This window comes from Rousettus aegyptiacus, unplaced genomic scaffold (assembly GCF_014176215.1).
Source record: "Rousettus aegyptiacus isolate mRouAeg1 unplaced genomic scaffold, mRouAeg1.p scaffold_m13_p_7, whole genome shotgun sequence".
Taxonomy (NCBI): domain Eukaryota; kingdom Metazoa; phylum Chordata; class Mammalia; order Chiroptera; family Pteropodidae; genus Rousettus; species Rousettus aegyptiacus.
The window spans coordinates 62,471,605-62,747,181 of record NW_023416310.1 but is presented as its reverse complement, the minus strand read 5'-3'; the positions used below and the strand labels follow the sequence as shown (position 1 = coordinate 62,747,181).

Sequence of the window (275,577 nt, the reverse complement as noted above, 5' to 3'; positions counted from 1 at the left end):
CTTTATAGCTTATTGAAACAGATGTCTTTAAACAGCAGTTATTATATATTGTAAATAAAATTTTAAACTTAACTGGAAATTTAACCAAGTAGGAAACAATCGAATGGGTATGTGGAAGCAGAATTTATAGCATTTTTAAAAAATGACATATTGGAGCATGTAAGAACTAAGTAAGTAGTAAAATTAGGTTAGGAATTGTGGAGGTTTTATTTTTTTCTCTAAAATTCATGTTGCAATCTTTTTCTAGGTTACAGTAAAGCAAATGTAATACATTTCCCACTTCTAGGGGCAATGTTTGGACTGCTGCATTAAATTTCTTGTATAACCTTTGAGTTTGGGAACAAATACACCACTGTAGATTGATTTTGTGCAAAATTTGGAGGCAGGAGGAGAGATTAGAATAATAATGTACTAATAAACATTTAAAATATGAAAAAAACTGTAATTTTAACAAACACCTAAAGCTTAGACTCATTCTATTTTTCCCTCATATACTGAGCATCTGTTATGACATAGGCATCAAGTATCCCAGGAACCAGGATCATAAAGTCTCAGAAGTCCAATATGGTGGAGTCACGTCTAATGTGAGAGTTTGTCTCCAAAGTCAGAAGGTAAGATGAATCACAATGTTGGACTATCAACAAATGTTACTAAGAAGTAAGATAGCAGGAACTGTGAGATGCTGCTGGTGGGAGTGTAAATTGGTACTGCTCTCTTGAAATCAACCAACTGATCAATGATCTGAAGTTAAGACCAGAACAATCTACAACCCATCAGTTACATTCTTGGTGTATACCCTAAAGAAGTTCTTGTAGAGTGTACCAGGAGATATATGTAAGATAATTTTTGTAACAACGAAAATAGCTTATCTATTGATAGGAGGACGGTGGATGGATAAGAGCACCACAGAGCAACGACTATGAATGAACCACAACAACACATATGAATACAAATGAGTTTCACCAAGTGGAGATAAAAACAGTCACAAATACATACATAGTATGATTCATTTACGCCAAGTTTAAAACTGGCAAAACTAAGCAATATATTGTTTAAGGGTTTATGTCTATTTAGTAAGACAATAAAGAAAAGCAAGAGAATGATAAATACAAACTTCAGGATAGTAGATATCCAGGGAGGAAGGAGAGGGATGCTATCTATACCCAGGAGTCAGCATCAACACTCCTGCTAATGTTCCTTATTTTTAGATGACCAGTGGATATACAGGTGTTCATTTTATTATTATTACTGAATTTCTAAACATCTGTTATACATGCAAAGGACAGGAATCAATTTTCATGTTTCATCTCACACCCTGACTCACATCGAAAGATGTGGCAGACTATGGCAGGAGTGCAAATTGGTACAGTTATTTCTTTTTCCTATGTTTTTCATATCTAATTTCCTTACTTCTCTCTCCTTTATTATCTCCTTTTCATTCCCTACTCTCTCTTTTTTCCTGCCCAGTGTGATAGCTTAAATACTGAATGATGTAGTCCCTAGAAAATACATACACACAAGCACCTTTTTAAAGGATTCCTTAAAAACATCTCTAACTACAGAGATTTGTGAATTAATATGAAAATCCTTAGCCTAGAAATAAAACAGAGGCTTAATGGATTCCATGGATAAGCCAGATCGTCAAAGAATTTTTGATCAAAAATAGCCAATGGGTCACGAAAAGTGCATTAAATGTGGATCAAAAAATCAGAGTTCTCATCTGAGCCCTAGCACAGACTCCCTCTTTGACACTTGGTGGTTCATTTAGTTTATCAAAAACCTACATTTCTCATCAGTGTAATAGAGGGATGAGGTGGGAATAGGTTAGACCTGTGATTCTCAAATCATGGTCCCTGCAGCAAGAGCATCAGCATTCCCCGATTGAATTGTGGGTTGAATTGTGTCCCCCCAAAAGACGTTGAAGTCCTAAACTCAGTACCTCATAATGTGACCTTATTTGGAAATAAGGGCTTTACAGAGGTAATCAGGTTAAAATGAGGTCATCAGGGTAGGATCTAATTCAATATGACAATAATACTTATGAAAAAGAAAAGGAAATTTAGATATGGAGGTAGACATGTGTAGAGGGAAAACAATGGAAAGACATGGGGAGAAGATAGCCATCTACAAGCCACAGACCACCTGAGGCCACCAGAAGCAAGGAAAGAGACCTGGAACAAATCCTCTCTCGTGGGCCTCAGGAGAAACCAGCCCTACTGATACCTCGATCTTGGACTTCCAACCTCTAGAATTGTGAGACAAATTTCTGCTGTTTAAGGCCCCCACCCCCCACCTTCAGTTTATTGGATTTTCTTACAGCACTCCAAGGAATATACCCAATGTATTGGTGTTTAAATGTCCACCATTTTTTGATACTCTTTCCTTTAAGAGGTAGGGCCCTACTCCCTGAATATGAGCTGGATTTGATGACCTGCTTCTGAAGAAGAGAACAAAGTGGAAGTCATGATGTACGACTTTGGATATTAGTCACAGAAGGCACTGTAGCTTCCTGCTTCCCTCTCTCTTTCTCAAGATATCCACTGGGGAACTCAGGCATCATGTGGTGGGATGGCCCTATGGAGAGGTCAGCCTCTCACTAACCACCACGAGAGTGAGCTGTCCTAGGAGTGGATCCTCCGGTCAAGTCTTTGTGTGTGACTGCAGCCTCCATCAGCTTTGACTGCCACCTCATGAGAGCTCCTGAGCCAAGACTGCTGATCTCAGACTCCTGGGCTGCAGAAGTTATAAGAGTGTGTGTGTGTATGTGTGTGTGTGTGTGTGTGTGTGTGTGTGCACGTGTGCGTGTGCACGTGCATGTGTGTTTTAAGTCACTAAAACATGAAATAATTTGTTATGCTGCAATCGATAACTAACATATCAGGGAATTTGTTAGAAATGCAAATTCTTGGGTCCCAATCCAGACTATAATATCTGAAGGTAAGGCCCAACATAAAGCCCTCCAAATAAGTCAGAATTCTTGTTTTAATCTTTGAGTTTAATCTCTTATTTCACAGTAGGTCAGATGAATCCCACCACATTTAGTCCAGTGGCAATTCCCTTTTCCATCATATATTAAATACATTCACATCGTTGTGCAGCCATCACTGTCCTCCATCTCCAGAAATGGTTCATCTTCCCAAACTAAAACTCTGAACACATTAAACAAGTCCCATTCTCCCTCTCCTCAACCCCTTGTAACCACTGTTCTACTTCGTCTCTTCTTATCAGACTATTCTAGGGACCGCGTATAAGTGGAATCATACAGTATTTGTATTTTTGTGCCTGTATTTTTTTACTTAGCATAATGTTTTCAAGGTTTACCCATGTTGTAGAATGTATCAGAATTTTATTCCTTTTTAAAGCTAAATGATGTTTCATTGTATGTATATACTGTATTTTGTTTATCCATCTGTCAAGTAACAGCTGAGTTGTTTCTACCTTTGGGCTGTTGTGAATAATGCTGCTGTGAATGTGAATGTACAAGTATCTATTCAAGTCCCTACTTTCAATTCTTTTGGGTCTATACCTAGAAGTGGCATTGCAGGATTCTTATTTTTAATATGGCTGGATATTTAACTTAACCTACACTGGCAAGTGCCCGCAAAAGATGACTTGAATGGAATTTAAATCTACAACTTGAAAAATCTTTAATTATCTTGACCATTCCCAGATAAATAAAGTATATGCATGGGGTATAAAAATAAGTAATGTAGAGTTTAAAAATATTTATAAGAGAGGTAATTTTAGTAAGTAATTGCTATTTATCAAGCTTCGATAACAGTAAAAAAAAAAACTCACTGTCTCAGTCTACAAACTAAATCTATTATCCCAAGATGCATATATTTTATCATATTAATTGAATTTTAATAAATAACAAATAGAAAAAATATCTTCTTTGTTTTTTTCCCCCACTGTGTTCAATATGTACCCAATCCATCTACATATGCTCTTTACCTACGAGCTGTCAGTTATGTTTGCTGTGAAAGACACAGCACTTAGGGAGCTGTCAGTCAATGCTGTTATGATGCTTCAAGAATCATTTCTCCAGGCTTCATTATCAAAAATAAAACAAATTTACATGGACCATAAAGATGGATTGAGCATACCATTTGCCATGCATTAAAAATGACTTGGAGCACACACAAGTTAAGGGCCAGTGTGCTTAGGGCCAGTATCTTCTTGACCATGTTTATAATGGTTTGGCATAAATTATGTCATTTTTTTAAAAGTGCGTGTAGATAGTGAAAGTAATTATTCCAATAGGGTGGTCAGATTATGAGTGGATCTCCTATTTGCAATCATAATGTGTAGAAAATATTCTGTGACCTTATGGCTGTTTCTTTCATCCATGCCCTAAGTATGGATTTGAGCTCAATATAGGACTCCCCTGTGATACTGAGTGGAGATAAAGAAGATCTAGAAAAAGGGAAGTAAATGACCAAGATTATAGTCAAGACACTAGGTCTTTTGGAATGAAAAGCATTAAGAAAGAATATAATCGAAATCAATAAAATCATTAAAAGCATGACTAAAATAAACACAGACTTAAAAATTAGTTTCAGAAAACTAGACCCAAAGTAAACTTCCTGAGGCATAAAAGGACTATTTTAGGACAAATAGAGGAAGTACCACTTTACACAGTAGGGAAGCAACTTAAAAAGTGCACTGCTCCTAAGAAGTTGATGCAGCCTGAAAATGCAAATAGGTGGAAGATTATTATCCATATCTGAAAAACGAGAAATGTTGTGAAGTGTGATTTTTATTCTTACTCTTTCGCAGAAGGTAAGAGCAACATATCTATAGTGTCTCTATCAGAAGAAGTATATGGATTTAGATGGACCATGGGATATAATTCTAATAAATATAAAAGAATTATATAAATTCTACATACATATACACAGAAATACACATATAAAACATTAAAAATTTTAGAGCGAATTATATAACTGTTCTAAGTTTTCTCATTTAATCATAACAAGACTCCAGTGAGTGAGATCCCATTATCATCTTCTTATTGGACATAGGAAGCTGAGAGATAGAGATGTTAAATAACTTAATAAGGTCCCCCAACTAGGAAGTGATGAAGCCAGGAGATGGCTGTGGAGCACACTCCTAACACCACTACTCTGTATTATGCTCTGTCCTACACAGAATTGCAGGTTAAGCAAGGGTATCTTAAGGGCCCTCAACTCTCACCTGTATCCGTGGCATCTACTCACTGTTATCATTCACTTGGAGACACAGTTTGTTTTTCCTCTTGCTTCAGCACACAAACCCATTTAACACGTCTGCTGCTCTTACTGTTCTCACCCATCCCATCTCCTGTGTAAGGAGATTCCATCTGCCCAGGTTGCTTTACAGAGATCAAAAACTGTCCTTCTGATATATTTTTATTTGACCTGCACTCTGTGTGTGTGTGTGCGTGTGTGTGGTGTGTGTGTGTGTGTGTGTGTGTGTGTGTGTGTGTGTGTGTGAAATTTTAATATGGATGCTTTAGGCTGATTTCACACCCTCTGTTTACCACAGCCCCAGCACCTCCTGCTTCAGGCTGTTCCCATGTTCATGTTGCAACCTTCCTGATACAGACATGAACCCTAAACTATTCAGATTTTACCTACTCAAAGATAGCTAGGAATGCTGGGGCTTTGGGATCCAAACAAATCTTTCAGAAAGGCCAACCAGGGAACTGAATATTTCATAATTTTAAGACATGGACAAAACTGCCTAACATCTCTGCTGACTTTGCTGCCCAACTAGAAAGTGGAATTTTGGTACTTTAGAAATTAAAAAATTTATTCTACACAAAGACTATTTTATCTCTATTACCCAATATTCATTGATACATACTTTGCAAGTCTCTGTGATAGGAACCACCTAGGTATTAAGGTGGTACCTGTCTTTCAGCGGCTTATAAACTTACAGGGGGAAAGAGATATTTACACAAATATAATTATTCTGGAAAGACTGTGATATAGTCATGAAAGAATTGTAAAGTAATTTGGGAGTTCGAGAAGGAAAACATTACTTCCTGCCAAATGGATCAAGATAGTTTTATTTCCTAAGTGTTTTATAGAGCTGCAAATCAAAATAAGGGCATCATCTAACTCATTTTACCATTATGCAGAACCACTTCTAAACTCTCTCTGAGAGCAATTAACCTACCCTGTTTTATACCTACAAAGCAGAATTTTCTATCTCAATTTATCAAATCAGGCGATTAAAAAATTATTCTTCAATATCCTTAAAATGACTCGAGTATTTGCATGCCACCTTTTATATTTCCATTGAAGAAACTTTCCTGGCCCATTTTCCAAGTGTTAACCAAATCAAGTATCATATCTGAGGCCTGAAATTGTGTCCAATTTCAACAAGCATATCACAGCCTAGTGTATGATTGAACCACCTCATTTCTTGATGAATAAAGTTTGCTATAATTAGATTGGAAACACCTGCATGATATTATTTTAACTTGAGACTCAAAGGAACATTTTATCCTGGGAAATGCAGATTCCTGAAATAAGCATTTTAGTTTTCAAACGAAGAATATTACAGTTACATTCTTAATGGCCACTAAAGCTCAGAAATATTTATGCTTATGTGGTAAATCCATGATTTCCTGTCATTGTATTTATATGTCTGGCACTCTTAAATATTGGTTGCTGACCTCATGACATGCACTTGTCAAATATTCATATTTTTATAACTTATCTAATCAGAGCAATGTGTTTCTTTATGTCAGAATCAAGAGTTCAGTTTAAGAATTTAACAACTCATGAAGTTTATAGCAGGCAAGAGGAAATTAATAGTAGAATTAGTATGACTTCCAGATTTTTAAACAATATATTGTCTTATTGTTAGAAAGAGAGAACATAAGAAAAGAATATAAGGTTTTGGCTTTCCTCTTTTGTCTTTTGTACGTACATAATCAGAATTATAGATTCACACCTTCCTAACAGCAAAGAGGGATTATCTGCTAAACAATGGACCGAAGCACTGGGTTAGTAACACTATCAGTTTGTACTCAATTGTGGGTTAGGATTTTTTTTTAAGCCACGTATTAACTAATTTACAGAAGTATTGAAAGAGAAAGTAAAGCTGTAGCTGAAGCTAGAGGAATAAATGTATGCTTCATGCTCTGCCCATCTATTCCCATTTAACCCAGTTACAAATTTAAGTCTCACATGGGTGCCTCTGATTGGCAGAAGCTAAATCATATATGGAACTCTAGCTGCAAGGGAGGCTTTCACTTTACAGCTTTAGTAGTACAGCACAGAATTTTTAAAAATTTTTTGCTTACTCTTCCAGTCCTAACAGTTTTCTAAACAGTACTAGTACCTAGAACCTGGAACATAGGTGTTTATTGAAGGAAAGAAATTGGGAGGGATATTGATCAAGCTAAGCTATGGTTTTTACAATAGCCACTTAATGGGGATATTTTAAAAGAAGGCTTAAGCATCTTTTCAAATCTTTTGAGGGCAAGGTCCATGTCTGTTTTGTATTATATCCCCAGCTCGACTGTGCATGACACAATACTAGACAATTAATAAATGCTTGTTGATTGAACGAATGATTATATAAAACATTAGCTGTCTTTTTTCCTACCTGCCTTTCTTCAGTGGTCAAGATTATTTAATTGAAGTACCAAAGTCCAGCACCTTTGGGAATTAATCAGAGTGAATTTATTTCACATTATACACAACTCCATGTTTTATTTTACAGATTTTCACTTTGTAAGACTTGTTTTTATCCAAAATTAGATTTACAACCAAATCTAGAACAAAATGTATACCTTATATTTATTCAATAATTTATGTTTTTCAAAACACTTTTACATATTTTACCTCATTCGATTCTCACAACAACCTAATTAGATTTTTAAGCATACTAGAAACTGTGTCACATTTGGATACACTGGCTTTTGTATATTTTGAATATTAAAAGCACATATTAACAATACAAAAGTGTTACTTTATTTTTAGAAAGAAAAAAATACTATTAATACCATGAAAATGAAATACTCACAGGAAAAATAAAACATGATCCAGGTAGATTGATTTTGAAAACAGAATCACCTCTTAAATTTCTTAGATGTTCTTAATCTCTTCACACACGCATGCACACACACACACACACACACACACACACAGAGTAAATAAAAATTACCATGCATAATATGAAAGAAATTCCTTAATGACTTTTGAAATAATTTCATCATTACAAACACTAACTTGCCCTAATTATTTATACCCACATTTTATGAAATGCTCCTTTGGCCAGGGGCTTAAGCTTATTCTCCAAATGCAGAGTAAGAATGAGTAAAAATGAGGATTTAGAGAAACAATTTACCAAGATATTCCTTCTATCATATTCTTGCCATTTTCCTTCATTGACTTTACACTCGCCACATAAACTTTTTCTCCCTTAGCTTTGTAGCAATGTTTCTTTTTTCCTTATTGTGGTAAAATACATGTAACATAATTTTTTTTCTTTATTTTAAATCTACAGCTTTTGGCATTAAGTACATTCATATTATTGTGCAACCATCACCACCGTTCTTATCTCAGATACACATCTTGCTAAATTGAAACTCTGAACTCACAAAATAATAGCTCTCCATTCCTCCCTTCCCCCAACCCCTGATACCTACTATTGTATTTTCTGTCCTTATGAATTTGACTACTCAAGAAAACGTATATAAGTAGAATCACACATTATATGTCTTTTTGTAACTGGCTTATCTTGCTTAGCATAATATCCTCAAGGTTCATCTATATTGTAGCATGTCAGAATTCCCTTCCTTTTTAAGGCCAAAATGTATTCCATTATATGCATATACTACATCTTGCTTATCCATTCATCTGTCAGTGACATTTATGTTGCTTCCACGTTTTAACTATTGTGAATAATGTTGATATGTAGTTACTATTTTTTTCTTTTAACCTGTTTGTGTCTTTGATCTTAACTGAGTCTCTTATAGACAGCATACAGTTAGATGATGTTTTTAAATCTATTCTGCCAAACTTTGTCTTTTGAATGGAGTTGAATACATTTATACTTAATTACTGATAAAAAGGGACTTACTTCTGTCATTTTGCTATTTGTTTTCTATTTGCCTTATAGTTTTTTGTCCTTCATTTCCCATATTACTGTCTTTCTTGTGTTCAGTTGATTGTTTGCAGTAAAATTCGTAACTGCCTTCCACATTTACTTTTGTGTATGTTCTATAGATGTTTTCTTTGCGGTTATCATGGTGATTACATTCTATATTCTAAAATTTTAACACTCTAATTTTAAATTATACCAGCTTAAGTTCAATAATGTACAAAACTCTGCTCCATCCCTACCTGCTTTCAGTTATTGATGTCGCAAAATTACATTTTTATACATTGTGTCCAAAAATATAAACTAATGATTTTTTACACATTAGTATCTTAAGTTAGGTAGAAAAAAATGTGGTAACAAACCAAATTTAAAGTAATGCTAGCTTTCAGACTAATAATTTTTTAAAGTATGAGTCTTTTAAATCATGTAGAAAACTGAAAGTGTAATTACAAACTGAAGTTACATTAGTACTAGCTTGTATAATTGCCTATGTATTTAACTTCACTGAGCTCTTTATTTCTTTATATGGCTTTGAGTTACTGTCTAGGGTCCTTCATTTAAACCTGCAGGACTTCTTGTAGCATTTCTTGCAGTACAGGTTTAGTGTGACAAATTCCCTCAGCTCTTGTTTATCTGGGAATGTCTTAATTTCTCCCTCACTTATGAAAGTCAGTTTTGCTGAATATAGGATTCTTGATTCACAATTCTTTTTTTTTTTTTTTTTTTTAGCACTTTGAATATATCAGCCCGCTGCCTTCTGGCTCTAAAGTTTCTGATAAGAAATCTGCCGATGATTTTATTGAGGATCCTTATTTGTGAAGAGTCACTTCTCTCTTATTGCTTTCAAGATTCTTTCTTTGTCTTTCAAGTTTAATTATAATGTGTCTTGGTGTTGAGTCTCTTTGATTTCATTCTGCTTGGAGTTCATTAAAATTCATGTATGTTTATAATCATGTCTTTCACCAAATTTGGGAAGTTTGGGGGCACTGTTTCCTTAAATTATCTCTCTGCCCCTTTTTCACTCTCTTCTTCTGGGACTCCCACAATGCATATGTTGATCTGCTTGATGTGCCCCACAGGTTCCTTAAATCATTCACTTTTCTTCAATCTTTTTCCTTTCCTCAGACTCAATATTTTCTATTGCCCCCTCTTAAAGTTCGCTGTTTTTTAAATTCTTCCTGCTCAAATCTGCATTTTAATCTCACTAGTGAAATTTTAATTTTAGTTATTGTAATTTTCGGATTCAGAATTTCTTTTTTTTTCTTGGTTTTCCATCTCTTTATTGTTTTCATTTTGTTTGTACCTCATTTTCTTGATTTTCTACACATCTCCCTTTAGTTCTTCGAGTACCTTTAAAATAAGTATTTTCACATATTTGTTTAGGAAGTCCTCTAAGTGATCTCTCTCAAGGACAGTTCTGTTGGGTTTATTTTTTCCCTTTGAGCCATACCTTTATGTTTTATTGCATGCATTACAATTTTTTTGTTGAAAAGTAGATATTTAAAACTAATAATATGGTACCTCTGGAAATCAGATTCTTTTTCTTCTCCAGGGTTTGCTGATTTTCATTTTTGGTGTTCTTATTTTTTGATTGTTGTAGGCTATCTCTGTGCTGGGGATCAGCTTGAGGTATAAACTTAAGGTTTTCTCAGATCTTTTCTGAACTTGGGTCTTTTTCTGGGCAGGCACAATGACTTTCTAAATTATATATATATGCTTTTGAATGTCTGACACTTTAAATGCCTGGCTCCTAAAAGAGAGAGAGGAAAAAAGAGGAAAATAAGAAAAGAAAGAAAAATAAAAGAAAATTTAAAAAGACACTGGCTCTTTAAAACCCCTGACAGTCATTTCAGCCTGAAAAAAAGAGGTTTGTTAATAGTGGAGGCAGTGCAACAATGACTGTCTGTGTCCATACTGTGCATCTGTACCTCTGTGATCAGAAGTAGCAATCAGGAATTAGAGTACAGATCCCTGATATTAGGAGGCAGGGTCCTTATTATCTACCCTGGCTCCTTCAAGCTGTATGCAAGCTGCTCCTGAAACACATGCACAGCTGCCTGTTGTGGAGCCAGGGATGGGAGATGCAATGTTGCTACCATGAAATTGACTGAAATTAAGTACAATTTACCATCCAAGTCTTTCCCTGGAAATTCGCTAGCCTTCAGTTGACTTAAGAGTTACAAAATTGTGATGTGAGACAGATCCTGCCAGCACAATTGTTGTCTAGGTGGGGAGATGGAGTCCTAGTGTTTTCTGTTCTGCCATCTTTCAATAATCCCCCTTCATTTTTTTTAAGACAAAAGGTAGATTTCTTATTATTCCTTGGAATAGTCCTCTTTGTTTTGTATTTTAAAAATAATTAAAAGATTCTCTTTAGATTTCTGCAAAACTCTTAATAGCTTGTTCCTGTACCAGTTAAACAATTTTAAAAATAAATACTAAATAATATGTTAATGGGAAAAAGGGCTGATGTTTTTACCAAAAGCAAGACATTTTCCCATTAAAATGTTCTTATATCAAGGAGCAGAATGTTCTGTTTACAAACAAACGCCATTTAATAAAAACAAAAACAACATGTCCTTTGGGAAATACCATCAACACTGAGTCCATATTCTATGCCAAAGGTTCTTAACATTTGCTACATGTTGAAAAAGCACTGCTTTCTGGCCCAGGAATTCTGATTTTAATGGTCAAAGGTATCAGATGACCTGGCTTTGGGAATTCTAAATGTTCCACAGGTGATATTATTGAGCATGGGAATCTCTGCTCTGTGCCTTCTTTCTTTCATGGTAATGCGTGTGTTACTCAAGATATGACCGCTCAGACATTTCATATCCTTCTAGAGATCATGGTTTCTGAATGAGCATTTGTCTTCACTTCACAATTCCAGGCATATTGTCTAACATTCCTACATGTATTGGACACTGTTTGGGCTTGGCCAGATTCAACTGGATTGTTTTTATTCTTATGTACCTCTCCCCTGGCTTCTGTATGCTTCTACTTCTGTACCACACTCATGTCTTTCTTTGGAGGTCTGCCCTAGGTCTGCTGAAGCCATTTTGGGCACAAGTACATAAAACAAGAAATGCCTAGGAGTTCAAGTCTCTTTGGGGAAGCCCTTGGTCAATGGCTGACTGCTGCAGCCAAGGAAAGCCCAGTTCTCTTGCCTCCAGTTGGGATAAACTTAGGCAAAATTAAATAATCCAGTTCCCCTGCCAGACCAGACTGGTCCCCTCCAGCAAACTTTTCTGAGATCATATCCTTGCTTGCCTTTTCCCTTTCCTTATCTTACTTGCTCTGTCTCTTATTGGTTTCTTCTGTGAGTACTTCTTGAATAAATCATTTGCACACATGTCTTTGTCTCAGGATCTGCTTCTAGGGAACCCAAACTGGTTTACGGCTCCATTGTGGACCTATTTATTGCAGAAAAGTTGCAAAAATCAGACTGGCGAGAAACCAAGCAGCACTTGGAGTGTTGGAAAACTCAGGCTTATTACGCTGGCAGTCCCAGAGGAGCTATCACTCTGAAGATCTGGGCCCAGAGCTCAGTTGCAACATTCCTTATATAGAACTTATTTGGCATGTGCTGATTGGTTCATTTGTCCTTAGATGGTTGCTATAGGTTGCAGGCAGTTACAAAGAGTTACAAAGAGTGGGAGTTGCTAGGGGTACAGGCAGTTACATTTGCGGCTTAGATAGAACAAGCAAAAGGGAAGATGAGTCTTTGGTTAATTTCGAGTACAGCCTATGCAGCAAGCATATCTACAGAAGCAGAACAAAGAAAAGATTAGCCTTTTGAATGAAAATTCCTCTTCATTCCCCCCTTTTGATGCCCTTTAAATTCTTATAAGACATCAACCTCTTGATTTTCTTGGCCTAGGGGCTAGTATAAGGGTGGTCCAGATGTCACAACCATTTGTAACTTGATGAATTCTAGGCCTGAGGAGACAAATTTGACAAGATAGTTCAGGATGTGGGGGGGGGGGGCGGGGGAGGGAATAAGAGAACTATGAGGAGCATGAGGGGAGGACCTGTAAGTGGGAGAAGCCAGGATCCCCAACTCCATATTATGGACCAGGACCCCATGATTTATCTGATTGTTGATGGATTATGGTGGACTCCTTCTAAGATAGGAAGACCTCAGTGTATTGCAGGCAGATCCAGAAACCTCTCTAACTAATTTTCCTAACTCTTTTCTAGAGCCACGAGCCTCCATCTTATTAGTATGGATGCTGAGGGATGAGAGGTCTCTTCTTCCATATCTACTTTCTGCTAAGAATGGTTGTAGTCCCTGCCTTCTAGGATTTTATGGAGCTCTTTCTCTTTCTGCTTTGATAAGGGCGGGGTCTTGGGTTTCCTGTTGAAGTACTGCCTCAGTCCCTAGAGAAGGAAGAGAAGATACAAACTGTTATTTAAATCATATATCTATTCATTTCTATTATTGATTTGCCTATCAAGTGAGAATATTAACAGGCTTGGTAAATATATTTCTTAAAGAGTAAAAAGACCTTTGGTCTACAGTCTCCTCCCCTCTCAGACTCTAAGGACCCTTCCTGGCCTAGGACCATTCCTGCATGATGGTTCAGAGTTACCAGTTTCAGGGGTATTACCTGTATTTGGGGAGGGGGAGGGCTTTTTCATAAAGAAAAAAGGGAAGAAAACTTAACTAAGTATATCATTTCCTGCAAGCATGAATTCCCTGCAATGCCTACTTGAAGACTTTTGAGGCATAAATACAGTTAATGTTGTGGCACATTCAAATCTGAGACCCACAGAGCCAATTGAGATTAATTTATGAGCCTTTATTAGGCAACTGACTGTCTCCACCACTCAGGGTCAGAGAATCAGCCCTGAGCTTCCAGAAGAGGCAGTTTATAAAACCTAGAACCACACCCTGGTTCACAAGTAAGCAGATTACCACACCCTGGTTAACATCAAAACAAGTAAACAGATTACAGAATCAGAAGTTGGCTGTTAGCATATTTTTGAACAGATTACCACACCCTGGTTAACAGAATCAGAGTAAATCCTTAATGCCAGTTTACTGGAAAATTTTCCCACCCTTCACATTAATTTTCACAGGGAACAAGATTCCTCAGTACTATTACAAGGAACATAAGAATAAATAGTTCTTCCATAAATAAGAAACTACCTAGGTTCATTTAACATGTGGTTTTGCATAGCTTACAGAAGTAGTGAAGCCAAAATTCAAGGTCATATTATCTGAGATGTTAAAACATTGGTTAATATACTGAGTAGATGTTACACATTTTTCTGCTGGTGTTATGATAGAAATTTTCCTTATCCTTCCTGAGTTTCAGGTGGGGACTGCAAGGGGAAGGGATGCCCAGACCATTGGTCCTATCTATTTATAGATAGTTTGTCTCCCTGGTGTGGCAAGAATTTCCAGAAGGCCATTTATAGATCTATAGGGTGTGGTTAATCTAGGCTGAGTCAGTAATTTTTGCAAGCCCTTCCCTTTGCATTTTTCAGATGCCTCCTCTCCACTCTTATTCCCCTCTTTGAGATTCTAGACATTCTGTTTTTTATGCTGGAGCCTCACTTTCTTCATCTAAACCATCTAGGGTGATTTCCTGACAGTGGTGGTCAAAGTATATGTGGGCTGCAGCTCACTGCTGCACTGTGGGTTCCACCATGCTTTTTAAGCTTTTTATTATCAGGGCAGCAGACACGGCCCTATCAGGCAGATTTCTAGGAGTAGTAAACTACTCCTATTAAGGTTTTAAACAAACCAAAGACTGAAAATCATCTCTCAAAAAGGCTATTGGAGTCTCATCCATGTCATACTTGCACAGGCACATGTGCCAGTTTTGTCATCTTCTTGACAAGATCCTCAACTGCCTGGCCTGGCCACCTATCTGTAGGCAACAGTTGGTGAGGTTGAATTTTCCACACATACCTCTTTCTGCTAATAGGTAGTCTAATGCCGACCTGTTTTGGTAGATGGCATTTCTCATCTGAGTCTGTTGATGTACAAGGAGGGTCAGGGCTCTCCCAGTCTCATTGGTAATGATTTCTAAGACTGCCTGCAGTAGTATAATCTGGTTTAACATGTAAATGGAGGTATGGTATCCCCAAGATCCATCTTCTGCCCAAGAAGCAGGCCCATAGTATTGGATCATTTGCTCTGGGGGCCACTCATTATCCTTCCTATTTGGAGTTCTCTTTTTACCCGTTATAAGAGTTGTAGGGCTGGGTAACCCTGTTTTCAGAGGTAATGTTATGGGTGGACAATTTTCCAGTAAGCCAGTATTAAATATTTACTTTTGATTCTGTTAACCAGGGTGTGGTAATCTGATCAAGGAGATGCTGTTAGCCAGGGTAACCTGATCAAGGATATGCTAACGGCCAAATGTTAACCAGGGTGTGGTGATCTGCTCAGGGATGTGCTGGTGGCTATGTAAACTGCCTCTTCTGGGAGCTCGGGGCTGATTCTCTAGTGGGGAGAGTCAGTCGCCAGCTGGCTAATAAAGTCTCACAATTCATCTCAATTGGCTCTGTGGGTCTTGGATTTGATCGCACCACAACAGTATGAGGAAGAAGGATGATCTTAGCATGCTAATTATATAGCTCTCTTCCCAATTTCTGGGAGGTGGATGTGGCTTTGTTTCCACAAATCCAGTAAAGCCCATGTGGGGCTATCCAGTATTGGACCCTACCTGGGTCCTGCCAGGTTCAGTTAGCTCTGGGAATCTGGCCACAGATTTCTCTTTGTCCAGTTTCCCCACCACATGCTTTGATTGGAGATGGCATTATAATAATGTAGGCCAAAGCAAATTAAGTTTATGACTGACTGACTCCATGAGATTTCGTCCACCACTAGCCAGGTAGTATTGTCCTATAATAGTATGCTTTAAAATCCATTGACTATCATCAGAGGTACATGGGGCCATTATATTTGGCATTGTCTTGGAGGGAACTGGTTCTGTAGCTTTCCTATTCCCCATTAGAGTTCCCCCACATACATAGTAGGAAGTGACATTCAGGGAGTGAGCTATTCCTTCAGCAATTTTGAGAAATACATTTTTAGTTGACTGTGGGGTAAGGGTTCAATTATTTCCTTGTAGAAGGAGTTATAAACCTAACAGGCTCAAGCTGGATAGTCTAGTATTTGACCTCTGATACGAATTTAAACATAGGGATTTAGCCCCATCCTGTCAATGACAAGTGTTTGTACTTCCCCAGATGTCCCATGAGAGTTTAGGAGGTTGGTTACAATTGGTTCTAGTGGATTGCACTTATGTATGGTGCAGTCAGCATTGGAGAGAGGCCCATGGGTGGCTCAGAACAGAGTAGGTAGCTCTAGTATCTGGTAAAAATTCAGTGTTTCCTTCCTGTCATATCGAGGGTGACCTGAGGCTCCATTGTTGTGATCATGGTGGATTTTTCTAGGACTAGAGCTTGCAAGATGCCTCAGTCCTGATGAAGCTAATCATGGCTGACCAAAATTGAGGCCCTCCAGGCCTGCAAGGTTTTTATTGCCTAGGGATCTCCTCGAGATGATCCCTGTATTATGGCAGCTAAAATTTCTGCCTTTGTACTCTGCTTTCTTCTCTGCCTCGTCCCAGTTATTGGACACCTTAAAGACCTCTGGTATCAAAGCAGCCTGCATGGTTGGGGTCTAGGCCCCAACTTTTGGAGCTTCCTTTGAATATTGAGCACAGACCGAGTTATGAAATGTATAGCTGGGAGTGTCTGGCCCTCAGACTTTGGGTCAATGTTAGTATATTCTCTAAAAGTCTCAGAAAACTGGTTAAGGCAACATAAAACACAGAAATTATTTTGATGAAATATGGAATCCTTGTTTTCTACTCAGAAAACTTTTCCATAGCATCAGTAGCAGCCCAATCGTCTAAGAAACATTAAGACAAAATTCTAATTTTGCATTAGCTTACTTTTGGAATTTAAATTTCCAATCTTGCTTAGCTTAATCACATAAAATTTCCTCTCAGGATTTATCTTCACAAACCTTCTACCACTTTCCTCATTGCTTCAGTTTGCCTCTTTTCACTCATTCAGAAATAACCAACTCTAGGACAAACACTTGTCCTTCAATTCTCTTCAGAATAAGTTTCTATACTTTATACCTTCTGTTACCAAAAACATTTTCCTTTCCATCATAATTAGAATTCTTAACTGAACCACCATATTACACATAACACAGACAAATATAGATCAGAGGTCATGCACAAACTCATATTTCCCTATCATCAGTATTTGTAACTTCCCTGAGGGAACATATCTAGTTTCCTCAGGGAGCAGTGAAATAGATGGTGTCCCAAGAGAACGCGTTTCCCCCTCAGAGTCTGAGGGTGAAGGGAGAGAAAATTCCTGATTACTGAGATCTCTGGGAAGGTGCTCCTAATGTAACTGTGTAAAATTGCATTTCAATAACATCTTCCTTGTTCACATCTCCCCTCTTTATTCCAGCTGTGACTACTCTGGAAAATATGTTGTTATGGTTATTGGTATCAATTCCTCAGTAGGTCAGCCTCAAGGACAAGACAGAGAGTGATATCTCCAGGCACCAGCTGCCTAGGAGAAAATAGCTCCCAAGGTTCCCAAGAAGAACAATAAAACAATATTGCCGCCGAAGTATAGATAACAAAACTAACCACCAGCATCTGCTTCTGTAAACCTGCTTGCTTGCTGGAGGGGGTTTGGGTGCTTTTTAAGCTATCCTCTCTGGAAGCTCGGAGCTGATTCTCTCGTGGGGAGAATCAGTCGCTGGCCAGCTAATAAAGGCTCATAGTTAATTTCAATTGGCTCTGTGGGTCTTAGATTTTAACGCACCACAACACTATCGTTGGGTGAGCTAATAAGTCTGGGTCTTGGTAAAGGAGTATAGAAGCTGAACTTTTACTGGTGCAGCAGTCCTGGCTAGCCTGGGCTTGCCATTATACTAAGCCGTGAGATTAACTTGTTGGTCAATACATTAAAAAACTGGAGGGTCTACATCTGAGTTGTAATGTCGCTCCTAATTTAGTTAAAATATCTTGTCCTAACAAGGGAGCTGGACAGCTTGGAACTATTAAAAGAAGCTCCTGCTGAAAGATCTAATCTTCAAATTGGCAGGTCAGTGGTGGAGTAAAATGATCGACCTTGCCTTCTTCTACTCCTATGATAATTGCAGTTTGTGAGAAGGGTTTTCCTGCAAATGCAAGGAGAACAGAATAGGTTGCCCCTGTATTTAAAATAAATTGGATTTGCTTACCCATTATGTCCAGAATTACTCAGGGTTCATCAGTAGTAATGACCACATTCCTGGGCTGGGGCAGTGAGGATGGTCCCAGGCCTCTCCAGTTACGGTTCCCAGACCTGGGCTGCTAGGGTGTTGGCTGGCTGTCCTCCTCTCTGGGAGTGTGGACAGTCAACTCTCCAGTGCCAGGGATTAGTATCGGTTTCTTTGCCTGTGTAGCAGGGGATCAGGGGCTTTTTGGTACAGTCCTTTGCCCAGAGTCCTATTTTCTTGCATTTGAAGCAAGAACTCAATGTCGCCTTATTCTCCAGTCTCTTAAGGGACACTTGTCAGATACCAAGGGCCTGGCCAATTGACACAGTCATAATCCCGGTTGGTCACTTTTGAAAAAAATTCTGTTCTCTTTTTCTCTCTTCAAGATCTCGAGTGTTATAGACCGTGAAGACCATACATAGTAATTGACTTTGGTTAGTCTGTGGCCTTATTTGCAGCTTTTTTAGCTTGTGTCTGATATCAGGGACTGACTGGCTAATAAAATGCTGGCCTAACAAAGCTAACTCTGCAGCAGAAGTGGGGTCTACATTAGTATACCCCCTAGAGGATTCTTCCAGCCAGCTAAAAAAGCTGGCCAGATTCTCATCTTTTTCATGAGCAGTGGTTCTAAGCTTCTCATAGTTCATAGCTTTTGTATTCCTTGTTTTTTCCCAGAGTCGGTTGGGCCACAAGTACTTTACTCTGTCGCTGCCTATTTGTGCCGAACCAGATCCAAGGGGCCACTACAGTAGGATTTGCAACCATGAGTCTTTGTATGGAAACTGGACTGGGTGTCCAGGGGATCCTGTCACTAGCCGGCACACAGTTCTAGCAGTGGGGAGGTCCAAGGTCCCTTCCGAAGGCCATCCTACCCTGTAGGTGGGTCACTCAAGCTCATATAGAGTATGAAGTTTTCCTGGGGTCAACTTGACCCTGTAATCCCTGGGGAAGCTGTTCAACATACAATTTAAGACAGTTGGCTCAGAGGAACCTCCTCCTATATCTGCCTTAGGGAGCTTCCTAATGGAGGAGGAAATAGACCTTAAAATGCCAAGAAAATAATTTGACAGAGTACCCCTGTGTCAAAAGGGCCATTTGGAGATAAACAATTCTTAAACCAAATCAATGGTTAATTTCTCATCCTCCTCACCCTGCCCCATGTCTATCCCACCTTGTGTCAGTGACACAAAGATAAACAAGGGTGGGTGCCTCCTCTAGAGAGGAGACCACTCAAGTGCTCATCTGGCCGTGTCCTGAAGGAGCTTAAGTGATGCTTAGCCGAAGCAGACTCAGCTTTGTGACTTACCTTACAATCGGACATTAGTGCAATGCTGCCCTGGACCATATGCCGTACACCACGGAACCACAGATGAGCCCACTTGGACTCTGTAGCCTTTAGGGGACCTTATGGGTGCCCAGTCATGGAGCCAAAAATTCATATCTGACTGATCAAACCGACCAGGCCGCTCATTCATTCACTCATTCACTCACCAGGTTAAAATATTGCCTCCTCCTTTTGGAAGGTCCTGACATATGTCTCCACCTCCCCGCCCCCCTGTCCCGTGGAAGACTCTGATGTCTCCCCCGCTGGCGAGACCCTGATATCTTCCCCTCCTTAGAAGACGCTGGTGTCTTCTAACTGTAGACTAGGAGGTGATCAAGCTCCTCTTCTGTCCAGAGATGGGACCTGACTAGAGGGCTGAGGCCCCAGGACCTTACCTTATACTGTGGCTATTCCTAGTGAGTTGGTCTGTCTCTCCTATGAGTCCAGTTGGGGGCTTCACTGTCCGGCGAGTCAGAGCACCAGTTAGAAAGAGAACCTGGTGTACCGTCAAGTGGGGTGCCTCCTTGCTCATTTCAGAGCCCCTCCTCCTCAGCCTCGCCAAGCCACCATCTAGTGGCTCAAAGGGCCAGTGTGGTTGAAATCTTGCTGAGGTCTCCAGAAATGCTGCAGAAAAGTTGCAAAAATTAGACTGGATGAGAAACCAAGCAGCACTTGGAGAGTTGGAAAACTCGGGTTTACTACAAAGGCAGTCCCAGAGGAGCTAACTCTGAAAATCTGTGCCCGCCCCCCACCCCAGCACAGTTACAGCATTCTTTATATATAACTTATTTGGCATGGGCTCATTGGTTAATCTGTCCTCAGATGGTTACCAAGTATGGGAGTTGCTATAGGTTGCAGGCAGTTACAAAGAGTTACAAAGCGTGGAAATTGCTAGAGGTACAGGAAGTTACATTTGTGGCTTAGACAGAACAAGCAAAAGGGAAGATGAGTCTTTAATTTCGAGTACAGCCTATGCAGCAAGCATATCTACAGAAGCAGAATAGCTGATTAGCCTTTTGAGTAAAAATTCCTCTTCACATTGAGTAAGTAACCCTAGAAGTTGGTTAGTCAGGGGAGGAAACTGTAATTGGAAAGAAACAAACAAATTTATTTAGCAATGCTTGAAGAAGTCTCAGAGTCAACAAAGAGGACTTCCTATTTTTAATATTCACTTGAAAGTTAAAAGATTATTTTGTGTGTTTTTAAAAAACTGCCCAGAAATATGCCATGACTGCTAATGTTTCTATTAAGGAATAGCACCAACATCAAGATGTTTTCTTATATTCAATTATCAGTATCAAACTTTCAAAGATGAATATAGGTATTCTGTTAGCATGACTTAACCAGACAGACTTTTGCAAACTTACACACCCTAATTATGTTTTTTGGTTATTGGCATGAGACAAATTATTACATGGCCATTTAGGGATGTGGTGACATGAAAACTCAGAGCACACAGGGTTTTTCTTTCATTCTCACAAATAAAATATTGGGTTACTTTTAAGTAGGCCATGGTAGTTCAAGAATCATTTCTGGACCACTTGCAGATGGAAAGACACAGTGGGTTCAATTTAATTTCTGACACATGAGGATCCGGAAAACACTGCTATCTAACAGTTGCTCCTTTTTACACTTAAAGCTGCAACTTTAGCAAAGAAGCAAATGCTAGATCAAAGTTAAAAGTGACCTGAGCCTTCTCTTAAGAAGTTGTCTCTGTAATGCAGAACTGAGGCCAAGAACAGCATGAAGGCAGTTCTCTGAACACACAGATTTTAAGACTGAATAAAAAGGATTCATTTTCCAAAGCTGTCAATTTGATGCCTTTCTCAACAATTAGATTGACTAAAGAATTTTACAGAAAAAAAAGAGAGAGAGGAATTAAGCAAAATGTCCAGATGTCATCTGGTAAAAATGTTTTATTGAGACAATAAACAAATAACATCAACAAGTACTAAAATTTTAATTAAAATATGATTTACAATGTTGCTGTATACCACTAGAAGCACTCTTATTGATGGGAAATAAGATTGCACTGCTTGTATCCTTAGGACACTCAAACGTCCCATTTGACTTTGTGGCCCTCCGCCCCTCAGTAATGTGCTCTTGTAATGTCTTTTCCATGCCCATGAGCATGAAAATTTTCAACACTTTAAAACACAATGGCAGTATCAGTCGTTCCCTTTCATTGCTGGCTACATCCCTAAATAGATGTATATTATGTTCTCTTGCCTTCTGCTCAGAAAAATCTAAGTATTGCATTTCTGTCAATTCATTGATTGAAGAGCTTCCCCCTCAGATTGTTGACAGCTGTTTTAGATGTTTATAAAATAACTTGGATAAAGGCTGCAAATGCATTGGCTAAAGAAGATTTAGAACTGTGTAATTAGCATTCATCAAATGCAAACATTTTCATTGAAAAACCTCTTCAACCCAAAAGTTTATTAGAAAGCTGATGATTCTTGCTAAGTCTCAAAACAGGTCTGGTTATGGTTAACTCTCCATTAGCTGATTTAAAATGGAGCATATGAATATAGTTACTATTGAATAAGTTAATAGTGAATGCTATGTGTAACTAATATTGTTTTAATTTTTCTCCTTTACCCATCAGACAAGGAGCCATGTGAGAATGGCTCCTTAAATTTCTTTCTATCTATCTATCTATCTATCTATCTATCTATCTATCTATCTATCTATCTATTTATTTTCAAGTATACAGTACATTAGTTAGACATTTACATAGTTTATGAAACAATGCCCCCGATTGCTCTTTCTCTCCTCTGGGTCTAGGTAGGCTATCTCTTAATGATATAATGCACTGATAAATCCCTTGTACTTGACAAGATTTAATTCCCAGATATAAAGTGGAAATAAACCCAGTAATTAATTGCCTTTACGAAGATAGAAATATTCTCTGCAAGAAACAACAATGTATATGTATAATAGTTACCACCACTGTGTTAAGAAGTGCATTAAAATTTTGAAGTAAACACAAGAAAGTTAACAGTGGGTGTTTAATATAGCGTGACTGTGGGAGATTTTTCCTTCTTCTTGTGTATCGTAAATGTTTTATTTAAATATACAGTTCTTATACAATTGAAAAATGTAACTTTATATTAAAAAGCTTTGAATACTTAAAGGAAGCTACAAGTGTACCTTCAGAATTACTCAAGACCACTAGTCTTATTTAACTGTCTTGAAGGGAACTTCAGTTTAAAAATAATTCCCCCACTCTCCTCAAAAAATAAAATAAAATTTTAAATTAAAAAAATATTTTAAATAACAAAAAAATTTCCCCAGGAACTAGATTCCTGTGAACAAACATGTGCAATAAAAACATCGCAGCACCAATAAAAAGATGAGTGTCCTACAAAGCGTGTTGACATGCAAATGTAGGCTCAAATTGAAAAATAAATATATAATTAGCAATGTGGCAACAGATCTGACTATCCTTAGAGCAAAACTTATGCTGTTTAAGGAAGGGGACACTGCTTGCAAATCCCACCCAAAACTTTATCCAAATCCACTTGTTTGTTCAGATGTTTCGTTCCCATTCCATTTGAATCATTGAGGGTTTGCTTTGGATGCTGCCTCTGCCCTCAGCCCTGAGCAGGTGTGTATTCCCCTCCTTGACCCCGCTGCCTTCCTTCGATTTATGCAGTACACTGATCTAGCCACCATCCCCTGTCCTCTAGGCCACAAAGAACTCTCTCACTGAGACCCTGTCCTCAAGGCAAGGCATCTTCCCAGGGAAAATTAGTCTCTTCATCACCCCGGACAATGGGCTATAACCTTTTAAATTTTTGTACGCGATGCATGTATTTATTTTGATTTTTTATCTGACGTTACAAATAGTTCTCTTTTCGACAGCTTTACTGAAGTATAATTGACATACATAAACTGCACATCTTTATGGTGTACAGTTTGATAAATATTGATATATAAATATATATATAATATATATATATACATATATATATAGACACCTCTGAAACCATCACCATAATCATAATATGAACACATCCATTGATATCAAAGTTTCTTTGTGCCCCTTTGTCATCCCACCATCCGGAGCCCTGGTTCAGACAACCACTGAGCTGTTTTCTTTCGCTACAGATGAGTTTGAATTTTCTAGAATTATATATAGAGAGAGAATTATACAGTATGTATTCTAGTGGGTAGAGGTCTGACTGCTTTAACTCAGACAATTATTTAGACATTCATCCATACAATTTTGCATCAATAGTTTATCTGTTTTTCTTTCGAGTAAGATTCCTTGAGATAGTTATTCATAATTGGTTTATCCATTCACTAGTTAGTGGGAAGTTGGGTTGCTTCCAGTTTCATGTTATTATAAATAAAGCCTCTGTAAACATGTAGGTGCAAGTTCTTGTGCAGACATGTGTTTTCATTTCCCGACTAGATAAATACCTAAGAGTGGAATAGCTGAGTCTCATGGTAAAGGTATGTGTAACTCTTTAAGAAACTGTCAAACTGTTTAGCAAAATAGTTGTGACATATTATAACTCTACCAGCAATGTGTGCCAGTTGTCTTGGATCCTTGTCGACACTTAGTATAGTCAGTCTTTTTACATTTAACCATTCTAGTGGGTATATAGGTGTGTCTCATGGATTAAATTTGCAATTCCACAATAACTAAGGATGCTGAGCCTCTTCTCATGTACTTATTTGCCATTTGTATATCTTATTTCTCTAAGTATCTGTTCAAATCTTTTGCCCATTTAAAAAATTGGTTGTCTTATTCTTGAGTTGTAAGAGCTTTTTATATGTTCTACATCCAAGTCCTTTGTGGGATATATGTTTTGCAAATAATTTCTTTTAGTATGTGGCTTGCTTTTTTGTTTACTTTCTTAATATTATTTTCTGAAGAGCAAAGTTTTTAATTTTGATAAAGTCCAATTATTTTGATGATTTATAGTTTATATTTTTGGTGTTATATTTAAGAACACTTAGTTGAATCTAAGGTCACTAGGTTTTCTCTTATTTTTTATTTTCGTTGTTTTTTAGTTTTTATTTTTATATGTAGACACAGGATCCATTTCAAGTTAATGTTTTTATTTGGTGTGAAGCAAAAGTTGAGGTTATTTTTTGCATATGGGTATTCAATTATTCTAGTACCAGTTGGTGAAAAGATTATTTTTTTCCCTGATGAATTGCTTGGCACTTTTATTGAAAATAAATTTACCATGTATGTGTAATTCTATTTCTAGAATCTATATTCCATTGATTTCTTTGTCTAGCACTGAAATCACACTGTCTTGGTTACTATGGCTTTATTATAGGCTAAAAACAGATAGTTTGCATCCTTCACCTTTGTTTTTCTTTTTCAATATAATTTTAGTTACTCTACTACAATTAATTCCAGGACACTCACCTGTGTGTCAGTGACAGGTCTTTCTTGGATCTTCATCACACAGGCGTGATTGGGTCATTGCCCATGTGGTTGACCATTGTCTTTGGGTGACCTGTAATTGTGCGAACACAATCCAGAAGGAAGGAGGCAAAGATTTGTGAAGGGGGTGGATAAAAGAGGAGCTGAGAAGAAGGTGGAAATCTGGATACTGCTTGGGACACAGAGACTAGTTAAAACCCATGATGGCAGAGTAGTCAAAAAAGACTTTTAACAATAGAAATGGCTAATCAATTGAATATTTTGCTACGTAATACCTATAGTGATCCCTTCCTATGACCACTCAACTCTCTAAAAGTTTATATTATCAGAAATATGGGCTGAATTGTGTTACTCTTAGTTTCACATTGAAGTGAGATGGAAGTCCTTACCCTCTATTACCTCAGCATGTGACTGTATTTGGAGACAGCATCTTTAAAAAGTAATTCAGTTAAAAGAGGGTCATTTTGGTGGAGTCTCTATGACTAGTGTCTGTACAAGAAGAAGAGATTGGGACACAGACACATAGGGGGAAGGCCATATGAAGACACAGGAAGAAGATGGCCATCTTCATGCCAAGCAGAGAGGCCTCAGAAGAAGCCAACCCTGGGGACTCCTTGATCTTGGGTTTCTAGACTCCAGAACTTTGAGAAAATAAACTCATATCATTTAAGTCACCCAGTCTGTGGTACTTTGTTACAGTAGCCCTAGCAAACTGATACATTCCCCAAAATATGGTATGAATAGTTTAGTAAGTACATAAATCAGTAAACGGTTTTATGTATAAATCACAGCAGACCAGGTACAGACCAGAGGCAACCTATGCAAAAGCAAAAATCTAGAACTAAAATTCACCTTTGGAAGTTTCTGAACAGTTTGGGGAGGAACCGAATTTTCACAGGAGGGTTGGGCCAGCATTACCCACATCCAGCCATTACTGTACTTGATATCCTAGGGGACTAGTATTCATTTTGGCAAGTACTTATGTAGAGCAATCAGGCTGGTTGCCAAATCCTTCCTACTGCCTGCTTTTGTAAATAAAATACTCCTGGAACACAGCCACAACTATTTGTTTACATGTTGTCTACGGCCACTTTCACACAAAATGGCAGAACTGAATAACTGCGACGGAGGCCATATGGCTTGTAAGATCTAAAATAGTTACTAAACTTTTATAGAAAAAGTTTGAAAAGTTTGACATGGAGTCAATGTTATATAAAAAAAAGTAACCTTCTTTTCTAAACATACAATGGATTTGCAGACGTTCGGGCCCGTCGAGTTCAGGACAATTCATGTATGTTTAAAATGAAACTACATGAGTGGTGTTTTCTGAGGTGACCTCATGAATCAATGAGTTGGGAAAATTAGGAGAGAGTTGCTTGGGGAACTTTGGGAAAATGCTGAGTTTTGACCAAAAAAAAGGGAATAAAGACATGCTAATGAAGATAAAAGGCTGAGTACGAGGCAATTGAGTAAGATCTGAGAACTAAAAAAAAAATATGTATCAGGAGATTCCTACAAAGGAACTCAAGGCACAGAGCCACCCTAGAGAGAGAAAATTTGTTCTGGAAATGGAAGTACTACACAACCTGGATTTCAGCTAAAATGAAGTCTCCCAGGCCCTCTACCAGAGCAAAAGGGGTCTGTCTGCCTGCACACATCTAAGTCAATAAGATACCTACAGATTTCACAGCAAAGAAATTGAGGATTTTAGACAATTGCAAGTCTCGGAGACACGAGCAAACTACTGCTCAATGACTTGGTTACCCAGGTGTCTTGAGAGGACAGATTATATAGGGAGAATCATCAGTCATGGAAACCAAGGGAGTTGGGATCATGGGCACACTAATTGGACGGGGTTGGGTTAATTGGTCAATGTGTCCAGTTCTGGAATCAGCCATGATGCCATGCCATCTGGTCTTGTGGCCAATGGGGCTGTTTTGCCTCAATGGGCCTGGGGCTGAAACACACCTACAGCCAAAATGCTATCTTTAGTCCTCATGCTTATAGTCCTGAGACTCAGTTAATTTTATTTCCTAAGGCTTAATGATTAAAGGAGCAGCATACAGAGGTGGAAGGATAAGGGTGGAAAAAGCAAGGGAGTTACAACGCCATTATCTGGACAAAAACAGCTTGAATCGGAGAAAAAAATTATATCAAAGATATGAAATTTGTGTGCGGTTACATTGGCTATCCAGATAGGCTTGGCTCAAAACTTTGTAGAAGTCCTACCTTGATTCTCTTCCAATATTTTTAAAAATTCCTGGGGGCTTATATCTTTTTGGCCACCTGATCTCCAAGTTCCTCATTTCACTGAGATTGTCTTAGCCATTACACATCAGTCCAGATGTTACATTTAACCTCTTCCATGAGTTACTTCTACACACACACACACACACACACACACACACACACACACACACAGAAATCATTCAAGAGAATAGAATACCTTACTATAAGTTTCTGAAGCAAGGGGGTGGGAATTGGAGAGTAGTTTCCATAAAACATTGTAAATCACCTTAAGTTGAATCTCAAAAATTGTGGTCTTTATATATTCTTTGGCTACTTTACCAACTGATAAATTTCTTCTGGCTGCTTCTTGCCGTATCCATTCCAGACTTAGACCACTTTTCTCTCTACCACTGCCTTCTCTCTCCACATCTTTCATCTCTTCTCTTCCTGTCTCTCAGAAGCAAAAAAGAAATTCCTTCCCATGCTTTCTGCAGACCCATTTGATTTTCTTCTTTGGGTCTCTTTAAAGTCGCACCACTGTCTTAATGCCAACGATAGTGTCAGGAAGTCTGATATATTTTGGTTCTTTGTATATGATTTGCTTTTTCTCTCTGCAAGTTTTAAAAATGTTCAGTGCTTATCAATTTTTTTTCAAATGCACTCTCCCCTCTATTTATTTTCCCCTCTCCTTTGGCACTCTTATATCAGTGTGGTGACCCTTAACTACTTCCTAGTGTTTTCCAGAAGGACTCCTTGACCTGATCTTCTGCTTTTAAAATTGTCTTTCAGTGGAATTCACTTTGACATTCATACCATCCACCCAGTTCTTCATGTCAGCAATTATAGTTTTCGATCATTATTTCCATTTGGTTTCTTTTTAAAAAATAACTGCCTGTTGTTAAATAGAATTTAATATTCTGTTTTTTTTTAGAATGAAAGAAGTACTAAAGACCTTGGAGGATAAAAGAGTTGAAAAAGTTCACAGGATAGGTAATAGAATCCTACATCTAAGCACAGGATAGAAAAATTAAGGAATCTCAAAGACAAAGAGAAAACTTATGTACTGATTCAACTGTACTTATTTTAGATTCTCATGGCCTATAAATTAATTCGATAGAGTTGTTTAGTATATTTTCTTATTTTGCTCTCAGATGAGAGTAATTTTGTAGATAGCAATCATCTGCGACCTATTCTTCAATGATAATCTTTGGGTAACTTGTGAAAGTATGATGTTGGCTATTGTTTTTAAATTAGATATCCTTTATCATGTCCAGGAGATTGCATACTGTTCGTGGCTTTCTAAGAGTTTTTATTTTTTTCATTATAATTGATACTAATTTTTAGTCATATGCTTTCCAAAACATATAAAACCTACATATTGAAAACTACCTGTGAGTACCATTGGTACGGATTCCTTGTCACGAGTAGCTTCTAATTCACATTTTTCAATTTACTAGTGAATACAAGTCTTGAATTCTCTTGCAGAAAAGTGCCAAGATACTTAGTCTGGCTTTTCACCTTTAAGTCCAATTGAAATTTGATAGTTCTCACACTCATTTCTTAAAAACAATGCAAATATAAGATTACTCCAGCTTAGTGACATTAGTCTAACCCAATATTTTAAACCACCTATTTAGACCCCTGCTTGTCAGGTGTGGATAAAAATCTGTCAACTTTCTACTGTGTGCTCTTCCCTGGTCCTCTCTAGGAATGCTGCCACAGGCTCACCTATTTACCTTTTTACCTTTTTACCATCACCCTTGCTGTGACTCATCCTTTGTTGGATGACAATGGGCTAAAGACTAGAGTTCTCTCAGGGACTGCAACCTCCCCAACTCTGTGTCCAGGAAAAGGCTCCTATGTCTTTGGACTTCTCTGTTTTGGGGGTGCAGAGTTCAATGTGTAAACATTAATTCAGTTGCATTAATTATATCACAAAAGCATTTTAAATTTTACTTTATATTGTAAAATATAGAATACATATTCACTCTATGTTTCATATCTTTTAGCTTCACTTTCATATTCCTATTCTTTATCTCTGTACTTCATTCTATATCATTTCTTTGGTTCTATCTTTCAGGGAACTCATTCTTTCTTCAACTATATTCTGTTCTACTGCTAAATGCATCAATTAAATTTTAAATTCCAGATATCATACTTTCTGCTTGGTTTTATTCAACGTTGTTGGTACTTTTGTCACATTTTCAAGCTTCTCTAGAAACACATCAAACTTCTTTACCCTATGTATTGGGGTTTTTAATTTAATATTTAGGCAATGGTTTCTAAACTAGAGTGTGTATCAAAATTATTTGCTAAAACACAGATTGATGGGCCTTGCCCCTTGAGTTTCTGATTCATTCGGTCTAGTGTGGAGGCCAGGAATTCATATTTCCAACAAGTTTCCATGTAATGCTGATGCGATTAGTTTAGGGTCTACATTCTGAGGATAACTGATCTCAAGTATTCGTAGGTCAATTTTTTCTAGCCATTGTTGATACTCCTGCTCACAGTGCTTGTGTTTTTGTTGTTCTGTTTTATTTTTACTGAGAGTCCCTCATTTTCCTTAGGAAAAAAAAAATTATTTTTTGAGAGAAAGGTGAGGGAAATTCTTGCGACCTGGGAAAAGGTACATTTCTAAAGAAAGGATTTTGTTTTCTTTTGCCAGTTTTCTGAGGATGCTACCAGCTTAGGATTATTCTAAATTAAATTCCTGGCATGAAGCTTTTTGAAAACCCTAGTTTAGATGAATCCAGGCCGTATGATTACATTAAGGATGAGTTGTAGTTATGCTACTTGACAACCCGTTTGAGACTGGCAATATCTTTATAGTCCAATGGAGTGGGGCCAGTGTCAGTTCTAGCTTAACTCTTCATGGACAGTGTAGCCCTTTGGTGTTCCATGAGAGGGGAAACAGTGTCCTACCTAGCTGCCTCTTCTGGCCTTTTCTTCTACCCTTGCTCTGTTGAACTGTTAAAAACTGAAGGGTACGTCCACCAAGTTCAAGTTGAAAGCAGTTTGCAGCACCCTGCTCGCCCCTCTGTGTCCCCTGAGTTGCAAACATTCTCTTATTAATCTGCCATTAACCTTCTTACTTTGTCTCTTGCACTTTCCCAACATAGAGAAAATTAAAATTTAAAACTTAGAAATTACGTTCAATTTCCTTTGTCTTCTGGACTTTATGGAGAAAGTCATTCTCTAAAAAACTTTTTTAAAAATTACAAAAATTTTTTATGTAATAGTTTTATAAAACATGACTGTTTCATATTTATACATCTCACAAGGCAAGAATCTAACTTTAATTTACTCAAAATGAATATTCAATTGTTCCTTATCCATATATTGAATAATCCATTCTTTACCTACTGATTTAAAATGTCACATTTCCATGTATTAAATGAATATATTTCTAGATTATATTCTGGTGTCATGAACTATTTTTCTATTCTCGATATAGTAACATACTACTTTAATTATAATAGTTTTTAAGGACATCTTAATGATAAGACATGTCTCACTCATTATTCTGTTTTTAAAATATTTCTTGGTAATTCTTATGTAATTATCGTTCCAGATGAAATTTAGAATCAATTGATTAAGTTCTTTCAAAACTATTTTGATATTCTGATTGAAAAAGCATTATGTTTATGTGTTGCTTTTGGAAGAGTGACATCTTCATACTATTTGAGTTTTCCTATTCAGGAGTATAATATGTTTTCTCATTGAATTGTAGCCTCATTTTATATTTGTTAGTAAATTTGCATTGTTTTCTTTACATTATTATATATTTTTTCTTGTTGACTTATTTTAGTTGTCATTTTTGTGAATGAGATTGAAGAGGAACTTTCCACTCAAAAGGCTAATTTTACAATCAGCTCTTTGTTCTGCTTCTGTAGATATGCTTGGTGCATAGGCCAAAAGGCAGGGTGACATCGAAATTAACTAGAGACTCATCTTCCCTTTTGCTTGTTATGTCTAGATAACAGATGTATTGCCTGAGTCCCTGTCTGAAAATCTCGCACTCCGTGACTGCCTGTAACTTATAGCAACTCCTGGGGTGCCTGCAACCCACAACAACTCCTGTAGTCTGTAACTACCTGAGGTCAAATTAAACAATCGACCCATGCCAAGTGTAACTGCACAGATAAGCACTATAAAAGCAAGGTTGCCTCTGAGCTCGAGGCCCAGATCTTCAGAGAGCTGGCTCTTCTGGGACCGCCGGCATAATAAACCTGAGTTCTCCAACCCTCCAAGTGGTGCTTGGTCTCTTGCTGGTCTGATTTTTCCACAAAAAGATCTTAATTTTCTAACTAGTTGTGGCTAACTGGAAGCAAAGCTATTAACTCATAAAAACTTAATTAAAAAATTGAGATATAATTGATATATAGTGTTATATTAGTTTAAAGCTATATCACCTGGATTTTTTTATGTATAAAATCATATCTTATATAAATAAACTTGCTTCTTCCTCATTTTCCCCTTCATTTTGTTTTCTAGATTTATTCCATTTAATAAACTGTTCAAGGTAGCATCAAATAATATAGTGAGCACACTTGTCTTTTTCCTGATGCTAGTTAGAATGCCTTTAAATTTTCAAAATTATTTATTGTTGATTTCTTATAAATACTATTTAAATATTTTAAAAGAATTCTTTTATTAAACACTTTAAAAAGTGGGTACAGAATTTTATAAAATATTTTGTATCTTTTGAAAAAACAAAATCACCTCTAGTTATTTGACTTTTATTTTTGGTTTATTAATGTAACACTTTTAGTTTTTTAATGTCAAAGCATCTCATCAATCTAAAAATAAATTTTGTTGGCTATTTTATATCATTTAAAAATTTGCTGCCTGACTGTATATGCTAATTTTTTTTTAGATTTTTGCTTATTCATTCTTATGCTATTGTTTTCTCATATTGGGCATAGTATATATCTACATATAACATGTCAGGTTAATTTTGGATAATTGCTCCCCTTTGAATGAGACAAGCTCTTCCTGGACCAGTTACCTATGGAAGGTGTATGTCAGAAAGCAGGAAGTGTCATGCTCCAGGTTGGCAAGAATTCCTGCAACAGAACCTGTGTGAGTGTTTTTTTAGTTGTGACTTCTCCTTGGACCAGGGATATCAGCACTGCAGTCAATTCATGAGGCTGAACCTCCTCCCTCCCTCTTACTTCACCAATTTCAATCTTCACGATGGTGTACCCAGCATCACTTTCCCTGCTTCCGGAAGCTTCACATCAAATTAAAGTCCAGGATGTTCCATCAACTAGCTCCCAGGAATTATTAATTGTGCCCTGTGGAGTGTGTTACTTACTTTTGAAGATGGTTCCATGGGGAAACAGAACTCCATCATTAATTTTAACAGAATGAATTTAATATAAGAACTTGATTAAACAGATGCTAGAAGATAAATGGAGAAAGGGACAACTGGCTTAACCTAGAAATAGCAACTGCTGGAGGCAGCCACCACTCCTAGTCCTTTATATATTCCAGAAATAAGTCCTTTGTTGGATATGTGGTTTTCAAATATTTTCTCTTACTATATAGCTTGTTTTTGCATCCTCTTAAGAGGATCTTTCACAGAGCATATGTTTTTAATTTTGTCGAGGTCTATATATTAAATTTTTCTTTTGTAGATCACACTTTTGGTGTCAAATATAAAACTTGAACACTTTTTTCCTATATTTTTTTCTCAAATTTTATAGTTTTGCATTTTACATTTAAGTCTGTGATTTACTTACAAAAAGTAAGTAAATGTGGTGCTGAGCGAAGCCCATGTATCTCATAAGTTATATTATCAATACCAATCCACGACTGTTACTACAAGCAGACTCTATTGGGCGTCATCCGTAATATCTTCTCCTTCTTCTTACTGCTTCATTCTCTGACATGTAAGACTGAGGGGGCATATGAAAACAGAAGCTCCTAGGAACATTTTATAAACCACTAAGCTCAGAAATAATTTGCCATCTCTGAGACAGGTGATTATTGGATCCTTTTTTAGTTGCATTTTTAGGACACCAAAAACAAAAGTTGAGTCAAAGTGGTTAGCACACCAGTTTTTCCCTTTCAAATGCAATACCAAAACTGTATCTAGTTATGCCTTGAACTAATCCTGGCCTTCTACTGGAAAACAGAGGTGTAGTAGCTTCAAGTTAAGGATTAGATCCCTCTGATGTGCCACCTATCTACAATAGTCGTATTTAAAATTGAATTAATTGAAAATTGCTTCTCCATCCAGCTGCTGTCTTCTATAGGGGGCCAAGGAAATGGATCATGATCCTTTCTTTCTCGCCTCAGCTCCGTTCCCCACTTGCTCGTCAAAGCAGAGTGGAGCAGAAGCAGGAGAGTGGTGAGGGAGGAGAAAAGCCTTCCTGGTCCTCTCCAAGGACAATGTTATGCTCTCTTATCCGGAAGAGTTTTAAAATTCGATCTTTGTTTTGTGGGGGCATTTTCATTGAGTCTTTGGAAATTATTGTCACCAAGGACCTTAATCTGTACTACTTTCAACTCAGAAGAATACTTTTCTTTTGGTTAAAAGTGTATAATAGACTAGAGTGAATTTTTTTGTTGGCCATAATGCCTTGTATTGAAGTTCCTCACAACATTAAGAATTGAATTACCGTATGACCCAGCAATTCCTTTTTTGGGTATCTACCCAAAAGATTTAAAAACATTAGAGCACTACTCACAGTGGCTAAGACATGGAAACAACTTAAGTGTTCTTCAGTGGATGATTGACTAAAGAAGATGTGAGATATACATATTTATTTATTTATTTATTTATTTGTTTGTTTATTTATTTATAAAATGAAATACTACTCGACCATAAGAAAAGATGAAATACTGCCATTTGCAACAACGTGGTTGGATCTTGAGAGTATCATGCTAAGTGAAACAAGTCAGACAGAGAAAGGAGGTAGTAAAGAACCATATGATTTTACTCATTTGTAGGATGTAAAATTGAAATGACAAACAAATGAACAGACTTATAGATACAGACAATAATACTGTAGTTTCAAAAGGGGAAGGGAGTTGGAGGGAGGATGAAGAAGGTAAAGGGGGTCAACTATATGGTGACAGAAAGAAACTAGACTTTGGGGGGTGGTGAGTATGCCATGAAATATACAGATGATATATTATAAAATCATACACCTGAAACTTATATAATGTTATTAACCAATGTTACCTCAATACATTTAATAAAACAACAACAATATTCCCTTAATGGAAAGGAGAGAGGAGAAGGAATCATAAGAGGGCCGTATTGGGTATAGCTGCTTTTTCATCTAGCGCTTGTAACAATTATCTATTGCTGTGTAACAAACTACTCCAAATTTAGGCAAGTTGGACTGCGATCTTTGGGGAACCTTTCTGGTCTTTTCTCAGCTTGGCTTTTCTTGGCCTGGCTCACTCACATGTCTGGGGCCTCATCAGGGAAGAATGGGACAGCCGTGATGCAAGAGCCTCTCTCCACAGGATGTTTCATTGATCAGCAGGCCAGCCTGGGCTTGTCCACATGGTGGCAGAGGGGTTCCCAGCAGCAAGAGAAACAGCAGCAGTGCCTTTTGAAAACTGGGCTTTGAAAGACACAACTTCACTTCCACTGCAGTCCGTTGTTCAAAACAGGTCATAAGCATCCCAAATTTAACAGGTAGGGAATAAACGCCACTCCTTGACAACTGGAGTTACAAGTAGTTTGTGGCTAAATTTAGTAATTTTTCACAATGCCTTAAGATCTATATGCCCTCTCCTCTACCCCGAGAATAAGCCAAGTAACAGAAACTAGGGGACCAGTAGCAGCCTAGCTAGTCTATAAGAGAAGTTATTAAGCTCCCGTCTTTGATCACTTAACAACCATCCTGAGTAAGAGTGCCTACTTAATGAGACAGTGCTGCTTCAGACCAGAGGAGTGAAAATAGAAAGATGGATAATTAGTGCCACTCATATCTTTTCTTTTTGGTTCAAGATATAAAACAAATACATCTTTTGTTTTCTTATAAGTACCACATTCTAAGATTATTTAATTTGGGCTCAGGAGAATTGAAATAGGTTTTCTGTAAACAGCCCCAGGTGTTACCAAGGCCATTTTGCAATGAAGTTCAAGTTCAACTCCCGATATTGTATGCAGATGCTAGGTAATACTTCTCATTTGTCTGACATTCAGGGTATGTAGAAAAAGTGTACTTAGCATGATTACCACCTCCCACTCATGTTTTTGGAAATTTTTTTGTTGCCATAAACTCATTGCATTTAAGTTTAAGAAGATATTTGAGTTTTCCTGACCTTGCATTCATAGCAAGTGACTTTTTGAAAAGACAAGTTCCAAATGTTATGAAAAAGTTAGTCTTAATCTAATTTTCACATGTACAAGTGAAGGTTCAATACAAAAGGATAAGTGTGGCAAACATTTTAGTTTATCAGCCTATTTAGGGCTGTTTGTTTGGAAATGTTTTCAAGGTTTCAATAATATAAATATATCAGTTAGAAATGGTACATTTCTACCCATTTTCATTCACTCGCTCAGATGGAAAAGCTAGTATATTTTTATAACTTAATAAATCAGTTAATTTCCCAAGCAAATGCACAAGTGGAATTTTCAAGGTATTTTCCAAGGTCACACCTGGATACTGGAGAACAGAATAAGCTTCTTTGTATCTTGGGAAGAGAGAAAACACCAACCACCGAATACCTCTTGGCTTTTGCACAATGATACTATTTAGTATGGTATGTATTTAAATGATAGACACAAACCAACATTTAGGTATGTAGTCAATATATAATCACTGACATTATTGCTAAAATAGCAGTTTAATGTGGTGTAATATGATGATGAAAATTTGATCCATTCCATCCAGATTTTGGTACTCTACCGAATGTTATTTATTCTTATTTCTCTGGGTAAGTGACTAGAATTGTGCAAATTGTTAAAACAAAAAGATAGCGTGTACTTTGTTCATTTGACCACGACATAGTAACATTTCAAAGAAATCTTAGTAGGGAACTGTTCAAATACCTACAATTTTCCCAGCTGAGTTCGTAAAGTATTTGAACATGTCTTCTTGTCCACCACTGTGTCTGAGACTTCCTTAGAGCTGTCTTATATTTTCTGGAAAGAAGAGAATGCATTCAATGATACAGACTGATACCTTCACCTATTTTCCTTTGAGTAACATAATATTCTTTAGATGCATGATTTTTCATTTTTTTCAGGAAGATTTTTTGTGAGTAATGAAGTCATTTGTTTCTGGTGCACACTTGTGTGTGTAAGTTATTGAAGTGCAAAGGAAGAAACATGGGCTTTGCTGTCAGACACTAATAATTTAGTTCAGAGTATACCATGGCTTCTTTCTAGCCATTTAGTTACAAACCTCCTTGAACCTCAGTCTCAGCAGCATCTGAATAATCAAGACAATAGCCCAGACTATACAGGTTGTTGTTGATAATTAGTGACAAGGTATGTAAATATAGGAGTGCTAAAATCTCTTTGCCATTCTGATTTCATTTGGGGGGATATATACCCAGAAGTGGGATTGCTGGGTCATATGTTAGCTTTATTTAATTTTTTGAGAGCTCTCCATACTCTTTTCCACAGCGGCAGCACCATTTTATATTCCCACCAACAGTGACAAGGGTTTCAATTTCTCCGCACCCTCACCAATACTTGTTATCTTTTGTTTTTTTGGATAATAGTCAAACTCACAGAAAAAGAGTGAAATGGTGGTTGCTGGGGACTGAGAGGAAGAGAAATGGGAAGTTGTATTGTGTATACAGGTTCAGTCACACTGAACGAAGACATCCTAGGGAGCTTCTGCATGGCACAGCGCCTGTAGTTAACAATACTGTGTTGTGCACTTAAAATTTTGTTAAGAGGGTAGATCTCCTGTTAAGTATTCTTATCACATCGACTTATTTTATATTTAAAAAAATGTTTGTATGATTTCAAAATCCCATGGAATGTACAACAAGAAGGGCAAATCCCAACGTAGACTACAGACTTTGGGTGCTAATGACATGTCAGTGTAGATTCACCGGCTGTAACCAATGTACTATGAGGAGCCGGATATCAGCAGTGGAGAGGCTGTGCATGAGTGGTGGGGGGCAGTGGTATGGGGGAAATTCTGTGCTTCCTGCCAGTTTTGTTCTGAACCTAAAACTGCTCTAACAAATAAAGTCTGTATTTTAAAAATGTTATTGGGACATCAATTCTTTGGTTCCACTTGTGTCAGAATATCTTATTGAACTCTAAGTTCTCAAGGAGGCCTAATGTAGGGAGTATTATATGTACAGCCCCCTTCCTTGACCCCACTTCCCTCTGAGCCACTGCGCCATAGTTCTGCTCTCTTTCGTAAGTATAATTTGGCGAATGCTCTTCTCCCTAAATCTGTTCAAATGGCAAGGCAATAGTGACTTCCACCTGGCTAAATGTATGATTGATTTTCAGTGATTATCTTCTTTGTTACAAGTAGCAGCATCTGTCACAGCCGCTCTTCTCATCCTTGAAACACTTCCTCCATTTTGCTTTCAGCTCACCACATGTTCCTGGATTCCCTCCTACTTTGGCCAGTTCCTCCTCATGTCTCTGCATCTTCATGTTGGAGTGTTCCAACACAGCCCTGGGATCTCTATGTTTTTCAACTTGCACTTACTTCCCTTGATAATCTCATGTAGTTGTAAGGTTCACATTTCAAATTTAAATCTCCAGCTCTGAAGACTCCCTCTGAAATGCAGACAGGCAAATCCAACTGCCTACTTGGCCTTTCCACCTGAGTGTCTCTAACTTACTATACCCCCAAACGACCAGTGTTTTGGCTCCCTCCCCAGCCCTGCTCCAGTTCCATCTTCCCTGCCTTTCCAGCATTCAGACCAAAACCCTGGAGTCATCCTTGACTTCTCCTTGTCTCATACCTGATTCTGTTTAGTCTACCTTAAAAATATTTCTAGAATTGACTTATGTCTCATCAGCTTCACTGCTCCCAACCTGGTTCAGGCCACTCACTTATCTCACCTAGGTTGTTGCAATAACCTCCCAAATGACCTCCCCACTTCCGCTCCTGCTGTCTTAAAGTGTCAGTAGGATCACGTCATCTCTTTAGCTCAAAATCTTCCAATGGTTCCCGCCTGAGAGTAAATGGAAAGTCTTTACAGTGATCTACAGAGGCTTTATGGGATCTGCCTGCCCCGACCCCAACCCCTACCAAACTGCACTTGCCTCTCCAGCCACGCTCATTCTTTTTCGCTATTTCTCAAATATGCCAAATATGCTCTCACTTAGGGCCTTGCTCCTCCCTCTTACCGGATCCCTCTTGCCCCAGATGTTCAAGCCTCGGCCCCTAGATATCTATATAGCCCCCTCCTTTCTCAGGGTCCTATTTTCAGAAGGACCCTTCTTAATGAGACTTTCCTTGACCACACTATTTAAAGTGTAACCTCCAGCTCTTATCCTCCTTCTTCACTTCATTTTTATCTCAAAGCACTTATTACCTACTTATTACATATTTATTTTATCACCTGTCTCTCTTAGCTAGAACGTAGGACATGAGATTCGTAAATGTATATGATTCCTACCCTTGCCCCGACTTCAGGATCCTTAATGCCTAGAACGTATAGTAGGCACTCAATTAATACATGAGTGAATGGATCAGTGAATGAAAGCATCCATTTCCTTTGACTAAAGTGATAACCCTTCCTCATGCAAATGAGTGGTGAGTATGCAACTGTGCTCTTGAACACATTTCCAATGCTAAAAAATTTAAGTCAAAATTTCTAGAATGATTATTGCTGTAAATATAACCAACATATTATGCTACAGCTTGAAATGTAAAGTAAACATTATTTTCATCAGAAAGAAAGGTGGTTATTTGCATTAAGCTTTGCTCACCCAGGTGTGGAAGAGTAACTAAAGGGGCACACGTAGTGTTTTTAAAGAGCCTGAAAGGCACGATAAGTCTTACTTTTGAGTCTGCGGCTTGATTTTATCAATTTGTCATCCTTCCACTCTTGTTACTCACTGAATGAAAAATGAGCCGAAACATTTTATACAATTCTTTGCATTTAGGAAGTTTTTTAATCAAGTAAGAAATGTGTCTTAATTTTTCAAAGCTCTCGGTAAGTACAGAATTCTTAATTTTATGTTAATTTGAGTTCCGAATGGAATTTCAATGATGTTATTAGGGTTGAAGGCCATGTGTTTTGTGGAATTTTTGTTTGTTTAGTCGTTTTTTCTCTCTTCTGCCTGTGCCAATAATTCGATCAGAGATTTCAAGGAACTCCCATCACTCTTCTGTTTTCAAGCTGCAAAATACGAAGAAGAAAAATGGCTGCTTTTTTATAAGCATGTTTTATAAACTAATGTTGGGAAAGGTAAAAACACTTTAAAATCTGGGGAAGAAATTTACAAATGAACGTAAAGCGCTGTTATGTATCCCATGTGTGGAGGCAGGGCGGGCAGGCTGTCATGAGCGCAGTGATTGAAGCTCATATGTATGCATTCTGAGAACTTTGTTATACAAATGCAAGATAGTACATCATTATTAAATTAAATGAGTTATTCTCTTTACTTTAGAAGAACTCCTTGAGAGTTTAATGTACCTGAAAATTAACAAAGCACTTTCTAATGTATTATCTGTAGTTGAGAGGAACAAGGGTTTGAACAAACCTAGTGGTCTAAATATTGTGACAGAATTTTTAACTGAAATTTACACATTTAAGATGTTCTTATAATGCAATGGAATTTCTCTTCCCATATGTTACAGAAGGATCCACAAAATCAGATTTGCCCAAGATCACAAAGCTGGTAAGTTAAAGAATAGAGATTGCAAATTGGTCCTCTTGACTCCTTTTCCACTGTGTCCCATTACTTGTGTAGGATGGTTTAAGTAGCTAACAGTGGGACATATTTATGAAACCATGCGTCCTGATAAATATTATCCCACTGTTTTTTTTTTATATCAGAAATTAAACATTTCAAGAAAAGAAACCTGACTGAATTAGCAATCGCTCATAGACGTTCTCAGAAAAACCATCTCTTCAAACCCTTCAAGAGAAGTGAACGTGGATCTTATTATAGAGATTGTGCAAATTCCAACTAAAATGTGTTAAAATCACCTGGTCATTGTGACTGTTCATAGAAAGCACGATTTTGCTACAAATTTTCTGATACTGTGTCTCTTCCAATCTCCCATTGCCTGGTAAATAATGTCACTCCATGACTGTTTCTGAATGTACAAATGAAAAAATACAGGCATTCTGTATCTCTCATTTGCATGGATGTATCTTTTCAATGTTTTAGCCTTTGCATCCGTGTATATCCTGTCTCCCTTTCTTGCTAGCAGGAACACTGCTCTGTCCTTGTTTACTATTCCATCTTGCAATGCAATACACCCTTAGGTGGTCCCAGACCTTAAGCAGGGAATATTACATAAACTAGTTTTGGAGAGTAAAGGGGAAAGGCGTCTGCATCTATGAGGGAAGAGACCCCGAGGGAGTTTCTGAGACACAAAGTATGAGCTAGTGGGAAGGCTTGAGAACTGAAATGCAAGTGGAAATCTGGACTCCTCCTCCTCCCTTCAGAATCCGTGGACACGATATATACATGATGGGGGTTCCAGTCATTTTATTTACACATTAAAGGAGATAAATATGTAATGGGCTAGAAGACTTGCCATCATTCAGGTTACATACAGATTGCTGCTCGTTTGGGGTTATAACCCTTTCACAGTCAGCCTGACCTGCGTAACTGCTATAAACCATCCTGGCGGTCGCCATGAGAGTGGCGTCCCTCTTATCTCAGCAGCTGTCAGACACCAGTGGTGTGAGTCCATCGTTGTGAGACATTCTGCTCATTTGCATGGAAACTACGTCCTTCCCAGAGGAAACAAACCTAAATGACATTTTAGCCAAGACAAAAGAAATATTGTTTTCTTTAATTTTGACTTAACAAAAGCACTGGTGGCAGTGCTGGTAGCAGAGGGTCTTTTAAGGCCCTGCCGGTTCGGCAGGGCGGTCTGGCTCTGTCCCAGGGGGCCGCTTTCAGGGAATGAGAACACATCATAAGGGCTCAAACTCCTGGTCTCGAAATTTGGACATATTTTAGAAATAAGTAAAAAATTAAATCACCAATAAAGGAAGCATACTGACAAAAGTATTTTGAAATAAATTTTTAAAATTGAGTAAATTGGCTAAATTAACCTGGAGGTTTCTGAACAGGAAAGACATGTTTATATTTGACACCAGTAGGCTGGGTGTTTTTACAACCCATATTTTTTCTTATTCTCCCTCTTTCTCTCTCTTTCTCCCACCCCACACCCAACTCCTCACCCCAGCTCTTGCTTCCTTTTACTTATTCTCCTGTTCTCTTTCTCATTTATGGACTACTCAGAAATAAACTGATGTCGATAAAATTTGCCTCTTATCTCATCTCCTTGATCAGTATGTGTCCTCTCTTGATCAGTGGGTCTTGTGAATTTGTAGCTGTAAAAACCCTTTCCCCGTCAGAATGTTCTAAAATGCTTCATTCTCCTGTGCTTAGGCCAAGATATGAATATTATTTGAGTTTATATAAGCTGAGAAGTAGCCATTATCTCAATTTGACAGTGAAACAGTTGATTACTTCTTGAAGTACCTCTTTAAATCAAGAATTCTAATACAAAAATCAAATCTTTAAAAAATTCTCTTAAATTGTAGAATGTGGAATTAACCAGGCCTCTCCTGGGCTCAGTTTTGAAATGTCCCCTTTTTTCTCCCTGAATTGGGGAGGGCAGTTTGCTTAAAGCTGAGGAGCTGTGGTCCTGCCTCCAACATCACTGATGGCCAGGTGACCTGGGAGGGACCACTGTTTTTCTCTCTGCTCATGTTTGCTACCTGGGGCTCACAATAGCATAAAAAGGGCAAAAGGCTTTGAAAGAAAGGGGCTTATGGAAGTTCCAAGTATGATTGTCCCATTCGGATTCTATATCTCTTTTTTAAGCATTTAAACTAAAAAACAAACAAACAAACAAATAAGAAAGCCAAACCACTTAGAGTAGTCACAGTGAACATGCCCAGACCTTGTTTTTTCTTTTTTCAAATTATTTTTATTTTTCAATTACAGTTGGCATTCGATATTATTTTACATTAGTTTCAGGCACACATCATAGTGGTCCTAAGCCTTTTCGACACTGCTATATCAAACATTTCCATTTTATGGTGGCTTTAAAAGAATGGCATATTTTCTCTGTTTTGAGGTCTGATGAATTCTGTTATTCTCCTTGCTACATTTAGGATTCAGGGCCACAGCAGTCACACCAATGGATTTCTCACGGAGAGGCTTGCTGGATTGCATTCCATTTGAGAAGTTAGAATCGGATTGTGGTCAGCAAAGGAAAGCACATCCGATTCTAATGAAGGGATTATTACTAGTTTAGTATTAGTTAATACTGAAGTGTTACTTCTGCCTTGGCCATTCATTTATAAAACCTTGAACTTATACACCTTAAACTCTTTTTTTTGGAAGTTTAGTCATCCTGCCAGTTACCCATGGAACTAGAAAGATTGTTATCGTTATTAATATAATAAAGGCTCTCTTGGGTGGATTTTCTTTCTGCATGTGCATGCAAATGTAATCATTCCTTATCTAGGGTAAAATATTCGCCACAGCACCTATGTTAACTAGAATATTTAAAAATAAGAAGTGAAATATTCATGACATAAAGCATACAGACCTGAATTTTAAAATATTTGGGGATATTTTAGGAAATTTTAACAATGAGGTCAAGTCCTTGCTAAAAATCAGAATTTCCATTTTCACCAAGTCCCCGGAAAAGGGAAGCCCTGCCTCTTATCCCCTCGTCCACTGGACGGCATGCCCCAGATGGTAGTGGCCAGGTCTGTTTGTTCACCAGAATTATGCCTGGCATTTTGAATGAGTGAATCCAGGCTCTATCTTAAAATGGCTAAGCTTTTCTCAATTTTGGGACAAAATCACCGTCCTGCAACAAGCATCTAGCTGACTAGGTTCAGGCACCACCCACAGACCACATATGCAATGGGAAGTAAAATTTTTCATGACTCCATGAGGTTGCTCTGGAGTTTGAAAAAGCAAAATAACTTAAAATATATATATATATATTTCCTCTTTATTTACAAAAATAGTGTCAAGGAACCCCAGCTAACGGACAATTCTCTGTTTAGGGGTTCTCACAGCGATATTAAAGGGTGGAGACCAAAAGACCGAGCTATTAATTGAGCAAATCATCCTAATACATTTTTGAATATGGAAGGACAGGTCTGGCACTTAGTTTAGGGTCCTAAGTGCAAAGCTTATCTGAAGCAGAGAATAAATTAGTATGACTCTGGACATTAGTGATGAGGAAAGCAAAGGCAGCAAGAATGTCCAAGAGGGAACGCTGGATTGAACAGATACCAATAGGTTGGGCTCAAAGGGATAAACTTGGCCTTCTCTATGTCAGAGGATGACAATAATTTTTGAGCTCAGTTTGTGTCAGGAAAAATGCTACTGTACCAATAATTCATTCAAGCAGCTATTTATTGAGTATGTCAGGCCCTATGTTAGGCACCAGAAATACAGCAATTATTTTCAAAAAGAAAAAATCTTCACCTTCCCGGGACTTAACTTCTAGCAGAGAATGGGATATTAACTCAAAAAATACACTTGGATTATGAGTTATTATTAGGATCAGCAAGAAAATGAACAAGGTGGGGACCTTCTCTAAATTGGGGAAATAGTGGGGCACGGGGAGCTTTTCCAAGGAAGAGAATTCTGAGCTCAAAGATAAAGAACAAATAAGAGTTACACATGCAAGACTTGGAGGGAAGGACATTTCAGAGACACGGAGTGAGTTAGGCAGCTAGAAGGGTGAGGAGGAAGGATAATGGCACTGAATGGCCATTGGGTTAAACAGGGATGAGAACATGAGAGGCCTAGTAAGTTCTGCTATGTTTTTTTATTTTTTTAATCTAAGAAAAATAGAAATTTATGAAAGCTCTTTAATAAGGGAGGGATGTGTTCCAATTTAAGTTTCTAAAAGCTCGCTCTGGCTACTTTATGAAGAATAATTGAAAGGGACAAGAATTGGATGACGCAATAGGTAAGTATGGCGACACGTGAACTGGGTTGGGGCAGTGGAGACAGAGAGGCTTAAGAGTACACATGCGGTCCTCCCGGACTGACTAAAAGCAAATCATAAGAATTGTCCCACAGCTTATAACCCCCTGCAGCATTTCTGCTGAGTGATCATTGGAGGTATGCAGTACGCCAATCACCACCATGCTAATTAGAGAAGAGCCGATAGGAGTTAGACCAGGCATCCAAATGGAAGTGAACGCATCCTTCCTTTTTGATGGCCTGCTGCCCATGGGGATCCTGCTCTCATGCCCATGTTCCCTTGACAACAGATGCACAAAGAGGGTGCCTTCTCTTTGCTTGGTATTTCCATTTACACTTTTCTCTGTTTGAGCTGCCCTTATGGTCTACGCCTTTATACTCAACACCTTTTCAAGAGCTACCCACCCTTTACTACCATTTTCCAGACTAGCGTGTGTTGTGTGGTGTCCTAGCAGCCTTCCCATCATGCACCAGGGCCACCTTACAATAGCGACCAGAGAAGTCCCTAAAATTCCACAGTAAGAATGTGGAGAGAAGACAGAGGGAGGCTGTGGAAATACCCTGCTAGTAGTAGGGAAAATGTAAATACCAACACTCACCAAGAGACGCCTTTTATAGCATCGACATTATTATACTAAGAGAAGTAAATTGTATTTTGATTGTGGCCGGTTGAAAACCACATCCTACACATATGAGGTATATAATCAGCTTAATCAGTTGCTGATCCCAGGACAATTTCATCCCAGTGTATTGGGAGAGTGCAAATAACATAGAGTTTATCCCATTCTTCTTAGTAATTTAAATGTCACTTTGTTAAATGAACTTGAAGATAGATTTGCATTACTTGAATGCGGGCTTTCCAATAATAACATAACGCTTTTTTTTTTTTCCCTTCTAGCACCAAAGCAATGGCTTAATATAACAACCAAGTGGTTAAATTTAAAGCATTTTCCCAAATGAGTGTCTTTAGGGTTATGCTTTTTTTGTTTGTTTGTTTCTGGCGTCAACTTTATCTTCTAAGTCTTACTAAATGTGCCAGTTTTTAAGCTAATGTCTCTTGACCCACTCCTCTCAAATCCAGCTGTTTCCCCAGTAGCCAATATGGGGTACTAGAGGGAGGTGGTCTGCTTTGGAGGTGGAAGAGGCTGCTGGTTCCTTCCCATTTACTATCTGTTTCTGTAGTGTCACCCTGGCCTCATCTTGTCACTCACACAGCAGCAGCTCATTCAAGTAGTAGCTATTGAATCTAGTTTGTAGTTTTTACAACACTCACGGAGCCAGTTTTATCTTACTCCATCAGAGACTCTGGCACTGGCGGGCCCACACTCCCTTCCCAGAAGTCTGGGTCCCAGCTCTGTGGGGGTCTTTTCTTCAAGCTCCTACATTTAAGTAATCTCTATCTCCAGTCCTGGAGGAGGGAGATACTTCCCAAACTTGCTACCTCTATGATATCTTAATGTTCCCTTTTTACTTTATTAGCTCCTCAATATCTAGTTAATAGTTCTTTGTGTTAAATTATCGCTGCTAAAATAGCTGACGTGGTTTCTATCTCCTGGCTGGTCATTGACACATAAAGTATGGAGAAGCTGCTAGGAGTAACTGATGTTTGAGGGCTTTGAGGTTTCAGCCCGGACCACATTGATCAGGACCTGGTGTTCCTGAGATGGAAACTTGTCACTTCCATGATGAGGAAGCCACAATGCAGCCTAGCGCAGTTGGTGCTGGCTGACTCTTCTGGCCCTGCCAAACTTTGCTTTATTTTTAATAAGCTGAAAAAGTCTAGTAAAAGAAGCACTATAGAAATGATAGAAATAGAAACCAGAAAAGTCGCATATGCCAATTTTTCAGCTGGACACTTCTAAGAATTTATTAGTATGAATATAGAGGGATTTCTTTTCTTAAAGGTGCTGATAATATAAAATAATTTTAAGCTTTGGGTTTGAGTGGCTGTAGCTCCAAGCCCTAGGTTACCTTTAAGAAGCTATTATTATACTTCCTGTAGCCAGAGTTATACCAGAGAACTCAAGGGACTGCTGTAAAATTCTTTTATTCATTTGTAAACATTCTGACAACTAAATGGTGAAGAGGAGCTTGTAAAAACTATGTAGTCCATAGCACAGATGTGGGGTCAGAAAGTCATGGTTTCTGACTCCAAAATTTACAAGCTGGATGATCTTGAGTGAGTGACGTTCCAGTTTCCTCACCTTAGAAAACACAGCAGTGCTCTCGGCCGCAGCCCTTTCCTGTTCTAGCATCTACCCTCATACACCAAGGTTTCCACTGGACCACCTCCTCCTTTGTCAAAGGCAAAATAGCCCAGGTTGGAGTGAGGATGAGATGCAGACTCACCAAGAAATGAGGTTCGCAACGGTCCTTTGGTTTTAGTCTTCAGTTCACTCCCCCACCCTCACCGTTATCATGTCCACATTGTCCTGCAGCAAAGAGAACCAAGACCTATGTTTTGAATTTTAGGTAGCTAGGTTCATGTCCCACATTCTTTCCCGCTGTTACCCATTTCTCTGCTTCCTCTGGGACATGAGGTTACATTGAGCTTTGATGGAGAGAATGTCATCCTGTTGAAGCTTCTCTAGCCAGGGATTCTGAATGACCTATTTATATGGGCAGAGTTTTCTGCTTTAGGTTCTCAGGGCATCTAGCTTTGCACCTTCTCCAGGCACCTCCAAGGTCTCCAAGCCTGCCCATATACCCTTGGTATCACCGGAAAGGAAAGAGGTCATTCCCTCCAGATCTTGTTCACTCAGTCTCAGATAAGTGCTTTAAATAAAATCCAAATCAAATCCCTCTCCTGCTTAAAAGCCTTCAATGACTCGCCATTATCTATGGTCTTCACAGATGTCCCCACAATTGCATGTCTCCTGGTAGTTATGCCCCGTGTTGTTCCTTTGGCGCTGAATCTGGGATGACAGCAAGGCTTCCAGCTTCCGTCTTGTTCTCTTGGACCACCCACTCAGGGAGAAGACAGCTGCCCTGCAAAAAGTGCAGCTACCCTGACACCACCACCAGCCTGGGATGAAGGCAAAGGTAGCCATAGGAAAGGTCCCTAGAGTACAGAGAAGAAGAGAGGCCAGCCAGCCCAGCTTCAGTTGGTACATCCAGAACCATTCAAGCCTTCAGATGACTCCAGCCCCAGCTACCTCCTGTCCGTAACTACGTGACAACCCCCAGTGACAGCAGTAGAATGCCCTGTGGAGCTCAGTCAGAGACAGTGGTTGAAGCTGGAGCAGTGCGGGCTTAGAGCAGCAGAGACTGGTCAGCATCTCTCTTCCCCATGAAGTCTGAGGGGAGCATCAGGTGTTCCTTCCAGGTGGGCTACTCTGAGCTTCCTCCAAGCATGGTGTCAGCTTCCAGGAGCAAGCAGCCCCAGAGACAAGAAGTGGAAGCTGCCTGTTCCTTAAGGCTTGGAAACTGGCACAGTGTCATTTCCATCGTCTTCTATATCAATCGAGCAGTCACAGAGCCCAGGTTCAAGGGCAGGGGACATAGATCTCCTCTCTCAGTAGGAGATGTCTCAAAGGATTCAGGGGCCATGTTTACAAACTGCTGTAAAAATAATATAAACACCGCCATTTTAAAATGGAGTCGGAGCCGCCATCACAGAGGAACTGCCTTGCGGGTCGTATGCTTCAAACCTTTGGAATATTAAAACAGGACAAAATGAACTTTAGACAGGGCCTAAAGTAACACCATGTCTCAAAAACTATTTGCAAAGGTAACAAGAAAGCAGATATTGTGACTATCAGACTGATGACCACTAGACTAAAAATTAAAAACATTGTTTAGAATTAACGTCACTCTGCTGTGTTACCTGCATCAACAGAAATACCTTCCTTCTGTTGATATAATTATTCCTTTTCCCTTTCTCATAAATACTCACTTGTTTCTGTCTCCTAACTGAAATATTGTTTGGACATCTGCCTGAATCAGTGCTCCCCAAATAGCTCTTCTTTTTGATCTCAAATAAATGCTTGTTGCCTCTCACTTTGAAAGGTCTTTTATTTTTAGGTTAACACTGCCAGAGTCTGATCTCTGGCCACAGATTATTTATATTTCTCTCATGTGCAAAATGTTCTCCCTGCTTCCTCTCTTGAATGCATTCCTACCATTGCAGGCATCACACTGTTTTAATTAATTACTGACATATTTGCCTGCCCCCTGAACTTCTTTCAGGACACTTAGGGTATCTAATTCATATTTGGATCCCTCATGGCTGATATGCTTATTACCCAGCATATAATGTATACCAGTAAAGGATGAACTACTGTAAATTACACTGTATACACATATAGTAAATGGATTATAATCAACATAAATGAAGAAAGGAGAATATCAGCTAATGCTTACTTCAAACACTGTATTTAATTACATATTTTCCAAACAGATAGCTCCATCTTTTCATTATGATCACCTTGAAAATTAAAAATAAATTTGAAAAAATTTGGAAGTAGAAATGGAACCAGCAGAAGGCTGCTCCTAAATCTTGTTAGGGAAGCAAATAATTATATTAATAGTCACTATCTTGTCTCACCTGCTCATGTTTCATCTTTATTTTTGCCCTCCTTTTCTACTGAGCTGGGCCAGGGTGAGAGCAGGAGTCAGGAAGTTCCAGTTGCCTGGTGCGACCTTATGCAATAAGTGGGAAACTCACCAGCTCCTTCGGCCTTCTGTATCTCTCATCAAAAGTGCTTCGATACAACATGCTGGATGTACGACCAAGGTGGTATGTCAATCCAGGCTCTGAGCCATCATGGGAATAGGGAGGAATACGTGGAGGAGAGGAGGGGGCAAAGCTTTGATTTAGATGAAAAATTTACAAAACGAAACCCAGGAGATGTTCCCATCAGCACTGGGACTTTACCAAGGTGGCAGAAAGGCGACAAGTTTTGAACTTCAAATATTGTGATGTCACCCCCACATCTGCAGTCTGGAAGGGAACTCATCCTTGCCTCAATCAATCGGTGCAGGACTGGTACAGGGTTGAATTTCCAGGAGGATGCCCTTGGAAGGAGTAGTGTTCAACAATGAAGGAAAGAAAGCCATTATTCATTCACTCATTCATTCTTTTAGTAACAGGTTTTTATATACAGACTGTTCTGTGCAAGGCACTGAGCCAGACCCTAGGAACTGGATGGAGCGCAAGCCACGCAGGGTTTCCACCCCCCAGGGACCTACATTCCAGTGAGGGAGACACATGGTAAGTGTTAAGTTAAAAATCCATGCAGTGCTTGTGTTGTGGTGAGTTCCGTAAAAGGAATCAACAAGGGGATACGATGAATAATAAGTGGAGGGGGCAGCATCTGAGGCAGGATGGTCAAGGAAAACTCTTCTGAAGAGGAAACATTTCAGTTAACACATTTCAGTTACAAAGCTCTGGGAGGAGGAGACACAGTTCAGAGGCCCTGAATCCAGAAAGAGACCTGCAGATTACAAGAACCGGATAGAGGTGGGGATGGCCAGATTCTGCAGCCCTTAAAAGGTTGGAAAGTGTGGGCTTTTATTTTAACTGCAATTAGAAATCATTTTAAGCCAGGGAGAAAAATAATTATGCTTTTAAAACATCAGCTTGAATGCATATGGAGAATGAAATAGGATTGGGGAGACCAGTTGTCAGACTATTCCAGTGGTCCAGACAAAATATGAAGGTGACTTAGACACAAAGAGTGACAATGGGGATGAAGACAAATTTAAGGTAGATTTTGGCAGTCCCACTAATAGATTGAATGGGGTGAGGGAGGAACAAAAGAAGACTCTCAGATTTCTTCAGAACTGTGTAGCACTTTATTGACAGCCAATCACCCAGATGGAAATGTCAAGTCAACAGTTGGCTATGAGTCTAGAGCACAGATATCTGGTATCTGGAGATAACTGCATAGAGATTTAAATGCATGAGATTAGCTATGCACGAGAATGCATGAGGGAAGATAGATGGACGAGAACTCAGGGCTAGGGCTCAAGGGCCTGCAATGTTTGAAGTTTGTATGGAAGAGAAGAACTAGAAAGGATTGACTGAGGTACATCTTTATACCCTCGTTCTTGCTACTGCCTTGGTCTGGAATATCCTTCCTTTCTTTTTTTGCCTTATAAAATCCCATTTATCTTTCAGGATCAGGTTGAAATATTGCCACTTCTGAGAGCCTCATTTGACTTTGCTGACCTCATTCCCACCACAGCAGATTCAGTGGCCCCTCTTTTGTTCTTCCATCGCTCTTTGTTCACTGGCTGCCTGGGTCCTGGAAACATTGTGTTCCAGGCAGTTGTTGATATTTCCATTTCCTGGATGGAGTTGGAGCTCTTTAAAGGAGGGACCAAGCCTTTATTTATTCTTATAATCAAATAGAGTTCCAGTACATAGAGAAACATAAATATCTGTCGAATGAGTGAATGAAAGGAAGAATGGTCTATACAGTATAAATTAAAATAATACCTGCAGTCACCTGGTAGATTTGGGCTATCCAAAGAGATGGACTAATTTAGGTTAGGGAGAGTGGACTGGATTCTTAGGATCCAACCTCTGAGAATTAAATTGCCTGAAGAACCATCTCTGGTATGTCGCTTATAAGAAAGGCAAGGGAGAATTTGTTGATGGATGTTCACCACTGAGTCAAGAAGCTCATCGAAGAGCAGTGAAGTTTCTTCTGGAAGTCACTGGGGAGGCACTCAAGAGTCTTGTTGAATGTCAGGGAGTCAGGGTGTGTCAGCCTCCTGCAGAAATACACATTCTAGAATGTAAAGATGAAGCAGGTTGTGAGAGGAGGGTGTTTGTCCTGGCCTCCTGTCCCTTTTCACTGAGCTGACTTTCTAAATGCAATTGGTTACTGGCAGCAGGGGGACTATCCCTTCCAGAAAATGAGAGAGCTTTGCCAAAGAGCAGCTTATACAGGTCCAACAAGTCCTGGAAAAGCAGCAACAGATCACCCTTCTGTTCACTTCAGACTCTAGCTGCTCTACCCCCACTTCCTGCAAAGCTGGCTCTGGTGGCCTGGCTCTTGCTGTCCCACTGAGCCAGGCTTTTGGGCAGGAATGGACTTGCCTAGTCACCAGAGTGTATACTGGTTGTGGCAGTCTCTGGACCGGGCTGCTCTATCTCCAGGCTGACTTTTCTTGTTATCACTGTGGCGTGGTGTGGAAGCAGGGTGTCTGGCTCTCTGCTCAGCCTTCAATCATGGCCACCCAGCGACTCCCACAAGGAGGTCATCTTGCCCTTTCTTTTTCATTACAAGCAAAGAGATGGCTTTACCAATTCTCTTAAAAATCCATCCTGCAAGTAAAAAAACAACGAAAAATTGACAATGTTAGTTTAGTCCTTTTATCAGTAAGAATCCTGTCTCAGGGCACATTCAGAGCTGGATAACTGAGCAGAGCTTAATACAGAGCTTCTCTACAAAGATTCAGGCAAAGTTTCAGAAAAGCAGTAAGGCATGGTACAGTATCTGTAGCTACTAACAACAGCTTTACCACACCTGAGCTCGAGCAGAGAAAAGAGGAGGACACTTGCCAGGTTGTGTGTGTATGTGTGTGTGTGAGAGAGAGAGACAGAGAGAGACAGAGAGAGACAGAGAGAGAGAGAGAGAAAGAGAGAGAGAGAGAGAGAGAGAGAGAGAGAGAGAAGGGAGTGATCACAGAAAGTATGAGTGTGAGTTAGCTTAATGGAGTGAACCATCTGATGGTACTTGGGGCTTTTTGTAGAAGACCGTGACTTAGGAGGGAAGATGGTTAGGGAGTAAATGCCCTTCCTTTACTCTTTACTCTCCTTCTGACTTCCTGCTGGTGTCTTCTGATGGCTAAGTTAACCAGAATCCAAAGGACAATGGAGCCCATTATTGCAGCCCATACAGGCCAACCTCCCTGGTCACTGAGCAGATTGAGAAGGCTGAGGGGTGGATCTGGAGGGACAAATGGAAGATTTCCAGCCCAGATCCAAACATATAATTTGTCATTTTTATCAGGATTTTCATAGGCCAATCCCATGTATGTTCTTTGCCATAAGGATTTTGAGGTCAAAAACTGTATCTGTTCTTCGCAAGGCCAAGGACTTTAAGACTGAGAGAAAGGCACTGGTCAGCTTGAGCTGCCATGCCTTCAGAGGCGTCCACAGCAGCTGCTCTTTCTGCTTAGAGCCCCTGACCATTACTTGAGCTTTCCCCTGAACCTTGTCTTAAGATTATTCTCACAGAGATTGGTTCCCGAGTCCTTGACCCTGCCTGCATCTTTTCTGTCATCGAACCTTGATCTAATATCTTGCTCTTCTGGTATCTGACTCCAGCACCCTCATCATCCCTTAAATGGTTTGATCCCAGTAAACAATAAGACAGGACCTTTCTATTCATAGCCTTTATGTTTTCAGAGCCTTGAATCATCCTAGGCTTTCCCCATTCCTGTACTTATTGCCTTCTCTAAGCTGTGCTGGGCCTTGCTCTGGAAGTAAGGCCATATCCTAGGTGTCCAAGAACACCACACCGGTTTAAAGTAAAATTGATAACAATCTTAGAGCCTCTTCCTTTTCTTAGCTGGGCCTCCCTGTTTCCTTTTCTAGGTAACTTGGTTAACCCCATGAGCCTCTGTCTCCCCGAACCAAACATGAGCCTTTTTGTCTCTTTCGAGACATCTTGAATAATGTGTCCTGCATTTAGTTTTTGATTTGTTCTAGGGATCCTAGTGTCCATTTATGCTTCATCTATGTTTTTTTTTTCTTTTAAGAAATTTTAAAAAGTTAGACATTTATATAATCCATGAAGTTATCTCCACAATTACTCTAGCACCCATCTGGCACTACACACAACCATTACAATAATATTGACAATATACCTATGCTATACTCTAAATTCCCATGACCATTTTGTAATTACTAATTTGTACTTCTTCCTCCCTTCACCATTTGCATCCAGCCCCACAGTCCACCCTCACTCTGGCAATCACAAGTTTGTTCTCTGTGAGTCTGTTTTCATTTTGTTTGTTTCTTTCTTTTGTTCCTTAGATTCTTCCTATAAGTGAAATAATATGGTACTTATCTTTTTCTGTCTGACTTATTTCACTCAGTGTAATACCCTCTATGTATTGCAAATGATAAGATTTTATTTTTTAATAGCTCAATATTATTCTATTGTATATATGTACCATAACTTCTTTATCCAATCATCTGTTGATAGGCATTTAGGTTGCTTCCGTGTCTTGGCTACTGTGAATAGCACTGCCATAAACATGGGGGTGCAAAATCTTTTCAAACTTGTGTTTTGTTTTTCTTTGGATAAATACTCAGAAGTGAAATTGCTGAGTCAAAAGGTAGTTATATTTTAATTTTTTTGAGGAACCTCCAAACTGTTTTCCTTAGTGGCTGTACAATTTGCAATCCCAACAGTGTATGAGGGTTCTCTTTTCTCCACATTCTTGCCAATACTTGCTAATTTTTGATTTATGATGATAGCCTATCTGACAAGTGTGGGGTAATATTTCATTGTGGTTTTACTTTGCATTTTTTGATGATTAGTGATCTTGAACACCTTTTAATATGTCTTTTTCCCATCTGTATTTCCTCTTTGGAGAATTACCTATTCAGGTTTTCTGCTCATTTTTTAAATTGGGTTGTTGGGTTTTTTGTTGTTGTTGGGTTGTATGAGTTCTTTATAAATGTTGACTATTAACCCTTTGTCATGTGTATCTCATTTAAGTTTCTAAAATCTGAAATGTGGCACTCTCTGGAGCTAAGTCCTGGTTCCCACTCTCTCCTTTTTCTCTCTCTTTTTTCTTAACAGTCATATCCACTAATCTTTCTGGTTTGGCCCTTTCTCTTTACTTGGACTAGGTCTCTGGTATTTCTCTTCCCAGATAAGGAGACAAATTTCAATATTTTCTGCTAGGTAGTTGTTTCCACCCCCACTCTCCATACTCACACATCCAACAAGAACTCTTAACAGCATCTTGGAGATTGATGAATTTTCTGAAGGACTTTTAGTTTCATTCTTTTACATTTTCCAAAACATGTAATTTTTATTGCAATCTAAGATGAAGATATATTTCATATAAGTTAGATGCAAGATTGTGTGCACACAGAATATTTCAGGGATTTAAAAATATCTTTTAGGAGGAATTATATTACTTGGTATTCTGAAAAGAAACTATTTTTTCAAATGAGAAAGACATTGTACATCTTAAAGTGCTTTTTACAGTGTCTTACAAGCCATGGGTGGCATGTCACAATTTTCGGAAGTCATCTAAATCTTTCCTGAGGCACAGCTGAATTCAGTGCTTCCTCCAGTCATAAGTGTTATTACCCTTCAATGAGATTTCAAGATGGTTTCACATTAAAGAGAAAACCAAATTCAAGAAAGACTATGAAGTCATAGGCTCATACCATTTCCCAGAAGAGAAATCAGAGCCAACGTCTTTTAGCTAGAAATCGTGTGTAAATGATTCCTGGAAACTTCTCTGTGTAAAATTTCATTGGTAGTTTGTACAGAGCTTTATACAGAGTGTACACATAATAAATGTTGACTAAGAATGAATGTTTACGTGTTCAAATTGTATTTAACACCTCTAATACTGACTTGTGATGGTCTTGGCATGTATTTTAGAATGCTATATTCATCACTATCACCACCATGATCATTGCTGATCTTCTGTACCGGTTAAGATGGTTTCAATCACAATAGAAACCCCAAATCCAACCGGCTATAAGTAATAAATATTTTACTTTCCAAACTTGGAGATTTGTGGGAAAGATGGGCTGCAGAGTTGGGTGATTCAGCAGATTAATAGTGTCATTAAGGACCCACGTCTGCCCCACCTCTTCTCAGTGGAGTGGCACAGCTGGTAGTGAGTAACGACTCCCATTCCGGGTGATGTCCCTGATATGACATTGTTTAGAGGAAAGGAGAATTACTGATTCTTCCTATGGCTCTATTTGAGGAGAAGCTTCTCTGGAAGCTTCCACCCCCCACTACCATGACTCACCCATGAGGGCTGAGTCACAAGCCCACTCCCAAGTGCGTTACTAGTGAGATTGGTTTTTGTGCTTCCTCTGAAGTAAAATGGATTTGGGGGAACCGACTGTGCTGTCTGCACATTTTTGTATGGTAACTGCAGCTACCAAATGCTTTCTCTAACTACCCAACAACACTTCTATGGTGTAGGTAAGGCAGGAATTATTATTCCCATTTTATACCTGATATAACAAAGGCTCACAGAATAGCACCTTGTTTTTAAGAAATGTGCTTTTGTAAGAAATAGTAGAAATAGACTATCACTAAAAACCCGAACAAAAGAATGCGCTCAGCCATTCTGATCATTAACGGCTTTACCACCAAATTAAGTAGGTTATACATTTTTTTTTTCTAGCCCAGCGACTATAGTAAGTTTTCTTCAGCATTTTGTTTCTCTCTGCTCTTTTTTCTCCCCATCTGGCCACCTGTCTCTCCCCATGTGGAGCGAGCTGTCAGAAAGTTTAGAAAGCTTTAATAGGAAAGTCTTGTGAATCAAGGGAATAAAGATGTTCAGATACCGGAAGTATAGGAGAGAAGAAGGTCAGAGATGATGAGATTGAAGGGAGGCCATCAACAGCAAGAAATCGAACATCCAACCCGTTCCTCTTCCCTTCTGCTTTCCTCTCTTCCCTGTCCCCAAACATTCAGAGCTTGAGGTCCCTGTTCCTGGGCCTTTCCAACACCTGTGGCTTGACATATGTGCACGTGTCCCAGGGCATTATGTTGTTCAATGGATTTAACAGATAAAAGAACTACGGATACTTTTCTGTTTAAATAGTTTGTGAATCTTCTCACAGGTATGAAGTGAGCATGTCTGGGGATAACTCTGGGTTGTATGGGCATGCTAATGACCCAGTTGATTTGTCACCCACCTGAATACATCTCACTCCAGACTGGTTTTCCCCACTTTGCAGGATTAACTTACTTTTTTTCTTAGTCACATGTCACACAGTTTAAACTTATATTTGGCAATTTGGCTAGAAAGAGAAACATAAAGAATGTTGATGTTGCAAAAGAGTTATTAATAAGAAGCATAAAATAATACTGAGTCTGCAAAAACCTCTTAAGATTATCTGCATCTGTCTCCTAAATGTCTTACATTACACACAACCATGTCACTAGGACTCAAAAATTCAATGTAAGAAAGATAAAACTATCTCCAGTTTGGTTTTTAATTGACTAGAAAATAAAAATCTAAAACTATTTATACACTCAGTGCATCGTTTACAATGTTTTTATAGATATCTCTGTGACATGTTCTCCCTCATTTTGTTATTGGGAAAAAAATAAGTAAAAATTATAAAAATGAGCCATTTAATTTTTAAATGGTAATATACAAGATTTCTAAATATTGGGCCATGATATGGATTTTTAGTACACTTGATAAAGTACTGTGTGGACAAATCTCAACTGGCATTTTAATATACATTCTGTCTCCAAGGATGAGACAATATATCATTATAAAATTAATTCAACAACAAAGTATGCTTTTTCTTAAATCGTTAAAGTGAATGAAACATCCCATGTCATTTATATCTTGATTTAAACTTACAGACCAAGATCTATAAATCTATAGATCTATAGAAGCGCTGGTTGGTAAGATTTCCACAGAATGAAATTCCTTCAAGTGTCCCTGTGCTAGCCCTTCCAGATTTTCTCTTGGGTCTGAAGATCCCTGCTTGCTAGTGAATTGACAGCTGCTCCTTGGAACTGGCTCCCTGGTTTCTCAATGCTCCGAGGAAGGCTGAGAGTCTGGGAGGGATAGAAGTGCACGTTGGGGCTCCGATACTTTGCTCGGCATTGTGGGAACTGTGCTTTGCACCTGATCAGCCCAAAGGTCAAGCAGGGCCATCAGGTTGAAAATAAATCAAGAGACTTTCTCTGTTGATTAACAATAACTACCCAAATGAGGAGGGGTGATATTTCTCTTTCAAAATGAATAAAGTGACATTAGTGAAAAAACTGGGGAAATCTGAATGAAATTTATAGTTTAGTTAATAGAACTGTGTTAATTTTAATTTCTTAGTTTTGACAAATGTGCCAAAGTAACATAAGCTGTGGACATGAAGGGAAGGTAGAAGAAAGGAATATGGGGACTCTCTGTAATACCTTTTTGTAAATGTAAAATTATTTTTAAATAAAAGGTTATATAAATAAAATGTCAAAAATGCTCCTTTTATAAGGGGTGCTAGAGGAGTTATGCTGAGAGTGTTTGATGCCACATGGAGAATATCTGCCCAGCCTAAATATCACACCTAGCCTGTAAAGATATTTTGTGAAGACAGGTCTTGTAAAAGGCATGTCAGATACTGAGTGCACGCAGTTTATTCCCCTGGAGTGGTCTCCATTTTGCGGATCAGTCTGAGAGTCCTATTATAGTCTATTTGCACCTGAAGTTGGGAGGCAGCACCCTGCTCCATCTCTTTTATGTCCTAATAATGCTGCCTTTCCGGCCACCCATTGAATCAGGTCCCTACTGCATTTCACACTTGGATTAACTCAATCATGCAGATTATGTCAAGCCTAAAAGAAATCAGGCTGTGGGCAAATAAGAAATGCTAATAAAAATTGAAAATATGACTCACGGCCGTGATGATCCTTTATGACACTGCTGTCCGCTGTCCTTAGATGTGTGTGCTCTGGCCAAGTGAGCAAGGGAAGGGTAAACGGGTTTGAGTCATAGCATAAATAAAAACCAGGGTTAATTAGATTTCCAAATCTTGATTCACCTCTTTTGGTGGGATGAACTGTTTCCGGAAAGATTAGCAGGATTAAGTTTCCCGTGCAACACATTCCTTGTAATATTTTTTCCTGTCTTTACCAAGCACAGATTTCTAGTCGAAACCTTGTAGTTTTCCTAATATTCTTCTTTTACAGATACCGTGAAATCTTGGCCTCAGGCCTCTGCTCTGCCTTCTACTTGGACCATTCTTTCAAGCCCTCAGTCAGACTAGTTCGGATCTGAGGCCCCGTTAAGACTGAATCTCACCATTCGGAAGCTTCCTGATGGCTTTCAAGAGACAACTTCCCTCTCTGCTCTGAACTCTGTCCTGTTTTGCTGGCTCTTCACAGGTGTCACTAACATTTACTATCTTATGTCATATTCTTTTGTGTACACGAAGCTACTTTCTGCCTGGGATGCAGGTTCTCTGATGGAAAAGCCGTGGGTCTCTCCTGCCAGATATGGCACATAGTTTATTGTATTCACCCTCCTAGGTGTTCAGTAGCTATTTTTAGAAGGATTTACTTGGAGCTTACATAGATGAAGAAAGGGTCATAACGTTAAAAGTTATCAAAGCTTCTAACTTTATCTGTGGTTTTGCTTGACAGGGTTTCGGTTATCTGTGAATAACTTAAATGTTAAATGGAAATATTAAATATAAAATACTAAATGGAAAATTCCCAAACTAAACAATTCATAAGTTTTCAATCGTGTGCCATTGTCAGGAGTGTGATGAAATCTGTTCGATACGTGAATCATCACTTCGTCCAGCATCTCCACACTGCCCATTAGTCACTCAGTAGCCGACTTGGTTATTAAATCAACTGTCATGGTGCCGCACTGCTTGTGTTCAAGTCTCCCTTATTTTACTTGACAATGGCCCCAAAGTGCCAGAACAGTGATACTGGCATTAGGATATGCTAAAGAGAGGCCGCCAACTGTTTCCTTTAAGTGAAAAAGTATGTATGTACAGGAAACAAACATAGTATGTATAGGATTCAATACTATCTGAGGCTTTAGTCATCCACTGGGAGTCTTGGGACATATCCCCTGTCGATAAGGGGGTCTGCTGTATCTCAGACTTGCTCTATGCTCAGGTGATTCAGTTTCAATTATCCATGGACAGAGAATATTAGGCAAAGAAAGGAACCCACTGTATATATTTCTAAACAAAAACTGGATTAAAAAATAAAACAAAATAGGAATACATGAGATGTGCTGGGTCCTACTGGGGACCCTCGAAGGCATGGTTCCAGCTGATCCTTAGCTCCTCGGGGTAAACCCAAGTTTGTAGCAGGGGCCAAGTCCTATCTTCAGGCCTTCCTGAATTTTCGCTCCACTCATCCCTGGTATCCCTTCAGGAGCTTCGCCTACCTTGCTTTAAAGCTATTAACTTAAAGTTTCCTACACAGAAAACTTTCTGCATCTATGAACATGGATTAGATTTAAGTTCACTGGATGCAGAAACTCCATTTAAAACTTCTCTGTATCATTCACAGCGTCAAGCCCTGAATAGATTTCAAAATTATTAGTTTAATAATTGCCCCAACCAGTAGACTAAGTTGACCTGGCAAGACTTCTCTCTGACCTCACCCTACTTATTTCATATGCTCCTGGCATGTCATTTGAGAACGCAGCATGGAGAGAGCATAACTTAGGCAAACAATGCTGCCCATGTCAACGATGACGGTGGTGTGCTAATAAAAATTTCAGAGTAACTTTTCCTATGGGCTAGGTTCTGTGTTTAAGTGATTTACTTGCCTTATCTCAACTAATTCTTATGAACTCCTTTGGGGCAGGTACTAAATAATTACCTTCATACACCTTTTACATACAAGGAAGCTGAGCTTCTGGGAGATTCAGAAACGTGGCTTCAGAGCCCAAGCTCCAAATCAGCAGGAAAAACAGTGTTTCTGCTGGTCCCATGGTCTTTCTCAACTGTAAGGATGTGTTAGGCACAGAGTGAAGGCTTTGAACACGCAATTTGCTTACAGGATCATTTTTCCCAATAAAGGGGCTGGAATTCTGTTGGTTCTTTCTTCTGGGTCTTATCACCATCTCAGGGGAGCAGGTTGATCTCAGAAAATTATTCAATAAAGGGCTGTATTTCAATGACCATATACAGATATATGGAGCCTGCAAAGTTCTCCAAGGATCTATCTCCAAGAGCCGTGCTTTTCATAAAAGAGCTGAAATATTAGACTTTATTCCTCACTCATCTTTACTTTTCTGCCTCTTCTGAAGAAAACCCTATGAGAAATATTGGCAATAAAATTCTTCACCAAAATCATTTTTGTCTTAAACCTACTCACTTACATTTAATGTCCTCCAAGTAGGTGGGTTAAAAATAACTTCCTATTCTCTCCCCTTGGAGGTGATTGGCATCTCTTTTCCCATCCAAAATGAGAGAAAACACCAAAGCTCAGCAGTGCTCTTACTTCTAGAGGCTCTTTGGAACACCACACACAAACCCCTGACAGATACAACCGGGGTTAATGAGGCATGACCAGAAGTTTGATTTTTCTGTCAAGTGCTCCCATCCGTTTTTAATAAACAGAAGAATAACATAAACTCTATTGCCTGCTCTCCTCAGCTTTCACCGAGCCAGTCGCTCCTGGTACCATGAGTGCTGAGCTGAGTTATGATTCCAAACGACTGACAAATGTTTTTACGAGCCCCTGTGGTTGGTTACGCTGGTGACTGACTTGGTTCCCCGCCCCCTGCCCCCCCAACACACACACACACACACACACACACACACACACAGTTCCACACACACAGTTCTATCTCTTTGGCTCTGTTCAGTGTGGGCCACTTAGTGCTTTGCCAGGGGAAACCGTCAAGTGTAATATCACATTTACAACTAAATGGCTTCAATTTATCGTCACTGGTGTAAAAATGCAAAACACCCACTGTTTTCCCTTTAAGCCATGCTGTGTGCTCTTTTGCAGAAGGCTGTTTCTCCTGTGAGGAGTAGACACTGAGCCAAGGTACAGGGAACTTACAGCAGCAGATGGTAAAAACCAGGTATGATCACAGAGTGATGAATGATATCATGACACTCATCCCTGGTTTTGATGAAGCTGTCTTTTGTTTCCATGAAACAGCTATTCTTACCAAAACTTGCTTACCAGTCCTCCTTACCAGAACTTGCTTTTTCCACATCCGCTGAGAAATTGCATAGCTCAAGAAAGGAGATGTTTACACTGTAAAAATGATCAGGAATAAGAATGTTTTTCTTTTTTTCTTTTTTTTTCCCCCTTTGGCTTTACAAAGCACAGTAGGGTTTATGTGGGACATTTCTTTATTTCCTGAGATAGTTGCTGAAAAGGACCGGCTGCCTTAAACCAAACTGACCACAGGATGTCACCAGTGTTCCATGAAAATTCTACTGAAAGGGCATTTACCTGGTAATGCAAAACTTGTTTCTTAAAGAAGTAAGGTCGAAGCTCATATATATGGTCACTCCTACAATTTCAAATAAAATCCAGTTTCCAGGGACAGGCTCAGCTTCATTATGTAAAATCAGAGCAGACCCAAACTGAGGTTGTCCTTGAAGAAGAGGTGCCACATACAAGTAAAGCCACTAAACTTAACAGTCCAAAGCTGCTATTTAATTGCCCCTAAAGAAAAGTCACCCTGAGGTGAAGTTAATAACCAATACCAGATCTGACTTTTTTCACTTTAATTTTCTTTGAAAGTTTCATGCTCAAGCAATGTGGTAACCAAGATCTAACAGAATCATATGCTGCTCAAATACCTTCTTTGCACTTGGATATTCAGTAAATCCCCAAATAATAATCTAAAAGAGCCCAGAAAAATTTTTTTTTTGGAAAGAGATGTGAATAGACATCTAAATTTATTAAGGGAAGAAAATTAAAACTAATAATCAGTTAAATAATAAGCCAAGTCTTCTCTGGCACTGAGACAGGGTGACACGGCCATGGTACAAAAAGGCAGTGATGGATAAGATGTTTAAGGGACCGACTCCAGAGGAGAGCACAATGGAAAGCCAAGGATCCATCGGTCACTGAAAATTAGGGAGACAAAGTGTGAGACTGTATTTGTGAAACATTTCTTCTGTCTCTTCATGAATTGATAGATCACAGAGTTCTCTATGAAAGACATATAGATGACTGGGGGTGATGGGTTGAGCCAGCCAAAGACCAAGGCAGTTTCCCTGCTTCCTTTCTGGCTTGGATGTACCTGGTTCAAGAGGATTCTTGTTGGTTTATATTAGCAAAACGTTGTGAGTTGAGTCAACTAGTACATTATTACCCTTATCAATTCAACTAGTGGTGTCATATTCCTCACTTTTGCTTGATTATAATGTATCTACCCACTGGCGGTCTGTTCTTTACAAGAAAAACAGTCAGAGAGCCCTCTTGGCTTTGTCTTAGGGATGGTATATCAAGAGTTCTTTCATTTGTATATCTGTTTTTTAATTGAATGTAAACAATGCTTTTATTGGTATGGAGGCTGTTATGTGCTGAATTGAGTTCCCTCATCCCCCAATTCATGTGTTATATTTCTGTCCCTTGATGCCTCAGAAGGTGACTATATTTAGAGATCGAGTCTTTAAAAAGGTACTTGAATTAAAATGAGGTCAAATGGGTATACCTAAATCCAATATGACCGGTGTCCTTTTAAGAGGAGATCAAGACACAGACACACATACAGAGGGAGGACCCTGTGAGGACACTGCCTTCTACAAGGCAAGAACAGTAGCCTCAGAAGAAACCAATCCTTCAGACTTCCAGCCTCCAGATTTGTGAGGAAATAAGCTTCTATTATTCAAGCCACCCAGTCTGTGGTACTTTGTCATATCAGCCCTAGCAAACTAATAGAGAGGCTAAAATATATCAGCTTGGTTGATATATTTTATTTAGTACTAATCACAGGCTCCTTGGTTACATGCTTAAATGTCACTTCTAGCTTAATAAAAATGGCTGTCACCAACGGAGGATTTGGTAGGTGCTGTGTATTCTTCGGGATATTTCCATATGTCAACGAATGTATGTAAACCATTGAGGCAACTGTCTGAAGTTGTTACCCGCACTTTCCAGAAGAGAAAACTGAGATGACTAATCCTGCTCTGTCAGACTCCAGGGCCCACACTCAGCCTCAACACAAAATAGGCCATCTCGCAAACCACAGGGAGGGAGGGTCCCGAAAAGGGAGGTTGGTAGAAAAGAGGTCATAGCATTTTCTTTAAGTCCTCTCTTTTACCCATGAATTTCCGACAAAATATTTTAAACTCATGGGGGTAAATTTTGAAGAGAACACACCTGCCCTTGGGAAACACATTGGTTACTCAGAGTCAAGCTGAATGTCCACACTTTTAGCCAGGGCATCACCTTTTTCTTTTCTTCCTTTTTGTTTTTATTTATTTATTTTTATTATTATTATTTTTTTATATAGCACCTGTATATCCACTGGTGGAACCTTCCAAATTACCTAACACCACCAATTCCCCTGTGGACCGCATTAAAAAGGCCAGGCTGGACAAGAGTGAACACAGCAGAGTCAACATTTGGTGAGTAGGCTGGGAGACTGAACACTAGCCTAGTTGTTGGTAAATCCTTGATTCACATGAATTCACAGAATTATGGGGCTGGATGGGCCTTATAAATCCTCTGGCTCATGTAATTCCTGGCTCTGGTACAGTACTCATCTCAATCTAGACCGATTCTGTACTGTGGGTGTGGATGTCAGTACCTTCTGCCTCGGTAAGTGGGGTTCCCCACAGTGGCCTCAGTGCTCACTCTACACAGCGAATCCTAGTGTCTGAGAAGCCAAGCATGGCGTCCTGCTCCGCGGGTGGCCGCGAGCTAGTAACTTGCCGGGGTTTGCCCAGTCAGCAGCTGAACCAGCGGAGAGGCTGGCTCGTCTCATGGTCTAGTGTACTTCCTACTGTAACACATTGCCCCATACAAATATCTGGGTTTATTATTTAAATAATAATAATAATAAAAGACAAGCTGGTAGATAATTATTCTCACCACAAGGACGTTGCTACTCTAAGAACGGATGCACTGTGGCGGCTGCTTTCAACAGGAAGCCCTGTGTCTTGCAGAATGACTGACTTTACAGAATTTCAATTTACAACTCTTTAAGACTCGCTGGTTTTGTAAAGTGAACGGCGCACACAAGGATTCAGAACATATCAAGCTGGCTACGTAGTCACATCCCAGAGAAAGGGCTCGGGGTGTCGCAGGCGTCACTGCTCTCTGATCCGAGGGAGCGTTCTGTGCAGCGAACTCTGCGCTCAGCGTCCCATGTGCATTACACCTCATAGCAACCCGGCGATGTAAGAACAGTGATTGTCCCCGTTGCAAAGGTCAAGACGCCACCACCCAGCCAGGTCAGGTAAGTTGCTCGAGGCCAGGGCCTTCACTGATCCAAACCACTATGAGTTTCACACGGAAGCAGGGGCATCGGTTTGACTCTGAATTTGAAATTAAAACAAATAAAAAAACAGCAGCTAGACATTCACTGACTCATAAATAAAGAAAACATATTGACCTTTGAAATTGTTGAATAACTGGAAACTAGTTTCAAATTTGCGTTTGGCACAGTTTTGAGAGGTCGGTCAAGAGGAACACAAGGTTTCATTTTAAGTCACCTGTTGCATTTTCAAGGCGATGCCATTAGGCTGATGTGGAAGAAAACAGATATAAAGGAGATATAATTTAAACATTTTATAAGTAATTCAGGTATAAGTAAAATACAAAGAAATCCATATAATTTTGATAATTGTAGAGTATTAAAAACATCCCATTTCAGGGATTAAGAAAAATATTCAGGTCAGTATTTCTTCGACTCAACCATTTAATTACATGTCTTTTTCAAACTGCCCTACTATACTCTTGGAGGATATGTGTGAGTGTTCTATGCCATGTCTTTTTTATAATAATAATAAGCAAAAAGTAAATACAATTCGGTATTTAAGTAAGCTTTCCTCTTTTCTTGGGCCACCCGGGCCTTCATTTTGCTTAATTAATCTGTTCGTTGCTGGAGCATACCACGTCTCTGCAATGCTTTGGGGTACTTAGATTTCCTGGTGTACAAAAGAATGGCTCGTGTGGTTTGAAGCTGGATTGTGTGGTTGGAAGTGGCTCTGTGTGCAGTCATTCTAGAAACATTCTTCCTCCTACCAGTGTGTGATAAGGGACTTGAGTCGTCAGTGGCTTTTGCCTGTCGTGAGCTTCTGCGGTGTATTACTTCTCATGCTGCATTCGCCAGCTTAGAGAAAGCAAACAATTTATAAAAATCACAAGCACAATGCAAGGTACTCCGCTGGATGTTTATTTGGCTCCTTTTTGCAGTGACCTGCCGCTGTGTTTGGTAGTTAACTTCTGTGACTAAATATTTAAGTCTAGTAACTTGCTTGGTTTTCCGTGTTGTTCTTAATGCACAGAGCAGCTACCACTCAATGAGCCCTTCCTCTCTTCCTTCAGCTGTGTGTGCATTTGCATGTATGTGCGTGTATATGTGTGCATGTCTACATTTCCCTTCATGGATGCCCTTCATCAGCACATTCCTGGTCATCCTCTGGTAGGAGAATCATGGGACTAGGGTGGGGTGGAGGATGAGGGGGGCACAGGCAGGGATGATGACCTATCTTTGATGCCTTTTCCAGCACCATGCTCTGACTGATGAGCAGAGGCCACTAACGAAGAGCGAGGCTGGGTCTCTCCTTTTTCAGAGACTGAGCCCATTACCCTCTTGGTCCCCATTAGCCTGCGGGCACCAGCCTGCTTCCCAAGTGGGTGACTTCTGGCTCACTGTGCCATTCCCAGTCCTGGTGCCAGTGGCCGTGAATAACCTCACTCTTGTGTGTATTTATTTTATTTTGAATTTCTCTACCCTAGTTCTTTCCACCTCCAAACCCCACCCCCTGCTCACTGGCCCCATGTGGTGATGTTTCTTGAAATGTTAGATTCTTTCTTCCTGTGTCCCCCCTTGAGTTCTGGAAGCATTTTGTTTCTGTACGGCTTTGTGAAGCTGGTGCTGAGTCCAGATCCTTGGGGCTTTAAAGTTGAATTAATTATTAAACAGGAAGGGAGCAGAACTTTCAGCAGGCGCCAAGTAACTATACTTAAACTGCAACCTGGCACTGTTTTTCCCACCCTTGCGCTGTGGTTTGCTGAAGGCAACTGGAGATTTTTATTCTAGTTTTAATCAAGCATTTCTGTAAGTTTTCAGGCAGTTAAGATCTGGCAGCAAAGGTCTGGGCAGTCAGTCTTCATCACCTCCTGACCAGTTGGCCCAAAAAAAAAAAAAAAAAAAAATCAGAAGTACTTCCCCAGCTCATAAATCAGTCTGAACATGCCCACTCCCGTGTCACCTTTCCTGAGAGCAGTGTGGGTTTTACTCTCAAATATACATATGTGCGTAGGTATATATAATATGTTTATATCAATTGGTTCCTGTTTGTGAAGCAAGGTGCTTTTCAAATAAAATCAAGAACATTGTCTTTGCTGCCTTGTGATCGTTATAATTGTTGCTTTCATTTGAGGGTTAAGTTGATGATATCGAACCTTGTATTTAAACATACTAATGAAGACGCGCCACAGAATTTCTTAATTTCCTGAGTCTAGGCATTGAAATTGCCTTTTCAGAAATTCACACTCACTGGAATTGCCCTGCCTGCTTGGCCCAGACATGGGTCTGGCCATCCTCTCAGAGCTGCGTGAATGAGACGAATGAGACGGTGGCAGTGTTCCTAGAGAAACCCAAGCCCATATCAAAGGTATCAAAGTAATAGCCTGAAAGGGCCGGCTGCCCCCATGCTGGGCTCCCCATCTGATTTCCACAGGGGCTTCTGGCATGTGGTGGCAGGCCTTTCCCAGTCTCAGCTGACTGGCTTTCCACAGGAAGCTTGATAGGAAGTGTGCTTGGCTCCATTAAGTCTCACCCTGTGGCTGCACAGCGGTGCAGGCTGTTCGGATGGGAGGGACAAAGCTCTATGTGGGTGCAGCTGGGTGGGTAGGCAGGAGCGTGAAGCATCCTCAAGAGGGAAGAGAACAAAGATTTGGTTAAAATTTAGATTCATGCATATAAATTTGGAACAGGGCAAAACACAGGAAGGCCAACACACAACCTCCCACAGTCTTCCAGTTGGCTCGTGATGAAGTATGCATGTGAGAACGCTTCAGAACTGCACGCGGCACAGCCATCTCGCCCTTTGCAATGTGTTTGGAAACTTTCAGCATATACATCCCTTATAGTCTTAGAGCTTTGTAAAAACAAGGGGTGTTCTGCGAGCCTTGCTATTAAAATATGATTTTTAAATGCTTGTTTTCCCTTTAGAGTTAAAAAGATGTATTTGAGCTTACATTTCCTATTTTTAAAAGTATATAAAAGTATTTACCTCATGTGTGTTATCTACATCTTGACCGTTCAATTTCATTTGGCCAATAATTCTAATCACAATAAGCAAAAAAGGGAGATCTATTTGTTTATTTAAAAAGATTAGTTAGGTGAAGCCAGATAGACTTACACTTCTAAGAATTTAACTGAACTTAAAATTTCAACAATCTCTCCTGTATTTCCCCTGAATCTTCAACTTTTTCAGTGGCTTACCTTTTCTCACTATATCACCCTCTGACCTCAGTGCTGAGGCTGTTGTTGGGTTCCTATTCTCGGGAGATCATATTTAGTCATGTTATTTAAGACTAGATAATGGCTACACTGTAACCATTATGCTTCTAAATTATTTAAAACCAAGATTAAAAATGACATATTCCTCATGACCAATATTTGGAAAATATACTTATTAAATTGACAACTTATGTACCCTTTTGATCTGTTCTTCGTCTCGTTTTCTTTCCAGAAAATATATTATGAACTGGTTTTAAAATTAAGCGATTAAGATTTCCGCTCTTTGGCTAAGCAAAGATTCTTATTTCTTTTTGTTTGAAAACGGGTTGATACTCTCATCCCTCACCCACGGAGAGCGTGTAATACAAACTTTTCAAAAATACTTTATTTAAAATAAGGTCCTAGGAGCTGGCCTAAATCTTGTATGTTTAGATATTAGATCACACTTAAAAAATGCTTTCATTTGGTTGGAAAGTACAACTAGCCACACTAATAACAGCATGTAAACAAAAATAAATAAATAAAAATAAAAAGAACATAGAGCATATCAGATACACGTGCACTGCTTCTGCAACACCTTTACCCCCCTCTAGCTTGAAGGATAACTCTAGAAATATGATGTGTACCAACTTACAGCTTCCCAAAGATTTTCTCCCCTTAGCCGCCAAAAAGACAGTTAGGAAATGTGTGTTTCTGCCTGTCGTGTGTCAAATATAAGGAATAGTTACTTAATAAGTCATCACCTGAGCAGTTAGTGGTCACCCTTGCTTACTTGATATTCCAAACTGTCAGTGCCAGGGAGTGCGAGCTTCTCTGCTGTGTGCAAGCTTCCCGTTCTTGGGTGATCCAGCCAGCCTGCCAAGACATGGGCCATCACTGCAGGTGTATGGGCTGCAGCCCTAGGCAAGACTCTCCCTGCCTTCCCCAAAGGTCTCTGAGCCCTTGTGCAGCCCAGATGGTTCCAATTTGAGGCCTACACTCAGTGCTGGAGCTGTATTGAGTTTCTTCCCTGAAACCAACAAAACCTGCTTCAGCATTTTGCTTGGATTAAAATATTTGTCCCTTTTTTTTCACAGGGCAGAAGGAGGACTCCTGAAGCCTCCGAAGGAAGGAAATCATTACAGGGCCCTACAGAAGTAGGTCATGTGCTACAGCTGCTCATAGTTTAAGAGGAAGAAACAGGGGACCTCAAACCTGGAACACAACTCTTTCAAAATGCTTGTGAGCAGCCCAAGAAAAACATCCTCCCGAGGCTTATCTAATAACCATGATCTGTAATCGTCTCAATGTGTGCTCACGTTTCCTTCGCCGTTTGCACCTACTTCCCAGAGCTAACGAGATGCTGAAACAGAACACAGACAAATTTAATGAAGGGGATTTAATAGTTTGTGTTAAAGCTAATATGGTCCATTAGGAGCTGTCATTTTTATAAACAATAAAGATATGTTACCCTCTTCTTTGGTGTAAAGCCATTCGATGCAGGACCTGTAAACATTCAGTAATGATCTGTAGAACGTGCATGAAAGACAATTAAGGCGCCACTTGGAAAGTCTGTTTTCCTCACATATTCGGTTTTCTGCCAAATAAACTCACGAAGGTCATATATGTGTAAGCACATGCTTACATTATAAAAAATAACACTGTGTGCATTTAGTTAAAAAATCAAATAGAGGTCTTATAAGTGTTTTTGGTTTTAAGCTTGGGGAATATCAGAAATGATTAGTTAAATTAGGAGTATAGTTTCTGTTATTTGGTTCATGTTCTAATAACAGAAAAACCACTATTTTGTGGTATTTTCGAGAACGTGAAAATTAACAGTTAACGGTGCCATTTAAAGGCACAATGACAACTTTTAAAAGCTGTAAATAACAAGTTTCTAAAAAGCTATTTATTGCAAAAATAGTATGTTCTGCTCTGGTTTGGATATTTTTTGGAATTTATTTTTTAAATGGCAGCAGACAAAAGGCTTGAAGAGCTATATACCTTTTGAGATAAACTGAACATACTTGAGAAAATGAAATATACTTGACTCTGACTTTGTAAAGAGAATTTGCTGCCTTGCTCTCCCTTTTAAAGACAAATGACTCATTTTTAAAAAGTTTTAGGTTGGGCAGAATTTGATGAAAAATTCTTACAACGCCTAACATTTCCTTCTGCGCACAGAGGAAAAAGAGTTGTGGGGGGATCCAGATTAAAATTATTCTGGTTATTCACATATGCTTGAAAGCTTCAGTGAGAGTTTTGAGAAGCAGCCTCAGGCGGAACTTGCTATCCGTGAAGGCCAGGAACAAAAAACATTTAAAGCAGATTACAAATCCCTCCTAACAAAGCAGAATCAAATCACTGATCGATAAGTGCAGCTGGGTTTAAATTGTCTCCTTAAAAAGGCTTTAAAAACTTTTTTGAATGATAGGCTGGAGGCTGAACCTTTTATGCTTTGGAGTAAGCTACTCCTGGAGCCGTCTTTCCCGTCTCTTCCGGGGAGGCCTCTCTCGGGACTAGCCGGCGTTGCTTTCTTTTTGCTCAATGCCAGCTCCGTGGCTGGAAAAGGTTGGCAACGGGATTTCCAAGAAAGAGGAAGATCTTTGATGTCTGTCAAGGGCTCTAAGGTGTTTTAGGTACTAGTCCCAACAGCATAGTCAGGTTCCCGGTGGTTGTCGGCGAGTTCTTTGTGAAATGCCCAAACTAGGGTGCGTATTATAGTTCTAAAATCAACTTGGAACCTAAAGAAAAAATCTTCAACAAAGAAAGACCCCAGACATTAGGTCAATTAAGCCACACACAAAAAAACGAGTGGGGTAGATTGTGGCTTGCTATCTAGATCAAGGCCATGTGGACAAAGCTGAGGCGTATCTCCCAGCATCATACTTAACTCAGATGCCTAGCTATTTAGTGACTGAATTCAAAGGGATTTTTAAAAAACATGGGGAGAGAGAAAAGAAAGAAAACCAATGAGCAAGTGGTGTTCAATTTATTCACATATGTTCCAAATGGCACGGAGATAAGCAAAAAAGGGTTCTGGTACATTTTTTAATGATTTCATTATCGCCAGACAAGAACTGAAAGATTGTCCAGATGCTATTGGAAAGATAGAAAAATAAGATTAATTTAAAAATAATAATAATAATAATAATAATAATAATAATAATAGCACGAATAGTTTCCTGCCCCTATAAATAGCCAAGGCCTACCTAATATTATCTTTGAACTTAGGTCTATTTGCAAATCAATTTATAAAAAAGGAAGGTTGAGAATAGATAGAAAAATTTGATCTTGGCCTTGATCTCTGCTTCTCTCCATGAGCATCATCTGACTGGGGTGGATCGTGATTTTAGCAGAAGAATAAGTGGGGCAAGAAGATAAAGAAAGGCCCTGCTCACACGAGCCTTGCCAGGCTAAGCAGTGGGTGGACGGCTGCCCGGCTAGTGCCCCTCGGACAGTCCATGTCACACGCACCAGCATGTGTGGAGGGCAGGGAAGATCTCATAGCAAGAGCCAATGCTTGGGTCACAGACCTTCTCTTTTTCTTTTCCTGGAATCCTTCTACCCCCATAACATTCACCTTGAAGCAACTCAGCCTCCACTATTGCAAAGTGCCCTGGATACTCTTGTCTGAAGAAAGTGCCCTCTTTTCTTTTTTTTTAATTAAATTTATTAGGGTGACATTGTTAAAAAAAAAAAAAAAACTATATAGGTTTCAATTGTACAGTTCTATAATACATCATCTGTATATTGCACTGTGTGTTCACCACCCAAAGTCAAATCTCCTTCTGTTACCAAACATGTGACCCCCTTTACTTATATTCTACCTCTTCTTTTTTGGTAACCACTATACTGTTGTCTGTGCCTATGAGTTTCTGTTTATTTGTTTGTCTTGTTCGTTTGCTGCTTTCAGTTTTATATTCCACGTATGAGTAAAATCCTATGGTTCTCGACTTTTTCGGTTTGACTTATTTCACTCAGCATGATACTCTCCAGATCCTCCCATTTTGTTGCAACTGGCAGTGTTTCATCTCTTTTATGGCTGAGTAATGTTTCATTGTATATGTGTACCACTTCTTTATCCAATTGCCTATCAAAGGACACTTCAGTTGTTTGGCCATTCTTAATGCTGCAGTGAACATAGAGGTACATATATCTTTATGAATAAATGTTTTCAAAATTTTTCAGGTACATACCCAGAAGAGAGATTGCTGGGTCATATGGTAATTCTATTCTTAATTTTGCGAGGAACCTCTATACTGTTTTCCATGGTGGTTGTACCAATTTCCATTCCCACCAGCTGTGTATGAGGGTTCCTTTTCCTCCACAACCTCTCCAACAATTGTTGTTATTTAGCCTGTTGATAATAGCCATTCTAACAAGTGTGAGATGGCATCTCACTGTGGTTTTGATTTGCATTTCCCTAGTAGCTTGTGAAATTGAGCATCTTTTCAAGTGTCTGGTGACCATTCATATACTGTCTCAAGAGAAGTGTCTGTATAGGTCTGCCTATTTTTTAACTGGCGTGTTTGTGGGGTTTTTTGTTTGTTTGTTTGTGGTTGAGTTGGAGGAGTCCTTTATTTATCTGGATATCAGCCCTTTATCGGAGACGTTGTTTGCAAACACCTTCTATCCAGTAGTTCGCCTCCTTGTCTTGCTGATGGTTTCATTTGCTGTGTAGAACGGAAGCTCTCCCTTTCCTGACAGCTCCTGTTTCTCATGTGGAAATGATTTCTTGCCTAGAAACTGGATTTATCATCTCTTTATGGATGTGTGTGTGTCATCTTTCTAAGAAGATGGTGAGCTTCCTGAAGGTGAAGTCTATAAAGTCTTTATCTTTCTCTTGGGGGTTGTGATGGCCCTGCTGCTCAGTAAAAATTGGTCTATTTCTGGATATTAGATAAAAAAGCTGAAAATAGCCACTAACATGCCCATGAATGATCCACAAAGGTTAAAATCTAACACAAGGACTTGAAGTCTGTTTAGTGATAAGACTTCTGCAAGTATTGCTCAAAGCAGCCTCTACCTTTAGAACAATAGAAGCAGAAAGCTTCTTCAGAAAAGACAGCATCCCTCTTACAGCACTGCAGTTCCCCATACAACTTCCTCCAGAAATCCGTGGAGAGTTAGCACTTTGACGCCTCCATCCCCTGAATCCAAGAAGGCTGGCTGCCATACTGCCCTTTTATCCTATTAGGATAAGACTTCCATTATCTGGCAAAAATAGTAACACTCTCATTTCCCTGAAAGTATTTGAGTTGTATATGCAGGATGGATCATTTTCATCGACTTTTGGTATTTACTTTCAGCTCCTCAACTTTTATTTGCTCTGCATGACAGACGCTTAAGGATGCATTTGTCTCTTGGCCAAAGCATTATCTGATTCACCTTGCAACAGTAAAAGATTTCTCCAGCAACCGCGTTGTTTTCTAATGTTCTAAACAATCTCTTTCCACAAAATTTTACATGAACATGATAAAAATCAATATGGATATCTGACTTTTATAGTTCAAAATTCGTAATGGATACTTTTATATTAGGTTCTCAAATTTTAACAACACTCATTTGTCTTTTTTACTTTTAATTCTTTAATTTTTACCAAAGGGGCCTATTTCCTATGGTCAAAAATGGAAACAAACAGAATACACAGAGGAGTGTTTATTCTGCTAAGTGTTGGTCACTGCGACTCAAAATATTTGCCTTTGCTCTCGGCATGGCTTGAAGGGTGAGTCCTTGTCTATTAACTACTTTGGTTAATTGAGGTATCAACTAGAGTTCTTTTTGAATGTGGCGTAAAGAGGCAAATTAATCTTTCTAATTCAAAAACCATTTACTGAGTAACTAATACCTGTAAATACAAGCGACCTAGAAGCTATATGTGAAGTTCATTTGTTGGGAATGTGGTTATGTTCAGTTTTTCTTGTTCACGTTGATGATGGGAGACAGAATCAGCATGTCCAGTTCACGTAGCTGGGGTGCCGTTCCTCTCAGTGTTTGAAGGCAGGATTATACTCAGATCACTGCCAGCTTAAGTAATACACTAATAAAGAAATGGAAATTTAAAATGTAAACTAGTGCTTGGGGTTTTTTCCTATATATATCAGATAAATGCTTATCTTCCACTAAATTAACATGCTTTGAGATACTTTAGGCACTGGCTGAACATGTTACTATAGTAAGTCTCATTTTTTCTAATCTTCGGTTTGGGTGACTGTCTTAAAGTGATTTAAACAAGAACACAGAGAAAGTGAGAATAATCACCATATGAAAATGCCAGAGAGATCCAGAATTTTCTACAGCCCTTTGGAGCAATTCTACATGATTTAAAAAATCACTCCTTCCTCCATCATTTATCATCATGGAATTATCTGTCTTGTTCTTCACTAGTTCTCTACAGGCAGAGGCCATGTATTCACCAACTTCAGCTTCCTTTTCTCTTGACTTGCTGATTCTGCCCTAAAAACTTTTTCTTCCGTCTTCGGCCACCCTGTAGTCTCCCCAATCTGTAACATTTTACCTCTTCCAAAAACAACTTTTTAAAGTTTCATTTAAGTAAAAACTATAGTAAAGTACTGGTGTGCATTGGTTAAAAACAACAACAACAACAGCAACAACAACAACAACGACTCAGGACTACTTTACCTGACAATAAGCTATATTATTCATTTCACTATATCTCCAGGGGCTCTCCAAATTAACCCCAATATAAATCTAGTTGCTCTACTTTCAGAGGTCTTCTTGATTTTTAAATACTTAATTCTTCAGTTTTTACCATATTCATCGACTTATCTGCAACAATAGCTGTGTGTATGTGTGTGACACACATGTGTACAGGTTAATTTGTGGATTGTGCATTATGCCAAGAGGATAAAAATATTTCCTTTGTCATTACCTTTTTTTTCTTTTGTTTTTCATTATGGGTCTGATTCTCACTAAAAATCTGTGATCACAGAAGTCCTTCAACGAATGTTGTTAATTTATTGGTAATTTTTTACTTAAGCGAAATTCTCATGACTTCAATAAAAATTTTACCTAGGGAAGAAGGACAGAATAGAATATGCCTACAAAACAATATAGTTCTGGAGTAGTTCAACTCTATAGCACACACATTTAATAAGAAAGCCTAATAAAAAAGAATTAATGAAAAAATGAGTAGTTTTAAATGTAAATTTTTTGTTCAAAGTTTCTAATTCAAAAGAGTTTTGAAATAGGTGACAGTATAGTCTGTCAACAGAGAACGTAGTCTCAAGTTTAATTGAAGTATTTTTAAAATTATTATTTTTATTAGTTTTTTATACAGCACAATTTATATGTACAGAATTTAGTTCCCTTTAGGCATTTATGCAATTTATGAAATGATTCCCCTTGATTACCCTAGCACTCACCTGGCACCATACATAGTTACTACTATATTATTGACTATATTCCCTATGCTGTACTCTATAGAGAATATAGTCAATAATATATTCCCTATGCAGTATCTGTGAGTCTGTTTTCATTTTGTTTGTTCATTTCTTTTGTTCTTTAGTTTCTACATACAAGTGAAATCATATTGTATTTATCTTTTACTGTCTGACTTAATACCCTCTAGGTTCATCCATGTCATTGCAAATGGTAAGATTTCATTTTCTAAACAGCTGAGTAATATTCCATTGTATATATGTACCATAATTTCTTTATCCAATTGTCTATTGATGGCTGTTGTAAATAGTGCTATGATGAACATAGAGTTGCATATATTTTTTCGAACTAGTGTTTTGGTTTTCTTTGGATAAATACTCAGAAGCGCTGCATCAACAGGTAGTTCTATTTTTAATTGTTTAAGGAACCTCCAAACTGTTTTCTATAGTGGCTGTACAAATTTAGAATCTCACCAACAGTGTATGAGGGTTCCCTTTCCTCCACATCTCTCCAATACTTGTTTTTTGATTTATTAATGATAGCCATTCTGACAGGTGTGAGGTGATATCTCATTGTGGTTTTAATTTTCATTTCTCTGATGATTAGTGACCTTGAGCATTTTTTCATATGTCTATAGGCCATTTATATTTCCTCTTCAGAGAAATACCTATTTGGTCTTCTGCTCAATTTTGAATTGATTTTTTTTTTTTTTTGGTGTTGAGTTGTATGAGTTCTTTATACATTTTGAATATTAATCCCTTATCAGAAGTATCATAGGCCAATATCATTTCTTATTCAGTTAAGTTATCTTTTCATTTTCTTGATTTTCTTTGCTGTGCAAAAGCTTTTTAGTTCGATGTAGTACCATTTGTTTATTTTTTCTTTTGTTTTCCTTGCCCAAGGAGATATATCAGAAAAAAAAATTACTGAGAGCAATGTCAGAGAGTTTACTGCCTATGTTTTTTTTTCTAGGAGTTTTATGGTTTCGGGTCTTACATTTCATTTAAGGTTTTTTTTTTTTTTTTTTTTTTTTTTTTGGTACATATTCTATGAGGGTTATTCAACCAAAATATACTAAAGATGTCACTTGATTGTTTTATTTTGGCTGGACATAATTTTTAACTTTATTTTTTAACTTAAAACCACTACAACACACACACAACATAAACACAAAGTTAGACAAAAAAGAAAAGATGAAGGGCACTACCATTTGTCTTTCATTCAAAAATCTTATTTTGTTCAGAAAATAAAGAACTTCTGTATGCATGCACGCACAAGGATGAAAGAAGCTAATGTGCTCCCATCATATGTCATGGAAAGACTTTCAATTTTGATTTTTGGAATTCACACAGATATACCAGACCTAGTGGAGAGTAAGTAGTACACTGGGGTTTAGTGATCCAGGCAACAATTTCAGTGTCTAACTTGGGAGGAAAACACATGCACGTTCTGAATGAAGCAGGGAACGGGCTCCCATTGATGTAGTAAAGGAATTCCGGAGGGGAGTTTCTGCAAGCTCAGCTCGTTATGATGAGGTAGCAAATGCACTTCTCTGGGGACACCTAGTAAAATTCTCGATTAACTAGTAACAGACCCAGCTCCTTGTACATCTGATGCCATTGTATTTACTTAGTAGTCAGCAAAAGAAAAAACAATGTACTGTTATTTTTCCAAGTAAAAGAAATGAATGAAAATTTGAATCATTCAAATTGTGCCTTACAAGGCATACTTTGATAGAAAGTAATAGTGGAAACTGCCTAGTTTGTTGTCTCAATGAAATACAAATTTACACACTCAAATGACTAAAATAATGAAAGTGATAGATTAGTGTATTGATGTATAATCACTGTCTAGGATGCAAAACTTATGAGCATCCTAATTTTGAGAACAATTACTTGTAATTAAACTGTGCTGGTTACCAAAAAAAAAAGAGAGAGAGAGAAAGAGAGAGAGGGAGAAGTCCTTTGTGTATTATACCAATTAATTACTTTTTTTTTTTTTTAGTGAGAATAGCTCTTAAGTATCTGTGCTGCTATTTATATCTGACCACATTCAGGAGTGAAATGAAATATGTCTGCTTAGCAGCATTCTTAGAATGTGATTTGCAACTCACACTTTTCAGTCAGTTTTTCTTAAACACATTAAAAAACAAAACATCTGTAAAACTTTAATGTAAGGAGGCCATTAAGATTTCCGTTTCCTTCATAATTAATAAAAACAAATACCTAGACCCAGATAAATAATTTGTAAATCAATTTCTCTAGCTAGTTCTCCCACCTGGACAGCAATTAAATTAAAAATAGTGCCACTCATGAGTAGTAGTGTTCCTTTCCTTACGAGGACCCCAAATATGACAGTATTTTATTTAGCAACACAGCAGTCCTGTGGCTCCGTGTCGAACTAAAATAAAAGGTGACGGTGGTTGATATCCATGCCACCCAGTCCCCCTGCCCCCCTTTGCATGTTGGTAGCATGCAGGGTCAGCCGGCTGCAGAAAAGATTCTGTCACTGGTGTCCTTCTGCCTTCCAGGCTGCCAAGGGTCCCACCTCTTGTCTGCTCATCTGCTGTCACCATTCTGGAGTCCCTTCCAGAAACACCCTTGTAAGAAACCATGTGCCATGACATCACTCATTTCCATCCCCTACCTTAGTTACAGACCAAGTTCTGGAGTTTCTAGGATGGTCCTTCTTTTGAGTGAGGCCCAATAGGAACTGAGCTCCTTTGCTGTTGTAGAACCTTCTGTGTGTGAACACACTCCTGAATCAGGCAACTAAATCAGTTGTGAGCTTCCACGTCTAGATTCAGAGTTCAGGAAAGAAAGTCACTATAGGAAACAGATAAAAATAAATGAGAATATGGATTTTATCTGAGCAGCGATGTTTTTATTTTCTCTGTTTTTCCAGGTGCCTGCGACACTTCTGGAAGTTTTCCAGGTGCCTGTGACACTTCTGGAAGGAATGGTGATCTGTCCTGCTTAACAATGCAAGATGGGCATTCACAGTGTCCAGGTGCAATTCCTGGCTTTATCCCTTCGTGCTGTGAGACTTTAAGCAATTTATCTTCCCTAAGGTCTTGAGGATACTATCTGTGAAACCATAACGCCTACATCATAGGCTGTTGTGAAGATTAAGTAATATGTATAAAGTTTTTAGAGTGCCAGATCCAAAAGAATTACTAGTAAGCCTTAGCTATTGTCATTAATTAGTTGTATTTAAAACACACACACACACACACACACACTCACACACACACACATGCACACAAAACTATGGCTGCATGATTACTCTGCCTCAAATTCTTGTAATGTTGTTCACTCCTTTGGGTTAAGACATTATGGCAGAAGGACCTTATGACATACAAACCTAGTTACATGTGTAGGACATTTTTCTGGAAGGACACACACCAAACTGTTAATAGTGGTCTCCTCTGTGAAACAGGCAAGTCAGGAGGAAGAAGGAAAACTTTTTTTCTTTTCTATTTTTCAGTAGCATTTAAATTTTTGCTGTGCACAGGTATATGTTTTTCTTCACAATAATAAATATTAACACATCGCAAAAGGACACTTTTCAAACTAACTAGCAGAACACAGGATTCGGAGAGACAAGAATGGTTTAAACGAAAGGGCGCTTTGGGAACATGGAGGAGCCTGTGGCCTACCTAAGGGCATCCTGCGGACACTTGGGCCTCTGGAGCAATTCCGGGCCCCAGACCCCGTTAGTGACCCCAGCACACCCAAAATCAGGGATTGCGGCACATATGATTTGGGCTCAGTCAGACCTGGTGTTGAACATTAGTCTGTACACTGACGAGCTATGTGTCCTTGTGGAAGTTACTTAATTTGTGCAGCAGTTTCTTCACTGAACATTTCGTAAAAAATTTATAACGTCTACTCCTACATGTGTCCACTTCCATGTGGGTTGTGAATATTACATAAGCTCTGCCATAGGGTGGGGTCAGAAAATGTCAGTAAATCTCTTCTTCCTCTCCACCACTAATTCTTTGTCCAGTTGACTCATGAATTTTTTAAAAATTTATAATCAAACTATATTTGCCAGTGTTCGATCCTTATGCCTTTCTCTCTCCCTCCTCCTCTTTTTCTTTCTCTTTCCCTGCCCTTTCATCTCTGTGTTTGTATGTGTCTTGAAAAAGTCCTGAAAGTAAGAGTTCCCAACCTAGGCCAAAGTGGTTTTTAAACAAATAAACGAAAGAACAGCCCATTGGGAAATTCTACCTCAGAGTCGAAACCCTCCGTGGCTGGGTTAATTTTCTCTGACTCCGTCGGAGGAGGTTCAGAATTGCTGCTGAAAGCTCCTCTTTCACTCTGTGGAAAATTGATAGTCTTTTCTCTTTAACCTTAATTCTGGGCTAAATCATCGCTAATCATTTAGCTTTCCTTTGTGGCCTTACTTTTTGTAGTTTTAAAATTATTTGGGGGCTTGAGGGCTTTTCTCCTATGCTTTCTCTGGGCTCTGCAGGGCACAAGGTTGTAGCATTCGATTCTGCATATTCTAAGGAGGGCCTGTGTGGTTGGTACAGTGGCCTCCTCCCCACCCTCTTTTACTTCTGTTTTGAGGATTAGAGTAAGGAACTTGGGTCCAGGGGGGCCAGAGGAAATCTTTCCCTTCTTCAGCACATCCTTCCAATACCCAGAACCAATTTTCTGTATATTCCAATTGAAGACTCCTTTCAATCGATCATCATACCCAATCTAATATGCAAATAAAAAGTATTCACTAATAAGGACATAAAGGCTTACCTGTCCCAGCTAAAATGATATCCAACAAACATGAAGATTGGATTGACTGGTGGAAAAGATGGTTTCCCTGTTCCTCCAATGACACTTAGGCATGAGTAGAAAACCCTTAAAAAGCAGGAAACCCAGATTACTCCAAAGTATATCAGCAGCGAATATCTACTTTTTTAGGACTTACCTTCATATCAAAGGGCTTTCTATTAGGACTTAAACAGTGAGTTTCCTCCATAAACTTAAATTTGCTAGATGAAAATATCTTTGCAGTACAAAAATTGCTATATCTATACTTTATTAAAAGTGTGCTGCAATGTTCACAATACCCTAGATTGATGAAAGAAGATGCATAGAACAAATCACCTTTTACAAACTGGCATGATTTGGATATGGTTTGCGAAACTAGTGAAGAGAGTGGGTAGCAGGGGGCCGCATTTCATAATCAAGCAAGCAGAATTACCTGCAGCTTAAAACTGGGACTAAGAGATGCAAGGCTGTAGGAGGGTGGCAAATCCTTAAAAAAGAGATAGATCAAAAGGTGAAAAGATGAGGTTATAAAGAAGCGGAAGTGAGAAATGAATTGGAAAACAGTTTTGTTTAAAGATTATAAAGGAGAAGGATCAATAATTATTTCATATTTTTGAAAATCCTGTTAATACGAGTATAGACAAAATTGTGAAATGTGACATTCCTTAGAGATGAATCTTATGTTTCACCTAAAGTGATGAGAACAGAGACATTAGAGTGGGCTGAAGAGAGGGCTAGTTGAAGGGAAAGGAGCCTATGTCCCTCAAATGACCAGTTGTGTTTGGAGACAGAAGAAATCGTTTTTCTCCTAGTGACAGATTCCCCAGCTGGGCCCATGACCTCACAGAGTAAAGACTGTTTCTCTTCCCGGCAACTAGTTGTGGCCATGTGATTAAGCACTAGGCAAAAGGATGTCTGCAGAAGTGATAAATGCAAGTTCCAGATAAAGTCCTTGAAAGAAGGAAGTGTGTTTATCTTCCTCTTTCTTTCTTATCCTGCTGCTTGAGACATGGATGTGGAAGTGAGCCTTCATAGACCACAGAGCTGAGAGACGACAAGACAACTGTGAGTGACCAAGTGAAACAGAGCCACACACCAGTCCCGGGTCACTCACCTAGGGACAGTTACATTATTGATACTATATGTCTATTTAATTTAAATTGCTTTTATTTTGGATCTCTTTTGCATATGGTTATACACACAGCATAACCAAATAAAGTAGAATTTGGTACTAAAAGTGTCTAAATTATGTGGCTTTGACTTTGTGGTGGAAGCCAGTTTCAAGGATGCAGAAATTGCAGATCCCTGGAGGGCCAATGACCCTTTTCATGGTGTGGCAAATGCTTGGGAAAACCATCTCTTGCAATAACCTAGGGGTCAAATCACATACTGATCAAGCCTTATCTCTAGAGGGAAATGGTTGAGGAAATTAAGATCTGATAGAGACTGGCTGCTCCTGGCTGCTTTTGGTAAAGGCTTAAATGAGAGAGGTGAAATCACACTAGAGGTAGCCAGTTGGGCAGCAGTGACAGAAATGGAATTTGTTCTGTGAAAGGCGGGGCCCAAAGTCTGCATCTTAAAATCTGGATTGATTTACTGAAAGACAGAGTTAACAAGCTAGTTTTTGCTGCCCCAAATGAAGCCATCGGCTTAGGAAGAAGTGTGATTGTGACCCAAAGAGTTTTTCAGGCACTTTTGGTTAATTAACTAATTGATATATATATTTTGCCAGAAAATGAGGAGAGAGAGAGAGAGAGAGAGAGAGAGAGAGAGAGAGAGAGAGAGAGAGAGAGAAACAAGAAGAAGGAGAAGGAGAAGGAGAAGAGAAAGAGCAAATAGAGTTCATTGTCAAACACTAGATCGAGAGGGTATGGCCTCCTTCTCAAACTTCTTTCCAAAAGGTCTAAGATTGCTGTCATCTGGTTGAGAGAAGGAGAAATGCGCAGAACACAGAGTTAGTAAGGAAAACACCAAAGGCTTGGGGCTGAGAAACAATATGGTTGAGGTTACTTGTACATGGCACTGACCAGAAGCACATAGAGCAGAAAACAGCTGAGTTTTTGAGGTAACTGTATTGCCAAAGAAATCAGATATTTGGCTTGCCAAACCCTGTGCCTGCCTGCTTAACCCCTAAAGCCAGCCCTGGGCCCCTGAAATGGCTGGAAGAGACTGTGAAAGCTGAACAGCTGCCAAGACCACAGCTGCCAATGCTCATGTCAGGTGTTGCCATGAGGAGAAGGATAAAATACAGAAGGCAGAGCCTGGGACCTCAGGAGACAGTGGATGGGGGTGCCTCCTAGGGAGCAGGATGGGCTGCCAGTTGGACCGAGAACACACATATACACACACCACCCCGTGGGCAAGTCGTTTTTAATTTTTTTTTTTTTTTTTTTATGAATGAGTGACCACTGTAAATTCCACCCTTTCTTTTCCAATTTTGGGGAGGGTAGTGTTATTACAGTTACTCTGTGTATTCATTTGCTAGGACTGCCTAAAAAGTGGCACAACAGTAGAGATTTACTGTGTCACAGGTTTGGAGGCCAGGAGTCTGAGATCAAGATACCGGCAGGATTGGTTCCTTGTTAATGCTGTGAGGGAAAGACCCATTCTGACTCCTCTCCTGGCTTCTGGTTTGCTGACAATCTTTGGTATCATTGGCTTGTAGGTGCATCATCCTGTGTCTGCCTTCATATTCACAAAGTGTGTGTGTGTGCGTGTGTGTATGCCCAAATTTCACTTTTTGATAAGGACACCTGTCCTATTGGATTGGGGCGCACCCTACTCCAGTATGGCTACGTCTTCACTAATTATATCTGCAATGACCTTGCTTCTAAACAAGGTCACATTCAGAAGTCCTGAGAGTTAAGACTTCAATGCATGAATTTCAGGGAAACACGATTTACCCCAGGAGACTCTGCTCCTTCTACCCCATCGTATAGTCAATGTGTCAAGTATAGATAATTTGTATTTTAGTTCTTGGGTTACCAGAAATGGAGTTTTACGTGTGGATCTGCTGGAGAGAATATCACTGAGAGATACTAGAATTTGACCTGATATAGCATCCAGTTGAGGTTTTAGGATTTTATCACTTGGGAGGTGGGGTGTGTTCTAAGGGGGAAAAATGTGTGCACAGCTCTTTGGTTGTCAAAGGAACAGACTGTAGCAGAAGTTATTATTATGTTCTCATAAGAACAAAATCTCCATATTCTATCCAGACACATAGCTATTTCCAGCCTCCCTTGCAGGTAAGTGTGGCTATGTAACTAAATTATGGCCAGTGTGCAATTTCTAGGTCTTTCTTCCTTCTATCACCCCCTTCTCCAATCCTGCTGCATAAGACACAGATGTGAGGCTGGCCATTATGGAGTCTGAGAACAAGAGGCACTGATGGCTAGCTTCTGTGATGGCCTTGAGGACCTTGCCCCCTCCTGACAATCATGTTCTTGTGGAATCCCTTCCCCTTCAGTGTAGAATGAACTTATTGGCCAGTTCTGACAGACTATGAAAGAATGAGAGCTCGTGTCTGAGATGATGTGATAGAAAGGCTGAAGCTCTCTCTGACATTCCTTCTGGGGAAGCCAATTGCTGTGTTGTGAGGCAGCCAAGAGAGGCCCTTGAGAGAGAGCTTGGGCATGGATCTTTCAGCTTCAATTGCAACTTGAGATGACCATAGCCTTAGCTGATGGCTTGACCTCACAAGAGATTTTGAGCCAGAGGCACCCAGGTAAGTCCTGTCTAGACTCTTGAACCACAGGAACTGTGAGAAAATAAATGTGTGTTGTGGTAAGCTCTAAGTTTTAGGTGAGTTTATTAACCAGCAATAAGAGAATGATGCACCTGCTTACCACTATGTCCCCAGCACCTACTAAATACTAGTTGGATGAATGATACATAAAGTCATGTGTTCTCTAATAGAGAGCTTGTATAAAGTTCTCATGCTCTCTAAATCTTGAGTTCTTCATTATCAAAATGAGTTATTCATATTAAAATGAGGGTTAAATAAAGTTTTATAAACTATAAGTGATGGCACAAATATTGGATTTATTTAATTACTTGTGATTTCTAGATGTTCTAGACATGATCTGGGGGGTTGATAGTTTTACTTCAGATAGAAGGCCACCCTTACTGTAGGTGCCCACTCTCTCACACCGCAGGTCATGTTGCCTACATAGTAATTCAAATACTTCACTATCAGCCACATGATATATGATTTATGTCCACATTTATTTTATGTAAAAATTTGATGTGTGGCTACTTAGCATTTGAAAGGCCCTATTCAGAAATCTATACCACAGGGGCTATTAGTTATGAGATAGAGGACTTGCACCAGGAACCCACACTCCAGAGGCAAATGCTTCAAATCTCATTCTCTAAACCAGCTCTGGAGCGCCTGCCTAACCAGTACTACAAGTGTTAGAAACACCTTCTAATTGGTTGTTTCTAATGAGCAGCATTTAATTTTGTGGTCAACCAGAAGGATTTGGGGATCTCTATCACTCATGCCGATAAGGTGCGGAGTGGTTGGGCCCTGGTCCCCACAAAGGAGGCTTTGGTCTGCTGAGCTGCCCCTGAGGATGGCGGGGCTACTATGAACACCTTGTGTGGGCCAAAGGGTGAACCTATCACTCAGAGCTGAGGACAGAGTGGAACTTTCCTGAGTTTACCAGAATGGGCCTGTGATGTTTTCTTTTCTTTTTTTTTTTTAATCCTGATTTTTACTAAATGTTTGTGTGGCATAATTTTGTTTGAGACTTGCTTTCTGTGAAACAAAGAGTTGTGGGGCAGGAGACAAATAGCTTCTATTTACCTTCAATCACGGCCACTGCTCAGATTCACCCAAAGGATCTGAGATTGTGGTGAACCACTAAATAGTCTTTGGTTAGTTCACAAAAATGGTCATTGCTATGGCCTGCCTGAACTGCAGGTGTCACCTAGGCCACACAATCGGCTACCTGAAACAGGGAACTCTGTCAAAACCTGTAAAGACTAATACAATTTGGAAAATGAATGAATTAGTATTTAATTAACTCAACTTGCCCTAGGTTTCCTTAGGTGGTGAATCCTGGTAGGAATTTATTTGCTAGAAATAACTCAGATTTCCATGGCTCTTGCCTCTTCCTTTATGCATGACCTCAGCTTGCTGCAAATTGGCCCCTCCACCCACCGACCTCCCTGGCGACTCTGATTCAGCTACATCCACCACGCACTTCAAATCCACTAGCTGCCTGCAGTGTCTACTGCCTTCCGTGGGCACGGGTGTCTCCTTGTACCCAAGGAGCTCAGGGCTCCAAAAAGAGTTACCAGGTTGTCCTTTCCCCCAATTCTGTGTTGTCCCCTGTCACCTGAATCCTGGAATAACACTGTATTTAACACGATCTCCCTGTTTGTAGCTTGGGCCAACAGCAAAACTCAGAACTCGTTCTTGGGTGAAAAAAAAGCAGAAGACTGACACTTTTCCTTCTCCAGGGAACTTCACACTACGACTGTTTCTTTCCTCCTTCAGCTACAGCAGACTCCACCAGCAGCTGCGTTCTGGTTCAGCCTGTCTTCCCTCCAGTCACTAAAGTTCGGCCTTAAGCTGAAATCTCTGCTCTTTACTTATTGTGATTTGATAGACAATATTTTTAAGTCATCAGGTCCATGAACAGACACTTCTCCCAAGAAGACATATAAATGGCCAACAAGGAAATGCAAATCAAAACCACAATGAGATACCACTTCACACCTGTTAGAATGGCTATAATCAACAGGACAAGTAATAATGAGTATTGGAGAGGTTATAGGGGAAAAGGAACCCTCAGATACTGCTGGTGGGAATGTAAATTTGTACAAACACTATGGAAAACAGTATGGAGGTTCCTCAATAAATTAAAAATATAGTTACTTACCATATGATCCAGCAATCCCTCTTCTGGGTATCTACCTGAAAAATTTGAAAATATTTGTTTGTATTTATATACGCACCCCAGTGTTCATTGTAGCATTACTCGTGGTGGCTAAGACATGAAAACAGCTGGTGTCCTTCCATAGATGATTGGATAAAAGATATGTGGTACTACGTATGATGAAACACTACTCAACTATAAGGAAAGATGAAATACTGCCATTTGCGACAACGTGGATAGATCTTGAGAGTGAAATAAGTCAGATGGATCATGCTAAGTGAAATAAGTCAGATGGAGGCAATTGAGAACCATATGATTTCACTCATATGTGGGATCTAAAACTAAAAGCAACAAACAAACAAATATCTCATAAACATAGACAATAGTATGGTGGCTACCCATGGGGAAAGGAATAGAAGAGGATGAAGAGGGCAAAGGGAATCAAATATATAGTAATGAAAAGAGACTAGACTGGCTGGTGAGCACACAATGAAATAACAGATGATGCACAGAATTGTACACCTGAAACTTATATGATGCTATTAACCAATGTTACTTCAATAATTTTTGTAAAATTTTTAAAAGAAAGGGAAAAAATAAATAAAAACAGAATCATCAGGTCCAGAAGAGTCCTTGGTTATGTAACAATAGGGAGTTTATGCCCTAGTTTTTCTTCATAAAAAAGTTGTATTCCTCAGTTGCTTCCCCTTTTAAGCTTTACGGTCTAGGCTTCTGAAGCTTGAGTAGAAATGATCAGCTCCTATCATAAGTCAACTCAGCAGAGGAGCTAGAAGATGGAGTACAGAAAGTTTTTTCAGAAACGTAGATAACATACAGAAAAGTGGTGCTGTGATTCGACATCAGTAATTAGCCCTCTGTTGAGTTAACAAGTGGATGAACAACAGTAAGTATGAACCCAAGAATGTGTTGGAAAACAGCTTCTCCAAGATGCATTGGGACAGAGCCGTGATAACAGATTAACAAATTCTGGCCAGCAGACCAGATATTCTGTTGTTTGACAAACTTAATAAAACAGAGATGTTCATCAATATTGCTTTCCTACTAAATAGAAATATCCCAAGAACATATGCAGAAAGGATAAATAAGTATGTGGCTTTGACAGAAGAGTTGGAATGAAGGCAGAACGTGAGGGACAATAGAAAATCTAGCTATTGTTTCTGTATACACATAGGTTTCCCAGCTTAACAACCTGGGCACTCATTGTAAATGATCCTTCGTTTAAAAATAGTGGTTCTATGTATATACCTATATATGTATTTTTCTGTATTAATGATGGACAATCGAAATATGCTTACCTTCTGTTTCTTTTTGAAGTATATAAAGATCTATTAATCCAAATAAAAAGAGTAATGAGAAAATGTATCAGGCTGTACTTAGGATATGTGTGTATGTATGTGTTTTATGTACATATGTTATGCTTCACTTAATAGTTTTTAAAAATTTCAATCTAAAAGATCACAGCTCTCAGTCAGGTTTTGATAAACCAGCATTATTCACATATAATTTTATAGAATGTGCCTTCTGGTACTATATCCTGTAACAGAACTCACAATTGTTTAATTCCTGGACCGAGTGACTATTTCGGAGCTGGCAGTCTAAATGTTCTGATATTTCGTGTTTTCCAAGCTCTAATAGGCATGGAGAAAAGTGACAGTATCTTTAATGGCAGCTGGGGACTCTGTCCTTTTAAAAAAATCCAACAAACTCACTGATGCTCTGTTTGTCATAGTTACAAAGCTCTACCTCTGGCCTGTGGGCCAGAGCAGAGGGCTCAATCAAGCCTCATTTGAACAGCATAGCATCTGGTGGGTTGAGTTCCTTTGGAAGGGTACTCATGAAGTCCCATTGCCCTTTCCTCTTCCATCAAAGTAAATGAAACAAAGCCATGAATTTTGGGAGTGATAATTCAAGTATTAAAACTTATTGGGTGAAATCTCACTTATATGTAGAATCTAAAAAATCAAAATAAATGAAAACACAAAACAGCACTGAAACAAGTCCATAGATATAGAGAACAGCTGATGATTGCCGAAGGCGAGAGGGTGGGCGGATAGGGATAAGAAAAAAAAATCTAATGCTTATTGAGCACAAAGAATAAACAAAAAATCATTGTGCTAAAAAAACTTATTCAGTGAAAAAAGCTGAAGATGAGTAGTACTTGAACACGTTCCAGAATCTTCTGTCCAAAGCAAATCCAGACTAATTGGCAAGGTGATGATGACATTGACACAGTGAGCGTCATAGCCCTTAGAATCAGAAGAGATGGTGACATCATTGCATCTTCATCCTGTAGAGCAGTGAGATAAGTCCTCACTGTGGTGTGTACTCGCCCTGGCTGGTAACCATCGTCCTTGGCAAACTGGCCGACCTCCCATTTTTGCCCAGATCCTGTTGTATTGAGATATGACGCAGACCACAGTTCAGTGTTTAGGCCTGGAGTGACTTTATACCAAAATAAAGTATGATCATAAAATGAATTAGATACACACTTTGAGTTTCCTTTTGAAATTCTAAACAACGAAGAGAAAATGATCTTTTGGAATTGTGGAAGAAAGAATGGAAGGGTGGTTCAGCTGGCCAGGTGTTTGATTCTAATGGAGGATTCTTCCCTCCTACCAGTGAGCGCTCTGGGGATTGCCCACCCTGCCTGATGTTTTGAATCATTTTTTAACTCATTTCCCATTTGCCCTGAGAATACTTGCCAGTAGTGCTTGCGGTAGCAGCATTTACTATGAGGTAACTCACGGATGACACCCCTAATCTGACCCCCAAGTTTGCCACAAAGTATCTTGCTTTTATTATTATTTGCACTTCCTTCTAGTATATCGATAATTTTTGGAAACAAATGACATCATTCTTTTTATAGCATTCTATTTTTAGTAGTGGAATTTCTATTTACAAAATACAGTAATTCTCAATTGCTGAAAATATCAAGTCCTAGAAAACTGTAGCATTCCTATGCGTGTTGTTAAATTAACACTGGCAGCAAGCTGCACATTTTTTTTCTAAATGGGAAATCAGTTAAATGGCACTCTGCTTTGGACTGGGAATACAAAGACTGACCATGGCGTAGGGCCAGGCTTCCCTGGGCACATGGTGGTCAGTGCCATGCAGCAGCTCCCTTCCACTGCATTCCTTGCAATTTTTTATGACTTCTGTGAGTGACCTCTTGGCCCATTTTTAAAATGCAGAATTGTGCTCTTTTAAAAACTCAATTGAATCTCATTTTGGAAAAAAAAAAAAGAATAAAAAAACGTAAAAAACCTATTTGCTAAATTTTGAATAAATTCAAAATCCTTCTTCCATTTGGAGAGTTTTATACTTTTTTTCATGTACAATTAATAATATTAGTTAACAGTTTAAAAATACTGACTATATTTTTGGCAGTTTATTAGGAACTTCCCTGTTGCAACAGTTGATAAGTAATCTCTCATTTAGTTTTTACAGTAGACCTATGACAAAGCTACTATAATTTTAAAGATGAATGAAATAAGACCCAGAAAATTTAAGTGATTCATTCATCCAAGTTGCATGACAAAGGGAGAATGCAAAGCAAGGACCCACTGAGTGGAAGGAAAGAAAACTTTGAAGGTATGTTTCCTTTTCTTCCCACTTCATTCAGATAGTAGAGAAGAGACAGCTTGTAGATATTTTGCTCTTCTAAGTCCTAGGAAAGCCAGAGAGAGCTAGAACAATCACCATGGCCCAGCCTTGACCTTGACTTAACCCTCAAGAAAGTAGAAGAGCCTAAAGAAGGGCTTTGACCTGATAAAGAACACCCTCCCCCCAATCTTTCTATAACAGCTCAATTTTTGGCCTTTAATTACGTCATAATAATATTATGATATTATTTTCCTCAGATACTTTATTACTTCCAAGACCAAATTTTTTGTTGCTAACAATTTTTTTTTTTAGATCATGTATACAATAACATAAATGAATTGTAAAAAATAATATCAAGCACTTGGTTAGCCCTTTTTTTCTTGTTTGTATAATGTCAAATAAAATAAAATCTAATTTTTAAAGAACAAGTTGGGCCCCAGTTCTTCTATAAAAATAGATTTTCGGGGAAAATAGGAAATCGACAATTTCCCTAAGAATTTTATAGGAAGAAGTACTCTCTTCTATTTGAATAACGACATAAGATTAAGCACTTTTGTGTTCATTTTTCCCTTTTGCTAATGAATTAGAATACACAATTGATTTAAAATTAAATAAAATTCTCGTGAGCATCATTCACGTCTTCATTATCAGTCACCTGCACTTTGTAAAACCGGATTTCCATTTAAATAGTTTCATGTCAAAATGGTAGCTGACCATGGTTGCTGGGGGCCCAGCTGGGAAGCAGCCCCACCTGGCTCAGCCTGTGGCCAGGGCAGCCAGTGCAGGTAGTGGCCAAAGAAAAACTGGCTCAGGCAGCTGCAACAGGGTACAGTGGCTGAAAGAGAGGCAGAGATACAGAGGGCCATGCCAGCTGGATCAGGGAGAGGGTCCATCACATAGTTCACTCTTAGATCAAGGGCTCTGAGAGTTCATTTCATGACACTTGCCTTCTTGAATTGACTCACTCAGCACTGGCCTGGTCTTCCTTTGGTATCTCAGGCTGTCATCTGTGGGTCAGCTCCCACATATCTTCTGGCTGCTGTTCAGATTTTCAGGGGATCCCCTGGACACTTGGGATCAGGGGTTTAATTTCACCCTCACAAGGCAGTGTGGGATTCTTTCTTCAGGGAAAGGCAGGAGGCTGGCTTCAGACAGGGCCTCTGGTATAACCATTTTAAGAGAATTTTTGCCTTGTGATTCACTAATTGTACTGAAATGTGAGAACATGTTACAGAATTCATTCTTTTCTAATTCTGATGCTGTTTTCAAAAAGTGACAGATTTCAGAATAACTAAATAATTTCTAGTGTCACTTCCCCCCTCTCCCCCAATATTAGTATCACATGTGAAACCTGATATTTTGAGACTTTCCTTCACCCATCTGGTTCTCTAGGAATCTTTGAAAAGTTCAAGGACTTTTAAAAAATGAGAAAGATAGAAAAAAAAAAAGAATGTTATAATAAATATACTTATGTCCATTTTGCCAAAGTACTTTCTAATATTATCAGCTGGCTATAATGAACTAAGAATCACTATCTGGTCTTAACAACTTGTGAAATAAGTTAAATTAATTTTAGCATAATTGATGTTTCCATGAATGGCTTAAATTAGGGACTGATTCTTGCATTCTTTGTTGTAGACCACTGGAAAATCTTTAGTGAAACTACACTACATTTAAACTGAATTTAAATAAACCTGAGTGATTATATTGCTGGAAAATCCTTCTCACTCTTGTTTGATTACAGTCAGTCTTAGCTTCTACTCTGTGCACACACCACCAATAGCTCCTAGAGAATCATGTGATCACAGTGGACCCAGCTCATTATCAGAGACAGCTGTGCCAGTTGACGATTCCTCGACTGCACCTTTCTCCTTAAGGTGGTCACATGCTCCTGAAAGGTCACTCCAGCCCTCTTCTACAGTTCTGTCCTTTTTACTGTTAAAAAATGATTGTTCCTCCTCATCTTCTGATCCAGAGCCACATTCTGAATGAACGCTAATTCTGCAGAGCATTTTGTCAGGTGTGACTGAGCCTTAGGTATTTCTACGAATTATCAAAGTTTTACTGTATTATAAACCTGTGTGAAGACATGAGAGTTTTGAATCCTGTTTTTTTTCTATCTCAGCCTCACTTCTAGGGCTGTTCTTATTCAAAGTGTGTTCACTAATGACAGCCCTGAATAGTGAACCATATATAGCAAACCACCTATAATACATATGGTACTCATGCACATTGCTGCAAAAATCCTGCATAAAATATTAGCAAACAGAAATAGCATATTAAAAAAAATATCAAGTGCAATTCACTCCAGAATGCACTAATAGGTCAGTATTAAAAATCTATTATGTAATTCACCCCTTTAATAATTTAATTACCAATCCTTTGTTGATCTGATTAAATTCTAAAATGTGTCTTAGAGATAATATCCAATCCTGCTTTAAAAAAACAAAAACAAAAACAAAAACCTTCCTATAACGGGTCTAGATCCGTACTTCCTGAGCATGATAAAACTACACACCCATTTCATTCCAGTATCAGTATTATAGTATCATGTTTTGTGGTAAAACCCTAAAAGGGATGTGCTTCTATGAAAATCAACAGCAGGTCAAGGGTCACTGTTATCACTAATATCATTTAAAGTTGTTTCATCAGAGGAATCAGAATCACAAAATAAGTGGTATAAATTGTGCACCTAAAGGAGAAGGCAACATTTTTATTATTTGCAAATGAAATGATATGATTGTACACCTGGGAACCTCCATGAATATTAAATAAAATCTTACTTAAAAGCAAAAGAAATAGGTAGCCACTCACTAAAAAAAAATTAATAGCTTTTAACCATACAAATATAAGACAGAAGAAAAGAAGGAAACAACATTCTATTTATTTATTCAACATATTTTTCTTGAGCGGCAACTTTTTGCCAAGCATTTGGGGACACAGCTCTGCCAAGACAGAGTTCTTGTTCTCCACAATTTGTCTTGTTATTAGAGGAGATAAATAATCCATAAACTAGCAAATATATAAATGGACAAAAAAGACTTGTCAGGCAGTGGTAAGTGCTGTGAAAGAATTCGGGAGAATAACATGGTGGGATAATGGAATTAGAAAGGCCAGGGGCAAGTTGCTGGGGGAGTCCTTCCTTATAGGTAGCGGCAGGATAGCCTCTCCTAGGAGGTGGAATTTGACCTGAGACAAATTCCCGAAGGATGAGAGGTAGCCATCCATGCAAAGAGCTAAGTGAGGGAAATAACGAAGGAAGCACAAGAGGGGGAAGGAGAAGGAGCTGTAGGAAAAGAGGATGCAGGTTAAGAGACAGTAAAGAGCCAGCACGGCTAGGAAGGGTCTTGGAACATCATGTAGGATCACACAAAATCACACAGGACACCTTCGAGAGACCGGAGCTTATTTTAAGTGCAATAGGATACCTGTTAAAGGGCTTTAAAGGATGTAGTGTTGACATGATTTAATGTGCCCTTGGAAAAGTAAGTCTGGAAAGTAGGTAAGAATGGGCAGTAGGGAGTATGGGTGGAGACAGAATGATCTTTGATGGAGGTGAGAAGAGATGGCAGTGGGGTGGCGACAGGAAACCATGTGTAGGTTTGACATATATTTCAGATGCAGAAAGAACTGCCAGCACTTGCCAACAGATTGATGTGGAGAATGAGTAGGAGGAGAAATCAGGGTATAATTCAAAGATTTCATTCACAATAGGAAACAAACAAAAACGTGAAACTTCTAAAAATAAATTCCGCCAGAAATGTCCAAAACCTACATGAAAGAAACTGTAGATATCTGCTGAGGGACTGTTGAAGAAAGGAAAACAGAACATTTGCATAATGGAGAGACAACTTTTCTTTAACAGAGAAAAACTCAGTGCAGTCCCAACAAACTTTTTTTTTTTTAACACCATAAAATAACACCAAAGTTCATTTGGAGGAATAAGCATTTATTTGGGAATAGCCAGGATAATTGTGGAAGAAAAAAAAGATTATTGATAGAAAACAGTTTCTCCTTGCTAAGAAAATGTAAAAGTTGCAGCAATAAAGACGGGGAAATGAGAAAAAAACTGCACAGGCATGGAAGTGGACAAGCAGATAAAAGGATTGAATGAACAGTTAAGAAATAGATCCAAAAATGTTTGCACATTTTCTATATTATGAAAGTGGGATGTCCAGCAGGAAGGCTGGATTATTAAATAGTCGACTAGCCCTTTAAAAAAAATAAAGCTGAATCTCTATTTTACTGCTCACCGAAATAAATTCAAATGGATCAAAGACATAAAGGAAAAAAATGAACATTTTTGTGCTCTTGGAGTGAGACAGACCTTTCTAGGCATAATACAACATTTAAAACCGTGTGAGGAATGATTGCCAACTCAAAGTACATAAGTATAAAAAATTATTTGTGTGCCAATTATTTGTGAGCAAGCAAGTGAACAACCCCCAAAATTAAAATATAATTGAACTCATTCAGTTCCGTAGGTTTAAATCTTATCGATTTGCTCATAACTTTCAAACGATATCACCAGTCAAATGTCTCCACATTACTGTGGGTTGAATTGTGTTCCTCCAAAAGATATATTCAAGTGCCAACCTCAGGGAGCTATGAATGTGACCACATTTGAAAACAGGGTCTTTGCTGATGTAATCAAGTTAAGATGAAATCATACTAAATTGAAGTGGGCCCTAATTCAATGACTGGTGTCTTTATAAGAAGAGGAAAATTTAAACGCAGACACACGCAAAGGGAAGACAGCCACGTGAAGGCAGAGGCAGAAATTGAAGCGACGAAGCCCAGGAATACCAAGGATTGCTGGAAGTGACTAGAAGCTAGAAGACAGACATAGAACAAATTCTTCTCTAGAACCTCAGAGGGCACATGGCCCTGCTGACAGCTTGATTTTGAACTTCTGGCCTCCAGAACTGCGAGAGAATAAATTTCTATTGTTTTAAGCCACCTAGTTTGTGGTAATTTGTTACAATAGCCCTAGGAAATGTCTGATACTAGGACATATTAAACTTTGTTAAAACAAAACCCTTTTTCAGTTATGTTTTAGTGCATACATAAATTTAAAAATCTGAAATGACAAACATCAAACAATAACAATAGTTTACTCTAGAGGGTGAGAATAAACAGGACTTTCACTCTATCTATTTGTACAATCTGACTGTTTATCGGCTGTATGTATTGCTTTTATAATAGAATGCAACTTTAAAGGAAAGAAAATGTACAGCGAAAGCCTGCCATAAGGCCATGAGTGGAATCCAAAAAACTCGATTGCGTGAAAAGAAATGTCGTGTTACTAGGGGATTAATAGACCAGGAGTAACACAAGCAGCTAGCCAGCTAAGACTTCCAGGTGTCCAGCTGCTCATTTCCAAACCCATCTTGGTCCCAGCTGGGCCTTGTTATCTGTGCTGGTTAAATATCCGTGGGGTTGATTCTAGGTTTTGGGGTTGGCTAAGGTTCCCGGGATAATGGCTCTATGCCTGGAACCTCCTAGTTAGTTGGCACCTGTTTTATGGACCCAGCTGGGGAGACTGGGACTGAAGAATCTGGCCAACACAGGGACCCAGCCTCTAACTTCATCCTCCCCAAACCGCATTGCCCCTCCCTATTTATCCGCTTGGCTCTCCAACCCCTCCACACTCCTCTCTTCCCATAGAGCCACAGCCTTAGGGACTTCAGCCTATCCCCTTTGGGAACCTGAGATGCATAAAAGACAAGGAGCAGTAGCCAATCTCAGTATACATATAAGTCTGCATTTCTACAGGGTGTCCTAAGGAAGTACGTGTACCACATTATATACTGTACCATGACTTGAATGAAGAGCAATATAAAAGAATAATAAATTGTTAAAACATACATGATTCTAAGTCCCAGTCCCACAATTCTCATGTTTAGTAGTCTTGTTTTAGATTCTCTTTTCACAAATTATTGGTGAGTAACCGGATTAACTCCACCATATCATCGTTTGCCATATATTCTCATTAACATTTTACCTTTTAATTCTTTAGTAAATTTTTGCATATAAGTACAAACTCATGTTCCAAAATTTTTTCCTTTGTTTATTTCACATCTACGTTGTGCATATCTTACATTGAGTCTGGCAGTGGCACCTGATATGCTAAACTCTAGTAGGTTCAGATAATTGTTCAACCTATGACAATCAGCCCTAAGTAACTGACCCTCCCATAGCCCTTCAAAACAGAACAAAGGGAATTCCTTTGATGTGCCATTTTGGGTTACCTAAACATTGAGAATTCAAATTGCTGACAACTGACTCTACTTCTGACAGAAATATCAGTTTCATAAATCTTTGAAAATGCTTTATTGCTACTGTTCCCCATCACATCCTCTATTGCACACCAGGCCCTCTGGACTATTCCCATTCCCAGGAAGCTAATGGTCATGCGTGATGTTTAATTTTATGTGCCATTTTGTCTGGGCTAAGGGATGACCAGATGGCTGGTAAAACATGGTTTCTGGGTGTCTCTGTGAGGGCATTTCTGGTGGAGATTAGCGTTTGAATTGGTGCATGGAATAAAGTAGATGGCTCTCCCCTCCAGAGTGTGAGTGGGCACCATCTAATCTGCTGAGGGCCTGGACAGGACAAAAGATGAGGGAGGGGAGAATCCGTACTCTCTCTCTCTCTGTCTCACCACTTGAGCCTGGACGTAAGTTTTCTCTGACCCTCAGACTGGGACTTATGCCATTAGATCCCTGGTTCCCAGGCCTCAGACTCAGACTGCAACTGTGCCATGGACTCTCCTGGGACTCCAGCTGGCAGATGGCAGATTGCAGAACTTCTTGGCCTCCGTAATTGCATGAGCCAATTCTTTATCATTAATATATATGTATATAAAATTAGTTCTGTTTCTTTGGCAAATGCTGACAAATACACCAGTCCATAGCTGCAAGGCAGGACTTTCAATTATTCTAACTCACCTCAGCCTTTGTAGGTAGTCCTTGATTAACAAGGAGTCAAAAAGACTGGTTCCACCATTCTCCAGACCAACTCGAGTCTCAGAGCAAAATCAGAACCATCTTAATGTAGCTGATCTAGGTGCAAACCAAGTGCTGCCGCGAGAACCTGCAGAACTCCCACAGACAACCGTTTTCCTAACAGAGAGGTTACAGAAAGGAGAGACTGGATTTATTAACTGCCTCCTTGGCTTGCAGCTGCCTGACTTCCTTCGGGCTCACCAGACGTTGTTTAGGCGCCAGACACATATGCATGCTGCCATTTGCGTGTCTGTGTTAAAGTTGACTTAATTAGAAGAGTTTACCTCAAATAAATGCTTAAATGAATTCTCTTAGTGGTGTAACATTTTTGTCGACTGCCTATTGCTGTGCCTTGCGGCTAAGGACAGGACATATGAAGTGTGCAGCCGCTATGAAGTCATGTTTACACGCATTGATGTGCAGTAGGAAAGGAAAGTGGGACTGGGGTCGAGTGAACTCCTGTAGGATAAATAGAGATAAATAATTCAGATTCTCATTATAATAGAGGCATATAGCTCCAGTGCATGGGAGCGCCCTGCCTTTGTGCAAATTGGTATGCAGTGGCTGTTCAGAAGCCATCGCAGGTAATCCAGCATTAATATTAACATAAATCAGAGGTAGGAATTAGCAACATTTCGAAAGTCTTCTAGGATAACTGAATTCACACTATATTGTTTAGTCCTCCTGGGTGTTTTAATCGGGTGATAGAAATGTTGAGGTAGGTGAGATATTCTTTATATTATGCTATGAAAGGATTCTTAGTAGACAGTTTTGATAGAATGTGTGGAACAAAAAGAAATATGCCTATTTTGGTAATATGGGTATGTTTCATTAGTTCAGCCCGCAGCGATGTGACATTACATTCTAAAAGGAACACAATTAATAACAATGAGAGATTTTTAGCTCTCAGAACATCGCTGGAGGAACTAAGCTCTGTGTCAGGGCAATTAAACAGAGGTTCCGCGTTACCTTTGTCTGCACGCCCTTAACATCGCCCTGTCTCGGTGCGCTGAATACTTATTTCTTTAGCATAGAATTTGTAATTTATGTTGATGTTTCCTGTAATTCAGGCCGCCATTATAAAAAATGATTTCTTTCCTCCCTTTTTTAGAGTAAGAAAAAAATCTTCGAAAATAACTATCTGGAAGAAATAAACATTTTTTTGGATTGGTATAATGCCTGTTTTTCTATAAGGGAATAAATGACTGCAAGAGAGACTCACGCAGTCACTGCTGGGGACTAAACCAAACAGAACTGTCCCATCGGTGCAGCAGGAGCATGTATCGTCTCTGCCTTACAGAACAGCGATCCAGAGGAAAAAGTCATACTATTAAAATAATCAGCCAGGATATTATTTTATTCAGTGTTAACCTTTATGTTTTATGTTAAATGACAGTGAAGGTTCTGGAACACGGTGATTCCCCAGAGTCTCAGTAGCCGAGATTTCTTTTATCTCTAAAGAGGTTTCTTTCCACTCTGCAATGCTGAAACTGCTCTTGGCTCTCTTCACTGGTCAGTTTTAACAGGCGTAGCAAAAGATAAAATGATTTGAAACGTGAAATCTCTGGTGTTTAAAAACAGATGATGAAGAGTCTGGTTTAAAATCTTATTTCTGGGTGTCCCGTCTACTTCGAGTTTTCTGAGTTAGGGTTGTGTTTGGGCAAGAGGGAGGGGAGAGGATGGGCAGAGAGGGGGAGAGAGAGACCCCCACCAATTATTCCTGCTGCCCTAAATTTATCCTGACAGACTTTCCTTGGCGAACATCTACTGTCCGTAAGCAGGTGTCTAGAAATGCTGCCGCTGAGTCTAAGCCTTGGGGGATTAATACGCAATTCCACTTCCACTCATAAGTAATGTATTAAAATTTTGTAGCTAATAAATTCTTAATCTGAGAGGCTCTAGGTTATTTCTCACTCACAGAGCTACTTCGTTAATGTAACACCGACCTGGCCATCGCTCTGGCTTCCTGTTATTTTCTGCACTATTTTCCCAAGGCTTCCGAATGCAGTTGGCCGGACTGCTGACTCCCTCTGCCTGTGACCACTGCTTAGTTCCTGCATATATGCAGAAGCACACACCTCTTCAGACAATTAAATCACACCAAACTGCTCAGGGACTGCAGACCTGTGAGGGTCATGTGAGCAGCCCCCTCCCCTGCTAAGTATTATTGACAAATCCATCAAGGGCAGTGATGCATCGGTTTCCACCTTACCTAGAAGGACACTAGGGCAACGGTGACATGCTGTCACCGTGGTAACTGCGCCTGAAGTGAACAGCCTGTTAGGATAGGTGACCTCTGTTGGCAGTGCGCCTAGAGATGTAGCACTCGCCTGGCTGCCATGTCATGGGGACCCCAAGGAGCGGCCCACTGCCCTCAAATTGATTCATTAGGCCCTAAACGTATCGATCGCTCCAATTTGCAGGAATTTATTATATTGATATTGGACTGATTAACATTTTGTGCCAGACTGGTTCGATATGTGCTTGTAACAGCTTTTAATGATTAATTGACTTTTATGATTCCATCTCAGGGCTGTCAGTGAGCTGTGAACTGTAGGCAGGCTTTCTTCTGGGCTGTCTCTCAAGTGGCACAGGGCAGTGATTGAATACCTAGGAAATTAGTGTCCTTGCTGTCTCATTTTATGAAAGATAAATGCTATGACATTTAATGCAGACCTTAATTTAGAACAGAACCGAGCAGATCATTTCGCAATTTAATCATAAACAGGTAAATATCAAAACTTGTTTAGCATTTTACAAGTTAAGCACACAGAAAACAGAGGCAAAGTGGAGCAGGCAACAGGGGGACTGGCAAAAGGTAAAATAAAATAATATGGGCTGGAACAGTGCAGCATTGTAATAATCACGTAATTTATTAGGGTCGATGTCCAAGCCCATTTTTCAGCTCAGAATATACTGCTTTCATTCACTGGGTGGTGATCCCAGGGCGTGCCGTTTGGCGCGAGCTGAAAAGTTAGCATTTACCTTGCTGGCTGCAGGCAGCCCTGTGATATTGCCTGGTGAGTCGAGGAAAATACATTGACTGATTTGCCGTGAAAGTAAACAGCAGAATAAGGGACAGGCTCTGGTTTAATATGTGCCCCTGACATGTAATAAGAGGAATATCACATTCAGCATGGTTTACGTGTTACCTAAAACAACCATAAACATTATGAAAGACTGCGCAAGAAGATGAGATTTTATTGTACTCCCCGACAACAGAGAGAGAGGAGCAGGCAGGCTGGGGGCTGCTAACTCATACCTTCTCGCATTCATATTTAAAGCATATTTCTTTCCTTTCATTTTAATTAAAAGACTTAAGTTAGAGAGAAACTGTCTAAACATCATGTCAAATTATTCATGTTTGTACATATAAGGAATAAAATGAAATGGTTCTCCTGCGCACGGTTCCTCTTTCTTCTTTACCCATCCCATATTTTTCTATCAGGTAGTGCAGAGTAAGGACACCTTTATCTGATGTGCAGTTGTCATTTGCTAACGTGTAACCTAACGTGTGCAGTATACATATTTTATGGCCCTAGTCTGAGATACGCTCAAACCATAGCCTTTTTATTTTTTTCCAGTTTTCCTTTGCTGAAAAAAATAGGGTGTCACTGAGTCAGGTGCCACAGAGACACCAGATGCTCCATCTTGTAGCTCTGTTCATTCCTAACAAAGGCCTGGGCCTTCCCTCTCCTTCGGCTTGTAGACAAACTACCCAACGTTGTTTCTACTTCTGTGTGTACCTTTGCCTTTGTTTCCATGATTCTTTGATCTGAGGGAAAACAGAGCTAAATTGGCATCTTGATGTGTGTGTATCTACACACACACACATACAGGCAATCTTTGAAGACACGAATTCCACCTGTGTGGTTTGGAGTGCCTTCACCTCACTGTCTGTCCCGAATTTTGAGCCTGGCTTGGCATCAGTTGCCATTGGCTCTGGGTGACATTGCGATCTCCCTGTTCAGTGCACAAAGTGTAGGTAGGACGGCAGCGCTGGAAAACCTCACAGCGCCTTTCTCCTGTTTGGAAATTGAGAAAGCAGAAACATAATTGCCTTTGTTGGATCACAATCCTGAATAGCAAAAGATGTTTTAAACATCTGCCCTTCCTTTGATTGGCTTTACATCTTCTCTCTTTTTGGCTACTATTCATTATTCTGCATTATACTCATTACTGAGAAATCTTTTCCAAGCCAGTATTTTCGTATGCTGAAGGGCGGCTTGGATTCAGGGTATTTAATCTGATCCAGACTCACACAAACTCATAATAGATGATGACACACCACATATAGATAAATTCTACAGAGAGATCTGTGTTTCATGCTTAAGAATCTGATTCTCTCATAGTGCCAGAAATATCATATCCCCAGGCACAGAGTAGGGGAAATGGGTCTCTTTCCAATTTCTCCCTTTTACTGGAAAGACAAAAGAGAAGAATCTAGTGCCATCTCGAAGCTATGCTCTGGGTTCATAGTGTTCTGCTACAATAGTTTCCATCGTGTGTGTGTGTGTGTGTGTGTGTGTGTGTGTGTGTGTGTGTGTGTATTTACACCAATACCTCTGATTCATCGGTTGTGTGTTGGTTCTGTCAATTCTCCTCCAACAGGTAGGAGTTTATCCTTTGGGTGTCTCATCATCATCATATGCTCATGATGCTTTTCAAATTAGAATTCCGATTTCTTAGCTTGACCAAAACGCATTGGTATCGCCTCACCTGTGTTTGCCCTGCAAGGAGAACCTTTAGGAATAGCTGAATCTTTTCTCGATTCTTTCCTTCCAATCACTAATCGAATAACTTTCTGAATCTGTTTTATCTTCTGATTCTACTGTCAGATACTTGTCATACTATTAGCAGGAATTCTATGAAAAATTTAAAGGGAGAAAAAAATGTTGATTCCTCCAAGTGGACTACTGGAATACATTTTCTTCATATCTTGTGGTTAATACCCTTCAAAATGCTTACCTTTTACTGAGCAGTTTAACTTAGACATGGAAAGTACAAAAAGTGTGATCTCATTCTAAATCTAACAGCTAAGGAAGAAATATTCAAAAGTTCAAGTGAGAAAAATTCAAAGTTTCTTATTTTCTAAGAAATATTTTTTTCTCCATACATTTTATTAGTAAGTTCTACTAAAGAACCTCTATGGTGTGCTTTACTTCATAGTCATAAGGTGTGCAAACAATGTGTATTAAACTACTTTTACATAATAGAAATTCTAGTACCAAATAGTTTATATTTGCAATATGAGAATTTCTATAATATATTAAATTTTGCTTAATAGTAATTGCCTTTAAAATTGATGACATAATCCATCACAATGATATAAAGATTTATTCTTTTATGTTATTTTATAATTATATCTGTATATCTCTAATCTAAATAATAATATCCCCAGTCAAAGGGGCATATATAGATATATCTTCTCTCAGTATCTTAGTCAATCTGGGCTGCGATAAAAAAGTATTATAGATGGGAGCTTACAAACAATAAAATTTTATTTTTCATGGTTCTGGACACTGGAGTCCAAGATCAAGGTGCCAGCATGGTCAGGTTCTGGTGAGGGCCCAATTCTGGGTTGCAGACAGCTACCTTCTCATTGTATCCTGACATGGCAGAAAGAGAGCGGGCTAGCTATCTGTCCTCTTCCTAAAAGGACACTAATCCCATTCAGGGAGACTCCACCCTCTTGACCTAATTCCCTCCCAAAGACCCCACTTCCCCAAACCATCACATTGGGTATTAGATTTCAATGCAGAATTTGGGTGGGGCAGAGGAGGTGACACAAATATATGGTCCATAACACTGAAGAACACATACTTTTCCTCAGATATTTCAGTAGCCACATGGGTTGGAGTTTTAAAAAGAGGCAAATTTATCTTTTTATCTCTCTTCATAAGGCTTCAGAGGGAAGCCTTTATTGTCATCCATGCTTTGGTCTTTGAAAGGAGGCTGGAATATCAGTACATGTCTTGTGTTTCCAAATGTTTAAACATTGGGTGAAATGCATACAAAACTTCCTGGTTTGAGGTGATGTTTCATTTTTTATCTCAACATTCCGGCAGTGTGCAGATGAAAAGACCAGCTTCTGAGTCATCACTGCCTAATCCTCTATTCCTTTCTGAAGTCAATGGCTTCTCTGCCTGAGACGCAGAGCACCTATGTTATTTCTGTTGCCAACACCATCAGGCTGCCTCGCTCGGGGTTGGTTCTGCCCTTCCAGGAGGGTTTGCACTGGTCAACACCAAGTGGGTTTGTAGGCTGACAAGTGGGTCTATGGGACTGGTTTGGTGGCCATGTGGTGGCTTGCTTCCCTCACCTCTCACTGTTCCAGGTAAGAAGGTAGAAATGGGTAAGCAAAGGGAGAGTTGAGAAGCTTCTTCTTTTTGTTTTTTAACTCTCCCACGTGTGGCTCAACTAAAATAAATAATTCCTAAGCACCTACCAGGTGATGAGAGCAGAGACATACCTAGTTCTGGGTGGAACAGCTCCTACCAGCTTTCATAGGAACAGACGCCATACAATAGAAGGTCTAAGTTTGCTTTCCAACTCACACTAGCTGTGTGATCTTGGGCAGCTCGCTTTCCATTCCTGGCTTCCATTTCTTCAGCAATAAAAAGAGTGCTTTTGACTCTAAAATGATCTGACAGCCTGTTCCACTTATGCCCTCATAGTTGACCCCCTACTTCTGCCTCCTCTTCAGTTTCATCTCAAGTCTATGACACAAGTATGCTAGAATTTTACTTGTGACTTGTAAGGAAAAAGGAAGAAATAGGGATATTTAGTGCAGAGGCTGAAAAGGCAGAGTCCAAGACACCCGATGCTTCTAGGTCCACACTGTGCATAAAGCGTGTTAAGCCAGGCACCTGAATTCCATGGGCAAAGGCATTGCCTGTAGCTGTAGTTGGGTATGAGACCATCATAATTCCACCTAAACCCATCTTAGTTGAAACAGGCCTCCTTCCAGGAGATCTGAGGACAATCAGTGGGTAGACTTCACTCGGGTACAAGGAGGAAGTGAGGTGGGGAGCGGGAAGGAAGAGCAGAGGACCAAGAGGAAACTGAGCAGAGGGGATGGGGAGAAATCTAACATTGAATCAGTCTTGGCAGTGCCAGATGAGTCACCAACATAGTCTCAGTGTTTCCCAAGGCATGCTTCTCGTTTCACCGATAGATGAGGTTGTGAGGTGATTAAAAAATATTAAAGAAAATATATTTGCTACAAAGGTAAGGACGAATAATACAGCTGTTACATAATTGACTTAACTTTGAGAGAGGCTACATTATGTCATAAATTCTTCATCAAAACTGCTGGCGTCTCAGGGCCTCTGACATAGAATCATACAGGACTCTTTAGTCCGGCTGGAAATTGGACCCAGTCCAGACAACAAAACAAATGGGGAAGAATACAGAAGCATGCTGAGTGTGCCCGTGATGATGACCAGCATTCCTACCAGACACAGGACTGAGGGAGCAGAATTGGTTCAGGGGATCCCGACCCAACCAGATTTGGGTCTAACCTGCATGAGGATGCAGGAAGGCTAAGCCACGAACAGCAGGAAAATCCTGAGTCCTCAGGTCATGGATGTCCTGCCTGCCTCCCTGGCACAGCATCTCCTTATCTGTTCCTGCCTTATTTGTGGACACTGCACTCTGGCCTCTGCTTTCCAGTCCTTGCTCCCTGCTGCCCAGGCTTGCTAATGCTGACCGTCCATCTTCTAAGCCCCTCTGTGCCAAAAGCCAGCTTCCCTGACAATCTGCCCCAGCAATCTACCTGCCAGAATACACTCAGCTGCCCACCTGCAGGTCAGAGCTGGTCCCTGAAAATGCTTCTAGAAGCGTCCTAGAGAGGCATTCATACTCCCTGAGATTACCTGGCTTTCAGCCCCGTGTTCTGGGTCAGACACTCCATTGCCTCAGGATGCTCATGTCTCACACAACAAACCCGATGTGGTTACGAAAAATGCTCAAAACCCCCAAATGGACAAGCTTTCTCTTCAGTGTGTTTATCCAATGAACCTGACCTTTACCTCTGAGGCTAAAAGGAAAACTGGGGCATAGGAAGTGGAAAGTAACCTAAATAGTGGCAAGAGCGGAATAGCAGAATTTCTCATTCAATTTCATCTCCCGAGGCTCTGTTGTTTTCCCCTGTGTTTAGGTATCTGAGAATAAATTCTTCAGGTTGCATATTAATTGCCGCATTTGTGGCTCCTGTAACATCAGATATTTTTAGGAAATATTACAGTTATAATTTCCAGATTAATAAAACTGGAGACAAAGTTGACCCAGTGAACATAATTTACTCTACTTTTCAGAAAGCTTCTGATAAGGCCCCTCATAAAAGGCTATTAAGAAAAATAAACAACCATAAGGTAGAGAGTAAAATTCTATAAATTAAAGCATGCCAGGGGCTGAACTGAGTCAAGAGATTCAGAATGACTTGGTTGTACTGGGTCGTTACCCAAAATCTATGGGCAATGGGTAGTGAAGACATTTTTTAAGAATAACCCTTAAAAGTTTCCATCAAGTCTGATTGGCTTTAAAATTGTCAGACTCTGTAGAGGAATAAACAAAACAGGGGCTCAAGGGGCTGGGCTGCATGCGATGTGAGGAAGACACCTGGGGGTGGGGCCAGCGAGAAGACACACGCGCGGTGGCAGAGCTGCCGTCTGGGCTAGGTCTGATTTCTGGTCTAGATAAAGTCCCTCAGTAAAATATTACTTTTAGGAGGAAAGATGAGCACATGCACAGAAAAAAAGAAAACTGTGGGCCCACAAACAAAGCAAGCGGCCCTGGGGGTGTCCTAGGAGTGTCCTATGCTGCTGATCTTCATATGGTAGGGTAGGGGGCGCTGAGGTCAACACAGGATGAGGCCAGCTCCCCTCAGCCCGTCTACAACTGTGGTTATTTGGGACATTTACCGAAATGGTCAGATGCTCTCATTGAAAGGACTCTTATCGTCTCTTTGTGCTTGTTAATTCTGCCCTGCCATGCAGCTAGCCCCTTGAGGCGCTTATATCAGGAGGTGATGGAATGACTGAACTGGACCAACACACTTTCCTTGCCCTGCCTGTGGATGCAGATTCAGTAGATGGCAAAGGCAGCGTGGAGGGGAGGATAAGAGTACCTGCAATCACGAGCTGTGCGACCAGTGGACTCACCAGAACTCACTGTCCTGTTTTTTCACCTGTAAGTGGAAAATTCTTTGGCCCATGTGCCTCTCAGGGATCATGGGGAAGGATTAATTCATAGTGTAATAGAAGGATATGAAAGCAGTTTTAAAAGTTAAATCATTAGATTAACAATCTAATGTGACAGCGTGGTAAAATGCAGAGAAGAGTGATTCTATGTAGAATTACTAATTTAATAATAATGTCTAACATTTGTTGAGCACTTGCCATGTGCTAGCTACTGCTCATGTACTGTACATATCGATCCTATTTAATCCTCACAAGAACTCACAAAACCCCATTAGACATACAGGATAATGAGGCACAGAGAAGTTGGGAAATGGGCCCAAGGCCAGGGAGTTAATTGGCAGAACCAGAATCTCGCCATGGACCGTTGGATTCCTGAGTCCACCAGGTGACCCAACATCCTATACAAAAAACATTTGGCATAAGCAATCCATCTATATATTTTGGATACAGTAATATATTGTATATGTAACTTTGCCATGGGAGCAGACCTTATTTAAGCACTATTACTATACCTACTTGGTGTAAATTTCTTTCCTTGAGCTACATCTTTCAATCCTTATTCAACTTGGTAAAGTCAGTACAATTACCATCCTCACCAAAAGCTGTGCAGACACTGTATCGGGCAAGCCATCCTCCTAATGGAGGACACGTCATTGGGGACCTTAGTCATTTTTGGAATATTTCTAACTCCTCTCTGCCGACCTGTGTTTATTTCATTTTCATGAAAGCAGTGTAAGCTCGGATCCCTGGGCACATTGTTGAATGACACAGAGAGTCTCATAATTTAAACTTTATGCTAGTGCAGGTGCACGTAGTATAGTCTATATGTTGTCCATTGTCAATAAAACGTGATTCTTTGGACCGTCCCTTTCCTTACACATCTGAGATTTTCTGTGAGGAAGTGTACCATTTTAATTTTATGAAATAACATTCACGGCAATGACCAATTCCTGAATCTAATCATGTAGTGAAAATTATATGTGCAGGTAAACCTCTCAAAAAAAGCTATCCTCTCCCATCTTCCTTGCTCATCTTCCATCATATGAAGCTAAAGCGTGACTCTCCTAAAAAGTCGTCTTCACACAGAGGTTGTTTATTTCTTTATTTGTTTATGAATTAATTACATAATTAATTAATTTTGCTTAAGCCCATTTGGATAGGTTACTTTGTAATTTGTAGTTGGAGAGTCCTGATATACCCCCTTGTATGTCCATTGGTCTGAAACAGGTCCAGTTCCCTTACAGCTATAAATGGGACATCTTGGTTTGTTTTGTCTCTGCCTGTGCCTTTTCCTGTTTCTCTCTTAGGTCTGGTTCCATTTCTCCATCTCTGTGTTTTGTATCTCTTCCTTTGGGAAACTTTAACAAGCAAATGCTGAGACTTTTCTCTGTAATAAGGTAGGAAGGAAAGTATTATCTAGCAGCCCCAAAAATACAGGTTTCTGTGCTGACTTGAGAAATTTCATTGTTACAGCTTTTCTATGTTTCGCTGACTGCTCTTCTGGTTCTGATTTTTATAGATAGAAGGCTCTGAGTCTGAGGAGGACATGCTTTTGTTAGTTAGGTTTGTAAAACCACGGAGATGAATGAACCCTGGAATGACCTGAAATGCTCAAAAGGGGCAGGTCCTCTTTCTGCTGCTGACAAGATGCACGTGCCTGAGGAAGCCGTGTAGGTGCCACCCAGCTGGTTGTTCCCACCCATGTAGGAGTGAACAGACTTTCCTAAGTGAGGCCACCTCTGCCATAGCGCCCCCATGATACAATCACGGAGTCAGAATGTGAGAATGTATGGCTAGCTCTATCCAACCCTGTCATTTGACAGGTGAAGACACTGTGGCCTGGAAATGTGCAGGAGGCTCAGGGCTCGTGCAGCCTCCAGCCCAGGCCTGGGTCAGGGCCTCTCCAAGTCCAGGATGACGTCATCAGTGGGTTTGGTCTGAGCACAGGTGTATACTTTCTGCACTTGAGGGAAACATTCCGATGGTGATACCCCTCTCTTTATACCTCAGGAAGGCTGTGCTCTTCAGTGAGCTGTGTGCATAATATGCTCAAGGCTGTGTCTAAATGATATATTTCCCCAACCCAAAACTGACAAATTCAAATGGCTTGTACCATATTTTTGTACATTTAGAAACAGCTGGTTGATTGACTGAATTTTTAATTTTTCACAGAAATGTTTGATGTTGAGGAGATTATGCCTTTAAAGTCCTCTGAGGAAAGAAAAGATTTATATAAAAGTTTCATTTCCCATAAATATTTTATAGTTCACTGAATGACTATGAACAGAAATTCCATGATTGACGAGTCGGTCCTTCTTTCCTCACACACCAACCAAAGGCTCATTTTCTAAAGTCATGGCCACCCACTCCCACTTAGGGAACCAGCCCCTAAACCCTTCTCAGAATTCAGTTGTCATCAAACACTTCTATCAAATTTTAGAACTGGTTTTAAAATTAACTTGCGATATGCTGCTACCATAATTTTGAACAAAAAAGCCTGATTATCTGTCAAAATGCTGAAGTCACCTAAGCCGCAAAAAATAGACCATTACTGATCTTCATACCTTGCACATAATGGACACTCAATATATAAATATTAAGTATACATTCAATCAATATTAAATTTGTACTGATTTTTAATATACTAAAATGTTAACATATAATTGGTGCTATATAGTACTATAATAGTCATATAAGTTAATATACAATTTGTAATATAAAATATATTGAATTGAATTTGAATGACGTCCCTCAGTACTAATGCATATAGATAAATAAAATGATTCAAAAAACAACAAGACCTTGAATGAAAAGGAGCTGATATTTATTGACTATGTAGTAGATGTTAAGTGTGGTGCTAAATGCTTCATAAATGATCTTCTATAATCTCTGAAAAAAACCTAGAGGGGAGAACCTACTTTCTCTAGCTTACAGGGAGGGACTCTCAAGGTTCAGAGAGGCAAAGGAATTCCTTTAAGGCTGCACAGCTGGTAGCTGAGGTAGCCTGAAAGTTAACTCAGGCCATCTGGTTCCAAAGCCCATGCCTTTACTGGTTACACTTCCTTGAGTCAGCTCTCTCCTAGGTCTCCAGTCATAATTTCTGCCCTGCTCTGGAAGTTCCACCATTAGGCTCACTTGCTGGATCAGAAAGCAGTATTGGCCTTGACCTCCAAAAGCCACAATGAACATATGCTCACATGACCAGTAGCAGAAACAGATGGGACATGAGAATCTCTGCCTGTCAACCTCTGGGTGTGGAGCAACATATTGGATGGGCTGGCTGTCCCATCCAATGGAATTGTAACTTCTCAGAGTAGTTGAAAAAATACTGACTCAGGAGGAATCAAGAGACCCAAAACAGCCAAAAAAAGGAAAGGGTAAACATCCAAGTGTTTGACACCAAATAGTTAGGCCCTCAGAAATATTCAGGGGGCGGCATTTTGTCTTTTTCATAGGGTGCTTGATGTCACTTCCACCTCTCATCAGACTCTGGCTGTTACTCCGACAGGGAGGTGGACTAATGAGGCTCCTCACCTCCGGTAGTCTATTTTGGTCATGAGAAGAAAGGGAGGGAAGGAAGGAAGAACATTAGGATTTGACAGTCCCACAGAAGCCAGCCACCCATATAACGTCTTGGGGAGGTGGGAGGCTTGCAAACACATAGTGTGTTCTACACAGGTGAGGAGGAAAGGGACTGGACATGAACCATCTCCCTATCACACCTGCACAGGTCACCAAGGTCTAGTTTGTTACCTACCATCCATGGAATCCCCTTGGATTCTGATATGTCAATGAATAAAACTCAAAACTCACAAGAAAAGATGATTTACTAAGACATAATATATTTGCTATATGTTACAGTATCTATTAATTAAACATGTCAAACTTCTTCCTTACACTAAAGACTTAATAGATTTCATAAAAGTTGTAAACTAACTCAGTTTAACAAGCATTTACCTGGCACTTGCTATGTGCCAGATAGAAATATCAAGGTTAGGGAGACGAGATACCTGCGGGGCAATTTGACTACGAAGGTGCCACTTTCAGTGTGTGTCTCAGATTTGGAATTCTGGGTCATCTAAAAGAGAAGGCCCTGATTGGAGGTAAGGAGTCCACGTGTCAAATGGTCCTAGCCTCGATGACTTGATGTGGGATCTTAGCCAAGTTACTTAATTCCTCTGACCTGTTTTCTCATTTATTTTTGCACATATGTTGAGGACTCAATGAGATCATGAGTGGAAATAGTTAGTAGCACAGTCTGGCTTCTAGTAGGTGCTGTTGTTATTATAGCCATGGAGGTGGGGCCCTCATATGCTGAGTTTCACATGAATCAAACTGAGCGAAGCTCCACCGTATGTATTAGAAGTTAAGTTCAGCTTATGTTAACAAAAACTTATATATGAGATATAAAATTGAAAACAGCAAACAAACATGACAAACAAACAGGGACTCATGAACATGGACAGTGGATTAATGGCTACCAGAGGCAACGGTGTTGGGGGGAGGTAGATAGGGGTAAAGGGGGTCAAATATTTGGTGGCGGAAGGAAACTTAACTTTGGGTGGTGATCACACAGTGCAATATACATATGACGTATTACTGAATTATACACTTGAAAACTATTTGATTTTATTAACCAATGTCATCCCAATAATTTTAATTTAAAAAGCATTATCAAAATTTGATTAAAGGTTACCGACTAGGATAATTGAAAACAAACATTTTAGGCCTTTGCAGTATTAATGTGAAAAGTCCCTCCCTCCTTTTCAGTGGCATAATTTGGGAATCGCTGACTCAGTATTTGGATCAGTGAGAGGAGCATGGTGATGAAGAAGAAAAGAGGGAGGTCTCTTCGCCAAGATTTGCAGGTGTTAAATATAAATCCTAAATTGGTTACTGTGACTCTCCTGAAATTGGGGAAGGAAGTGGGTGGGTGGATGGGTGGGTAAGGAGTGGCAAAATCAAGCTGGAAACCAAGGACTCCATATGATGAATCTTAACAGATATTCTTTCATATTTCCTTCCTTCTCATGGGGGTGGGATTTACATAAGCATCTTCTCAAGTCTTGAGAACAAAACCATGGCTTGAAAGACATTTCACTTTTTCACTTTCTCTGCTCATAATCAAGGCCAGTATCTTCCAAGATGCAGAAATCCTTGATCAACAACAACAAAACATGTCCTCACAATGTTCTGAAAGCCTTCCAAATCACAGCTCAGTAAAGAACTGGGGAGATGGCAGGCCCCGCCGCCAGCCTGGTATCTCAGCTGCCCTTTCATCCAGGACCATTTTTATCTCCCCACGCGGCGCTTCACACGCAGCCTATTGAAAACCCACATTAGCGTCTTGATTTTTCACACAACGAAAAGTAATCTATTGGACCTTCCCAATAAACCTTCACTCTTCGAAAGTATTTAAACTTTGCTCCTAAAGAACCCATAAAAATAGGCCTGTTTTGCACATGTAGCGAGCCCTGTACATTTCAGATGAAAAGCGTCTTTTTCAAGTGCACCATGGGTGCAAAAGTCATGTTTTATCTGAGATGGGTGCAATTTTGATGGATAATGAATGAAGACAGAGAGCACTTGCTTGTTGTTGGTACTCACTCTCCACTCTTAAGAAAAGCAGGTGCTATAAAGCATTGCAGGGATCTCACCAAAGAAGAATTTTAGATGATTTAAATACCTGTTTCTAATTGTTATTCAGAATAAAACATTGTATGTGTTAAGTGTTAACTGATTTTAGTATTTCCATTTAAAGTATGAAAATAAAAATTCTTTTGCATGTAAATACAGGGATGTATGTTTACAAATGTCTGTCTCAGTGGTGACCTGGGTATGGAAATGTACTTTGTGTCCTGCTCAGCAAAGCACAAGGGACTGCAGCCCACATTGCCACATTTACTGGGCATCCATTATGTGCCGGTATGCTTCAAGACTCTGTAGGGGTACAAATAATATAAGATTTTTCTGCCTTAATTTCAGAAATTGGAAGTTTTGTTGTCAAGACATGGTGGAACCATTTCACCCTGTTGTTATATCTAATCTAGCCTGAAGGCACAGCAGTTTCACATCAAAAATGGCCCTGCACTGGTGATTCCAGCCTACGCTTAAAGATCTCTTGGATGAAAGTTCCCAGAGGCTCTTTTACTCTTATGTGACTCTTCCTGTTGCCTTATGCATGCAACTCTACCCCGAGCCGCAGGAAGAGAAGCCAGTTGAGTTTCTTCCACATATCTATCCACTGTTGCATCACAAAAAGTGGTTGGATCAATTGACAGCTTGAGACTATTCTATCATTCAGATCAATAGATAGATATTTTTCAGTAATATAGAGCTTAACCTAAATCCCCTATGCTTCACACTTATACAGGTTTACCACACACATCCCCCCTTTTTTTGCCCTAATTAAGGATGGAAAATCGTGTTTGTTTGTTTGTTTGTTTTTGTTTTGTTTTGTTTTGTATAACAGAGGGATTTGTATTTTACTGCTGCCATCCTACCACTTGACCATGCCTGGTACTTCTCAGATGCACTAGGTATTTAATAAACACCATTATATGTCTTGAACTGCTCTCTTTTCAATGGTCTCTAGCTTCCTTGTTCAGATTAAACAACCTCCTTTTCTGGTTTATCAGCCTCATTCTTCCGTGGAACACCTTTAGGATTTTCCCATTTTGCTGAAGTTGTGGATCTTAGAAGGGGAGTTCCTCCACAGCAAGAGGATATGGAACTTTGTGCTCACATTTCTTTTAACTCACCCCAGAATGCGGCTTGCTTTCTCTGCCACAATATGAGACTGTGTGGCCATCTCCTGTCAGCTCCTCTGAATCAGGGAAGCCTTCTTGTTAGCTTACGGCACCAAACCCTTGTGGCTTTTTATAGCATTAGAAGGTTTTGCCTAACGCAGCAGAGATGTGCATGCCCTGCAATTACCCATATTAGCTACTGTTGGATATGTTGAAGTGGGTGGTGTGTCCTGACCTCCTCAGTGAACAGCTGTCCAAGGTTTTTCATGAGTTGGTTTTACGTTCACAGAGAAGGTTTTATCCAGTGGCTGCCCAGTCATTAGTGGGATACTTGGAGAGCAGCAAAGTGACTCTCTGGGTGGCAGGATGAGCCCTGTCACCTTAGACAATCAAAACAGGGTGGATAGAGGGGGTCCTCTGCTTGCCACTCAAACTCAAGAGGATCTCTGCCAGTGGTTCCAAGGTTCAGGAGCATTGAATTTCAGAAGTTCTCATGCTGTCCTTGACCAGTCATTCTCTATTATTGGTTTTTCCATCCCCTGGTATCCTGAAGTTGTTCCCAGTAGACTTCTTTTGATATCACCCTCAAAGAAGTGTGTTTGGATTTTCACCACTGTTCCAAACTAATTTTACGCTTAATTGTGTACCATCCTTTGTACTCACGCTTTTCCCTGTCATCCCTTCCACCACCCCTTCCCTACCGATCATATCAGGTTGGCGTCATCTCTCACTCAGTGAGTATGATCTCTATTCTAATCAGTCTTCACTGGTAAGAGCAATTCCACATCACTGCAGCAATTTGAAACGGGCCACTGAGGAGACACCTAGGGAAGTGAGAGTTGCAGAAAATGTCCTTTGCATCCTTCTCCCACTCACTGCCCTTGCCAAGTTCTGTCCATAGCTACTGGCAAGCTTAACTCTTCTCTAGGATCTCTCGAGGTAAAGAGCTTGCTGCATTCCCAAATATATTTCAGCTTCCGATTAGTGAAGGGTCACTCCTACCCTCCATATCCTTCCCAACAGTCAGAACCCTAAAGATATTCATCCGCAAATGTTTGCAACGCAACAGGACAACATGCTGATTTTCCGCATCAAACATACCATTGGTATGGGAGGGTCCTGGAAATACATTTTCCCCTTTTGTATTGGAGGTAGAGAATTGTATTTGTTAAGTCTCCCAGATGCTAAAAGAAGTGAACTGGGCTGAGAACGGGGAGCTGGACAGAATCCAGAGCTGCTGTGTAATCTTTCTGGCTCTCTTTTGCCAGATCTTTTGCAAGTGATAGCACATTGCACAAAGCTCCCACAGAGGGACGGCTGCCCGCTCCAGCCCTGCCTGATGACAGACCAATGTGCATTCATGCCCAATTTGAAGGAAAAAAAAACAAAAACAAAAAACCTGTCAGTGTGCAGTATCTAAGGCCTGATGCTAATCCAGGTCTTAAACTGCTTCACAAAGCCCTGAGGCCAAGGCTGCGATGAGCCTGAGGGAGGGGGCTGCATTGCTGGCACATCACACACCTGGAGAATCGACCCTCTGATGGCCCTGGCCACTTGGGGTGGGCCTCTCCCTGACCAAAGGGCATAAAATGGAGGCTTTTCTCTCCAGTACCTCCTCCTGAAATTCTTCAAGGGAAAGGCCTGTTTTCTTCAATGGAAGCCAAGCTGGTCATCCCTTCCTCTCTGTGAGGGCCTTGCCTGGGAAACTGACATGGGAATGACATGCCCCTAGGACCTGCCTAGGGGCAGAATTAAATGTAGGTAGCTATTATTTTCTGATAGTCAATATTCTTACTTACTCTACCTGTCATTTTCACCTGTTGTTCTGGTGTTCGTTTCTTATCTTAAATACGCTGTGCAAAACTTTCACTTTATTCTGTGATATTTTTTCTTGGTTTTCTCCTAGAGCAAGAAAGTTGAATTAAAATGTAAAAAGAGCAGAAAAGAATCACATGAGAAGGTATACACAGTTCTCAAAGCACTTAGAATGTGAATTTGTTTTCGAACTCAGATTTCGAGTGTTTTAATCATACAATGTCAGTTGAAGATAGTGAAATTCGCTGGATTACTCAGACCGTCGACATGTGGGATCGTAAAAGTCAGAACAAATAGCATTTTAGTTTCAATGTCCGCTCAATAGAGAGACTAGGCAAAGCTAAAGGTAAATAAAAATATCCATGTCTTCTTTCTAAGCAGAAAGATTGTGCCTATTAACTGAGGCCTGAAATTTATAAACTCAGATAATACTTGAAAAACAGACAAACAACCTTTAGCTTTGAAACACTGTAATTCTCAGACATACATTCCCTAACAGCAGATTTTATCTGCTCTAATAATCTTTCAGTGAGTCAATAATACTACCAACCAGACAGTAACCAAGATGTTAAGTTGCTTTGTTATTTTCCTTACAAGTGTGGATTTTATTTCTTCTTCTTCCATTTTCAAAGGGGGAAGAAAAGAAGAGCAGCCTTGAGATGCAGTGGAGTGGAGGGAACGATGATGACATAGGGACAGATATCCCAGGTATGAGACACCCTGGGATGTGGCCACGCAGCACGGGCTCACGGGGCAGAGATGCACACCGATTCCTGAGAACCACTCAGGACCCTCCACTTGAACCCTTCCTACAAGTCACCACAGTTTAAAACTTGAATCAAGACTATTTTACTGAATTCATGCAAATGTATTGGTTTTTATGGACACACCTAAGGCTATATCAGAAAAAAGTTAAGGCAACCTGTTGAAGATCAAGTCTGAAAAAATATATATTATAAAATGTATTTTGTACAGATTGCATTCTGATAGGTATATATCATCTGATACAAATATCATCTCGTATACATATATAGAGAGGGTGACAAGGACAGAGACAGAGAAGGCGCATTGAACTTCTGTGTAACAATTGTATATATACAATGTTTAGATATGAGAAAAGAAGATTCCACATGAAGTAAACTAGTAGTGAAATAAAAAGGTTATATGTAAAATAAACTAGATGTCCTTCATCCTCTAAGAGTTTAAACCTGATAAAAAATAATATTTTCACCTTATTAATGAAATTATTGGTTTCCTTTATTGACTTATTAGAGAATTTAAGTGAAACACCGAGTCTAATTCCACAATCTCTGCTCAGAGTGAAGGGCAGTCTTGTACTAGTTTCCCCAGTGGAATAGCACCAGACTCATCTCCACCCATAACAGATTAACACTGTCCCAAGCCCATGGATGAAAGAAGCGGGCATCGTGCACACAGGCTTAATCTGGAGCACAGCGACAGTCACAGAGTTTGCAGAGGACTAACCAAATACACCCTTATCTTTGGGAGAACAAAGGAAAGTGGAGTGAAGAGGTTTTCTTAATTTTCTGGGCTCTGGCATCACTCCTTGGTATGGAGAGGTGAATGGATCAGAATGGATTTGATGGCACCATCTGAAGAAATAAGAGCGGATATATATGAACACATACAGAGAGGAAATCAACAACGCCAGCAGAAAATACAAGTGTGGCACCATGTCTCAATGGGAAGCATGGTCAGGCACAGGGCATGCGTAGGAGCAGGCAGGCAATGTGAAGGTGTTGGGGCCCTCTCAGCGGTTTCCCCTTAAATGACAAGTCTCCCTCCCTCAGCCAGTCCCACTGAGTTAATCACTGTGCAGACTGTGCTCCGTCCAAACACAGAACCTGGAAGTGAAGCCAAGGGAGGACTTTTTCCTCCAGAAATGCTGGAGAGGGCATTGTTGTGGATGAAGGAGAGAATCTGGCAGGAGGGAGCTTTTCCATCCTCCTGGCTGTGGAGTGAACAGGTGGCCCCAAATCTGTCTATGTGGTGGTGGGGGGGGCATGGAGGCGGGTGGGGAGAGGATGAAACTGAAAATATAACATCCCGAAGCTTAAATCCAAACCACAAAAAGGAAAGGGAATAAGCTCTAAGGTAGTATTCTCAAAAATTTCCTCCAAAATATCACTGTCAGAAGAAACTCCATGTGCTTAGATGCAAAGAAGGGGCAGGTATTGGTCTTAAGCCACCATTTTCAGTCACAAAACTCATTTGAAGTCTTGGTTTTGCTGTTAAATTATATGATGATTTTATGTGCTATTGTATATTGTACTGATCCATACTGGTTTTAACTAAAATGTATAGTTTGAAATTATCCATCAGTTAAATTCCTTAACTTGCTCCCCAAATAATCAAATAATCATGTAGTAAATTGTTGCTCTGGGAAGACACGTGGTGCTTGTCCTGTGACTTGCTCTCTGTGACCTGAACACGTTGCCTTCACCCCTCAGTAGGTATGGATTTAACAAGCTCAGCCCTGGGACAGGGTTTCCACTACGAAAACGAAGGGCAGAGGCCACAGTGATAGAAGGAGGATACATAATGATGAGGAAGTCCCAATGCCTTCCCCCTTGGGCACCCCTCTCTTCATGATTGCTGCCCCATTCTGCTTGCCAAAAGAGTAAGCAGCTATCTTTAAATGTTCTGGCTCAATTGTAGGAAAATCTTGCTTCTGGGGATTTCTCTTAGCCTCACGAAGACGGGTGATTTTTTTCAAAAAGACTTGAAAAAAAATGAGAAAACAAATTGCAAAAGAGGTGCAAGAAACACAAAAAGTCACCTTTCTTGCCTCTTCCACTGGCTCTCACCCGAAGTAACCACACTTAATCTCAGAGGACAGGCTTGGCTTGGTTACCATTTTACCAATGCATGTCCCCCTTCTAGGGCCTGGTCTTCTGAACACCAAAGGAGGAAGAACTGTGGTCAGGGCCCCTATGTGACTTAAGATACATATGTGTATGTTGTGTGTGCTGTGTGTTGTGTGTGCTGTGTGTTGTGTGTGTGTTGTGTTGTCATGTGTGTATGGTATAGTACACAAATCTTTGGATGCTGGAACAGGAATTTTGAGATCAAAAAGCATGCAAGACTATCTGTGCAGAGTGGAGAGGTTTTCTTTCTTTTCTGGGCTCCGGCACCACTTCTTGGTATGGAGAGGTGAACAGGTCGGAATGGATATGATGGCACGATCTGAAGAAACAAGAGCAGACGTATATGAACACGTAGAGGGAGGAAATCAATGGCACCAACAATAAATACATATGCAATACCCAGCACCCACAGCCCTCCCTCAGTACTGCGATCTGAGAGGTCTATTTGTTATCAGGAGATGGTAAGGAAGGGGTGACTGGCATGGTGAATAATCCCAACCCTTAGATGAGATGCTTACTCCTATACACAGCCCCTGCTTCAGTCCTGTATTTTATCAAGTGTAAAAAATCCTAGATTCACACAGTAGAATCATAAGAGTGAAGCCTTATCACAAAGGCATAATGCAGAACAAAAGCACCGAGCTTCCATTGAGAGTATGGAGGAGGTTGAAAATAGCTTAATTACTTTACTGCAGTCTATCCTCTGTTATATGCAGGTAGACAATATTTAAATTACATTATCAACGATATATCTTTGGTTTTCCCTATATCACAGTGAAGAAATCGGCAGAGAGAAGAAAGAATCCACTTAGTTCGAAATAATTCATCCTCATTTCCAGAACAAACCCTACAATTGAATTCAGTCTCTAAAATTTGGATAAATTGCATGATTTTGTTTCCATCCTGACCTTCGGAATTGGAATGATGAAGGCTGGGTCTGCAAGAACAGCTGCTCTGTCCTTATACTAACCTGACCTACTAGATAAAAACCAGCCAGTTCAGCCAGGCAAACAGCTACTCATCAGCCAGTATCTGGTTAATCTTTACTGCTTCCACGCTTCCAGATTTTTCAGCTGCCTGCATCCAGGTGCATGAAGAAGACTTTTCCTTTAGTCCTTGTTCTGTCCCATAAGGAAGGAGAGTCTTCTGTGGGAAGGGTCATGGTACAAAGATTCAGTGACTGCAATTGAGCCATGAAGTTACAGCCTCCCGGCCAAGCAATGTGCAGAGGGCACAATACCACTTGCCTCTGACATGGCTAGATTTCACTTTTCCCTCTCCACTGTGACTGGACTGGAGCTGTGGAAATATGGGTGGCGTTAGTACACACTGTATCATCAGTGGAGATCCTCATTGCAGACTATAAAAGGAAGACACCAAAATTAACCACGAGCCCTGCCTGTGGTCTCCGGATTTAGGGAAGGACATTTTGCAGGGTAACTGTGTGTTAAGGATGCACTTTGGCTATTTCCCCTGGCAGGGTCAGTTGGAGGGAGAGCTAATCACTCAATAAACAGAGAGAAGAGAGATGCTTATACTTAATAAGCCATTGCAAATGGAAAAAGCAAGCTCCTACCCAATGTGATTCTCTCTAGAAACAAATGGCTTGAATCCAAACACTACAAAGCCCTTTCAGAATGCTGAGAGGTCTCCTGGCCCCAGCACCCCCAGAACATAATCCTTCTGCATCTTCTCTCACACATGGAAGTAGCTTTAACAAGAGAAGAGGAAATGATTTTGTGAGCATGCATGTGTCACAGTAGTGATTTTTTTTCCTTTGTCTTAAGTTACTGAGTTCCTGATGTGCAGTAAGTTCTTCTCTCTGGGGAGCAGACACAGAAATTAAAGGGGAGGGCCAGCCCAGCACTGAAGGCAAGGTACTGGGAACTGCCTCTACAAAACCTCTCCCTAAGGGGGTTCCCAGCCCCCTTCTCCATGCCCCTGAACCCAGAAGAGCTAAATACCACTGAGCTTCAGCGGTTCGGCAAGTGGCAAAGTTGGCCTGGTGGCAGAAGGAAGGTCGAAGCCTCTGCCAAGCCTTGCTGCTCTGGTTTCTCCCATCTCTGTCCTGTGCCAACCCTCCTGTCAGATGAAAGACACAGTGTGGTTCAGTGGGCCAAGGAAAAGCTCAGGCTAGGAGCCTCGGCCATGACCCTGTCACCACAGTCCTTTCCATTTATTATCTTGTGCCCACTGTGGATATTTTCACTTAATATGTGGGTGGGGAACTAACCTGTTCCCTTTGGCTGGACTATAGAAAAGAAAGGATAGTAGAGAACTTTGTAAACACACTACACATAATGACTAAATAAAGCTGGCCTGAGGTTACTGGCAAATAGTGCCATGTAAGGAAGGGCATACGAAGCATACAAAGGGATGCCCTACCTTATGAGGTAGCTCCCAAATCAGGGAATGTGGGGGCAGAATGACAACCTTCCTGCTTGCATACTTGCCATTTTTCAGCCCCTTTCTTGAAAAAAGGACTTCAAAGATTTCTACCAGTCTGCAGGGCGGATGTCTGGGACACTCAGTTCTCTTTCAATTGGAATAAATCAAAGAATCCAGAAAGAAGGCAAGCATGATTTTTTTCTCTCCCCTCTGCTTAAGAAAGGATGACTCTCTGGTCTCCTGGAAACAAATAAAGAAATAGGGGTCACGAATACTATAGCCCCTCGATTTTCCAGCTTGTGATTAGAAAGAGAGGCCAAAACATGATCATCAAATAGTGTTATTTCTGCATGCCCCTCTTTCTTGGCCATTTGTTTTCTTTTCCTTTTTTTCTAGAAAGTGCTAAAACTTAAAAATCAGAGATTTGGATGCTTCTATTCTCCCTTATTAGTATTATTTCATTATGTTTGTATATTTACATTTAAAAAACTGTTTCAAATCTACAATTGGATACTACTGTATACCCATTATGCTATTATTTAAAAAACGAAACAGAAAATATGTGTTGGTGAGAATGTGGAAAAATTGGAACACTTGCGCACTGCCGATGGGAATGTAAAATGGTGCAGCCATCTCGGAAAATGAAATGGAAGTTCCTCAAAAAATTAAATGTAGATTTATCATATGAGCCAGCAATGCTATTTCTGGGTCTATGCCCAAAAGAATTGAAAATAAGATCTCAAAGAGATGTTTGTACACACATGTTCATAGCAACATTATTCACAATAGCCAAAAGGTGGAAGCAACCCGAGAGTCCATCAATAGGTGAATGGAAAAACAAAATGTGGTATGTACATACAACAGAGTATTTATTATTCAGCCTTAAAAAGGGAGGAAATACTGATACATGCTACAACATGGATGAACCTTGAGGACATTATACTAAGTAAAATAAGCCAGACGCCAAAGGGCAAATACTATGTGATTCTACTTATAAGAGATATCTGGAGTAGGCAAATTCATAGATACAGAAAGTAGAATGGTGGTTACCAAAGAATGGGGGAAGAGAGAATGGGGAGTTAGTGTTTCATGAGAACAGAGTTTCAGTTTGGGAAGATAAAAATATTCTGTGGATGGTGCTGGTGATGGTTATACAACAGTAGAAATGGACCTAATGTCACTGACTGTACACTTAAAAATGGTTAAGACCGTAAGCTTCATGTGTATTTTACCACAGTGAAATAATATGTATATCTGACTTCATGTTCTACCCTCATAATATATTTGAGGGAGGAACAGATTATTCTAATCTCTTTTTTATAAACCTGGGAGGGAAAGGCAGAATGATCTCAGTCCTTCAACAACTCTGGGCCTTGACTGGTGAAACTCACTGCTTTCCTCTGTAATGCAGCCTCCAGCCCAGCCACCTCTAATAGCACCACCAGGGCCAGCCACCAGGTGTCTAAGCCTGCCCACTGACGGTAGTTGCCTTTGGCCATTTTCTTGGAGACATGGAGATAGGTCACCCACACCGTTAAACAGCAGGACAGATGGCAGCTGTGGGGGTGTGAGGAGAGGGTAATTTGGGCCTGACTGGCACCTCTCCTTCCTTCTATTTGTTTCATAGCTGGTCAGAGACACCAGCCCTTCCAGACTACAGAATCCCCTAATGATGACAAGAACACATGGCCGGAATTTGTATCTCCTATGCTCACTGGCCCTCAAATGAGGCCTGGGCCTCCTCAAGCTCCAGCCCATCTTCTGGGTAGGTGGGTTCCTCTCTTCCATCCCTTCTGTGTCAGGCTTCCTTAGCCCTCCCTTCTCCTGGGCATCACCACTTGTCAGGCTTCCGAAAGCAGTAGCTCCTCAACCCTTCCCTCCCAGGAGACACAGAGGCTCTCCTAAGGCCACTGCAAGACCAGATCTCCCCTCTGGGCCCTTCTTCCTTGTTTCATTACTATTTTCCTCTTTCACTTCTTTCCCCTCATCCCTCTGGAAGCTTCTTTGATTGCGGACTACTTCGTTAGATGGCTGTCCCTTTTGGAAAACAAGTGCGCTACTTGGAACTTTTCATTACTGGCCAAAAGGGACAAGAGAGTTTGAACGACATCAGGGCCCTATTAAGGCAGGTGCAAACTGACCCTTCCTGCTCGGTAGCCTGTGGGTAGCCTGTGGGCACGAGGAAGGTTGGAGAGGGCAGGGGCGCAGGGGACGGTCCCAGGCGGGCGGGCCGGTGCTGCTCCCCGGTCCCTGGGAAAGTAGGCTTCGGGGGACTCCGGAGTTCGCGAGTGTGTGCGTGTTCCGTGTGTTGGGGTTGGTGTTGGTGATGACAAGCACTGGAGTGCCAGGAGGGGCGGGGGAGTCCCTGCGCTTCATCCGTCTAACCTCCACCCGGCGTCAACTTTGTGCTGCTCCCGTTAGATGGCGCCCAAGACTTTCTAACCACTTGTGAAAGTGTGCCTGGCCCGGAACAAAAAGAACCTCGGGTGTGAGTGTGAGTGTGTGTGACTGTGAGGGCGCGGCGTCGCTCTGGCACCACGCGTGGCCCCGTCACGGGTTGGCCTGGCCTCCGTACGGCCAGCCCAGAGCACTGGGTTTTGCCCTCCTTCTTCCTATTTTTGCTCGCGCCAGGGGCCCTGGTCGCGCTCCCTGGGGAGAAGGCAGGCGCTGGCTGCGGCCTGGGAAAGCCGACTCCGGCTGCGGTGACCGCCGGGCCTCCGAGAGCGGGAGGGAAGGCCTCGAGGACGCGCCGAGGCGAGAACTGGGGCGCAGACAGGAGCCTCAATAACGCGCCACTGAAGTTCCTTTTTACGCCCTGACTTGCCCCCATATACAGGGCTCACTGTTTAAAAGAAGGGGGCAGGTGCAGATGCGGTTCTTTCAACCGTTCAAATGAAACCGTTGTTCAGGATAAGATTTACTAAACGTAGGGCGTGCGTGGATTCCAACAACGCGGGGCCAACTTTCTTGCTGCCCTCAGTGCCAGTGGAGCCTGGGGACATCAGACAGCCTTCATTTTTAAAACAAAAAAGTCTTTGTGGACCCTAGGGCGTAAGATCTGAGAGCTAGTTTGAAAATTAGTTTGGGGATCAGGGAGCGAGTTTTCTCTCCGCCAAGTTCATCGCTCCTTCCACATCCTCCAAGAAAGGAGAGACGACGCTCCGGTGATCCCTTCCCCTAAACCTCTCCTTAATGTCAGTCCGAGCAAGCACTGAGCGGAGAGGGGCTGCATCTCTCTAACCTTGGGAACACGCAGGAGCGGAGACCTTCCTTTGTGCGTCCCCTTGGCTGTGAACTTTCCCGCGCGGTAGGTTCTCCTTTAAGAAAGTAGCGATCTCCATGAATATTTAATATTGAGCGCGGCCAGCCGGACGGGCGGAGGGGAGCCCAACGGCCTGGTCCCCGCGCGTCGCAGCTCCGACTCAGAGCAAGCGCAGCGACAACCGCCAAGCCAGAAAGAGAACCGAGGGCCGGCAGGGCTGGGGCCGGGGCGGCGAGGCGGGCCCTGGGAGAGCGGCCTTGGCGGTCATTTCCATAAGAAAGCCGAAGTCGCGGCTGGCCAGAGGATTTCTCGCCCCTACCAACCTCCCCCTATTCCCGGTTTTCTATTAGAAGCGGGCTCGGGAGCTCAGAGCCCGAAGTGTGTGCTCTTGGCTTTGATGGTATTGATAAAAGGTGGTTTCAAATGGTGCCCGGACCGAGGCCAGTTTCCTGTCTGTGTGTGGAGTGGAAAGACCGCGCCGGGGTGAGTCCAAGAGCGCGCGGAGCGGGCAAGAGAAGCAGGGAACGGGGAGAAGGAGGGCGAAGGCAGGAGGTGCAGAGCACATTAGCAGTGGGAGTCTCGGGTAGGTTCAGCAAAGCGGAGCCACGGTGAAATGCAGACCCGAGCACAGAAGCGTGGAAGAATGTGTGTGTTGGGGTGGGGGACGATCAGGGAAGAGAGGTCGCACAGCCCAGAGCCCCAGCGGCAGCTGGTGGGAAGGTCTGGCCCGCCCGGCAGTATCACTCTACAGAGACCTAGGGAAACTTTCTCACGGGCCCCTGACCCTCTTCCTGCGAAGGAATAAAGTGAACTTGCTCAGATACTCAATTCCACTAGCGATTCAGTTTTTTCTGCTTTTGCATTGACTTTCTCTTCAGCTTTCCATGTGAACAGCGCCATGTGTCCTCAATTCTATTATATATATATATATATATATATATATATATATATATATATATATATATATAAATCCTAGGTACGTTATGATCCCATCTGGATAAATTAAAACCCAGATCTGTAATGTTTATTCTTAGATAGTTTACAAAAAGCAGGAAAAAATGTGTGAGACACATGTCTGCAAATATAACAAAAGTACTTCCCCTTCTGCTTGAAAAAGTTGCCTGCAAATGGCTTCCCTTGACTGATTCTGAACCACCTGTACTCCCCCCTAAAACTAAATCAGGTCGTGAATAAAGCAACAATCAGATCAAGCAATTAAATACCAATTATGACTATTAATGACTATTACTAATGATTGGAGTTGAGGACTCCAGCACTACTTAAAGTAATCAAGCTGTTTTAAAATTCTTCTACCCAAGATTTTTACAGTACTCCACCCCAATACAGGAGGCAAGAAGATAGGCATGATGTTTTCAAAGAGTTCTCCATAGGTATCCCTCGGTCAGTGTTGAATTTATTTCTTTCAGTTAAGTGAATGGTACTTCTGGTAAATAACGGAGTCTACATTGCTGGCGTGTCAAATATGCAAAGTGTAATTGATGATGGTGGTTATAATGTATTTGGTTTGGATGCAGAATTGAGGTAGGAGAGTTCATTCTCCAAGTACTTGGGTAATGCTGAAAACCTGGGAGATTTTAAGGAAGTGCTTTAAATCTTCAGATGGGGTATGGATATCAAGACAGCTGGGACGTGAGGAAGCAAGGGATGGTCAACTCACAGAGCCGGGAAGAAATATGAACTTGGTTTATGCTTTAAATTTTTTTTTTTTTTTTTTTTTTTTTTTGCTCATGGGTTGAAATGGTGTTGGCCATTGGCTGTGTGATTGTTTGAAAAGAAAAGGTTAGTGAGTATAGTCCTTTGATGTAAAGGCTACTGTGGCTGGATTTATTAGTAAAGAAGGTTCACCACCCCGCCCTGCCTCTTTATTCACACCCCTTCTTATTCCAAATAGAAATTCATGTTAGGTTCTGGGATGGGAGGGGGAGACCTTGGGGGAGGGGGGGAATAAATTGCTTTGGGAAGTCCATAGCAAGAGGAGAGGAGGGGGCCGCTTGCAGGGTCTCTGGTTAGCCAGCGTGAAGCAAGCAGGCTAAGGAACCAGGCAGTTGGAGGTGTCAGCACTTAATCTCCGTGTCGAGCACATCTGCTCATTGCCCCATAGTTTGTTCCCTCATACTGGCCTGTCTGGACGCTTGGTGAGTTGGAGCAATGAATTTCAAGTCTATCCTATTGGGGACATCTCCCCAGCACCTCAGCCCCTGGGTAGAAGCCTGCAGCAGCAGCACACATCTGGTTCTGATGTATTTACCAAGCTAGAATGAAAATGCCCAGGCTGCATGGCAGAAACCTGAGCTGCTTGTGACATGCAAACTTCTCTGCTAAGCAGCGTAAAAGTTTGGATAGTTTCAGAGTGCTGGGTGGCCCCTCTGCTTGATGTGAAGCACATGATCCTCCTCTCCATTTTATTTTGTTAGAGTTAATTGCTCCACAGTGAGGGCACCTCACACCTCAGCCAAGGAATACAGCACAGAAGGAATCCTCCACAGGTAACAGGATGGCATAGGTAACATGGTATCCTTACCTGAAAAACCTCACCTGAGTAGAACAGGTCTAGGGTAATTCTCTTTCAGTGGCTCCCTGGGTACAAGGCTCTTGTACCTGGCCCAGGCTATTAGCAACCTGGGTGAGACTCTAAGTCATGACTGCACAGCTACTATGGCTTCTTTGAGTGTGCAGAGGACCCCAGAGGCAGATCTGAACAGGACAGCTTCATATATCAACATCAAATTTCCTGCCGTCCCTAAGAACCCAGAGGTACCATGAGAATAAGTTCCTTGCGAAGTCTGAGAACCCCATGAAAGAGGGAGAAGAGGCTGGCACATAGCTCTGGTGACTCCCAGCAGTTTGGGCCCTGCCTACTTCTAAGCCTGGCAAGGGGAGAGGGGCAGGGCTTGGGAGCAGGGCTAAGAAAACCTGATGTTTTGGGTCAGTGGCAGGCAAGCCTGGGACAGCAAGTACCTGTGTTGAGGGGCAGGATTAGGGGGTGGAGCTTGCCCTGGGCTCCTCTCTGGCTATCCTTGGATAGTTCTCAGACTCTGAGCTGAATGACCAGAGCTCTCTCTAAGTGCTTGTGTGAATCTTGGGAGGCGGCCTAGGGCAGAACACCAGAGGGTATTTGGTCCCTCAGACCTGCCACCACTGCCACTCCTTACCTTACTGAGGCCCACATTGTCTAGGTCTGAGAGAAGTGGCTTTTTCAGAAAACCTGGTAGAGGCGGGACAGCCTGGTGAGAGTTGAAGGCCAGGTTCTTGCACTTACAACTTGTTTGGAAATTGACATATAAAGCAAGCCAGTACCAGTGGCCCAGATAGTGCTTCCGTGGTGTCAGAAAACCTTTAGCCTCTCGCTGAGCTCCTGAGAGCTCCTTCCCCATCCCAAGTAGCCCCTATACATGGTGCAAGGTGTCAGGTAATCTGGGAGAAGGAGTTTGATCTGTCCCTTGCACCCAAGTAAATACAAATGAATTTTGTTTCTTGAAAAGAAACTTATGGCTTTAAACTTTTCCCAGCCAGAGTCCAACTAGTTTTGTCAAGGTCTCTTGTTGGCAACCGCAACCCACCCCCATCTCTTTTTCATTTCTTCTTTGTGGCTTAAGGTCGCTTTTTAGGTGGGTTTATAAACTGTTAATTCATGTCAACAAGCAGTCTTGTCCCCACTCTCACCCCATCTCCCTGGATGCAATTGCAGTTGGAAATCACACATACAAAAACTCCTTTTAAAACTTTCTGCTAGTCTTCCTGGCTAGAATTGTTGACAAGACATAGACACATTAAGTTGCATAAAATACAGTGGACTGATCAGCCAAAATGCATCTCATTTGCACTTGTATGTAGCTAGGGGTAGGTGCTTGTGTCACTCAAGGGCTCCAGCCCTCTCTGCCATGCTGGGATGACTGGCTGGAATTTCCGAGCAGGCCCCACCCAAAGGGTCCATTTGTGAGGTCGCAGTCCCAGCACAGCGCAGGCCAGGCCAGATGGGGTAGGGAGAGTTGGGGAGGGACCTGCAGGCCTGGCCTGAGGGCTTGAGCTAGCTTTGGCAGACAGTCTGCTCTGGGCAGTTACGGGGGCCTGGAGAGCCTGGCCCAGTGGGCACAGGCAGCTGGGCGCCAAGTGTGCAGCAACTCTGAGGGCCTTCCCCTGGGTTGAATTGAATAAAAAGGACACTGTCAGGTAGAGGGGTCATCAATGACCAGATTTTGCACCCACATCCACCCCTCTCCCAAAGTTTTGTCCACTTCGCCCAGTTTGTCACCAGTGGAGAACACTTCTGCCTGACGGAATCTTCTAACCTACTCCTAGTTCTGAACTCAGACCCTGAGCTTTTTGCTTCTAGCAGGTCTGCACCGAGCCGCACTCCTGGGCCCTGAGTTCCCAGAGGAATGCCACTTCTACCAACTCAGAGAGGCACTTGGGGGCTGCACCAGAGCCTTCAGGATCCTAGTGGATAATTAGGGCAAAGTTATGGGTTCTTATAGTGTTCCTCCCACTCCATCCAATCACTCTCCTGCCTGGGTCTCAGCTCTTCCCATCCTCAGGTGCTGGGGTGCCCATTCCTACTCACCAGCTGGAGGCCTCGCTGCACTCAGACGCTGAGTCATGCCAGTGTTCCCTGGCAGCAGGGTAGAGGGGCCAGGGGAACTGGGGTTCTCAAAGAACCTCAGCAAAGGCAGAGGAAATGCCCATCCAATCACCATGAGCTCCCCAACAGTTCATCCTGGGGATATCCTTTCCAGTGTCCTGCTTGCTTTCCTTGCAAAGGCCACGGTGATTTACCCCTGCCAACTCCAGGAGCTCCTGCTTCTCCAGCCCACTTCCTCTTGCCCATCAGGGAGTCTAATGGCCTGCTTCTGGGCCTGCATCATCAGACCAGATTGCAGCCCACAACCTTCCCTGGACGACCAAGGAGGAGATATGCTGCCCAACAAGACTACTGCCTCACTGAGCAGCAGCCTGGGGAATAGCCACCGACAAGGCCATGCGAGCCCAGGCACACAGCCACTCAACCATGCTCTCGGCCTGCAGGAGCGCAGGGCCAAGGCTGCACGAGGCCCTGCGGCTGGCTGGCGAGGCCTGGGGGCAAGCCCACACCATTGACAGGCAGGGCACGTCTGCAGCACCTGGAGGGAACAGTCAATAGACTATGCCCCCAGGATCTGGGGACACGCCTGTAAGGTGTGATCCTTTAAAGATCCTTGGTACTACTTTTGCAGGAATCCTTTGTTACAGCTTTGTCAGCCTGCATGCCTTTAGCAGCTCCCCCTCTCTGGACTCCCCAAGCCCAGGTTCCTCCCTTACCCGCCACTGCAGTGAGGATCTGGCGCAGGAGATCTGCTAAATCAACTGGCCCTCTCCAGGTCCCCTCCTGCAAAATGCTCGTTCCTTGGTTACCATCTCCCGGTTGTACTTGGGGCAAATGAACAGGGTTTGCACTGCCGTTTGTTGCCTTTGGGGTGACGTTCTCTAGGAATAAAAAGCTTTCTGAATGTGACCTCGGGCTGCTATCGAATGTGTAGCTAGCTCCCTGGACACGGGCAGAGGTTACTGGGGTAGGCACAGCAGGGCGCAGGGGTAGGGGGTAACCTGCCCTCCCACAGTAAGGATTTGAGGATTCTGACAGAAAAAACAGGGTGAGGACAACACAGCTGTGAACTCACTTGGCTCCTACTGGATACAGGGCAACCAGGTTCCACTGTCTGGGGGTAGACTGTCACCCACCTCCTCCATTTGGTATGACTCCTCTGAAGCCAAAGTACAATCCTAGGCAATGTGTTTAAAGGAAGATGCTCCGGCATGGGAGGGCAAACAGTGACCGTTATCATGCACATAAGCTTACATGCATCCTCATATATGGGTGCAGATTTCTCCACAGTTTTTTCTATTTAATTTGTTTTCATTCTGCCTTTCTAGGCCTTTCTGCCTGTACATAGTCATTTGGAGAAAAATCAAGTGTGAGCACCTCCCTGCAGAAGGCTCTGTATGTTATGTAACACACACAGGGAGTCCTCAAGTTACCATTTTGCTCTAAATCAGCCTGCAGAAGGTTTCCTGGCTGGGTTGGGGTGGGGGTGAGAGTGTCAGGGTGATGCAAATGGATATGAAAGCTTCATTCTCTGGGGGCTTTTATTTTCCTCCTTGAAGCCCCAGTTCAAGGCCCAGGAACAAAGGGGGTAGGTAAGTGATCCATCTTTTTGTCTCCCCTCACTTATACCCCCTAACCTGCAGGCCCTCCTCTTTGATAAATTGGGGAAAGCCTGTGGGATCAGGTACATATGTAAATACTGCTGACCTCAGCAGCCCCTCTTCACTGAAAAGCAGAAAGCTCATTTTCGGTGCAGGCTGCTCAGTACCTTTGAGCATCTACCACTTCTACTCCCCCAGACGGCACTGGACGCAAGGCTACTTGTTTAGCATCCCTCTCTTGTTAAAAACATCCAGGACAACTATCAAATAGTTCTCCGGAGAGCTAAAGATATTTCTCAGGCTAGAAACATTTTTAAAGCCCTATTTGGAAGAAATTGGCAAGAAGTACAAAGTATAACCAGTAGGATTGCCTAAGCAAGTTTGAAAGATTTCTCCCCAAAAGATGTTAATTAAACATAGTTTGTAAGTGTTATTTTGTTCACTAATAGAGTTTTCCCTATTACAACCTGCAGATTCTCAAGACTAAGCTAGTAAGATATCTCTTTTCATTTTGTTAATTTCTGGGTGATTTTATACTTTCTGATTAGACCTATTTAATTTATTTTTTAAAACTCTGCTGGAGAGTTTTCTACCTTGGAAGTTTAAATGAAAATTAGACTCTCCCTTGGAGACTCTTCCAGGGTTGAAGTGGAACAAACCTGCCTGGCCCCAACTCCCACCTCCAAGTAGCCCTGTCTGAACTTGGGTAGAGTGACGGTGGCAGGTTTTGGCACCTTTTATTTTAGTGCTGGCGCAAGGTGAGCTCTTTGAAATGAATATCTATTCTATTTCAGCGTGCAATGTTCCAGCCGACTAAATGGGTTTGCCTTCCACCGAGAGGCAGTCCTGGAGGACAGAACTAATGCGTGATCTCCCAGGATGCTCTTCATCAGAACATCCCTTGTCCTTTTGTTTTGTATTAAAAAGATGTTTTGGCTTTCTTCTCGGTGTCCTTCCCATTATTTTGTAGCTACAGCGATGAAACATGGACAGCAATTGCCATTCTTTTAGTCCTTTGCAAACATGTCTTGTACTGGAAATTCACAGAACCCCAGATATACTTCAGGTGTGTACTGCGATTTCTGATGTTTACTCACAATACAACTCAGCGGGTCACCTAGAGAGTCGCACTTGGTTCTGCCTTCCCCTGACAGCTCTCTCCCAAACACTGCCCCTCTTCCAACTTGTAAGGGGAGGTGAATTAACTTAGAGAAAGCTTCCTGAATTAAAAAAGACCAAATTCAGGTTCTCCAGGTAAGAAATACTGGATTATACTGGTGACTAGGAAGTCAAGCGCTAGCATCTCACTTAGTATAACTCTCCTTAGAAAGAAGAGAGGGCAGCAGGCACATTTCCACAGACATTTTAAAACAATAGCAACTAAGAGTTTTATAGATAAAATTCCGGTATAATTCCAGCCAGCTAAATTATTTAAATTTGAGTTTTGTTCCACGTACACACACATGCACATAGGCACACACATAACACACATCAGCTAGGGGTAGATTATCAATGCATTTCCACTGGCCAACCCTGGCGACAGCAACTACCACCAACAGACTTATTTTCTGGAGAGTAAAAAGTTAAAAAAAAAAAAACAAAACCCTCTCCATATCTTGAAAATGGTTATTTTATATTGTTTAACATTCCCACAGATAGGAATTGGCCAGACACCCCTGCTCCTTTTTCTAGAAACAGGTAAACTAACCATTCTCCTTCCGTTTCCCAAGTCCTAGCTATTTTTAAAAGCTAAAATTTCTCTTTCCAAAGGGAGGGAAAGGAACAAATTCCATTAATGAATTACGCACGTGGAATGTGGCTTGTCTAGGGCAATTATGTTTGTAAATAAATGGCTTCCTGTTTATTATGTGCGTTTTACTAAAAAATGAAATTGAATGCCTCTGGAGCACTTAATACAGCAAATATTCACCTTATGGTTTGATTTCCACTGAGTTTTTGTTTTGTTTGTTTTGTTTTGGTACTCACTAGAAAGAAATCGGGTTAAATGGAGTCAGTTGGGAAATTCATCATCCTTCGGCACCCAGGTTGACCTAGGGACGAGTCATCTCTAAAGTTCTCACATATGCCAAAGTATGAGGGAAGGGGACAGGCTCCCGGGCAATGTCACTGGACTCAATCTGAGGAGTTTCAGTTTTGGCCTGGATATTTTCAAAGCTGATCACTGCCTTCTTTGCAGCTTCAAAAGCGAAGCTGACGCTCTATCTTGCCGCGGGACTGGGCACCGACATGCCGCCTGGCACCTCGGCCTTCTCTGTCGCTTGCGCTCGCCCACCGCCGGCTCAGCATCGCCGCGTTCCTGGGCGGGTGACCGTGATGTGGCCAGGCACTGGCAGCCACCCCAGTGTTCGTGGGGCGCTGGGGTTTTCCATCCGCGAGAAGCGGAGGCGCGCGGCCCGAACGCCTCGGGCTCGCCAAGATCCCCATTCCGAGTGCAGTGCACAGGACCTGACGCTGAAACTTCACAGAGCCGCCCGCCGCCTTCCGCCCTAACCCGCGCTTCGCAGGCCAGCCCCCAAGCCCCTGTCCCGGAGCGTTTCCAGACAATGAGAGCCATCCGCGCTCGAGGCCAGTCCTTGCTGACCCTCCACTTTCCCACATTTGGGCTGCAGCAAAGTGTCGGACACTTGTGCTGAGCCAAGGCCCCCCTTCCCTACGTGGCACCCTGCGGGGAGAGACCCAAAGTGTCCCCTTTCTGGAAATCCCAAGCTCTGGTCTCCGAGGTGGGCTCTGGCCTTTGAAACCTCAGCGAGTCCAGCTCGGTCTTCACTTTCCCTCCAGAACTCGGGGCACGGGGAGGTGGGGCTCACGCAGAGCCCAGCCGCAGGCCCTGAACTCAGTGCCTCGGAGCTCACGGTCCGCAGAGGGGCAGGCGGCGACTGAGCAACTCGGGAGAGGGGGCTGGACCCCAGAATGCAAAATCCGCCAACGTGGTGCAGGGGTCGACGGGCATTTCTGCCTTTACTTTCCACCTGAGTGCAAAAAGTGAGTGCCAGGACCTCTGGAACCTGTGCCCACCGGAGCACAGCAACTCCCCCGACCTTCCAAGGAAACTTTCGCAACTTTCTTTTCTGCCCATCCCCAGTTTTTTAGGTTTTCTCCAGACACCGGCCTCCTCGATTGCTTGGCCAACAGCCCTTTAGTGTCTAGGGCCCCCAAAGCCTAAGCGTTTCCAGAATTATAATAATAATTGTTATTAGGCTGGGGACGGAGAGCAGGATCAGAGGATAGTGGACTGAGGGGGAAGAGAAGAAATGTTGATGAAAAGAGATATTTCCACCTGTGTTTAAAAAAGTTTCATTTGACAATTATCAATAACTCCGATAGACAACTCCATTAAAAAAAAAAAAGATTTACTACTGCTCTTGAAAAGCCATTATTTTTTACATTGCTTTTAGGAAGATAGATGAACAAAACATCGCGTTTCAAGCCATTTTGATCTGTAATTAAATGGCAGGATCGGTTTGTATTCTCCTACGGCTTTTACAGAAGTTGCAGTGATCCAAAGTCGGGTTGCTGTGTCAGAGTGGCATTTTTATTAATGAGAATACAAAAAGCTTGCATATTCGTAGCCCTGCTTGAATTTAGTTGCTAAGCAACCGCTGTATGGTAATTCATCCGCGAAATTTAAATCTTTGAGAAAGGATCGTGCGTTTTGCTGAACGGTCGTCAGGAGGAAAACAACTTGTGGGACTGGCCAGCTGTTGCCGGGCCTGGCCGAGCAGAGATCCGGCCACACCACTGTGCGGGCCACCGGCCCACCTCACCGCGGGCCATACCCTGTGCCCCCGGATAGAAGGTGGGCTTCTGGCAGCGAAGCCCCAGATCCGTGGCATCACCCTCCTCAGCTCTGTTGAGCCGTTTCCACTTGAGACAGGCCCTGCACCTGAGCAAGCTCTCTGCGTCCCCAGGGCTTGAGAGACCAGGCTGCTACTTTCTGCAGCCCCATCCCCGTCACTGGCACCCACTGGCACCCACAGGCTGGGTACACACACACACACACACACACACACACACACACACACACACACACCCCGTGATGCCTCAAGAAGGCTGGTCGTCCAGACGCCTCTGAGGTCACTTCCAGAGCCGGCCCTTCCTTGAGGAAGACCCGGCTTATAAAGAACTCAGCCCACAGACCTCCAGAAGGCCAGGCGGCTGCTGCTGGCCGGCAGTGACATCATAGGCTCCTGCTCACCACGATCGCGCCCACATTTTAGGATACAGGAACAAACACGGATGTGAAATCAAGAATGAAAGAGAGAGTAATCTAATTAATAGGCCATGAGCCGAGCTAACAAAATCAAAGAATCTGATTACACAAGTACCCCCTCTTGCTATCTCCGCTGCCCCCAAACCCCATCCATCTCTTCCAGCCTTCGCACGATTTTCTTTCCTAGACTGGGAAGTTCAGGAGGCGAACCCAGAGACCTCTGATTTCCTTATTGAAATCAAGATCAAGCCCGTGGTGGGGATCCACGGGCCCAAGTTCACGTGGGTGACCTTCAGGCCCTCAGACCAGCTACCTGAAGAACTGACACCAACAGAACTTGGGACTGCTGGGGAGGCGGCCCCCACACTTCTTACATGTATCACTCTTACAAACAACACCTGTACTGATGGCTTATGCTGTCAGTAACCAGACTAGAGAAAGAGGTTCTTCACTCACAGCCATTATAAGGGGACTAATTAGGAAAAAAAAAAATAACAACTTTTTTTTTCTCCATCACTTTGTTTCTGGGTCACTGATAACCTCAAAGTCTTAACTCTCTTTCAACACCCTTCCCCAGCATAGATGTCTGAGCACAGCTAGGTATTAAGTTTTATCACTGAAACATAACATCTGTTCTAATCGGTCCAGTCAGCCACGTGCATTTCATGAAAGAATTCTTTAATTTCTATCCTTCTACCTTGAAAAAAAATCAGGTCCACCTTCTAAATAATTAATTTCAAGCCCGCATCCAGTGCCAATACTTGTTGCATCCATTTTAGAGTTTGATTAATTATCCTGGAACTTGGGCAAACTAAACTCCATGTGGAATGTTTCTTTCTTCAATTTAGTTCTGAAAGCTACACGTTATTGATGGATCTTACTCTATTTACATACAAATTGGTGCAAATATGCCCATCTCTTAAAATGCATTTTGTATAAATATATAAAAGTGTCATTTTTGATTTAGCTTGAAGAGGTTGATCATTTATTACAAAAATAAACGAATAAATACAACAGTATATTGTTGCTTCCAACAGGATAAATACTTTACAAATATATAATTTAAAAAACAAATTTAATTGTTAAAATTATTTAAAATATTACACTTATCGATAAAACTATCAATAGTATATACTGCATTTAATATTAGAACCAATTATTCTGTGAATGTTGAAAAGCATTCATACAAAACAGATTATGAGCATGGTAATGAGCAAACACTGAAGGCTACAGGGAAGCAGAGGGACTCTCTAAGATCAATAATGAACAGTTCTGTTTCGGAACAAAGAAGTAGTCCTTGGCTAAGTACTTAAAAAAAAAAAAAAAGGCAGAGCAACAACAGCAAAGTGACTATTTTAAATACACCTTGAATGATTTATTGCCCAGACCTGCAGGGGAAGATGGTTGGGTGAATGAGATGACTGAGGCTTGGACAACAGATCAGGAGCCACAGGGGACTGCAAACTATAAATGGGCCTAGCTTGGGATTAGCCAGATTGATGGAACAGAACTTTGTCACTTTCCTTTGGGTTGGTACTGGAGGAGGGGGTGAATTGAAATGGGTGGAAACAAATGGTCACTTTATGAAGCACAAGACACTTGCTCTGCAAAGGAACACAATGACCAAATTCATTAAAAAGATCTGGTGATATATAACAATATTTTCATTATTTATGTGTTGTTACAATATCAGCCTTAGCACAAAACCTCTCAGTCATATCTGCTCTCTTTTGTTTTTTCAACCATGAATTTCATTTTATAAATACATTCAAAGGGTTGATTTTCAAAAATATGGAATGCAAGCACTAGCTCACTTTTAAAAATGAAAAATAATGAAATAAAAAGGTCTTGCTTTCCCAGCTTCTCCAATTAAAAGTTACTCTGTTGCTCCTTAATCCGGGCTTCTCCCGAAGTAATCAGCAAAGGTTGCTTTTTAATAGTATGAAATCTAACGGTAGTTCTTTTCTCCTCACCCAAACCAAGTAAGCAAATAGCTTCTAAAATTTTAAATAGACCCATTTTCTGTCTAATCAACCTCTATCATCCTGTTGGGAAAAACAGGTCTTCATCTCACGTGCCAGTAGTATCCACCGTATAAAAACAACCACACCCAGTCCTCAGCTGTCCAATTAAGGCCTTCTTTGCTTGCCCCTGTAGATCCTCAAAAATTATGAAGTTTGTCCCCACACCCCCACTCCAGGTTGTAAATTTGCTGGGCAGAGTGATTACAATAGCAAGAGAAATAGGGAAACAAGAAAGCCAAGAAAAGTAAATTGTGGTTTCTTGTTTTCATTTTTTCTTCTCTCTGTTTAATAAATATGGCCTTTTTCAGATTTCACAAATCAAAATGATTGTGATTTTTAGTACGATTTGGTGTTTAAAATAATGCAACCCAATACATGGCCATCTGGCTGGGCTTGATTTATGAAAGTGACACAGGGTCTGTCTGGAAGAAATAACTGTTCCTTGTTGCTCTCACAGTTTTCCGGGTTTTTTAACCCCTGCATTGATATCATAGGGAAAGGAAGTGGAGATGAGAGAAGAAGGCAAAACATGAGTGACAGCTAAATGAGATCAGGGGAAAATTAATCTATGAAATCACTGTTTTATCACCCCCAAAATACCTTTTTTTAAAAGTACAATATGAAAGGGCTTAACTGAGCAGAGCCTTTTTCGTCTTTAGTTCTCACAACCTGAGGCATCACACTTTCATTTTCCCACATGGTAAATATTGATACATTAACTTGATAAATGTGACCGCTCTGCAGGATGTACCTAAGGAGTGATCCAAAAAGCTAAAACCCCCAGCACCAGTAAAGAAGATATAGGATCACATAGGGGAACGACGGAAACACAGAACTGCAGAATCTTGTGTCTGAGCTGGTAATCACAGAGGGGAATGCAGTGTGGACCACATTCCTTGCATTACAGGAAAAACAAACAAAACAAAAGACTCCAGCTTAATAATTTAAACGTAATTACATATAGTCATTAATGGGAAGTAATTGATATAAAATATTTTACAGACTTATAAGCTATTCTTCACAACTATTAGTCTTCAGAAAGAGGAAAGAGGCATAGCAATATGGTGGGGGATGACAGGAAAAAGACAGACTAAACTTTTGAGGGGGCCCTGTATCAACCATTAATAATCAGTTGGCACATTTTTACTGGTGATGTAGTCCAATCTTCTGAGAAAGGTGATAAAGGATATAGGTATCTCCAAGAAAAGGACTGGTATTTTGACCATTTCCCCTAAAAACACTAAAAACACCCACTAAAATTAAGGGAGAGAAAAAAATATTGTGAAATTTACAGTTTACCAAGGAGTGACTACTAAGTTAAGGTATTAGCGTTTTGTCACAACTATCTTTCACTCTAGATTTCCAAATGTACCTTAGGTGGAGCAGGCTCCACTTCACTTCCTCAGTGCTATGACTGAAGGACTTGCATTAGTAAAAAAAATATTTTCTAAAGAACTCTTTTCTTCCCACACAGTGTTTATGCATCAGACACAGACTATTTCATTCTAACAAATTTATTTTCTCGATCAGCTCTTACGGAATCACTACTCAAATTAAATTACAATCAAATGATCACATCAAAAGATACCCTTATTACCTAACAACTGTCCATATTTTCATTTCATTTTGATTTGTGCTCGTCTGAAAAAAACACGTAATACAAGATCTGGGGAAAAATAAATTACCGTTTTGCAGCAGTTCATAAGTATTCTGAATAAAATATTAAAAGAAGTCATTTAATGAAAATATAAAGCAAATATTTTTAGATCAACAACGGATCTAACAATTCTATATTGCCGTCTTTTGAAAAGTCTGTTTATTAAAACCTACCAAAAACACTGCTTGGAAATGGCAGTATTATATAATCACATCCACAGCACCCATTCAATCAAAGTTGGCAACGGATTGAGGAGCGAAGTCCAAGAAGTGCAGCGGCTGGTGCTCAGTCTTTCTAAATCCCTTTATCTGAGTCAGTCCAGAAATAAAAAATAAAAAATATTAATAAAAAAAATATTAGCAGTGGAATCTTTAGGCATCGCCCACCCGAGGGGCCGCCATTGCAGCCGGGTTTGATGGCTGGGCCTTGCTCCGTGCCCAGTCCACTCGCCCGCGCCCTGCTGGGCACGGCCTCTCCCACTCCTCGGCGGATGGGCGATGTCCCCTTCCCCTCGCTCATCCCCCTGCTTTTTCGTGATACTTTTATTTCCAAGGTTATTTGGAGGAAATGTATTCTTTTTCTTTTGGCTTTGCTCTTCAGTTTGTTAATTTCAGAAGCTGTGAATGTTGTTTTTGCTGGAGACTGTACCTTTTTTCTCCTTCCCATTTCATAGTCAGTGTGTCCCCAAATGACTTCAATATGGCCAAAAAGAACAGGGTCCCGGAGCACAGAGTCATCCCTGATTAAACCCGGTGCCTTTGCTTTCTTTCAGGTTGCTTCCAGGAAAGAAAGTTCCCGTGGGTCACTCAGGCAGCCCTTTGGAGTGAGGGGTGCTTTTTTTAAGAGAAGAGAACGAGGCAAGTGCTAGGTGCCGTCCACCTTCGCCTTGTAGGACTTCTCAGGGTGGGAAAGACCTCCTGAGTGCAGTTTTGGTGCGCTAGGAATCTTCACCCTTCTTTAAAAGCAAAAACGAGAACAAAAACGAAACACCACCACAGCATAAACGAGATCTCACGATCGCCCCCTTTTTCTCTTCCGGTTTTGTTTGTTATATATGTGTTTAAAACCGTCTGGGTATTTATTATGCTTATTTGTTTGTTTTGCCCCTCCTTCCTTGGACTTCAAAAAAATGTCTCTTCGGTCCGTCTCTCTTTTTTTCTTCCAAGGGCAGGCATACCTGTCTTTGGGTTGAGGGGAGGGCGGCGGGCGGGCCCGGGGTGGCTCTGGTGCGGGGTCGGCGTGGCGACGGCGACGGGGACAGTGGCGGTGGTGACAGCGGCTGCGGAGGCGGCGGCCTTTGTGTCGCTGTGGTCCTGGCCGTCACTGCACACTCGTCTGCAGCCCGTGGTGCGGCGGCGGCGTGTCGGCGCTCACGGCGCCCACCTGCGAGTACACGTCGTCCGGCGTCTGCTGTTGGATCCCCGGCGGCGTCATGCGCTTCTCCTTCTGGCGCCGGTTGCAGAACCAGACCCGCACCACTTCCTTCTCGAGCTGCAGGCTGTCCGCTAGGTTGGTGATCTCCTGCGCAGAGGGCTTGGGGCACTTGAGGAAGTGGCTCTCGAGCGCGCCCTTGACGCTCACCTCGATGGAGGTCCGCTTCTTGCGCTTGCGGCCCTGCGCCGCGATCTTGTCGATGCTCGTGGGGCTGCCGGTGCTTGAGTCCGCCTCCTCCAGCCACTTGTTCAGTAGTGGCTTGAGCTTGCACATGTTCTTGAAGCTGAGCTGCAGGGCCTCGAAGCGACAGATGGTGGTCTGCGAGAACACGTTGCCGTACAGCGTGCCTAGGGCCAGCCCCACGTCGGCCTGTGTGAAGCCCAGCTTGATACGCCGCTGCTTGAACTGCTTGGCGAACTGCTCCAGATCGTCCGACGTCGGCGTGTCCTCATCCGAGTGTGGATCGTGGCTGTTGAGTCCGGGTCCCGCACCGCCGCCGCCGTGGTGCGGGGGTCCCTGCGCGTGGTGCGGGTGCGGCGGGTGCGCGTGCGCGTGGTGGTGGTGGTGGTGGTGGTGCTCGGCCAGCTCGGGCGTGTCCCCGCGCACCAGCCCCGGGTGCACCAGGCTCTGGGCGCCACCGCCCGCGCCGCCGCCGCCACCTCCGGGCCCCGGGGGCGCGCTCAGCATGCCGTTCACCGTGAAGCCGCCTGGCTGTGAGTACAGCAGGCTCTGCGGCGGCGGCTGCTGGCCCCCGGCCATGGACGGGAGGTGAGCGGCGGCGGCTGCTGCGGCGGCGGCGGCGGCTGCAGCGGCGGCAGCTCCCCAGCCCCCGGGGTGGCCCTGGTGTGGGGGCGGCGGCGGCCCCAGGTGCGGCGGCCCACGGTGGTGCAGCGCTGTGCCCGCGTGCAGGTCATCGCGTCCGGCGCCGCCCTTTACGTCGGGGCCTTGCGGCGGCGGCGGCGGCGGCGGCTGCTGGGGGCTTCCGGCCATGCCCACGGCGCTGCCGGACCACGGCGAGCTCGCCTCCACGGCGGCGGCGGCGGCAGCGGCGGCGGCGGCGGCGGCGTGGGGCAGGGCCGTGACCCACTGGTGCGCGTGGCTGAGCATATGGCCGCCGTTGCTGGCGGCCATGGCCCCCTGCATGAAGTCACTCTGCACCATCTTGACGGAGGACGGGTCCCCTCGGTAGGCGCCCGAGGTCACGGCGGCGCTGCCGGGCTGCATGCCGCCCCCGGCGCCCCCGGCGCCGCCGCCGCCGCCGCCGCCGCCGCCACCGCCCCCGCCGCCGCCGGCCCCCGCCGCGTCCGAGTGCACAATGGAACCGGCTGCCAGCAGGCCGTTCCCCGGCAGGTAGGGGTTAGAAGCCGCCGTGGCCATGCCGCTCCGCTCCCGCCACCCCACCGCCGCCACCGCCGCGGCCGCCGCCGCGCCCCCCCGCCTCTCTCCTCCTCCCCCACTCCTTCCCAGCCCCCGCCCCGGGCCCCTGTCGGCCCTGCAGCCTTCGCCGCCGCCGCCTCCGCCCCTGCCGCCGCCGCTGCAGCCGCGGTCCTCGGCTGCAGCTGCAAGGCCGCTCGGCAGGGCGCGGGGGTCGCCGGCTGGCCTCGGTCAGCAGCAGCAGCAGCAGCAGCGCTCTGGGGTGGGGGGCTCGCTTTGCGGGGCGCGCTCCGTGGCCGCCCCCTTCAGGGGGGGTCGTGGCCGCCCCCCAGCCCTGGCGCGTTCCACTCGCTCCAGCGGGGCTCGCTGGGCGAGGCGCGGGCCTGCGCTCGGGGCTGTGTGCCGGAGCGTCCGGCTCCCGCTCCCCGTGCTGTCCCGGCGAGCGCGGACTCTGTCCGGGCGCGGGGCCCGCTCCACCTGCCAAGTGGCGGTTTCACCCGAGACAACAAAGAAAGAAGCCGTTCTTTTCTTCCTGAACCAAATTGTGGATGATCAGCAGCCGATCCGCTCCTTCTCTCGGTCACTCTCCGCTGTCCTCCTCAGGCACACATTTCACTCGCTGTCCCTTGCAGTAGTAAAACTTTTTTCGTCCTTGAAGGCGTGGTGATGCTGGCGGCTTGCGTGTGCGGACAGGAGAGGCTGCCTCCTGCTCTCCTGGTCTGGTCCTTCCAAGTTTTGCTCTGTCCTAGGAAAACTTCGTGCGATGGTGCATTTCTCTGAAGTGGCTATTGCCGAAGTTCTTGGTTGCCTCTGAAACAAGAGTCCTTTTCCATTCTCCTTGCAACAGTCACAGTCTGATGCGACATATTTCCTTTTGGGCAGAAATGAGGAAACAAATATAACAAGGAAAAAAAAATTGAACAGGAGAAAAATGAGGTCGAATGGCTCTGTTACCTTGTTGCTGAAGGCTGGGGTTGGTGTTTTATTTTTTTCCCAGCAGTTGTCTGGAGGAGGAGGAGGAAGAAGAGTGCATTGGTGGAGATGGAGGGGTGTGTGTGCATAGAGGGGATCCTGGAAACACAACCAACTCCAGTGAGCACGTTGAGCGGCTCGTAAGGGGCACGGACGGCGCTGCGCGGGCCGTACCGGAGCGGAGTTGCAGCGGGAGCTCGCTCTGCGCCCTCTTGCGCGCTCTCTTCCTCTCTCACTTTCCCGATCCCTCCCTCTCTCTCTCCCTCTCTCGCTTGCCCGCTCGCGCTCCGATCTGACAGTTCGCTCTGTGTCCCTCCCTCTCAGAGCGGGGACTGTCGAATGTTTACCCTCCGCCGCGAGCGCGCACCCACCACCACACTTTCCCAAATACAAGGAAGTCGAGCACCAGGGCCCCCGCTGATTGGCTACCCGCTGGGTGATTGACAGGCCCGGAATGACTGGCTCAGGACGCGAGGCCCCCCTTCCGGCCGTTCCGATTGGTTGCTTTTTAATTTAGGCAGAGCATCGTAGATGCTGGAAATCTGCCGTCCCCCAGGCTCCCTCCCCCTCTCCACTTTCTCCTCCCCGCCCCTCCCCCGCCACCCCCTCCGCCACATCTTAACTCTTAGTGTCCGGCCGAGTCGTTGGCGTCCCCTCCATGGTTCTGGGCGTTCGCTAGAGATCTGGGAGGAGGGAAGGAGAGAGAAAGGGAGGGAGGGACGGAAGAAGGTGGTGGTAGGGATGAAGGTGTCGGGGGTGGGGGGTAGGGAGAATCAAGGAAAACGAAGAGGGGGAAAAATCATGAAAAATAGCAAGATATCCTCTCCACCCAGGACAGAGTGGTGTTGCCGCCCTCCCCGCCTCCCCATCCTAGAGATTTGTAAAGCGCGCGGCAAGGATGCACCATTCACATTAATACCTATAGACAGATGTGTCCCCAGTGGTTTCAAAGTTTCCTTTCTCCTTCACCAGCCGGCCCCCATCTCTGTCTTTGCGGGGGTGGGAAGGGGGAGCTCGCAGCGCCAAGAGCTCGGGTCGTGGCCACGCTCCTTGGAATTCTGCCACCGCAACTTTCCGCAGCCGCTGCGCGCCAGCGGCGGCCCCCTTTGTTTAAGTTCTCGGATGCCATCATCTGGGAAACCTGCAGCCCGGGACCAGCGCGGTGCCCGCGCGTGCGAGACGGACCGCTCGCTGCCGCGGCTGCGCTTGCCCCCACCCCCCTCTGCTTCTCTCCCTCCCTCTCCTCCTCTCCCCTCCCTTTCGCCTCCCTCCTCGGGGATTCAGGCAAGTAGCGTGAGTGCCCTTGTGAGTTTGGAGGGTGCCGGTCAGCGGAGCCATGCGATGTATTTGAAAAGCAATCAGGCCGACCTTTCCCCATAGGTACATCGTAAGTGTATCCCACCCCAGGGGCTTTAGGCATCCCCGTTCCAGCAGGAGCCGGCCTAAGGAACCGGGATTCACTCGCCGCGCCCTCCACTGCGCGTTCGCGCTCTCTCTCTCTCTCTCTCTCTCTCTCTCTCTCTCTCTCTCTCTCTCTCTCTCGTCTACAGCGTGAATATTAGTGGTGGGGTTGGCTTGCCCTCTATTTTTAGGCACGGTGTGCTTTTTCTTTCTTTTCTGTCTCCAGTGGGTTTGCATAGTGGATGGGGCTGGCGGCGACAGAACGCTTTCTCATCCCCAGCCTGGTTGAAAGAGTTAAGGGGGACGGGCGGGGGAGTGCGCAGGGTAGGCGGGAGAAGCGGGGGTGGGGGACGCAGCCAAGCGGAAACGCTGCACTGAGGAACCTCAGCGAACCAAGAAAAAAGAGAAAGTGGCAACGAAAACAAGGGCAAATTGAACCCTCCTCTGAGATTTCCAATGAACTAACCTAACTCGGACATTCAATAAATACATCGTTCCTAATGAGTGTGCGTTGCGTGCACCCCGCACCCCAGCCGCGGTGCGACGGACGCCTTAGCCTGCTTCTGTTGCGTGCAGAGCCCAGCTCCAGCGGCGCGCGCTCGAGCCGCGGCCCTGGACTTGGATGCGAAGCTGGGATTAAAATGTGAACGGGGCTGCCCTTACCTCCTGGGGAATGATTGCTCTGCTGGGCACAGTTAGGTGAACTCAGTTAAAGCTGGAGAGCGCAGGCTCAGCCACACAGACTTTGCGTGAATTTCAGATTAACAGTAGACGCATAGAATTTATGTAGGATCTTGTCCAGCTCTTGTTGCCGGGGGAGAGATACCATCGTAGGTAGGTTTTAGGAAAGCATTATTGCTAAGGTATAGAGCTGAGAGACAGCGTCAACCAAACCCCAAACAGCGTGGATTATTTTTCTCCGCGTCCCCCTAAGGTTCCTTTTTATATTTATGTATGCGTATATGTATATATAAAAGACGGAACACAGATTTCATTGAATAAATCTGAGATCTCCAGGTGCAGACGTTTGAATAGTCGGTGCCAGCACCCCATGTTTTCCTTTCCTGCCGATTTTGCTTGGATCCGGCTCAAAAACCGAGAAAGTCTCGTGGTTTTGTTTACACTGAATGGGGAGGATAGGAACAGAGCCATGGGGCCGTCTTTCATTAATATACAGTGAGGATTTTGTCTAAATTACTGCTATGAATTTCACAGTACACGCTTTCAAAAGCAGTCTCAGGTGGCCTGATGAAACGTGATAGCGCCTCTGCAAACAGATCCACTTTCTTTCTTTTCAAGGAGGGTGTGTGTGTGTGTGAGAAGCCCCCCAAAACGCGGTGCTACTCGATAACAGTAGTGCATTTCTGTTCCGAGGTCTGTCCCCTTCGTTCCCCCCTTTCCTCCTACTTCGTTCTCCAGTCGCTCCCCAGCCTCCCCCACCTCCCGCCCCACCCCACCCGCCCCATCCCTTTGCGAGTGTGATTGTTTTGTCTGGAAAAAAAAATCCAAAGTATATAACAAGGGGAGAACAGTTAGTGCTGATTTTCATTTGCATACATTTTCATATATTTTGGTGAAAATAATAGACTAGTGGAGAGCTGGGCTTAGAGGAGTCGGTGTAAAGGAAGGCTAAGGATGCATCGGTTCTGGGGAGTTGAGAATGCGCCTTCCCCCTCCAGTCACCTTATTAGAAAAAAAATAAATAAAACATCTTTTATTTTAAAGTCAAACCTCGGAAGTTTCCTCGGTAAGTGTTTTTCATTTTCTTTCCCTAATTTCTCCTTTTCCCACCTTCTTTCTGGGTTTATTTATGCTCTTGTAGGTTTTGGAGTTTATTTTCTTTGCTTGGGACAAGAAAGGGTTCACAGAGCAACTGTTTTGAAGGAAAGAAGGGAAAGTGTGTTGGGGGAGCGTAAAAAAAAAAGCCATGCTAAAATATTACATGAAAAGATGGGCTCACTCCAAAGCTCCTCACAGCAAGGCACATTTTTGGTTTTGGGGTGGGGAGGAGTTTGCTATTGAATTTAATTGTTGATTCTGGGGAGGGGGGAGGCCTTAGAATAGCAGCGATTATAAAGCATGCAGTATTATAAATATTTTTTGTTTGGGGAGTTTTAAAGATTAAGACCAGAGAGAGAGAAACCCTTCTGTAGCCAGTGCTGCTGTAGTGAACTGTGTGTGTTTGCAAGGGATGGGGGTGAGGGGATTCCTGCTGAGAGCAGAGGGTTGGAGGTTGTGGGGTGGGGAGGCTTGGCAAAGGGAGGGCAGAGAGCTGGAGCAGAAGGAAGCAGAGGAGGAAGAAGAGGCAGGAAGTCAGCGCAACCCCCCGGTTAGTGCCCTTTCTGGGAGCACGCAGTAAGTTGCAGCCTCTCAGCTTGGTAGAAAAAGTCCATCAGAAAGAGGGTGATCAATCAAAACCAACCAGGACATCCTACACATCATTCCCAAAGGAGGCTGGAGCTCCAGCAACGCAAACTAGATTTTACTTTGTTTCCCGTATTTGACAGCCTGCCTTGTCCCCCCTCCTTGCCACTGTCACTGGATTGTGTAAAAATTGAAGGTGCAGTTACTTGCTAGGTGCACTTAATTAGATAAATATGGCTGGAGGAAATAGCTAGGCCAAGTCCAAGCTTGTGTGAGCCCCTTACCTTCATGAAATATGCTGGAGAGGATTCTCAAAGCTTCTTGGTTTTGTTCTTTTAAAGAAAGCAGCGTCTGGGTGATGAGTAGGTAAACTCGAATGGCTGGAATTTTATCTCACTTTTGTATCCAGAACACCTTGCAATTTAAAATTTGTAATTTCTTTGGCAGCAGTTGATGCCAAATCAATGAAATGGTTTGTAAAGAGAGAGGAAGACGTTTCAGTTGGGGAGGGGGATAAGAAATCGCCAGTTTTCCACTCCTTGTTTACGTGCTTGGCAGCCTCGCTTTTGACTGGGGTTAACTCTCTGTGCTCCATTGGACCAGATGCCATATAGAGCTGCTCCCTGAAGATCATTTGTTTCCTTGATGGGGAACATTTCTGAGCAGAGCATATTGGTTGCCATAGAGAAAGAAATAAAAGGAAGAACACTAGTCACATTAAGCTATATGTTTGTGCACTGGGCTTTAGATAAAAGGACCTTGGTTCAGCCAAAGAGAAGAAGCCAAACTAGAGATTTCTAGCTCCACTAAAACTAGCTTTATTTTGTTTTGAACTTTTACAGTTGAAACATATAAGCTAATTTTATTGGTTGTTGTTAATTTTATATGACACGGTTTACTGAACAAAATAAACTTTGAAAGTGCTCGGGAGTCGCACTAGGAACTTGTCAGCAGGGGGCGCACTGACTCGCCTTAGCAGGTACTGAGGAAAATGTAGCTGCTTCAAAAGCAAATCTGCTCACCCCAACTTGCCAAAGGAACAAACCTTTCTGTGCAGATTCAGGATGAGGAGTGACTTCATTGCATAACACAGAGCTTTAACTATGAGGACAATGACTTCCTCATCTCCCACCCACCATGTCTGTGAAATGGCCTTGAAAGAAACAGTTCAGAAAAGAATTTGTCTATTTCTCTCAGTGAAGTGTACATAAGACTGGAAAACAGAATTGGGCTGTGAAAGCAAAAACACTTTAAAAAATAATTAAGGTTTTGTAAAAAGAGACTTAAAAGCCATCGTTCAAGTTATATATATATATATATATTTGAAAAACAGTTAAGAAAATAAAATACATTCTAAGGTAGTATCTATTAAATAATGAATGTTCTTCAACTTGATACATGTTTTTACTTCTAAATAAAACTCAAGTCCCTGGAGATTTAGTAACAGACATCTGTGATCTCTTTTACTCCATTTGATATTTACTGGCTACTTAGATTCTTGGTACTTCCCATGGCTATAGAAAGATTTTGTATCTATTCTTGAAGGAAAGTCTTGCTAGGGAAAAGAAAATACAAAATAGTCATGGGCTAGAGGTAACTGTGGATTTGAACTTTTTAACACAATATTATTTAACACTGTTGAGGCAAAGTCTTAATAGAGCACCAGATTTCCCCCTCAGAGATTTTTTGATACCGCCAATGAAGAATGAACTTGATTGTGGTAAAGGATAAAACTTCCTAAAATAGTGAAGGGCAAATCCTGACCGGTTCTGAGGAATTACCGACAATTTTCCCAAGAAGATTTAGAGAGTATGACTAAGACAGGGAAGCCATGAGTGACTGGAAGGGAGAAGCTGGCTTCCACGGTTCAGTAGTTCAGCGCACCTGTGACTGTGTCACCGAGCCTGTTGGGAAGGGACACGTTATGTGGAGCTTTACTGTTGCCCTGGAAGAGGGAGAACGACACTTTATTCTTTCTAACTCAACTTCAAGTCGGTCAGCTTCCAGCCATGAGTTTTTCTTTGAAACTAACTTTAAAAAGTCCAAATTTAAATAGTATTCAATCTAGGAGGGGTGCAAGGTTACTGGGACTAATAAAAGCAAAGGAGAATCTCTAAAAAGCATTCTAATTCCCTGATTTTCATCTGCGAGCCCTCACATTTAGACTGAGGAAATGTACTGTCAGGTTTGTGCTAATAAAACAGTGGAGAACTGAGGAAACTGTGTAATTTGAGCCCAAACATTGCTTTTTCTTCAGCTCTGCGGACATTTTACACAAAAGACTTCTGGGGGAGATATACATGAACTGGACAAATGCCTCAAAGCGGTGGCTTAGTTTGCATGTCCAGGCTGCTAAAATGCATTTAAAAATTATTAAATTTAGTCAGACATTTTACAGAACACTAGTTAAGCCATAATTGTACATATTTAGAGTATAATTTTAGTATCACTTTTCATGAGATCTGTGACTGTTTCTATCTTGGCTGCCACTTACTTTCCCTTTTTTGCAAAGGTACTTAAAAAACCCCGAAAGAAACAAAACGTTTTCTCGTGATATCTATAGTCTTTGGTTACCTAAAGTAAAAGCAGCAGAAAATAATTCTGGGTAAAGCAACAAGTTAATTTGAGAACTGACATATTATAGAGACTGCGTTAGCATTCTATAATGATTTGGAGGTAGAAACAATCAGGCTCCGTATATGAATTAAGATTCAAAGTGCTGGGCAAAGCCACAGACTTTTAATTGTTGGGGATGGTGAAATTGCTTTTGCCAAATGAGAGAATGAAGAACATTACCTAGGTCAAATGTACAAAACACAAAGTGGATATTTACTCATTTGCTTCCATTTGAGAATGATAAGGTGCTGCCTGCCGTAACCACGCAGAAGAGCATTTGCCATTAGCATTTACAAATGAAAATATTAAGCATATTCACAACCCATACTGTGTGCTGTATACAAAGGAGAGGGCTCTCCACTGGTAGCTTTTGGGTGGAAATGAGTATGTGTCATCTTGGCAGTGGATGAGTTGTTTCTTGGTCTTGCTAAGTGTTTTGAAGCTTCCGATGGTTCCCCCTAGTTCTTTGTATCACTTTGATAACTGATTTATGTGATCTGTAGGAAAGGAGCAAGCACTTCGTTTTCTTCCATGGGTTTGAAGGAGTGATTAACAATTTAGACATTGTGATTTCTCACCCTAAAGTAAGAAGCTTTACACTTCCGATGCTTATAGGACAGCGTTAGACTATTGAGCATTTCAGATTGGGGAATGTAAATTTTGAAGGCACAATAAGTTGGTAATCGAGTGCATGCTTTTGAAACAACCCATTTCCAATAGTTTGCCCACTCTAGCTGCATGCATGCACCTGACAAGTCTGGTAATGAAAGCTACCAATCGCTAGGGAAACTGTGGCTGACATAACGTGATGGACTATTCTTGCCTGCCCCCCTCACCTCCCCACCTCACTCTCCAACACATTGGTCTTCGAATTTAAATTCTCAATTCTCGGGGATAGGTAATGTAGGGCTGACTGACCAGAGTGATGATGATGATTTATTAACAAAAACATGGGGGTATGTCCTAGTTAGAAAAAATATTCCAAGGTCAGCTTGGTGTGTGTGTGTGTGTGTGTGTGTGTGTGTGTGTGTTTCTGTACTGTTAAAAACAAAACCCAGATATATTAGCTTTGCTAGGGGGGTGGCTGGATATTTTGAGCTTGTGGTCCTAACAGAATTGAACTCTCCTCTCCCTTGGGGGCATTCCCCTACCCCAAACATTCCCCTTACATTAGACAGTTTTTCCTGTCTAGTTTGGAACCGAATAGTCTTGTGATGGATAAGAAGCATGTGACACATTGTGAAAAAACAACTCTTATGCTTTAGTCCATGTGTTTTTTAATTATTAGGTTTTTAAATATTCGAACTTCGCTATTGTCTATGGAGCTGGGTGCAGATTGCAGTTTACTAGTCTGCAGTTTGGGTATTTTTTACAAATGGTGCTTATGTGGTGTCTTCTCTCCTGCGAAGGCTATAGCTCTCACTTCACTGTCCTGCTCCCTCCCTAGGCCCACCCTAACCTGGTCAGCCTTGGGGGGGGGAGGGTCCTCAAGAAATTGTGGCTGTTTTGTTCACTTAAAAAAATACAATACCAATATCCATGGATATTTGATACTGCAAATATTCCATGGTTTTGCAGCAATACAGTTTCAGCCCTAAAATATCTGGTGAAAAGATTTCGGTGATAGACCTCAGTGGCCTTCCTCACTCTAGCTTCGTGTCACTGGGGTTTGTCCCAAGGTAAAAGTTATGTTTCTCCTATTGCTTTGAATGGTCTCTCCTATTCCCAGGTTGTTTGTTTGTTTGTTTGTTTTTGTAGGGAGAGAATTCCAGGCTTCACCGATGTTTAACAGACGACAAATCTTAATTTAGTGTTACATTAGGGTTTCAAAAGACTCCAGAACTCTAGGCGTGTGTTTTCTAAACGGCGTAGGTTGTGTTCTCTTTATTTTTTAATTCACACTGCAAAAACAAAACTCCACTCGGTTAAACAGTGACTGTTCAAGTGACCTAAGTTCGACAAAACTACGATTTCTTTGGGATGGAGAGGTCTGGAAAGCGATTGCTTTCCAGGGCTATAAAGTCAGATTGGAACTTGCCGTAGAAAGGTTTGCCTTGGGGGACACCAACACTCGAGGTCTCCATTCCACAGCGGCGGGGGTCCTCCCCCCATTTATGGCCACCATAGGCAACTTCTCCCAAATACGCGGCGACTTGTAGGGACCCAGGGCCAAGCTCCGCTTTCTTAGACTGCATTTTGAGTACAGTTTGCGTATTAAAATTAAGAGGATCTCATTATTCCTCTTTTCTCTCTAAGCACTATGACACGCAGAGCGGCCTTCGGAAGTCGAATTAACATTGCTTTTCTATGAAAGAAAAAATGAAAGGAGATTTTTAAAAAAAGACAAAAGGAGAAGGGTAAGGTAAAAGAAGGGAGGTGGAGGAAAAAAGGGAGAGATGGAGGAGAATGAGGACAGGAGACAAGAGAGAGGGATATAGGGGTGCGGGACAGCGAAGAGGTAAACGCTGAGTCACCATTACGGGTCACTGAGTACACAGGAGCGAGATGCCGCAGCCCCTGAAAAACCGGTGCAAATCGCACCCCATCTTTTAGGCCTCCTTCGCGTCCCACGCTGTAGGAGCGCAGACTTGGAGCTCGGCGCCGCGCGCTCGCCTTTGTCACCAGCTTGGTGCGCGGCCGCGGCCTCCCGCGGTGGGCTTTGTTCTGGCGGAGCAGGGCAGGACCCCTCGCACCGCTGCGTCCCCGCCTTCCTGGAACTGGGGACTGTGGGGGTGGGGACAGCGCGACAGGGACGGGGCCCAGAGGCGACCGTCTCCGAGCCCGGGATTTCGTTCCTTTGCTCCTTTTAGTCTTGAGCGTTCTCCCCTCGGGGAGGAGGAACAGCAGGAAAGGGGACCCCCAGCTCTCAGCCAGAAGCGAGGGAGAGGTGCTCCTTTCGTTCCTGCGTCTACTGATTTGTATTGTATACGTGTATGGATGCATGGATGCATGGGGAGACCTGCTGAATTCGGTCCCATGTTCTAGGGTTCTGGCAGAGGTTTAGGCAGCTGCAGGGCGTCCCAGGTCGGTGCCCGGTTATCCCCTAAGATCTGCTCCGGAGGTGTTTTGGGGCCGCGGGTGGGCGCTGTGGCCGCACCCTGGGTCCGGGTGCTGCTCGCAGAGAGAGAGCGCAGATTCCCGCCGTGGATGCCTGTGGCGGGGGACAAAGAGGCAGACGCTCGGAGCAAGCAGAGGGCAGGCGCGCACATGCACCCACGCGCGCACCCCACCCAGGGCTCCTCCCCATGAGCCCCCGCGCCTTGGAGCCCAGGGCTCTGCGTCTGGAAAGTTCACCCCGTGCAGAACCAGCTCACTTTTCTCACCATTGCATTTACCGAACCGCGTGTGAACGTGTGTCACCTTCTCCCTCGCCACCCCCAAAGATGTGGGCAGATTGCAAGAGTTGCTGCTCTGTTATTGTTTGTCAAACAGGCCCTTTCTCTTGGGAGAGGGGCGAGGGGCATGTGGCGGTTCCCGGGCCAGGATTACATTAATCAAAGCATTATTTCCCCTGAGAAGCCGAGCACAAATGAGAGTAAATCCTAATAAAATTGGATCGCGGAGAAATGGTACGCTTTAAGTAATCTGTGCTGCCTGATAAATCTCATATTTATAAGATGTGGGTCTTTAAAAAAAAATCCGCACACCTCTGTTCTTGGCTTGGCTGTTGGGTCTGAATCAGGACGGGGGACATGGCTGAACTTCTCGAGTGAGAAAGGGACATGGAAACCCCGGAGTTCGAGGTTTCACAAAATCAGGTCGACTCCAAAGGGACTTTTGGCCCTTGAAGCCCCCATGGAGTATCTGCAGAGCCGCTGGGCCGGATCGAGCCCCCGTCGGTTCCCTGCGAGGACACGAACTCTGTTGCTCTAGGAACGTGGCCCCGACTTTCCTCTTCCAGCGAAGCTGCAGCCTGGGGGAAGTCCCCGTAGGTGGGGCGCAGAGCCCACCGAGCGGAAAGGCGGGCGCGGCTCGAGAGCTGGGCAGCGGCCGAGCGCCCAGGCGCGTTGAGTACATCAGATTCCCGGGGCTCTCCCGGCCCTTAGCCGGTGGCCCGCCGCATCCGCGCAGCCTTGTCTTAGGCGGCCTCGAATCCTCTTGGCCATGGGAGGGGCATGAGTTTGACGGTGACTGCTGGGGAGGCTGAGGGCGCAGCTCGCAGGTGAGACTTCTGGTACTTTCGGGTAGTCTCAGCCAGGGAGCAAGGCTCGCACTCCGTCCGCCTTCGTCCCCTACGTGGTAGAAAACTCCCCAGTGTGGTGCGCGGCTCTGCGAGGACAAAGCGAAACTTCCCCCTCCCGACCCTAGAGCACTGATTAAGCCAAGCGGCCAGGAGGCAAACTCTCCAGCAGCTCGAGGCCGCCTGCAGCCCCCGAAACCGGAAAGCGGACTGCGACGCCTCGTGGCCTCTCGTTGGTGACTAGTGTGACAACACTGTCCCAGTCCTGCGGCTCAGCAGCAGCCTCAGGACTCAGCCCGACCTTTCGGAGAGGCGCGGAGACTACCCGCTTCTGCCCGGGTCCTCCACCAGCCCCTCCTTCGCGCCCATTACTGGCGGCCGGGTCCCTGAGGGGCGCGAACGCGTCGGCGCCCCCTGCAGGTCAGCGCCGGAGGATCCCGCGCGCCGCCCGCGGTCGTGCGGGGCCGCGGGGGCTCTCCGCACCGCCCACGGCCCGGCCCAGCCCGTGCGCACACGCAGCTGGCGTTGCGTGCCTTTCCCAGCGCGAGCTCCCCGAGGTGGAAGAACGGCGGGCGGAGGCAGAGGGCATAGAGGGCGGCGCGGGGAGGGATGCAGAGGCATCACCTACCCCCGGCCCCCTGCTCGCCCCGGGTCCGCCGCTCCGCTCCCGCCACCTCTCAGGTCTGCGCGCAGCAGACGCCACTGGTGCCCGCGGCCATAAGCCTCGTTCCCCGCCCGCGGACTCCGGAGCTCAGAGAGCCGCGCTGTGCGCTCGGCGAGGCTGGGCCGCCGCACCTCCAACGAGAGCGCCTCAGGACCGCTTCTCCCGCGGTCTGTCAAGGAGAGAGGCTTGGAGCAGTGTGCGGGTGCCAGTGTGGGCAAGAGCGGGTGTGCGGGTGAGTGCGGTGCGCGCGCAGGGCAGGGCAGGAGGCGTTACAGCATGCTCCGGTGCAAGCGTAACCTTTTCAGCCTTGAGATCTAAATCTGCAGCCCTGGAGCTTATTCCCTCCCCCCCTCTACCCCGCCCCTTCTCCACACATGCGTCTCCCTCTTTCGCCTCCATCTCATCTGATTCCCAAAGAGATCCCTCATGTGGTCCGGGAATATTCACAGACACTCTGACTCACGTGAGCTGCGTAAGGCTGAAAGGGACAATGTTCGTTGAGAAATGCAACGGAGAGCTTTTCCATCATCCAGCCTGCTCTTTGGACTGGATTTCCCCCACCCGGAAGCCACGTTTCAGGGGCTTGTGTATCTGCTCCTTTCTGCTTTGGGTTTTAAAATTGGATGGAGGTTGTTTTTATTTTGGAGGCATGGGGAGGCGGCAGGAATCAACTGAAAAATCACGTTTAGGATGTCTCATTAGCTGTCCTGTAACGTGCCACTGTCCTCAGCCCCTTTCCAATTCATGGGCTCCTTTCCAGTGATGGGAAGTTTGGGGGAAGGGAGTGAAGGCACCCACACCTTTTCAGTTCTGAAATAATGACTCCTCTTTCCTCCAGTGAGTGATCTCCATAATTTCATTACAAAAGAGGGTTGTCAGTTATCTCTATTTTAAAAAGAGAAAAGCAGACTAGCAGAAGAAAACTTGGGCCAAATGCAAGTTCCTTCTTCTGAAAACATCAAGCCGTCCTATTCAGACTGTTCAACAAGGGCAAAACAGGGCAGAAAGAATTCAGAAGGGGTGAAATATTTCTCTCCATCACTGAGAATAAGAACCCAATTGCCAAACTGTGTTTTTGGTAACATGAGATTCAGAGGATCCTAAAAAGAAACTTTAGGAATACTTTCAGTTGGTCCTTGTTTGGCCCTAATGTTTGCATCTGAAGATTTTCAATAATTTAGAGATACTTAGTGGTGTATATTTTTAGTACTTGGATTTATTCATATTCGATGGTTTTACTATTAGCCATAATTGTTTATAAGCCCTTCTGCACAGGAGAAAAGCTCTCAGTAAAATTTGCACACACTCACCTCAAGAGACCCTCACCAGCCAGTATCTTGATATAATTTTGACCATTGCTTTTCATAAGATAATTTGTAGACAGCTACATTTTAATAAAGTGTTAACAGTAAAATGTTAATGTTTAAATAGATGAACTTTTGTTTTTAGAATCAAAGTTTAGCTTTTCTTTGAATTATTTATCAAGCTGTTTGCCCACAGGCCTTCCTAAGAGAAGGGAAAGGTGAAGGGGAGGGTATCACTCATTGATTTAAAGCATATGTGGGTGTAAGGTTATAAAACTAGCCTTTTGGAAAACAGTAAATAACTAAACCACATCTATAAACACCCACCTTTGGGACCGTGGGGAAAAAAACGCTAATTACTTTCATAGAAAACAGCATTCAGTTAACAGTTAACTGAAATATTGTATGGCAGTCCTTAAAAGCTCCTCCTCCGTCAGGATAGTACCCTTTGGTAATATACACATATTTATACATGATGTAAATATACATATGCACAAGGGTAGATGTTTATGTACATAATGTAACAAAATATATACATACCCCAACTGAATACATTTGCATATAACAAGCCCATGTGTAATATACCAAACTTATGCGATTAACAATACATTCTATAACAGATAGTCTTAAAATAAAGAGGAAGAGTGAGTAAATCTTAAAGCCATTAAAACAAACTTCAAAATTTCTTTTGAAATCTGACTTGTGCCAACTGTACACGACTCCACAGAAATCAATAAATAACACTGCATAGTTTAGTATTTTAAGCACACCCTGTTTAAAAGCACTATGAACTTAAATATCTTGTTTTATATGAAGTAAAAAGGGCATCATACTTCAGAATGCATATTTGATATGTAAATATTCCATTTAAATGCAGGTATTTTTGTCCTCAAATTAAATACTGTTGTCTTAGAACAAAAATTATATTCTATGTGTAATCAAGAAAAACATTAGTTTTATTTTCTTTTCTACTGTAAAGAAAACATTTTTTAAGTAGCTTTATGAGCTTTCATATCATTAAAAGACATTCAGTAGTCGAATGATAATTCAAAATGTAAAAGCAAACTTGAAATATATACTTGAAATGATTTGCGTAATGTGGGATGACATGTTACGTATTTGCTTCTTGTTTGATGGTATTTTGAATCTTTGCATTTTCGAAGTGTTCTTTCGGGGTTAAAAATAAGAATTACAGTTAAAATGAATACATCAGCCAGGACCCAGTGCTCATTTGTGCTGAGCAAATGTAGAGAAATGTTACACCTGAATGTTATAGTTTAACAGCTATTTGTCCTAGTGGATAAAGGACTCAAAAAAATTTTAAATTATCTTGAAGACCTTGATAGACCAGCTCTCTCATGTAATGAGAGTTATTTTTACTAAGATTATAAAATATTTTGTTGACTTTTCCAAGTTTATGTAAATGTATATTTCTTAACTGAAAAACATATATGATGTTTATGATGGCATTTATTCCCACATGTAATTTATTGCTTATTTATTTCAGAGAAAATATGTCAAAGACTGATGACTCATTGGTGGTGTGTAAATATCAGTGATGAGCTTGTGAAAATTAAAATCAGTTTGCTCAACTGCTTTTTGAGGATTTTATCTTAATCTCTTAAAAAATTTGAAGTTAAAACCATGGATTACCCCAAGTGAAAAAATCTTAAGAGACTATTACTTGGAAAGAGGTTAAAACATTTTACTCTGGATGGGGTTTAAAATCAATCGCAAAAGTAAGTTAGTTTTTTGTTGTAGAAAGTTTTCTATCTGATAGCGTGTCATGACAAGGAAGCATAGGCTATAAATGATTTTAAAATGTTCATTCAAAAAAGTGGATGAAGAATTATTCTCTACAAAAATGTAAAATGATCTTTTTTTGTTGATTTAATTAATGAAGTGGGTGAAGGACTATTTTAGTAGGCTCAAGTTACACACGTAGAAAGATTTGTACGAATAAATATTTTGTCATTCTGTGGCCTAAAAGCAGACAGAACTAGAATATAGCAAATAAAACTCCCCGGAATGTATGCTTCCAAGATTCAATTTCATTAAAAAATTTGGCAGTTAAGGAAAAGAAGGAAAAATGCTTATTAAGTCAGAGCAACTATAAAATGTTGACAGATCTCAAGTTTCGTATCTAACCAGGCTCTTAGAAAACTGCTAGGACGTTGGTGGAGTACAAGTTATTCTGTCAAACCGTTTTTCATAGTAAATTGTATTTTCAATACTCTCAAATTTAAACTCCAACTTTCTAGACTACCCATTTTCTCCTTCTCTCCCTTCTCCTTCCCTTCCTTTCTCTTTCTTTCTTTTTCAAATCAGTAAGCAGTTAAGTGAGACTAATTCAGTAAGGTTCAGAGAGACACCCAAGGAGGATTTAAGGTATTCACCCTCAATGTTTAGACATTATCAGTGACACACATTGAGGTGAGATGTATCAGTGTTCTCTCAAAACATTTATTTTCTTTCCTCCTCCTCCAAGTACTAGCGTCTTTTAAAGAGAGAACCAGACGGCGTCTACTGAAGGCAAAATAAATCGGAGAAGTGAATTATTTGGAGAACTCAGGCATTGATGCTTTCCCTTCCACCTACTTATTAAGAAAAGAAAAAAGGACAGTGAAATTTGCATAATCTAGATTGGCTATCTGCAGTGATTCCATTTGTGAGATAGCAACTAATTCTATAAGCTATTCCTTGACTCTTCATTCTCCCTGTGTTGTGAGAGATGGAACATACATCTGAATGGACCTCCAGTTGAGACATTTACCAAATTCAAATAAAGAGAGATGAGGGGCCTGATTTGCCAGGTTTGGCTGAATACATTGACTAAAGTTATTAGATAATTGTTCATCTTTCTACTTAGCCCCATAAGAAGAGACACACAAATATTATAAAATACTTTAAATTAATGTTAAATAGTTCAACTGGGATTGCTATAGTTATTTACATTTAGCAATGGATTAAAATGTTAACATTATACATTTAATGAATTAGAATCTTAGTCTCCTTGTATCCTCTGACTTGGAAACGTTAACTGAACTCATTGTCAAGCATCTTCTAGGGATGATAATTTTCTCAGTGTAATATGGTGTATTGAAAGGTGGTGGTAGTAGGGGTGGACAAGAATCGAGAGAATAAGAGAGGACAGTGTTATATGTCGTAGGTTGTAATTAGAGCCATAGACTATTTTAAACAGTCTTTGGTAGAGTAGGATAAGATTGAGCATGATTTGAATTTTGTCTAAAAAACATTAGTAAACATTAATTACAGGCAATTTTAAAAAAAGATCTAATCACAAATATTATTTAAAAAATAGCACCTAGAGCTATATTAATAAGCTTTGCTTTCTTTCTCAAATATTTCTGGAAAATTATGTCACTATATTTCACATTCATCTAATTAAACAACTGAAGTATTGTTCTAACACACACAGCACGAATACCCCAAGAATAAATAAAAATGTATGCTAGATAAAAAGAAAATGTTGCTGATTTTATATTTGCTATAATTCCAGGAGGGAGTGGCCAGGTAAAAACTACGGGCTGGTAATGCTTTTTGTTTAAAAATTCATTTTTATTACAGTAACAGAAATTATGTTCTTTGTAATAATCTTAGAAAAAGTGTGATAACCTTTTGAAATTTTTAGTGAGTCCTGTTTCTAGATGCAAATAAAAATAGGGGAGTAGGAAGACTGAATGAATGAACGAAGGATGTTTAACACAGGCCAGTTAGACGGCAGATTGTGCTTTTGCTGGTTACAACTCTTAGTCATCCTCTGCCATTTTTTCTCACTTGAGCCTCTAAAAACTTATACAATGTGAAATTGTTACAGAATCACTAATTATTCCTCATCGCAGACCCTTTTCAATAAAGTGATGCCATCCCCCAAAGAATTATGGCAAAACAAGATAATAGACATTATTAGGAAGTTCCCGTCATACAAACTTAGAAGATTTTTTGGAAATAATACCTTGAGGGATATTTATTTCTCATTTTAGAGTTGAGGCCTTATTCTCCAAGTTGGCCATTGATCGTGGTGGAGGCTGTTGAGAGGTGGCCACATAATTTCTTTATCTTTCACCTGCAAATTACACACATTATTTTGCAGCTCAAAATAAGCATTCACAAAGGGTTGCATTCACTAAATGTCTTTCACAGCATTAGTACAGCACTGAGGTACAAAAGAATATTAATCTAATACATTCCAAAATTCAAATACTTGTGATTAATAAGCATTATTATCTATAAATAAGGCCCTAATGATACTTTGGCAGTGTTGTAAACACAAGAATCAGAGGCAATTATTGTCATTGTTGCTCAGCAAGTACTTCCCATGAATACCAAATGGGTATTGCTGTCCAGCTACTTGGCAAGTAAGGTTCTTATAAAGAAACAGATGTTGGCCAATCAGGACCTGCTACTGTTAACTGCCCTTAGTCCCAAATGCAGTCCTTAAAGAGAGAGCGAGGAAAAGCCCAAGATATTAAAACAGTTTTGACACGATTTTTAAAAAATGCCCTTTATAATAAATCTTGAAAATAATGCTGTTCTCTAGTACTGACTTTGCTGAATTGGCTACATTAGTAACTATTGTGTAACTGCAAGTAAAGGTCTCATTTGTGAGGCTCTAGACCCAGTATGATGAGGTGCCCTTGAAATCAAATCAGTGGACAACTGAGAATAAATTGCGACTACGTGAATAACCCTTCAAGGAGCATGGGCGTGACCATGTCTTTATCTTTTTCTCTTCCTCGGGCCCCACAGAGCTCCCTTCCATTATCCAGGACCAGCCTACCAGGCCCAGGTCCAATGCTGTGTGTGTGTTGAGGGGGTGGGAGGTTGGGAGTAAGCTGCTACAGTACAAGTTAAAGCAAGTTGTCGAGACTCATAGAAAAGTCAACACAGGCCTCCAGCCACACGGTCACTCTGCACTCTGGGTTTTAGAAGTCATTGCAGAACCAGCTTTAGCTATGTGGATGAGTTGATTTCAGCTTGCAGTCTTAGTAAATTCAGTGGCATTGGGTAACAGCTAAAGTGTTTTGTGGAGAAGAAAAAAATGTTTCGTATACATTTTCCTAAGGGTTAGGTGCATTAAGCATCGAATGTAGATTTGTTGTCTATTTTTAAATCTTCTTGTGCCAAGCCTTATTGCTTTAAAGATGTTACAGGTCTGTACAGTGGGGATTGAGAAACTACTGAATTAGTTTCCTCAGGCACTGGAGAAACTTCGAGAGGAGGAGTGTGGTGGCAGTGGGGTAGGTGACGTTGCTGTGGGATTACAGCCCCGTAGTGGGCATTCTTTCCTCTCTCATTTTCAGCACTATAAATGGTCTGGGGGATAATGGTCCACCAGAATTTAGCAGCCTATGCTCAGTCCCTGTGTATGGGGAGATGAAAAAAGATGAACTCTCCCATGCAAATCTTTTCTTATTTTCATGCATAATGACTTAAAAGACAATTTCTTCAACGACAACAACAATAATAATGATGCTATTCTACTAAGGACTTACCATGTACCAGATATTATGCACCTTGTGGGCATTGTCCTGTTTAAGCCTCTAAACACCCTTTGAAGTATAGCTTGTACCCAGGTTGGACAGATGAGTCAGCCGCCAAAGGATATGTGGTGGTGGTACCCAGTCTCCAAAATCGGAGACTCTCTCATCTCAAAGAGAATGTGCTTTTAACAACATCACTTTACTGCTTTCCAAATTTGGGGGAACCCTGATGTTTTCCTCCCTTTTTTAGAGTTTCCCAGATGTCTCCCCTCCAGGGACTTCTTTGTGCCAGCTTTGGAAGTAGTGCTATGGCATTTGTGAGTGCCATGAGGGCCTCCTACAGAAACAAGGACGGCACAGGCTCTAAAGGCCTGCTTTGCACCCCATCCCCACGGTCGGACACACCTTTCAGCCCCACGCAGTAGCTAGACCAGGGTGAGGCTCGCGGTGTTAACCCAATACGATGATTGCGATTCGGTTTGGACTGCCTAAGCGGACTGAAGCATGGCCAGGTACGACACGGGGCTCAGAGGTGCATGCACCTACATCTGTGAACTCCTGCGTTAAATATAATATAGTGACACGTCGGTTTCTCTGCACATGGGCACCCTGGAGAGGAAAATAACTGATTGGCAGAAAGCAACATCTCTGAACATGGTGGTGACCATCGACTCCTGAGACTGTCAGTTCTCCTGGCTGAAGGAAGAGTCCATGGGCTGCATAGGCTGGTTCTGCTTCTCCTTGTGCTCAATTCACGAACGCCTTTGCAAGGGCCATGTGGACAACTCACAGCCCCAGGCATAGCCATGTCTTAACCTCCTCACCAGTCTTGTGTCATTCGGGTGACATTTGAGCTGTTTCAGAGAAGCCCAGGAAAAATGTGCAGTTGGACACTGTGCCCCACGGGCGTGCTGCAAAGCTGGGCGTCGCCCCTCTGTCCACTGACCCGGGGCAAAGCAAATGCTGATTTCTGGCCTGAGCTCACCCGTGGAGCTCCGAGATACACTGGCACTCCACTCACTGTGTCGGTGACATTAAGGTTGAAAAAAACCTCAATAATTATTTCATTCTAAATTGCTGCTGCCACTGGCCCCCCAAGGGCAAAATGTTATTTGTAAAGGTCAAAGTGAAAAGGTTACTTGGCTTTCAGAAAATAACTTTCACCCATTAATTAATTAGTTATTAATTAATTAATATTCTGCTTTGTTTCAAGAAATAGTTTAAGGCAGTTTATAAAAATACATGACAGAAAGAAACTAAAGTAGGTAAAGTGAGCCATAGTAAAATTAGAATAAACTGATGCACACCCTCAAATGTTGTGCTTGGCTTAGAGATGTTAGAAAATCACACAAAATAGAGTTAGACCCAAGATAGAGTTTGTTTTCCCTGTAGCAAAAAAAAAGGAAAAAGAAAAAGAAAAAAAAAAGTTTTACAACAACTATCAATGTTAACTTTTATTTAAAAAGACAGTTTTCAAGATGAACTATCAATTACATCTGGCTTGAATATATACTTCCTAAACATCTTTGATGTATTTAACCTCAAAGAAAATGTTCTAATTGGAATTTGCTACGTTATCCTTTGTATTAAAAATAAAAAAAGTGAATGTTGAGTCCATTTGGATTTTATATTGGAGAAATGACACGTTGATAGTCTTCGACAATATTTGATACCAGCAAATGGCATTTTACTTCCTATACTTACTTCTCATAAGATAATTTGACAGTTTGCAATATATACATTACATCTGTTTCTTCCCAGTACATCCCAGGAAATCAATAAATTATATATATTTTACTGTTTCTTCTTCTCCTTCTTTTGTTTAGGCAGTCAAGAAGCAGATAGGGTAAAGAGCTCAGTACAGTTCCTTGTATTATGGGAATATAAATTCATGCACTAAGCCACAACTAGTTTAGTGACTTGCTTGTCTCACGTAACCCTTTTGGTATCAGTTTTCTTATCTGTTAAATTGTCTGTATGGGATTTAGTTGATCATCAAGTTGCCTTCTAGTCATAAAATCTTGTGTTTGAATTTTCTGTTATCTAGAGAATCCATTAATGTAAGCATGATTTTTAAATATCTAGTTATATTTCAACTGAGATAGAGCTTGCATGTAAAGAAGAACACAGGGCATTCTGTTATGCAGTGTAAATCAATAAAATGAAAATGTATCCATTGACAACATTTGTATTTTCACCTATTACAGAGCTGTGCCATCTCTTTGAATACAATACACTTTTATGCCCCATTAAAGCATGCTTGACATAGCTTTCAACTGCTTGCAAATGCTGAGAAGTTGAAAAACATAACATTTACAAAAGATACATCTGGTGCATATTTATATGACTTGGAATAAGGAATCATTTAAATACTGCTGAGGCATCTCCATATTAGGAGAAAAGATATTCCATATCCATATGTGAAATCGGTAGTAAAATACATGTAGTTTTCAATTTCTCTTACGTGTGTGTGTGTGTGTGTGTGTGTGTGTTTAATTTGACACATTTTAAAAATATGGAAATATTGATTAGGACTTAATTTATCTATTTGAGTTATTAGAAGTGCTTCTTTCCTGAAGTTTATAGATTACATCATTAAATCTAGTTCAGAGTCTGGAGGAGAGAAGTTTTGAAAGGGGTTAAAAGTAGTACTTTCTGCTCAGAAAAGAGGCTCCTTTGGGAGTAGAAATTCTCAGTCTGGGGTTCATGGACCCATTCAGCATCTGGAGGCCTCCTTAGTTTATATGCAAACGTTTGTGTGTGTATATATTCATATGATCTTTCCTTGTTCCCCTAGAAAAGACCTAACTTAATCAGTATCTCAAGGAGGTTTATGACCCTGGTGTAGTGGAAAGACTTGGAACCATAAGAAATACTTGAGGGTTTCCCCTTACTAGTTGTTTAAACTACCTTCTGAAGGCCTTCTCTGTAAAATAAAAGGGTTACACTAGAAAATCTCAGATGCCCTTTCTGACGCCAGCACTTTGTAATTCTGCATCAGAAATGTATCTCCGTTTACCTTAAAACTTAAGGCACCAATGTCCTCAGCGTTTGTTTTATCCGCTGCATTCATTTTTAAGTTGTTATTGTGGAGGTTCCGTGTAGAATATGGGAGAGGTTATGTTAAATTGTTTGTAGGGCTGCACACATGTCAAGCTGGGAAAAAGCACACCTAAAAATCGTATAGCACTCCTAGAATGCCATGTGGTATAGCATATGAAATAGAACTTGTACCCTCCAGATCACACACACTTTAATTAATGTTATGGGCTGTGCTTTAAACTGAGAGAAGTGAGAAAATCAAGGTTAAGGACGCTCCGTTCTTGACTATGTAAAAGGAAAAAAGAGACAGCTATGTAAATTAAGGAGTTCATATCTCCTCGTCAATTTCTTATCTGTTGTCAGTTTGAATGATTTCTAAATCAGAAGAATGCTGAAGATCTGTTTTCCCATCACTTTTGAGCCTAAGGAATTTGGAGCTGGAGTTCTGAGCCAGGAAACAGTCCTGTTTTGAATTCAGAGGCTCTACTGCTGAGCACAGATGCCAGGCTGATGATAAATTCCAAAAGGTTCAGCTTGCTATTTCAACTCCAGAGGTCACAGAGGAGTAGGCAGATGAAGATTAGCAAATATGACTGGGGAGCCTCCATTTGTAGCACCTCAACAGGCTTTGGGGACGTAGTCAGCTAGGAGAGACCCACCTTTACTAAGTACAATATTGCTAGTAGTGGGCCCTGCTGGCCTCACGCTTTAAGATATCTCTAAATTTCTATATATTTCACAAGCTCCAACATCCACAAGGTTTCTCGATTTTTCACTTTATAGTTGTTACGGTGTTATATAGACCCAACCTTCAAAGCTGATATGATCTATTGTGAAAAATTCTTAATTTGAGAAGTATTACTTAGACATTTTCTCAAATTCTTTTTCTTTTTGATTTTTTTTTTTTTTTTTTTAAGGTTGGTCACATCAGTGTGGCAGCCGTGAGTGTGGACTAACCCCTTATGCACACCGCAAACGAGACTCCAACCTCAGAGGCAGGCACCCACCTCAACCTTTCTTTCCTTCTCTTTCCCCAGATATTTTTTTTGTATTGCAGATATAGTAAAACTCTTTCAATATGACAAGACGTAGTAACTTCTTCTGAATTCAAATCTCCATGAAGACTTTCCACCTCCCCCCCCCCCCGCCCCAGGAGGATGGCTTGAAAGGGTTGTTGTATAGAGCTGACGTCAGTAGTCATGAACTTCTGAAGTCTGACTTAAGTCACATATATTACGATGTGTATTGGTAGCGTTAGGAAATTTGAAAACATTGGGATTTATTTATTATTAATTCATACTCCTAAGAGTTGACAGAACTTTTCATGACCAATTGAAATTACAAAAAAGACAAAATTAAGGATTAAAATATACAGACCAAATTTTGATGAGAAATGAAACAAACTCTTTTTTTTTCTAAATGACCATCACTCTTATGCTCCAAAACCTTATTAAAGCCAGAAATACACACTGCCCTGAATATTTCCTTAAGCAGTTGTTATTGATCTACTTCTTCCTGTTATTTACCTTGATGGAAAGATACTTTTGACTCAACTTGAGTGCCAGGCAACCCCAGGAGGTGGGAGATCAGAGTAAATCTGGCTAATGATGTTGTGTTTTCTTTTTTGGAAAGAAGTGAAATAAAAGATTGCCAATTTTTGATGCCATTTTGTCTCCAGTGGGAGCAATCCAAGTGACGGGAACCTTCCTGTGAGTGCTCTCTGTCCTGTCCCCCTCTGCTTCCCAGTGGGGTGCAATGACTCTGCAGTGTGGTGAAGACACTTGAGCTTTCTCCCTAGGAAAATTCTCTTTGAGCATATTGTTCAAGCCACCACAGTAAGATTGAATGGCATGCCATCAACAACATTAGTTGGTTTAGGTTTAACTCTCACCCCTTCAATCAACACTGTACCTGTTTATTCATATATTTGTGGACACAGGTTAATACCATTTAACTTTAGTATCATGATGACTTTGGAAGAAGCTCCTTAGGAAAAACTGCCTATGGGTCAAAATTATTGTCACTTCACAGTGACTCACTGTTGCTGGGCAGCCAGTGATCATGACTTGGAAGATGGTGGAGAAACAAAGGATTTCTGACATGTTTTTGTGATGCTGTTTATTTGGACTGTTCAAGTCCTTTCCCTAAGGCCCTGGTATTCCCACTGTACTCGATATAGATTATTTTGATTTGGAAACAGCATTTGTTTATCATGATATATATATATATATATTTAGGTTGGATAGTATCATGAGATATATATATATATATTTAGATTGGATAGTATTATTCAGAACTGGGAGGTGAAACTCTACCTTGAGCAGTTGATGCATGTGCCTACATGAGAATTGAGACCCCTCAATTCAATATGTAGTCTGCAGTTAGCCTAGAGAATTTTTTTCTTATGTCTCTTGAACTTTTATATATTAATTAAATTAATTAATTATTTATGTGACTTCCAGGACAGTTTTGCTAAGTAAATATGAAACAGACATCTGGTTGGAAAAAAAATCAGATGTTTGCTACCTCACTCCCCTCCAGTGAAAGTAATGAGACCAGAAATCTAAATGATTCTTTCATAGACGTTATTTAGAAAATATGACCACAACATTGCAAAAAATGACTCAGGGCAGCTTGGACACTGTATTTCTGAGGTAGAAAGTATTATCATTTTAAACATAGAAACATTTTTTTTTTTTTTTACTGGTCATTATAAGACTAGTTTTAAATAATACGAGGTCTTACATTTTCTCTTTTCCTTGTATTATCAACCAGGAAGATTTTTTTTCTGATGAAAAAGATTACTAAAATATTAGGGAATGTGCTTTTTAAAAGTATAAGTCTCCATAAGAAAAGGCATGGGCAACTTAATTATCAATAAAGTGGCATGAGTTATTAAATTATCCCTTTAACTTTGGGAAATTATGGGTGAAAATTTACTATGTGATTCTGAATAGTCATGTTGTAGATCCAGAATTTAAGAAAAGCCATTTTGCCAATAATGTGCTAGAAAGAAGCAGTGAAAATTACTTAATACTGAGTGAAGCCCATCATGTATTTATATCCTTAAATGGCTGGCTTGTTTGATCCTAAATGAGTAATAATTCGACTGACCCTAAGGAGAGTATATGTATGTGCTTTTTGAAGAAATAATTTTGACCATTTCAAATCGCTGTTTCAGTATTTTTTGTTTTGCTCCTGGATTTTCTTCCCTTTGTCGTTTTTTCCCTTTTAATGGTGAAAGTCGATCTCCTACAAACTTTTTCACATTTGTTTTGCTTTACTCTGTGGTCCCCTCCTTTCCTAGTGGTATCACTGGGACTTTTTCTCTGCCCCACCATCAAATTTCCCTCTTGATATTCCTTAATGTATCAACGACTGCCCTTTTTCCATAGCACCCTTAGCTCTGCCTGTTTTCTTCAGTTTTATGGCTATATAGTATGTTGTTTTCTTCCTATAGAAACTTCCCAAGCTATTGAAAATTTCAAACCAATATAGGTTAATGAACAACTAACTTTTCATACAGTTTTCATTGAAATTTGGATTGGTCTTATTCCCTAATTTCTTTTTCACAATTGCTCAGTCTTGCCCTCTCTTCCAAATGCACACAGGCCCTGTCTTTTTGTCCTCCTTTGCCTGTCCAGATCCTCCTTTGTCTGATAGGCTTGTGGTTACATCTAAGAAGCTCTAGGTTGAGAGTTCTGCCTAGCCAGCTTGCCATGGCGGTTTAGTACATTCTTCTCATCAGCTAAATAGACTGCACCAGCACACTCATCCTTTTTGCAATAGAGTTGGCAGGTAGCAGGAAGATTCCTCGGATGGGAGAAGACACAGTGTGTGTGTTGAGTCGACAGATTCACAGGGTTCTGACGGGGGCTCTCCACGTACCCCTGTTCGTGTTGCCCTGGGTAAACCACTGAATTCTCTGCACCTGTCAGCATTCTTGGAGATAAGAACACCCAACTTATAGGGTTTTGTGTGAATTTTGTACTTGGAACATTTCTAGTAAGTGTTAATTCCTTCTGTACTTATGTACAAAGGGACCTCAGAAAATATAATGTAGTATACAAGTTAGACACCATAGGCGCAATAGGTGTGGTGGAAGTGAGGTGTGGTAGAAATAATGCCATTAATATAGCAGTTTTAGTATTTTAAAGCACATTTATATCATCCATTTTATTTTATCTTTACAATGACTCTGAGGTCTAGAGAGAATCCCAGACTCCTCAGCAGGCAACTGGTGCATCTCGTTGGGCCACTGCTGCCATGCGATTACTTTGGGAAGAAAGAAATGCGCACTAAAAAGCCACATGGATATTAGGAAGGTAACGGCGAGTGAGAGATCATTCTGACAGTGGAAAATCGGAGCCATTCAGTCTCTTAGAAAAGAGGAGTTTTATGTTTCATTTCCAAGTCCAGAGAAGAGAAACTTTGCTTTTCTTTCCTTTTTGTTGTTGTTGGCAAGGCTCTGTAAGACTGCAACTTGCATATAAGACACACTGGGCCAAATTTTTGAAGAGCTTCTATACTTTGCATGTGTTAGATTTTTCATGCATAGCTGCAGCTCTGGGTGGTGGTAGAGTTTTTGGGGTAGAGGGGAGGGTGGGCACAGATGGGCTTTTCACATTTGCCACCTCACTTCGAATGTGATAATGTATTAATTTTGTGAGATATGATTTTCTTAAAGCAGAGTTCCTTAAGGAGGCTTAAATCTTGAGCAGTGCAGTCCTTAAGTGAACAGTTCTGAAAATGATAAGGAATCTGTGCCTGTCTGCCTGGATAGTGAGAAGAAGGAGGTTTATTGTTTGATATAGAACTTAGTCAAAAGAGAGCTTCAAATTACCCTGCCATTTGTGTGGGCTTGAGTGACTGTCAGTTGCTTGCAGGTCCTGTCACACCTTTCTCCTAGGCACCTTTTGTCTAGAATGGACCTTCACTAGGGAACAGTTAAATATTTCAGAGTTAGCGATTAGATGACAGAGAGGCTTGAGGGTTCAGTTTCTTCTTAGAAAGGCATAGATTTCTTCCTTCTGATATGACCACCAGTGACTTTAAACCTCTTGTTTTGGCTATTTGCCATCTGCATCTGTTAGGAGGATAGAGATGGTTATGCTGTGGTAGCAAGTCACCATTGAAACCGCAGTGACTTCAGACAGCAAGAGTTTATTTCTTGATTGCACTGCATGTCCATTGTGGGTCAGAAGGGGTGTCTGCCAGCTGTAGACATTTAGGGGCTCAGGATGATGGAACCTCCTTTCTGCACCTGTTTCCACTTCATTCTGGTGGCGAAAAGGAACATGATCATGCTTGTCCTGCTCCTAAAGCTTCCACCCGGAAGTGACACCTGCCAATTCTCACATTTTATTGGTCAAAACAATCACATGACCATGCCAAACTTCAAAGTTGCTGGGAACAATCAATCCTATGATGAGCCTAGAAAGAAGGGAAGAGAAATATTAATAAACTGCCTGTGACATCATCCATTAAATGCAACCACATGGGAAGGGACTTCTCTGTGTTTGTGGTAATTAGCACCACCGGTAGCAGAATTTCTCTGCCCCAGGCATTTTTGAGCATTGGTTAAAAAAATAAAAAAAAAAGTGTTGTCACATATCTCCACAACAGCCCCCATGAAGAAGATGTTCTGCATCCCTGGAATCTTATGATACAGCAACTTCAAGGACTATTGATAGTTTGAAATGTTTTCAGCGACAATGAGCATGATGAAAATAATAGTGAAGAATAAAAACGCACCCACAGAGAGAAATATATCCTTTAAGCAGTTGTTTTAACTCTACTTTTCCCCCTTTGTTTTGAAAGTGCCTTTCAAGTCTTAAGCAAAAAACATCTTCGTGATCAGATTAATCAACAGTTGGTGCTTAAGGAAGTTAAGACTCAAAGAAGATAGGTAGAGTAGACTTCTCAAGTCTCTACTACATAAGTTAAAGTGTTTAATTTATTTTGGGGTAATTTGACTATGATCACCACAACCATCACCCTTACCACCACTGCTATCACCTTCGCCATCACCTCCACCATCTCCACCCCCACCGCACTCACCACCACCACCTTCACTACCACCCGCGCTATTACTCTCACCAGCACCACCATTATTGGTCACCACCACCACCGTCACCACCGTTATCACAACCACACTGCCACCATCACCACCATCACCATCACTAGTACTTCTATCTGTCATTCATTATAAATACACGCTTGTGTGACCCATATAATGTTTTTCCTCAGACTATCATGGGAACCAGAAAATTAGGTAAGATTTTGAACACCGTTTTTGTTTTTGTTTTCCTTTTCTTTTTCTACCACACTGCATAATCCAGGAATTAAAAAGTCATGGAAAAAAGTGGCAACTCAGGACTGTCTTTTGGGACTGGATTTGGATTAAACCTATCTCACTCTTTGGTTTGTCTTTTTTTTTTTTAATTAAAAATTATTGGAGTAACATTGATTAACAACATCGAATAAGTTCCAAGTGTATCATTCAACAGTAAATAATATATATTTATATATATATATATAGAGAGAGAGAGAGAGAGAGAGAAAGAGAGAGAGAGAGAGAGAGAGAGAGAGAGAGAGAGCACTGTGTGTTCACCCAGAGTTAGATTTCCTTCCATCATCAAATATTTGACCCCTTTTACCCTATCTACTTCTCCCCTCTCCACTTCCCTCTGGTAACCGCTAATCCACTGTATTGTCCATGAGTCTGATTGCCACATTTGTTTGTTGCTTTCAGTTTTCTATTCTACATGTGAGAAGTATCATGTGGTTTTCAACTTTTTCTGTCTGACTTATTTCGCTTAGCATGATTATCACGACATCTATCCATGTTGTCACAAATGACAATATTTCATCTTTTCTTATGTCTGAGTTATATTCCATTATATATATGTACCACATTTTCTTTATCCAATCATCTGTTATAGGATACGTTGGTTGCTTCCATTTCCTGGATGCCGTGAAGAATGCTACTATGAACATCAGTGTGCCTATATCTTTGCTGATAAATGTTTTCAGTTTTTTTTGTGTGCGTAAATACCCAGAAGAGGGATTGCTGGATCATATGGTAATTCTTAGTTTTTTGAGGAAACTCCAAACTGTTTTGCATAGTGGTTGTACCAATTTGCAGTCCCACCAGTTGTGTATGAGGGTTCCTTTTTCCTCACAACCTCTCCAACACTTGTTATTACTTCCTGTTGATGACAGCCATTCTAACAGGTGTGAGGTGGTATCTCATTGTAGTTTTGATTTGCATTTCCCTAACAGCTAGTGAAGTTGAGCATCTTTTCACATGTTTGTTGGCCATTCGTATGTCTTCTTGGGGGAAATGTCTGTTCAGGTCCTCTGCCAATTTTTTATTGGATTATTTGCTCTTTTGTTGTTGTTGGGTGTATGAGTTCATTGTATATTTTGGATATCAGGCCCTTATCAGAGGTGTCATTTGCAAATATAGTCTCCCATTAGGATGATTGCCTCTTTGCCTTGTTGACAGTTTCTTTTGCTGTGCAGAAGCTTTTTTAGTTTGATATAGTCATTCATTTATTTTTGCTTTTACTTTCTTTGCCTTTGAGGCCAAAATCATAAAATTCTCTCTAAGTCCAAGGTCCATGAGTTTAGTATCTGTGTTTTCTTCTGTGCAATTTATTGTGTCAGGTCTTTTATTCAGGTTTTTGATCCATTTTGAGTTAATTTTGGTTTGTCTTGATAGACAACAGTCTAGTTTCATTCTTTTGCAGGTGGCTTCTCAGTTTTCCCAGCATCATTTGTTGAAAAGGCTTTCCTTTCTTCATTGTATGTTTTTGGTTCCTTTGTTAAAAATTATTTGCACATATATATGGAGGTTTACTTCTGGGTTCTCAGTTTTGTTCCACTGCTCTGTGTCTTTTTTATTTTTTATTTTTATTTTTGCCAATACCTTTATTATTGTCCCTTTATAGTATAGTTTGAAGTCAGGCAGTGTGATACCTCCAGACTTGTTCTTTTTCCTCAGGATGGCTTTTGCTATTCGGGGTCTTTTGTGCTTCCGTACAAATCTGATGAATTTTTTGTTCGATTTCTTAAAAAAAAAAAAAAAAGCCAGTAGTATTTTGATGGGGATTGCATTAAATCTGTATAATACCTTAGGTGATAAGGTCATTTTAACTATGTTGATTCTTCCAATTCAAGAACATAGAATATCTTTCTATTTCTTTGTGCCTTCTTCAATTTCTTTTAATAGTGTCTTATAGTTCTCAGTGTATAGGTCCTTCATGTGTTTCGTCAGGTTTATTCCTAGGTGTTTTATTCTTTTTGTTGCGGTTGAGAAAGGAAAAATTTTTTCATTTTTTTTCTAAAAATTCATTATTAGAGTATAAGAATACTATGAATTTTTAAACATTGATTTTGTATCCTTTTTTTTTTTCATTTCGGTTTTCTTCCTGTGTTGCTTTCTCTTCTTTAAACTTGTAAGAGAACTAAAGCTAAACAACAACAACAACAACAACAACAACAACAACAAAACACCTGGCATACTCCATGATATTCAGTTCCGAGAAAGGGGCTCTTCATTATTGCAGAGCACCCTTTAACTCTCTACCTCGTATGCCGCTTAGAGTACCCCTTTGAATGCATGGGTGTGGCCAGGATCACCAAACCAGGGTGATTTTTCCTGCCAAACTCTGCTTAGTAACCAGCAGGGGGAAGGCCCAGTTCAAAGTGAAGTAGCACAGTTACCCAGGGGATCAGAATGATTTGGTAGAATCCTTGCAATCAGCAGGTCGCCATTCATGCATTCCCCTGTCTGCTCTGATTTGGGTGTGATGCTCCAGGACTCTGGGGACAGTGTTCAGAGTGGGCTTTTTCTGGAAGTGATTTTCACTGCCCACTGAGCTGTGGGGATCAAGGTTTTGTCCTAACCTCTGACTTATGTGGGCAGGTGACATCTTGGACTCTCACCCGTGGCCTATGTAGTTTCAACAGCCCTTTGCAGAGCCTGCAGGTGTTTGTGTCTTTAAAGCCCCTTGCTGCTGAGGTAATCATGGAGGGAAGAAAGCTAAAGCCCAAAGCTAAAGCCCTAGAGCTTTACCCACCCTACCCCTGCCCCCTGCCAAATATTAACAAAACAAGGATGTTATTAAATTACCAATCCTGGCTCCAATTGGATATTTGCCAAGAATTCCATGCTTCCAGCTCATATAATAAGTTTTATTTTTCTTTTGGGGCTTTGTTTTCTGAATCAGTTTACTTCTTCGTGGTCCCATAATCACCAAATGGAATTTTCTCTATCTTTCATCCTTCATCATTAGGGGAAATATATGGTATCATTTTCTGGAAGAAATAAATATCTCAAAATGAAAGACAATATTTAGTGACCAAAAAAAAAAAATATCCCCCAAGAGTACTACTTTTCTGATGAAGCAGAACTGGAAGTGATTAAGGGCTCAGTGCATTAAAACAACGAACACTCACATTCATTCCTTCATTTTCATAAGAAAATCAAACATCCTCTTTTAAGTAAGTCAGGGGCCGCTTCACAAATCTTTTAAGTGAGCCATAGATAAGTGCATCAGTGTGGTTTGAGGAAACGCAGAGAGGAAATTAAAAATGTTTGTTTTATCGAACTAATATTCCCCATTGGAGATTAAAGTAGCAAGTTGAACCTACAACTCTTAGGTACAATTCAACAGTTTAGTTTCTATTTATTTAGTTCCTCACCATCAGCTTGAACTTGAGTATAAGCTTTAAATTGTAGCTTACTAAATACTTGTAAGTATGTTCCTTTAACATAAAATGGGGTTGTCTCCAACTGTGTTTTCAGATAGCAATATACTTATTTTTATTTGATTTGATTTTATTTGAATTGGTGGTTTTTTAAATATGTATATTCAGAATTTGAAATTCCTGAGCATCTTTAGGTTGACTAAAATTTTGGTATGTTGTAGAGAATTATGATTTGAAGATCATATATTTTAATCATGCCAGTTTGAAAAGTTTCTTATGCCATTTTGTAATGTATTTCATAAGAAAATGTTTTTAAAGGCATTATTTAGAAATCAAGGCTAGCTATTTTCATTTTAGGCTGCTACCTCTTAGCTATTCCAATCAGAGCACATTGTTTAAGCTTGGTGTGGTCAGTTTAATCATCAGTGTCTTCATCATGGGTGTACAACTGCGGGATTTTAGATTTATAAAATAAAGGAAAACTGGAATGCAGATGTATTCATTCCCCTGAGGTAGCCATGTGTTTCTCAGATCGGAAGCTACAATAGTTAAGTTTCAATGAGTAGTTATTGTGTTCCAGGCAATAGACTAAAGAATTTTCTGTCCATTATTTCATAGGATGCGGAGACAGTTACTGTTTTACATTTTACAGGCAAAGAAATTGACAACTCAAAGAAGGTTCCTAAATTTTGCACGGGTCCCTCACTGGCAAGTGGCAGAACTAGGGTGCTCCTGAGATGTTAGGTTGGTTCTCTCCATTGGATGTTTTGGGGTTTCTCTTACAACAGGTAGAGATCTGGGTACTTAAAGGTGGTATTCACACTCCCAGGGCAGAAGGCGATAAGCGCAAAATGGAAGGCCAGATTCCTATCCTCTTCTGCTTCGTAGAAATTCTCCTGCAAAATAACTATGCATTTAAAGCAGCCTGTTCCATGGAAAAGCGTGGGCACGCACTCAATTCCCAGTGTGCTTTCTCCCAGAGGTTCTTCCACAAGATTACAAAGACTGGGAACCTAGCCCATTATTAATGTTTTTAAAAAGTTATTCTGGCTTCTTTCAGGGCCATATCAGTTTCAAAGATCGCTGTCAGGGTGGGAGCAACTGAAGTTGAAATGTCCTGCATGCTAAATGTAACCTCAGAGCAGAAACTGTTCTGCACAGTTGAAAAGTCAGTGGAATATTCATAGAAATGTAATATGAGCACAGGATACCAAGTCGGTGTCAAAACTTTGTTCCAAACCATATTTGCTGTTTGTAAAACTGGGTGCCCCGGGACGGCTAAGGATAAAGTAAGAGGGTGGAGTGGGATGGGTTACAGCATGACTTGAGCCAGGTCTGTGGGTTGGGCTGGGGTCCCTTCCTCTGGGAGGGAGGGTCTCTCTCTACAGGAATTAGGGTTCTGGGGACAGGGATAGGTAATGAGGTTTGGTTCTGCTCACTTAAGAGGGTGACCTTTACCTCAGATATGGAAATCTTTCTTCGTGATGCCGCTTAAACTATGTGGTCGATTTTGGAATAGAAACTGGAGAAATCTGTATGAAAATCATTATGCAGTGTTTTGCAAATGCAGAAGTGACACTATTTGCTTTTTCCTTGAAAGTCTACTGATCAGGATATTGTTAAAATCATGACGGTATAGACCCTGATGAGTATCATCTTCAGATGCTGGAATTATGTCTTAAAAGAAACCAAAGGGACCATCTACTGATAACCCAAATTTCCTTTTAAGAATTAACAAATCTCTCTCATTTTCCCCCCTAGGAACTCTACTCATCTGTAGTTAATCTAAGAATTAACATTTTGCAAATTATCACTTCAGTGCCTTAAATGAGGTACGTGCCTGGTGGCTCAGTTGATTGGAACCCTGTGCTAATGAGGTCATGAGTTCAGTCCCCAGGGGGGGCTGGTTCACTTCCCCATGGTCCCACCCTGAACCCCAGCCAGGCTTGCATATGAACACCAGTCACAAGTGGCCTTCCTGGGAAGAATCAACACAAATTCTGGGGGAAAAAAATTTGTGGGGAAAAATCAACTCAAAGCAGATGCGTTAACTTAGAGTATGACAGTGATCTCATGGGTTTGCAAAGTGGTGCTCCAGAGGCTGAAAAGACTTCTTGCCCGACTAGTGTCGCACTTCCCCGGGGCGGGGTGGGGGGGGTGGGGGGGTTGGGATGCGGGGGGGCAGGGGAGGGAGCTTCCATGCTGGGAAAACCAGCTCTTCTGATGTGTGTGGGAAGTTCCGGTTGGGCCAGTTAAAGGGGACTATCATCCAGGAACAGTAGGAGGCTGGATATGTATTCAAGAGGCAGGCTCAGCTGGATGCTTTAGGGGAATTTTGTTGAATTTTTACTAATTACTTATTCAAAAGGTAAATCATTTTGGGCCTCCAAAGGAACATCTGTAGTCATGTAGCCCATGAGACCATTTCTCCCACAGCCAGGACACTCCAGCCATTCGTTTCAAGCTGGCAGGAGACACAGTAGCTGCGAGTTTTAAGGGCCTGGGTAAATCTCACTCTATCCTTTTCTCCATTGCCCACTCTCAGGAACCACCTTTTCAGATCTGGGTCCAGTTCCAAGGCTAAATCCCACCTGAGAATGACTGGATGCCAATGCGTCGACATCCTCTTTGGGCCATTTCTTGGCTTTAGGGAAGAACAGTGCCCAGTGAATACCCAGTTGTGCTTGGTGGCATTCACTGTTGAGACCAGCAACACCCATGGAATTTCTCCCATTTACTAAGAATACCTTCTCCAGGTAGAGGTCACTTCTTTTTTTTTTTTTTTAATTTTAAAATAGTTTAATCACTGTATTTTTATCACTTTGCAGAATGCTTTGTATATAGTGGGATTTCGATAAATATTTGTTGAAAGAATGAGTAGATGAAAGAACCAAATGTAGAATTGGCTCCATTGAGACAAAGGCAATTTTTTTAATGTTATCATTTTCTTGTTTTTCTCCTTACAAAATATGTGGTTATTGAAAATAATTTAGAAAATAGTAATGAGCAGGTATTAAGAAAATAAAATCACCCATAATGCTATCACTTAGAGATAATCTTTCTTGACGTTTTTGATATTTTGGGGTATGTGATATTTATAAATATATGCAAATCTATTGTTATATGGGACTTAGTATGTATTATTGTGAAACTTTTTCTCAACCTATATTAGAAAGTTTTCTGTGATATTATATATTCTTTCACATTATTATTTTTAATGTTTTCAGAGCATTTTATTGAGTGACTTCAATTTAATCAGTCACATATAAAACATCCTTGTAGCTTAAACTTTTTACCTGGCTTTGTTTACCTCTTTGGGATAAATTTCTATAAGAAGAATTAATTACGTGATCCCATGGTTTTCTAATTCGCTATCCCTTGGCAAATTATCAGTCAGAGAGGTGCCACCAATATGTACTTCTACCTGAAATAATCCAGTGTACTTTCATGCTTCTCCTTTGCTGAACAGTCAGTATTATCATTCTTTTAAATAACCCTAATTCATAGGCAGAACGTATATAATATTTTTATCTTTGCATTTCTTTTATTAATAGTGAAGTCGAGTGTTTTTTCATGTGGCCATTTTAATGTTTTTGCAAATTGCTTTCTAATGTCTTTTAAGATCTTTCTATTCTGGGGGCCAAAGCACTCACTCCTTTCTATTTTATAAGGCTATTGTAAGAATTAATTGAAACAACCTATTTAAATATGTTTGAAACCTACAAAGCAATACACAACTGTGATGATTATATTTGCATCCTGGTAGAGTGAGGGTCATTAGGAATAGTCACTTATAAACAAATGGGCTGAGTAAATGGGTACTGAGAGAAGGCTTGAGAGAAGGCTTGGGTAAGCTCTGAAGAGGAAAGACAGAGAGAGACACCTGTGGAGAAAGAGAACGAGGCCTTAGCCTAGAGATTTGTTATTTTGAGAAGGTCACCAGAAATAGACAAGGTCAGAAATAATACAGGAGCTGTCGGTTCGAAATGTGAGCCAGTTAAAAACAGAAGGAAGCAAGAGGGCCAAGGAGTGCCCAGGGGTGGTCCGTGGGCTGGGGGCTGAGGTGGGGTGGGAGGGGGCAGGGCAGCTCCTCGAATGTCCCCACACCAGCAGCTGAGAAAACACCAGCAGTGCTGCTTCGCCAAAGACTCACCTAATTTCAGTGTGACCAAAGCAGGTGTGACGAAGAACAGAAAAGGAAACTGGGGCCATTGCACACAAGTGGTCCTCTGGGCAGAGCACGCCTGTGATTTCCAGTAAGTCCCTGGAGTAACCATACCTGAGAAAGGCAAGCAAAATACATAGATAGGCGTAATTAAATAAAGATAAAATACCACCCTAAAATTTTCCCAGAATATAGATGACCCCACATATGTAAAATTACATATAATTATATACGAATGTGTCATTATATCTAAGTTTATTAGATATAAATATATTCTATATATTGTGTACATATTACATGATATAATTATATAAGTAACATAAATATAGGCATAGTAATGAGGCGGGAGAGGGAGAATTATTTTTGCTTTTATTCACATCTTTAAGTGATGTTTTGCTTGTTATAACTAGTATGTATTTTTTCTCTATTTTTAAAATGATCCAATAAGGAAACATTTTAGGACTAAAAAGGTGTCTGCGCAGTGAGTGTGGCCTGTGCCTGTCCACTCTGCAGCACGGTGGGAATTCATTCAGCAACAGGAGCTGAAGTTCTGGGCTGTCACTGGACCCTGGGCTCACTCAGAGGAGCCCCAGGAAGCACCTGAGAGTCACACCTGGGCTCTGAAGGGCACTGAGTTCATCACCATCTCACATTTAGATGACAGAGGGGAAGCCGCGCCTCCTTGACAGGCAGGACCTTAGCCAATGGGTAAGACATTTCTCAGGCTGGGAGAGAACTCAGGTCTTCCTTCCAGATTGGGTGCGCATCGCTGTCCCACAGGGAGGAGGTGCGGATTAATTGCATGGGAAAGCACTTGAGCTTGATGGAGGAGGAAACATGAGAACTCTTCTTCAGTTCCAGGGCTGCCACTGTGGCCGATGCAACTGTGGCCGATGCAACAAAGTATCTGACTGGGGTTTTAGGTTATTTTACAGCAAGTGGAACTGCTTTAAGGCATCAGTGTTTCCTGTGTCTTTCACCTGCCAGGCAGTGTGCTGGGGCCTGGGACAAAGTTGGGGAACAAGACTGAGTTGACCTCTGACTTTCCAGAGGCTACAGTTGAGTTGGGGAGATGGATGGCACACAAGAGACCAAGCAGATGGAGTGTCACACATGATAATGACTGCTCTGAAGCTCTGAAGGAAACCAACAGGGAAAGGAAGATCAGGGCTGGGCTGCTTTGGGTGTAGAGGATGTGGATGGTCTTTCTGAGGAGAGGGCATCTGAACAGAATCAGGAATGAAGAGATGGAGCCAGCAGGTGAATAACTAGCTGGGGGACCCTGGAGGTAGGACCACAGCACAGCCTACTACAAGGGTACATGAACAGCAGTGAGCATGGGAAGTTGGTCAGGATGAAGTTTGAGAGGCCAGGAGGTATCATCAGGTCCTGCTCTGCCTCAGATGTGGTTCATATTTAGGAGTTTGATTTTATCCTAAGTGCAAAGGCCAGGGAAAGTGGGCATAGAAATCCAACATCGTAATGCAGAAACCAAGCCTCAACTCAGCGTGTGTAAAGATTTGTTGAGTGAGTGCACAATTTATAAAAATTGATGTTCCATTCATGGAAGAAAACATCTTATTTTATTTTCGAACTTTGGTTTTGACTTCTATTACCTGAAACATCACTCCCGTTCAGATTTATTTTTGCTAAAAGACCAAGCCAGAGTGGTGGGAATCCAGTAAAATGTCTGGTGTTGAGAAACGTGCCTGAAGTTAAAGGAAAGTTTAATGAGACACAGTCCCCACAGCATGAATTGTGTGAGGTACTTTCACAAATGGGGTCCCGTCCCATCTTTAGCATCAGCCAGCATGTTGGACTGAGCAGGAAGTACTACTGTCTCCAAGGTGCCGATGAGGAACAGCCTCCAAGAAGTAGAAAAAGACTCTGCACCCCTGTGAGCTTTCTCAGGAAGAGTGCCTCTGTTCCAGTGACCTTTCTGTGAGCCCAGGGCAAAGGGTGGCCATGGCTCACAGAGCTGCTTGGGTTCCTTCTGGTGGCTCCAGGGGCTCTTGCTGTCGTAGTCTATAGCAACAGGAAGGAGCTCGCTGGTGGTCATGGGCAGCCCCTGCTGGAGTGTGGGGCACCCAGGAACCTTGGCTGGTGTCTGTTCACCAGGTAGACAGGGACTGGGCCCCTAATCTCAGTCTGTGACCATCCAATATCCACTTCCTATGCCTCATCAGGACTCCCAAATCTTGAGGTCGAGGAGAGGCCCAAGGAGATCAATGGAAGGTTTACCTTTCACCTCCCATCCCAACACTTAATAGCATGGGGCCGTGATGATACTGGATGTGCCACCTGAGAAATAGCATTTGGGTCCTCTGTCATCCTGGAGTCCTTGCCCATCATACTCCTCCCTGAACTTGTGTGCCAAAGTGTCTGCTGTGGTCACTAGAATCACCTTTGTTGTCAGAGGTTCGGGAGGGCATTGGCATTTGGGGGCACACATGTGGCATTCAGACTAGTTAGGGCATATCTCCAGCTGCCTTGGATTCTGTGTTTCCTGGCAGGGTCCCCCTGGGAACTCTTTGGGGCAAAACGACACTTTTGCAATTTAATCATCAGCATGTGGAATACAGTATTCCCTGACTAAGCTTGGATTGAAGGAACCCGTCATCTTTGAGTTCTAGCTCTTCTGAAAAGTGGCAGCTGCCGCCAGATGTGAACTTGACACTTGAAATTGGCAGATACCTGGGAGTTAGTGTGAGGTAGAAAAACAAACATGGGCTTCAGGGTTGATAGATCTGGATTTCAGACCAGCTCTGCATTTACTGTTGTGGGACTTTGGAACAGACAATTTGCATGATCTCTGTGAGGCTCATTTCTCCTTTTTTTAAAATGGGGTAATATAATCTGCTTCATGATATATTGGTGGGGAATTAAAAGAGGAGAATTAAAATATCTGACCCACAAGGGACACTGAAGAAACATCAGTTTCTATGTTCCTTTATCCTCAGTAATTTAATGACTCCTTCCAAAAATAGAACATCCTTTAGAGTAGAACTCTACTCATTTTTTGTTGATGCGACATCTGAAAGGATGTTAGATTCCTTTGTTTGGTTTGTGGTAAGTTGACCTTGCACTTTAAAGAGGGGAAAAAAGTAAACCTGTAGTACCTCAAACAACGAGTCTTTTGAAAGCCTGCATTGGACTCCGATTTCAAAGAATATTCTTATTAACATACTTTCTTATAAATGGCGTGCCACTCATCAAATATTTATAAGTAGTAGCCCGAGAAACCAGTGCTGCGCTTGGCAAGCCTGGGGACGTATCCCACGTGCTCTGTGGGATGGCATAGGTAGGGGAGACCGTTTAATTTTGTGACATGGTTTGGGGGCGCCAGCACGAGCTAGTCTTGGCATGGTTTCCCCAGGATCTGGGCCTGTTCTGGAGCTTTCCAGGACTCCCACGCAGCCCGTCCTTGCAGGCAACTCTCTTTGAAGTCACAGGAGCTCTTTGAATGGAAAACATACACAATGGGGTATTGATGCAAATAAGAATCAAGCCTGATGTACGTGGGGGAATAAAGGTGACTCTCGCCTCAAATATTAGCTCTTTAGCCCAGAAACTATGATTTGATTATTAAATAAAAGAGCCCCCTCCCCACCCCAATCTACCACCCGAGCTCCATCGTCCACTTGCTCAGGAAATGATGAACCTGCTAATTACCTGAGAGTTTAATTAAGCAACAGATATAGACAGTGCAGGGCTCTGTTTTTGCTTTAAACATATCAATGAAATAAACATTCTCAATTCCAGGGCAACTTGCTCAATAAAAAAAAAATAAACATTACTACCTTTTGAAATATCACCCATGGAGTGTGATAATTTAGAAAAATATCTCTATTAGAGACAGTTAGAGATATGTTTTGGTTGGAAACGCGATCGCCGATGGAGCACAAAGCTGCAATTTGTAGACAGGTTAAGGAAATTAAATCACTCACTGTCTTTTTTTTTTTTCTTTTCTTCCAATGGGTTTAAAAGTTAAAGTAATTTGCAAAGAAAATGCTCAGTTTGAATTGGTTTGTAATATCTGTTAATGATCTTTTAAAAAATCCACTTATTCACAATCCTGTGCCTAAGGGAATTCCAGCGTGCTATCAGAAAAATTTCTAAAGTCTAAAATGTCATTAGCTAGTGATTTCTTTGAAGAAAAAAGCCCTGAAAAAATAAATTATATAAGGTATACAAGTGCGCAGGACAATCACTTTGATGAATAATATCTGTTTTTCATACCTAAAAATGCAACAATTGAAATCCAAGCTGCAAAATGATAGGGCTGTCTTTTGAATCACCTCCGTGGAGGCAGCCTGCTCTGTTTATTTCACACATATATTGAACTCTCCCATATATTTATAGATTGTTGATGCAAAAACAGTAGTGTTAGGAACAATTTTGATGATATTCATTGTGTTTACCTTTTGGAAACACAAGGTGTTGCCTAAATACAGGCCTACAGGTGTCGTCATCCAGGACTGAAACAATGGCCCGTTTCAGTGCAGCCTCCCGGGTGCCAAAGCCAGGTGCTGTGAACTGGAGGCGCAAATACTGCGCAGCCCCTCCGATGCCTCCATATTAGATAACGGAGCTGCGAAACACTACACCAAAGGGAAAAATTTCTTCCTGACCTCCGCTGGCTATCAGTTTTTGCCTGGAAGCAGGGGAGTCTTTGTAATACAATATTAGTCAGTGTAACTGCAGATACTAGTTTGGCTGCTAAAAATAGCTAATCTTTTTTTTTGGAGGGAGGAGTTGGATTTTACTAAACCACTGGCTACAGGTTAATTATACACCTCATAAGAAAGCATTTCCTTGTAGCTAGCCTGAATTTGTTACCTTTTAATCCCGCTTTATATAATAAGGCTAGAACTATTCGCTTCTCCAGGGGGCCGGCCCTTCATTGTTGTCATTATTTGTACGTTGAACCTTTAACTTTTTTTTTTTCTGCTCACGCATTGCTCACTTCTTATCTAAACTGCAAAGTGTCCCCATGTTTTTGTTTTTCCTCAAAGGGAAGACATTCTCTTCTTTATAGGCCAGCCTACCTTTAATTATGCGTGGTTCTTCCTATTTTTTCTCTGTAACTGATATCAGGAGAGCAGACTGAGTGGAGGTAAGAACAAACCACTGGCTGAGTTTAACAAAGTTATTCTATAAAGTTTTCTGCATTAGTCCCTCTACTTACTTCACCTAAGAAGTGGAAATCAACGTTGGCAACTTGTCTGCAAGCTTTATTGAGTTTCCACGTGTGGAAGGTTGTAAAGGGCAGATGCATGCGACTTGATGCATCACTGAGTGAGCACATCCTGTACCGCATAACTGTGCTCCACTTCGACAGTTTTCCCAAGGGGTCATATCAGCTTGTACTCCCAGCAGCAGTAGGTGAGAGTCATGCTGCTGCACGTGCTGCTAACATTTGGCATTCTCGGGCTTGTTGGTTTCGGTCATTCTGGTGGCACGTAGTTGAATTTCACTGTGATTTTAATTTGATTTCCCAGATGACTAATAAGTAGAACATCTTTTCATGTATGTTGGCCAGTTGGCTATTTTGTGAATGGGATTTTCAAATGGCTTGTTAAGTTTTCTATTGCATTCTTTATCTTTTCCTTTTGATTTGTAAGAGATATTTTTATATTCTGGATATGATCCTTTTTTGCTTAGATATATTGTGAATATCATATATTACTTAGGGCTTGAATTTTCACTGTGGTATCTTTAGATGAATAGAAGATTTTAATTTTAGTGTGGCCTAATTTACCAATATTTTCCTTTATAGTTAGTGCTATCTATGTCCTATTTAAGAGAACTTTGCTTACCTCAAGGGCATGGAAATATTCTTTTATATTATCTTCTGGAGCTTTATTGTTTTACCTTTTACATTTATATCTATAATCCACATGGCATTGATTTTTGTATGTGGTGTGAGGTTGGGATCAAGTTTGTTTTTTCCTCCATGATATACACTTACCTTACTCCATTAATAGAAAACACTTTCTTCCCCCAGTACTCTAAAGTGATAATTTTGTCATAAATTAAGTATTCTCTTATTTATAGAATACTCATATAATATTTTCCTTTATTCTGTTAGTGTGGTGAATCATTCAAAGGTTTTTGAATGTTAAACCAATCTTACATTTCTGATCTAAGCCCAACTTGGTTATGATGTATTATTTACATACATATTACTGCATGCTTTGATAATTTTTACAACAATGCATATAAATGAAATGTACCTGTGATTTTCCGTTAGTGTAACGTCCTTGTCAGGTTTGTTATTAAGGTATAGCTGGCTCATAAAATGAGTTGAGAAGTGTTTTCTTTACATACTTTAAACAACAAAAACATAAATGAGTCTAATCTAAATGTAATAATTATATTAAATATAAAATAAATATATATATAAAATATATGTAGTTTGTCCTCAGTATATTAGTTAGGGTTCTCCAGAGAAACACAACTGATAGGATATATATAGATACATATGTAAGAGCAGATTTATTATAGGAATTGGCTAGCACAATTATGTAGGCTGAGACATCCCCCGATTTGCTGTCTACAAGCTAGAGAACCAGGAAAGCTGGTGGTGTAAGTCATTCCAAGCCTGAAGGCCTGAAAAGAGTAGGTCAGGGGGTGGGGCATGGTGGTGATGGTTTAAGTCCTGGATGGATTCTGAAGTCCCAAGAACCAGAAGCATTGATGTCCAAGGGTAGGAGAAGATGAATGTCCCAACTTGAACAAAAAGAGAAAATTCACCCTTTCTGGGCTTTTCTGTTCTAGTCGGGCATTCAGTGGGTCAGATGATGCCCACTGCATTGGAGAGAGACATCTTCTTTCCTTAGTCTACTGATTCACATGCTAATCTCCAGAAATACCCTCACAGACACACTCAGAAGTCATGTTTTACCAGCTATCTGGGTATCCTGATGCCAGTCAACCATTACAGTATGTATTTACCACAGTATTCTTTCATTCCAGGCTTTTGTGTATTTTAACTTAGACTTATAGAAGGAAACCGTTTTTTGTGTGAGTTCGACATGGGAGAGTACAGAGAAGCTAGAATCTCTCCTTGGAGTTTTCATATGGCATGCAGCAGTATGCTCATGTGCCCAAAGCTGAATTTGGTTACTGCATCTACATTCTGGAACCATGAACAAGGCCCATCCTAGGTTTACAGGAGAACCTATGTGAGAAGAAGCTTTTTGGACATGCAATAAGCATTCACTTAGATAATCCTGAGAGCCAATTTCATCTACTTTTGATCCCTTCAGTCACTGCTCCACAGAGGTTTTTAAAAATCTTTAATACTGTATATCACCCCATCTCTCCATTCCTACTTGCTGCTGTCCTAGTTCAAGGCCTTGTCATCTCTTTCCTTGACCATGGCGTTTGTAGGACACCTAGTCTCCATTTCATTGTCTTCTCAGCCATACAGTTTCTTTCTTTAAGATTGAGAGCTGACCACGTTTCTGTTGTTGAAAAATAGTGTCTCTCCATTGCTTTGCAAAGTGAAGTCCAAGATCAAAAACACGGTGCAGAAATTCCTCTGTGACCTGGTTCTCACTTCCCTCGCCAACCTGCTCTCATGCTCCACTCTAGTCTTTGGCTTCATGATCCAGAAACTCTGTTTGCTTGCTGTTCACAGTGAATCACCTAGAGTACTTTGAGCCTGGCTCTGGTGTATGCTGATCCTTCTCCTTGGAATAGATTGTCCGTGCCTTTCCTCTGGATTATCCATTCTTTCACAATCAGCTCAGGCCAGATACTCGTGACCCCACACAGCTGGGGCTTCATGGTCCCATTTTTGTCCATGCCTCTGTCTCTGTGATTAGAGCGTGAACTCTCTGGGTGGACCAGGTCTTAATCATCTTTGGACATATAAAACCTGCTGTGTACTGGTTGATAACAGGTACTCAGTAAACTTTTATAGATGCAAGCAGAAGGAACAACACTGACTATTTGACTAGTTTGAGTTTCACTTCATTTCTTTTATGGAAGCCAGAGATGAAATAAAATGGCCAGAATGCTGTGGCCAGAAGGGAGGCAGGAAAGCAAAAGCTATGGAGAGTCTGCAGAGACAAACTCTTCCCTTATGACTAAGTTCACATCAAATGATTAAAACTCTTATGATGAAATCTGCTTTTTGTAGAATAGAAGAGTGACGAGACTTTTCTATAAAGATAGACTTTTCCAGAGAAACAAATCTGAAACGTTCTTTACTCAAAGAATTTTAGTGAAAAAAATAATCCTTTTAATAGGCAAATTGACAAATATCTTTCCCCTTTCCTCTTATTAATAAAAGAATTTACACAGAGACTCTATAAGAGATTGTGTAAGAGATTCACAAGGATCATTAAAGTCTCTACTAGACATTCGCTTTCACATAGTAAAATTGGCTATACACTCAAAACGGTATCACATAAAAACAGAGTTTCTGGGGCTCTTATATATGAATGGTTTTAGTTGCACAGTGGTGCCATTCATTTTATTTGGCCCATTTATTGCAAGTACATTCTAAATTTGGCCTTAATTATTTTTCCTTTCACAAAAATATTTTGTGGGATCTTTTTGAGTCCTGACTACTTCCTTCTTGCCCCTTAAAACAGAATCCAGGAGCGTTATTTTTGTTCTCTTTTAATTAAAATAATTGCTTGGTTCCTTTTAACTAGATTCATGCAGTTATTAGCCTAATACATGGATGGGTGCCATGGGGTGCTTGAGAAACAAAATGAAAAGTGATCATGTAGCTTCACATGAAAAAGATTCTGTGATGCCAAGGAGCATTATTTTCTTCCAGACGGTGTTTTGCAAGAGACTTTAGTAAACTCTCCCCACCCCCCTCCCCTATATCCTTACTAAAAGATTATTAAATGAAAGAATCATTCTATTTTCTTTATTAGTTATATAGCAAATTCAGTACAATTTGAGGAGGGACACTTGGTATGCTGGGTATGGCACAAATCTCTGTTCTTGCTTTGTCTTTCAGAATAACTAGAATTGAAGGATTAATGCTCAGTGTCCCCTTTACCAGTTGATCTTTATCAGAGGACAGTGGAGAAAGAGGGATAAAAATGCCTGGCTAGATGGGTTAATCAAGAATTGTCAGGACCCTGACTCTAAAAGAAAGTGTTAAAATAATGCTTTTGACATCAGGACTTTCTCAAAGTTGAAGTAGTCCAAGGGTTTGGCAAACAAAAGCCAACATGCTAAATCTGGCCCATTGACTGTTTTTGTAAATAAAGATTTATTAGAACACAGTCACACCCATTTGTTTATGTATTGTCTACTGCTGCTTTTGTACTTCAACATGGAACAGTAGTGACAAAGACCATGTGGCCTACACCCCCAGAAGATTTACTGCCTGGTATTTTACAGAAAACATTTGCTGATTCCTGAAATGGTCTATCCAATTCACTGAGTATCTACTAAATACCGCTCCATGCTGGGAAATAATTTTTGCAGCAATTTCATATTGGTCCTCATTCAATGCAATGCTGAAGGCCTCAATAATGTGTTATGCTATGGATATCCAGTACATAGTACACTGGGCAAAGTAAGAAGGGATTTGGAGCAAGAAGTCATGGTTTGAGAAGAGGTTCTGCCATTATAGTCCAGTGGCAAGAAACTGATCATGGTTGGGTTTTTCTTTTATCTGCTGCCTGGAAAAGAAGGTGCACACATGGCTGACTGTCTGGCTTGCAGTGCACCTTTGTTAACTATTCAGGATCTTATGGCCAACATTGTGGACCTCTGCTTCCAGGCCAAAGATGCTACCAGTTGGTGGTTGAGAAGGTCAAGTGAAAGAACGTGAGCCCAAGTGTTTTCTAAACCATAAGGTGCTAGATCAGTGGTATAGATATTATGGATAAAAACATTAGAATAAGTGTTATTTCTATTTGGCATGTGAGACATGAGAGTCAAATTGCTTACCTGAGATCAAATAGTATGTCAGCAGAAGAACTGAAAGCTAGGTCTCCTGAGTTTAAGTCACTGCCCTTTCTAGGATACTGCATGCTTCTTTACATCATGCTTCTTTCCATGGTTTCAGAAATGCTCAGTTCTTTAGTTTCTTCCTTCCTTCCTTCTTTCCTTCCTTCCTTCCTTCCTTCCTTCCTTCCTTCCTTCCTTCCTTCCTTCCTTCCTTCTTTCACAACTCAACATTATTTAATGCCTGCTATGAACTGGAAAAAGAGGCATTTTTCAGGGAAGAGTGATGACTATATAAAGAAAAGCTGAAAGACTCTGAGAACAACTTTGGTCTTGGATGCCTGTGGCTGGAATCCTCTAGAAGTATATAGATTCCCCCCCTGACCCCCTGTGCTGCCCAAGGACATGGTCCTTATTTGTGATGTGGAGACAGAGAGGGTAGATGGGATGGGAAAAGGAGAACAGTTCTGTCACTCAACAGAATGTTCCCTGACATGTTTTATGTAGTTGTGTGTGTGTGTGTGTGTGTGTGTGTGTGTCTGTGTGTGTGTGTGTCTGTGTCCATACCACCTAAGGAAAGAGAAGGAGGGATACTGAAATACTGCTAGCAGGGTGCACCAGCAACTCCACGATTGGGACATTTGACCCATAAAAGAGAAACTGACAATCTGGACTTCACCAAAACTAAAAACTTCTGTATAGAGAGTGAAAATACAAGCTTGGGAGAAAACACATGTGAATCACGTATCTGATAAAGGCCTTGAATCTGAGCACACAGAAGCCCTCAAAACTCAAAGGTGAAAAACCCAAACATCACAATCAGACAACTAGCAAGACATGGACGGCCATTTCACTGAGGACACGGACACAAACAAACATGAAAAGTACTCATCGTTAGCCCTGGAGAGTGCCAGTTACAACTACAAGGGGACATCATCACGTGTGTATCACTGGCTACAATAAAAGCTAGCAGTCACATTCAATGCTGATGTGAAGTCAGGTCTTCCACACTGCTGGCGGGAATGTGACAAGAACAGCCACTCTCGCACACAGGGAAGTGGGTTATTAAAAAACAGAACTACTGTGCAAGCCAACAATCATACTTCCAAGCATCTACCCCAGAGGATGACACCATTGTTCACACAACAGAGCTGTTCTCTTTCAGAGAAATTTTCAGATATGAATTGTCCAATAAAATGCCATATTAAAACATACTGGAGGTGGACTTTACCATAGTGTTAAATGCAGTCTTCAGTCAGGTTGTGTTCATTCAATGATTTGTCTTGTAATTTTTGAAATAACCATTATCAAATGTGCCTAGAGGAAGCAGCTTCTATCAAAATGTTGAATTTGCCTTCTCATGATAGGAGAGCTGAAGTTCTTGACAGTTGCTAACCATTTTTGGTGTTTACCTCTTAAACAGGGAGGTTCACCTATATTTTCCTCATGTTCAACATCACTGGCTACTAGTTCTCTTCAGGTTTATCTGTAAACCTAAAAGTCATATGATTTTCTGAAACAAAGGTGCCAGTAAAGTTGCCTCATAATAAAAACATTTCCAGAATCTTCAATCGTACAGTCATCATCTGCAAAGACCTCTGAAAGGTTACAGTAGAGAATTTCACCTTATTCTCCTCTTTACCTCCACATAAGTTCGTCACGGCCCTGCTCACTGACTTCAGGGATGATGTTATCTGATTCTGTAATTCATCATTAAAGCTATGTTTCTTCTCAGATAGTCCCAGGACCCAGGACGCTGCTGTTTTAAAAAATGTAATTTGTTTAGGCACACAAAAAGTATATTCATGGCAGGATTTAGCACTGATACAGATAACACTTTCCGTCTGTGAGAAATTTGTAAGCATTAACTAATTGATTTCACTTTCCTGTAATGGAACACCTTTTCTTCCATTTGCTATGGGAAAACCCATTTTTTCTAATTCCAGCCTCTTAGTAGGAATTCTACTGAAAAATGGTCACCATGCTGGAAATGTTTTATCGAGGGGAAATAAATCTTTCAACACAGTGTAAAATTCCACTGAAACAGACGACCTTCATTTCCTCTGTGTACACACCTATTTTTAAGTGATTAAGCAATGCCCTGGAAAAAAAAATTAAATCTCTTTGAAAACTGTAGGAACTGTTATTGTATTACTACTGCTACTGTTACTACCATTACTCTGTGCAGTGTTCTTAATGGTTGACATATAATACTTAGTGTTCCTCAGAAAGGAGAGCTTGAGGGGAACCTCATGGCTGTCTCTTCAATGGAGAGGTCAGTCCAAGAGTAGGGGGAGTTTTGGGGAACGAAGTAAAAGGAGTAAATACAAGAGTGTGTTACTGATGTGGCCCCAACTTGGCATGGAGTGGAACTGATTGCTTGATCCTCTGGACGGTGATAGGCTAAGTGTCTGCATTCCTTGAACCTGTGAGTGTTACTTTATATGCTGAAGACTGCAGGTGTGATTCAGGGTCCTGAGATGGAGATTACCCAGGATTATCTGGGTAGGTCCTAAACTGAATTGTAAATGTCTTTATAAGAAGGAATCAGATGCAGAGGCAGAGGCAGAGGCAGGAGAACAGAGGTCAGTGTTACCATGGAGGCAGAGGTTGGAGAAATGTCACAAGCCAAGGAATGTCAATAGTTACCATAAGCTGTGACAGGTGAAGAAGGGACCCTAGAGCCTCTGGGGGAGAGCAAGGCTCCTGCTGACACCTTGATGTGGGCCCACGATACTGACTGCATTCTTCTGGCCTCTGGAACAGTAAGATGATACCTTTCTGTGTTTTAAGCCCCCAAATTTGTGGCAATTTGTTACAACAGCCGCAGGAAACTAATACAGGGACCATCATCTTATAGAATAAACCATTAGGTCTTAGGATAGAGTGGGTGGAGGGAGAAGAAAGAAAGGAAAAAAATTTATTTGCCAGTTCCAACCTCTTAGCCAATGGTTTTCCTCATGGGACATTAACTCCTGTTCTCACCTCTATGTTGAGCACGGCTGGGCCCTGAGTTTCGCTGGAGTGCCTCATGCTTCATGGGTAACAGGAAGCCCTAGAAGGAGGATGGGGCAGAGACCAGTCAAGAGAACACATGAAGAGGCTCCATTAGTTGTGCCCTATGAAGCCTGTTGCATGGAAACTGGGGTGAAACAAGGAGGTGACAGTCCAGAGAAGTGTGGCCAAGTCACCACCTGAGATGTGGCATGTAAGGGGATCTGAAACAATTATCTTCCTCACCTTTCTTACAATTCCACAGGGCAGGCACTCATCCTCCAATCTTGAATGCTGTTAGCTTTGGCGCTCACTGTCACTGAGGGCCAAGTGTCTCGCCTTCAGATGCAGCTACCAAAATCTCTTCCTTAAGATGAGTCAAAACCCACTATCATGAAGCAGTCCCCAAATGGCTCTAGTTTTGCTTCTTGATGCTCATTGTTACACATGGAAGCTCTCTCTGAGTATTTGAAAACGGTTTTATCCTTTCTTTCCCCATCAGGCAAGGACTCCCCATTCCATCAACTCTGGTGTCGTGAAGAGCTTTCTCTTTGTGGCTGGTGGTCACTCCAACCTCTCCTCTGGAGAAATCCTAGTTTGTTTCCTTCCTACCTCGCAGGGATGCTCCCAGAATGCACCAGAACCTCAGGTATGGCTGCTCAAGCATACAGGAGGAGTCTTGTCTCCTCAATCACTAATGTAGCCAGAGATGGTTTTTATTTTATTTAAAATTTTGGCAAGCATATCGTTTTTAGTTGTGCTCCATATGGTGATGAAAGTGCACTTCTCACGCTTGGGTACAGATGACTGTATGGAATCATACGCTAACACCGAAGGTGACCTAAGAGTCCTAAAGAATTCATCAGTTTGCAAATGGTATGACTGTATGAAAGAGATCAAAATGCTACCCGACATCATGGCTCATAAATATCCAGTTTTATGCAGAATTGAGGTCAGTTGGTGATTCCTACAGATCAGTACCAATCAACCATGCCAGACTGAAGAGTGTTCTCAGCCAACATGCCCTACCATCCTCCTTCTTCCTCAAAACAACCAACCAACCAACCAACCAACCAACCAACCAACCAACCTACCTGACCAATTCTGGAGCACCTTCTGACCTAGAAGAAATCTCCCCTGGTAGAAATGTTCCCTCTTCTTGTCACTTAGCAGGCTGCACTGGTTTGGGTTTTGTTTCTGGTCCAATCCAAGTTCCCAGGGTCTTCTGCAAGGAGAGCCATCACTGTGGACTGAAAAGACCAGTGTGAATGGGCACTTTACACTCATCATTCTCATCTTCACAGCAACTCTGCAAGGTAGATTTTGGTACACGCTTCATTTTATAATAATGAAATTAAGACTCGAATCCAAGTTAACTTTCCCTAGGTCATAGTGTAGCAGACCTAAGGTTCTGATTCAAGCATATCAGACTTTCTGCTCTACCACATGGGAGCCAAAATGATTTTGAAGCTGTAGGAGAGGGGAAGGGACCTTTGGACCTCTGTGGGTAGAATGATCTTGGACCTGAGCTTTCCAGGCCCCTGTAGGAGCTTGGTAGCACACCTTTGGCATGAAATGGCTCAGCTTCTGTAGGTTCTCCTGTAGTGACTGTATCTTGTAGTATCATATATGCTAGGAAACAGGCCTTGTCACATTCTGGCCCAGCCTTCCCAGTTCAATGCATGGGTGTTTCTTTGACCCAACATCTATTCGCTAAGTGCCTTCTGGGTCCCTTGGGCCAGGCAGGATGGGAATGAGAAGACAAAGGCCCTTGATATAGATCATATAGCTGGTGAGTAGGATTCGAATTGAAAGACCTACGTGTCTAGTTTGCTGAATCCGATTCTGCAGAGGAGCCAATAGCATTTGAACTTTCTCTGGGCTGTCTACCCAGACCAATGTTCTTGAATCATGAGATGGGATAATATTTTATGAAACATTATACAACTTTTTACCCCTAGTTTTTCTTTTCACCTTTACCTCATTCAAACAATTAGGCTAATGCTTACTCATTACTTGGGGGAAAGAAAGTGACATTGATAAATGAGTCTTCTTCTGGGGTGTAGCAGATTCTTTTGGTTGTCACCCTCGAACCCCTCTTTAACCTCTTTCTAACTGGCAATTACCTGCGATAGAGGTTAGAAAGCCAAAATCTCACTCTTCCAGGCCATATTACATGAGGGATGGACAGATACCTCCAGCACTGACCTGAAACATAGGCCAGGGTCTGTTGTAGTCACTTCTTTCGCTTCCGGCTTTTTTTATGGGGTGCTCAAGGGACAGCTGCCATTGCTAAACAGTGGCCCGATTGAAGGATAGAAAGCGCCTGGATCCTTGATTGTATCTTTGAGCACTGTGCCAGATGCTTTTGTTGTGTCTCATAATAAATTTGTATTTGGTCCAACCTCTGTTTTGGGTTTCTGTGATATTCATCCAAATGTAAGCATTACCCAATATCTTGTTTTGTTTAGTGACAGCCTTGGTCCTTAGGGGAACAGAAAGGCCTCAGGATCCAGCTAAAGATGCGAGAGAACAAAGCTGTGGGGACATTTCACAGTCGTGACGGTGGGGGTGTAGAGAGGAGGAGATCTGTCTTTGCTCTCTTGACGCCCGGAAAGGGACGGAAAAGGTGGATGTGGAATGATGTCTGAGGACCAGGTGGGGAGATTGAGTGACAACTCAGAGGTGGCCTGAGTAGATGCATGGCATCAAACATTGACCCAAACCCTTCCTTACCAAGTCTTAGAACTAGAGTCCTCAGAACTTAGCCATGACTTAAGTGAAAGTGAGACCCCAAGACTGAGTTTCTGCCACTCTGGAAGAATGATGCTTCAAAACAGAAATAATATTAAATTATAAAAAGTTATATTTTCAATCGACCTATATTCGTATGCCCTTTTTCTCTCACAACCTGTGAAGTGTTTGGGCCTGGTTCTGCCACATGGATGGATATGGGCCAGAGATTCGGGGAGGGTGTGCAGAGGGAGGATGAACACTGCTGAGATGCAGGGGGAGGTCTGAGGTGACCAGTTTTTATTTTGAAGATGATTATAATTAAGCCAAATCATTTCCTGCCTTCTTTTACCCACTGCGTTCCGACTTTTTATTCAATTAAATTCAGTTCACTGGAGTGGCAGCAGCTCCTGGACATCTCAGAGAGGGCTGTCTGGCTCTGAGTGCCTCTCTAGCACCTAATAACCATGTGACCTTGGGCAAGTCACTTCTTTTACCTCAGCACCATCTGTAAAACCGAGCCTATCTCACATGGTTGTGGGAGGGGTGAAGGGCTCAGAACAGGCTGGCACACAGCGCATGGTCAGTGTGTGCGTGAGTGTCACTCAGGGTGCTGACACTGAGCCAGGCACCCTCACTGCCCCTTTTGTCACTTGGGGCTTGTGGACACATCACTGTGGAAATGCTACATCATCAGATGCAAACCTAACAGTTTCCTTTCGACAAGAGCGGTGAGCGACGAAGAGTCCCCTTTTATAGCTCTGCCTGGGTGGCTGTTGAATAGCCTGACTTTTTGCATGTTACTTGAGTGGAAGACCTTTGCTATAATTCACTTCTCTTGTATTTCCTTGGAAGTCTCATCACTAACCTCCACAGAAGGGGATCTCAGGTATGGCCTTCAAAAAATTATTGCATTGTGTCACAGCATTAAACTCCCCATGAGAGTTAAGTATGGTTGGGGTAAACCTTTTAAAATGAAACTCCTAATTGCATCATTTATAGTTCTTTATTTCCTTGGCTCAATTCTAATAGTTTACCTACTGATGATGATTTTTCTCTTCTTCATGATTATCACAGCATCAGATCCTATTCTCCCACCACCCCTGCCTGAGGAAAGTGTTCTCAGTGACAGTTGGTTTCACTCCATTGTTCAGGAGAGACGTATTAGAATGGATTCCTCCCCTTCATTCATTATGCCGAAATCATATTTCTAGGGGACAGAGATGAATGTTGTGTGTGTATCTGATTAAACTGCCTGTTGTTTTAAATCTATTTTCACAGAGACTTTTTTCCTCCAAAAGACATTCAATAACACAACACATTACAAATTATATCTGTATCAGTGGTTTCCTCTATTATATTTATAAAGAACTTGTGTGTGTGTGTGTGCATGTGTGCATATGCACGTGTGTGAGCACTTGCTAACCCAGTGATCCCTTGTTATGATCGATATATATTCAACAATTATGAAACAAGTGCAGCTTTAAAAAAGCAAGGTTGGATATGCATTTTACTGATCAGTTAAAATCACACAGTTGTATAAAACACCAAATGCAAAAACTTCGTTAAAATGAAAAAGAACAAGGACATATTATTCACCAAAGTTTTTTTTTCTTTCCCTGAATGACAGACTCTCCATTGTCATGGGCAATTCAGCAGGTCTCCCTTCCAGGTCATTTTCCTAATATATTTCTTTTCAGCAGAGCCTGAGGAACAGGACTAACTGCAAATGTCTTAGGTCTTGCCCACTGCCGTCTTTAGAAACTTCATTAGTCTGTGAGTTCTTTGCTCCCACTTTATCTAAAGAAGCCTCCCCCAGAATTACCAAAATCAATGGCAGAGTTAATTGAAATCTGGATCTCTTAATGTTTCTTTTTTTCTTAAATGATTGCTTGGTTTCTGAAAAGTGAGGTTCAACTCAAAGGACAGCTTCAATTGAGGGTGAGTGAATTGCTAAGAGAGAGAAAGTAGAGGTAGATAATTTTCCAAGTGACTGAAAGATAGTGTTGACATTTAGGATTTCGTTTCCTTTCAAGTTTCACATTGGGGCTTAAGGAATGAGAAGAATGACAGGGCATTTCCATGGCACAGCCCAGGCTCTGTTGTCTCGGATGTGCTTTGAAGAAGGTCGGCCTCTTTCCTTTCCTCCCGGGGGGCCAGAGAAAACAGGAGGGAAGAGGGAAACAGTGGAGGAATTACTGACCACTAGAAGTTGGCCAGCTTCTTCATTTTAATTATTCTCCACCTTTCTGATGATTGAAGTATTCGTCTCACAGGTGCATGGACCTGTCATTGGCCTAGTACTAGCAATACTTTTTATACTTAAGCAGTTTATAACATGCAAAGTAAACTCTATGTCTCTGGATTGTCACTCAATTTGTTGAGGCAAACAAAACCAATATTTTTATCTCTAATCTGTATGCAAAGAAACTGAAGTTCCAATGGATTAGAAGCTGCTCAAGATGAGCAAACTGGTGATGAGTGGAGTGTGTACAGACAAGTCCAGGATTTTAGGGAAAGAGGGAGTGGGTTGAGGGCCAGGCACTTACCTTGATAGAGTGCCCGGTGACGGCTCATCTTCAGCCAGTGGTGACCCACATCGTGTCCCTGGAGTGCCCTCGATCAGTGCCAGTCCAGCCACTGGCAACTGCAATTCAGAACGCTAGTTCCAACCCTTGTATCTGTAGCTTTCAAAATATTCAGACAAAGGACTCCAAAAGGCATCATCTGGTCAAGCTTTGCTGAGGGAGAAAACTTATCCTCTGGTTCCCCAAACCCTGAAGTCAGGGATTAGATTATGCTTATCGTGATCTCAGCTTCCACTGCTCCAAATGTGATTAGTTTTGTAATTAGTTAATGTCATTACCTGTCATCAAATCCAGACAACGTTGGTCTCTAAAACCTCCCCTGGCCGAGAAACCCACAACCTGACATCTTTTCACTGTTTAACACAGAGTTTCTTTAATAATCCTGGCAACTCTCCCCTCATTTCTAGACCACAGGTCTAAAAGTTAGGAGAAAGATATATTTCTTGTAGTTTTTTTAAAGGCAATTTAAAATTCTTCAGTCCATTTCCCAAAACTTTTCTTCACTCCAAGCAAAGCATAAATATAATCTTTTCAGCAAATCTCATACTTCACCATATTTTCCTTCTCATATATGTTGACTGTATTTTGCTTTGGGCAGAATGCCACAATAAGAGCCAGTTCACCACAGGGTGACACCCCGTCAAGACTATTTTTACCTTATATAAAAAGCTCCTGTCTCTTCCTTGCTCCTATTTATTCAACAGATATTCTCTGAGTGCCTATCGTGTGCAGGTACTGGGGACCCAGTAGGGGACAGACTACTAGCTCAGTCCCTGTCCTCCGGAAGCTTACCTCCTTGTGGGGGTAGGTCGACCATAGGACATGAATGGTTAAGAGTATAATGTGTGGGCTGGACGTTTTCCATTTGCCCCTCAGACACCTCTCTCCTTTTGCACCCTGTCATGTGGAGAACCCGGGGGAGGTACATCAGTATAGATGGCATCGGTGTCTTCTTTGCCCTCAGGGTCAGGCTGGACCGGGACCTGAGAATTCAGGAGCAGGATGGTGAGGTCAGGGTCCTGGTTTCCCTGTCTTCTTTGTTGACCTGAGGGTGACACAGTTTCTTTTCTGTCAGTAGGACTCACCCCTCCCCAGTGCTGCTTCAAGCTAAGGGGTGATAAATGCTCACCACAGTTTTGGTTTTCTTAACCCTGATGACACTCCTATAAACAGACCCTTCATTAACCTCCCCCAGTCGCCCACGTGAATGGGCCATCTGTCTCCCACTGAGACCCAGGTTGCCACAGTAGGGTAGGTAGAAGGCAACACCATAGAAAACATGCCATCTCTTCCATGCCCCCAGTTCATCAGCAATACTGCTTGTTGTCACCTGCGTGCTTTTGGATTTAATGCCATCAGGCTTCAGGCTGCACTGCTCTATGTGACTCAGTTACTTTGTGATAAGCCATGTGATTCATCATCATTACATGTCATAAAACAAGGGCACCTCCCTTGCTGGCTCTCTGAAGGTGGCAATTGTGCTCTGTGATGACTGACCAACTCTCAGCACCTGATGCAGTGTGAGGCGGCGACAGAGACCTGCTCATTCGTAGACCAGCTCAGCAAGCTGCCAACAGCCTATAGGAAGAAGGTGTCCCAGCACCTCAGTGTGGTCCCACTCAGCCCTGCCTCCTGCCACGTCAACCTTGCCCTTGCTCCGCGTTCACGGGGCTACTTGTCTGTCCCCAGCCCACCATGCATTTTATTCCTCCGTGATAAAGACTCCGTTCAAGAGTTTTCTTGGAAGCCTTCACTAGTTTCATCAATTTGAGGAAGGAAGACTATCTTTTTTTCTAAGAGTTGTCATTTTAATTTCTTAATTTTCCCCATTATGAAAAAAATGCATGTTAACCGTAGGGAATATTAAATCCAGAAGTTAAAAAAGTCATCATATTTTCATATCGAAGCACCACAGCTATTCTTGATGTATTGAGGGGCGGGGTATCTTTGGGCGAAGCACATTTAAACATCGTCAAGCCACCTCTGCTGACTGGTGCCTTTCTGTTTTCTAAAGAATTTTTACAGACTCTTGGACTTTTTCTCCTGCCCAGTTCACACTGGCCTGAACTGTCCACTTAAGCCAAACCAAGTATTTTCCTTGCCTGCAGTTAAACTTACTGCTTCAGTTCGCAGAGTGAATCTGGGCTTATGCTCTGAAGTTCACGGCAGCTCCTCTTCTTGAAAACAAGGGTCCAAGGATCGAGATGGTCTGGAGCGCGCCCCATGTTTGTGCGTGGTTTACATACTTATCACTTTCCTCTTGGAAGCCCCTGATGGATGCTAAGAAGTTCTGCTGCTCTGTTCAAGTTTTTCAGGTAACTCCAAAACTCCCCTGTCGAGAGACTTCAATGTGGGTTAAAGCCACACTCAGGTTTCTTGTGCAAAAAGCCCTTGAAATATGAAGTTCTTCATTTCTATTGATGAGAAAAGTGACGCAGAAAGAAAAGAAAACACAGCAGCTTCATTTCCTGATGCTACTTATTAGTTTGCTCCCCTCAGAAATGTCTCTGGGAGATTTCGCGTGGGTTTCAGTTATACTCTGGGGGCATCTGTCAACAAAAGCCACTGAGTGGATGCCATTCATGCATTCATTTTTTTTTTCATCTGTAATAGATGAAATAAGCATAATATTCTTCATCTGATAGTGCGCTCAAGAATCATTCAATATAAGTTTAAGTAGAAAACTTTCGGTTTCCAGCAGCCTATTAAAAAAAAAAACACCACCACCACCACCAGTCTGGCTAAAAAATATCCTCAGGAAACCAGGCTGGAAGAACAGAGGGTGAAACATGAATGAGCTATTTAGCTTTTCTTGGAAAATGGCATAATTCTCAGAGGAATGAAAAGCTAAGCATTCCCCAGATTTTTGTCAGACACATGTGCCAATCCACAAAGTGCTGGAACCCTAAGCATGGAATCTGGATTGATTTCCATTTCAGTAATTCAGGTGTTTGTGGCATAGAATAAACACCACCCAGAAGGCAGCATCCTGAGTTACCAGAAGTTTCAGTGTGCAGTATAATTTTAGGCAACATTTTCAGCTTCTTCTATTTGGGGATAGTAAGTCATTCAGTTCACATAAGCAGATTTTTTATTTTTTTTTTTTAGTATTTAAAGAGGAGATTCTGAATTAACCAATTTTTGGGACTAATCTACTGAATTAACTTATTTTTCTAGGGTCATGTAGACCTGTCTTTAATCTGACGATATCTCCATGTCGATAACTCAGTGGACTGTTTGTTGAGAGGGTATGATTCATTCCCATTGTGTTGGATGTCATGAGCTACAGGAACACAACTTGCTATCTATTTCTTTTAGGGAGCTTGCAATCTAGTCAAAGAGGCTAGACAAACACTTGTAAAAAAGACAGTTTATCTGCTACACTGGGATTGTGTTGGGGATACCAAAGAGGTACATGTATTTCCCTCATTCCAAATTAGAACAGCAGGTACTGTGGTCAATCGCTTTTTGCATTTTCTTGCATGGTGAGCAAAGAACTGAATGGGAAAATTTAGGTGCAAAACTGAAAATGCATCTGGATGTTTCTGAGCTTCAAAGCCCATGAAGAAGGAAAGGATTGAGCATGTTGGTGTCTCAGCATTCGTAGTGACTGCAGTGACTGCTGCCCCTGAGGTCACACTGCCCCCTCCAGCTCCCAGGAGCTCTGCAGAGTGGTGAGTGAGATCTAGAGTGAAAGATCTTATGCTTCCCATCAGAAAAATATTCTGCACCTGGGCTTTGCCACGTTGAGACAGGTCCCAGAAAGTTTCCTAACACATCAGAGTCTAGGAACACACAGAAGATGCTGAGTTTCCCCCAATCCATTTTCCCTTCTTCCTGGACATAAAGCCAACCAGATGGAGGCTCTACTTCTCAACCTTCCTTTCTAGGCATAGACTAAATCGTTGCCTATGAAATGTCAGCAGAAGTGATTTGTGCAACTTCTGTTTCACGTCCTGACTGGAAATTGCTCTTTCTAGACTTCTTGTGGGCTGGAACCTAGATGAGCTGGCAACCTCATTAAACCAAGCAGGTGCACACTGCCCGGCACAACTGAGGAGCAATTACAGTAGAAGAATCTGGATCTTGTCATCACTGTGCAAAACAGGACACCCTTCCAGCCTGGAATGCCCAACTCCTGAGAAAGCAATTTGTTTTTGTGAGCCGCTGTATTTTAGGGACTGTTTCATAGAATAACAGAGGTTTTTACCCTGAATAATACGGAAATCTCTGATTTCAAGTCAATATCTCATTTTCCTTTATTATTTCCTGCTTTCCTTCCTTCCACAAATTTTTATTGAGCACTGGATACATATAAGCAATGTGCAAGTTTGCTGGTGATGGCAAATGAAAGACCTGTGTCCCTATCTTCCTTAGGCCTACATTCTAATATGGAGACAGACAAAAACAAGTAGACAGACAAAATTTAAACACCTTCAGACTGGAATATGTGTTGTGAAGGCCATAGACTCTGGGCTGGAATGGAGATGGACGTACAAGAGAGAGCTGCTTTAGATAGGGTGGTCAGGGAAGCCTCTGCATGGAGGTGTTGTTTCAGCTGAGTGTTAAAGGAAGATAAGAAGCCAGGTGTGCATGAAGTGGGGCACATCATCTTGAGCAGAGGGGAGCATGTGCAAAGGCCCTGGGGCAAGGAAGAAATTCTTGAGTGCAAGGAGCCATAAAGAAAAAGAGAGTGAAGAGAAGCACAGTAGGAGGTTAACAATATAAATGGAAGGTCGAAGATTAACAAAGGAGTGTGTATCTGTGTGGGTAATTCACTTGATTGTTGTTTAAGATCACTGTTACTGTGCTATGGAGAAAGAACTGCGAAAAGGTAACAATTTTACCTTTGCCACTGGCTATGGCAGTGCTAGCAGTGGAGGTTGGGAAAGGGTATTAAAAAATCACAGAAGAATTTCTTTGACCACATAATATTTGAACTCAATTAAAAAATAATAAATCCAAGCCAATAGTTTTAAGAGTTAAGTTGGAAGAGGGTTTCTCAGGCAATATGTTGTTCAGTTCCAAGCAGGCTGGGGAAGGCTGGTTGAGAGTTTAGTAGTGGTGCTGTCATCTTGTCGACATTTGTAGTTTCTGCTTCTGGGTGAGGCTGTTGAAAGGGTCCTCCCACGAGATCCCGAGTACTAGTGTGCCTATGGGCTGTGAGGATTGTTGTGATGGGGCTTTGGGACGCTTCTTTTGGAACTTCTACCCCTGGTTTAGGCTAGTGAAGATGGCAATGGAAATACTTTAATTTATAAAAGCTTCCCAGACCATTAAACTACCGATTTTTCTCAAGTGAGATCTATATTTAAGAATCACTATTTCCTTTAAATAGTAATTTTTCTAAGTGAGATTTTGCCTCTTATAGAGCAACATCCTGACTCTTTTTGAAATAACTATTAACAAGTAAGTTATTTCAGGAAGGAAACAGTACAGTTTTCAGAACCTGCATGTGTCAGTGCAGTTATTCTTGGGTTTTCTCCCTAAGGTTTCATTTCCCCCCAGCTTTATTGAGATATATTTGACATATAACACCATGAAAGCTTAGGTGTACAATGTGTGGATTTGATACACATGTGTTGCAAATTTCTAAGGGTTTTAACACAGTCAGCAGAAATAGGAAATAATTTCTCTCTCGTTTTTTTTTTTGACAGTGAAGTGATATTAGGGTCTGAAATAGTCCCAGTTGAGTATATCGCCATAGACTCCTTTTGTTGGGTTAGTTTTTCGCATACCTGAGAGATCTAAAATGAAGTCCACGTTTCAAGTTTGCACATCAGGCAATGGTTAGTGTGCCCCAGTGTCGCTTTACAGACCTGCTAAGGAGCAAAACCTTCCTTTCTCTTCCTTTCCTCCCACCCCTCTTGTCCATCTCTCACCCCAAAGAGTTCTCTGGGAATCGGGATACGCTTGACTGCCCCTGGAGAATAGCCGGCCAGCCATCGGCACAGCTGCTCCCTGGAACCGGCCTGGGAGCTGGGCCCTCCTGGGGACAGGAGGGGGAACGAGGGAAGAGTGGCATGAGACGTGGCCGGATTTCCTGGGGGAAAGTGTCCTTGTGTGTTGTTCTTCCCCTGCCCCCCAAACAGCCCCTGGAAGAGGCGTGGGGAGTCAGATCAAACGTGCCGGGCCAGAGCCATGGCTTGACTTCTCCCAGTCTCATTCTCAGGCCACCAGCTCACTTTCTCCGGCCTCCGTTTCTGTTCCCTTGAAGGTGATAGGGAAGGTGAATAAGATGAACCAGCGAAGCACTGCAGGCTTCTGAGGAGGGAGCCAGATATGTGCTCTCCACTGTTAAAAGAGTGGCTGGGCCATTCCAGTCGGGGACATTGTATTGAGTCCTCCTCTAGTAAACGGTAATTGTTTTTATTAGATGATCTAAAATAGCATGTATTCAGAGCTAGCCACACCAGGGTCTGCTTGGTAAACGCCTGCTGAGTCAATGAATGAAAGTCCTATTTTATTTTGCTTCCGACTTTTCACCAGTTTGGCCCAACACTTGCCATCATTCCAAATACACGGCGATTAATGTTTTCTAGGATACATCTTTTTATTCAGAAAAAAAAGTCTGGCGCATAATGAAATTGGGAAAATGAAGAAATAGTTAAGTATGAAAACTAAACCCTATATCAAGCTTAAAGATGAAGAACCTCTTTAGTTGGAGATTTTCTGAGTAGAACATTGCTGAGAAAAGTGAAGATGGAAATGTTTGTGCGAATGCACGTGTATGTTTATGAGTAGTTTTAAAAATGAAAAATAGGAGAGAGGAGGAAGAAATTTTGATCAGTGTATAAAATCGTTACAATTTCTGAGAGTTTAAAAGGCAATTTCTTAAGGGGCCAATTCCTAATTCTGCATATTAAACTATGGGAATTGAATGGTAAATTGTCATCTGGCCGACAAAAACCCTGAAAAGAGGTATGGAAAAGAGTTACTCTCCGTTTCCATTAATGCCTCTTGAAAGCCCATGGATGTGAAACTGCCTGTAACACACAACCCTGGGTTTCAAAGCTGTCTGGTGACTTTTCAGAAATGATCTATTGTGGCGCTTTGTTTTGTCCAGGTCGCCCTCGTTTTGTTCTGTGGGGGCCGTATCACTCTTCTGCCGCTGCCATTAATCCACCCTGTCTGCTCCTTCCCATTGAGAGGCACATTTTACTCACTGCCCTGCACAGGGAGCCAGGACGCAATGGCTGAAAGGCACAGCATTACTGCCAAGAGGGATCATAGGAGAAAGACAAGGGGAGGGGACGCAGGAGTAGAGTCACTGGGTGCATGGCTTCACCTGTCTGGTGGGGTGGTTAGGAAGAAAAGAATGGGGAATGGGGAGCAAGGGGAGCAAATGATGTGAATAGGCTTTATCCATCTGTGGGAGCCTGGGCAAGTTGGAAAGAAACCTTTCTCTTACACTTTGGCTGGGCTGCTTGATGAGGTACTGGGATGCCTGCTTGTGTCACCTGCAAATGAGGCCACCCTATTTTTCAGTTTTGATTGGACTCACTCAGTCTAGTTGGGTATCTAGGCTCCGTATGGCCCAAGGGTCGTTACACTGGGATTAAATGGCAAATGATACAATGAGTTGTAAAAAAGAAAGTTAAATCCTCCAGAATCTGTAGTAACTCACATTTGGTTTCCATCCTTATGTCCCCTTGGAAATCTCGTTCTATTCTATTCTATTTTAAATAGGGATGATGTTCCTTTATTACCTCCACTCTGTCCGACATGACACTCAATTTTAATAGTACAAGGGGACCATCCAGAAGTCCCAAAGGGTCCTGTGACATACTGGGTTATGGAGTAGTAACAAACATTCTCCAAACATCAGCGGTTTGCCACAATAGTCTGTTGTTCTCACTGCATATCCGGTGGGGACAGCAGGGCTCTGTGCATCACAATTGGTCAGGAACCCCAGGCGATGGAGGGTCATTCTCTACATGCGCATCCACCATCTTCATCGGCAGAAGAAGACACCTCTCGAGGCTCTCACCCTGGCAGGCAAATCTCTGGCTTGAGCGATGATTCTCCTGCCAGTCCAGTGACTGCACCCGACTCCGGTGTCCAGGAGGAAGAGGAGACATACCCTGTATAAATTCTTGGGGAGAAGCTGAGGTTGCACAATAAACACAAAACAGGGCAGCAGACATTTTCACAACTTAACTGAATAATAATAAAAGTCAGGAATTAAATGTTCTGAACACAATATGATTAGCTCCAGCCTCCTTTGCCACTCACACTGTGTGAATTTAGGCAAATTATGTAACCTACGGGCCTTCATTCCATTATTGATAAAGTGAACCAGTGGGCCATAGATCACTGGTTCTCAAACCTGAGTGGGCGTTAATTGCAGGCCTTCACCCCCAGAGTCTGGAGTTCAGCAGGCTTGGGGTTGGGACCAAGACTGCATTTTTAATAAATTCCCCGGTGACACTGATGCTGCTGGTCTAGGGACCACACTTTGAGAGAGTTTTTAGATGAACTCGAGAATCTGATGCAGCTGGCAAAGTCAGTCTTTGCTGTAGGGGATAAGGAGTTCAGTAATAGCTACAGTAAACTTTTCATGTGGAAATTTGACTGGAAAATGATTCACCAGAGTGTCACTAACCCTTCACCTTTTCTTGAGAGCACATTTGCATGTTGGGTTGACACATATAGTTTAAAGACACATCTCAATTACAAGATGCGGTCCACACAGCTGCCCTTGTGGGGACAGAGGCAGCCACTAAACTCTGAGCAATTACTTAGAATTAGATCTGTCAAATTTGTTTAGGGTGACCAGGCAAGTACATACATTGACCTAATGTCATTCTTCCTGGAGAAACGTTGTAATGATTTTGTATATCAGTCAAACTATTCAAATACTAATGCTGCCTTCATGCCTTAATCACCATTCCAGTCAGATGTCATTTCTAGAAGCCCTTGGGGATTTGCATCCCTTAATTATTCTTCAATACCCAAACCAAGCATTCTTTAATTGGTGTAAATTGAACAGTGTTGCAATGCAAACAAGGGAAGGACACACTGATCAATGATTCTGTGCATGTCTATTGAAAAGTCATTGCCATCAGATCAGGTAACAAATCCTTAACTCCATTTGCTTCAGTGGAAACAGCAGCTCATGGAGACGACAAATACTGTTTCTACTTAAGTCCTTACCGTAGGGAAGCATTGGGTAAGTTGTGATTCCAAAAGCTCAGTTTTTGGGGAAGGGGTTAAAAAAATATATCATAAAAATACTCTGTTCCAATGTCAGAAGCCACATACAGGAACTTTTTATGAGAATTCAACTAGATATATGAATGTCTAATCACTAAGTTGTACACCTGAAACTAATGTAATATTGTATGTCAGCTGTAATTGAAAAATTAAAAGAAATTTAGAAAAAAGAGAGAACTCAGCTAGAAACAAAGTATTTCTATCCTTTAGAGATTTGGTGTCTGTCTATATTTCTCTTTGTATCTCTTAATTAGAAATAATATAAAATTTCGGTTAACTTGTCAAGCTGTTCTTTCCCCATGACTTTTTGTTCGTTCCTGATATTGCCTCATCCGTCTACTCATACGTCCAAGCCATGGCCAGGTAACACGAGGCAGGTGTTCCCTTCTCCTTTTAAGGTGATCGAGAAACTCAAGGCAAAATACTTAAGAAGCCCAGGAAAAACACTTCTCATAAACGTGTCATGCTCACTTTTCACTCTTGTCTCTTTCTATCAACTCTCTCAAATTGATTATTTATTACTGAGTTGGAAAGCAAAGGAAGTAATAGGCCTACCACATACCTCTGGCTCAGAAAACTGTGCTCTGATGCTTCAAGGTTTAGTGGCGATATGTGTTCTTTTGGAATCTATCCGATTTTTATCAAAATGAGCTGACCATTAAGGGGAAACGTCCAAGTGGATTTAAGACTGAGGTTTAGAGTAGTCCAGGGCAGAATGCTTAAAAGGAATAGAGAGGAAGAGTAAGGGAGCTGTCAGCTTTCTTGACAATCTTTTTTCCCTAGCTTGGGTTTAAAGAGGAGTTACTAGTGGGCATGCTTGTTTGGGTAGCCTGTATCCACAGTATGCTGCAACTTATACACATCTTAACAAAAAGTACATTGCTTCATTTTCATTGATCTGGCTATGGGTTTTGAGGGCTTTGGGGTAAACCTTATGAAGACCAAGGGTGTCTTGGATTCAGGGGTCACTTATAGACCCCAGCTGGAGGAGTGCAGACAGAATCACACTCCACAGCCATCTTCCTGTTCTTCCTCAGTGGGTCTTGTGGAAAGCAATAAAACGGCATCTTTAAAATGAGAACAGATGTATGCTGGGAAGACAAAACTGATCAATATTTCTCCAACTGGATCAAGATTGACAGTCCAAAAGAGCAAACTTGAAAATGTCTGTACGGATACCTATTGTGGATATTTCATATGACTGGTTTCATACAATATGTGAAGACCTTTTGTATCTTCTCTCACTTTATAGAATGTTTCCAAGTTTCATCTTTACTGTAGCATGTATCAATACTCCATTCCGTTTTATGACTGAGTAATAGTGTGTTGTACCTCTGCCTGTTTTCGTAAATGAAGTTTTGTGGATGTAGCCATGCCCATTAATGGACATAGACAATAGACTCGTGGTTACCAGAGGTGGGGAGGTAGATGGGGTAAAGGAGATCAAACATGAGATGAAAGAAATCTAACTATGGGAGGCAGACACACAGTGTAAATATATATATATATATATATATATATATATATATATATATATATATGCCTTACTGTTAAAGTGTACAGCTGAAACTTATTGGATTTCGTTAACCAATGTCACCATAAAAATAAAATTTTTTTTCTACTATCTATGACTGCTTTCACACTTTAGTGCTGGAGTTGAGTAGTTGTGACAGAGGACAAATTCACTATTTGGCTTTTTACAGAAAACTTTTTTTGCTTATTCCTGTTCTAAATAAATTTTTTGGGAAAGTTTATTATAATACTATGTATGAAAATTCTAAATGTTTAACATAGTTTTTTTTGTCATAAAATAATTTTTACAGTTCCACTGGTTGAACAAAAATGATTGATAGAAAGAATATGAAAATTTTGAAAAAGAGAAGTAGTCAGAAGGCTTGCCCTGCAAGATAATACATATGTCACAGAGCCCTGATGCTGAAGGGTGTGGTGCTGTTGCAGGTAGGTCGTGGAAAAGACTGGGAAGTGGAGAAAGGACAGAAACAGGTGATGGAGGTGGGTTTCTGGCCAGTTTGGGGGACATAGCTCACTCGATAGCAAATGTTGGGCAGCTCTCATTGATACTAGCTGTGTAGAAATCATAAAGTTGGATTTCCCCTCTTCTCCTTTGAAATAAATTCTAGAGGAATAAAATATTTAAATATGTAAAAATATATTAAAAGTATCAGAAGCAAATATTGATAATTATCTTAATACTTTTGTAATAGAAAGACTCTTTTAAGCTTGACAAAAGACAATATAAAGCAAAAAATTGGTTAATTTGATAAAATTGGCTATGACGTAAAACTTTCATACAGCAAAAGTGCTATAAGTAAAGCTTAAAACATAGAACAATATATTGGAAAAATATTTTTTTTTTTGTTATGGACAAATGGCTAATGTCTTTAATAGTAAAAAAAAAAAACGCTGGCAAACAAATGTGAATCTGAATAGTACAAAATAAATAAGTGGGAAATCTACAAACTAGTAATAATTCAATTAATGCAAATAATAGGTAAGGTTGATACTGTGGATGTTCAACCTTGTAAATAATTAATGTAAATGTAATGTAAATTTACATGTCATTTTGTTGTTTATTTGACTGACAAAAATTTGATTAAAAAAATTGAGAATCCCCAGAGATAGTTAAGAGTATAGAGAAAAGGGCTCTCTAACACATTACTGAAATCAATATTTTTAGAGGGAAATCTGGTGGTTCAGATCATATTTGTAAATGTAAATACCTTTCGACTCAGCAACCTGACACCTTGGACATCTAATGTATAGAAATCTAATATGAAGATGCTCCCTGTGGCTCTCACGAGTGAAAGCTAGCACCATAAAAAACTAAACCAAAACAAAAAACATTCCTTGCTGCAGTGAAAGGCTGAAAATTATCTCAATTTTTATCAGTAGTTTTTTTTTTAAGCACTTTATTGAGGTATGACTGACATGTAAAATCTGTATGTATTTAATGTATAACTCCAGGAGTTTGGGGATAAGTCTATATTGTGAAACCATCACCAACATCAAGGTCATCGACATATCTATCGCCTCAAAGTTTCTTCTCATCCTCTTTATTTTCATTATTATTCTTTCTTTTTTTTCTTTTTCTTTCTTATTTTTTGTGGTCAGAACACTTAACATAAGACCTACCCTCGCAACACATTTTAAGTATATAATACAGAATTGTTTGCTATAGACATTATGCTATGTGATGGATTGCTAGAATTTGTATATCTTACTTCACTGGCACCTTGTACCCTTTGACCTTTACCTCTTCATTTTTCCTGCCCAGCAGGATTTGATAAAATAATTTGTGATAGAGCTATATGATGGATTTTTAAGAAGCCATTGTAAATGAGGACATTGATATAAATTCAAAGTACTCCTCATTCTTTATCAAGCTTGTAATTATGTTTGTCTTTATAAATCCATTAAGGTGCATAATAATGCACCTAGTTGCCAACCTCATGAAAATGATAGCTATTACATACTTAAAATATTTTACTTATTTATTTTTACTAGTTAGATGTTACATTCAACATTATAGAAATTAAGACTTGAAACATACAAATTCATGTTTTAGAACCGTGAACTTGAGTTTGTGCGTATATGTGTGTGCATGTATTTGTGCGCATGTGTGTAAGCATGCAAGTGTGTTCGTATGCCTGCATGTTGTGTGCATACATGCATGCATGTGTGCCTGTGCATGTGAGGTCCCTGGAAAGCCTAATATCCAGCTGAGGATGCTGCCACATTCCAGCCACCAAGAGTTGTTCCCTTTTACGACAGATTCAGGGGAATTAGTAAACCCACTAAGGACATAACCTCTGTATCCCTGAGGATAAAACTTTTTCTACCTATAGGACTCCTTTACCTTCTGAGTGCAACAACGTGGTGTGTGAAAACCAAGGAAAACCATGGATAAGTCTGATAAAATTTGCCTCTTGACAGCAGACTCCAAGAACATTCATTACTCAATCCTTGGGAAATTCTCTTCTTTTTCCTGCTTTTCTGGAGCCTTGTCATTCCTCCTGCCCCTTTGGAATTAGTTCCACCTGGTAACTGCTCCGCCTGCCCACTGCCCTCCTCCTCTTTGTCTGCCCACATCCTCTGTCTGTTGGTCTGGTACAAAAGTCAATAGATATACCCAGGTGCGTGGTGCTTGATGCCCTCCTTGCAGATACTAATGGGCAGGTGTATTAAAAGACAGGTTGCTTCAAAGCAGTAATTGCCAAACTTTATTTGATTGTTCACCCTTATCATGAAAATATTTTGAGCATAAACTCCCAATATACTTAATATTGTACTAATAGATTATATACATTATAAAATATACATAAAGATAAAAATGCAAAATGATAAGATTTTTAAAAATATGTAGAAGTTCTAATATTTTTTCCCCCACATCCCATGGAGATCCTTTGGTGACTGGGTGACCAGAGATGGAAAAGACATTTCAGGTCTGACTTTAGAGGCATCAAGGGCACTATAAATTCTGCTCCTGCTCAAGAGAGAGGCTTCTCTCCACAGTGATCTGCCAGATCCAAGATGCCCTCTGGACTTTTGTGAACCACAGGACATAAGGTGCTACAGCAAATGATACAGCAAATGACTTTTTCTCCTGATGTTTCTTTCATGTCCTTCTTTCACTGCTGCATTTGAGCTACCCTTGTGTCCTTTCTCATGTGCTCTGGTTCTTGGTTAGGACTCACACTGGGCCAACTAAGTCTTAGACCATGTAGGCTGTTCCAGCCCATCTTCTCTGCCTTGTGGGCAGAGCTCCTGGTTGGAAGAACTTTGCTTTCTCAGCTACCATGGAGTTGGACTTCCTTGGCTATATGTATACAAACACTGGCCAGTTATTGCCACGGGCAGTGGTCTTATAGGATTGGTCCAAGATCTCAAGGCATTCACCAACTCTGAAGAGAAACAGAAAAGCAAGGGTGCAGAGACACACAACGGGGGCTCTATCTGTGTGACACAACAGAGCATCCTGATGGTGCCTCTACGATGTAAGTCCCATGGGAACAGAGAGGAAAGACTGGTTGAATGAGTGGTTGATACACATTTTATCTTGTATTGGTACCAGTTAGGAGACCTCTTCCACTGCTGGCTTTGGTTTGGGTCTGAAAAATCACTTTAATTCACACTCATGTGGTTTTTCTTTCAAATTGAGAGACTCATGATGCAAGGAAGCCAAGGCTTAGCTTTTGTGTATAATGTCATTGATTTATTCAAGTGAAAAACTGGAACTATTGGAAAAGAAATGCCCTCATGTCATTTCTAGCAGTTCTTCGACTCAGTGCTCTTGGAGCCTTGCTAGTCCCCAGTGGGAGGCCTTGCTTCCTCTTGGGACTTGATTTCATCATTCTGCTTTTTCCCCTTATATCCCTGGACATATGTTTTCCTGCTGGTTTCTTTTCCTCTGTTTCAAAATCTCTTAGTTCTCCGTTATCCCCCAGCCCCAACCTCACCCCACAAGTCAACTTTCACTTCCTCTGGACTCACCTTTCATTGCAATACATCCACTTAAAAAATAAAAATTAAACCATTTTTTTTTATTGTGGTGAAAAATGAAATTTATCATCTTTATCATTTTTAATCGTACAGTTTGGTAGGGTTCAATATATTCGCATCATTGTGAAACGGATCTCCAGAATTTGAAATGTGAAACTGTATATCCATTAAATGACTCGACTTTTCTCCCTTCTCCAACCACTGGTAACCACCATTCTACTTCCTGTTTCTATGAATTTGATTACTTTGGATACCTCATATAAGTGGAATCATACAGTATTTGTCTTTTTGTGACTGGACTCTTTCAATTAGTATAATGTACTCAAAGTTCATCTACTTTGTAGCATATGACAAGGTTTTCTTCCATTTTAAGGTTTAATGGTTCCATTTTAGGGTTTAATGAAATAATATTTCATTGTGTGTACATACCTTATTTTCTTTATCTAGTCTTCTTTTGATGGACACTTAGGTTTCTTCTACCTCTTGGCCATTGTGAATGATGCTACTATGAACATATATATTTATTTAAGACCCTGCTGTAGATTCTTTTGAATGTATACCTAGAAGTGGGATTGCTGGATCACATGGTAGTTATATTTTTATTTTTTAAAAAACTGCCACGTTATTTTCTCTAGCACAAAAAGACCCAGTAATCTCACTTCTGGATATATACATATCCGATGAAACTCAAAACACTACTTCAAAGGGACATGTGCATTCATATGTTCATTATAGCATTATTTACAATAGTGAAGATATGGAGGCAAACTGGATGTCCATCAGTGGATGAATGGATGAAGAAGAGGTAGTAAATATGTATTAGAATATTACTCAGCCATAAAAAAGAAAAGAATCTTGCCATCTGCAACAGAATAAATGAACCGAGAGGGTATTGTGCTGAGTGGAGTAAGTCAGACAGAGAACAATAAATGACAAGTGATTTCACTTATACTTGGATTCTAAAGAACAAAATAAATGAAAAAACAAAACAGAAACAAACTCATAGATACAGAGAACATTTTGATGGTTGTCATATTGAAAAGGGTTAGCAGGATGAGTGAAAAAGGGGAATGGATTAAGAAGTACACAATGGTAGTTTCGAATAGTCATTGGGAGGTAAAATATAGTGTAGAGAATATAGTCAATAATATTGTAATAATTATGTATGATTTCAGATGGGTACTAGATTTATAGGGGTGATCACTTTGTAAGTTATATAAATATCTAATCACTGTGTTGTACACCTGAAACTAATATCATATGCCAACTGTAATTGAAAAAAAAATTATAAAAAAACAAAAACAAAATGTAAGGCCACTCTTTCATGCTTTATTTATAGATGTAATTAATTCCATTCAGAGAGAAATACTGAAGAATTAGATCATAAATGAAAACAACGACAACGATATGAAATAAAATAGTAAGAACATAAAGCATGAGAAATGTCTTGTCCTTTATGACATTTGTGGTATCCAAGTTCTGTTTTCTGCAGAGGCCACGAGTAGGCAGAGTTGAGTGTAAAATACAGTGGAGTGGCACAAGATTGATCATGAAATGCTGTCTTACCACAATTATTTTCTAAATATGGCCATAATTACACTTAACTGTTATTAGTTATATATCACAGTGATGTTAATGAAAATGACATGTCTAAATGGGAACATTTACATAAAGCTCTCTGTTGAGGGCCAAGAAAGCTCACTGAAAAAAAATTCAGAACTTCAGTTGGGACATTTCCTAATTAGATAATTGGCAATTGGATCTTATTTTATCTTTTTATATTGCAAAGTAATGTGTTTTTTTTGTTTTTGTTTTTGTTTTTTTGGATCAAAAGCCTTTTCCCCTTCATGAGTGTCAAAGTAATAAATAAGTGTCTGTCTAAAACTACTATATTATGAGTAAAATAGTTTGGGCTTTATACCAGAATTATGGGGCCTACATGGAATTTCTTGTAAGAAACACACGCAGAAATCCAGTATCTTACAAAATGATTTATATTTCATTCACAGTTTAATTCTATTTTGGGTAAAACTTGATCATTAGTAGACACAAGTGGTACTGTGAGGCCTTAGTCAGTATGTAATATATAATTCATCATTACCTGCAGCATTAGAAACATCTCATTTCTTGAAAACAGGACTAGAATAGTGAAATATGAAAGACAGCCTAAAATTTCTGTGTTTTCTGAAATTGTCAAGCAAATAAGAACGATCTAGAACCTCTGAGGAATTATGTTTAGCCCATTCTAATCTCCTGTGTCAACTTAGCTTTTCTGCTCTTCAGACTCTGGTTACAGCCTCTGAGACCACTGAGGGGCTAGAAGCATGGCATTCTTTGTCACGGCCTTCCGTACTCTGTATTCTGTGCAGCCAAGCTGTAGGAGTATCAAATTTACCTTCAAAATCTTGGCTTTGTGGTTTTTAAAACCCCAAAGAAGAATTCCTCTGGAACAGCTCTTTCAAGATTTTAGCTTGGCTGGTCTTTCTGCCGAGGGCGATTTGTGGCAGGATAATCTCTCAGGAGGGTGTTAGGTTCTTCCTTATTTCTCATTAGGTCCGAGCTCTTTCCTGGCAACAGTGTATCTGTGGAACAGCTATTGTCATCACATCCAAGAAACAGATGAGGTTTAAGACTGGTGGAAGAACAAACTTAAGTATGTAGGCATGATCCAAAGAGATTTGAACAAGTGTCAGTATCTGAAGAATCATAATAGGTAATACGAATTTAAAAAGCGATACTGGTAATGAATAAGACAGGTACATGGGGCCCCATGGCTACCGAGAACCCTGACGCTCTGTAGCTCAGAGAGAGAAATGGGAGTCTCCGGGCCTATGCAAAGGACTCTGAAGCCCTTGTCATCCTCGTGCCCAATATATGTTCAATTGGTATCTTTCTTTCAGGATTTCTGCTGACTTAGGGAAGTCAGAGTGATCGGCTCCCTGCTGCTTCGCATGCTCTCGATTGACATTCTTCCTGATTATCACGGTGAGGAGCACAGTATAAAGCTGAGCAGAGTAGAGCTTGGTTGATCATGAGTCTATTAGCCCAGTTCGGGAATGGGTTCAGTAGCCTGGTAGGGGTGGCCAGTGACATCCAGTCGTCTCCCACAGTGGGTGCAACCCTCCCTCTGTTCTCTCTTCTCTAACAGCTGGGCTTCCAGAATGTAGACGCTGCCCCCTCCCCACACCCACCCCCACTCCCAACACACACAGAGTGGTAAGTTGGCTGGAAGGGAGAACATCTGGGGAGGATTCCTGTAGCAATCTCCAGAGGCTGAATGAGACAAACAGGCTTCACAAATTGGGTTGACTAGACAATGAAATATTTATCGTGATTCCTCCTCTTTTTTTTTTTTGAAGTTCAAAATTCCTTGTCAACCCTGGGCTGAAGCCTGTGTACATGAGAGGAATTCACAATGATCTCTGAAGTGGCCTGTTACCACTTACCAAGGACCTCAACCTGCAGCAGGCGGAAGGCAAGTGCCTGTGTCTGCAAACATGCAGATAGCTTTTCTAATAAAACAGGGAAGTCCATTAAACAAAAGGAAGCAATCTAGAAAACCAGGTTATGTGACCGTCTTTCCTGAGTTTTTGCTTTATGAAATATTTTCTTACATGGGTGAAAACCAAGGCAAATAACTTTGCTGTCATTTAAAAATAGATATTTAATATGTATAATGTTTAATTTTAGAGATAGTTATTATTATTTTTAATTTATCTTGAAAGTCTACTAAAAGCCAATGGAGAATTGTGGGATTATTCAGATAATTCAGACCCAAATGCTGATTTCCCTTTAAATATTTAGATAATGGAAGAAAAATCCAGCCGTATCTGACCTGTACTCGTTTTGCATTAGCTGATGAAGTCTTGGCTATACCCCAAGTCACATGTCAGTGGAAAAGCGTTACAGATTTGTTAGAAAAGAGGACATTAACTTTCTGCCAAAAGTGAACAGACAACTGTCTTCAGTGCTCACATTGGTTAGCAGTTTGGCATCTAAAGGTTTCAGTCAGTTAGTAATCAACACTGATAACAGAGAATGATAAAGTTTCCTCATCTGGGTTTAAAGTGACTCTTGTGTTGGGCCTCCCTTCCTGTCCAGTCCCAGCTCCTGCCATTCCCCAAGGGATCGCACAGTCCGCTGAAACCTCCTCGGTATCGCCATACCTGTCCAGTAGGCTTCCTCCTCCAACCATGTTCATATGCTATGTGCTTCTAACATGGCTCTTTGGGCGACATCTTGTCTGTCTCCTCATGGGAACCCCTGCTCCATCCTAACCCCCTCCTTGGTAGCTTTCTGATCAATCCACTCTCCACTGCATCCTATGCTGAGGAAGGGAGCTCTTCTTTGGGCTCCAATTCTGTCCTATTCACATCTTTGAAACATCACTTTTCTCCTTTCACCAGCCACAGAGCTTACTGAGTGCCTCTCCTGCTCCAGTTCCTGCTTGGGTGGTGGGAATTACAGACACAGTTCCTTCTCTCTTGGGGCTCATACTCTAGTTGAGAAGAAAGATAATAAACATGCATATAAAATGATGACATGTAGTACAATGATGAAAGTACTTAGAGGTTTTTCTTGTCTGACTTTCTCAGCACCCTATGACTCTGAGAGCAGGTACTAGTCAAGCTAGCACAGGGTGGGACACTTGCATATCCAATGTCAATAGATATTGAAAGAGTGAGCAAATGAAAGGAGCATTTTGTTGACTTAACTATGTCCCCAACCTTCCCAGCACTGGAGGATGTAAAAGAAATAAAAGCTCATTTTACTTTACAGTTGGAAAATTTTCTCTTCTCAAAGAATATCTTTGTGACATTTTCAGAGATAAAAGGAATTTTCTCTCCAACTAGAAAACAACCCAAAATTTATATAGTCAGGCACATTGCTAGAAACATCTGCCTGTTACTTGATCCATCATTCAGATAGATCACCCATGAGACATGTAAAAAATGATGTTTCTGTACTACAGGTTTTTATTTCCATTAAATTCTATGGTATACCATCTTAAACAAACATTTTTAGTCAATATTTGGTAAAAAGTCCAATTCAATCAAGTAAATAAAGCATTAAAAAATAATTTTACTTCTTTGCTAAACTAAATCCATTAAGAAGAATACAAGTAGAACTGAGGACAAAGGATATTTAAAGCAAAACAAAACTAAACAGTGAGACCCATTGTGCATTAGCATTTTAAAATTAATTGCTGCCCTAATTATTCATCAATAGAAGCATAAATTAAGCAAATATAACTTAGAGTCAGCTTTCAGACACCCACAGGATTCTCCCCTCAGGAGTAAATTGTCATAATGGTTTGGTGTGACGGTTTATTTTTGCTGTCTTTTCCATGATGAGAAAGAGAAGACTGGAAATGAAGCTATATGAAAATGAAAAGACACTCCAGGGAAAAAGACAAGACACACGCAGGTACTTTTAGTTCTCCAGTGTAAGGTATGAGAAGATAGCAACCAATAAAACATGTTGGAACCAAGGAGCTGCTTTAGAAGCCTTACTGAAATTGCACTTCCATTAATATTAAGTGCAACTCCATGGCCCCAAAACACAATCAACAGGTGACAAATGCAGTTAAGCATGTGGTTGTTATTCATTTTGCCTTGCGTAGATGGGGCTGGCCAACGTGAGTGTTTGCTCCATCTGCTTTCTCTTACGCCAGGTCAGCAGAGCTCTAGGCATCTACCACAGCTAGAATATTTTTTTTTCTGTCACATAGTCAGGTGTGAGTTGTTGGTGATCTCTCTCAAAAGCTTTTAAAACAACACAATGATGCTAATAACAAACAGCTTCAAATCTCAATGACTTAAATTTACTGCTATTTATGCTCATGTTTCCTGGGCTGCAAGTCAGCTGTGGCTGGGCTGTTCTAAGCTGGGTTCAAATAGGAGACTCTCCTCCAGGTATGCTTTGCAGATGGGTCAGTTGGGACAACTAGGTTTTAAGCTGCAGGTTGAGTTTGGATTGTTGCACTTGTCTCTCATTCTGCAAGGATTATCTGACAGCATAGAGCTATCTGGCTCATGACTTTTTCAAGGCAGAAGTGGAAGCTCTCAGAGGAGTGGGTGTAAACATGCAGTTCCTTACTAAGCTCCAAACTGGCATGTGGGACTGTCTTCCCACCTCTCATTGGCCGAAAGAAGTCCCAAAGTCAAAGTCAACTCTTCCTAGGAGGGTAAGTGTGTCTTTGTGTTTGGGGGGAAAGGGAGCAAAAAATAATTTTACTAAAAAATAATTTAATCTATCATAACCATTCCATCTTTAAAAGAAGACCTTCATTGTCTGATTTGGGCCTTTACACATAAATTGTTTAAAGTTTGTCTTTTTCCCTCATAAGTTTGTTAATTGTATATTAGATAAATCAGAAAGATGTCCTCATGACAGATACATGAACGACTTAGAAAGATTCATGGATGAACCTCCAGCAACAACAGCTTGGGAAATCCAGTTGAATCTTAACCTTGCTGTTTGAAGAAGGGGTGCATGGGATACGGGTCTGCAGGTCTTATTTGGCTTCGAGGCCATGCATCAAGCTGCCTGATATAGACCAGACGGGCAGGAATTCCGCCTCAACAGATGTGTGCATGACTTCACTGCTCCAATTTCAGCATCACCTCTCCCCTGTCACCAACCAGCAACCCACACCAAAGGATGTTTTTCTGATCATTTTGCACTCATTAAATGCAGCTGTCACAACAGTGGATGCGAGGACGCATGCAAAACTTTTCTGCCACGTCAAAATAAAGCTGAAAAGCTTTTCAGAAAAGAACTGAAAGCTTTGAAGCCTTCTCAAGGAATATTGGAAATATCACCTTTCGTCATTGACGATTGAAAGTGTTCCATTGCAACACAAATTAAATCTCGGCCCAGACTAAAGAAGGATCAGCCATCACAATTTTGCAGCAGAAAGCATTTGGCCAACTAGTTGGGATTCGACTGTATGATTTCTGGGTCTGAATGGCCTGGAGGTTCCATACTCATTGGACTGGCTAATCTCTGCTAATGATTTGAATGGGGCAGAGTAGTTCCCTGACTCTTAAAGAAATGTTATGAGAATGAAATAATTAGACACCTACTACATATGTACCCCATTAGGAAATAAAACAAACAAATGGATTCTGGAGCCATAACTCAAATGTACTGGATTAGGCTCTCTGGGTGGAGGTGAGGGCCTTCTGTGATTTTGGTGCAGTCATCAGAATCCATTTTGCCCATCCCTGGATCTACGTGGAAATCAGCAAAAAGGACGATATTCTGTATGTACTTCTTGATGTTGGACCTCCTGAACCTTCCTGTTGTTTACTAAGTGTCAGTCTTAACCTCTTGAACAGCTTAAAAGTTGACCCTGGCTTTTGCTCCTCCGAGAAGCCTTCCACTGGCTGCGTTCCTGTCAGACCAGTTCCCCCTCAGTCATGATCACTGAGGTGATCACTCTCTGTGATGGCACCATCTGCTCATGCATCCCCACTCGACTCGGACTTGGAGAGTAAGAACTGGGTTTATTATCATATGTTTGGCCCTAACAATGTAATGCAGGGCTGTGGCCACCATTAACAAAAATGGTGAAGGACAGAAGGGTGGACAGAAAGGAGGAAGGAGAGCAATAGCATCAGACGATTTCAAGCTGTGGGTAGGCACATCTTGCAGCCAGATGTTGCTTGCATACATCAGGTAACACAGATACAGATGTTTCAGCCTCTTCTCCTCCCCCTCTAGGCACATGTGATAGGTTTTTGGGCACACGGGCAATCGTTATTGTTCAGGTAACAAGAGAAGCCCTTATCTCCTGAGTGATTTTAGCTTTAGGGTCCAGCCAGGAAAAATCTACCTCATTAGATATTTGGAAACTAGATATTTCCTACCTCTTAGTCTCCGCCTAAGTTCCCCTTTGGACAAAGCCTAAAGGAAGCAGGAGACTGTGGTTGGTTGAGACCCAGTCCCATAGCCGTAAAGCAGAGACAAGCAGGGACAATGGCTTGGTGACCGGCACCATGAGAGCCAAAGTGGCTGAGCAGTCTGCAGTTGTTCAGTTCCCTCTTCCATCTTGAGATGGAATGCATGTTTAAATGACTCAAAGCCAGGTGCATGAGCTATGGGGTCTGGGGATTGCATCTGCTTCGCTCTGTATGCTTCTGATATGGGGCAAAATCACAAGAGACTGTAAGGGAAAAAATGTAAGGAATTGAGGTATTGTCTTGACCACAATGCCACACCAGTGAGAACATCGAAAGACCAGAGAAAGAATAAACTTAAGAAGTTGTGGAGGAAAATGTAGAATTCTCTAGTGTTTTAATTCCTGTGCTAGGCACTGACCGCAGCTCTGAAGTGAGATGTAACGGAAAAAGCTGAGGGGAGGGGGGCACTGAGCCTGGAGTGTGTCTCACTGTTTTAGGTGAACCCATAAGGGACAAGGAACCCATCGTCTCAGCCAGGCTCTGCCTTCCCCTGAAAAGTGAAGAATTCACTTACTGGTTGCTTTGTTTATACACAGTACATTTTGACTAGATTTTCTTACTAATTTGAATTTATTTGATATACTTTATAAATTCTTTATCAACAAATCAGGAAACCTTGATGGCGTGTCTGCTGCATGCAAGAAACCTCTGCTAGGAACGCCTTTCTCCCCACTTTTGCATAGCTGGCTCATTCTCTCCCATCTACGACTCACCTTGAATGCATGTCCCCTCCACAGAAGCTGTCCTTAATGGTCTAATTTGAAGTTGGTCTCTTCTCTACCATTTCTTATCTTAGACCTTTTTATTTTCCCTGCCCAACACTAATTATAATTCATAACTAGTTCATTTACCTGTGTTATTATTTGATTGCCTCCTCCCGAAGGGCAGGGCCAGTGTCTGTACTGAAAGACTAGCACAGTGCTCAGCACATCACAGAAATGACATATGAGCATGACTAAACCTATGTGCTTAATGCATAGTGTAAAATTAAATAAGATCTACTCCTTTTTCCAAAAGAGCTCATGATATTGGGAAGAGCTATATACATGAGTAAGTAACAAAACCAGCCATTGAAGACAATTCCTTTTTAGAGTGCCAAAGATAGCTGTAATAGAAAGGGCAGCAGCTGGTCTTGGTAATAGTGTAGGTAGGTTCCATCGTTCTTCAGACGAGGAGAAGGCTGAGCAGAGAAGCAGAGCGGGGTTGGTAATAGTGGGTTTGTGGTAGAAACAGGAAGAGCATCCACCGACTTCTGAACAATGCTGCCCCTACTCACTGTGATTTTAGACCTCCAGTCAAGACGTGTGAGTGTGTGTGAGTGTGAGTGTGTGTGGCCTCAGCCCGAATCAGCAGGTAAATGTAACATGGAGGGTCCAGCCCGTCTGAGGTGAGCTACACTGGGAGTCTTCTGATTTGTCTCATTTTGTTGCCCTCTAAAGCCAAGCTGACTGTGCTATGTCCCTTCTTATGCTAATGTCATCCTCATTGAGTGACAGTAGCTCACACCCATCCCATAGGAGCATAAACAGTATTTAATTATATTATTCGTGCCTCTCTTCACAGTGCTGTGTATATACCTTTTATTTTAATAAGAAAGCATTCGGTGTAATTGGAAACATTTTTGAGTATTTCCTGAAACTCTGGAGGATACTTCAGAGCGCTCTGGGATGTGGTAAAACCGAGACTGGATCTTAGAGTGCCGATGATGCTGGCCTAGAAGGGGCCCCTGAAAGTGGCGACTTATGTGATGGACCCAGCCCAAGTCCCAGGGTCGAGGCAACCACCTATCTTGGTGCCGACCACCCTGGACTCTGGAGGCTTTAGAATTCGTTTTTTTTATTAATGGATGCTTCAGAAAGGGCACTGTCCCTAGTTCCCTTATTTGAACAATGGAAACTTTAATGTGCAGTTAATTAATAATTAAATGTTGTGTTGATTTGCAAGCCCTGGGCTCTCAGAGACCTCGGGGAAGTGGAGGCAAGTTTAGAAACCAAACAATGGAAGGACCCACTATGACCACAGGGCGAGCAGCATTGTTTGCTTCTGAGGAGGCATTTGAGGCACCAAGGAGGCGTTCGAGGCGCCCCTGGGACGAGGCCCTGTTTTCAGTGGATGGAACCAGACCCTGGGGAGGAGGCTGGCCCAGTCTTACCTCTCTCTCTGCACTACCTCAGTTACAGAGGCTTTCTTTCTTTTTACTTTCTTTATTTTCCCCCTTAGTGCCTCAGCACTTCTTTGTGCTGAGAGGAGCTGTGTCATGCTGGAATTCTTTTCACAACAAACTAAAGAACCCAGCTGTGGCGCTGGATGCGGCCCGCAAAGCTGCAGGCTTCTTGCGTGCAGACGGTTACAGGGGGAGCAGTTCAGCTGCTAAGGTGGGCCCCCTGTGTGAAATACAGTCCCAGCTGAGCAGTGGGGCTGGGGCATCTGCGCATGGTGGGTGAAGGTGGGCCCTCTGTGGAAACAGAGGGAGAAGAGGGTCTGGCAGAAATTCAAGTCCTCAGGATCAGAGGCCGTGTGGGGAAGGGCCACAGAGCTTACCTTCCCTCACTCCCATTTTGTAGATGGGGAAATGCAGTCAGGAAATTTGGTAGCTTGATTTTGCAAGAGGAAGTGAAGTGTGGTTTGATCCAAATAACTAGCACCTGTTAACAGTGACAAACTTATCATCCATTTGGCCCTGGCTAAAGGCATAGCTTATGTAGTTACCAAATGACAACTTGCAGGGTTATCTGTCACCAGAGCATGCTTTCCTCAACCCTGCGCCTGGCAAGAATAAAGCACCAATACCTGATTAAAATATGCTTGCTTATCGTTTTGGCATCTGAGTTCCTTCCTCGTAACTCTTCTGTGTGGTCATCTTGTGATGAGTCCCTGAGAGCTGGCAAGGAGTCCGGATTGACTTTGGAAAGTGTTGGCAGTGCTACTATATTCTTATTATGAATAAAAATTTTAAACCCAAGCTGATAAACATATTTTTTTTTCACGCTGAATTCATCAGGAATACATTAACATTTTCTAAAAGGTAAAGACAGAAAAAATAAAAGAATTGAAGGGAGAACATTAGGATGTATTTGGCCATTAGATCCCTGTTTCCATCAGCACCTGTTTGTGAGCCAGAACTTCACCCCATGTAACTAACACTCGCAGAATTAGCCTATGGAATAATTATCACTCCTGATGAACAGGATGAGAGCTTGTTCCCGTGTGTGTGTGTGCAGAGCCCTTCATCCCAAGAAAGAAATCTGGAGTGAAAGCTCAGAGCATATTCTGCACAGGTCCTGTAAAAGGATCCAGGCAAAACAGGCTTTGCAACATTAGTTATGATCATATATGGAAAAAGCAGTTACTTTCTGTGGTGACATATGGCTGAGTTGGTACAATGCCCAGGAATCTCAATGTCCCCTCCCCCAGAAGGGTGAGCCCTGGCTTCGTCCTTCACCCCCGTCGTCACCGGGACCAACAGCACAGGCAGCTTGTGGAGAGATCACCGGTAAAGTGAAATCGCACCCACGTGTGCCAAGAACGAAGCTGCTGTTGGGCACTGGCAGTTGGCAGGTGCTTCTGTCCCCGTCTGTGATAATAATTGTTCCTAAATCAGGGAAATTATGAATGGAGCCTAAACCCATCTGCTTAAAATTCAAGCACAGCGACATTTCATAGTAAACAACAATGGCGACGAGAATGACGGGAACACTTTTTTGTAATAGTGATTCCATCCTTAAATGATGGAGATGTAACCTTGTTCTAACAATATCTTGTAACCAGTAAACACATTTCCAAAATTTCTAACATGGCTGAGCAGATAAATTAAGTTTTATCATGGAAGAGACAGACGACTGTGGCCACTTGAGGGCATGATATTCATTTATCTCCTCATTCATTTATCTGACCAGTATTTGATTCAATTAAAGCTCCCCAAGTGCCAGCTCTGCAGTCAGCATGGGGGCAGGACATGATCTTGATCTTCAAGGAATCTCATTCTGTGGGGAGGACAGAGACTTACAGCTAAGCTACAGAGTGGCACGTGCTTTAGTTATGAGGACACCTCGAAAGGAGTGAGAAACCCCTTGCAACTGGCCCACGAAGTTGGGGAGGACTCGTACCCAAGTGACTCTGGGAGCTGGATGGAGGTGGGAGAGGGCAGGGCCTTTGGGACCAGCCCAGCTGGCTGAGACTTTTGGCTTGGCTGCTTCCTAGCTGTCTGTCTACAAATGATGGACTTCTTCAAGTCTCGACTTCCTCACTTTTCAAATGGAGAGGGCAGTGCCTCCTTGAAGGATGTTGTGAGGCTTTGATGGGAGATTTTATGAAAACAGCTTAGTGGGGTAGAGGGGCTGGTGTTCCTGGGAAATTGAGAGCCGAGCTGTAAAAGAGCGTCTTCCCCCTGCTGAAGACCATCAGTCACCCCTATAGTCACCCTGACTGTAGGGGTGACTGATGGTCTTCAGCAGGGGGAAGACACTCTTAGATTTCAGTTTTATGAAGAACACTTTGGAAACATTTTGGTAAATGGATTAGGTAAGTGAAGGGTGGAGGGCAGTGAGCTGTGGGCAGCAGGACCAAGTGAGATGGTGACTGAGGCAGACTGGATAAGTGATTCTAAAGGCCTCTCTTGAGCCATGGAGAGGGAGAGGAAGGTCTGGATTGTGATACATTTGGAAAGTAGACTGAGAAGAGGGACAGAGAGACAAGGGGGCAGGGGAAATGGGAGAAAGAAAGTGAGAGTGAGCTGCCAGAGAGAAAGAGATTGAGAGGAAGAGGGAGAGAGGGCTTGTGGATGATGAGATTGATGGTGATGACACTGAGTTGAAGAATAAAGCAAGAAGGGGCCCAAGAGGAAAGAGTGGAAAGAGGAGACACACCTCCCATTCAGGAGCACTATCACAGACTCAGGAAGGTGGTGATGACCCAAGCAGGCCAGTCCCTGTCCTCACTGTGCTTATGTCAGGAAAGGAGGTCTAAATTGTCTAAAATCCTTTTCTCCAGCTGTGGCCGTAGGGGTTTAATATCTTGCTAGATACATTCCAGGCAGGCAGCAGGATGCCACCTGAGAATAAGAGGTTCATCTTCCACTTCAAAGTGCTTCTCTCTTCCTTGGCTTCAAGGGCCTCTGGAGCTGTTGTCAGGGGACCAGCTCCAGGTTCTCCCACAAAAAATGGTGTTCCTGGGGAAATGCGAAAAGTGTGAACTTGAAGAGGAGACGAAGGTATTGCTATCTTTTTACAGGTTGGTGCAGACTCTTTAGTGGTCTAAACCAATGACTTCTATAATTAATGGTGTGATTTTAGCTGATGTTCCTTCAACACTTTGGAATGAAGGGCCATTGAGTGCTCTGTTTCTGGGGGAGGGACTAGGCTGGAGGCTGGCATGTGCTTTACCTCATCTAAGCTCTATCATGAGATCCTATGAGAGCAGGTAGTGGTTGAGAATCTCTGTGCTACAAGTAGGGGACACTACAGCTCAGAGAGGTTTAATAACTGGTTTCTGGTCACACAGCTATTCATGGCTAGAGATGGGTTATGAAAGTCCATCATTGGATTCTGAGAACATAACTTATTATATTATAGCTGATTGCCTCTTTCACCTTTCTTGATTTTCAATGATTTTATGTTCCACTCTTGTTGGGTACTTCACCACAAAAATAGGAGTTTGGGGGAAGCTCAAGGAAAAGGTACTAGATGGAGAGAGAAGCTCAAATTCATGGGCTATTTGTAAACTACATGAGCTCTTTCTCACACGTGAGTAGCATCCACCATGCACCTGGACTCTTTCCTCTGCAACAGTGATGAGCAATGTGCGGTCATCTCGCTTTAGGAATACAACACTTCATCTATTAATTTCAGGGGAAAAAAAAACTTAGTTCAGGTTGTTGAACACATACTCATTCAAGTTTAAGCAGTACCTGGCCCTCAAGCTGTGGCTGACCTTAGCAGACTGGGCCCTGGGAATCTGCCACCAACCCAAAATGAGCTCTAGACAAGGGCTCACCCCGGAGATGTGACATTTGAGGCCATGTGCAGACAGCTAGAGCCCCAGTTTGGGGTAAAGCATCAAAGAGAAACAGATCTCTCTTCTTGCCACACATATGTCAAGGAAGAGTCTAGTAAGGTGTTCCTTTTTCACTATTTTATAAGTAGTTAGTGGAGGAGGGAATTCAGTTAGAAAGTATTTTGCAGCTCATCCTTCCCTGTGCTGTCATACTCTTTGGGATGCTTATAAATCTCCACCCAAAGGATAGGGCCCCTCTATCTCCTTCACTTCCCTGACAACTGGAAATCAACCATGTAGCTAACTCTTGTGTCTTGTTCTGGGGTTGAACTCCAGTGCTTATTTATCTCTCTAATTAATTAGTTTATTCTTAAATGTTTACTGAGAGAGAGGCCATTTCTTCTTAAAACCCTTCTCTTTTCCATCTTTAATAATTCTTAGTCCACAAAAATGTGTTCAAAACATGAAAAATTTCAATTCCACATTTCATGGTCTTTTTAACCAAAGTTTCCCCTTCGCTTACCTGCCATTTTCCCTCGAAAAAAAGGTCTTCGTGAATAGGGCAATAATAAAAGAGTGTTTGAGGCTTGAGGATATTTTCAGATACCAGAAAGTTTCTAGACTGTGTATATGTAACTTATCAAAAGGTGAAGACCATAAACATTTTTATCTTTTCCGAATAGTATTTCATGCAAAAAACACATCATACTTTGACTTCTTAATGACAAGAATACCAGCTCTGGCCATTGATGGTGGGTTGTACTTGATTCCAGACAACAAGGCCTACCTGTGTCCGTGGATTAGGAGGTAATGGGAAAGCTGCTTACTTCACCTGGCACTGGAGGTGTGTCCCGTGCCTCCTGCCAATGGGAGAAGGTTCTTCGCCATCTTAGGATCCCAGGCTTCACGTGGCTGAAAGACACACTAACGCTGGGAAAAGTGATGGTCTGCAAAGGCAACCTAGACCGGCTTCGTCCTTGGTTCCATGCTCATGGGGGGAGCAGCAGTCCTCTTCTCTCTCCCTGGGCTGTGTTCAGTGAGTTCTCTTTCAGAGGTAATCTTAGCTCTAAGATTATATCCTAAAAATATTCTCATAGAATGAATTCCTGCCACCTTCTAACATTTATGACAACTGTAGACAGGCAAATTATCTGTGCCTGATATCATCAAGTCAAATTCAAAGGAAAGTCAAAGACAATCAGAGACACCCAGATATCATTCTGGTTATTGTGTGGTTTTCAGCCAGTTAACTAAGGGGCTGTTGAGAAGAAATATGAAAAGCATTAGCAAGGGAATTTGGTGGCGTTGGTAGTGGTGCTTGCTTGTGAGGTCTTGATTCTTGGATTGACTTTTTGTCTAGTTAGATTTTGAGAAGTTGTTGTGTCAGAATTTGTCACATGAGCCAAGAGCTAACTGTGCTCCGTTGTTTCCAGGCACAAAAACCATCATGAGTTTGTTAGGCTTTCTCTCTGAAGAATGTTACTGAGGGATTTAGCCTATGGGTTGGTGGAGTGAAGCTTGTCGATGTGGTTAGAGTAAACGTCACTCTGGGGTCTTTGGCCCTCTGTGTGGACAGACATCGAGTCTATGGCTAATTGGAGTTGCTGCTCAAATGGATGCTTCTTAGTAAAAGCATGGGCTGAAGAGAATTAGCATGACTCACCGGTCACTCAAGATGGACTATGAGCTGCTTTGGCCTTTGAATTGCTTATTTGTACAAGTTAACACATTTCTTATATGTGAAAAAAAGCTGCAATTGAGATCCAAAGACCTGGAAACTTTATTATTAACACCTCTGCAGGTTTTCAATCCCTTGGGGGGCAGGGGTCGTGCCCGCCAATCTGTGTGTTTCATGTAGCATCTAATAAAGACCAGTGCTCATAGAATGCTCCACCCTAACATATTTCACACCCACTTTTACCCCCACCTTAAACCTGGGAGGGATGTGTGCTTGTTATCATGTTTATTGTGTAGCTGAAAAATTAAGACAGTGTGATTAAGTGATTTTCCCAAGATCCTACAGCTGGCAAGTGCTGAGCTGGCCTTTGACCTTTGGCCTTTGAGGGCATTCTCCACCTTCCTGCCCATGATGACACTAAGGGGGTCCTGGGGACAGAGTGTGGGATGGGAGAACTTATATCATTGCTTTTCTCATAAGCGGACTCCTTTGAGAGGATGGCAAGCCTAAGCCTGCCCAGAGAGATGAGACTCTACAGAAATGTTCAAGCCCTCCATGGTAGCATGCCCCAGCTCTCTAGCCACCTCTGCTAATGTCCTAACAATGTTCCTTTCAGGTCCTCCCTTCCTCCTATTGAACCTAAATCCTTCTCACTCACATTTAAGCTACTAGCTTCTCAGCCCCTACTAGTGGATGAAGAGAAGCTGGTTACAATATTCTGTGTGTGAATCCACAACGCTTTGAGAAATGAAAACACACACACCCCAAACAACCCAATTCCCCTACATGCCTGCACTGCAGTAGTGAAAAGCTTAGAGTTCTGCATTTAGAATTATATTTTTTTCCTTTGAAGACAATATTCTTCAAATTAAATATAAATTAACTTTAAATTTCTCAAAAATATATTTCCTCGTGGGTACAATTTCCATATGTATATTTGACAGTGAAATAGTGGATCCTTAAATTACGGGGTTTCAGAAATCTTGCCAATAAACTTTTGAAATCATGAACTAGAAAATCTTCCTATAGAAAAGCATGCCATTAATAATAAATTCTTGGAGACAAAGTGTCCGTGAACTTAAGAGTTTCATTATATTGTGTCTCTGAATCTTAACGCATCATGAACTGAGTTTTCAAATTGAGAAAAATGTATGCACTATAGCAGGATGTACTGCATAAGAGGAGAAGCTACAGTGCTTGGCTCTGTTCTACTTTTATTTCTATTATGGATTACTTTTGTGTGTTTGTATGAGATTCCACTCAGAAAAGAGCCAAGACCCTCCAAGGAAGCAGCTGATTTCCAGTTGGACATGCCCAAAGCAAGAGCGTGGGGCGGGAGGAGGTGAGGACAGGACGCCCACACAGTGAGAATCACAGTGAACAGAACAAAACCTTTCTCTCTACTCTCAGCTGCCTGACTCCTTCCACTGCTGGCCCCAACCTTTACTATCACAACCTTCAGTGAAATGCAGAACCATGTGGACAATGAGAAGATGGGAGAGGCCCACAAGTGGGTGCCAGTTTATAGGAGGAGGAAGTCACTGCTGAATTTTCCCCAAAGGAGAGAAGGTAAGAAGGATGAAGAGAAGGAGAGAAGGAAAGGAGGGAGGAAGAGAGAAGAGCAGAGAGAAAGAAAAGGGGTGAGAATAAGGGGAGAGAGAACGGCAAGGAAACAGCTGTCAGTTTCTGGAAAAAGACTCAGAAAACAACAGTGACAAGTGAAGGCGGAGGGGCCTCAGGGCTGCTGAAAATCTGCTCAATGGATTCAGCCACTAAAAGAGCTGGCAGTTGGCACCCCACCGCACCCCTCCTGCCTTGCTCCCTACCAGGCGGTGAAGCCGGGAGAGGGGTAACACAGTAAACTGTGCTCGCCTTTGTCCTTGAGAGCTTCCACGTTCTCTCTCCATCCCCACCCTCACTGGACTAATTTAAGACCTCCTCAGCTTTCTCTCTGACTAGCTCAATCTCACTTCTGCCTCCTGTCCTCTGGGTCTCAGCTCCTGTCACATGAAGCAGATGCCCCAAGCCTTTCATGCTCTAGCTTCTGGCCCATGTCTGCCTCGCCAGCTGCCTTTCCTGCCACCTTGACCTTGGACCTGGAACTTTGGCCATCCAGAGTTATTGGCAGTTTCTCCAAACAAACCAAGTTTCTTATGGCATTGCACATGCTGCTTCCTCCATCTGGGAGAGTGAAAGCAACAGCCACTGTAGGCGCTCACAAGAGCACCGGGCATAGGCTGGCCTCTAACCCTCTGAGGTAGGCACCAGACTCAGCTTCACTTCCCAGAGAACTATACAGAAGCCTGGAAAGGTTCATGGGCTTAAAGGAAGGCTTGCTTGTGTGGAAAAATGGATTAGATAAAGAAAGAGAGTAAAAAAGAGCTGACAAACATTTAGTGCCTACTGTGTACCAGGCTATGCTTGGCACGTGTGTGTTCCAGATCTAAGAAGCTGTGATGTGGATGCCAAACTGTCCTATTTTTCTAGAATAGAGATTTTTGATCAACGTTTAGTTAGAGGAGAGATATTCCGTCTTCTGCAGGCTTTATTTATTTGTTTTTTAAGCCACAGAATTTTCTGGTGTGATAAGGTGAGGGAGTTTCTCTCGCCTGCTTCTTTTCCCATTGTCAATCTCCTTTTTTGTTGCTTTGCTTGCAGCTGTTGTCTGCCTTTGAGTCACACAGAACCACTTGCAGGAAGACCTCTAGAGAATTTGGGAAGAAAGAGCAGGGAAGAGAGACAAAAGGTGCATTTTTTTTTCAAGAAGCAAGAAAATAAAGGTGTTCTCAAGTGTATCGCCTACAGACTTGTCAGGTAACATTTCTTTAGATGGCTTTGCTTCCCCTCCCTCATGCCTAGCTGGCTCTTCATCATTTTTTAACATCTCTTTGGGGACAGGGACATGAAAGTGTACTGCAGGTCAAAGCCAGGAATCAGGGGTTTTGGGGTCCTTTGTCTGATAGCCTCACTTCCTCTTTGTGTCTGCGCCTTCAGTGAGAGCAGGTAAGGCGGGTTCACCATTCCAGTCACATCATCTTCCCCTGGATGACAGCATCACACCTTCATCCATCCATTTACATTTCAAACTGGCATCCGTCTGTTGTTGATTAATTATTTAGTCGCCCTGGTCATTCGTGAGTGTTTCTGAGCTTGCTCATATTTTACGTAAAAGGGCCGATTTTTTTCCCCTAAAATCTTCTTTCCCTGAATCCTTGTGTAGTTTTCTAAAAGAAATGCCATACATTTTGTTTTAGCTACTGGTACCCGAGATATTAGTCCCCTCCTTTGTAGTAGTTCACCTAGACACTCAGTTCACAGGGCCAGAGACCACCTTCCTGACTCTAACCTTGACCAACTCCCTCTCGTGGGAGCTCCAATTTTTAATAAGTAAATGAAGGCGTTTGGAATGTACAGCCTCAAGGTCTCTCTTATCTTTAATTATTGATGGATTCTATGAGATGTAAAAGGGACATGGACTTCAGAATTCAAGAGGGTTTGGGTGACTCCTCTGACTCAGGCACTAATTGGCTTACTTGTGGGACACGGAGTAGATTGCATAATCTGTCTGAGACTTTCTTTACCTTTACAGTGGGTATAAACATATGTTGGTGCCAGGTTATTAAGAAGAATGCATGAAACAGCACCAGCACCAACACATATTGACTGTGGACCATGAGGTAGATAGCATACCAAGGATTTAATCTTGAATCTCTCATCAGAGCAGGTAAATGGTTCACAGAGATTCAGCCTTCCAGAGCAGCAAGCAGTTTATCATGGGGATGCCTTCACATTATGTAAAATTCTTACCAATAGCGACGTGGGATGATGGGAGAGCTCCACAGTAAAATGACCTCAGTTCTCTGATATGGTAACCTAGTGTTTGTCCTTTGAACATTTGAATTCCAATTCTGATACTTATTCCTTGTGCGATTTTGGAAACATTATTTAATTTTACCAGGCCTCCATTTCATCATGGGCAAAATGGTTCCAATTAAATCTACCTCAGGGGAGATATTGTAAAGAAAATTAAACACCTGGAACATAGTAGGCACTCAACAAATGATTTTTCTTTCTTGACATCATGATGAATTAGTATCTGCTCATAAATAAGCCCTGATCAATTCTAAAAAAAAAAAAAAAAAAAAAAAAAAAAAAGGAAGGTTCAGTAGATATTTCTACTTCATTACCTGAAGTATTATTAGCTTTTAAAGAAAACACAGTGCATCCTTTACCATATTAAAAAGAAAACAAACTGAATCTACTGTTTTGTTTTGTAAGGAAAAAAAGAATAAGGATACTGAAGTCGATTCTCTGTGCATATTGTATCTCGTCTCCCTGTTTTCCAGTTTTCAGACACCAAAAGTCCATCTGCCTCTAAAGACCTTTCTAGTTTCAGGAAAAGGAAACATCATCTAGCTATAATAGTGCCGTTTCATTTGGTGGACTTAAAGCTCCTTTGTCTGCTGTCCTGCTGGCGTGCGCATGAGGCCGGGATGCTGATTTATGGCTGACGCTGCCCCAGCAGGTTAACCTCCATCACAGGTCGCCCTGCTCTGTTAGCTTCATCGCAACCTTTCCCTGGCTCCTCAGTGGTGAAATCGCAACAGAGGAGAACATGAAGCTTGAAGCCCATTGCTCATTACGTTCTTGTGAAAAAAGTAGCCAGTATGCCCTAGACACCACAGCTCTTCCATCTGCTTACATGATCCCAAATCCATCTGAGAGCTGCCGATCTAGGAAGTCCATTCACTGCCCAGCATGCTCTGTTGTTTGACAGAGAGGCCTGTGCTTGAGAACATTAAAACGTGACTTATTTTTCCAGTCCAGGATTTTTGGTCTCCCTTTGCTTGTTCATTCTAAACAGTGCACTTTCTATTTTATATCAAATGTCCCCTACTCTGTGAGAGGCAGGTAGAGTGGACTCTGCTTTTTGGTACCTGGGGAAGCCTTCTTTGGGTCTCCTCCCTCCAGGTATGCTTTATAGCCTCCTAAGCTCACCTCCTACTGCCCCTGGGCCAGATCTCAGGTGTAGTCCAAGTCATACCACAAGATGGCAGGTACTTCAATTGTAGAAGTGTGGTTGGCACCTCTCAGGGCCTTGATTTCCTCAATTTGAAATACTAAGAATGTCTTCCAGGCCGACTTTCTAAGAGTTGTTATGAAGATGAAATGGAATACCTATTAAGGCTGGTAAAATAAGAAAAGAGCACAAAGATACAGGTGTTTAAAAAAGTCCCTGCCAACTAAATAATAGATGACTTGCATTCCCAGGGCCAAACTGTGCATGCCTGAAGCAGTCACAGGAGAAGGGATGGGGGCCTGACCTCTGTCATGGAGGATAAAGAGAGGTGAAACAGCCAAGAGACCGAGTGCCACCTGGCTGTAACTATTTCCCCGTCCCTTTCATTCTCCTTCTCTGGCCAAGTTGGGAGCATGATCTAAGGTGCCAACAGGCAGTATCTCTCAGACCCGGCATCTGGAGCAGAAGAGTCATCTGAATGTGCAGGGTCAGTGCTGCCAACCTGGACTATTGTAAGGAGCTATCCTGCATTCACTAACCACCCAGGAGGAGTAGTGGTTTACACTGGACGAGTCATAGAGAATGCTATTTGTATTTGGGACAACTCTTCTGGAAGAAGGGAGGCCAGGAGCATTTTTCAATAATATATATATTTTTGTACATAGTCCCATGGCTGAATGAGGTATTCCTTGGACCAGATCTAGGCAAAATCGTGAAGCTTTGTCTTGGCCCCCATTCTTTTTTTGTTAAATCTGTGAAAATTGTTATAATATTGAGTCAAGATGGGCAATAGAAGGACTGACAGTCAATCTTCATTTCTGAAGAGACTTTAAATGGAAGTGAGATTATAACACCACTCAAGTAAGAGTAATGATATAATAAATGCTAGCACAGTTGTGGAAAAATATGATGAACAGTCAAAGCTGGTTAAATGGAAATGTCATCAGTGGCCACGTGGGTAGAGTAAGTTACTACCATTGAGGATTGAGTTGGACTGTGCACAAAATGAGGCCCAGAATAACTGTAGCTTCAGTGAGATAAGAGGTTTATTTCCATTAGAACTAAAAATCTGGAGATAGATGGTCAAGGGATATGATAGTCTCACCTTCCTCTCCTTTCTCTCTCTCTTCCGAAGTGATGGTGACTTTACTTGTATAGCACACTAGCCTTCAGAGATGTCCGTCCTCCACCTTTTACTGCTTCTTTCTTGTGGTTATATGTGAACGTCCATTCCTAAGGACGCTTCTTAGTATAAGATGACAGCTCTCAAGCTGCACATCCCACCTGCATTTCTGCCAGCAAGAAAGAGGGATGGGGATGTGGCAAAGGGCACATGCCTGCTGTTTATAAAGGAGGGTTCCCAGGAGCTTCTACACAATACTTTTTATTTATATCTCGTGCCTGGGCTTTAGTCACATGGTCACACCTAGCTGTCTATTCTTCTGGCCAGCGCCGTGCAAAAACCAAGCACTTTGGAAGACATGGTAAACATACTGGGGACCACTCATAGTCTCTGCCATTCTTAAGGTTGCTGAGAAGTGCCTTTTTGCCTTCTCCTCATTTCCACATCTCTTATCCACTTAGTGGATGCCACAGATTTCTCAACAGCATCAGGTCTTTCATCAAGACAAAGTGGATTTTCTTATGTTGTGACTTTCTCCAGGTCACCTGGAGGGTTCCCAGTGCTTGTTCTTTCCCCCCAATAATCTCCCAGCCCAGCCGAGCTGGTATCACAGTGATTCATCTCTCAGATAGCATTTCTTTCTGTTGTCATTTTCATACAAGGAAGGCAGTAGCAATGATAGCAGCCAACATTCACTGAGGCTTACTACACACCAGTTCTTATAGTCTTTTATATACTACTCATAGTTTTATAGTCTTTTTCTCATTTAGTCACCAGCATAACCTTAGGAGATAAGTGTTCTTAATATAGATGAGAGATTGAAGCTGGGATACATGCTCATGCAATTGTACTGCCTATCTCTGAGGCTAACCATTACGCAACATTGCCTCTTTTATTTTATCTGATCTCTAGGTAGGGCCAGCCAAGTGATGATTATTGCAGAGGAAGTTCTCTAAGTGAGTGCGTATGAGAAGTGGTGGTGAGGTGGAAGAAGCTAGACTAAATTCCCAAATGAATAGAAAGCAAGCAGTCCGGTAAGTTCCATAAGAAGCAAAAGTAGTTGACTTCTGTCGTAGATGTTTAGGAGATGTAATGTGAAGGCTTTAGAAGGCATACTATAGATGAGTTCATTACTTTACACCACTTGAAGCTTCTTACCACTCAGGGGGCATAGCTGGAAGCCTTCTCCAGCCTCATTCTGGTACAATTGAGGCCTTACCTTATGGAGCGAGTGTCAGTGGGGCATCTACCCTTGAGGAACTGGCCAGACTTGACTGGAATCCTCATTCCTGCAATGACTCGGCCTCCTTCCTGCAATGACTTTTTCTCAGCACTTGATTCCTTGTCTCCTTTTCACGTCAGTCCCCGAATGCTACCTTCCTAGTCCACGCCATTGTTTTTTTTTTTTTTTTTTATCAAAGGTCAGTCTTTACACATGTCAATTCAGAGTTTAGCGGCTTTACCAAAGACAAGGGCTTTCCCTAGAGAGGTCCCATCTCAGGGAAAGAGGCCTCCTACTGCCCCACACTCCTCACCTTTATTTCTCCATCCTCCGGAGTAACTTCTGGTTCATCTATTTATCACACGATTACTCAGCATTTGTGGATTTATATCCAACTGCTGTTTAAAGTACGTTTCTTAACAAAAACTGATGCCTTGTGCTCTAAGAAATTCTGGAGAATTAAAGTTTCCATCTCCTATTACTATCGATGTTTTGATGGCTAGATTGATACTGTAGAAATTAATCTATATCTTCAGGTAAGAAGGAGATGGCATGAGGCTAGTGTTAAAAAAGCCTTGGCTCCTTGTGTGGGCTGGGAAGGCAGGACTTTGGGATCATGGTGAACTCATTGTCTATAAAGTAGAGGGACTTTCGGCAATATTTAAAAGTGGCACTCACTAACACTTTTGAAGGTGGCCATAAGAAAACATCTTCACAGTGTAAGAGTTTGGCCACTGGTGGAAGTGGTAGAGATGCCTAGTGCTTTCCATAGCTGGCGTTCCTTCATTCCTGAGCACACAAGAAAACTCAACCTGGCCTAAAAGTGGTTGGAGGGAGGCCTCTTGACTAGTACTGTACAATGAGCTCTTATTTTGGTCCAAGGTGGTTAAGAGTTTTCATCCTCTTTCTTACCTGTGAGCCATGTGTTGAAGTGATTGCATTGCAAGACTGCAGGAGCCTTGATCATTGAGACATGAGATAGATGAGAGCCCTACTGACATGTATTGACTTTTTATGCTCAAGATAAAGCTTCTATTAAGGCAAAACTAACAGTCACAATAGCTCCTGCTGTTGTGGCTTTTATTTGTTACCATAGCATAGTATAGTATGTCCCAGCAAATACAAATAGTATGGAATGTATAGATTTTACTTAGCTCTACCATTGAGATATTCCTGGAGGTCTAGCAGCCTTCCAAAGGTTTGATAGTCAGGGGGTATTTTGGAATTAGAAAAAAGGAAGGGTTTTCTGTATCCTTTACTTATTTCTGTTTTTTTTTTTTCCCCCTTAAGTGGTCATCATTTCAAAGAGACTAGGTGATAAGATGACAGATACTCAATAGAAACCACAATAAACAGAATTAGAGTGAAGCATTTGGTTGGACACTTCCCCAAATCCCCTCAAGCCTCTGCTTGCCTAGTTAATATGCTGTTCTGGAACATTCTGCCTGACACAGGTGGTCTTGCAGGCTAGTGAAAAGGAGAGTGTGGTGCTGAATCTATATGCTACCATCCTACCTTTCATAGCAGCAAAGACTCCAGACTCTGTTTCCATTAGTAGTCATCAAACATAACAATTAAACACACACCACATTGAATTAGAAAGCACCTAGAGGATACTTGGTGTCCATTCTGTTCAAGTCTGCAATCTGCTCTGAATATTGACAAAGCGAGACTATTGGTTATAGAAATGGGGGAGGGAACGGTCACCCCAAAGACGATTAGGGTAGCAGACAATTCACGTATTCTGCTCTTGGAAGCTTAAAGGGTGCCTTGTACAGTGTCTAATACAGCACTAAGTAAATATTTATTGATTAAATAGTGACAATGAGTTAAGAATGAACATGCTAATTAGTGGAGAGTGTTGTTTAGAAACTCATTCTAATTATGGAGAAAACGTAGGTGAATCTCCATCAATGGTATCTTCTCCATTATGGCTCACCCACTGGCAAAGAGGTCTGGGATGTCTCAACCTATATATGTGTGTGGGACTCCCCATGATGACCCAAGTTTAATGCTCTGCCCTCTATTCTCTGATCCCATTCCTGTGGATGAGGACAATCCAGCCACAGTTTAGCAGCTGGCTTCATCTGCAGCCATTCCTTCTAATGATGAATCAAACCTGCTGGTGAAAGTACATATGGGCAATTCTACTCACATGTGCTGCTTTCTAGAAAACCCCCTATGATCATGGTGAGCTCATTGTTCTTGAAATAGAAGGAAGCATGAAAGTAACATGGGTTATAAGAGGATAGATGTACTTCATTAAAAAGAAAACTGCCGGACAAAGAGCCAGAGGTCCTACTAACCAAATGCCACCCCTATAATCTAACTTTTGGAGTTTCGCCTTCAAAGATGAAGAGGGGCCTTCAACTGTTAACTCTCAGAGGGGAAAGGTTCATTTTGACTCCCTCATCAAAGAGCCTCAGGCTCTGTTCCTGTGTTCAATGATCCTGTCTCTGGCAGGTAAATGCTCACAGGTTCCCAGGGCTATTATGACAGTTCTCCAGGTGAGTGGGCTGCTGACATTCACTTGTGTTATTGAGAATGGAGAGAGCAAGTGAAATTTTTCTACTTTCGTCTTTTCAGGATGCCCTCCAGGAAGACCCCTGTTAATCTGACTGTGCATGAACATGCTACCCCTAAGGATTTCTTCTTCTTTCTGTAACATCTTGTGATGGCCACATTTTTCATTTCTGTGACTTCCTACCAGCTTTTGAAATGACTGACTAGAAGCTAAAGTTATTGCAGCATTGACTATGAGGTCTCATGATTCACATGACTAGTTTTCCTCAAGATGATTACTGGGCAGAGTTTGGCAGCCAAGCTATGATGAGGAAGGAGCACTGGAATGGGAGTCCAAAAATGTTATAAGTGGGGCAAGTCATTCACCTCTCTGAATTTTATTCTCATCAATTCTAGATGAGAGAGTGGATGAAAACTGTTCCCAACTATCAAGTCCTATGAGTCCTAAGAAGCTACTCCAGAGGAAAAAATGCATATTGGCAAATGTGTCTGTGTACACTCTTTCTTCTCGCCTTTATAGACTAGTTTGAGAGAGTTCTGAGTTCACCTAGTAATTGCACTATCTTAATTTCATATTGAAGACACAGTTTCAATAACTTAACCATAAGACTTGCACACTGGCTGACTTCTAGCCTTCTCCTAATAAAGCAGATTAATTAATCCAGACAATTACTGTCAAGCCTCCATATCACAAAGCAGAGGAGCAATGCTGGGAAATCTCTGAGAAATTTGTTTTTGTTTGTATAGATGATATGGTTAATTTTAGGGACCTCAGTGGAATATTTTCATTAATAATTTCAGTAACTATTACACTTAGATAGTGCTGGTTGAGTATAAATCTGCTAAAATTATTAAGTTTTGGCCTATTTACCAATGGGAAGGATGAACATCAAGCATTATTCTAGCTTTTCCCCCCTAGAACTTTAGCAATTAGATAAATATCATGAGAATGGGCAAATCAATCAGCCAGTCAAAGCACAAAAATAGTCAAAAAGCAAACTATTGAAACACTACCCAAATCAAACAGAGGCTTACTGAGAAACAATGTGTTAACGTGTTGATATGAAATGAAATAGACAGGATGTAAAATTGCTATATGCAAAATTGCTCAACAAGGACTTTTGCTATGTATGTCTCCAGGACCTTGAAAAAATTGAGAATTGATCATGCAGTGGGTCTATAAATAGAGCAAGTAGGGACAATTAGATCCTCAGGATGCATTCTCATAGTTCTTTCACTCGCTTCAGATTCATAATTTTAGATTTTTCTATTTATAATTTTACGTTTATGGCCCATGGAGGAAGCTGAGTATAGCACTTCGACAGAGGACTCTGAAAGAGCTATAGTTCTAGATTCTGTACATTTTTCTTGACCATAGAAAATGTTTTAGTTTTAACTTTGATCACTGTCTCATTGGTCCACTTTTTTAAAAAGAAGAAATGTATATTTCATTGAAAAATCAATCCCCAAATTTATGTTACTGAGGTACTTCTCAAGTGTTCAAGTTATGTACAGCTTAATTTATATACTTTAGCCTAAAATAAAAATTCTGGCATTCTCATTAGCCTTCTCACAAAACAAGCCTTTAAAGCTTCCCCAACACATGTGAAAACCAAATTTTATGAGGATCCAAGACCAGCCAGGAAACTTTAGAAAAGACTAGTTTTTAGAACAGCAAATTTTTAGTTGTGCAAAGGACATTGCTAAACTTCTGGGTTGGAAGGTATCCTGCTCTACCTAATTCTATTTATGAAACTGCATATGTGCTTTGAAACTCCATTTAGATCCAGCTCTTTCAGTTAGAGATGGAAACCATATGTGTGTCTAAGGCCCGTATGTTTGGGCTTGGAGAGTCTTAGGTTTTGTTTTGATTTCCAGCTCAGCACCCTTTTCAGATTTAGAGGCATCCTGGGTATGTTCTTGACCCTCTGTGTCATGCAGCAATATTTTAATTATTTGTTATTCTTCATAGATGAATCCTATTTCCATATACATACAAAAGTATTGTGGCCTTTCATTCTCAAAAGGTTGTTCTAAGTAAAACAGAGATTTGAAGTAAACATGCGGAAAATTCCAGGTCACAATCTTGGGTGAAATAGTATTTTGTTTATTGTGTATTTGAATTCAGTAGGACCTCTTTTTTCTTTGATTCATTATTATTTGTGTGTGCGTGCGTGCGTGCGTGCGTGCGTGTGTGTGTGTGTCTGTATGTAGTGTGGACTTTGGCTTTTGCTGCGCATACCCCTCAAAATGTGGACATACCCCAGTGTGAAGATGGCTGGCTGTCCACCAAATTTATTTTCACACTCCTTCAAGGTAATAATCTAGTTTCAGCCAGCCATGTGGCCTCTCAGCTAGGGACTATGTTTCAAGTCTCACTTGCAAGTGTGCATTTCATTCTTGCCAATGAAATGTGAGCGGGAGTGATAGGAGACATTTCTCGGCCTCCACTTAGCTTTTCCCTTTGCTTGGTACTAAAGTACAGAACAGCCTACAAGCAGCTTTGAACATGCAGGTGACAGTGATATCTTGGGGGAGGGTGTGTGGAGAAACTGGATGGAAGGAACTGAAGTCCTTTAATGTTTGCAAGGAGCAGACCTGCCTGCCAGCTCACCCCGGACCATTGGGTTAGAGAGAAAACAAGCTTTTTTGTCCTTAAAATTAACTTTTTACCCTAAAATCATGGGTAGACCTCAGGGCTCATGCATCATAATTGAAGGAAAAGAAATCCTTTTCTACACAGAGAATGAAGAGAGAGCCTTAGGCTGTGCTGACCTGTGTTTAACAGGAAATCCATTTCTGAACAAAAAAATGTATTGATCCATTCATAAAAAAATGGCCAATCTGGTTACTTGGCCTCATATTATTTAGAGTCAGAGGGAATGTTTATTCAACCTAGGAACTCTTTATTCATCTCCTTTGTTGGGCAGTCACTGAAATCTCTACATATGAACTTTTTAAAACTTAGGTTAATGACAGAAATCATCACCGTTTAAAATTGTCTTCTAGAGAAAGTGTGGATAGTTAAAAATGAGTTGCTAAGTACACAAGATTTTCCCGAGGATGATGGTCAGGGAGCTCCTCTCACTAGGTCACCTCTCTAGAGGGTGGGCTTTGGTGGGCAGGCCCTGGGCTTTGGCGGGCAGGCCCTGGGCTTTGGCAGGTGAAATTTCGTGGGACATTGGTTTATTTTTACCTAGCTCAGTCTCAATTCCTGAAACTATAAAATGGCAATGACGATATCTACCTCTTTCATTTTTGTGCTTCATAGATCATAGAAATAATATTTATATGCTATTTGACACATAAACTATGATTTATGTTCATTGGTTGATGGCAGCTTCTTTCAAGTTCCCATTGCCGGTGGCAATTACCCGGTGCGCGCAGAGATGAAAATCCGTGTTTCTATGACAGTGAAGGAAGTACAGCTGGACTTTCAGATTAGTGCCCCTCTGATTTAGTCAAGATTTGTGCTGAGGCTTTGAAAGATCCTATAAAGTTAAGATGTTTTAAAGCATAACAGAAATGCATATATTTATATATTTTTCATTTTTCACATTATTTCATGATTTATATTTGACTCTCTGCATCATATTTAATTGATATAATGTATCCAAGGAAATGTTTAAATAAAATGCACTGTTCAGTGGGACCAATAGTAGTGCTTGTGTATTATTTAGAATAGTATCTAATGTTGAAAAAAAACCACTGTTTGGGTGTTTTGTAGACAGATTTTACATGTCTTTTTTTTCACATTGTATCATTTAATCAGTTGGTAGAGTAGAAGGCTTTATGCAAAGGTTGGTGAGTAGTAATATGAAACAATAATGTATGATGATAAAGACAGCTATGGCTATGATGAAATTCCTATGTAGTCTTCCATGTACTTTGATTTTGAAGACAAATCATCATGACCAGGCTTAAGTCCATCTTAAAGGTGTTTTGAGAATGGTTTTTGGCTACAGTCTCTAGACCACCTGAGAATCCAGGAATCACACCTTTGGCCTGGAATGGTCAGGTGTGGTTTTAGGAAATCAATTGATTGAGAAATTTGGCAATAGTTGAAATGAGCATCTTCAGAACATAGTGGGCTCAATAATTAATTTTGGAAGTTAAATTAACCAGGTAGAAAAGTTCGTGAATTGATTTTCTACAAAGATCAGAGTCAATGAAAAAATAGAACAAAATGAATGGATGGCAGGGCCCAGTTTTGTTGGTTTTATATAGATATTTTTACTTTCGTGTCCTGTTGTTTTCATGAATTTATATGTGAAATAGTTGTGTTTGTATGCAAAAATAACATAGATAGTTGAAGCAATTATTCATGGAATTCAACTTCCCACTCTTTACCAATCACCTGAGTAATTTATATTAAGTATTCAGAATAATAAATGGAAATTTAGTACTGAAATATCTGAGTACAGAAGCAAGTATATGAATTTCCAAATCTATAAGAATGCACAGTGTAGCATACTGGGTAAGACCTAGGCAAACTTTGAGGATGTATCATCCATGGAGCACTTGGTTTCTTTGACTCCATTGTCACCAACTTTATCCAAAACATGACTATCCATCTGTGTGGTACATGGCTGTCATTTGGCTTCAAGGCAGAATAGGGGTGAGAGAGAAAGGGAGAGATTGGTGTATTGCTATTATTATTTCAGGTAAGAGAACTCAAGTTACATGTCCTTCTGATATAGATCAAAAATGCCATCATTCTATTTGAAGGATGTGTCTCTGAGTTTTCCTCCTACATCTCAGGTGCCCTCGATGAGTCTCTTATCTATTAAATGTAGGGTTTCATCTGTTAGATTATGGGTCGTTGCAATTTTTTCATTAGACTCCCTTCCCAGGAAATTTCATCCAATCTTGTGGTTTCTGTTTCATTTATTCTGCATATCTGTACCCTGTAGTGCAGGCAGAGCTTTCTTCTAAACTTCAGCTGCAACTTCAGATTCACCTATTTATTAACATCTCCATTTGAATGTCTCAAGGTCCCCTCACATCCAAAAGGTCAAAATCTGATTTTATCACTTCATTTTCACCTCTCTCTTCTAAATCTCAGTCTCTGATTCTCTATCTAGGTGCCCATGATTCCCCTTCTCTCAACTCCTCCCCATAAGCAATCAATCAATCAACCACCAATCAAATCTCTATCTCTTTTGGTATCACTTTATTTCATGCCAATATTATTTCCCAGCTGGCTTTTCTTCAAATTTCCCATGTTTCCTCCTGTTAGAGGATTCATGCAATTCTCATGCCCATACTTTGCCTTTATATCATGTATCTTGGTCTGTGGTCAAATTCTTGTGTGCCTGCGTGGTGCTTGTCTCTTTCCGTAAACATGAACTCCATGAGAGCATGAACCGGGCCCATTTTGGTTCTTAGTGTTCAGTTCATATTTATTGAATGAATAATTGATTCAATCTGGCTTCTTGTTATAGCCTCATCACCCATCTCTTTTGGTCTTTCTCTTCTCTACTTCATTTGCTATGTTGCAAAACAGAATAAGATTTTAAAGCACATTTTATCATGCCATGTCCCCACACATCCTTCAAAGTGTGGTAAAATCTGAACCTCTCTACATAACTTATGCTTTCATGATTTGGTCCCTACCAATATCTCCAGTCTCATTTATTTTTGTTGCTCATCCCTCTCCTGTCTCTCATTCCCATCTTTCTTCTACTCCTGAACCCTCCTATCCTTGCTAACTCATCCTCATCCTCCAGGTCTCAAATTTCACCTGCCAGGAATCTTTTTGTGACCTTCGAAGATGTCTCATGACCTACTTTTGTGCCTCTACAGAAATTTACATGTGTAATAGCACCTTGAATTATAACACAGAACTGTTAAATGTCTCTTTTTCCACTGTATTCTTGAGAGTAGTGTCCAGTGCCTGGGAAAAAGTAGGTGATCAATACATGTGACTAAATGACTGACAGATGAATGTTCAGCTTGTAGTGACAAGATGTATGGTGATTTATGGCCCAGAGCCCTGTCTCAGAGTGATGGTGGGTTAGGACTAGTGTAGACTTATGGCCACTTTGGTTCGGTAGGTCCTGGAAAGTTTCCTCTCAACCTAACTGGATTCTCTGGATCTTATTGAGATGCCCACTTTAATAATTAATTAAGAGAGAGAAGTAAGGGGAAAGTAAAAAGTGTACAATGAGGAAGGAGGAATGCAGGTGGAGACTAGATAAAAAAAATATACAGCAACAGCGTAAAAAAAACAGTGACAAAGAGCTAGCAGTGTTATCATTTGGTACAGTCTGAGTCATTTGTGATCCAAATCATTCCATAGTGGCAACATTACTGTGTGATGGAGTTTCTTGACTTGCTTTCATTGGGATGCGATTGCTATACAGAAAGGCAAAATTATTTTGTACATTTGGGAATATGAACCTTAATTGCAATTATTATTCTAATTCTTAATTCCAATTCTGGCAAGCCACAGCACTGCCTGTTGTCTCTGTTCTTTTGTTTTTCTCGTATGGCCTAATAAGTGTTGGATTTTCAGTGATAATTTGCCTTTCTGGTACTCAGGCTAATTTTTAGAGAAGCTCAAGCTTGGTTAATATTTTAAAATTTACAATATAATGCAGCAGAACTCCTTTTTTCACTTATTTTTAACTTTCAGGAAATTGTGCTACTTAACTGAAATTTTCATGCTTAGTCACAGCCTAAACTAAAACAGTTTTTAGGAATTTAATAGTTAACTCATTTCAGATGCTTTTCAGTTAAGTTGAAGATGGATAGTATTTGTGATTTACAAAAAACATTTCAGTTTTTTAGTCATTAGTGAACCAAAATACCTAAATCTTAAAGTTAAGAAATATGTGGATACAAAGGTAAGCGAATTTAAAAACAAAGACAAACAAAAAAGAAAATATTGTTAATCATCCACTTGGTAATTGCTGAATAAATTTAATTTATGCTTTTCTATATACTGAAGACCTATCTTTATCCCCAGTAAGGTTATATCAATATTTAATAATGAGGTATGCATTTAAACCAATTAAAGTTAGTTGTATAATTAGTTCACTTTAGTTCAACTTGGCAGACATTTCTTTTAAACAATGTATGTGTATTTATTTTTTAAAATAAGGATTGTATATACTTAAGGTAGACATTATGATTTGATGTACATATACATAGTGAAATGATCACTAGAGTCAAGTTATTTAACAATCTTCTTACATAGTTTTCATTTTTGTGCATGAGCACCTGAAATCTACTTTCCGAGCAAATTTCCAGTATTTGATGCAGTGTTATTAACCATAGCTATGCTGAACATTAGAGCTTTAGACTTATTCTTCCTATGTAACTGCAACTTTGTGACCAACATCTCACATTCCTCCCAACTCCCTGCCCCTTCTACTCTCTACCCCAGTGTATTTGACATTTACAGATTACATATGTAAATGAGATATGCAGCTTTTTTTCTTTCTTTGGCTTATTTCACTAGCACTGTGTCTCCCAGTTTCATCTATGTTGTTGCAAATGACAGGATTTCCTTCCATTTAAGGCTGAGTTATATTCCATTACATATACATTATATATATGTATATATATAATGTACGTATACGTACAATAGTCATACACCTAGGTTGTTTTCACATCATGGCTATTGTGAATAATGCTGCAAAGAACATGGGAGCACAGATATTTCTAAGGGATGTTGATTTCATTTTTGGGCGTATATACGCAAAAGGATTGCTAGGTCATATCGCAGTTCCATTTTTAGTTTTTTGAGGCATAGTCATACTGCACCAATTTACATGCCCACTGATGATGTCAAAGTGCTCCCTTTCCTCCACATTCTTGCCAACATTTGTTACCTTTCACTTTTCTTTTATAATAACCATTCTAACAGGTGTAAAGTGATATCTCATTATGGTTCTGATTTAATTCAGCAAACATTTTTGGAGTTCCAACTCTCTTCCAGATACTGAGATAATTACTAGAGATAAAAAGATGGCCATAACTGATCTTTGCTTTCTTTTTCTTTTGAGCAACTCAGAATCTCCTGTGTGAGAGACATGAGTCTTAATTTCCTATGGCTTCTGCAACAAATGACCACAAACTTGATGGTCTGCTAAAAACAACACCCATAAATTATAGTTTTGACAGTCAGTGTCTGCACTGGGTGTCACGAGGCATAAAGCAAAGCATCAGAATGGCTGTGTTCCCTTGGGAGGTTCTAGGGGAGGACTTGTTCCTTGCCTTTTCTAGCTTCTAGAGGCTACCTGCAGCCCTTGTCTGTGCATCACTCTGACCTCTGTTTCTGTCATCTTATTTCTTTCTCTGACTCTAACCCTCCTGTCTTATAAAGATACTCTCGATTACACTGGTCTGAACTGGGTAATCCAGGATCATCTCTACATCTCAAGATCCTTGATTTAGTCACATCTATGATGTCCTTTTTGCCATGTACAGGAACATATTCATAGGTATCAGGGATTAGGATGTGCACATCTTCGGGGGCCATTATTCAGCCTGCTACGACATGTAAACCACTAAATCATCATGTGCTTTTTCATCTTTTAATGGTCATACTCTTCCATTTTGCTAAACAGTGAGTGGGCAGCTCCTACAGCTCTGCAAAGCCCATCCAGTCTATACAAACTGAAGCACAATGTGATGAGCCCTGTAAGATAAGCCCCGCAAAACATTACTAAGAAGAAAATGGTGGAAGTAAAGGCTTTGGATTGTAGCTGATGTTGAAACTTGGCCTTGAAGTATAATATGAGTTCATCACTTACAGAACTAGATGTGCAAAGGCATTGAGGCATGAAGGAGCTTGGTGTTTATGGGGGTGGTAAGCAGTTGGGTTTAGTGTGTGTGTGTGTGTGTGTGAGAGAGAGAGAGAGAGAGAGAGAGAGAGAGAGAGAGAGAGAGAGAGAGAGAGAGAGAGAGAGAAAGAGAGAGAGAGAGAGAGAGAAAGGCTGGGAGCCAGGACTAGGGGTCATGGATGACAGGAGGCCTTAGATTGAGCAAGGAGAGAACAGCACCTGGGCGATATTCTCAGACAGACTAACATTTGCAGGATGGTCAGAGGAAGTGTAGGAAAATAATGACAAGATGTCATCAGGAGACTCAGGAGAAAGTGATCTTGTGAAGTCAAGGAAAAAGATTTCAATCAGCACAGATGTTTGCTGCTGCATTTTTCTTTTCTGAGATGGGAATTTTTTCTTTCTTCTGTAAGTTTTCTTTCTTATAAAATAAGAAACTGTCAAAGGAATTCAATGAAAAAAATAGCTAATTTATTTTTTGCTCCTAGAACTTAATTTAGACTGACCAACAATTATAGCATGAACTGGTGCTACTACAAAGGGTTACTAGGTCCAAAAACGTGCTCCACCTCTTTGAATGGTACTTTCTCTAAGCTGCTCTCAAGTTTTAACCTTCTATCATAATTTTAATGGCTTAATCATTATAAAAGATAAAGTGATATACCATCAGAGTTGAGAGAGACAGCCTCTGTAGAGTCAAAGAAAAGAAAAGAATTGAGGCAACTGGATGATTTAAGTAAAAGTTCTAATTTTTCCTAATTACCTGAAGATTTTAGAGGATTGGAGAACTTTATATTGAGATTATTTAGAAAATAGATCAGGACATTAGAATCTGTTGGTTAGGGCTTCCAGAAATGAAGTCTGCATTTCTCCAAATTGTTTTGTCTTATTTGACTAAGGATAGTGGTGAAGGGTGTAGATTTAAGTCATCTTGCCTGGGTTCACATCTCTGCCCAGCTCTACTCACTAGCTGCACCACTTTGGTCTAATTACTTAGCTTTTATTCATCAGCTGAATGGGAATAATGACAGACTCTGGCTTAACCTGGATGTTCCTGGAAGCTGAGCGTGAGCAAAGGGATCTGTTTGAGTTGCTTGTACGAGAATGGTATCCCAGGCAGCAGGAGTAGGAACAGAGGAAGAGACACAGAGAGAAGAGGGGGGGTCAATCTAAGGATAAGCTTCTTAGGGGGAATGATGCTGGGGGTGGCAGTTTGCTCCAATGCTGGGACTTCTGTTAGCAAAGATACCACATGTGGCATGGCAACTGTGATTGGCTAAGTTACATTGGTCCCAAGGTATCTGCCAAGTGATATCTGGTTTTCATAGAACCCAGACGGGTGAATTGGGTGAGAATATGATGGGAACCACAGCTCTGCCATCTTTAATCTTGGACAGTAGCACTGATTATTGTAGTTCCTCCTTGGATGCACTGGTTTCCGTGTGTGTGTGTGTGTGTGTGTGTGTGTGTGTGTGTGTGTGTGTGTGTGTGTAGGGATGTCTGGGTCATTTTAGAAATGTCTGCCTGCTCTTCCCATCACAGTGCTCCACAGTAAATAAACAAGATCTGTCAGTTGTTAAGGTTTTGTATCCCAGCGACACTCTAAGCAGTCCAGGGAAACGGTTGCAGGGTGGGCTGTTCTCTCATCATGTACAGACCTGGGCCAGATCTCTCCATCACCTGTCTCACTCTCTCTGGGGTCTGTGGTGGCATTTCTGATGTGTCACCCAGAACCTGTGTTCATCAGCCCTGTAAAGACTGGCTAATTCCTTTGCAAGGACTCAGTTGCACAGACTGAAGGTCTCTGTAGAGAACTATCAGGAGAATTTTTATTGTATGTGTTTGTAGGGATGCCATAGAGTCCTCTCTCAGGAGAGCTAGGTGTTTCCTTCAGTCGATGGCTTGTGGTCTGTGAACTGATTTAGTTCTGGAAACTGGGGTGGGGTGGGGTGAAACTTTCTGCTGTAATGGCTGATGTCAACTTTCTGTTCATCAGTTGTGGTATTGTTGTTACTATTATGTGATTATTATTTTTAATATGCAAGTTGGCACCCTGGTCGTTGTCATCTATTTGCCCCTCAGAATGCTATGATCTGTTGGCTACTGACACAGTTCCCTAGAGGTCAAGGTGTCCCAGTTGCCTCCCATTACAGCCATTACCGCTATTGCTGCTGATGGTTAGCGATGCCCCCACGGCCTCTGCTATTCTAGAAATTTGATGCTCGTCAATGACACTGAGGAGCCTAGTGTGGCTGCAGAGGGCCGCAGCACTGAATGGCACCAAAAATCCAGACTCCCCCCCACCCCACCTCGTCCCCTGCCCCTTGCGTACAGGGTCTGCGAGCAGGCTCTCCAGACTCTCCTCTGAGTAAGCCCTTTAGGACATTGTTGCTCCTTGTGCCTTCTGACTCTTCCTCACCTCTATGCCAAGACGGTTCTCTTATGTCCACTTCTTTAGCTGTAGACTATTACCTCGTTCCAGTTTCAAGAAACCATCGATGGCAGGTACGAGGACTTTGTCAACAAGCTCTCCCTGGTCCAGCCTCATGTTCCTTTGGTGCCATTTGCGGCCTTGGTGCGCTGGTCTCACCTGCGCTCCTGCGGCTCCGACTCGGGATCAGGGAGGCGTCCGTAGTCCTCCTTGCGGCTTTTTCTCCTAGGTCTCTTGCTTTTGAGCCTGCCTTGAGGTGAGAGCCGACTGATCCAAGCCTGCTATTTTGTTTTTTAACTTCTTTATAGTCATTTAAAAATAATAGAGTTTTAAATTTTTTTAGGGCAGTTTAAGGTTTATAGAAAATTTGAGCAGAAATACAGAGTTCCCACAGACTCTTTCTGCCCATCCCCCACCCCATCTCCTGACACAGCTTTCTTCATTTAGTAACATCTCACATTAGGGTGGTACATTTGTTGGAATTGATGAGCCAATATAGATTGGCTCAATAATATTGATAATATCAAGACTACTGATTGTATTATTAACTAAAGTTTGTAGTTTACATCAGGCTTCATTCTTTGTGTTGTACATTCATTGGGTTTTGACAAATGCATAATGAAATGTTGTTTTCTTTTTTTGAGCGTAACAAACCGATGGACAGAACTCCCTCCACAACAGTTATGGTGACCATTGCCCTGTACCATTTAAGTGCTGTGGTTATTGCTAATCTGTACTTCACCTTCCACCTGTCCCGCATTGCAATCTCTCACAGACAGGAGTCCCAGAGACTGTGATCATACCACCTATTTGCCTGCAGCGGTGGCATCCTTATTGCCATGTGATGGGTCAATGATTCAGCTCCAATGTCTGATTCTGGGCAGCCGCCTTCCTGGGCTGCCTTGTTACCAACCAGCCCAGCTTAGATGCCCTGAAAGCAGAGGCCAAAGACAAAAGCTAATCTGAACAGTTTACAGAAGCAGAGATGGGGAGCCAGGGGAGGGGGCCCAGAAGGATGAAGAGTCTGGACCATGGGAGCTCACTGAGGAGGCCCCGGTGCATGGCTGGCTGCTCCGTCCCCCAGACCTTGTGAGACATATCTCAGAACTCTACGCCTTTGATCCTGGGTGGTCAGCACTCTTGAACTTCTCATGCACGTGTGCAAGTGCTAAGCAGGGTTCTGTGGGGCCCACCTGCAGCATCGAAGGAGCCTAGGGCAAGAGGTGTGAGGTGTGAGGAGCTGCTGTGAACTGATGCCCCATCATGTTGCACCTGAGCAGAAACGCTTGCAGCCCACTTGGGAAAGATCACAGCAGCAGTGTTGGACTGGGGTTGGGAGACAGGATTTGAGGTCGCAACGCACACAGGGGTGGTATCCAGATGAAATGAATGTGTGTACACCCCTCAGAACATTGCTAGTATGTGGCGACCTCTGAAGACATATTAGCTGTGATGGTGATGGTGAGGATGATGATGATGATGATGATATTATTATTACAATTACATGGAGCAAAAAGACAAAGCAGCATGTACAAGTTAAGTGTGCTAGTTTCTCTCTTGGGAAGCTGTCACATGCTATAAAATGTCATCGATGTTGTTCCCCAGTGACAGCCAGTTGGGGGCAGCCCGGAGCTTGAATCTGGTCCTCTGCACAGTTCAGGTTTGTGAAATCCGTGGCTTTGAATGCTTTGAGTCAGGAGTTCACTGTCCATTCTGCTACAGCTCCCACCACACTCTCTGGCCCCACTGCCACTTCTCGGGCTTACCCTGAAAAGTCACATTCCGCAGTTAGTACAGCCGCTTGGTGTGCCTGGAGAAGTTACCGGTACTGCAGAAGAGTCAAAAGCTTCTACTGTCTAGGAGTTGTAACTATTTTATTCCAATATGGCCAGAGCGAATTGGGAATGGTCAAACAATTATCCCGTCTCACCTACATTTAGACCAGAGCCTTGTACGGCTGAATCTGAAGAGGAAAGAAGAGTGGAGGCCATGCAACACCTCCAGGGGGCACTGGTCACACACGTGAGAAGCTCTCTGAAGTGTGCTCTCATGGGAGCCATTCACACTGGACCCCCTGTGAGTGGTGTCCCTAGAGATGATCAATGACTACGTTGGTATGATGGCTAGTGGCTCTGCCCTTCGGCCAGGTGACAGGAGAGAGCTGAACTCTCCCTGGATTCTGTGTTCATAGGATGTACCAGCACACCTCCATCTTCTGGTTTTGTCTTTCAAGCACTTTGAGGGCCCAGCAGCTTCTTTAGACCTTCAGTTACAGACAGAATTTTGTTCTACTTGAGTGTGTAAATTCTGGTGTAGTATGCCACAGCATGCCTGCTTTAATCAAATAAAGATCAAATTTTGGAAAGCTACGTTGTCAGAAATAAGCAAAATAATTCTCATTGAATCTTTTTTATCTTGGCTAATTGGCATGTAAAAGATACTGGTTAAAGAAATATTTTAAAGAATATTTCCAAGTATTTTCTAATATTCTTATTAACTTATTTTAGTTGATAGCTTTTTTGTTACATTTATGGATAAATAAAAACACATCGTGATTAACTATCATATTAATTAACTAAATATTTTGACTAGGTTGAATACAAATTACAGGAGTTTAAAGATTAAATACAAGTTACAGGGACTTAGGATGTATGTGCTAACAATATGTTTTTAAATATAAGACAATTTGCTTCTAGATCATGTTAAGCCTAGATCAGTTCGACAGAAATCTTCTTTGCAAAAAGCATGTGTTATAACAGTTGCCAGGATAATAGATATCTTCTGCCTATTTCACCAAAATATTGTGTGTTTTTTTTCTATTAAAGAAAAGAAAGAAATACATTCGTTGGCCATAATGAGTTTTAAAGAGGTTCTATAAATGCGGGTGTGCCTCAAATTAAAAAAGCCAGACATTTAAATAGTTGACCTTACAGAGTACGTAAATTAGAGGGTAATTACTTAAATGTTCTTCAGTTTATGAAAGGATTTACAACAGGGCTTCTCTAAATAGCTAACTCTCTAGTGAATTTAAATTACTGATGTGCATGTTTTAAAATTTTCTTTTTTGAAGAAACACACCTGTTGCTTCAAACAAGGTGTGTCAGGATTAAGAACAGCTGAAGGGTTTTCCCTTTGCTAAGCACATGTTTTCCTGCAGTAACTCATATTTGCTGAGCCTTCTTTTGGGGAGGGTGCATTTTTTTTTAGTGACAAACCACGAAGGCAGTACTGAGCTCACTTTGAAGTTGGGCCGTGTGGGGTCTCCAAGCACATCCTGGTGGTCATAGTGTACCTTGGATTTCTGGTAGGGATTGGGGCTGAGGGGAGGCAAATATTTTGTAGAGCCCAGGGCCACCCTGGCCTGAGCCTTTCCATCTTGGGTGGGAATGAGAATTGAGGTGGGGAAGATCCCAGATGGTGAAGATCAGTGAAGAACAGGACAAAAAAAAGCATTAACCTTGATTGGAATCAACTCTGTGATGCTGAGTAAAGGTTTTACCCTTAGTTGCCCCATCCTTTAAAAGGACATGGAAATTCAGCCAATGATGAGAAACTCTTCCCTTTAAGACTGTTGTTCTTACTATCCACACTCATATTAGATCTAAGTTCTATTTAAAGACCAAATCTCATGAATGTTATTCTACAGGAGGCTGATCTTTTGAAATCATAGGCAAATTCCTGCCTTGTGATACTTATAGGTAGCATGTCTTTCCACCTGCAATGCAGCTTGTCAAACTTGAGGCTTTGTGAGATCACTGACTTGGCCCTTAACATGTGCCTTCAACTGGACCAGTTCTATTTTTTAGGCAGAAAGAATAACTTCAGGATGGAGGCCCACGGTCATTATTCCCAAGCCTCGGTCTGCTGCTAGTTATTGATCCAAGGAAAGTGTCCATCATTCACTTATTTAAGGAGTGTTTCTGTTTCCTACCTTATGTTAATGCCTATTGTAGTCACTGGATATAGAGCAGTCAATGAGACACAAAATACCTACCTGTCCTAGTTAGGGGAGATAGGCAGTGGTAAATAAAGCAAACAAAACTAGAATTGTTCTTGGTTTAAAAAAAAAGAAGAAAAGAAAAAGGAGGAGAATGTAGTGCTTTTCATGAAGTCCTATGAATTCATAGTAAAATATTGCCTATATAACAATATTATAATCCTCTTGGTATTTTATAATTAAAATTTCATTTATATTTATGAAATAATTGTGATATCAGATAGTGGTACAAAATTTAACAAAATGAAAAGTTGATGTGTTAGCCGACTTCCATGAGCGCCTCAATAATCCCCACCTTGTGGTGCTCACATATTTGTGGAGGACTGGTTTAGGGGTCGTGCTGTGTGAGCAGTAGTCAGTTCTGAGATGAGTTTCTAAAAGAAACTAATGTGGTTTCCATCGTGGTTACTTTCTTTTTCTCAGATCTTTGGATGTGGTGGAGATCAGCACCATGTTGTGAATCTTCCTGAGGAGAAGTCCCGGCAGTGAAGAACTGAGGACTCTGAGCAGCCAGGGAAGAAATAACGCCACGCAAGTGAGCAAGGACTGAGGTCAAACCTTCAGTGGCCGCAGCTTACATAGCAACTACAAACTGTGAGAGACGGTGAGCCAGAACCACCCAACTCACTCCTGGAGACTCCTGACACTTAGAAATTGTGAGATAATAAATAATTGTGTTTCAAGCCACTAAATTTTTGGGCCATTTGTTATGCAGCAACAGTTCACTGATACGGTTGAATCCTACTGCTGAATTATTTTCAAATAACGAAAACTCAAAAGTACAGCAACTACTATGCCACATGAAAATAGATGCTCTTTGTAAAGAAATGTGGGCAGATTTATACTTTGTATGGTACTATTGATCATTCTTTGTTTACAAGTGTCCCCAGCACTTGTCAATGTTACTACTGTTTCAGCACGTTGCACATAATTATGTATTGACTATAACTTCAGCATGGTTGCATCTCTTGGCTGAAATATCATTTTACTTCCCTTTCTTTTATTCAAATCTTACTCCTTGCTTTAGGTCACACATAATGCACTTAACAGCAGTCACGAGGATAAGTAATACAATTTTTTAAATCTAATTTTTTAAAGACTCTGAGAAGTGGAAGGAAGATTATTTTACACCTGTTATTGCAGTATTTTATTCATGACACCTCTTTTTGCTCTTAGAAGTATTCATGCATGGGTAAGTCAGATGGTCACCTGAGCCAAAAGCAAAAAGCTCATCAATTTATCTTAGCTTCTTTCATTTCACAGACTTTTGGGTGGAGACTAGAGCTACTTTAAGGTTGAATTGTAGAACAACAATGCGCCCAGGCCTCCTCCATGCAATGATATCTTCCTTCCTGATGCCCACATGAACAGAGACAAGAGTCTTGATCCACAGAGCTCTGAAGCAAACGTCAAAGTGGTGCCAGGTGCCCAGCACTACCACTGCAGTATCAACTGCAGCAATGATAATTAATTAGTTCTTTTACTTCCTTAGGTGCCTAGGGTGGGAGGGGACAACCATGAGAGTGCTGCTTCCCTTGCAGCACAGAGGGCTGAAGGGAGGCATCTCTGAAGGCTGAGGCAGGGCGATTGTGCCCTAGTTCCCCAGCGAGCCCCCAGGGGACAGGCCGAGCCTTAGAAACCAATTAGTCACTTATCATCAAGTGTGTCTCCTGCAAGTTTTGCCCTTGGATGACTTGGGAAGTGAGCAGGGTCCCCTCATTTTGGCAGATGTGGACCATTCTGGAAATTCGGGTGGATCAGATTTCAGCAATGCCAGCTGAGAAGGATTTTTCCTGCACTTGGATTTTACAACACGGAGTAGGCTGGCATTAGCAAGCCAAAGAGGATAGGATTTGGAGCTGGACCAATCTGGATTTGGGTTCTAACTTTAGCACCTACTGGTTATTGACCTTGGCCAACCTGATTTATATCACTGAGCCTCAGTTCCTTCCCCATGCAATAACGCCACTTCTAAGTGTACTAAGGATTAATTAGGACAAGTATGAAATGCAGAACACGGGCATAGGTGTAATTACAGCACACTGGCTGTGTTTGCATAATGAACTTAGATGATAAACATTTCTAAGAACCTATTCAACATTGTTTCCCTGTTCCCTGCATTGCTCTCAGCTCAGGGTCCCATCTGACGTTATTTCCCCCTTCTATTGGGGACATCTTTTATCCTCTCTGTGACCATCTACAGCTTATCTAACCTTCAGACCCCTTTCTCTCCAATCCCTATTGATTTCTCAATCTCTCTCCCCATCTATCCATCTCTATCTTTGCGTCTCGTCAGGATTGAGCTGCCCTAGCCTAGATTTAATAAGTGCACTTTTGTATCAGTGTCTCTCTCTTCCCACTTTGTTTGAGTGTCTTTGAGCAAAGAGATCATGTCTTAAAAATGGTAGGGCTCAGGCTGTATGAAAAATAGACACTGATTGGTAGCCTTATACAAGAAGCTATGACTGTAGAGGAAATACTTTTCTTAACTCCAGCACACATGTTCATGAGGGGAGAATGCGGAGAGTGGCACCTATGACTTACTTGATATATCCCAAGAGTTGAGTGTTGATTCTTAAAAATCCAAATACACAGCAGTGACATTATTGTTTTGTTTTATAAAAATTTGTTTGTGAATCAATGACTGAGAAAATCTGGTCTAAGAAGTTTGTAACACCTGAGCATGGTTATTGAGTAGAGAAAGAAAGGGTTATTTATAGCCATCTTCTGCTCTGTCAGGTGCACAGGAGGACTTCTGTGTTACTCTGCTCAGCTTCAGGCATAGCCAGAAGTGGAGAACGTGTGCCACAGAATACTACACTGGAGATGTCACTCAACTGAAATGAACTTGCTTGGGCCAAAGGCACAACGACAGGGGATGTGCTAAAATTACACTGGCATTTACTCTGCACTAAAGCAGCTGACTTTTGAAGTTAGGTAAGGTGTGTGTGTGTGGTGGGAGGTTGTATAGAAAAGTGTTAATAAAATCCTGAGCTATTAAAAAAATAACAAAAATCAGGAAAATATTCTAAAGTTCTTATGTGATAACACCCCTAGCAGAAGAAAAATAAGACACCTGTCATACATTAGAGTTGAACCATTACAACCTTTTAGTATTACTGGTGGCTCCTCATAACATATTGAAAAGGCAGAAAGGGTGAGAACAAGGGTAGAGCATCAGTGTAATTGGGAACAACTTTTAAAATTTAACCATTAAGTTCAGATCCTCCTACTCTACCAAAATCTTTCATGTAAACCTATATCTTTTTCATCTTAGTCTTCTTGGCATTTATTGCATATAATAGGCACTCAATAAATGGTTGTGAAATAAATTATGACTAAAATGTGCCCACTGGCTTTAGTTGCTATAATTTAAATGGTAAAAAAATGTATATTTTACTATTTAATTGGAAATACCGAAAACTATATGCAAAACATTGTACAGTCTTGCCTGCAATTCCTTACTTCTTCCCCTCTTCTCCAAGTACAAGACAAAAAAAAAACCACTTATAGAAAATCAAATACTCTGCTACACATCTTTATGGATTGTGTTTTCTTTAAATTTTATGAGATTCTTCTTTTCTGTCGAGAAGTAGAAAATCATTCTAAAATTTTAGCTTTGATTTTGATTCTATAGATTGTTATTGTTCATTTATCAATTGTCATTTTTAGAGATCAAGGTTAAATTCAATTTTTCTGAATTAGAAAAAGATACATTTCTTTATATACACTTTTGTGCACTTGCCCATTTATTTTCTTGGGAGAAATCCTCAGATGAGAATTCTGTGTCAAAGTTCTTTAAAAATGTGTGCTACAATGAACTTTCAATATACTTTCACCATTTAATCAGTTATTAATCAGTTGACAATAACTAAAATCTATCCAGCTCCTTTAAACAGAAAGTAATAATTACCAGTTATTTGGTGTTTATGATTATTGGAGGGCTAGAGAATCTGTCTGTAAAATGAGGCTGTAGAGAATCAAGTAAGCCCCAGAATTCCGTTACCTGTGTTATGATTAAGAAAGCGACTCGATTTGTGGCAGAAGGTTGCTGAATTAAGAGGTTACTGTGGTAAGTTCGAACTACTTCCACTAAAATCCACAATGCCAAAAGGACGCCTCATCAGGTCACCAAGGATGGTCGTCAACAGATGTCCCTAGAGTTGTGGAGAGGCAGCAATTTCAAGTTACACATTATCGTACAGTTGCTGCATTCTCTTCTGGAAGCATTTCTCTCTGGCTCCTAGGGCCTCTGAACAAAGAAAGCCCAAGCTGCAGGTGCAGGAAGCAGATAGATTTTGTGGCTGTATACTTAAGTGGAAATGTGAGAAAAGACCAGCCGTCTTTCTTCTCTTGCATGCTGGACTGACATTTTCCAGCAGGAAAGTTATAGTGGCATATACTGTTTGCATTCAATAAGTCCTGGGCAGTTGTTGGTAGAAGGAAGGTGAGAATCAAAAGAAAAGTCCATACGCACATGTCTCACTACCAGAGGAGGCACTGAGGTCCCAGCCGTCTTGGAAGGGGTCTAATTATAACTAATTTGCTTTCTGGTGCTGGCTGGACTTCAAATTATAAGACCAGCTAGACCAGTCTTGGAGAAGAGAAATCCACATATCACCACCATTTGTGCCACCCTGGCTACTTAATTGGTGAGCCCATTCAGAAGGCACTGGGTAGTTGAGGTTAACAGATGTTTTGTAGGATCTTCATCTGATTATTAAGAGGACTGATTATTGAGAATCTCTTCCATAAGGACACCTTTTGGTGAGCGTTCACATCCCACTCTGAGTCTATTCTAATATATGCATTCATACACACATTCACCAAACCAACTTGTCACTCATCTTTCACTCTTGATTTTTCCAAAGTTTTTACCATGTGGCTAAACCACTAATTACCTCCCATAAATTAATGTAGATTTGACCTCTGGTTATCTTTATGTTTAGACAAAGTAAAACAAAAATGACTTCAAACAACAAAACTTCTGTTTGAAGTTCTGCCGAAGGGGAGAATTTCCTTTTACCAGTGTCTTTCAGAGTTGTAATGGTGAAAAGCCCACTCATGATTATCTGCATTATCATGCAGAAGAGTCTATAAACCAGGCTCCATTTTTTTCTTTCTTCTTTTTCTTTTAAGAGTAGCTGTCCATAAAGGACTCCCCATGACGCTTGAACCTGACATGGTTGAGTGCTGGGCACACCCATCTTTATGGGTTGATGACTCAGATAACACCCAGTTCTGGATGATCAACTCAGGACACACAGTTACTTGTTGTCCCATATTCAGGTATTCAGTCTACCAGGATCCATAAGTTTCCCACGAGCTGTTGCTTCAAAGCCATATGAGTCTGGACTATTATATTTCCATTAGGGTTTGTCACAGACCCTCTACAGTATCAACCCTGTCTTAGACACTTTGTGCACAAATGGATCTGTGGTTTCTCAAGGTCCAAATGTTTGCAGCTACCAGGACCATCTGGACAGCCTTTGCTGGTCCTGGGCCTCCCTAAAAGGTGGTGCCCTCATGATTTACTTGGTAAATTAAATGGATTGAAGCAGCACAAATAAATGTAGTGTATATTGCCTCCAAAGTTCAAAGAGGACACTTTCTTAGTTATAGTGGGTTCATGATGCATCAAATTTTCTTGCACTTTGAAGAGGCTTTCTTGATATGTCCCAGACAATTGGAATTGCTGAACTTTCAATGTAGGAGCAAGCCTTTGAATTTTTATCTTTGACTCAGGTCCTCCTGTGACTTACCAAGAGATCTGGGGTAATTGTTGTCAACATTCTATGAAGTGATCAAGGCATCTGTGGAATAAATTATGACAGAGTGAGAGAACTGACATAACCCTGAGATAAGAGGGTGTGGTATACTTCTTCCAGGTGAATGCATATGTCTACTGAGTTATGGTTATAGGGAAAGAAAAAAAATTATCAGATACCAGAATCTGTTGTTTTGCTTTGATAATGAGACTACTTAAAACATTTTAAAAATAATATTTGCTCCAACTATGAGATGACTTTAAGAACAATGGGATATTTATTTATTTATCTATCTATCTATTTATTTATTATTTTTTAGGTGAAGCAACACTTGGTTGACCTCACAGATTGCAAGGACCTTGTCAGCTTAAAATTCCTTATTTTTTTTTTTTTTGTTTTTTATGCCTATAGTACCTGGTATTCCTAAGTGGTCTCCCATCCAAGTTCTAACCAGGCCCAACCTTGCTTAGCTTCTGAGACTTCAGATGGGATCAGGCTTATTCAGGGTAGCATGGCCATAGATCAGCAAGGACATTTAATATCACCATCTGATTAAGTTTTTAAAAATCCAGCAACTTTCAAAACCCATTTTTCTTTATTATAGACTAAATTGTTGAGTACAATGGGGTTGGGATAAGAATCAATCTTTCTGAATCTTTTAGGTCTTCAATGGTGGTCCTTAACTCAATGATTCAACCTGTAGTATTGCTTTAGGTTTACTATTTTGTATGAAGATATGGTATAGAAATAGTTTTAAAGGTTTCCACTTGGCCCTTCCTCATGCTATGGCTCAATTTTCAAGCATGACTATTCTAGCTGTACATGTCAGAAGGAGATACAAACCACAGGGTGGGTTCACAGATCTCACACCTCATTTTTATAATTCTTCGCTTGACTGGTGGACCACAACAGTATTCTATTTCCCCAGAAATTGATGTTAACTCAGAGCCAGTATCTAAAAATTGCTGGAAAATTTGGGACTTTTCTTTTCCTCTCTAATTCTTAGTTTCTTCATCTGTGACAGGAAGAGAAATATTGTAGCTGCTAAAAGGTTTGTGGTGAAGATTAACGAAAGGGTACAAGCAAAACTCTCAACAGAGTACCTGGCATGAGGTTAAGCCTAAAAATGCTAGTATCACCCGGATTCTTGAAGATGATGGTATCTCTTTTTAAGGCATGTAGCAGACTTGAACCTTTCCTCATTTAAGTGATGAACAATTCTTCATTACATTTATTCCTTGGTATTTTATTGTTTTTGTTGTTACTCTTGTGTGTTCATTCGCAACGAAAACACCACACTTAAGAAACTATATAAAACTAAAAATTTGACAAATAGAATTATAACTTTATTTTTGAATTGGAAAATTGAAGGTTTGATTCTATTTTGCACTGTGAAACCTTAAAGTAACAGGGCATGACGATGCTGTTTAGAACTACACACTCTGGTCAGTGGTCAATGGTTTCTTTAAAGATTGACCTTTCCACTAGGCTGCAAGCTTCCTGAGGTCTGCAGTCAAGTCTGCTCTCTTATTGTTCTAAATCTGTTATAGGACTGCTCTCGTATGTGCTCAGGAAGTATCTGTTACTTGAACAAATAAATGGCTTTACAGAAGCATCTGATTTGCCTCTTATTTCCCACCCTTACAAGCTTCCAGCTACATCAAGCTTCTTACTATTCCATGAATACTCTAAGATATTTATCTCTCCATGCCTTTTTGCATGCTATTTTCTCTTGGTGTCATGTCTTTCCAGCTCTCTGTCAGACAGAAAACTGTCATGTAAAAGAGTTCCTGAAAGAAACCTTTCCAGAGGGTTCATTAGCAGTGAGTCACTCTTTTACCCTTGCTCTGATAACATTTTGCATTTTCTCTTACTATAATTCTTATTACTTTGAACTTTATTTATGTGTGCACATGTCTGCCTTCCCATGTAGACTCCGCCCAGCATGGCTCCGGGCACACAGATGTGCAGTAAATGTAGAATGAATGCATGAGGCTCAGTTCTGCCCTTTGGTTGAAGGGGAACAAGGGGAATACATATCCCTGGTTCAAAGAGGAGAGAACATTGCCCATCCATCTCCCCACTTTGATGGTGTCTTTTGCCACTAAACAATCAGAAGGGAAGGAAGAACACTTCTTGGTTTCTGAAGATCATACTGTCTTGTTGAAAAGCCTAAGTTGCAAAGAGACCATTTTTAGACATGACTTAGATCTGAAGGAAGCAATTTCTATATAGGAAAAATGTAAACTAACTAACATGCAAAGGGTAAAATTCTTCAGAAGGAAAGGGTGGTTAGATGGAGAAACAAGGAAATTGTGTGCAGCACTGAAGAGTTTACTTGGTAATCTGCTTTGTCACTTTCATATAATGGAATTGGAGGATAAGCATCCTGATGTATCACATAGGGTCTTCTTTCAAAGAGAGTTAGGAAAATGGGGATAGCATTTCATTTCCTGAAATACATTAGTACAAGTTAGATAACTCATTAAGTAGAACTTCGGTTTTCAGGACAAAGTTTTAGAGAGGAAGACAATCTAACATAATTTTATTAATTTAAAATCTTTATCCCTTCCCCCCACTGAAGTGAAGAAATCATTTAAAGAAGTCAATAGAAAGAAATGCCAACTGCAAATAATAAGTTATTTCAGAGACATGGGAGAAAGAGTACAGCAGTGTTCCTCCAATGAGGAGCTGTGAATATTGGGGTAAGTTAGAAGGGAGTAAATGCATTAGGGAAGCTATTTGGAGGTATATGGCAGTGGGTGATGGCAGCATTAGAAGAGAAGAAGATCGCAGAGAGGGTCTTATGTTAGCAGAATAATCAAGGTAAGGGGTAGAGGGTTAGGAGAAGCAGATGAAGCATGAAAAGGGGTTAGTATTCTCAACTTCTCCTTTTGAGATTGGAGTAATAAACCCACAAAACACACACAGATATGGTCTACGCATTAGTAGTTTCATACCATGAAAATAGGGAAATAAACACAAACATCTATTACTGGTATGATTGCTTGGGTGGGCGGCTCCCTGGTGTGTCACGCAGATCATGGAGACTGACTGCCAGATTTCAAAGTCTGACATTCTCCTTCTCTGGACAAGTGACTAAATCTTTCTGTGATATAAGTTTGCTATTATTATATAACATGTGGAGCTACATAGGTGATGCATCATAATTATCATTAATTTGTGCTCCACCCTAATATGACTTATGTAAAGCCACAAAAGCCTGTATATATCCAAATGAACTGACATTGGGCTCTTTTTAACTTTTCAGGGAAATTTGGTAACTTGAGATCGAAGTTTTCTTGTGTTTAGATACTGAAAATACATATTTCATAATGAAGTAACTGATGATTTTATTCATTTAATTTTTAAAATGTTATTGTAGATGCCTTTTTATATTTGTTTGGCTTTTATTAACCCATGTTTATTGAGTACTCGTAGTGTGTCAGACACTGTTCTAGATGCTCAAGGGATGAGATTCCTGTTCTCCTAAAAGATTTCCAAAAAACTAAACAAAAATTTGGTAACTTATACTTGTTATAAACAATTTATCAGACATTGGGGCTGATACTGTAAAAAAGATTATAAAGAAAGGCTCAGTATTTAAAATGATATGATGCAAAAATCAAAATTCCATTCTTCTAAATGATGTGAAAATGTGTTGGACAAAAAAAACTTTATGTTGTTTTTTGTGTCATAATGTTATTCAAATTTATAGGTTATTACCACATGCTGATTTAAGACCTATCATTGTGGAAATGAAAGCACAAAAAGAAAAGGAAGATAAAAATAAATGACAGAAAAACCCTGAAAGAATCCTGAAATAATATTTAAACACAATAAATTGAAAAAATACAAAAAACTTAAAACTTTACAAATAAAAATAAACCATTTTGATGAAGTCCAAGGTTCTTGATTTCTCAGCATAAAAATCAGGGATTACAATCACTGAAAATCAGGGAAGGAGAAAAAAATTAAACCATGTGTAGAATTTATAATTTTCTAAGCATTGTCCATGTTCAATCTCATTTAAGCTTCCCATCCAACTCTTAAGGAGAATTTTATTTTCTTCACTTAAGAGGAGAGAACAGAGGAGCTGACAGGGTGGGTAACTTTCTCTGGGTCATGAAGTTAGAATGGGCTGGAGAAAAGACTTGAACTTGCTCTATTTGCTTCCAAAGACTAAACATGTTTTTGAAAAATGACATTCATTCCCACGGGGCTGTCCAAAAATTATATTCAGCTCTTAAAAATGATTCATTTTCAATTTATCATAGTTTCATCTTCTTGATGCAGTGGTCTAGGTAATGAGAAATATCCCGTTCTGCTCCTGGTAGGGGCCGGAATTGCAATTGAACCGACACACTGGTCACGCACTCCACGCATGCGTACATGCATCAGCATACCCCCGCCCCCCCCCCCCCCCAGCACCATCACTAGAAGTGCTCTTTTAGATGTGGTATAAAGATCAATAAGACAGAATTCCTGTTCCCACAAGGCTCACAGTATGGTCAGGAGATAGTTACTTCATCAAATAATGAGATAATAAAATATGTCAAAGTGATTATTATCAAACTTTTAATTTAATTCCTTTAAATTAAATGCAGAGAATACTTATTAAGTGCTATTATATGCAAAGAAACTGTAGTTTTATAAATGATGCTCTGGAAAAATGGTATTCTATATATATGACACAGTACAATGAGGAGGATGTAAGATAAGTGCAGACTTGGTATTTTCATAAGGACAAAACTGTCTTAGCCTGACATGACGTTTTAGAGAAACTCACCTAAGGAATTTGTCTGTGTAATTTTAGCAAGAACAAAATTTTCACCTGAGTTTGCCAAAGGCAGGAATACTTAGGTCTAGAGATCAATAAAGCTATTTTTAATTAGGAAAGAAACATAACTTGTTTGAGTCATCCCAGAATAGAGCTTTATAAAGCAAAGTCAAAGTTATGACTCAGAGTCAAAGTATCTATTATCTGGCTATCAATTTAGACCAGTAACATGCCCAATTTTTCTTTCTTTTTCCTTTTTTTCTTTTTTTGGCATATATTGCTCAAACAGCAAGGCTTGTCTGAAGGCACTAAAGGATATTAATACAATATTTAATTATGAAGAGACATATCTCTATTTGATAGAGAACAAGTAACATCTATAAATGTTAAATTAGATAATTGCATTCATAGAGTTAAGTGTAGCTAAACTACTATGAGATTATTGTTCTAAGATTATACTTTTTTTCCTGAAAGATTTGTCCCTTTTCATCTACCATTCTGTTTTTGATTTTAATTTAGTTTTTAATTGTGTTAACCTCTATATTAGGCACTTTAGATCTTCCATAGAATTTCAGGGTAAACATCACCAAATTCTAATCAAAATAAAAATTATAGGATATGTTATATCTATGGAAAATATATTTGTAAATGTCCATGTGTATGAAATAAAGCTATACGCTCTGAGCATATTTTATAGGGTTGTAAAGACTTACTAGAAGACACTCCAAAAGCACAGAAAACTCATTTACATCCTTGTTTCTGAGTTCTTAATTCCATTTAACTCAAATTTGACAAAATTCATTCAGATCAGATTTGCTGTCAACACCACCTTGTGCCCCAGGACAGTCCGTCCCGTTAAGGGGCTTTCTTCATTTGTCACCTTGCGTCCAGCAAGCCAAATCCAAATCTGTGGAGGAAAAGTAATTAGATATTTTAAGCAGTGATAAGAACATCACGAATAATCAATTTCTATAGCCTTACCAGCTACCCAGTCAAAGAAAAGTCTGTAAATGGAAGAATTTTTTTACAAAATATCAGGGAGCCTATCAGTTTTGATTGTTCAGTAAGCATAGATTGCTGGGTTTAAAGGTAGAAATGTAACAGTGGTTGCCTTTAATTTTTCCTCTCAACTAAGAATAAGGTGAGTTGCTCATAAAGACCTCAATATAAGCAAATGAGTATCTTTATGGACGTAAAGATGTATTGTCAGACTCTTCACCAAAATAAGAAATCAGCAAACTGCTTGGGAGTAATTAGAAGTAATCTGATGCACGCCACCTCACAAAAGAGGAAGAGCTAATTACAATTACAATACACACTGCTTAGGAGCATATTTATTGTGCTTACTTTAAAGATATTTACCTCACCTGAGAGAAAAGGATGACAAAGTCATTTCCTTAGAATCAAAACAGAGAACATCTTCTACCAACTATATTTATTTCTATTTCGAAAGTTCATGGTAGACTGTGTTTTAATCTACTTTAACCTCTGGGCTCCTTAAATGTTTAAAACTAACATTGCTTGAGGAAAAAAAAAATCATATCCACCTTCAACTCCCCTTTCTCCCCACTGGAGACAGAATGAAATACAGTAATTTGATGCAATAATTTAATCATAGCTTCCTTGAGAAAGGAATTCAATACTTATACACTCATTATAAGATGAAACATGCAGTTAAGCCTCAAAAGTGAAACAAACCACAAAGATCCAGTAGGACTTTCCCAGCAATGTGTATACGGGCTCCCTCATCATGATACATGGGATGTTCGCTGCTGTAATTAAAATAGCACCAGCTAATATCAAAATGTCAAGTCACAACAAAGTATAAAAGTGGAAGTAGATTAATAATATTCCCATTATTCAAGGTGGCTTTGAGTTATTAAGATGCATTATAAGGCAAAAAACCTGTACTCCATACCTTTGGTTAACTTTCCTTTAATTCTGTCTAGAAAGTAACATCTGCATTATCTAGAAGAAACCTGAAATTAAAGTTTAAGTAGAAGAAGAAGGAAATTAAGAGCTAAGGGGATAATTGTAACCTTATAAGAATCCAGCGGTGATGCATTTCTCTGATCTCAGGGCATGGCTTGGGTATGCTGAAAGTGGGTAGAAATTGAGTGAATTGGTCGCTCTTCACATAGTGCCAGGAGGGTGGGGCACACATATCCAGGTAGGCACTTGGCAGAAAGTCTGTCCCTGGTGCTCCCTGGCACTCTGACTACTCAGTGTGTGGAGTTCTTTGTACAATCAAGAGGAGACCCACACAGCAAAATACCACAGGACCTGCCTCTGGCCCTGCATGACCTTCTCTGTGATATAGCCTCCATATTATCCAAGGCCTGAATTAAAATCTGCTCCCTGGAGAGGGCAAATCACTGAACATATGTTTAATCTAAAAACGTAGTTTTCAAAAAATGTGGTTTTGGAATATGCTAAGATATGTCCTTACACTAGAACCTTCTCTTTGTCCCAAATATTGGTCGAATGGAATGGAATGCATATACCCTAATATGTACATTAGTGCTGGAGTAGGATAATTTCAGGGCATCCTTGTGTACTTTGAAGAAAATGTCAGCAAAGTCAAAATAAGATGCTGACAAAGTTATGAGCACATTACTGCTGTAGGTTTGTTCCCATACATGATTTAAATTTAGACCTCGCTGAATTAACATTTTATTTTAAGGCATAGGAAAGACAGAGAGTATGTCTCATTGATAGCAGGGACGCAATCAGATAACGTCTCTCAAGTTCATCAATTACTGAACAAAAAGATGCATACAACTTCTTCAAGTTTAAATACTTAAAGATATAAGTTAATGGATGTATTTTCATAATAAAGGCCTATAATAAAGCTTTAGTTGAGTTTATAACAATGCCAAGATAAGCAACAAAGACTCTTTTAAAAATACCACGAGCCTTATTAAAATAGCCAATTCTTTTATGTGATCTTTTGGTTTTCTTCAACATTTATATTCTCAAAATGTGAAAATTGTCAAAGCCACTTTGACAGTATGTATCACTAAGCACTGAGAGGAAAAAAAAGGAATTTTTCAGAAAGCAATGGTACCACCTGAATCTGCATTGGGTCAAAACTGAAGACTTCGCAACATGTCAGAATCGAAGTAGGCAGGCCATACTGCTGAAGGTCCAGGCTTGCTGTAAGAGACATTCTCCCCACCTGACACACCAAGTCTATAGCAAACATCAAATGGAGGTTCATGTGACCAGTGACACCAGCATCTAGTTTTCTCTGTAAAAGTCACATAAATGCGAGGTACTGTAACAACACACACACATGATTTCTGCCCTTCTGTCTGCATGCTCTCCAGTGAAAATAACACACAGGTATTAAGACAACCTTGAGAGAGCACGAACTGCTGGGCGACGCTACCTTCTGTGCTGCCAGGGGTCCGTGAGTTTTCACCAGCTGCCTGAGTCTGTCCGGACATGTTCCAGTGCTCATCCTGTTAGAACTGGCAATTAAACAGAGCGTTGCAGCTAGGAGACCCCACATTTGATTCCATCCTCTTCTCCTCTTTGCAGAATCCAATTTGATTTTTTTTTCCCACTAAAAAAATGCATGCACACGTGTTAACTCTATGTATGTGTGTGTATTCCCGGTACACCAAAACGAAAGTGACAACCCTGTAATAATAAAATATGGATTTCCTACCATGAAGGAGAATGAATTTTACAAAAGTACAAATTCTCCATGGTTATTTTTTAATAGCCATGTGGTTAATAGCCATGAGGTAAAAGTACATTTATTTTGATACTACTGTCTTTGAACTCTGTCTTGTCTATATATGCTGGCACAGAAGTTCCGAGTTGGGCAACTATTGAATATATAGAAAAATGGAATAGAAACGTTAAGACTCAATAGTAATCTGGAAAAAGGATAAATACGCATTAGTATAAATATGAAAGTCCTTCAGGTCTATGACATGATACAAAGAGAACAAGTAAGAAAAACTTGTAAAGTGTTATCAAAATATGAAAAGAATCTTGCAAAGGAGCACACTGCATGTTTATTTAAGACAACTAACTGTGTTTGCTGACATAAAACTGCATTTGAGCAGGGGACCGGTGGGACATACGGATTGTCGGGGGAGCTGGAAATGGGGCAAGAAAGACCAAAGTTAAGAGGCCTAATGACTCGTGACATCTTCCCTTAAAAATAAACCCCCGAACAGGAGAGGAATAATAAATTTCAAAATCACTCACTGACTGGCAACTCAGATTTTGCTTTTTAGTACGGACAAGTAAATTTTCTGAGATAGTTTGTTGTATTTAAAGACAGTGTAAAACTCTCATTGCAAACAGTTGTTTACAGTGCGTTTTTCTGCGCTGAGCTGTTTTAAAGCTCAATTGTGCATTTTGCAGATAAAGTGGGAAAACTAACTGAAGGCTGTATTGTAAGCAGTGGTTGCCGTGGAAACCCCAGTTTCAAGAGCTGGTTCTCCATTACCACTTAATTTAGGCTTCCTAATTGCATTCCACTAAATCGGTAGCGACAATATCTGCAGAGCAAAACTGCGTGCCCAGTCTAGCGCAAACCTCTTTGAAACAGGCTTTTTGAAAGCCAGGAGCTATAAAAACTCAGCATGACGCGGAGCATATGAGAAACCTGTAGTTCAAATGTACTACTGCCTGCTTTCTCATCCTTGGTAACTTAGTGCGCTCCACACCAATCTATTAGTTCAGTCTACCTTAAAGATCATAAAGCTCTGCCATGTGGAAACTCATCTGTCCAGCAACACATCGGTGCAAAATAGCTTTAATTGTACTCCCAACCCAGTATCATGTCCATCTTATTTTACTACACACCAGCAGGTAGCCATGCACAGTCTCAGTTTCCTTGAACTGCCCTTGCTCCACAATACGTGGAGAACAATACTTTCTCAGTTTAAATTATTTGCCACTGTGGGGCTGAGCAGAGAGCCAGACCGCCCATATGTGACTTGAAGAGAGGCTTGTCAGAACCACTAGACATAAAAGCATTGCAATTATCGACCACACTGCTTTAATAGAGGAGGCGACTAATATGATAGTGTAAGTGACTGCCAGTGAGGAGCTCTTCGTCACTGTCAGATTAACACTTGAGTTAAACTCTTGTAAATCAGTCACATTATGCTGCTGGTAGAGAAATAAACACAGACCTATTATGCTTGGGATTCCAGAGGGCTCTCTCTGCAAAAGGAGTTATACCGGATGCCCTATTAATCTGAATTTTGTCATGTTTATTATTTTGCAATTACTAGCATGCATAACGGTGGGAAGATTTAAGTTGCCCGTGATTAGGTTTGGAAATGGAAGCATGTGCCTTTGGTGGCAGAGGAGAAGGCCAGCTTGGCTCCATGGCCTGGCCTGGGGCGGGATGCGGTAAGTATTCTCTGCGTTGTCCAGTGGGAGAGGAAGCCGGCTCAGCTCTGATTGACAACGAAATCCCACAATTCTCATTTTCTCTTTCAATGGCAAACGCTTTCAAGCTAAATGCCTTGCTGCCTTGGAGTACATGACTTCGTGCCAATCCACGGCGAACGCATCATTTCCTCGCCCAGGTCCTGAGGATTTGGCATCTATACTGTAGGCAAAGAGACTCTTTTGCTACAGAGAGACAAGTAAAGAACTGCGGTGTTTTATCCTCTCCCTGGCATCGGTGCATGTTGCTAACGCCGCCTGGAAGCTGCTGCCAAGCACTCCACTATTGTCTTCCAGCTCCCAAGGTTTTGAATGCCCTTGCTCTCCCAACTGTGGGTCTGCTGCAGGAATGAATGAAGCATTTCCCAGGACAAGACTTTATGAATGAGACAGCTTATGTATTACAAGGCAAGAGGCTCCATGCATTTCCCAGATTAAGAAAGCACATGTTAAGGGAAACTTGCATCTCTGTTCTAGTAGGAATGTGGAGGGGCAAGAAAAAGAACATCCCTGACCAGACTGTGCCAGAGAATCTATCCACTGAGGCACGATGTTAAAAGGCCAGGAGTATAAGAGCCCTAGCTGAGGTCTCTTCTTGGGTATGACCAGTAGCAGGTCCATGGTAGTGGGCTAGGGCTACTGCTGTTGGAGAATTTCCATCTGTAGGAAAACAAGGCTACTGCTGCAGGTCCAGGTGTGGCAGGCTGCTATGCAGTGGCAAAACTGTGTCACCTCTGCACAGAACTCAGGGTTCTGTGACCGAGCTTGGAGACTAAGTTCCAGCAAAATTATGAGCTATAGTTCTGGTATTTTCATTATCCTAAGTCAAGTAGGCCTCATCAGAGGGTTTGTTTCTAGTTCACCAGAGCTTCCTTATGAGAGCCGAGAGCCGTGAACATACTTTTCTGATTCTGATGCATCTGCATGCTGGGAACTTCGATATCCATTTATGTCTATGTCTGTTAGTTTCTTCCTCACTCTGGATGGAGAAAAGTAAATGAGCATATTTTGCATAATCACCTTGATGTTGCCTTCCTTCAGCTAAATAAGAAAAAGTGAACCCCTGTCCCCAGACCTTGCTCCAGGCCGCTATCGCATACTCTTTGTCTGCAAAACACTTAGAAGCAGGTCCCAGAGGAGCCAGCAGGGACTGAGATCAAGGCAAAGTAGAGGCAACTTTGTTCAAGCATCCGCTCTCTGCTCATTTCCTCCTGTGCTACCCCTATGGAAACGCCTCTGATTTTATCGTGTTCTCCTACTTTGCCACTGCTTATCTCTGATCCACCTCACAAAACTAATAAAATAAAAGACTAATGTTTCCTTCTCATCCTTAACAATTAATTCCAATTCTAAAACCACTTTGATCTTCTCTCCATTATTCTAAAACTAAACCCCAAAGCTTTGGGCTTAAAACAAACCTTGTTCCTGTATGTAGCCTAGGTGCCCCATGGAAAGAAAATCGGAGCTGCCACAGAAAATGATTACACTGAATTACAAATCACAGAGAGTTGCATAAATAGTTATGAGGGAAAATTGCAGGATAATGCTGCTGATAGAATCAATAGCATCCTTGATAGTAATATACCCAGGGGTTCTATATATTATCTACCCACTGAAATGTCAATATAATAAAACCTACAGAGGAATTTATATCAAGATTCATTCTCTGTTAATTCCCAAGTGAATAATAAATCAAATTGGATATCTCAAAGATCTTCTCTTATCGACTTGTTTGAGAAACTGGTTAAACTGACCATCGTGCTATTCCAAATAATGAATATTAGGAAGCATTTCTCCCTCTTTTACAATTTTTACAGCATATTTTAGCATATTTCCCATGATAGAAAAGAAAAAAATGGATATTTTATATATCTCGTCATCGTTAGGATGCATGCAATTGTACTTATTAGAAAATGTTTTATATTTATATTATTTTTCTTTGAATCTCAGTGCTTAGCAAGGGACCCAGAATACAAGGGGTTCCATACAAAATACTTTTTATTTTAAATAAGCAAATATACATTGATCAGGCTTTCTCTGTAGCTATCACTGCTCATCTTCTCTTTTTTCTTTAAATTAAGTAATCACTTGGTGAATTTTCAAATGTTAGTAATCCATATACATTTTTGGAGAAAAATTCAAGAGGCATTTTAAGCAGAAACTTTTCGCGATCCTAGAATGACACCATGAATGAAACTTCTATAGGTCTTACTGTCATGTCAAGTGTCTTTGCCAGTGGCAAGAATGTTTCTGGCTCACTAGAGGATTGTGGATCAAATCTCATTAACACAAACATGCCTTTCATGTACATCTCTTTGGGAAAAAAAATAAAATTTAGAGCTCCACATCATGATCTATGTATTGAATCAATATTTATTATAATAAAATTCCAGGAAAAATAAACATTTTTATTTTTCCTTTTTTAAAAACAAATCTTTGTATTATGTTTGATTGCTTTTAAAAAGTATTTAATCTGATTCAAATAATAAAGTAGCTACTTTCCATGTATTTTAGGCACCAAAGAATATCAAAAGTGGTCGCCCCAGAGCTGGGGGCACAAGTCAGTGAAGCAGCCAGAGCTTCACCTGGTAGGTGTTACAGTTTTCAACAATCTGGCCATTGTCTTTAAACAAAACCTCAATTATTAATTCTATTTGAAATAAAAACTATTCAAGAAAACTTGGTTCAATAAGTTTTGATTTGCTACTTTAATTCTTAGGAAAAAACAAACAAACGCCTAGTCTGAGTCGGTTGGCTCTCCAATGTGTGACGTCTTATGCAACATGTAGGGCCCTCTGTACAACAATAAATAAATATTAAAACAACAACAGCAGAGCACTGAGCTGAGCATGAGCTGGTCTAAGTATGGGGCCCTGTACGACTACATAGGCGGCATGCTTGGAGGCTAGCCCCTCTGGGTCTAAGTCATCATGGTGGTGCCCCCTTACTGGCTGTGAGCTTGTTCACCCCACATAGCATCTGTTTTCTGGTCTTTCCAGTATGGTCTTTAAATGTGCCTTTCCTCACACTGATATGCTTGTTGTGAGCATTACATGTGAAAGTTCTTTGTAAATTTTAAAGCATGATATAAAACTATATCTTGTAATATGTTTTAAAAATTAGTTATCAATTACAATCGATATACAATATATTATGTTAGTTTCAGGTGTCCATTGTAGTAGACATTTATATACCTTATGAAGTGATCGCTGGATAAGTCTAGTACCCATTTGATATCATACATAGTTATTACAATATATTCATTATTTTTTAACTGTGGGATTGTGGTAAGGATGGGAATAGACAAGATTATGACATAATCAAATGTCGTCTTCACTTTTCCTTCTCTGACCTCAGAGTGAAATGACTTGATATTTCTTTCAGTTTCCCTGGGTTTCAGATCACATGAACACACCATCTCATTTTCGCGGGGGGGGGGGGGGGGTGCAAAAAGCAATGCAATCACCTTCTGTCTATTGTCTTAGGTCGCTACTTGAACTAGTCATTGGGGCCTTAGAGTAAATCAGTTACCAAAAATTTATCATACTGAATTGAGTGTGTGCCTGGGTAAATAAAATAATGGAGTCCCTGAGAGCCACTTTTCTGAGCTCTAATAGCATAAACATAATATACTCCAGTGGAGCCCCCATGATGTCAAAAGAGCATGGTCATCCCCTCAGACCCAGGCACAGTGACACAAGTATACAGTTCCTTTCCTTGGATACCATGGCCACCACTCCTGCTTGAGATGAATAGCTGTTGGCAAGTGTGGGGACCCTTGGCAGGCCCAGCCAGCCTCCAGGGGTGTCTGAGGCAGCCTTCTGACCAGAGGGCTGCCTCAGAATGGATGTTTCCTTTGCATCAAAGGCAAAGAGACCAGGCCTAACTCTCCTTCTGCTGAGACACTTCTCACTAGATTGACTTATTAAGTGGGCTCCAGGTGCCCCAGGGCTAAGTCTGACTACCAACCCCAGAATCTAAGTAACAGCCTGTCAGAGTTTTTCAGGGAAACTTGTTGGCGTGCAGGCTTGGCCCGAGGATGCTCAATAACCATAATGTATCTTCAAAATGTCAGGTGCCATCTCCAAAACCCATATGGGAGAAGATCACCATACACTGACTCAAGACAACACTGGCAAACTTGTATCTTAAACAGTGACTACCATTAATAATAAACTAAAGTTTGAGATGAAAAAAAGAAACCATCTGATGGTAACATGGACAAATGATAGCAGGCAGTTAGCAAAGAAAAAATAAATAAAATAAATAAATAAAATGGCCCTTAAACACACGAAAAGATGAGTGACCTCCTTCATGGTGAAATAAATGCAAATTAAGAGTACACTTAGACGGAACTGGCAAAAAACTCATGTTTGTTAGCTAATTTATTGGTGAGACTGTGAGGAAACAGATCCCATCATATATTGATGGTGAAAACGTAAAATAGTACAAGTTCTAAAGAGGAAAATTGGGTGATGTCAAGAAAAATTTTATATGATTTTGTTCTTTGATCCTGAAATCTTACTTATCAGAATCTATGTAATAGACACACTGTGAAAAATACAATAAGGCTTATGTACAAAATTATTTATTGTAACATATTAGTGTTAGAAAACATTGGAAACAACCTAGGGGTCTCCATTAATAGGGGATTGTGGGAATAAACAATAGAGCATCCATTCAAAGAAATTCTACCTGGTCAAAAAAATAAAGAGAGAGAGAGAGAGAGAGAGAGAGAGAGAGAGAGAGAGATAAAAAAATGAGAAAGATCTTAATACATGAAAACAGCAAAATGTAGAACACAAACTTTTTGCATAAGAGAGGCAATATAAATATACTTACTATTTACTCATATTCTAAAAAGCAACACTGGAGAGATAAATAAAAAAAAAATCATTACTTAAAAGAGAGGGAAGAGGGGACAAAATAGAAACAAAAATTCTCTGAATCACGTCAATATTTTGCAGATTCAAAAAACAGACAATTTCAAAACCCTTTAAAATGAATTAATCCATTCTCTATTTGGTGATGATCATGTAGAGAAAAGAATTATTTCAAGTAACTTTAGAGAACATTATTTAACCTTTGCATATGTAGTGAAATATTTTTTGGAGACAAATAAAGCTACAACACAGCATTATACTCCATTCAGTAATTTTATTGTTAGTAGTAATATTGGTCATATTACTTTTGGTTATTTTTCATATTTTGTAGGATAAAATAAATGAGTAATTTCAGCCAATATTTTCAAAGTAAGAGCAAAAAAGACAAGTTAAAATCACAGGATATAGGCAAAATTCTTGCAATGTGATTGAAAATTTCAGAATTCAGAATTACTCAGTAACTCATAATTTAAAAAAAATATGAATTGGTAGATTGGGGCGAAAAATTGATGATATTTAAGGGTATAAATTTGCGATGAGTAGTAAATAAGCCATACTGATCTAATGCAATGTAGAATGAATATAATTATATTATACTATAATCATACAATGTGATAAATATTAATACAATAGCAATAACATTACAATTTATAAATGTATCAAAGTAAGAGGTTGTATACCTTAAATTTACACAATGTTAAAATGTCAAATATGTTCAATTAAAAAAAGTACTAGCTCTGCCTAAAAGTAAAGGCAATGCCAAAGCAATGTCCTTCCCTAGTGTCTCAATGCTGATGTCCTAATACTATTTTCAATTGAAAGGAACTAGCTCTGGGACAGAAAAGATAAAATGAGCCAGGACTCTTGCTGTTTCAGAAAGGAAGGAAGCTTTCAAAGACTAGTGAGCTCACATCAAAATGACACACTAGACAACATGAAGGGGTACCACTGACAAAAGATGGAGCATTTGGAGGATCAAAAAATGATGACTAATTAATTAAAATAAACAAAACATGAAAAAAGTGAACTCTCAGTGATACTAAAAATGTGTGTGTGTGTGTGGTGAGGGTGGGGCTAAAAACAACAACAAAACAATGTGTGCACACATGCAAAACAGAACAAAACAAAATGATTTGTTGGTAACAATTCCAGGTAACTAAGACATCAAGTCCTTTATCCAAACATTAGCAACTAAGGAAAATAATCAAGCATTTCCCCTGCTTTTATGTACAAATGCAGTAGCTTTAGTTGAAGAAAGAAGATTCTTTACAAAAACTGAAAGATTTGACTGGATTTGAATGTCACCATTTTACATACAACGAATGATCTGACTAGAGCACAGGTTGTCAGTGGAGGAAACCATTAGATGAGAATGTGATGGGAATTCTATGATGGTGAGTTGAGGCTGTCACCACCTGATCCACATAATTGTGATTGACTGTGCTTCCAAAAATGACCCCGGTAACATCTGCCATGACGTTGTGACTGCTCATCAAGAGATAGAGTCTCTTTCCAATCATTTAGATCTACGTTGGCCTTATGCCTTGTTCTGAACAACAGAATGACGTGAAAGTCATGCTATATATTTTCCAGAGCTGGGCCTTCAGGGACCTGCAGCTTCTGTCTTTGCCACTGGGAACACTTCCTCTTCAAAGCCAGTTGTTTTGTAAGACTACCCAGAGACCATCATGACATTGGAAGGCCCAAACTAGCCACACAGATGAGAGCTGAGAAGCCAGACATGAAACCTTGTTGAACTTACCAGCCCAGCCACCAGATAAATGCAGTAGAATGAATGATCCCAGCCAACGTTTCATGTATAAGGAAAAACTGCCCAGCCAAGTTCTGTCCAAACTGTCATCTATGGAACTGTGAGCAAGTAAAATGGTTATTGTTTTAATCCATTAAGTTTTGGTGGTAGTTTGTTATGTAATAGCATAACAATGAAGTATCCAATTCAGGCACAGATCATCAATGAGGAAATCAATAAATGAAAGTTTGATAGGAATTTTTACATTGGAAAGAGCAGCTGTCACTATCTGAACATTGCTAAAGGAGGGTAGACAGATGGTAGGTGCCTCTTGCTGTGATGCAATAGGGAGTACACAACTTATGAAATTTTCTTGTAAATAAAGCAAATCACAAAAGATTCAGAGGTAAACCTAAATTTAACGTATTATTTTACGTGAACTTCCGATTTACAGAAACTGCAGAGATAACTACAAGTTAAATGACACTGAGAATAACTGAACAGATGGATCCCGAGAGAGAGATTTCTATATAACAATAGACCTGGCTGATCTTCAAAGAGCCAATAACCAAAAAGAAAAAAAAAAAGAATAAAAATTAGACCAAGCTCTAAATTAAGAGATTTAAGAGATCATCGGCGATACAATATATGAATCTTTCTGGGCTCCTGACTTACACAGGGGTCAAGTGGCAAAGGACAAACTGAGACATGCAGGGAAGTCTAAGTACGGAATGGGTGCAACATGATACCAAGAACTTATTTTTGATTTTTTAGGGTGGGATAATGGCATGGTATTTTTGTAATATAATTTATTTTTTTTTTTTTTTTTTTTTTTTTTAAAGAGGAATATGCTGAATATGTAAAGGTAAAATGACATGAGGGTGGTATTACTTTAAAATTCTTTACCAATTAAAAAAAAGGAAGGAGGAAGAAAGAAAAATAGGAATAAATGATGCAAAAGTCTTGATAATAGCTGAGTCTGGTGAGTAAATACAGAGACTCATATAATATTAAAAAATCTACTTTTGCTTATGTTTTAAAGTTTTCATAATAAAATTTACATAACAAAAATACATACAAAATATGAAAAATTTATATTTTAACTTAAATCATGTCAGCATTTGTTCGAATCTAAAAATATGACATTAAATTACCAATGACATAATCTAATGTTTCTCCCCAGATATTTAAATAAACTTGATCTTCCAGAAAGACCTACCACCACTTACGCTCAGGTAGGAGGCAAGGCTTCTTATACCTTTACCCCTCGGTGCATACTCTCCTAGTAGTTGGTTCTTCTTTATTTTTATTTTAGTGGTTTTCAGGGTTATGTGTTAACTATCTAATTATTTACTAAATTGTGAGTGCTTGTTGGGCATTGATAGGGTTCTAAGAAAATAATGTAATGTAAATATGACAATGTTTGACAAACTTACTCTGCCTTCTTTTAATGACTGGATCAAAGCACAGCATGATATCTGAGGTGAGCTCTGGAGCGCACCTCCTTAGGTTCAAATCCTGGTTCTACCATTGCCATTCTTGTTACCTTTGACAGTGACTTCCTTTTCTACGTCTATGTCTTCATTTATAAAATAAAAATAAAACCAGCAGTTCCTATTTAAAGACCTAAATTCTCGGCAGCATGACTCACAATAGCCAAAAGGTGGAAGCAACTCAAATCTTCATCAATGGATGAGTGGATAAACAAAATGTGGTATGTACATTCAACGGAAAATTGTTCATCCTGAAAAAGGAAGGAAATTCTGATGTATGGTACAACATGGATGATCCTTGAGGACATTACACTAAGTGAAACAAACATGTCAGAAAAGGAGAAATACTGTATGATTTCATTTACCTGAGGTAGAGTAGTTAAATCCATAGAGATAGAAAGTAGAATGGTTGTTACCAGGGGTAGAGAAGGAGGGGAATCAGGAGACCTTGTTTAAGAGTCAGAATTTCAGATTGGGAAGATGCAAAAGTTCTGGTGATAGTCGCACAACTATGTAAATGTACTGAATTGCACACTTGAAACTAGTTAAAATGGCAAATTTTATGTCATGTATATTTTACTACCACTAAAATAGAAGAATTAAAAGCTTTAAAAAATTTGAACAACCCTAGCAGCTCTTGTGTAGGATTGTTTTAAGAATGATTCAAAGTAACAGAGTAGAAACCCATGGACCAAAGGGAATGCTCCCTAAGTGACAGCTATGCCATTATGATGCTTGTTACTATTACTTTCCTTTCACTCCAAAGACAAGGCATTAACCCAGTCAACTAATGCCCTTTAAGACAGAAACTTTTTTGAAGGCTGGGCTCAGGCTCATTAGAAAATCTAATGAAAATTATGGTCTCTCTCACAGGAAAAATTTTTATCCTCTCTTTTTTTTCACCCCTGCCCCACACAACCATGTTGCATACTTTTGATATATCCTCCCTTCTCTAGTAGGAGCCAGAATCTATGAACCTCAGGCTAAGAACCCAAGCTGTCGCACATTGGTGACTGCTGATGTTCAAGCCACACTGGGAAAAGTATTTGTATTGTGTGAAGGCTAGTTGGAGAAGTCAAAGGAATTACAGAAATGATGGAATTCATTTTTGTTGCGGTAAAAATATGCATAACATAAAATTAACCATCTTAACAATTTTTAAATGTACAGCTCAGTGGAATTAAGTATATTCACATTATTGTGCAACGATTGCCATCACCCCGCCACAAAACTTTTTTATCTTTCCAAATTGAAGCTCTGTCTCCATCAAATAATAACTCCCCATGTTTTCTTCCCCCAGCCCCTGGCACCCATCACTCTGCTGTCTGTCTGTATAAATTTGACTACTTGTGGGGACCTCATGTAGTAGAATCATACAGTACTTGTCTTTCTGTGCCTGTCTCATTTCAGTGGTCACAATATCTTCAAGGTTTATTCATATCATAACATGCATCAGAATTTAATTCTTTTTGATGGCCGAATAATATTTGAAACAATGAAATCTTGACATGATGGTCAGTGTGAAGTGTGGACACCTAGATGAGTGTCGGTTGGTACCTCTTTGGGGACAACATACTTTCTTGGAGGTTTTCAAATTACACTGTGGAATTAGTTGCTATTTTGCTGCTCTCTGAAGCCAGGTTAGGCTTAGTTTTTAGGAAAAAAATATTGCTAATATTTATGAGCTCTGGAAATCGGAAGAATTACAAGAGGTTTTTGGAAAAGCATAGATTTGGAACCACTATTTTCAGAGTTCATTCAGGATGATTCTATTGACCGCAGAGAGAGAAGGCAGCTTCCTGATGTTACACTTGCTTCCTGCATCGTGGCTTTCCATTGCACGCCCATGTTTTTTTGGCATTCAATATGCTTGTATATATTTCAACATAATTTTTGGTCATGAGAGCAAATATTTACTGGTTTATTAGCCAAATGGAAGGAAAATCAAACATGACCTTCTAGGCCTGAGACGATATCTAAGATGTGAGTTTAGGGAACATAACTCCTCCATATGGAATCTGAATCAGTTGGGTGTAGGCCTGAATGTATAAATTCTGTGGGGAGTTTTTCCATCTCTCCCTGCATTGTTAATATTCAAGAAAAACAATGTTGTGTGTAGAACCCAATGAGATTAGACTAAAACCTAGAATAAATAAGGATTTTGATATTATCCTTTCCTGACTC

At 41.0% G+C, this 275,577-nt stretch overlaps 1 protein-coding gene, 3 long non-coding RNA genes and 1 pseudogene across 21 annotated transcripts; 2 read left to right on the top strand and 3 right to left on the bottom strand.

Moving 5' to 3' along the window:
• The first annotated feature begins 122,810 nt into the window (after positions 1-122,810).
• On the top strand, positions 122,811-129,868 carry LOC118605158. Its single transcript, XR_004951957.1, has 2 exons — positions 122,811-123,209; positions 129,722-129,868. It is a non-coding gene; the product is annotated as an uncharacterized LOC118605158 (long non-coding RNA).
• A 6,810-nt stretch (positions 129,869-136,678) lies between these two features.
• On the bottom strand, positions 136,679-139,698 carry POU3F3 (POU class 3 homeobox 3). The gene has a single exon (XM_016133331.2). The coding sequence runs from the start codon at positions 139,648-139,650 to the stop codon at positions 138,160-138,162; it is 1,491 nt and encodes a 496-aa protein (XP_015988817.2). The 5' UTR covers positions 139,651-139,698; the 3' UTR covers positions 136,679-138,159.
• A 51-nt stretch (positions 139,699-139,749) lies between these two features.
• Positions 139,750-141,807, bottom strand: LOC107504240. Its single transcript, XR_001595438.2, has 3 exons — positions 141,539-141,807; positions 141,243-141,302; positions 139,750-140,651 (listed from the first exon to the last, which is right to left on the bottom strand). It is a non-coding gene; the product is annotated as an uncharacterized LOC107504240 (long non-coding RNA).
• On the top strand, positions 141,692-255,431 carry LOC107504239. 18 transcript variants are annotated; one of them, XR_004951953.1, is made up of 9 exons: positions 173,623-174,167; positions 189,000-189,146; positions 211,455-211,539; positions 211,914-216,052; positions 225,601-225,759; positions 226,849-227,004; positions 249,722-249,954; positions 252,038-252,235; positions 255,386-255,431. It is a non-coding gene; the product is annotated as an uncharacterized LOC107504239 (long non-coding RNA). The 18 variants fall into 18 exon arrangements; XR_004951946.1 differs by lacking the exons at positions 252,038-252,235; positions 255,386-255,431 and adding an exon at positions 170,140-173,243 and having other exon boundaries at positions 173,957-174,167; positions 249,722-252,023; XR_004951955.1 differs by lacking the exon at positions 255,386-255,431 and having other exon boundaries at positions 249,722-249,902; positions 252,038-253,086.
• Positions 255,432-255,468: 37 nt separating this feature from the next.
• Positions 255,469-255,589, bottom strand: LOC118606258 (annotated as a pseudogene).
• Positions 255,590-275,577: the final 19,988 nt, after the last annotated feature.

Bases quoted from the DNA above. Each gene is read 5' to 3' on its own strand.
- POU3F3 (XM_016133331.2), bottom strand. From the start codon at position 139,650: ATGGCCACGGCGGCTTCTAACCCCTACCTGCCGGGGAACGGCCTGCTG.